This window comes from Phocoena phocoena, chromosome 3, assembly GCF_963924675.1.
Source record: "Phocoena phocoena chromosome 3, mPhoPho1.1, whole genome shotgun sequence".
Lineage (NCBI taxonomy): Eukaryota > Metazoa > Chordata > Mammalia > Artiodactyla > Phocoenidae > Phocoena > Phocoena phocoena.
Window position 1 is genome coordinate 125,988,314 of NC_089221.1, and position 233,768 is coordinate 126,222,081.

The 233,768-nt window shown below is 44.4% G+C and overlaps 1 protein-coding gene across 1 annotated transcript; it reads left to right on the top strand.

Moving 5' to 3' along the window:
* Window positions 1-65,431: 65,431 nt before the first annotated feature.
* ABLIM3 (actin binding LIM protein family member 3) lies at window positions 65,432-207,655 on the top strand. Its single transcript, XM_065874835.1, has 24 exons — window positions 65,432-65,570; window positions 65,957-66,052; window positions 108,587-108,724; window positions 136,762-136,945; window positions 138,807-138,919; window positions 145,199-145,325; window positions 149,034-149,127; window positions 155,849-155,936; window positions 167,105-167,163; window positions 169,363-169,434; window positions 174,709-174,864; window positions 176,431-176,460; window positions 176,966-177,095; window positions 177,776-177,874; window positions 179,029-179,076; window positions 181,355-181,489; window positions 183,064-183,128; window positions 196,824-196,971; window positions 198,209-198,238; window positions 198,796-198,854; window positions 200,829-200,889; window positions 201,592-201,599; window positions 202,138-202,218; window positions 206,969-207,655. Exons 2-24 carry the CDS (start codon window positions 66,040-66,042, stop codon window positions 207,080-207,082), a joined length of 2,052 nt encoding a protein of 683 aa, XP_065730907.1. The 5' UTR covers window positions 65,432-65,570; window positions 65,957-66,039; the 3' UTR covers window positions 207,083-207,655.
* The last annotated feature ends 26,113 nt before the right edge of the window (window positions 207,656-233,768 follow it).

A 233,768-nucleotide genomic window follows, 5' to 3' on the forward strand; every position in this document is an offset into this window, starting at 1 on the left:
ATCACACTTGGAGTGGCAGCCTGCTTCCTTACACTAGGACAGAGTTTGAGAACTGGTATACCAGAGGCCACAGGCTACAGAAAACCCACATTTTTCTTTTTTCTTTTCTTTTTCCCCCCCTGCACAGTGAATTTTTCTTTAAAACAGGAGAAAAACATAGATATTTTATTTAACGTACGTTTTATATAATGTGAAAGTCCACATGAGGAAATGAAGATCTAAAGAAGGGGAAAAACCTAAAGGCTTTTATACTAAGTTGAACAAACACAAGCAACTGAGGACAAGTAACTAAAATATTGGGAGAGGCTAAAGGAATTTAAGAATTATTTTAACAAGCTATTGGGGGTTTTTTTGTTTTTTTTTTTAACGTCTTTATTGGAGTATAATTGCTTTACAATGGTGCGTTAGTTTCTGCTACCACACAGTGAATTTTTAAGGTTTAAATTGCTCTACATCATTTAGAAATCAGGATGTTTTACATAACCCAGATGTTTGGCTTTGCTTTGAAAACTGGAAGAACTATGGTCTGGGACCCTCATGATTATCTGGCAACAGTCAGCTGGGACTGAGCAGTCACTGCCACCACTATGGGGCATTTGTCCTCTGGCTATCACGGTCCCCAAACTGACAACTCACGTATTTATACCCAGCCCTGGCAAACTTTGTGAGTCTGTCCCTGTTGTAAGGCTCCATGAGAAGAGACAATGGCCTGAGGACCATGAGGGCCTGTAGCATGAGCCTACCTTGAAGAAGGAAGTTCATGATGGTGACCCTGGTTTGGGGGAGAGAGTAGGGCGCACAGCTCTTAAAGGACACATGAGGTTTAGAGCAGAAAATTGCAGTTTTGCAGAATGTGATTTGTGGATAGTCTGCATCAGAATTATTTAGTTGCTTGTTTTTTAAAAGATACCTGTACCAAAAAAATGTGGAGTAAAAATTAGAAGAGTATCTGCATGACTTGGGGTAGCCAGCAATTTCCTAAACAGAATGGAAAAAGTACTACCCACAAAAGAAATAATGGATAGATTGGAATACGGTAAGTGCCCTACATATGAACCTTCAAGTTGTGAACTTTCAAAGATGCGAACGTGCTCAGAGAAAGTACGAAGAGAGACAAGAGGAAGAAGAAGTAACTGAAGAACCAAAGAGTTTCACAATGCAGGAAATGGCAAGGGGCTTTTCTTTATTTGAGGAGGCACTGTTAGTTTTTGAGGCACAGGACCGGAACGTAGAACAGTACATGAAGGTTGCAGCAGCTGTTTAGAATGCAACCCAGTGGTACTGTGTCATCTAGGATCAGAAAGAAAGAGCTACTACCCAGACATCACTGGATCATTTTTTCAAGAGGGTAGATAGAATTGAACCCAGCAAGGAACCAGAAGCTGTACCATCAACGTCAGGTGTGAGTAAAATTGCAGCTTGCCTTCTGTCTCCTATTGATGATGATCCTTCAGCTCTACCATCTCCCACCTCCTCCCTCTCCTCCAGTCAGTAACTCTTCTTGCCTGTTCACTCGATGCCAGCCCCTGTATGCCAGCTGTTGTACTGCACTACTGTACTTTTCAAGGTACTGTACTGTAAGATTAAAAATGGTTTCTTTATTTTTTGTGTTTGTTTTTTATGTATTATTTTTGTGAAAAGTATTATTAACCTATAACAGTACAGTACTATATAGCTGATTGTGTTAGTTGGGTACCTAGGCTAACTTTGTTGGACTTACGAACAAATTACACTTACGAACTTGCTCTCAGGGCAGAACTCATTCGTATGTAGGGGACTTACTGTACATTAAAAGGAAAAACTGCTGTTAGTCAAAAGATGTAATTAAGAGAGCGATAAAAGTGACAGAATAGAAGAAACTATAGACAATATGTGTATTCATCAAAGAATTTAAATCCAGAATATATAAAGAATGCTAAAAATATTTAAGAAATAGATGGGTAACCCACTAGAAAAATGGGCAAAAGCCTTGAATAGGCATTTCACCAAAGATAATATCCAAACAGCCAGTAGATTTATGAAAATTTTCTCAAGTTCATCAGGGAAATGAAAATTAAAACCACAGTGGAACACCTCTACACAGATTGGCAAAAATGAAAAAAACAGGTAAAGCCAAGTGTTTGTAAGGATACACAGCAACCAGAACTCTCATATACTGCAAGTGTGAGAATAAATTTTGAAAATTTTCACTTTGGAAAACTGTTTGACAGTATCACTTCAAGCTGAACATATGCGTAGGTACATATGCATAAGATTCAGCAGTTCCACTCCACTATTATCCCAAATAATACATACATGTCGTCACAAGAATATATCTACTAAAATACTCAGAGCAGTAGTAATTCATAACAGCCCAAACCTGGCAATGACTCAAATGTCCATCTACACTAGAATGGATGAGTAAACGATGACATATACAATTAAATACAATATACCAATGAGAAGTAATGAATTACAGCCACAGGAAGCAGCATAGTTGGATATATTCACCTTGTGAAAATTCACAAGCTGTGTACATATAATTTCATGTACAATTCTGTATGAATGATAAATTTCAATAAAAAGATGAATTTTAAAATATTCCTGGAGCCTTCTCACTTACTCCCCTGAAAATATCTAGGGGTAGAGTCTGGAGACATGTATTTTTACCTAGCACTTTGAGGATTTCTGATGTTCTCTATAGCGTGAGAATCTCTGGAGTAGAAAGAGCTAATTCACCAGCTGTTTTGGGACCCATGAGCCAGAAGACAGCTTGTTGAGAAACAGTAAAGAATCTGGAAAATCAGAGGGAGCTCTATAATGTGAAGAACAGTTAATAGTTGCACAGGGATTTACAGGTTACAGAGCTCTTTTAAACATGGAATTATATTTCAGCATGAAAGATTTGAAGACTTGAGCTGGGCCTTGAAAAAGAACCAGAGACCACAACAAGAAACTATCATATCAGGGAGTGGCCAAGATGGTGGAGTAGGAAGACCCTGAGCTCACCTCTTCGCACGGGCACACCAAAAATACAACTATTTACAGAGCAGCTACTGATGAGAAAGACCAGAAGACTAGCAAAAAAATCTTCTACAACTAAGGATATAAAGAAGAAACAAGACACAGTAAGACAGGTAGGTGGAGCAGAGGCATGGTCTCATCAAGTTCCATACCCCAAGGTGGGCAACCCACAAACAGGAGGAGAATTACAATTGCAGAGGTTCTCCCCAAGGAGTAAGGGGTCCAAGCTCACACTGGACTCCCCAGCCCAGGGGTCCTGCACCAGAAAGCAAACGCCCAGAACATTTGGCTTTTAAGACCAGTGGGGCTTATTTTCAGGAGTCCCAGAGGGCTGAAGGAAATAGAGGCTCCACTCTTAAAGGGCACACACAAAATCTCACATTCTCTGGGACCCAGGAAAGAGGCTACCGCTTGAAAGGAGCCTGAGTCAGACCTACCTGATTATCTTGGAGAGCCTCCCGGAGAGGTAGGAGGCAACTGGAACTCACCATGGGGACATGGACAATGGGGACAGACATTTTTGGAATCTTGTTCTATCATGAGGACCCTGGTACTGGCAAGCACCATTTTGGAATTTCCCTCTAGCTTATTAGTGCTGGACCTGGCCCCACCAGCAGCCTGTCAGTACCAGTACTGTGATGTCTCAGGCCATGCAACAGGCCAGGCAAGGACACAGCCCCACCCACTGGCAGGCTGGCTGCCTTAAGACCCCCTGAGCTCATAGCCACCCCAGGACCTGGCCCTGTCTACCACAGGGCTGACTCCAGCTCCAGGATCCCCAGGCCCTGCAGCCAGAGACCCTAAGACCCAGCTCTGCCCACCAGTGGTCCAGCACTAGCCCCAGGACCCAGCCTTACCAACCCATGGGCAAGTACCAGCCCTGGGATCCCCTGGGCTCTGACCATACCCACCACCTGGCAGACATCAACCACAGCACCACTATAGCCCTGCAGCCTGCCATGTCAGGACCCAGCCCACCCACTAGCAGGTCAGCACCAGGCCCAGGACCCCATGGGACCCAGCCTTGCCCATCAGCAGGCCAGCACCAGCTCTGGGACAACTTGGGCCCCACAGACAGCTGCCCTGGGATCTGGCCTCATCCACCAGAAGGTCAGCACCAGCACTGGGACCCTTCAGGCCATGGCCCCACCATCTAGCAGGCTGACACCAGCTCTGAAACACCTTGGGCCCCTCAGCCAGCCATCAGAGGACCGAGCACTTCTCACCAGTAGGCCAACACTAGCTTAGGGACACCCCAGATCCTGCAGTCAGCAATGTAAGGAACCAACCCTGCTCAACAGCAGGCTAACAATAGATCCAGGACCCCTGACCCTGCAATCACCCACCCAGAACCCAGCTCCACCCACCAGCACTAGCCCCAGCGGTGCTGGGGCTCCACAGCCAGCTGCCTCAGATTACCCAGCCATGCCTACCAGTGACCTGGCAACCAACCAGACTGGGGGCCAGCCATACCTACCAGACTACCCCAGTAGTCAGCGTGCCACAACAGAAGGACCCATGCAACCCACATAGGGGGCACCCCTAGATCATATAGCTCTGGTGACCAGAGAGGAGTGCACTGCTGGGACACATAGGACATCTCCTACAAAAGGCCACTACTCCAAGGTTGGGAAACGTAGTTAACCTATCAAATGCACAGAATTTTTTTTTTTTTTGCGGTATGTGGGCCTTTCACTGTTGTGGCCTCTCGCGTTGCGGAGCACAGGCTCTGGACGCCCAGGCTCAGCGGCCATGGCTCACAAGCCCAGCCACTCCGCGGCATGTGGGATCTTTCCGGACCGGGGCATGAACCCGTGTCCCCTGCATTGGCAGGTGGACTCTCAACCACTGCGCCACCAGGGAAGCCCTGCATAGAATTAAAAAAAAAAAAAAATTAGGCAAAATGAGGCAACAGAAGAATATATTCCAAATGAAGGAACAAGATAAAACTCCAGAAGAAGAACTAAGTGAAGTGAAGATAAGCAATCTACTAATAAAGTGTTCAAGGTAAGGATCATAAAGATGTTCAAGAACTCAGGAGAAAATTGGATGAACAGAGTGAGAAGTTTTTAACAAAGAGTTAGAAAATATAAAGAACGAAACAGAGATGAAGAATACAATAACTGATATAAAAAATACACTAGAAGGAATCAACAGTGGTTTATATGACACAGAGGAAGAGATCAGTGAGCTGGAAGGCAGAGTAGTGGAAATCACTCAAGCTGAAAACAAAAAGAAAAAGGAATGAAAATTAATGAAGACAGTTTAAGAGACCTCTAGGACAACATCAAGCATACTAACATTCACGTTAAAGGGGTCGCAGAAGGAGAAGAGAGAGAGCGAAGGGAGCAGGGAACATAATAGCTGAAACCTTTTTAACCTGGGAAAGCAAACACACATTTAGGTCCAGGAATCACAGAGAGTCCCAAACAGAATCAACCCAAAGAGAACCACACGAAGACACATTGTAATTAAAATGTTGGAAATCACAGATAAAGGGAGAATATATTAAAAGGGCAAGAGAAAAACAACAAATTACTTATAAGGAAAGTCCCATAAGACTATCAGCTGACTTTTCAGCAGAAACTCTGCAGGTCAGAAGGAACTGGCACAATACATTTAAAGTGATGAAAAGGAAAAACCTGCAACCAAGAATACTCAACCTGGAAAGGCTTTCATTCAGATTTGATGGAGAGATCAAAAGTTTTACAGACAAAAGCTAAAAGAGTTCAGTACCACCAAGCTTTACAAGAAATTTTAAAGGGACTTCTTCAAGCAAACAAGAAAAGGCCACAACTAGAAACATGAAAATTACAAAAGAAAAAAGCTCATTAGTAAAGGCAAACATGCAGTAAAAGTAGTAACTCAACTACATATAAAGCTAGTAGGAAGGTTAAAAGAAAAAAGTAGTAAAATCATCTGTAGCCACAATAAGTAAAGAATACACAGTACAAAAGTTATATGTGTGTGTGTGTGTGTGTGTGTGTGTGTGTGTATAAATGCCTCATGGTAACCATAAACCAAAAATCTACAGTAGATACACACACAAAAAAGAGATACAAAAACAAACATAGCACTAAGGATAGTCATGAAATCACAAAAGAAAGGAACAAAAGAAGAAGAAAGAAACAAAAAAGAACTCCAAAAACAATTACCAAAATGGCAATAAGTTTACCTATCAATAATTACTTTAAATGTAAATAGACTGAATGCTCCAATCAAAAGACATAGAGTGGCTGAATGGATACAAAAACAAGACCCATACATATATGCTGCCTACAGGAGATTCACTTCAGATCTAAAAACACATACAGACTGAAAGTGAGGGAATGGAAAAAGATATTCCATACAAATGGAAATGAAAAAGAAGTCGCAGTAGCAAAACTTATATCAGACAAAATAGACTTTAAAAAACAAAGACAGTAACAAGAGACAAAGAAACACACTACATGATTATCAAGGGATCAATCCAACAGGAGATATAAAAATTTTAAATATATATGCATCTGACAGTGGAGCACCTAAATACATAAAGCAAGTATTAACAGACATAAAGGGAGAAGTTGACAGTAACCCAATATTACTAGGGGACTTTGACACCCCACTTATATCAATAATAGACAAATCATCTAGAAAAAATCAGTACAGAATACTGGGCTTAAATGACACATTAGACCAGATGAACTTAATAGGATTATATAGAACAGTCCATCCAAAATCAGCAGAATACACATTCTTTTCAAGTACACATGGAACATTCTCTAGGATAGATCACATGCTAGGCCACAAAACAAGTCTCGGGAAATTTATGAAAATTGAAATTCTATCAAGCATCTTCTCTGACCACAACACTGTAAGACTAGAAAGCAACTACAAGAAAGAAAAAACTGAAAGAAAAAACTGCAAAGAACACAAACATGGAGGCTAAACAATATGCTACTAAACAACCAGTGATCACTGAAGAAATCAAAAAATATCTGGAGACAAATGAAAACTAAAACACAATGATCCAAAATCTATGGGACACAGCTAAAGCAGTTCTAGGAGGCAAGTTTATAGCAATACAAGCCTACCTTGAGAAACAAGAAAAATCACAAACAACCTAGCCTTATACCTAAAGGAACTAGAAAAAGAAGAGCAAACACAGCCCAAAATTAGTAGAAGGAAAGAAATCATAAAGATCAAAGCAGAAATGAATGAAATAGAAACTGAAAAAACAATAAACTAAGAACTTGTTCTTAAAAAAATAAACAAAATTGATAAACCTTCAGCCAGATTCATCAAGAAAAAAAGAGAGGGCCCAAATCACAAGGAAAAATTTTTTTCCTTTTCTTTAATTTTATATTTGTAGGAAATGATGGATGTCCACTAAAGTTACTGTGGTACTCACTTCTTGATGTATGTAGTTCAAATCATCATGCTGTACACCTTAAATTTATACAGTGCTGAATGTCAGTTACATCTCAATAAAACTGGAATAAAAACTATCATATAGAATAAAGTACTTTAGGGAAAATATATGATTTTTTTTAAATGACAAAGGAAATAAACCAAAAGGCCCATGATAGATATCGCTGGGTCACTTTTAACCATTTTTTCTATACTTTTGTCTGCTTTCCAAATATTCTGTAATGGACAGGTAGAGAAGTGTCTAGGAAAAAATGGAGGCAGGTAGAGAAGTGGCTAGGAAAAAAATCTGCAATCAGGTAGTTCTGGACTCAATCCCTGGCTTCCTCATTAGCGATGTGACCCATGTAAACCTAGTCTATGTCATTCAGATGGGGCTGACTCCATCCCTAGCTCCAAAAGTGGACACGTGACTCAAGCGTAAGCCAGTCAGGTTATGCTGTACCATGGCCAGGTGACCAAAGTTAAGCCAGTGAGAACTGGTCCTAGGACTCTCCTCAGACCTTTTCTACTGCACTTGAAGCTGTGAATATGACAGTCTGGAGCTATGGGGCCCACTACAGGGAGAAAGTTTGCCTGAGGTTGAGGCCAACCCAGTACAAACAGAGCTTAGGAAAGATAACTTCCAGATAATATCATTTGAATATTTTGACCCAGACATACCTGAAACAAACAACCCCTGAACTTTTTATTTATGAATCAATAAATTACTTTCTGGAAGCTAGTTTTATTTTTATTATTATTATTGGTTAGAGAAAGTTACTAACAATTCAAAAAACACAGAGGTTTATTTAAAAACTGCCAAACTAGACCTAAATAGACCTTTCTCCAAAGAAGACATACAGATTGCCAACAAACACATGAAAGGATGCTCAACATCACTAATCATTAGAGAAATGCAAATCAAAACCACAATGAGATATCACCTCACACCAGTCAGAATGGCCATCATCAAAAAATCTACAAACAATGAATGCTGGAGAGGGTGTGGAGAAAAGGGAACCCTCTTGCACTGTTGGTGGGAATGTAAATTTATACAGCCACTATGGAGAACAGTATGGAGGTTCCTTAAAAAACTAAAAATGGAAATACCACATGACTCAGCAATCCCACTATTGGGCATACACCCTAAGAAAACCATAATTCAAAAAGAGACATGTACCACAGTGTTCATTGCAGCACTATTTACAATAGCCAAGACATGGAAGCAACCTCAATGTCCATCGACAGATGAATGGATAAAGAAGATGTGGCACATATATACAATAGAATATTATTCAGCCATAAAAAGAAACAAAATTGAGTTATTTGTAGTGAGGTGGATGGACCTAGGGTCTGTCATATATAGTGAAGTAAGTCAGAAAGAGAAAAACAAATACTGTATGGTAACACATATATATGGAATCTAAAAAAAAAAAAAAAGGTTCTGAAGAACCTAGGGGCAGGACAGGAATAAAGACACAGATGTAGAGAATGGACTTGAGGACACGGGGAGGGACAAGAGTAAGCTGGGACAAAATGAGAGAGTAGCATTGACATATATACACTACCAAATGTAAAATAGATAGCTAGTGGGAAGCAGCTACATAGCAGAGGGAGATCAGCTCGGTGCTTTGTGACCACCTGGGGGGGGGATAGGGAGGGTGGGAGGGAGACGCAAGAGGGAGGGGATATGGGGATATATGTATACATGTGGCTGATTCACTTTGTTATACAACAGAAACTAAGACAATATTGTAAAGTAATTATGCTTGAATAAAGATATCAAAAAAATAAAATAAAATTGACTTTGGCACAGAAAAAAAGAAAACCTGCCAAACTGCTTTCCAAAATGGCTGTACCATTTTGCATTTTCATCAGCAATGTGTGAAAGTTCCTGTTGCTCCACATTCACATCAGCACTTGATAGTATCAGTCTTCTTAAGTGTAGCCATTCTAGTAGGTTTGCAGTTTTATCTCATTGTTTCAATTTATACTTCCCTAATAACTAATGATGTTGAATATTTTTTCACATGCTTATTTTCCATCCCTGTATTTTCTGAATGAAAGTGTCTGTACATTTTAATTGGGTTGTTTACCTTCTCATTACTGAGTTATAAGATTTTTTAAAAATATTCTGGATACAAGTGTCAGATATGTGGTTTACAAATATTATCCTCCAGTCTATGGCTTCCTCTTTATTTTGTTGGTCGATTCATATAGGTGGTAGAAAAGCAGAATTACTGGTAAAGAGCTCAGCAGGATAGGGGTGAATGAACTTTGCATGCACATGAGCTGACAGAGGACATACTGGAGAGGTGAGTGGCCATGGGGCTAAAATTGATAAATATGGTAGAGTCAGAATAGGGAGAGCATTTTAAGGAAGGCAGAGGAATTTAGATTGGATATAGCAAGCAATATGGAGCTATGAAACATTCCTGCACATAGGTGTGGCAAAACAAAAGTGGAAATTCTACCTGGGATAACACAGGAAGGACAGAGAGAGGCAAGGAGAAGAAGCAAGGAGGATAGCTGAAAAATTGTATGGCAGTCCATGGGTGTGAGTGTGAGAATATGGACTGTGATCTTGGCAAATGAGAAGTCAGGGAATAAAGTGAATGACACTCTATTTTAAAGTTAGAAAAGGGAAGGCATCTTGACATTTTAAATATGAGAGATAAAGATGAGGAGAGGCAATAATTACAGAAAACGAATATTTGAAGGGAATAAAAGACCATTGAGTTCCGCTCCTAATTCTACTGTTGAGAAACTAAGGCCCCAGAGAGGAGTAATGATTTTACCGGGGTCACACAGCAAGTCAGCAATAGAGTCAGAGGCCATCCAGATCATTGGGTGCAGACCTTGCCAGTTCCACTACATAAACCCAACCTCAGAATGCTGAGATCTATGGTTTCCAACTTGGGAAATATTTCACTCACAGAAACTTGCTGGAAATGAGAATTCACTCCTATTTCTCCTCTCTCAGTCTCTCCTTGATCCCACCCATCCACCACCACTCCCAACTTTAAGAAGATAACCAAACAGTAAACATTTCCCTGCATTCTTTTCTTCTCCACCCACATTTTTTTTCTTTGACCTGACAAGCATACAACCAGCAATTTTTATGATGTAAACCCACATTGTCCTGTTGGAACAAATACCAAATTAGAATTACAGCTACATTTATCTACATGAATATATCTTAGATCATAATGTTGAGCAAAAAAATAAAAGCAGTTTGCATAATTATATCATTTTAAGTTTAAAAATCTTCAAAATAAATTCTTTGCAATGATACGAGTACACAAATATGTAATAAAAGCACAAAACCACTGAATTCATGAATGTGATTAATTTGGGGGAGGGAGAGTAGGTAGTGAGATTGGGAAGAACTACCAGGGGACCCTAATTGTATCTGTAATCTTTTATTTTTTCAAAAAGTAAAAGAAAGAAGTTCTGAAGCTAATATGACAAAAAGTAGAAATTTGCATATTGTTCGCATAGTCTCTATTATCAGTATGTTCAAAGCACCTCACGAGCTTTTTAAAGCTCAAATGTGAAGCATGGTTTGCTATTGTCAGCATTCACCCCCCCATCTCCTATAATTTTACTGATGATTCGTATTTACCAAAAAGGTTGAAAGGAAAGTTACAAACAACAGCGATCAACGTAGGCAAATGTATCTCTCCCACATCCTCTGTTTAAGGGTGTAAGTCTGCCAGATGTCTTCAAGATAGTGTTGAAAGATAAGGGGGCAGTGCTAGAAGCTTTTAGACCAACAAATCTTGACATGACTTGCTCTGTGATCCTAAGTGAGCAACTGTAGTTTAACAGTGGCAAGAATTTCCAGGGGTCCAGGAGCCAGAAATAATGGCAGTTACTAGAAACCCATCCCCTGCCCACATGCAATCAGGAGATTTATGTGAGTAAGTAAGAAACATCACAGAAACAGATGCTGCAGGCAGAGTCCATGTGTGAGAATGCAGCACACCTGGGGGGTGTCGGGGACAATGTTTGTCATTGTGTCACACCAAGGCAAACCAGCTGGGCAGCTGTCTGGGGTTTAGTACTGTCAAGCCTTCTTCTTTCCTGCCTCCCTAACCCTTGAGGACTGTTGGTCCTCACTGTTTACTCCCACTGAAACGGACACAATGACTGAAGCAGCCAAAGAAGCAGGAGCACAGACTCCTACTCCAGTAGAGTAAGGAATAGGAAGAAGGAACGTGGGAGTGGTCCCTATTAGCTAACAATAAAACAGCCCACAATTACTGAGGATTTATCAGAAGGCAGACACTGTGCTAAATCCATGAGATGAATTATCTGATTTAATCTTCACGAAAGCTCCGTGTGATAGATACTATCATTAGATTCATTTTACAGACAGGAAAACTGAGGTTCGAAGAATATGAGACTTGCCCAAAGTCACACACTATTAGGTCACTCCAGCATGTGTCTCATACTTTGTTCCATTTCTCTAGGATAAATAGGGGGAACCTAGAAGGGGATGTTTACAACAACTGGCCTCAGACCTATAACACCATATCATCCTCCCTAGGGAAATCCCCTGACAAGTACAGAAAACAGTTTAGGGAGATGGCATGAAAAGCCTCAGTAGAAATAAATATCAGGCTGACTCCTGGTGAAAAAGTGAATCCAGGATGCCAACCAATTCGACGGCAAAAATCTGGTGAAACAATAAGATAATTGAATGATAGTATTATAAGAACTTTGAGGATGTTTTCTTCAATGTTGATTGGTTGGTTTTGAGCTGCAGAATTCTTTTACATGAAATTTTGGGTTGAACCACAGGATGTCAAACAGGAGCAGAGCTGCTCCAGCTGAAGCTGGGTGTCAGGGACTAGGAGCAGAGCTCCCTAAGATACCTTCACAGGCAGAGTTAACCCCCTTGTTTTATAGATGAGAAAAGGGAGGCCTAGAGAGAGAGCATGATATGCCAGAGTCATAGAGATGTGATTCATGTGCCTTGTTTTATTTATTGTGCTTAATTAACTGTGTACCAGGTTGTTTTAACTGTTTCACATGTAAACTTAATCCCTACCACAACCCTGTGAGGAAGGCATAATTATATCATAAAATCTACAGGTGAGGAAACTGAAACACAGAAAGGTTAAATAAATTGGTCAAGCCAAATCAAAGAACTAAGATCAAATCCAGACACTCTGGCCTCAAAGGTCAGGTGATTAACTGTGAGGATGCCTGCCTAAGAGGAAGTAGACTGAGTCAGATCTAGAACCCAGGTCCCTGCCTTACAGACCGGTGGTTCTTCATGTTCCCACAGTTCCCATGCAACGTCTGCTCCCACGGGGTGCAATGACAACAGGATTTAGGGGGAGGGTCTGAAAAGTATATACATCTTTGAAATCTGGAGAATCTTTCTTCCAGATTTGTTTCCTAGCTGAAGGTCATGCCTTTGTGCCAAGGGCATTTGCTTGCTTATAAAGTCTAGGGTTGCTTAGTCTGGGAGCCTTTCCCTGCTGGAGGCACCAAGGCGCCTAGGCTGAGACTTCAAGCAGAGGAAGCAGAACGTGGCTGCTTCAGATTCGCTTCAGGAACCTCTAGTGCCTTCCATGTTGTCGAGCCCAGGTCACAAGACTACAGGGGGAAGTCATCTCTCAGAGAGTAGAAGGCCTTAGCTAGAGGTTCTCCTGGGCTCCCCCTCCAAGGAAACATGGCAGTGCTCCAGGAAGATACGGAATCCTAACAAGGGTTAGGAATGATTTCTCGGTGTAATGCTCTTCTGTCTCCCAAGCAAGTCTTCCTCCAAAGCCACCACGCATCCTAATAAATGCCATACACGAGACCACAGGGCCTCACCTTGGTCTTGCTGTGAAAAGAAGCGAGGAGCTTGCATTAAGGTGACTAACAACCCCAGTTGGCCTGGGACTGTCCCGGTTTTAGCACTGAATGCACCCTGGGAAAGCCCTGGGTCCCAGTGAAACCGGCAAGGCTGGTCACCCTGTGTCAAGTCTCAGATGACTTGACAAATCTTAGAGCAACAACTCTGTGACCTCAATTTGACGTACAAAAAAAAAAAAGAAAGAAAGAAAGAAAAAATCACACTATAATAGGTAGGAGGCAGGAAACTGCCTGTTTTTCTCCAGTAACATTAACCCGGACAAAAATAGGGTTGAGTGGCTTGGGCCAAGTTTATGACCACTCCTGGGCCCCAGAGGAACTAACTGCCTGAGCTTTCTTCCTGAACTAGGGAATCTTGGGAAGAAAGGAAGGAAGGGCTTAGTCACACCCTGGGAATGGCAGCCAAAAGCAGCACTCTCTCCTCCTCCTAGAGCAAGCTCAAAGCCTCTTTCTTCAGGAAACGTAGATGCTTCCCAGGCTTCACTCCCTTTTCACAAAGCCAGAATGACAAATACTAAGTGAGGAAGGGAGAAGAAGAAGCCAGAAAGTACAACCATCTCCCCATCTTTAGAAGAGTAGCTCCCCCAACCCAGCAGATCCGTAAGCCTTCACTGGACCCACCACCTCAGCCAAGCCACAGGCCGGGGCACCCCAGGAAACTCACCTGGCCCCCAGGACAGACTCCGCTCCCAAGGGATGCAGAAGCAGCCACCCATGTGTGCACCATCCTCCCCAGGCCAAGGCCCCTGGGAACACCAGCCAGAAGAGCACTGGGAGGGGACAGCCTCCCAGCGGTGTCCCTCCTCCCGCCTCCTCCCTGGCACACGAGGGACCAAGTCCCGCTCAATGCACAATGCAGTCTTTGATATCCTGGCTGAGGCAGCAGGCCCAGGGAGGATGGGAGGGGCAGCCCAGCCCTCAGGACCCGTAGTCCTTGCACTGTCAGGCCTCTGACTGGGGAGTAGAGCTCCTCCCTGCCTCTCTACAGATTGCTTCATGCCTATCAGGCTGTGGCACATTCCACACATTCTAGGATTGAGATACACAGTTCGGTTCTTACGGGGGTGGATGGGATGGGGAGGAGGAATCAAGGCTGCTGCTGTTCTTGCTCCCTCCCTGACTGGCTTGGCCCGCAGTAACTTGCCTGCTACTGGGAATGGGCTCCCCACCCATCCTCTCTGTGCAGACACCTCCCTTGGCTATCTGGGTGAAGCTGGACCTGTGGGCACAGCATCTTACCTCACCCCCAACAGCATCAGTAAGCCAACGCCCAGCCCTGGCTCCCAAAGTCTTGGTCCGAAGGAATCCAGGAAATCTCCTGATGTAGCCCAGCATCTTACAGATAAGAGGATGGAGGACCAAGTATGTTAAGGCCACAAGTATGCACAAAAACCGGTCACACCAGACCAAACTCTTTTCCATTTTGGATAAGGAGCAGAGCAGGGGGATGCAGTTGGTATGCTATGGCTGAATTTCAGAAAACCTCCCATGACATCTCCTGAAGGAGACGGAGAAAATATAGCTGAATGCCAACAATGTTAGAGGCGTGACTGATCCAACAACCTAGCTCAAGGACCATTAATTACTTACTGTTTCCTTAATGCCCAAAGCAAAGGTTGGTGGTGAGTGGTCCAAAGAGTGAGGAGGTGTGGCCTAGGGAAGGCAAGGGTCCTGACTTGCAGGCTGCTTGGAGGCTGAACCTGCGATTATTCTCATCAGCACTTTAAGGAGGGAGATGGCCTGGTCAAGGTTATATTCTGGCAAGAGCACTGGGATGACAGTGTGAAGGATAGCCTAGGGGTCAGTCTCACTGGAGTGATAAGGGTGTCCACTGCACATCCCAGCTCAGCCCCAGGTGGCAGGGCCATGTCTCTGAAGTCTGGCTTCAATTTCAGTGCTTACTTGTCTTGACTCCTAGTGACTGAATGTTCACTATAGGTCAGGCACTTATACACTATTTCATTTAAATCCCATAACAGCCCCATAATATTAGCATTATCATCTCTATTTTGTAAGCGAGAAAGCTAATGCAGGTATAATTGCCCAAGGCCCCACCATTTATGATTGTCAGATTCAGGGCTTGAACCAGGTCTAGTTGATTCCACAGCCCAGGAGCTTCTCTTTTCTAATATTCAGGCTCTTTCCATGACTACAATGAGGAAGGATTTGGTGATCTGATGCTGAGCCCTCTGGAGCTAGCTGAGCACTCACGGAGGGCCCGGGAGAGGAGGGCTGGGATGGGGCCAGGAATGCAGGGACGCAGGGTCTCTCTGATCACAGAACTGCCGTGGAGGATGTTTTCCTTGCACACATCTGTTTAAAGTTTCCGCTTCCCATAATGTGTCTCATGTCTTTTCCCCTCACCAAAGCACAGTGTTTTAAGTATGAATTAGGATGTTTTCTTGGGCCTAGGATAAAAGGGCAAGGGTTCCTTTAGAAAGCAGCCACTAAGAACTTTGGGAGGTACGTGGGAATCAGTGACGAGAAACCATGGTCTAACCTGCACATGATGATGAATGCTCAGACTTAACATTTCTCCTTGACTTGGCTGCATACCATTTCTATACAGGTGCGGCAACAGAGGTCAGAAATTGTAAATGATCAAGACCAACCAATGGAAGGAACCCCAGGCCATCTGTCAGAGATGACACCCTGAGGCAGTTGGTTGAGACACACACATTTTGGCAAATCTGAAATAAATGGTTCATTTTGGAAAAAGTCATTATTGCTTCTCTTGAGATGCAGGAAATCAGTGCTCTTCTGCTTATGGATAGCTCAGATGAATTAGCAAGAACAAAGAGCTTTCCAGACAAGAGAGCAGCAGGTACAAAGGCACTAAGGCTGGAACTTGCTTAGAAAGCTAAAGGAAAAGTGTGTGTGGTCGGAGTCTAGTGAGGCAGGACCAGATATAGAGATGAGGTCAGTGAAGGCAGCAAGAAGCCAGGTTGTGTAGGACTTTGAAGGCCATCTAAAGGCTTCAGCTTGTACATTGTGTGAGATGGGAGCCGATGGAGGACACTAAATAGAGGAGTTATGTGACTGACTTATGATTTTTAAAGGGTCTCTCTGGCTGCTCCTTGGAAAATAGGCTGCAGCTGGAATTCCAAGTATGCAGCAATTGTAACAACCAGGAGAGAGATGATGATGGCTTGAACCAGGGTAATAGCAATGGATATTTTTGAATGAAGAGCATATTAGTCAAAGTTCTCTAAGGGAAACAAATCCAATAGGATATATGTGTGTGTGTGTGTGTGTGTGTGTGTGTGTGTATGTGAAAACATGGTACAATGTTCCTCTGGTGTGTGACCAGGCATTCTGATTTGTTATGGAAACCAGACACCCAGATTTTCAGGTAAAGTTTCCAAATTTTTAAATATTCACAAACTGATTCAGAACATCTTGCAAATCACTGTGTGAGCCAATACTTTAGGGCAGATAAACATGTCTGCAGGCCAAATTCAGCCCAAGACCAGCCAGTTTGCCACTTCAGATGAAAAATTGAATTTTTTTCTTGTAAAATTTACAATCTAGTTGGGACAATAATACATTCACTTGGGTACGACAATTCAGTGGAAGAACTGAAAGACCATGTTATGGGTAGAATTGTGGCCCCCAAAAGTGATGTATTGAAGACTTAACCCCCAGTACATCAGAATGTGATTTTACTTGGAAATACAGATTGTCGTAGATGTAATTATTTAGGTTCAGATGAGTTCATACTGGAATAGGGTAGGCCCCTAATTCAATATGACTGGTTTCCTTATTTAAAAAAACAAACAAAAAATAAACCCACCCTGTGAAGAGATAGAGACACAGAAGGTGACAATGAATGGAGAAATTAGAATTCTGCAGCTGCAAGCCAAGGGATGCCAAGGATTGCCAGCAACCACCAGAAGCTAGGAAGAGGCAAGGATCCTTCCTCTGCAGGTTTCAGAGGGTGCATAGCCATGCAAATACCTTGATTTGGGGCTTCTAGCCTCCAGAATTATGAGACAGTAAGTTTCTGTTGTTTTAACCACTCAGTTTGTGATACTTTGTGAGGGCAGCCCAAGGAAACAAATGTAGACCACATGAGAGAGAAGAACAACAGGTCACTTATTCAATCACATTATTCAGTGAACAAATAATTATAGAACATCTGCTATACCTAGGCATTGATCTAAGTTGTGAAGGTACAGCAGCGAACAAAACAGACAAAAGACTCTCCCTTGTGTAGCTTACATTCTAGTGAGGGGAGAAAGACAAGAAACAGTAAATAAGTAACTTATGCAGTGTGTTAAAAAGATGGGAAATGATACAGAAAAAAGGAATGGAACTGCCAGAGTAGAGGGGCTGCAGTTTTCAAAAGGGCGGAGAGAGAGTTGTCACTGAGAAGGTGACAGCCGCGTGACCTGGGGGGCAGAGGGTATCATGGGCATCCAGGAGAAGAGCCTGCCAGGAAAAGGGAAGTGCCAGCGCCAAGGCCCTGAGGCGGGGTGTGCGGGCATGCTGGAGGAAGAGCAAGGGAGGGTGTAACCTGAGCAGAGTGAAAACGGGGCAGGAAGCAGAGGGTACCCCCAAAGGAGTAATTAAAGAGAGTTTAAAGAAGAAGCTATTTACAACAGTGTGGGCAGGGTTAAAGAAAACCAGCAAGGATGGTGAGACACCCCAGGGTTAGGAAGACTAAAAAGCCATTAACATCCTGAAGGGAAGCCTGACGGGACAAGAGAATGGCTGTTGGAATCTAGCAAGAGCTGGATGCAGGCCAGGACTAATGACAGGAGCTGTGTTATTAATAGTGGAACACAGCTGTGGCCTAGCCAAGGCCATATGTGCACAGGGGACAGAGGAATAAATACTCCATCCGCTCACCTCCCATCTTCCATTGACTGAACACAACTGGAAGCCAAAGGGTGAGAGAGCTGAGTTGAGGATCCCTGTAGAGGCCAGCCTCCCGGGGGGCACAGAGCAGGGGAGAGAAGGGTGGAGAGGTGATTCCAGAGGATAACTGAAGATTATCCAGTACAAGGGGAGGGGTAACAGCATCCTGAAGATGCAGGGTTTACTGGACCACTTTAAGGAGGTTGGCTTTCACTCTGAGTGAAATGGCAGCCATTGCAGAGTTTTGAGCAGAAGAATGATGTGACTTACAATCTGAAAGAATCAGAGGAGCTATCATAGGCTACTGCAATAATCCAAGCAAGAGGAAAGGGTGGCATGGGCCAGAGTGGTAGCAGTGGAAGTAGTGAGATGTGGCGATATTCCAGCATATTTTGAAGGTAGAGGCAGAACTGCCTGTGAATGAGATGCAGGCTGTGAGAGAAGGAGGAGTGAAGGATGGCTCCCCATGTTTGGGCCTCAGCACCTACAAGGAGCAGGGTAGCCATGACCTGAGATGGGGGTCCCACAGGGGGAGCAAGCTTGGCTGAGTGGTTGGGTGAACAGGTTGAGTATAAGAGGTCTATTCTCCATCGGCTTGAGGACATTGAACAGGCAGTAGGATACACAAGTCTGGAGTTCAGGGGAAAGGCCTCTACTGGAATCATCAGTATACAGAGATATACTGGAGACATAAGGAGAAGGTTAGCAAGTCCTAATGAGAACAGCAAAGAAAGCTTCATGGAGGAGGTGTGACTGGGGGCCTTGAAGGATGGAATTTTGACAGGCAGACATAGGTGGGAAGAGGATCCCAGACCGAGGAAAAGCCATTAGCAAAGGTGCTAGGATTGGCACTGGGGACAAGTTTAGGAAAAAGTCATTCTGTTTGAATGAGCCGAAGGACTGATGGAGGGAGCCGAGATGTAAGCCTCTTAACTTCTGGTTCATTCACTTATCTATTTATTCATTGAACATTAGCCACCTTACTTTAAACGCTATTTTTGTTGTGGACATTAATAATAATAAATGCTTACTGAGCTCTTTCATGTTCCTGTGAAAAGTCCACATTTAATCTTCACCCCCTACTTAAAGATCAGCAAACTAAGAGTCTGGGTGACTCACCCCAGCTCACCCGCTCACTGGGCACAGCAGAGTCAGGGTTTGAGCCCAGGAGGGGAACTGCGGGGCCCTGGTCCTCACCACTCTGGTCAGTGCCCGAAGCTCTGCCAGGAGGACTGATCCGCGTCTGTGCGGTGTAGACACGCGGCCGTCACAGGTGCAGATAGGTCACCACACCACGGGCGAGGTGATGCCCAGACTTTCCTCTGCAAGTGGTGAAAGTGAGCCCTTGCCAGGGGTCAGCTGAGGAACTAGCCCAGCAGCTCAGGGAGGAGGCCTGGCTGCTGACCTGCTGACCGGGGCAGAGGTCACCACACTGCCAGCTCTGACCTCACCCAGGACTGCTGACTGCTCTTTCCAAAGTGTCAGTTTCCTGTTTCTTGGCTCCCACATCCAACCTGGGGTCAAGGGCAGGCAACCGACGCCCTTGAGCTGTGGGCTGTGAAAGGTGAGCTGTGAAAGTGTCCTTACAGTAACGTGTCCACTCCCCAACCCCAGTTAAAGATAAAGAAACTGAGCCCTAGGGCTTCCCTGCTGGTGCAGTGGTTGAGAGTCTGCCTGCCGATACAGGGGACACAGGTTCGTGCCCCGGTCCGGGAAGATCCCACATGCCGCGGAGCGGCTGGGCCCGTGAGCCGTGGCCGCTGAGCCTGCGTGTCCGGAGCCTGTGCTCCGCAACGGGAGAGGCCACAACAGTGAGAGGCCAGCGTACCGCAAAAAAAAAAAAAAGACTAAGTCATTCGTTCAACACTTTTAGGCAATTTTGTGGCAAAGCCTCCCTCAGACCTCAAACCTCAGGACTCTCAGTTCAGCGTGCTTCCACAAAACATGACAAATTAATCAGTTCATGTTTTAAAAGTAGGTTCCCTAGTGAGCAGGCTGGGATAGGATGAGGTGTGTGTGTATGTTTGCCAAGTACAAGCCCAGGGTCTGACACTCCCCGCCCCTCCCAGGGAAGAGAATTTCTCCTCAGTCCAGCTTATCTTGAAGAGGAAGTCAGGTTTTCAGGGAATGGGAGAGCAAGGGGGAGCCCTTCCGTCCAGCAAGTCCACCTCAGGTGTCTTTCCTGGGCACCTGGGCACCCACAGCCTGTGCAGCAGCATGGCTGGAAATAGTGAGAACTGGAAGGAACCTAAATGCCTATCAGTGTGGAGATGGGCAAATATGATGGTGCATTTAAGTCAGCAGTGAAAAAGCATGAAGCAGGTCTAGATAGAGAGTCAGAAGACCTCTAAGACATACTCTGAGGCAAAAACTGAAGAAACCTGTATATAGCACATACGGTGTGGTCCCATTTACGTACAGAAGCACACTATATATGTGACTTCGGATGTATAGGAAAGGGCTCACATTGCCTGATGATGGCCATTTGTTCATTCATTCCACAGATGCATATCGAGTGCCCTCCCTGTGCCCCTCACTGCGCTGGATGAGGGATCAGCAGTGAGCAGGGCAGACAACATCCTGACCTCCTGTAGCCCGGTGAGGGGTGGAATGGGGGTAGGGGAAAAGGAACATGATGTCTTTTTATTTACGTACTTCTGTGTTATGGCAAGTTTTTCAGCTAGAATGTTTCATGATGATGTCATATTAAATACAAAACATAGGAACAAAGAGAAGAAGGTGGAAGAAGAAGAGGAGGAGGAGAGAGGCATAGGTAAGCACATTGTGTCAGGGGTGGTCGTGAGAGGGTGACTTTCAAGCTGTTAACACTCCGGATCTGACTTGAGGAATGGTCTCTTGTACTGAGCATCATAGAAGGACGATATCAACTGGAGAATGCCAGACACAATGTCCGCAGCATCTTCGAAGTAAGAAGGCATATTCCAGTAAGAGAAAGCCCTGAAACTCCTCACAGTTTCTTGATGGTCTTCAGAGAGCACTGCCTGTAGCTGATTATAGCTCCCAGAAGAGGCAACTTTTTAATCCACGGATCATCTTCTGGGGCTGATGCCGTGAAAATAACTACGCTGTTTTTTTCTGGGAATGTAGTCTTACAGGCAGGGCCTTACACCCTCCTCCCCTGACCTAGTGCCTCCACCTGACCAGCAACCTGTTTAAGGGCCTTAATGGGGCTAGGATCCATGACTAATAGCAGAGGAACCCTCTTCTTTTCTTGAAGGTGCTACATCTCTACTCAGTCTACCTGAGAGCCGACTGCACAGTCGGTTTTATGGATACACAGAAGGGCATGCCCTTCCCCACCTGAGCACCTCCCAGCCCTGGGGCTTGTCTTCTCTGGGCAGAAGAATCGGCAAGACAAGCTATTGGCCAATAAGTTAACAGAAATGTTACCACCACCCTGTGGTCTCAGCGATCAACTTGGTCATTAGATTTGTGGTCAGACAACCTAAGTTCAAATCCTGGCTCTGCCATTTTCAAGCTGTATGCTCTTTGGCATGTTTCTAACTTTGTAAATAGCAATAATAATAATAATTAAATGGAGGTAACAAAAAAATTCTCCCTCAAAAGTGGTTGTGAGAATACAGGTGTTTATAGATGTTTGTTTTTCACGTGTGCACATCTTGCGCGCATGTGTGTGTGTGTGTGTGTGTGTACATTGTTCTACTAATCTTAGGCATTTTCTCCATGCATCTGGAGCTGGCAGGACTCTGAGGATAAAGGGACATCCTAGGTGAGCAGAATGTACCTGTCAGCTGTGACAGAGACAAAATTTCAGTTCCAAGTAAAACCAGATCTGCCTGTCCTCAGAGAAAATCAGAAAGGTTCCTTTTGGTTACTTCAGGCAAAGGCATCCAGCCTAGGCCACCCTAGCTGCATTTCAGTCCTTACTCCTACATTGGCTAACATTTTCAACAGACAGGAATTTTACAAGCTGTTTACTTAAGGAAAAAAAAAACAAAATCTCATGCTTAACTATTTTTATCATTATGATATTGGCTTTGTGACCTAGTAAATATTTTTAAAGCGAAAGGAAATGTGTTTGTCTCTCTCCATCTTTCTTTCTTTTCTGGTGTTTTCATTGGTAAATTTCATTGGGTGACATTGGATGAGTCAGCCATTTTCCCTTAAGTTCTTTCCCCTCTTCCTTATGTAATATAGTTTTGAGTCCCCACGCCATTCATGTCTTGCTCCGGTGAAGACTTTGTCCAAGTTCCTCTGGAAGTGGGGTGCCCAGATCTCCATCCAGTTGGCCAATACAGCTTTGTATTCTGTATATAGCTCTGAGGCACTGTCCCCTCCTTTGTTTTACTTCCTGTCCTTCTATTAAAGGATCCCAAGCTTACATCATCTTACTGAGTCAGGAGACAGCTCATATTCTATTCACTTGGAGAGATTTATCAAAATTCCGATGCCTAGAACACTCTATGACATAAATCACAGCAAGACCCTTTTTGATCCACCTCCTAGAGAAATGGAAATAAAAACAAAAATAAACAAATGGGACCTAATGAAACTTAAAAGCTTTTGCCCAGCAAAGGAATCCATAAACAAGACGAAAAGACAACCCTCAGAATGGGAGAAAATATTTGCAAATGATGCAACTCACAAAAGGATTAATCTCCAGAATTTACAAGCAGTTCAATATCAAAAAAACAAACAACCCAATCCAAAAATGGGCAGAAGACCTAAATAGACATTTCTCCAAAGAAGATATACAGATGGCTAACAAACACATGAAAGGATGCTCAACATCACTAATCATTGGAGAAATGCAAATCAAAACTACAATGAGGTGTCACCTCACACTGGTCAGAATGACCATCATAAAAAAATCTGCAAACAATAAATGCTGGAGAGGGTGTGGAGAAAAGGGAACCCTCTTGCACTGTTGGTGGGAATGTAAATTGATACGGCCACTATGGAGAACAGTATGGAGGTTCCTTAAAAAACTAAAAATAGAACTACCTTACGACCCAGCAATCCCACTACTGGGCATATACCCTGAGAAAACCATAATTCAAAGAGTCATGGGTCTTCCCTGGTGGCGCAGTGGTTGAGAGTCCGCCTGCTGATGCAGGGGACACGGGTTCGTGCCCCGGTCCGGGAAGATCCCACATGCCGCGGAGCGGCTGGGCCCATGAGCCATGGCTGCTGAGCCTGCGCGTTCGGAGCCTGTGCTCCGCAACGGGAGAGGCCACAACGGTGAGGGGCCCGTGTACCGCAAAAAAAAAAAAAGAGTCATGTACCACAATGTTCATTGCAGCTCTATTTACAATAGCCGGGACATGGAAGCAACCTAATTGTCCATCGACAGATGGATGGATAAAGAAGATGTGGCACATATATACAATGGAATATTACTCAGCCGTAAAAAGAAATGAAATTGAGTTATTTGTAGTGAGGTGGATGGACTTAGAGTCTGTCATACAGAGTGAAGGAAGTCAGAAAGAGAAAAACAAACACCGTATGCTAACACATATATATGGAATCTAAAAAAAAAAGGTTCTGAAGAACCTAGGGGCAGGACAGGAATAAAGATGCAGACATAGAGAATGGACTTGACACAGGGAGGGGGTAGGGTAAGCTGGGACGAAGTGAGAGAGTAGCATGGACTTATACATACTACCAAATGTAAAATAGGTAGCTAGTGGGAAGCAGCCTCATAGCACAGGGAGATCAGCTCAGTGCTTTGTGACCACCTAGAGGGGTGGGATAAGGAGGGTGGGAGGGAGACGCAAGAGGGAGGAGATATGGGGATATATGTATATGTATAGCTGAGTCACTTTGTTTTAAAGCAGAAACTAACACACCATTGTAAAGCAATTAGACTCCAATAAAGATGTTAAAAAAAATCAGATGCCTAGATCTTGTCCAACCTCAACGTATCATTATCTCTGCGGCAGTGTGATTGGAGGTCTTCTTTTAGATCCATTCCACGTGATTCTACTGTGCATCCAGATTTTGGCAAATAATACCCCAGAGATTTCTTTCACAGGGATGAAGGGCAGGTAGGTATGTATTTCAGGGATGAATATTTCCTTCCTTCTGATCCACACCAAAGTTAATTAAAAGCCTTAAGCACAAGAAGGCAGCACACGCAGGGGCATCACACTGTGAAAAGAATCTGAGAGCGTCGCTTTTATTCCTCAAGGTCCACAAATAACCAAATAACAACTTACAATTGTACAGGAGTTCCCTATTGACAAATTCCTCCATCCCACCTCATCCTCACACCATATCTGTGACATAGGGGTTGGACCTGTCATTTTGCAAGTGATATAAGTGTTGTCTGAGATGTCAGATGACTTCTCCAAGGTCTTACTGTTAGTAATTGGCAGAGATGGATTTTCTCAAACATTCCAGCCAGCACCAGCACATAGAGTAGCTTTCACCGCTTAAGACTTCCAGGAAGACATGAACCAACAACTTCGTCAATTAGACCCCGGTCTAATAATAAAAATCAGAATTATTTTAACTTACACAGAACCACATATGTACAGGGGTCAAGAAAACAAGCAAAACAAGTTTATCATACATGCATTATAACCTAAAGGTTTCAACAATATGTGAGCACCCAGGGAAAGTAGGAAAGAAAAACCATTTAAATAGGGTGGCCAGGGCTTCACAGACTTTAACATGGATGTGAATTATGTGGCGTGGTAGACATAACAATGGCCCCCAAAGATGCCCTAACCCCCAGAACCTGTGAATAATGTTACCTTTCCCAACTAAACAGACTTCGTTGGATATGATTTAAGTTATGGAATTTGAGAAGTGGAGATTTGGATTATCCAGATGTAATCACATGGATCTTTATAAGTGGGAGGTAGGAGGGTCAGAGTCAGAAGCAGATGTGATGGCAGAACTAGAAGCAGAGGTTAGAATCAGAGGAAGTCATTTAAAGATGCTACTATAATGCTGGTTTTAGATGGAAGAAGGGACCATGAGCCAAGGAATGTGGGAAACCTCTAAAAGCTGGAAAAAGCAAGGAATGGATTCTTGCCTAGAACTTCCAAAAGGAACGCAGCTCAGCCAACACCTTGATTTTATTTAGCCCAGTAAGACCCACTTCAGACTTCTCACATCAGAACTTTAAGATAAGAAATTTGAGTTGTTTTAAACCACCAAGTTTGTAATTTGTTACAGAAGGCCTAGGAAATGAATACACCTGGAAACTGGTGAAATGCAGATCTTTATCCTGGGTCTAGGAAGGCGTGGGAAACTCCGTTGGGAGCATGGTGTGCTACCTGTGTGCTGGTGCTTGGACCACACCTTGAACAGCAAGGCCATGAGCAAATCCCCTGTAACCGTTCCTCCAATGACTGGAGGCCTCCACTTAGCAGAGCATGGAAGCATTGATCCTGCAGACCCCTGAGTTCCTTACCTCTGACGGCCCAAGCATCCATCCACTTGAAAATGGTGCAGGCCCCTTGTCAGTCTTACATTTAATGTCACCTGTTCTGAGAGCTAACCCCCTTTTATTCTCTATTTCTGCCCCTTGTTTATTTGCCTCACAGATTGTAATCGTAAGTCTGGGCGTCTTGCTTATCGTCTCCCTCCTCATGTATCTGCTGCCTCATGCCCACTGTGTAGCACAGTGCCTAGCACAGAATAGACTCTCCTGTGTGACTGAATGAATGAACTGAAGAGTTAAGGAATCCCTTAGTTCTTTTTAAAATAAATGCCAAAATCTCTCACATCTTATTTGTACAACTGAATTTTTTAAGCTACAGAATCCAAAAGTTTACAATGATCCAAGGAGGTTTATCTTCTCAGACTGGCCTCTATATTCCAAGCAGATGAAATCAGTCTATTGATCTTTCTCACCCATGTTCAAGATTTCTCCCCAAATGTGAAAAGCCTGCTATAGAAGTCAGTTCCTGGGCTTCCCTGGTGGCGCAGTGGTTGAGAGTCCGCCTGCCGATGCAGGGGACACGGGTTCGTGCCCCGGTCCGGGAAGATCCCACATGCCGTGGAGCGGCTGGGCCCGTGAGCCATGGCCACTAGGCCTGCGCGTCCAGAACCTGTGCTCCGCAACGGGAGAGGCCACAACAGTGAGAGGCCTGCGTACCGCAAAAAAAACCCCAAAAAACAGGCTTGCCACAAGGTCCTAAGAAGAATGTCCAGCAGATTCAGGAGGATTCAGGGAGAGGGAGAGCTGAAAGGTGGAGGTTGCAGAGGGAAATTTCAGAGGTGTTTATAAAGGTGCAGGACAAGAAGGAGCCCCTGCAGAGAGGGGTGAGGCAAGTACCATCCTGCAGGAAAGCCCCGGTCTGGGAAGATCCCACATGCCGCGGAGCGGCTGGGCCCGTGAGCCATGGCCGCTGAGCCTGCGCGTCCGGAGCCTGTGCTCCGCAACGGGAGAGGTCACATCAGTGAGAGGCCCGCGTACAGCAAAAAAAAAAGAAAAAAGTCAGTTCCTGTGAAGCAGACTCTGGACGATTTGCAGGCAGGAAGCTTGTGGGGACATGTTCACACAATCCATACAGAAAGGGGATGAGGGAAACAGGACTGGGCAGAGGGAGGAGTGGGCTGCAATGCAGACCCAACAATGTCCTCCACTGGTTCGTACAGGGAGTAGGCATGGCCCTTCAGACTTGTCCTTAACTGGGGCAAGGGTGCCCAGTAACAACCAGTCACTGGACTGGTTACATTCCTGTAGAAACCAGTCATTGAGGGCAGGCTGCCCCAGAAGGGGGCACAAGGTGGAGATGGCACCCTTCAGTTCTAGGTAAGCCCCAAAGAAGGACTCACCTGGGAGCTGTCAACCCCGAAAGCTTCCCAGAATTGGGGGCAGGAGTGGGCCAGTGGTGATAGGTGAGAATTTAGGGAGACCCACCACACTCACCACACATGCCTTGTTTCCTCAGTTACTGGGGGAAAAGAAACTATTAAAAGCCAGGATAAAGCTCTGCGTCACACCAATATGAACCAGAGAGGAACAGACTAGAGATGCAAAAAGGAGAAGAATGCTGATGTGGAAGGGTCCAGAGGGAGGGAAACCGGCGTGGACCTGAGGGTGTACCCACAGAGCCTGTCTTGAGACAGGGTTCTTCTGAGGTGGGCCAGCTGGAGAATGTGATGTGTGAAGGCGTCAAGAATGTGGAGAAAGGAGGTGGGCATTTGGGGTAGGCCACAGGTAAGGCCACAATATAAACAGAGAGAAGGTGGGGAAGGGTACGTGGGGCAGTGTAATAAGCTGATTAGAAAGAAATGAGAGGATTGCTGGGCACAGTGAGGGATGGGCTGGGCTGGCTATTAGGAGTTTGCAGGGGGCCAGTCATGGGAGCTTATGTCTTTCTTCCAGTAGCCTTGAAACAAAGGAGGGACAGCAGACAGTTCCCAGCTGGCAAAGCAGGTGTGGCAGGGAGACACTAGGTGAGAGAATCAGTGGCTGGTGAGTCACCAAAATGGGTGCCCTAGAGTCCGGCTGGATGAAGAGGCCAAGATGGGTGGAAAGGGTTATAAGAACAGGCTTGGCTTCCCTGGTGGCGCAGTGGTTGAGAGTCCGCCTGCTGATGCAGGGGACACGGGTTCATGCCCCGGTCTGGGAAGATCCCACATGCCGCGGAGCGGCTGGGCCCGTGAGCCATGGCCGCTGAGCCTGCGCGTCCAGAGCCTGTGCTCCGCAACGGGAGAGGCCACAACAGTGAGAGGCCTGCGTACCGCAAAAAAAACCCCAAAAAACAGGCTTGCCACAAGGTCCTAAGAAGAATGTCCAGCAGATTCAGGAGGATTCAGGGAGAGGGAGAGCTGAAAGGTGGAGGTTGCAGAGGGAAATTTCAGAGGTGTTTATAAAGGTGCAGGACAAGAAGGAGCCCCTGCAGAGAGGGGTGAGGCAAGTACCATCCTGCAGGAAAGCCGGGTATTCTGCTTAAAATGGCATCATTACAGTAGTAATATATGCATGGAAAAGTTCAAACTGTATATGGAGTAAAAATGTGAGTCCCCTTTCAAACAAATTCACCCCTAACCAAAGCTCAGTCCCCTCTCTGGAGGCAAGCACTGGCAATTTGGAGCATCCTTCCAGACCTCTGGCTCTGCATTCCAGACACTCGTATATATGATCCCATTTCTTTTTTTTTTTTTAATATTTTATTTATTTATTTTTGCTGCACCAGGTCTTAGCTGTGGCATGCGGGATCTTCATTGTGGCATGCAGGATTTTTAGTTGTGTCATGAGGGCTTCTTAGTTGCAGCATGCATGTGGGATCTTAGTTCCCTGACCGGGGATCAAACCCGGGCCCCCTGCATTGGGAGTGTGGAGTCTTAACTCACTGGACCACCAGGGAAGTGCCTATATGATCCCATTTCTGTGAGAAAGATTATATATATGTGTGTGTGTGTGTATATATATAATTTACACATTATATATATATATAAACATTCCTAAATAGGATCATATATATTATCCCATACATTAATTTGCTTACTGCTTCACTCTCAGCCCTGGAATCATCCCACATCGTGAGGATGACAACTCTGACTTGGCCTGTTTCACCTGACTTGTCGCAGGACCCCTCAAGAAGGAATGATAGGAGCTCTCTGTGGAGTAGAGAGCCTTAATGAGGGCAGCCCAGGCAGCAGCTTGTGAAGGGTGAGGCGGCAGCCATGGGTGAAGCTGGCCCAGAGACCTTTCCTCTTTCCCCTTGTTAAAGGTAGAAGAAGTGTGTCCCGAAGGTTTCACCAGGTGGTTTTCCAACATCTAGGAATATTTTATTGTTTCTGGATGAGAGTTGTTCATCACCCTTCTTGGAATCAAAACAAAGTTCAAAACAAACTTCTAAACAAAGCAATCCTCTGCTCCCAGGTCTTGATTCCATTCCCTTGCAGGGAATGAACCAAGATACAGGTCTTCTGACAACTTTCCCAGCCGAGCCCCATGGAGAAACCCAGTGCAGGCTTCCTCTTACCCCTTCCCGGCGGCCACCAATTGATGTGGACATCCTCATGGGGGTAGTACCATCTAATTTCTATTGACCCCTCTCTTCATGTCTTCATAGTTATGCAGGGAAAAGAAGATTGTTTTCCTATTAGAAGTTATTTGAGGTTTTTAAATGGTCCAAGTTTCAACAGTCTAATTCATCACAGCCAGCTGGGTAAGGTGAAAAGTACCCTAGACAAAGAGGTGTGGGTTCCCACATTCAAATCTGGAGCTCCCCCTGCCCCGGTGTGAGGCTGAGAGGCTGAGCTGCTATCCAAGGGTGGGGCTCCTTAGCTATCAAATGTAACACCTGCCTTGTGGGCTTTACAGAGTGGTTGGGAGGAGAAAATCAGAAAGATCCCTGGAAGCATTTTGTTAATTGTGAGGTTCTGGGAAGCACTGGGGTGTTTCATTAAGCTGAGTTCACCCAACTGGGGAAAATGTTTAGTCCTAGAGAAGGAAGTTAATCTCAGCCTGGAATGAAGAGAAAGGACTCAGGACCATAGCACCTTCGTATATGAATTTATGCTGCTTTGAAAGCACTTTGATTCAGATACTTACAAGCCTGTGAAATAAAGAGACAGAGTTAGATTCTTACTGCGATTGCATGAGAAGGGCCGGAGACTGAGAAGGGAAGCAACCAGCTTGCTCCTCTTTGCCTGGTCCCTGCCTGAGTACTACACTGCAAGGAGATGGAAACAGGGACACAAGCCAGCCTCATTTGGCAACGTAATTGGCCCAGAGGAAGGACCACACCCTGAAATCCCCATGGCAGCAGAGCTCACCACCCATTCCCAGGCAGGGAAATGCAAACAGACAGGAATGGATGGGGGAAAGGTCTAGCAGGCTGCCCAAGGAGAAAGAGAGATGGTGGGCTGGTCACCGGTTCACTTCCAACCGGATAGGTGCAAGTAAATAGTGATAGTTAACGTATATTGAGGGCTTCATGTGGATGCCCTATACTAAGGATTTCAATGAGCTTACTTGTTTGACACAGCACAATCACCCAGTCAGGCAGGTACAGTCATTATCTCCATCTACAGATGAAGAATTTGAGACCCTGGGAGGCTGAGTAAATTTCCAAAGGACACACATCTGGCAAGTGATGGAGCCCTGATTCAGAGCCTGACAGGATGAATCCAGGGCTAGACTCTTGACCAGGGCACCATGGAGTTTTCCTAATTAATACTTTAGCAAAGAATAATACAATCTACATTTATAGAACCCTGAAGTATGGAGAGTGGAAGAAATATTGAAGATGACCTGGGGGTTTCATTCAACAAATATTAATTAAGCACCAACTATGGGGTGGGCATTCACTAATATAGGTTTAGGAGGGAACGTAAGTACAGTGGTAAAGTTAGCAGACACATCTATTCTTTCATGGAGCTAATATTCTCATGGAGAAGAGGGATGATTAAAAATATTGTAACAAATGAGTCAGTGATAAGGGGTATGAAGCGGGAGGCAGGGACAGAAGTTAGCAGACTGGAGGAACCCCTAATCTCTTATCCACGTGTCCAGTCTCCACCTTCTACACTTGGGGACGAAGAGGCAGAGACAGCAGTCACCTGCTCAAGACCAGACTACACCCAGCTGGTGAGAAGCAGAGTTGGAAGTGAACACTGTCTTCCTGCAAAGCCAATCCTTTCTTCACAGCCCCTCCCCATGAAGGGTCTATTTTCCTATCATGGTCTAGTTCTTAGACCCCAGAATCAAGGGAGGGAAACAGCACTCAAGCACCCCCTTGTTGGCCGCAGGACACAGGGTCCCATCCGTCCCCCTTCACAGCCCAGCACCCAGGGAGAAGCCCGGGCGGGGCGGGGCCTGGACAGGCGCCGACGCGTCCAGCAGGTGGCAGCAGCGAGCGACCGCGCCCCCTGCGCAGCCACCCCGAGAGCCGGCATCATGGATGTCGAGATCACCTATTTCACTTTGCTCGCCTTGGAATTCGAGACCCCAGACGAGGACCAGGATTCATGAACCGGTCGCAGGGGCCCGGGCAGGGACTTCTGGCTCCCGACGCTGGCCGAGAGGTGGGTCCTGGGGCGGGTCGCTGCCCGCGGCGCCCGGGTGGGGACGCCCTGCCCAACGGAGCCCGGCGCCCCGCGCGCTGCCTCCGCCCTGCCTCCCTGTGGTCCACACCCCCTTTGGGCTCCCGAGCCGCTGGGCTGCAATAGTCGGGGTGCGCGCGAGCAGGCGCTGCCAGCCCTGTTTCTGCCCGGCAGTCGGGTCCCAGGAGCGGACGGACCCGGCTCCCGCGTCCTCTCTGCCTCCTCCTCCTTGCTGCTCTCACCTGCGCCTATTAGCTCCCTCGCCTTCAAGGCCAGGGGCTACAGCCCAGACTGAGCGGGGGACAGCAGAAAAAGAGAGAGCACCTGAGGATACAGAGCTGACACTGGACTGCCCTTTTCACCCCCAGGTGATGAGTGAGGTCGGAAGATTCCAAGATTTAAAGGAAACTGGGGCCAAAAAATGAAATAAAAGGCATTTAGGTTAGAAAGGAAGTAAAACTATCTCTAGTGTCAGGTGACAATCTTATAAGTGGAGTCATAAGGAATCCAATTTTTAAAAAACTATTAGAACTAATAACAAGGTTAGTAAGTTTGCAGGATATAAAAACAATGTACAAAAATCTGTTGTTTTCAATACACTAGCAAGGAACAATCCAAAGATGAAATTAAGAAAACGATTTACCAAAGCCCCCAAAATAATAAAGCACTTAGAAATATATTTAACAAAAGAATGCAAAACTTATACTCTGGGAACTACAAAACATTGTTGAAAGAAATTAAAGATCTAAATAAATGGATAAACATCTCATGTTCATGGATTTGGAAGACTTAATACTGTTAAAATGGTAATACCCCCAAATTAATCTGCAGATTCAATGCAATCCCTATCAAAAGCCCAGAAGCTCTCTTTTTTAATAGAAATTGACAAGCTGATATTAAAGTTCATATAGAGACTTTAGGGAACCAGAATAGCCAAAGCTATTGGCTATAACAAAGTTGAAGAACTCACAGTTTCAAAAGTTATTATAAAGCAATGGAAATTATGACAGTGTGGTACTATCTAAGGATAAATCATTGTAATAGAATTGAGAGTCTAGAAATAAACCCATGTACCTATGATCAATTGATTTTCCACAAAGGTGCCAAATCAATGGAGGAAAGAATACTCTTTCACCAAATGGTGCTGGGACAACTGTATGGCCACATGCAAAAGAATGAAGTTGGGTCATTACCTCACATCATATATATGTTAACTTACAGTGATGGAAACATAGCCTTGCTTTTGAGCAAGGAGGCCCTGATTTATTTTGGCAATGAGGCAGCTATTGGCCTTCTGAAGAAAGTGTCAGGCTTTGGCCCTTTAAAATACTGGGAAGAAAGAGCCCATACTTTCCCTGCTGTCCTGCCTTTGACATGATATCTACAACATTCCAGGACTGGCTCTGACCACCCTCTCTGAGTATTAGAATGTCAGACTTGCTGCTTAGACTGTGCTGTAAGCTGAGATACTCCATGGTAAGCTGATGTGGTCACCAGCCTTCCATTCAAATAATCACAACCTTCTGATACTGAGACTTCTATCCTACTCTCAACCACATTATATCTTCAAACCACAGTAGCATTAAGAGGTTGGATGCACCTGGCTTAATATTCTCTCTACTTCCACTGGACATTTGACAACATGCTCTGTGTAGCCCTGGATGTTTCATACCAATTGTACCCATCAACTATTATCCAGGTCACCAACTCAACTGTGACCATAGCTCCAAATTTTTGGTAGCACTGGAACAACCCAATTCACTTAAAAAGACCCTATTGACCTTGAAGGGCTTGGACCTTCAGATGATACTAGGAACATAGCTGTTATGCAGATGTTACATCAATATGAGCAACCTGCAGAGAAGCAGGCGTACTCTGATTTCCTGTCTCTTCCCTGGACCCAAAGAGAGCATCTCACCTTGTCACTGAAGATGATAGAGTTCTTGCACCTGAATTAAGGCCATAGAACTGCCACTTTCTGTGCTTCACACTGGGATGTGGTGGAAGACCATCAACCCACATTGCTCATGGCTGAACCCTAACTCATCATCTCATTGGTTCACAATGTAACATGCTCCCAAGCAAGAAAAGCTGTTACTGGCTCAGGAGTGCAGAACTGAGCTGAACAATTGCTGAGTAGATCAAAGCAGGAATGAAAGTGCCCCTCCCCAAATCACCTTCTTTCATGAAACAAAGCAAAGCCCTTCCCTTAACCCTGTCTTTTCCTTGAAACTACATAGTCCCCACTTTCATGGGAAATGTAGAAGAGGTTACCATATATGTAAAGTTAGACCATTAAATGACATTATAGTTAGGCGATTTTAGCAAAAAAAATCTGGGGACAGGTGACACACGTTGAGAGACCGTGAAGCAAGGCTGACTCTAGTCAGAAGGAAGCTTGTACAAATGTTACAACAAGTTCATTGTAAATCATTAAGAAAAGAATAGAATTGCTAAGGGATGGGAAGTGGGGTTGAAAGAATGTCAGGGGGCTGGAAGAAAATGATCATAAACAATAGAGATCTTTATGCCCACCCTGCTAGGTTCCAAGCTTGGCTAAAACTAACCTTCCTACTATAGTGTTGATGTAGAAGTAAAGAGTTTTCAAACTAGGTCTTTTAGAAAGTATCCAGTCTAGAATATATCTAGATAGTTTTGAAGGGCCCATCTAGATCTAAAAGGATACTGTTTTTTTGTTTTGTTCAGAATCATTTTTAAAAAGAAATATAACTTGGAGCTCAGTAATTCAAAGCTCAAAGATCACTTACTGGGCTTCCCTGGTGGCGCAGTGGTTGAGAGTCCGCCTGCCGATGCAGGGGACACAGGTTCGTGCCCTGGTCCGGGAAGATCCCACATGCCGTGGAGCAGCTAGGCCCGTGAGCCATGGTCACTGAGCCTGTGTGTCCGGAGCCTGTGCTCCGCAACGGGAGAGGCCACAACAGTGAGAGGCCTGCATACCGCAAAAAAAAGATCACTTACTGAGTGCTTATTTTCAACCAGACACAACATGACTGCTTCATGTATATTATCTCATTTAATCCTCACAGTAGTCCTGTGAGGCAGCACTGTTATTGTTCCCTTTTTATAGATGGAGAAACTGAGGCACAGAGAGATTAAGTGCTTGCCAGAGTCACACTGCTAGTCTCTTGTAGAGCAGAGTACAAGAAGAGCTGCCTATTTAAACCAAGGTAGAGGGAAGGGTTTCGAGTGGGGAAGGGTCAGTAACCCTGTCACTTTTCCTTCTGCCCCCACAGCTCAGAGGACCCTGTTTGAAAACTTCTGATAAGAAAACCAGAAGATAAACTGAATGGCTTAATGTCAAGGTAGGATAAAATGTTACAAAGATAAATATTTTAATACACAGTTAGCTTTAAAGAAAGAAAGGGAAATCCGTGGGAGCCAGAAACAAGTGCGGAATTCAGAGTCCTACAAGTTCATGGGAGTAGATGCCATGGGGACCCTGAGGGTTCTCAGCCTGAACACTGGTCCTCAGAGCTGGGCTGGTCTTCTAATGTCCACCACCACCCCACCCTCCCTTATTAGACATGACCGTGGGCCTATGTAAAGCAGGAGAGCTGGACATTTGCTCCCTGCGTGAAGCTTGAAGCCTGAAAGTGTTGTTTTTCCATCAAAAAAGGAATTAGAAAACTTACTTCCACCTTCCAAGGAAACCCTGAAGAAGCCATGCATCTGTGAGGAAAATATCAAACCTCCAGACTCGCTACTTGAGAAGGTGTAGGATCTGAATTTACCCTGCACTCTACAGGAATCCCAATCAGGGGAGCAAGTGATTAAAACTGGCCCTTGGATGTTGATTCTCTAGGAAGACAACCGAAACAATTGCAAAAAAATGTCATGAAGAACCTAGGGGTAAGATAGGAATAAAGACGCAGACCTACTGGAGAACGGACTTAAGGATATGGGGAGGGGGAAGGGTGAGTTTTGACAGGGCGAGAGAGAGTCATGGACATATACACACTAACAAAGGTAGTAAGGTAGATAGCTGGGGGGAAGCAGCCGCAAGGCACAGGGATATTAGCTCGGTGCTTTGTGACAGCCTGGAAGGCTGGGATGGGGAGAGTGGGAGGGAGGGAGACGCAAGAGGGAAGACATATGGGAACATATGTATATGTATAGCTGATTCACTTTGTTGTAAAGCAGAAACTAACACACCATTGTAAAGCAATTATACCCCAATAAAGATGTTTAAAAAAAAAAAAAACTACTCTATAAGGATACTTTCACAGTGCAGGACTCTTGAGAAGCCCCCCCCCCACCCTTTTTTCTTTTAAATATTGAAGACTCATTCAGGGTAGTTCACAGTTAAAGAGATACAAATCCAGAAGGAAATTAACTATCTGGAGGGAGGACCAGCAGTTGTAACCAGCCAGTGAATTAGCATAGCAAGAATGGGAAATAAAAGAGCAGGAAATGAAAGAGACCTAAAATAAGTGTGTTAAAGTAACTTAAAAGATTTTTAAAATTAGGAACCATCATGAAAGAATAGAGCATTATGGACAGACAAATTTGATCAATAGGCAGATACAACAACCAAAAATTTTTTTGATAAAATTTGATTTGATAAAATACAAATTTGATTTAAAAAAAGACACATTTGATAAGTAACCAAATAACAACTCCTAGAAACAAACAAAAGTGCACTGCAATTAAAGATCCACTGGATAGGTTAAATACAAGATTCAGCACAGCAGAGGAAAAAAAATCCAGGAACCTGAACACAGATCTGCAGGAATCACCCAGAATGTAGCTGTAGAAACTACAAAAGGATTAACCAAGGAGACAGAATAGAATGAGAGGCCCAGCATAATCTAATAGAACTCCCAGAAGGAAAGGCTGAAAGGGAGTCAGTACTCACAGGGAAAATGACTGAGAATATTCCAGAATGAAGACATGAATCTTCATACTGAAAAAGTACATTAAGTTCTCAACAGGGTAAATAACAGTAAAAGAGTTTTTTAAAACATGATTTCTGTTTCTCTAAAGGTTTTATCTGTTCTTGTTTTTCCTCCCAGTCCTTTCTGGGTTTAATTTCTATTTCATCTAAGTGTTCGATTTTATAGAATGAAAGAATTAAATGAAAATATAAGAATATAAATTAATAAAATAAAGAATATAGAAAGAAGGAAATAACAATGACGAACGACAAAATTAATGAAATTCTATGTTTTAAGAACTCGTTTTCGGGGCTTCCCTGGTGGCACAGTGGTTAAGAATCCACCTGCCAGTGCAGGGGACACGGGTTCAAGCCCTGGTCCAGGAAGATCCCACATGCCGCGGAGCAAGTAAGCCTGTGCACCACAACTACTGAGCCTGCGCTCTAGAGGCCACTCGCAACAACTAGAGAAAGTCTGCGCGCAGCAATGAAGACCCAACGTAGCCAAAAAAAAAAAAAAAAAAACTCGTTTTCAAGCTGCCGCTGCTATAAGTTAGTTACTATTGCTGGGCTCTGCTTACTTCCATGACAGACAGGCTATTCCCCCATGTGTAGATCAGAAGTCAGCTTCTGGGGCAGTTTTACTCTCAGTATACTGCCCATGTGGTCAGAAAAGCCTTCCAGGGGCGGTACACCCAGCACAGGGAGGGAAGCTGGGGGAAGAGGATGGAGACTTCAGCAAATGCTGGACCATCTTCAGAAACCTGACCCCAAATGAACATACACTAAGAGTGACACCCAGTGGCCTGATCACAGGGACAGCACAGCACACAGGGATGGTTCCCAGGACTTCCACACCCTGGCTGCTGCTGGTAGCAGGTTGTTTGTGGGGTTTTCCTCCAATTGTTGTGTTTCAGGGTATCTGTAATCTAGAGAGTGATTTCTAGAGTGTGCAATGAGCCAGTTTCCCTCTCTTCTCCCTCTCCCACCCCTCCCTGTGTCCTGTCCACTTTCCCCTTCCCTACCGAATGTGCAGTCCCTGGTGCATGGGGTCCCACGGGCGACCAGGTAGAGGCCAACAGGCAGCTCTGTGCAAGTAAGGAGTAGGTCTCTTGCCAGCACTGCGATACAGGGGATGATATTCTGCAGGATGATTGTATCCTGTACAACTAAGCCAGCTAAAATGTGATGATCAGATTAATTTAGTAGTACTGGGTTACTGAAGTTCAGGGTGGGGTATAAGATACTGGAGTACCAGGGTAGACAATCCATTCTATCACAAAAAGGCCTCAGTGAGGCCTGGTTAGGTTACCTCACTTCTGCAAACAGGACTGCAGTTATCTTTCTGAGCTCTTTAGTAACTGCTAACTTGGAGATTATTCTGCAGAGATGCTGGATGAGATGCAAAACCCCATAAGAACATTATAAAATCAGACACCTCTCCCACCATCTAATCAAAATCATGTTTCAAAGCTCACCACCAATAACCACAATAATAATAAGAACTAATATATATTGATGATACACACACAGACTGTGCCAGGCGCCATTCTAAGTGCTTTACATGTATTAGCTCATTTAAACTTACGACAGTCCTAATAGGCAAGTACTAATATTTTATACACATTTTACAGATGAGAAAACTGAGATAGAAAGATAAATTGTCCAAAGTTACCGAGCTGGTAAGCTAACGGAGACACATGTTCTCACATGGCCCCAAAATGCCTTTCAGGCAGCCTGACTCTGGAACTATGTAAACCATTAAGTTGCGCTGTACGCGAATGACCTCCCAATGGCCAGTCCCAAAGGCCTTTCCTCCGTCTACTCGCTTTACCTCTTTAAGGTCTGCGACAGTGTTAACCATCCCTTCACCTCCCTGGTGGCTGGTTCCTTCCTCTCAGCCTGCTCCTGTCTCTTTTGCTATGTTTTCTTCCTCTGTTCTGTAAATGGAGGCATCCTCCCAGTTCTACCCCACCAAGCCTATTTTCCAGTCTCTTTATTCTTTCTCCCTTTCACCAGGACCTTGGTTGCAGCACTCATTGGATTTAATGTCAGGACGCTGGAATTCCAGACCCAAGGCCTTAGGTTCATCCCTCTCACTCCTGGGTTCCTCACTTCCCCCTGCAGTAAAGTGAGGGGGTGGTTTAGAGCAGTGATTCTCACCTTGGCTGCACATTAGCCCCACCTGGTGGTGGGATCGGAAGAACATGAGAGAGTTAGGGTTGGGGGCAGCTAGAAAATTTCTAGAATGACTGTGCTTTCCTAAGTTAGGAGATATAAGTTGTTTTGAAATTATCTTTACATTTATTAACACGTTATGGGTCTCCTTAAATGCTTAATGAGATGTCCAAACCAAATTCAGCCTCTTCTAAAACATTCAGGATGGGAATGCTCCAGACTTACAAAGTTGAGTGCCATCTCCTGGCGCCTTCCTTAAAGTTCTTCTGCCTTGGGCTCAAATTCCCATAAAACGGACTGCACACAACCCACACAAGAGCCAGGGTTTACTCCAACATTGATGCTTGCCCTACGTTCTTTCTCATCCTATGGCCAGTAAGCTTTTTCTTGTAAAAAGCAGACTGAAAACTATGAAATTCTAAAATTCTAATAATTTCTAGCCCTCTAAGCACACTTATAAACATGATTTATGTGTACTGAAATTTTCCTCCTTCTAGGCTTGATCTCTAAGAGACAGATACCTGTTTCTTTTTGTTCTGGCTATTGTGGGTCCAGATTTGGTCCTTGGGTATGTATGATGACTGTACTGCTTGCACACATTAATGTGCAAAAAATTTGTCTGAAATCACGTTAAATGCAAGTTCTGTAGGTCTGAGGTGAAGCTCCCAGGTGATCCTGACGTTTCTGGTCTATGGACGACACTTTGAATAGTGAGAGTCTGTAGTGTTCACTGGAAGAGATGTTAAGTGTGGAGAACAAAAGATCTCCAAGACTGTAGTGGAAAAATCTCTCCCTTATTCCTTTCAGACTTGAGCCATCTTGACCCTTTACCCTTTGCACAAGGTCGCTTCCTGCGTAAATCTACATGAAGCCACTATTTTCTGGAAGATGTTAAACATGCATCAAATCAGGCGGCATCCCCTTGCTCTGCTTGGTTTTGCTCTGTAACCGTAACTTTCCTATCATGAGTTGTCCTCCATGGAGAGGGTAGGTGAGCCATTTCCCAACACAGCAGTACTGGTGCTGTGCCCCAGTATCCTTACTTACCTTCTGCAAAACCCTGCAGCCTGAGCCTGCTGTAAGCAGATAATTCCCATCTCCTACCCAAAGCTATGGAGTAGAGTATCTGGTACTTCTATACTCTGAACTGCTTCTTTGCTACTGCTCAAAGCTAGTTCCTTATTTTTAAGAAGCTGCCAGTCTCATTTGGTAGGTGATCAATAATTCTTTGCCAGCTTTGATTGGTTATCTAATAAAGAAGGGTCTCCCTGGAGACAAAGAAGCCAAATTCTTCATATGGCATTTCAGAGGAATAGTTAACATTTACTTTAGATTTACTTACAGACTATTTGAGATGTTTCAAAAACCAACCAGCCATGTCCTCTTCAGGAATTTACTTCTTGTAATTTTTAGAGCCAGATTAATTCTTTAATGTCAAGTCCTACAGATTGGCTGAGCTGGGAAGTGGCTGTCTCTTTGCCTGCCTGCTCCATGCTTGCCCAAAATTCTGCTTCTGACTGTAACTAGCCATAGTCCAAAGGTCCCTTCTCCTCAAGGTCAGGTCATTTTATCAAGAATCAGCCAGTTGACCAGCGTGTGACAGGTGACGGAATCTCAATTCAGTGAAGCTCAGTAAAGAGAGAGAGAGAGAGAAGCTCCAGCCTCTGATCAGAGGAGACACGGTGAAGGAAAAGATAACTGAGCTGTACCTTGGAGGATGCAGGCAAGCCTGACTGAAGATGTGAGGGAGAGCATAAAAGTTGTGGGAAAGAAATGTCTGAAGACTTGGCAGTCAAATGTGCAATGTAGGTTTGACTGATAATATAGAGTCCATATCAACTGTGACCAAAATAATGGTATGGAATGGAGTATAATGAGTCATGACAGGGGGGTGAGAATGGCAACCAGATTGTGCAACTTTTTTTTTTTTTTTTTTTTTTTTTTTGCAGTATGCAGGCCTCTCACTGTTGTGGCCTCTCCTGTTGCGGAGCACAGGCTCCGGACGCAAAGGCTCAGCGGCCATGGCTCACAGGCCCAGCCGCTCTGCAGCATGTGGGATCTTCCCGGACCAGGGCACGAACCCGTGTCCCCTGCATCGGCAGGCGGACTCGCAACCACTGCGCCACCAGGGAAGCCCTGTGCAACTTTTTATATGTCAGCCTGAAAAGATTTAAATGAACCTTGTAGGCAATGGAGAGTGATGGAAGATTTGTAATTAAGGAAATGTCCCAGTTAAAGTTGATGTATTTACAAAGTTAATGTATTTACAAATTTTTGTATTCCAAAAATACAAAGATATATTTGATTGTGGTGTCTAGATCATCTTCAGATGAGGTATGAGTTTGAGCATGAGTCATATTCTCCCACAAATTTGATCTGTCTTGGTAAAAGTACCATGCAAATGAGAAAAAATGTCTATTCTATAGTTACAGGATTTAGTGTTTCATAAATATTAATTATGTCAAAATGAGCAAGTGTTTTTCAGGTCATCTTTATGTTTACTGATTTTCTGTGTTCTTTCAATTGTGTGTTATTTTGTTGTCCTTTTAATTGCTGAGAGAGGGTGTTAAGATCCCCAGTTGTGATTGTAGAATTCCTGTTTCTCCCCTTGATTCTCTCAGTTGCTTCTTTGTATATTTTAAAGATCTATTATCAGCACACACATTACTGATTGTATGTCTTTTCATGTGTCATTTCAGCCACTTCAGCCTTCTTATGCTTATACCTTACATGATATCATTTTCGATCCAATTGCTTTTAACCTATCTTTGTATTTAAAATATGTATCTGGTGAATAGCATACAATTGGGTCTCACTTTTTAAAAATCAATTCTGACGTTCCCTGTAGTGTTGTTTTACAGGCTTCTAGCTCCCATGGTTTGTGATGAGAAGTCAGAGGTCTTTGGAATGGCCTTTTTTAAGGAAAAATTATTCGTGACACTTGTTAAAGACTTTATTCAAGAAGTAACGACTGCAGTGAGGTTTTGCAGCAGAGAGGAGAGATCAGGCTCAGCTCCAAATACGACGAGGACAAGTGGAGACTTACAGCCAAGGAACAGGATGGTGTCAGTAAATGGAAAATTACTAAAAGGAAAGAATCAGGGATAGGGGGATTCGTGCTGAAGCCATGCCAGGGTGATAAGATATTGAGGATTGGGAATGAGGAATTTGATCAGATACGGAGAGTGAGCAGACACTGAGTGAGGGATTTTGCTAAACTGACTCAGCAAGATTCTTGCTAAAACTGGACTAAATGGACCGAGGACAAATCCCACGGTTGGATCCTAGTCAGAAAGAGGACTCAGAGGCGCTTGATGCAAGTTTGGTCAAAGGAGAGAGTCTGTCACATCCCACTATGTGTAGTGGGTCTTTTTCTCTAGCTCTTTCAACATTTTCTCTTTACCTTTGGTTTTCAACATTTTGACTATTATGTGATTAGATACAATTTTCTCTAATTTCTCTTGCTGAGCTTCTTGGATTTGTGTCTTTGAGAAAGCGTCTACCCCGTTCTCTCTCTAGGAGCTTTATAGTTATCTTCTAGGAGCTTTATAGTTTCACATTTTACATCTAGGTCTGTGATCCATTTTGAGTTAATTACTGTGAAGAATGGAAGGTCTGTGTCTAGAACAGATACAGGTCTAGATGTTCCAGCACCATTTGATGAAGAGACTAGTTTTGCTCCATTGTACTGCCTTTGCTCCTTTGTCAAAGATCAGTTAACTATATTTATGGGGGTCTATTTCATGGGCTTTCTATTCTGTTCCATTGATATATTTGTCTTTTGCCGATACCACACTGTCTTGATTACTGTGGCTTTATAGTAAGTCTTGAAGTCAGGTAGTGTCAGTCCTCCTACTTTGTTATTCTCCTTCAATACTGTGTTGGCTATTCTGGGTCGCCAGATACATGAAGGACCCAAAGTCCTTCTCAAAGCACAATGCAGCCTTTGATATCCTGGCTGCAGCAGGAGGCCCAGGGAGGATGGGAGAGGCAGCCCAGCCCTCAGGACCCGTAGTCCTTGCACTGTCAGGCCTCTGACTGGGGAGTAGAGCTCCTCCCTGCCTCTCTGCAGATTGCTTCATACCTATCGGGCTGTGGCACATTCCACCCATTCTAGGATTGAGATACACAGTTTGGTTCCTGTGGGTGCAGCCAAGGCATGGGAGGAGGGCAGAGAGCACCCCAGGATTCAAAGCTGCTATTCCTGCTCCCTCCCTGACTGGCTTGGCCCACACTGACTCATCTGCCACTGGGAAAGGGGTCCCCACCTAGCCTCTGTCTGCAAACACCTCCCCTGGCTATCCGGGTGAAGCTGGAGCTGGAAGCATAGCATCTCACCTCACCCCCAGCAGCATCAATGAGCCAACCCCCAGCACTGGCTCCCAGTCTTTGTCAGAAGGAATCCAGGAATTCACCTGATGTAGCCCAGCATCTCACAGGTGAGAGGATGGAGGACCAAGTATGTTAAGGCTATGCATGAAATCTAGTTGCATGAAACAAACCTCATTTGCTTTTTGGATAGTCAGCCGAGCAGGGGGATGCAGTTGACATAGTGAGCTGAGCTTTAGAAAAGCCTCCCATGAGATCTTGCAAATGAGATGGAAAAAAATATGGGTTGAATCCAAATAAGGTTAGACAGATTGATGACTGATTTAAAGACTACTAATAAATTACTAAATGCTTCCTTGGATGCTATCTTCAGATCAGGTTCTTAGTTGCAGCTCTCATTCCATTCCAGGCCAAATTTTAATAGTCTTGGATGAAGGCACAAATTCATTCCTTTAAATAATATTGAATGGGTGCCTACTCTGTACTGGGCACTCATGGCACTGTTGAGTGAAAACAGAGCCCCTGCCCTCACAGAACCCAAAATCCACTGAGGACTTAGAGGTCAATCAGAGTATAACACAAATGGCTGTACAGTAAGAGCTGTGACAGGGAGGAAGGTCAGTACTGTCAGAGCACATCAAAGGAGACTTTCATCTAGGTGGGGAAAGCAAGGAAGACTTCCCTACAGAAGTGACTTTTAAGCTAATTTCTGAAAGATACCTAAGAGTTACAAAGACAAGAGGGAAAAGAATTCCAGAGAGAGAGACCAGCCTGTCCCTCTGAGGCCCTGTGCCAGGAGGGAATATGACTAGTGTGAAGGAATGAGGGGCCAGTGAGCCAAGGGTGCAGGGAGCCACAAGGAGCTGCATTCATCTGCTGGAATATAAGCTCCATGAGGGCAGAGAATTTGTATTATTTTGCTCACAGCTGTGTCCCCAGTGCCTAGAGCTGTGAGAGAGTGGCATGGACATATATACACTACCAATGTAAAATGGATAGCTAGTGGGGAGCAGCCACATAACAAAGGGAGATCAGCTCGGTGCTTGTGACCACCTAGAGGGGTGGGATAGGGAGGGTGGGAGGGAGACACAAGAGGGAGGAGATATGGGGATATATGTATATGTATAAATGATTCACTTTGTTACAAAACAGGAAGTAACATACCATTGTAAAGCAATTATACTCCAATACAGATGTTAAAAAAAAAAAAAAGCTACAATGAGGTATCACCTCATGTGGGTCAGAATGTCCATCAATCAAAAAAATCTACAAACAGTAAATGCTGGAGAGGGTGTGGAGAAAAGGGAACCATCTTGCACTGTAGGTGGGAATGTAAATTGATACAGCCACTATGGAGAACAGTAAGGAGGTTCCTTAAAAAACTGAAAATAGAACTACTATATGACCCAGCAGTCCCACTACTGGGCATATACCCTGAGAAAACCATAATTCAAAAAGAGTCATGTACCAAAATGTTCATTGCAGCACTATTTACAATAGACAAGACATGGAAGCAACTTAAGTGTCCATCAACAGACGAATGGATAAAGCAGATGTGGCACATATATACAATGGAATATTATTCAGCCATAAAAAGAAACAAAATTGAGTAATTTTTAGTGAAGTGGATGGACTTAGAGTCTGTCATACAGAGTGAAGTACCTCAGAAAGAGAAAAACAAATACCGTATGCTAAAACATATATATGGAATCAAAAAAAAAAAAATGGTTCTGATGAACCTAGGGCCAGGACAGGAATAAAGACGCAGATGTAGAGAATGGACTTGAGGACACGGGGAGCAGGAAGGGTAAGCTGGGACGAAGTGAGAGAGTAGCGTTGACATATACACACTACCAAATGTAAAATAGAAAGCTAGTGGGAAGAAGCTGCATAGCACAGGGAGATCAGCTCAGTGCTTTGTGACCACCTAGAGGGGTGGGATAGGGAGGGTGGGAGGGAGATGCAAGATGGGGTGGGGGGGATATGGGGATATATGTATGCATATAGCTGATTCACTTTTTTATACAGCAGAAATTAACACAACATTGTAAAGCAATTATACTCCAATAAAGATGTTAAAAAAAAAAAGCCATTGGTGAGGGGGGACAGAGGGTGCAGAGGAAAAAACAGAATTCACCATTGTCTCAGAAAGTTTGAAGGAAATGTCACAGTAAATAACAAGCAAATAAAATACATGAAAAATGTTAACTCAAAATACACTAAAAAATACGACACAAGTACAGCTGGGGAAATGGCTAAAAAACAACACATAAAAGGAACACATCAGAGTTTTAGGTACTCTCAAGTTCCAAGCATGAATTATCCGTAAATGAGGCTACCAAACATTAATGCAATTTAGACCAAACAAGGAGACTTACTGTGTAAGATAACAAAATGGCAAATTCTGCTGTACTCTGGGCCCTCTGATGGGACCATGCATTCAGCTCTAGGTGACAGATATTAAAATAGACATTTATCAACTGGAACTTCCTGAGAAAGGGGCCACTAATAGTAAAGCAAGTCAGTGCATCAAGGAATACCTTCATTAACAGAGGACCTTTAACAAACATAAGAAAAAACTCAGAGGGAATAGTCACATTTCAGTGCTTAAAGTCTCTCATGAGAGTGAGAGATTGTACTTCTCTGGTCTCTGGGAGTTTAATCCGGGGTGGGTGTTACAGGAACACAGATTTCCACTTAGTGAGAGAAAGTTTTCTAAATCAATCTGTCCCAAAATAGAAGCCTGGAGTCTTCCTGGAGGGAGAGTAAGCAGATGCATGCTGTGAGAAGGTTGGTCCAGGTCATGAAACACAGGGCCTGTGTTTCTGGCTGCTTGGATTCTGAACTTGATTCTCAAAGCTACATGGAAGCCTCAGGAGCATATTAAGGAGGGCAGCAGCCTGTTCCAGTTTATATCCTGGGAGGACCACTTCAGTGTTAAGGATGCTCTGGGCGTTGGCCTCATGGGAGTGGTCAGGAGTGTCCAGAGCACGCACCAGCTCACACCCAGGTGCTGATACTCTGACTGGGATTGCATTTACCTATAGATCAATCTGGGGAGAAATGACATCTTGACAACACTGACTTCCGATCCATGTACGCAGTACGTCTCTCCATTTTTGTAGGTCTAGTTCAATTTCTCTCATCAGTGTTTTGTAAATGTGAGCATATATATCTTGCATGTATTTTGTTAGACTTACCTCTATGTATTTCATGTCTTTGGTACTGTTGTAACATATCGTTTGTAGAGTCTTTAGGATTTCCTACACAGATAATCATGTCATCTGCAAGTGAAGACAATTTTTATTCCTTCCCTTCTAATCTTAATACCATTTATTTCTTGTTCTTGTCTTCTATACAATTTTGAATAGTTGTGAGAGTGGATATCCTTGCCTTGTTCCTGATCTTAGGGATAATCATTCAGTCTTTCATACACTAAATATGATGTTAGCTCTACATTTTCTTTTTTTTTTCTTTTAATTAATTAATTACTTTATTTATTTATGGCTGCATTGGGTCTTTGTTACTGAGTGCGGGCTTTCTCTAGTTGTGGCGAGCGGGGGCTACTCTTCATTGTGGTGCTCGGGCTTCTCGTTGCGGTGGCTTCTCTTGTTGAGGAGCACAGGCTCTAGATGCATAGGCTTCAGTAGTTGTGGCACATGGGCTCGGTAGTCGTGGCTCGCGGGCTCTAGAGCGCAGGCTCAGTAGTTGTGGCACACGGGCTTAGTTGCTCCGTGGCATGTGGGATCTTACCGAACCAGGGATCGAACCCGTGTACCCTGCATTGGCAGGTGGATTCTTAAACGCTGTGCCACCAAGGAAGTTCCAGCTATACATTTTCATAGTTGATCTTTATTAGGTTGAAGAACCTCCCTATTATCTCTAGTTTCTTGAGAGGTTTTATTATGAATGGATGTTGAATTTTGCTAAAATGCTTTTTCTGAATCTATTGAAATAATCATTTTTCTTTTTTTATCTGTTGATACAGTGATTACATTGATTAATTTTCTTTCCTTTTTTGATTTATTTTCAAATATCGAGCTAACCTTGCATTACAAGGATAAAACCACTTGTTCATTATGTGTTATCCTTTTTATATATTGCTGGATTTAAGTTGCTAATATTTTGCCAAGGGCTTTTGCATCTATGTCTGTGAGGGATATCTGGGCTGTAGATTTCTTTTCATGTAATGTCTTTGTCTGGTTTTGGTATTAGGTTGATACTGGATTCATAAAATAAATTGGAAAATATTCCATCCTTTTCCACTTTTGGAAAACATCTCTAGAATTGGTATTATTCTTTCCTTAAGAGTTTGGTAAAATTGACCACTGAACTCATATGGGCTAGGAGTTTTCTTTGTTGGAAAGTTTTTAGCTACAAATTTAATTTTTTAATAGGTATAGCATTGTTTGGACTATCTATTTCTTCTTGAGTGAGCTTTGGGAGTTTGGGTCTTTCAGGCAATTTTTCCATTTCATGTATATTCTCAAATTTATTAGTATAAAGTTATTCATAATATTCCCGCATTAACCTTTTAATTTCCATAGGATCTCTAAAGTCTTCTCTTTAATTTCTGATATTGGTAATTTGTACTTTCTCTCTCTCTCTTTTTAAATTGAACATACTGGATATTTATAAATATAAATTATAGTTTCATTGATTTTTCTCTACTGTTTTTCTGGTTTCTATTTTGTTGATTTCTGCTCTTTATTTCCATCTTCTGATTCTTTTGTATTTAACTTGCTTTCCTTTTTATAATTTCTTAAGGTGGCAGCTAGGTCTCATTGTAATGAGACTTTTCTTCTTTATGAGTAATTAACGTCCTACATGTTCCTATAGCATTTCTTTAGCTATATCACACATATTTTTATAGGTTGTGTTTTCATATGTCTAACTCACAAAGTATTAGGATCTCCTTTATGATTCCTTCTTTGATCCATGGGTAATTTAGAAGTGTATCTTTTTATTTCTAATTATTTAGAGATTTCTGGCTGTATCTCTCTCTTATTCATTTCTAGTTGAATGCTATTATGGTCAGAGAACATGCTTTGTATTATTTTGGTCCTTATAAATTTGCAGAGATTTATTTTGTGGCCTAGAATATGACTTGTCTTGGTGAATATTCCACGTGTACTTGAAAAGAATGTTTACTTTGCTATTGTTAAGTGTTCTATACATGTTAATTAAGTCAAGTTGGTTGAAAGTGCCCTCAGTGTCCTTCAGGTCTTCTTCAGGAGTCATATAATCATAACTATGTATGTACCTAATAATAGAATTTGAGAATACAAAAAGTAAAATGATGTAACTTGAAAAAGAAAAAGATATATCTGGAGATATAATTATATCTGGAGACATCAACATCAACACTAATTGATATAACAAGTAGATGAAGAGAAGTTACAAGAAAAAAGAATAAAAGAAGTCGAAATTCAACCCATATTTCTCCATCATCAGTATCACATCATTATCATTAAACATTTATTGTCTCCCTGGGATATGTTTCACCATCAGGGGTTGCAAACTCCTGTGTCTACAAGGGCCAAGCAAATGAGTAAGTTAGTGGAGTTGGCTGGGTGACACAGGCTTTATAGGGGTCAGGGAAACAACAGGAAGAGGTACAGCCCTGATGCACAGGAGCGGACATGCCCAGTCTAAAGAGGAAAGCCCTGCTTGACTGTTAGAAAATAAGAAACACGGTTAGAAAATAAGAAACACGATGTGAAATATGACCAGACCCGATTTGGCATGGAAACCAGAAATCTACATGTTAAGTGAAATATCCCCATTTTTTAATGTTGCAAAGATAAATCAAAATGATATTTGAAACACTGTGTGGGCCAGTACTTTAGTACAAACAAACTTTCCTGCAGGCCAAGTCCAGCCCAAGGGCCTCTGCTTTGCAACCTCAGGTGTAAATGCTAATTCTTCCCCTTGGAGAGTTCACAGTTTAGTTGGAGTAGTGAGTTATGCACTTGGGTTATACATTTCAAGGGAAAACATGGTGGGATCCATTGAGAGATAAGAACAAAGTGGAATATATTGAAACTTTTACTCATTCAACAAACATGCATTTATCACCTACCATATTCCAGGCATTGTTCTAGGTAGTGGAGAACATCATCAGTGAAAAGAACAGATGAAATCCTTTGCCCTCAAGGATCTTATAGTCCACTGAGAGGATAAAGATACAGAAAAATCACAAATAAATAAGTAATGTAGTGAGTTATAAGAGGATATGTACTATTTTTTTTAATTAAAAAAAAATAAAGATTGGAACTGCCAGGTTAGAGGGGCGGCAATTTTTATGAATATTAGGACAGAGAGAGATGTGGTCACTGAGAAGGTGACAACTGAGCAGAGATTTAAGGACACGAGGAAGGGATGCATGAATATCCGGGAGAACAGCATGCCAGCAAAGGGAAGATCAGTGCAAAGACCCTGAGGCAGGAGTGTGCCTAGCATGCTAGAGGAAGCCCAGAGTGGAAAGTGTTGCTTGAACAGAGTGAGCCAAGGTGAGAAAGTGATCAAGTTATGTAGAAAGCAGAGAGCACCTTAAAAAGGAGTAATTGAAGAGTGTTAAGTAAAAAGGCTATTTACAAAGCTGGGCACAGGGTTCAGATAAATCAGCAAGGTCAGGGCCTGGAGAGGTAGCAGTAGCTGGATATTTTTAGCACTCCTGGGCCAGAAGGGGGCAGCAGAGAGCAGGATTTCTGGACCTGGGAGGGCTGGCTGTAGGAGAGGGCTGCTGGCAGATGTGGTCTTTGGTAAAGCAACACAGTCATGGCCACAACCAGGATTAGCAAGAAAAGAAACAGAGGACTAAATACCCCAACGTCTCTCAGTTCCTGTTTCCCCATCCTGTACCAGTGCCTGCCATCGACTGATCAACTCCAAGCCAAAAGCAGTGGAGCATGTTTGAAGATTCCTGTGGCCAGTCTCCTGGCAAAGAGAGGAGAGTGGAAAAGGCTGGAGAATGAATCTACAGGGACAAAAGGAGAATGTACAGGACAGAGAGTAGTGGGAAATGAAGTCAGAGAGATATGACTCTGGTTTTAATGTCAGCTTTTACTCTAAGTGAAAGGTGGAGCCACTGCAGGATTTTTAGCATAAGATTGATACGATTTGACCTTTAATTTATAAAGAATCACTCTGGCTGCTCTATAGAAATTGACTGTGGCTGAGAGAAAGACAGGGGTACAGACTATTGGCCCTGACTTGGACCATAGTGGTAAGCAGTGGAGGTGGTGAGAAGTGTTCTGATTCTGCATATATCCAAGTAGATCCAAAAGATTTCTATATGGATTAAGTGTAGGATGTAAGAGAAAGAGAAGCATCAAAAGTGACTAATGTTTTTATACAAGCAGCTCATGCAGCTCAATATCAAAAAAACAAACAACCCAATCCAAAAATGGGCAGAAGACCTAAAGAGACATTTCTCCAAAGACGATATACAGATTGCCAGCAAACACATGAAAGGATGCTCAACATCACTAATCATTAGAGAAATGCAAATCAAAACTACAATGAGGTATCATCTCACACCAGTCAGAATGGCCATCATCAAAAAATCTACAAACAATAAATGCTGGAGAGGGTGTGGAGAAAAGGGAACACTCTTGCACTGTTGGTGGGAATATAAATTGATACAGCCACTATGGAGAACAGTAAAGAGGTTCCTTAAAAAACTAAAAATAGAACTACCGTATGACCCAGCAATCCCACTACTGGGCATATAGCCTGAGAAAACCTTAATTCAAAAATAGTCATGTACCACAATGTTCATTGCAGCTCTGTTTACAATAACCAGGACATGGAAGCAACCTAAGTGTCCATCGACAGATGAATGCATAAAGATGTGGCACATATATACAATGGAATATTACTCAGCCGTAAAAAGAAACGAAATTGAGTTATTTGTAGTGAGGTAGATGGACGTAGAGTCTGTCATACTGAGTGAAGTAAGTCAGAAAGAGGAAAACAAATACCATATACTAACACATATATATGTAATCTAAAAAAAAAAAAGGGTTCTGAAGAACATAGGGGCAGGACAGGAATAAAGGTGCAGACATAGAGAATGGACTTGAGGACATGGGGAGGGGGAATGGTAAGCTGGGACGAAGTGAGAGAGTGGCATGGACATATATACACTACCAAATGTAAAATAGATAGCTAGTGGGAAGCAACCGCATAGCACAGGGAGATCAGCTCAGTGCTTTGTGACCACCTAGAGGGATGGGATAGAGAGGGTGGGAGGGAGATGCAAGAGGGGGGAAATATAGGGATATATGTATACGTATAGCTGATTCATTTTGTTATACAGCAGAAACTAACATACCATTGTAAAGCAATTATACTCCAATAAAGATGTTAAAAAAAAAAGTGACTAATGGTTTGGTCTGAGCTCCTAGAAAAATGGAGTTGTCTTTAACTGAGATAGGAGAACCTGCAAGTGAAGCTAATTTAACAGAGGGATGGGTGGGTGGGTGGGCGATGGACATATTAAGTTTGAGTCTATTAGATGTCCAAATGAAGATGCTAAGTAGACAGTAGAATAGACTAGTTTGGAGTTCATAAGAAAGATCTGAACTGAAAATGTAAATTTGGGAATCATCAACAGAGGAATATATTGAAAATATGAGGTGGAAGAAACACTTCCAAATAGGAAAAAAAGACGGCTTCATGGGAGGGGCGTGGCACGTAATGTGCATCTTGAAGGATAGAATTTTTTTTCTTCCTCTCCCTCTTCTTTTGAAGGATAGAATTTTGACAGCAGAAATAAATGAGAAAAGCATTCCAAGTAGAGGGAAAGCCACTAGTAATAATGCCAGGATAGGAAACTGGAGGCATGTTTGGGGAAGGCCAGTAGAGTTGGGAGGGGCTGTAGCCTTGCTGTTCAAGGAAGTCAGGGCAGAAATGGAACTAGAGCGTGGTTCCTCGCTTCTAGTTCATTCATGCATTTGTCATATACTTACCAAACAATTATTTACCACCTACTTGGCCTAGGGGCTATGCTGTGTTCTGAATATTATAATAAAAACACTTAATGAGCAGTAATTATGTACTCCATGCAAAAAACAAAACTTCACCATCAACAAAATGAAAAGGCAACTTGTGGAATGGGAGAATTATTTGCAAGTCATATATCTGATAAGGGGATGATATCCAAAATATATAAAGAACTCATACAACTCAATAGCAAAAAAAAAAAAAACCCAAAGAATTCAACTTAAAAATGGGCAGAGGAACTGAATAGACATTTTTCCAAAGAAGGCATACAAATGATCAACAGATACATGAGAAGATGCTAACATCACTCTTCATTAGGGAAATACAAATTAAAACCACGATAAGATATCACCTCACACTTGTTAGAGTGGCCATCATCAAGAAGACAAGAGATTAAAAAATTCTGGCATGGATGCAGAGAAAAGGGAACCTTTGTGCAGTGTTTGTGGGAATGTAAATTGGTGCTGGCACTGCAGAAAACAGTATGGAGGTTCCTGAAAAACTTAAAAATAGAACTACCATATGATCTAGCAATTCCACTTCTGGGTACCTATCTGAAGTAAATTGTCACTCCTTGGAAAGATAACTGCACCCCCATGTTGATTATAGCATTGTTTACAATAGCCAAGACCTGGGAACAAGTTAGATGTCCATTGACAGATAAATGGAAAACGTTGATGTATGTAATGGAATATTATTCAGCTATGAACGAGAAGGGAATCCTCTCATTTGTGACAAGATGGATGGACCTTGAGGGCATTATGCTAACTGAAATTAGTCAGACAAAGACAAATACTGTATGATCTTACTTATATGTGGAATCCAGAAAAGCCAAACTCATGGAAACAGAGAACAGACTGGTGGTTGCCAGAGGCAGGGGATGATGGGGTGGGCAACATAGGTCAAAGTGGTCATAAAGTACAAGCATCTAGTTATAAGATAAATAAGTCTGGGGATGTAATGTATGGCATGATGACTATAGTTAACAATGCTGTTCTGTATATTTGAAAGTTACTAAGAGAGTAGATCTTAAAAGTTCTCATCACAAGAAAAAATATTTTGTAACTATGTGGGGTGATGAATGTTGACTAGACTTATTGCGGTGATCATTTTGCAATATACACAAATAATCAATTCATTATTTTGTACACCTAAAACTAATACAATGTTCTTTGTCACCTGTAGCTCAATAAAACTGGCAAAAATGTAATTTAAAGAAAGAAAAATAGAAGGACAGTAAAAACAAAAAACCAAAAAGTAACTATATTTACAGAACACCAACTTTGTGCTGGATGCTTTTCTGGGCACTAGGCATAGACCAAGAAATGAAATGGACCAAGATCCCTACTATTGTGTAACTTTCAGAATGAAGTTTGTCCAGCTTTAGCAAAGACCCACCTGGCAAGAAGGGGCCCTTTCTAAAGGCTCACCTACAGCCCTAGTCCAACGGCCACTTATCTCTCAACTATTTTCTTCCACATCAAGACTCCCAGATGCCAATTCTTTGGTTTTTACAACTAATGTTTTATTTAAAATTTTATATTTTCATGATGAAAACTTTTTATATTATGTGTAATAATATAAATACACGTTGATCAATTAAGTGAAAAACAAAAGAAAAGGATCTTCACTTAATCCTTACAGTGCCCCATAAGAAATATACTAACATTATCCTTAGTTTAGAGATCAGCAAACTAAGAGTCTGGGTGACTCACCCCAGCTCACCCGCTCACTGGGCACAGCAGACTCAGGGCTTGAGCCCAGGAGGGGAACTGCGGAGCCCTGGTCCTCACCACTCTGGTCAGTGCCCAAAGCTCTGCCAGGAAGACTGATCCGCGTCTGTGCGGTGTAGACACATGGCCGTCACAGGTGCAGATAGGTCACCACACCACAGGCGAGGTGACGCCCAGACTTTCCTCTGCAAGGGGTGAAAGTGAGCCCTTGCCAGGGGTCAGCTGAGGAACTAGCCCAGCAGCTCAGGGAGGAGGCCTGGCTGCTGACCGGGGCAGAGGTCACCACACTGGCAGCTCTGACCTCACCCAGGACTGCTGACTGCTCTTTCCAAAGCGTCAGTTTCCTGTTTCTTGGCTCCCACATCCAACCTGGGGTCAAGGGCAGGCAACCGACGCCTCACCCTGGAAGGTGAGCCGTGAAAGTGTCCTTACAGTAATGTGTCCACTCCCAAACCCCAGTTAAAGATAAAGAAACCGAGCCCTAGGGCTTCCCTGGTGGCGCATTGGTTGAGAGTCCGCCTGACGATGCAGGGGACGGGTTCGTGCCCCGGTCTGGGAAGATCCCACATGCCGCGGAGCGGCTGGGCCCGTGAGCCATGGCCACTGAGCCTGCGCGTCCAGAGCTCCGCAACAGGAGAGGCCACAACGGTAAGAGGCCCGCGTACCGCAAAAAAGAAACTGAGCCCCATAAAGACTAAGTCATTCGTTCAACACTTTTAGGCAATTTTGTGGCAAAGCCTCCCTCAGACCTCAAACTTCAGGACTCTCAGTTCAGCGTGCTTCCACAAAACATGACAAATTAATCAGTTCATGTTTTAAAAGTAGGTTCCCTAGTGAGCAGGCTGGGATAGGATGAGGTGTGTGTGTATGTTTGCCAAGTACAAGCCCAGGGTCTGACACTCCCCACCCCTCCCAGGGAAGAGAATTTCTCCTCAGTCCAGCTTATCTTGAAGAGGAAGTCAGGTTTTCAGGGAATGGGAGAGCAAGGGGGAGCCCTTCCGTCCAGCAAGTCCACCTCAGGTGTCTTTCCTGGGCACCTGGGCACCCACAGCCTGTGCAGCAGCATGGCTGGAAATAGTGAGAACTGGAAGGAACCTAAATGCCCATCAGTGTGGAGATGGGCAAATATGATGGTGCATTTAGTCAGCTGTGAAAAAGCATGAAGCAGGTCTAGATAGTCAGAAGACCTCTAAGACATACTCTGAGGCAAAAACTGAAGAAACCTGTATATAGCACATACGGTGTGGTCCCATTTACGTACAGAAGCACACTATATATGTGACTTCGGATGTATAGGAAAGGGCTCACATTGCCTGATGATGGCCATTTGTTCATTCATTCCACAGATGCATATCGAGTGCCCTCCCTGTGCCCCTCACTGCGCTGGATGAGGGATCAGCAGTGAGCAGGGCAGATAACATCCCGGCCTCCCGGTGAGGGGGTGGGGGCAGGAGAAGGGATAACTGTACTCTTTTTTTTTTTTTTTTAAAGAACTCTGTGTTATCTGAGGTTTTTAGCACCTATAATTTACTTGTGAATGTGTCATTGTAAATATGTAAATAAAGAAAAGAAGAAGGTGGTTGGAGACGAGAAGAGGAGGAGAAATTCATAGCTAAGTGTGGGGTGGCAGAGGTGACCTTGGAAAGGAAGCACGAGGTGTCTCCTTAAAGGGTTACAGCACAACAGGCGATCAAAATCTCTGGAGAGAAAGTCAATGGAAATTTTTTATATACCTCCTAGATGATTTTGATTAGCTGAAATTTTGGCAAATACTGTCCCAGGGGTTCCTTTCACAGGGATGAGGGACAGGGTATAGACTTCAGGGATCTTTCAGTGACTAGCTCTCCTTTCTTAATCTTCTGATCCACACCAGAATTAAAGACTTAACCAGCAGGGGAGTAGCACAGGCAGGGCATTTGAGCTGCAGAAAAAATAATCACACCTGAACAAACTATGGTCGTACCACAACCCCAGGCTTCTGAGTCATTCCGAGAATTATTTTAACTAAATGAGATTTGGGGTCCTAACCTCTGATATGATGTGCATCCCATATATGTAACACTACATTGGCGTGAAGCAACAGAGGGTTTTTTGGTGAGTGCTTTATTTTTCATTACCCAATTCCAGTGTTTCTCAACCAGGGGCAGTTTTGCCTTCAGGGGGACATTTGATAATATTGGGAGACATCTTTGGTTGTCACAGCTGGCCACTGCCTTCCAGTGGGTAGAGGCCAGAGATGCTGCTACACATCCTGCAATGCACATGACAGCCCCCATAGAAAAGAATTATCCAGCCCAAAATATCAGTGGTGCCACTGTGAAGAAACCCTGCCCTATTCCATCCACTCATACTGAGCCATATCTTTGGCAACTTATTGAATAATTATTCAAATATTTCTACAGATCAGGGGAAAGAGATTATAGGCAGTTATTCAAATTGGACACCTTAGAGTTCTTGCTTTCCTTTGAGCAGGAAATTTAATAGCTAAGGGGTCCCATGGTTGGGTTTGAATGCCAGTTCTGTCACTGACAAGCTGGATGAAAATGGACATGTTGTGCAAAATGACTCAACTTTCATTTCCTCAGGTGTCAAATGACTATAAGCCCCGTGAGGGCAGGGACTGTCTCTATTTGGGGCAGCAAAGTATACGTATTCTCCTGGCACATAGCAAGTGCTTGTGTGTTTATAGAAGGAATGAATGGTATCTTTGTTATAAACATAATCATTTTTTGAAATCATTGCTACTTTTAAAATCTTAATTAGAAACTTGAATGTTAGGGATTATTTTTATTAACTGCACCTTGTCCTAGCAGAGCCAGACCTCACTGCATGATATGTATTAAATCCTGTACTACACGTGTACAAGTATCGGTAGGGGGAAAGACTGTAGCTTCTACCATCAGACAGCCTGGGTTTAAATCTGAGCTCCACTCCTACATGAGCTTAGACACTTGATTGACCCTAAGTCTCAAACTCTCCATCTGAAAAATGGGGTAATAACAATTCCTACCTCATAGGGTGCTTGGAAAAATTTAAGTTAAGTGAGATAATGTCTGCAAAGCCCTTAGCCCAGTGCTTGACACACAGCAAGCTCTCAGTAAAAGGAAGCTTTATAATGCTTTTGACCTCCAGCCTCCAAATCAAGGGCACCTTGCTCAGTTACCTCTCCAATGAGAAGTAAAGACACAGTACTGAAGTCCGAATCTGGCCCCAGAGACCAAGCTGACTCAGCTCCTTTCTGCTGCATGGGAATTCAGGGACTCACCCTTCTTACTCCCCACTCCATGTACCTGAACGAGGGGTTTTGGAACAAAAATTCCATATTTTTCTGTATACCCACGTAGTCGTATTCATAATACGGCCCCAATGACTAGATACACAGAATTTTCATTCTGCTAAAAGGCCAAAGGACACTAATAAAGATGTCAACGCTGAAAATTGTTTGGAGAGCAAAGAAACAAATGAGGAGCGAGAACTGCAGCCTTTGATTCAATGATGAATTTTGCATAACGGGCTCTGTATTACAGTGCACTAGAGACCATGCTGCCACACACTCTGCATTCCATTTTTTATGAGAAAGAGGAAAATGGGGGAAAAAAACAACACTAAACTGATATTAAGGGCATATTAAAGACAGTGTATTCAAGCATATATCTTGATTTGAGCACATGGACCCAAACCATTTATATTTTATCGCATAGTAAAAGCTTGGAGCTGAAAAGAAGCATCTAGTCCAATCCCTTCATCTTCCAGATGAGCAAATTAAAGCATCTGGGCATTAAGTCACAAGCCCCACACCTTCAGCCTTGTTGTGGCCAACTTGGGAAGAGGAGCCATGGGGCTTGTCCCTCTGTCCAATCTGGCCTGACTCAGGGATTCAACTCCAGACTGGAGGGGACTGGAAGGAAACTTGGGTCCTTCTTCTCCAAGTGCACTCTTCTCACTGGGCTTGTAAAGGTTGCACATTCCCATAATCTTTACTGAGCACTTACTATGTGCCAGACACTGTTCTTGGTACATGAGCTCCAGAGGAGGACAGGACAGGTGCCTGCTCCTAATGCCCCTAGCTTCCAGTGGACGACACAGTGGCTAAAAGTGCACAAACAAATTGAACAACATAACTTCCAGTGGTGTCCATTCTCTGGGGAAAATAAAACAGCACACTGTGACAGAGAGGGACTGCCAGGGAAGGATGACTTGGAAAGCCTCTCGAGGAGGAAACTTTCACTAGAGATAAGTCCAGAACCACAAGAATGTCCAGTCACATGGACATTGGAGGGAAGAAGTTCAGATCAGAAGGAACAGCAGCATGAACGCCCAGGGCAAGGGTGGGAGGCAGGGTGCACAGACAGGAAGCCTGTGTGGGTAGAACAGGGTGAGTGAGGGGGAGATGCCAGGAGAGAAGGTCAGAGCCTGGGCAAGGTAGCCTACTGGGACTGCAGGTACTGGCCTGACATCCCCCTGGAATATGGAAGCAGGGCTGAGATTTGAACTGGAGCCTCCAGGCTCACGGTTTTTATAGTTCTGTGAGGGGCAGACCTTCCCATCACGTTGAGTCACCAGGTCAGTTACAGGAGGACCCTGCGGCCCTGGACTCTGGCCACGCTCTGCTCACTCTCAGGACCTGGCATGGAACAGGCCTCCAAAGGCCAAGGGAGCCCCCAGGAGCAGAGTGACCAGACAGCATGGCGATGGAAAGTGGACCCTCCCTTCCCATTAGTCACCATGACCCATACAACGTCAGTCAATCATGAATCAGCCCTGCCAACCCAGAGGAAGGGCTCAATAGACCCTGAAGATAATTTTTTTAATCATTATTATTAATTTTTAATCATACAGGAACTCGTGAATACGTTTCTTTAAAAAGAAAAAAAAAGAAAGAAATGAAATAAAACATGGTCCCTAAGGCTCATGTCCCCTAAACTCCTCTATTCCAATCCTGGTCATCTTGTCAGCCCTGCACCTCTGTCCCACCTAGAGCTGAATACTGTTGTTATCAGTTAAGTGGGAAGCCTTCCAGACCATTTCTTATGACTTAAAATGCATATGTGTTTACTCCTGGAAAAAGATAGTGGGATTTTTATGGGTTCATCTTAATAAATTGTAGCATACTGTATGTAGTGGCTCTGCAGTTTGTTTTTGCCCCCCACCAGAAAATAGGTCTTGAATAGCTATTCAGGTTATATAAACACCCACCTCATTTTTGCTAATTGCTGTGTAATATTCCTTGGTATGATATGCCACAACCTCCCTATGGATTGTCATTTAAACTGTTTCCCGTTCTCTTTGTATTACAAATGAAATAATGCTGCAATGGGATTTCCTTTCTGTCTCCTTTGTGGGCATTCCTCTATGGCAGAAGGAGGACTTTACTCTTAGATGCAATTCCCAAATGGAAGAAAATCAGTCATGAGAATTTCTAGCAATCTAGTGGTCATCTAGACCCCGGAGACCTTTCCTCACCGTTAGTTCACTGCATGACGTTAGCCAATTCCCGCTGCCTTTGGGACTCCATAGGAGGAGGAACTTATTTTTGATGAATACTAAGAGCTCTCACAGTAATAGCGATCTAAAACTTGATGATCCCAGGTAGTGAACCTGTAGGTTTCTCTCACAAGTAGAGGTTTGATTCCCTTTCAGAGGTTATAAGGTGTTGCAGGAGGCTCATGGATTGCAATGTATCACTCCAGGCAGTGGCATGCACTCTAATGGTGTTCCTGGGGAAATGTCTAGTGCACACATACTGCTGAGTTCTGCTTGCCCTTTTCCGTGGCCTTCCTGGATATCAGGAGATATGATGTCACCGTTTGCAAATTCTGAGTAAATAACTGAGCTTGAATCGCTAAGTTATAATGAGATGAGGGAAAAATAATCACTACTTACTTTGCATACACTTTAATTTACAAAGCACACAGTTTCTCATTTCATTCCTGGAACAACTTTGAGATACACACAGGAAAGGGAGAATTATAATACATATAATAATGTTTAATGGACGCTGTTATTCATTATAGCTGAGGAGGCTGAGACAACAAGAATTAATTAGTTGCCCAAGGTCACATAGCTAGGACGTGAGAGCAAACCTGGAACCCAGGTCTTCTGATTCCCAGTCCTTTTCTTGTGCACAAGGTAGCATTGTTCTTCCCAGCTGTGTAGCTGTGAAGACCCATTTGTAATCCTTAATTCTGGGAAAGGCATGCATCCTCAGCAGATTCTAAAAGGGTTTAGTGGAAGACCATATTCAGAGATAGAATTTAGTTCTTTTTTTAAAAATTATTTATTTTTTAAATTGAAGTATAGTTGATTTAGTATGTAGTGCCAATCTGTGCTGTACAGCAAAGTGACTCAGTTATACACATATAGACATTCTTTTTTTTTTTAATGGAATTTAGCTCTTAAAGAGCCAAGTGAATAAAGAGAGAAGAGAACCAAATTTGGGGGAAGAGGACATGGGAGCTAATGTAACTGAACTCTAAGAAGAGGTGAATAAGTCCATGTTGTCTGAGAGGCTTCTACTCCACCCATTAATTAAAGATACTTTCTGGGATACTTTAGCTAGCTGGTCACGGAAGGCCTCTCTAGGGAAGTGGCAATTAAGCTAAGACCTAGGGGATGAGGAGATTCTAGCTTTGCAAAGAAACAGGAGAAAAGCAAACCAGGTATAGGGAATAAACAGCATGTGTGCGGTTTCCAAGATGGACAAACTCACTGAAAGGCCAAGGAATCCCTCTGTGCTGGGAGCCAAAGGGAGGGAGGGTCTAAGATAAGGGGCCCCCCTTAATGACTGATCTGAGCCCAGAGGGTGACTTCCAGGAGAAGATGAGACTTGAGGGAATCTTAAGGAAATGACTGACTTTATCTAAGGGAAGCACAGCAGAAGAGGGCACTACCAGCAGAAGCGTAAGCAGAAGAGAAATTATTGGTGAATAATAATTGGGTAAGACAATCTCTTAATCCGTAAAGTGGAAGAGTAGGATAGGTTCACTGAGGTCCCTTTTAGGTTGTACCAACACGGAAACTGAGCCCAGAGAAGGCTGGCCAAGGGAACGGCAGGCCTGAGTCCAGCTCTCATGTCTCCCAGATTCCCATCCGGAGCTGGCTCCACCCCAGCTCCTTGCTTCTGCCGGCAGGGTGGCTGTCAGGAAGGAGGTTCAAGCTGCGGTCGGATGTGAGCTTGAGTCCTCATCCTCAGCAGAACCCTGCAGTGGGACCGTCTGCCCGGAGCCCCCCGCAGCCAGCGCTGCAGCCCCCGACACTCTGATCTCAAAGCCAGTTCCTTTGTTCCCCCCCCGAAGCTTCCCAAAGACCTCAGGAACCCCTTTGATTTTTTTTTTTTTAACATTTCTCCACAAAACAATATGAGGAACAAGAGGAAAAGCATGGCACTCATCACAAAGCTGTCTCAACCAGAAAAACAGGCCTGTGTCCTGCCAATTCCACTTAGTTTTGGGAGCTTCCCCAGGAAGAAAAGAGGTGCAGACATGGGGTTAGGAATTACCACACCTCTCCTGGGGGGAAGACCACTCTTCACTCAGACCTGGGTCTCATCACAAACCTGGGGGGTCAAGGGTCCCTGCACCAGCCTAGAACATGGTCAGACCTTCTGCCAAACTCCAACCACAGGACACTCAAATGCTTAGAACCAATAGCATTAGAGTGAAAGGAACCTCAGAACTCATGTGGTCCAGTCTTCCATTTGTAAATGTAGAAACTCTGGCCCAGAGAGTGTCACCTTACCAGTCAGTCTGGTTGTTCCAAAGCAAATAAGAGCCAGGTGTATGAGCACGTACTGGATGCGTGACATGGTGCTAAGTCGTTATATCTGTCATTGCTGTTGACGCTCTCAGTGAGGGAGGTATTGCTATAATCTCAGCTTTACATGCTAAGAAGCTATGGCCTAGAGAGGTTAAGTCACTCCCCTAAGGTCACACAGCTGTGAAGAGCAGTCAGGACTCTAATTCACACCATTTTATTCCACCGCCTCCAGGCTAATTCACATCCTGCTGCGTCAGGACTGTAAGCAGGACCTCCAACCTCCCAGCCCAGTGGAGCCACTTCCGTTCCAGGTCCATTAATCCTGAACGTGGTCTTGACTATTTGCATTCCACTCAGCTCTTCCACAGAGCAGCCTTGAGACCCATCACTTGTGTCCTGTCCTGCCTCCCCCACGGACCTGTGATTCTCTTTTGCCGCTTAATTCTGCACCCTCTCCTTCCCCCAGCCCTACACCAAATCATGATGGTGGTTCCTTCCTCTTTAGCCTCAGCTCAAATGTCACCTGTTAGGGAGACACCCATCCCTCAGTGTCCATGATTGCCCCCTCTTCTCTTACTTTGCAGATTGCAATAATAAGTCTGTGTGTTTATGTATTGTGTCCTCCCCACTGTTCCTGGCCACACGGTGCTTGGCATGGAAGAAACACTCAATCAGAAGTTGTTGAATAAATGAACAAATGAATGAATGAACTAAAAAAGGAAGGCATACCTTAGTTCTTTACATAAATTACTGCCAAAATCTCTCGTCTTACATGTGTCCAAATGATTTTGTTAAACCTACATAATCCAAAAGCTCACCTGAACCGAGGGCCTGGTAATTAGGAGTGTGCCCTTCCAGGTCTTTCTCTATGCATTATAGATCTATGTATATGTAGTACCTATATAGGATCCCATTTGTGGAAAAAATGGTTTAACTATTTTACGTGATATATTTTGTATATGCTGTATGTTCTCTGTATTATATATATATCATATATAATACAATATACCCACATATATACATTATCCTAAAGAAGGACATACTGTATATATTTTTCTGCAATTTTCTTTTCTTACTTAATCATATACAGTGAAAATCTTCCCTCACTACTGCATGTAGATCTGTCTCATGTCATTAAAAACTACATATTATTTTTCAAATAAAAATAAGTATAGTACTCCCTCTTGGAGGGATATTCAAATAGTCTAGGGATGGCAAGTAGAAACTGTCAGATCACAAGTATCTATCTCTGCCCACTGTTCCCACCTCTCATAGGCCAGAAGGATTTTTGTATTCAAAATGAGGATGGATGAGAGTGTACTCATGAATGGCCAGGAGCAGCACAGGAGTGGGGTGAGGGGGGCAGGCTGATGTGGAGGACAGAAGTATAGGATGGAGCTGGATGGGAACAAGAGAAACGCAACTGGAAAGAAAAGTTGGGGCCTAGGGCCGTGTTAGGCAATAATAGCAATGAGGGGGCAGAAAGTGGAGAGGAGAGCCAGGGACCACCCCAGTTAGGGACAGGAAGTCAGGAAAGAAGGGGGCTCTTTGAGGAGAAGAGAAGCATAATGGGGGCAGCGGCCTGGGTGAAGCCCCCAAGTTTTCCTCTTTCCCATTATCTGTCTCCCAATGGTTTTGCCACCTGGTTTTCCAACACCAGGAGCATTCGCCTGAGTGAGACTTGTTTATCTCCATTCTGGAGTCATAAAGTTCAAAACAAACTTCCAAACAAAGGGACCCTCTGCTCTGCGGTTCTCAGCTCCATTCTCTTGTGAGGGCAGAGCCAAGATTCTGCTTTCCTGATGATTTTCACAGCTGATTCCACCAAGGATCCCACCCCCAGCTTCCTCCTGCGTCCTTCCCGGCTGCCTCTGATTGTTGTGGACATCCTCACGGGTATTGCTTTTTTAGCCTCTTTTAACCCTTTTCTTCCTATCCTAATAACTGCGCAGGGAAGATAAGATTGTTTCCCCAACAGAAGCTAATTGGAGCTTTTAGACTGGACCAATGGTCTCTCCAAAGAGCTGAATTCATCAGCACCTAGCTGGATGTAGTATTAAAAGAACCCTAGACAAGAAGAACTGGTCAGTTAAGCCCCCTGTAATTGGAAAATCCTGAGGCATATTTTCATGGCTACCACTCTATGGAAAAGCCCAAAAGTTCTACATCAGTAGAAAATGACAGGACTGTCTCTGAGGGTAGGTATAAATGAGGGATGATAATAATTAGCATACATCGTCTTCATTTGCCAAGCATTACACTGAATATTATCATACACACAACAATCCATGAGGTAGGTACCATATTATAACCATTTTACAGATGAAGAATTTGAGGCTTATAGAGGCTGAGTCTCTTGCTAGTAAACGATGGAGCTAAGACTGAAAATCAGCCAGGCTGGAAACTGCTCCTGAGCTCTTAACCAAGCCACCATCTTGTTTACCTAATTCACACTTGGCTTAGTTAGTTACTGTCTATCCTCACTCCTCCCCAAAGATTTATGCTCCAGGAGGCCAGGGTCCTTGTCTGTCTTCTTGTATCCCCAGCTGTCAGCACAGGGCCTAGCACTGAGTAGACACACAGTAAATAACTGCTGAATGAATGATATGCTTTTATTTGACTATGTAAACCTGAAATCTGAAAAGTTCTGAACATTGAGGTTTTGGGTGATAACTACATATGTTCACTGAAAAGTCTTAATTTTACACATTAAATTTACCTGAACTTTCTCCCAGGGCGAAAATAAATTAGAACCTAGCAAGTTACATGTAACTTGGGAATTGAATAAAGAATCTCAATCTGAAAATGTAGGGGGTCTCTACAGAGATCTTTGGGAATCATTTAAGTATGTCTTAAGCACTACTATGTGTTCAAAGTTATTCTAGGCCTTTTCAGTAGCAAAGAGTGGTGAATCACCTGGGATGCTTGTTTAAACTGCAGAGCAAGGGAACCAGGAGCCATTTTTGCAGATCTCTCAGGTGATTATTATACAAACAAAATTGTGAGGAGGTTCCCCCTCCATTGGCAACAACTCCTAATAAGCTATCAAAGCGTGTTTCAGCCATTACCCTTCAATTTATCTAAAGATCCTTTAATGGCTGTCACATCTTGGAGTCCTGAGCCATATCAAAGTTTTTCACCCTGTGTAAGGTAGAAACATTGTATTTACCTAAAAGATGTTCTTTCCCCAGTTTTAAGAGGATGGCCACCTACCCTTACCCAGGCCTCTCAGACTCTGATGCAGTGACTCACTCTCACAAGGGACCAACCTAGAAACGAGAAGCTCTAGTCCAGTTCTGCCACCACATGTTGTGTGTCTGAGGGCCGGTGGCTCAGCCTCTCTGACCCACTGTTTCCTTGTCTACAAATTGGGGGTGTGAGTGTTCACAGCTTTTTTATTCTACCCGTGCTCTAACCAGAGACATGGTATAGACAGGGATTATGTGTCCTTTCAGTCTTGTTCTTCTACACTCCAAAATCATGGTTCTGTGACGACGAACTAGGTTCAGAAGGTGACAGGGCAAGTAGTCAGGGGAATGTAAAATATCTCACCTCACTGAATTCACCATGACCAAGAGAATCAGAATTTAGGTCTCTTTAATACACACCTACAAAAACTGATTCCAGGAAAAAGAAAACTTTTGGCCATACAAAACTGGGTGAACCAGTGAGGTTGAGTCATGAGGGTACACACCTGCTGTTTGCCTCAGACAGGGAGGTGTTTCAAGGTGGGCGTTCCAGGAGCTTCTACTCTTGAGGGCTGCACGATATTAGCTCCAGGAGAGACCTGGGGCATTCTGTCAACAAATATTTATTGATACCCACTATGTGCCAGGTGCTCTTCTAGGTATTGAGGGCCTGGCAGTGATGCCAACTGACAAGACCCATACTTTGATGGAGCTAATATTCTCATGGAGAAGAGGGATGATTAAAAATATTGTAACAAATGAGTCAGTGATAAGGGGTATGAAGGGGGAGGCAGGGACAGAAGTTAGCAGACTGGAGGAACCCCTAATCTCTTATCCACGTGTCCAGTCTCCACCTTCTACACTTGGGGACGAAGAGGCAGAGACAGCAGTCACCTGCTCAAGACCAGACTACACCCAGCTGGTGAGAAGCAGAGTTGGAAGTGAACACTGTCTTCCTGCAAAGCCAATCCTTTCTTCACAGCCCGTCCCCATGAAGGGTCTATTTTCCTATCATGGTCTAGTCCTTAGACGCCAGAATCAAGGGAGGGAAACAGCACTCAAGCACCCCCTTGTTGGCCGCAGGACATAGTGGACCATCCGTCCCCCTTCACAGCCCAGCACCCAGGGAGAAGCCCGGGCGGGGCGGGGCCTGGACAGGCGCCGACGCGTCCAGCAGGTGGCAGCAGCGAGCGGCCGCGCCCCCTGCGCAGCCACCCCGAGAGCCGGCATCATGGATGTCGAGCTCTCCTATTTCGCTTTGCTCGCCTTGGAATTCGAGACCCCAGACGAGGACCAGGATTCATGAACCGGTCGCAGGGGCCCGGGCAGGGGCCTCTGGCTCCCGACGCTGGCCGAGAGGTGGGTCCTGGGGCGGGTCGCTGCTCGCGGCGCCCGGGTGGGGACGCCCTGTCCAGCGGAGCCCGGCGCCCCGCGCGCTGCCTCCGCCCTGCCTCCCTGTGGTCCACACCCCCTTTGGGCTCCCGAGCCGCTGGGCTGCAATAGTCGGGGTGCGCGCGAGCAGGCGCTGCCAGCCCTGTTTCTGCCCGGCAGTCGGGTCCCAGGAGCGGACGGACCCGGCTCCCGCGTCCTCTCTGCCTCCTCCTCCTTGCTGCTCTCACCTGCGCCTGTTAGCCCCCTCGCCTTCAAGGCCAGGGGCTACAGCCCAGACTGAGCGGGGGACAGCAGAAAAAGAGAGAGCACCTGAGGATACAGAGCTGACACTGGACTGCCCTTTTCACCCCCAGGTGATGAGTGAGGTCGGAAGATCGCAAGATTTAAAAAGCATCTGGAGTCTCCGTATTGAAAGACCCAGTGCAAAGGCATCACCATGAACACGAGCAGTAAGTGGGTCCTCCTCTTCTTTGCCATGGGAACAGGGTGGGGGCGGGAGGTGCAGGAGCCGGCGCTGGGGCTGCCTGGAAGGAGGAAGAAGCCTGGCACGGGGGGACACATGGCCCCCAGACTCCTCCTTGGTCCTTTCTGTGCTCCCTCCTGGGCACAGGGATGTGGCTCCGGCTTTTCATGATGATGTGCTCATGCTTTATTGGCAGCGCCACTTGTCTGTGTGGGGAAGGCTGCTTGTCTCCTTCTAGCAATGCCTGGCAAGGCCTCGGAAGCAGTAGTGTGGCCATTGTCTGACTCGGGGGGGCTCTGAGGAGACCTCTGGGATCACAGCTGGAAAGCCAAGGAAGGCCCTGCTTGTCCTGGAGCCGGGAGGAGCAGGGAGACTGGCCTCGGGCTGGTGGGTGGGTGAGTGGATGTGGGCAGGCCGTGGGATAGGAACGAGCAGTTTGATAAACAAATCATCAGGAAGCCACCTTTGGGTCTGGAGATTGTGAAATATCCTGCTCTTTTGTGCAGGCAGCCCCAGGGGCACAGGGCTGATTTTTTCACACACCTGCCGGCTCTTTAGCCATCATGAGAATGAGAGAAAAGAGACAAGCCCTTCGGCCAAGGTCTCTTAACATCCCAGAAGCAGCAACTGCTTTGCAGAGCCAGCACCAGACATTTTGCTGCTGGGCTGAGCCTCAGCTGCTGAGAAACGCAGCAAGAAATACGAGGCCCAATCCCTTTCTCCTCAGTATAGTCCCTTTGACCATGGGCACCTGCTGGGGCGGGTGGCATGGGTGCCACCTGGAAGGAGGTCGGGGTTCAAGTCCCCCCTCCTGCCTCCCGGCCAGCTTTGCTTGTCTGGGTTATTTAGCAGCAGGCGGGGTTGTTAAACCAGAGAACCCCTAGGAACATTCACTTTCCTGGGTCTATGACTTTGCCATCTCCTCTCTGGATCCCAAATTGCTCATCTGTGAAATGAGAAGGGTTGAATTAGAGGTCCTTCTAATCTAAGAATCTGCAAGTTTCTTCTAAAAAAGCTAGAGCTGAGAAGCAAGCCCATAGAAATCTATACCTTCTGAGGCTGTGCCCAGACCAAACCCAGTTTCCTCACCCTCCCTCCATTTTAAGGCTTATGGCATGGAAGGGGGGAAAACAAAGCGAAAGCCAGGGAGATGGAAATGAAATGTATTTATTTACTATGTATTTGTATGACTCATCTCTCTGCTGTCTTCCTTTGTGTATTACATAGCTATGCTAAGCAAGCCAGTGTAGCTGGACTCCCTCCGCCTCTTACAGCCCAAGCATTTTGCCTCTTGATTTTGACAATCTGGAACAGGGCCGTGGCTTCACACCAGGCTCAGGAAAAGAGCAAAATTAGGTAGAACTGATCACCTAATGGGCCACATATTTGCATCTGTGTGCTCTCAGACAAGTAAGGATGTGAACTGCCTGTCGCTTCTCACTGTCTCTAGGGGAAAACATTTTTTATGGGAGTCCTTTCTCACTAAACGACAGAAGAGAAAGGTGGCTCATTTATTTTTCAAGGAACTAAGAAATAAGGTAACAAGCAACAGACCCTGCCCTTTTCTCTCTTTGGAATCATAAGGAACTCTCGTCCCATTAGCAACACTGAGTATTTCTGAAAGAAGGAAACAGATTTTACTTCTTTTAAATTTTCAAATAACAACCAATAGAATTGAATACTGCAGAAGAAGAGGACTAACAAAAATGCCATTCCAGCCTCATATACTTTTTCTAAGTGGGGAGAGTGTGTTTATTTTCTGGGAGTGGTGGAAAATAAACAGAGTGACTTGGACAGTCTTGGGGGCCCCTGAGGTTCCCTAAGAGGAAGTGCTTCTCTAAAGGGCTGCCTGGGGGCACACTGGAGAAACCCGCGCTCAGGCTTAGAGGCTGGGCTTCATCATCATTGAGGTTCCTCCCCACCCTGGGAGTCTGCAAAAGGAGAGGGTAGAAATCAGACATTGCAGGAGTGAAGGAGTGACAGGGTCTTAAGGTCACAGGGACAGAACGTTGGCATGAGGTCCTTGGAGTGACCTGATGTAAGCAAAAATGCTCTCTCTCCCCTTTAGGATGTGAAATTCTTAACTCAATCCTCATGCCTGAAATTGAACCTAAGAGAAACGGTTCCTCGGTTTTTCTTTCACTTCCACTTACTGAGTCCTCACTCTTTACCAGCCACTGGGCTATGCATTTCACCTGCACCATCTCCCCAGGCTCTCGCATCCAACCTGTGAGGTGGGCATTATTGCTCCAGTTTTACAGGTGAAACCTTTTAGCTCACGTTCAATAACTTCTTCAAGTAGTGCAGTTGATTGTTGGATTTGGAAACGTACTTGGATGCATAACGTTTTCGACAGCGTGTGCCATGCCTAACCAACAGTTCCGATGTCACCATTGAGGTGGGGGCAAAGCACGCGCTTATTATTACATTGCTAATCACTTCTGGAGAAGAGGAGCCTCGGCTACAGTCTTACAGCTCATAAGAGCTGATATAGCTCGGGCCCTGCAATCAATCTCAGGTGGGCCCAGGGTCTAGCTCTCCTGTTTTCACTTATTAACTGTGTGTTCCTCAGCATGGTTGTGTCATCTGCAAAATGGGAATGATGGGACCTACCTCAGAGTGGAATGGAGATAATTGTTCATGTGTCGTGTAAAGTTCAGAGAGTGGTAACCGGGACATAGCTGGCATCATGTCAGCGATGGTGGCCAGGCTGTCATTGTCACTGCAGTAGTCATTGTGGTTCTTGTCATTGTTGACTTGATGAAATTAGCGAGCAGGTCATTCAGCCTCTCGGATGTCACATCTTTGTCATAAATTGAAAGGAATGTGGAAGTGTGATCTTGAGGATTAAACAGGATTGTGAGAGATTGCTTTGTAAGTATATGTAAATTTTTTTAAATTTATTTTTTATTTATTATTTTTGGCTGCGCTGGGTCTTCACTGCTGTGTACGGGCTCTCTCTAGTTGCAGCGAGTGGGGGCTACTCCTTGTTGTGGTGCACGGGCCTCTCATTGCAGTGGCTTCTCTTGTTGCAGAGCATGGGCTCTAGGTGCGTGGGCTTTCAGTAATTGTGGCTCGTGGGCTTCAGTAGTTGTGGCTCGCGGGCTCTAGAGCACAGGCTCAGTAGTTGTGGCACACGGGCTTAGTTGCTCCGTGGCATGTGGGATCTTCCCGGACCAGGGCTCGAACTTGTGTCCCTTGCATTGGCAGGCAGATTCTTAACTACTGCGCCACCAGGGAAGCCCCTGTAAATTTTTTTTTTATTAATAAGAAACACGTCTCAGATGGCAAAAACAGGGGAGTGCCAAGTCAGTGACTCCTCAGAGTACATTTTAGTTGCATCAGAATTCTTTCTTCTGAATTCTAGCTGAGCTTTAGCACACCACAAAGCAGGGCTGTGAGAGAAATGGGTAATTTTGGAGACGTAGAGTGGGATGGTGGTCCAGACCTGGCAGAATGCAACAGGTGGGCTCCAGCCTTCTGAGCCAGTAAGGAAAAGGGGAGGAGGGCTCCTTGCAGAGAGAACAAGATACCAAAGGCATGAGCAGGTCACCCAGGGCTAGTACTGAGATGGTACCTCCCCTGGGCCAAGGGCTTCTGGGAAAACAGAGTCATCATTTGTACCTTGGCCTCTGTGGGGTGTGTCTACTGTCCATTTGTACCTTGGCCTCTGTGGGGTGTGAACCTTTCCTTCCCCCTGCACACCCAACCTAATTCCAGGGATCTGTTATTTGACTCCAACCTGCTGAGGCAGCCTCCTAACTGGTCTCCCTTCACCTACTCCAGCCCCCTTCAGTCTCCTCATCCACCCCCCGCATCACACTTCGCTTCAAATGCAGATCCCATTGCTCTTAAGAAGCAGGAGGAAACCCCTCAGCAAGGCCTGGAGGGTCCCCTGTGGCCCAGCCTTGCTCACAGCCCAACCTCATCCACATGTGCCTCTACAGTCTCCATGTTTCTGTCATGTTTGCCTCCTTCAATTCCCTCCTGGAAAGTTCCCTGCCACCAGCACCAGCCCCTCTGCCCACCACCCCTGTTCACCCAGGATGGCCCCTCCTTACCTTCCCAGCCCCAGTCCAGCTAACAGTCCCCGATGATATTCTGCTCTGTGCACCTTGGCCCTGTTCCTTCGGAGCTTTGTCTGTATCATCACACACTCACCCCTGGGTCTCATTTTCCTGAACCTACAGAGCAAGAAAAGAGCTGACCCCAGACCCCTTGTGCTCACATAATCCCCAGAGCCATGAGGGCCTCACCACCTAATGTGCATTTTCTTAGGCAACAGTAAGTCTTTGGTTATTCCCTGTCAGTGTCTCCCATTCCCTGTTGGCCCCAGGAATTCCCAAGACCTGGGAATCAAAGCCAGGGGAGACTGAGTTGACCCCAGAGCATCAGAGGGCCTGAGCACCAGAGTCAATTCTGTATGTCGTAAAATGCTGTGCTTTGCTTGGGTTGGAACTCCCAGAGCTCCTGAAGCCTGTGGCTTTCCTAGGCACAGAGCCAGCGCTGGCTCATCCTTGAGGTTGGAGAGCGTCCTGCATACCATGTACAGTGGTACCAAGAGCCATTCTCCCTCATTTCATTGGCTTCTTCTGATGGCCCCTTCCTTGGTTGTTATCATGGATTGGCATGCCAACAAGCTACTTTTTTGGAGTAGACTTTGTTTTGTTGAATAGAGCATTAAGGGGTCATATAACCCTCACAAAGATGTCATGGGAGGGCTTCCCTGGTGGCACAGTGGTTGAGAGTCCGCCTGCCGATGCAGGGGACACGGGTTTGTGCCCCGGTCTGGGAAGATCCCATATGCCGCGGAGCGGCTGGGCCTGTGAGCCATGGCCACTGAGCCTGCGTGTCCAGAGCCTATGCTCTGCAAGGGGAGAGGCCACAACAGTGAGAGGCCCGCGTACCATAAAAAAAAAAAAAAAAAAGATGTCATGGGATAGCAGACAGCACACTGGGGCAGTAAAAGCCCAAGCTTTGGGGTATGGATTCCTGAGTTCAAATTTAAGATCTGTCATGTAGTCTCTCTATAATATTGCACAGGATAGATCATGTCTCAACCTGAATTTTTATCATTATAAAATGTTGGCAGTAGTGCCAGTCGGGTTGTTGTGGGGATTAAGTGAAATAACATGAGAAACTCAGTGGTGGTGGGTCTCAGGGAATGAAGTTGAATCGTAAGTTGAGTTGGCCATTGAGTAGAACAAAGTTCTGAAATGATGGTGTCATAAGAGCCAAACCCTCTAGTTGAAAATTGGCCTGTTTTGCTGGTATTGTGGCCAGCGCTGGGTTCTGTACATAAGAGAGCCATGGCTTTCAGGAAGCCTTCAGGAAGATGATTAACCTGGTATTGTATATGGCATGAGTCTAAAAGGGCAAGGCAGGAAGTTAGATCCTAGATGAGAGACAATTAGCCTAGTTCAGAAAAGGTCTGATGGCCAGAATTTGGGTGGCTGTAAGAATAGAAATAAGGGGAAAGATGCTTTACAAAATAAAGTCTGCATGGCCTTGCACCTGATCGAGTTATAGAGTGAAAGAGAAGAGGAGTCTGTCTTAGGGTCCTGGCAGGGAACAGATGTGCAATTTGAGGGGAGTTAAACAGGAGGAGTCTTTGCAAGTGTGTGAGAAGGGTGTAGAGAAACAAGGAGAAGGCTGGATGGCCCAAGACTGGGAGGCTAGTAACAGCGACCCATTACCACTCTTACCACACCTGCCCCCAGACCTAAAAAGGAAAAAAAAAAAAAAAAAGGAAGCCAGAGACCCAGTAAGCTGTAGGGGAGGGACTGCCTGGTAGGAGCTGTGGCCTCTGGCTCCCGGAAGGCAATACCCCAAGGAAGGAACCAGGGAAATAAATATCCTGACGTCTCTCTCCTTCCTCCCTTGGATTTCCTACGGTACCCGATCCAACCAGGAGCCAGAGGGCAAGGAAGGCTCTGGCTTAATCGGCCCACCATGGTCAGCCTCCCAGGGTAGAGAGGGAGCAGAGTGGATCTGGGGAGGCAAGGGATTTCAGCATTGAAGACACCCAGCATAAGGAGCACAATGACCTTCCTCTGCTAATGTCATTGCTCAGGTCAGGAACTCTAAGAATTCCTTGAGGAAAGGATCCATTGTAAACACAAACACAGGAGGATACTCTCTAAAGAAATTCTAAATTTGCAAAACAGATGAAATAGAGATAATTGTATACTTCATAAGAATAGAGATTTGTTTTTAAACAGTGCTTCCCAAATGAATGGAGCACTTGTTGACAAAGGACCACTTAAGGCTAAGGGATGGTTAGAGGAATAATATAAGGAACAAGGTTAAAACAGTCCAGAATGAGTATAACACATCTCTGCAAATCACAATGTGATTTCAAGAGTACTTGCGTTGCATAAAGGAAGTGATATCAGTTCTGAAGGCCAACACTCCTATCTGGCAAAAGCTTTATCTGACTGAGATAACATCTGGTGTCCGTAAATGTCAACAACTGGCTAATACCCGGCATTAGCCAGTACCATTGTAAAGAACAGAAAACAACCAGAAGTGTGTGAGTACCTCTTACTTGTTGGGTGTTTCGCCAGTTAAATTGTTTTTAAAGGGCACAGCTGGGTTCGCCTTCCAGCCCTGCCCTTTCCTTGCTGTGTGTGCTTGGGCAAGTCACTTACCTTCTCTGTACCTCTGATCCTCATCTAGAATGATAATCACAGGGGGTGTAGTAATAGTGCCTCTCTCACAAAGTTGTTATAAAGAATAAATAAGTTGAGTTGTGAATTGCTTAAAACGGTGCCTGGCATATAGCAAATGTTTATAAAACGAATAAAAATAGTGTATATTAGTTTGCCAGAGCTGCCGTAACACAAAAGTACTACAAACTGGGTGGCTTAAATGACAGAGATGTATTGTCTCCCAGTTCTGGGGCTGTCAGCAGGGTTGGTTCCTTCTGAGGGCCATGAGGAAAGGATCTGCTCCAGGCCCCTCTCCTTGGTTGTGGGTGGCCATCTTCCCTCTGTTGTCTCTTGACATTCGTTTTCTGTCTATGCATATCTCTGTGTCCAGATTTCCCCTTTTGATAAGGACACCAGTCTTACTGGATGAGGGCCCACCCTAATGACATCATTTTAACTTGATTACCTCTGTAAAGACCACATATCCAAATAAGGTCACATTCTGCAGTACTAGGGCTTAGGACATCTCTATACAAATTTGAGGGGACACAATTAAATCCGTAACATAGTGTTAAGTAAATGACTCCTCAAGGAAAATATTTCCCTGTGGATCAGTTTTCCTGAATACCGGCCACTCCCCAGGGCTAGTGTAGGATGCTGATAATTGGTTATCCACCTAGTCTTGATGTTTAAACCCTCATTTTACCAGCTCTGACCAGCAGAGGTGGAGCCTGCCCCTGAGAACTTGAAGGGGAGTGTTCACACGTAGGAGGTGCCCAGAAAAGAGGACCGTGCTGACTCAGTGTTCCACAGTCAGTCTGTCTGCAGAAAACACACTCCCCACCTTACCCCTAATCTGGTCATTATGTACAAGTGTAGCATTTCAACAGTGAAATGGAATTTACAGTCGTGGTAGTGTTTTTCAATCTACCTACTTCCCGGGAACGTCCAGCATGGATAATAAGAATTGGATCGTTCATTTGTTCACTCAACAAATATTTACTGACCACCAGCTCTGTGCCAAGCATGTTGCTGGAGACACAGCAGTAAATATATCAGGCATGGTCCTCGTTTTCGTGGATCATACAGGTCCGCCAAAATGGGCCAGCTGGTGGCCAGCATGATGAGACGTGTTTTATTTGCCCTACACCAGCTTTTCAGTGAGTTTGAATTATTTGCAAACACTCAGAAATCAAAATTGGGATTTCTAGCTTCTCTTTAAAAACAGTTGAAAGACCTTGCATCCCTGCCTCTATGTTCCTACATGACAGACAACAGTAAGTAGAATTGCCTGCGTTCAGGGGGGCACGTACTGGTCCCTAGAGAGCCACAGTTGCCACCACTTCCTATTACATTGCACAAGGACAGCTTAATATTTTTCTGTTACCTTGCCACTGTAGGCATTTGAACTTATTTTGAATTGAAGTATAATTGATTTACAGTATTGTGTTAGTTTCAGGTATACAGCAAAGTGATTCGTGTATATATTTTTTTCTTTTTTTTTTCCATTATAAGTTATTATATTGAGTATGGTTCCCTATGCTATACAGTAAATCCTTATTGTTTATTTTATATATGGGCATTTGAATTTTTTAACCCTAGTCTAGTAGATGATCCACATAACATCAAACACAGATCTGAGGAAACCGCAGCATATCTGTTCATCATAGGAGACAGTCCTGTCTGGAGTTAGCAATTGATTAACAATGCGTGCTGTAAAGTACTCTTGAAGTGAGCAAAATCCTGCTTCGTGTCCTTATTTCCCCAGCTGACCCATTCCCAGAGGGTGAGATCATATCCTGTTGGTTACAGTTGGGCAAACAATGTCCTACCCCCATCTCCTAGAGGTCAGTTTCACTTCCAGGGGAATCTGTTAGTAGGGGGTGGGACATAGACCAAAGGAAAGCAGTTCTGGATAACTGGTCCCAGCTCTGGGTACCTTTTCCAGCCAAAGGAAGGTACCCTGGGAGGCTGGGCTGTTCCAGAGATTGTTGTGACATATGGGACATGCCTGCTCCAGTGGAGGACATCTAGTCAACAGCATGAGCTCTTTATCAGTAAGGTCAGTTTATATACCCACCCAGCTAAGGGATAATTACTGAAAGGTCACACATTGACCCTAAATGGCTACTCAAGACCTCTCCTCTGTTATGATGGGGGTCTCCTGCGTGAGAAAGAAAGGTGAGAAATTGGATAATGCTAACATTTCTTCACTTGAGAGCAGATTTTTCTTCATTTCTCTGGAAGAAATCAGCCTAGCAAATCATTCATAAAAGGCAAAGCACAGTGCCTAGTACATTGTCAGTGCTTAAAAGATACTTGTTGAATCAATTCATTAATTAAAAAAATCCACTGTCTTTTTCTTTATGAAGATCTCTCTTACTTTCATTTTTATGACCATTTGCTAAGTTGCCCACCTGGATATTCCAAGGCACTTCAAATTCAAACTAAAATTTAATAAACTTATTCTTTTTAAAAGAAAAAAAAACCTTCTTCTACTCTGTGGTCCCAGTCGATTGCTAGAAACTCCATCTACCCGGGAACATAAGTTAGTAGTCAGAAAGTAGCCCCCATCTGCATTTCCCTTTCCTTCACTCTCCTGTGTTCAGCCTGTGTCCACATCTGGTCATTCCTACCTCCCAAACATGGCCTGAACTCTTCCTTCCTCAACTGCCATCACTTCCCAATGTCTATGGCACCAGCCACTGGAGTAAATGGTTGGGGGAGAGCTGAGTTGCTCTCAGGTTCACTTGGAGGCATCAGAGCCACGTGGGCTGCCCAACAGCGTGATTCCAGGCTGCAGGGGCAGGAGGCGGTCCTAGCACTGCTCTGCAGAACCCTGATTAGGCTGTATCTGAGCAGTGCGTTCAGGGCGGAGCATGCCTAGGAACTGTGGGAGGACTTGAAACACGCTGGGGAGAGGGCCCTGAAGGAGCAGTAGGGAGTTAGCCCCACACTCTGGTTTTGTGTCCCCAAGAGAATATGGATGATCCTTTGCTACTGGGTTGTGCTACTGGGTTGTGCCCTGCAACCCAGAAGTTGTAGCCTCTTTTCTGAGGGCACCACCATCCAGACAGAAGGTCCACACAGGCTCCACTTTGCTGTCTTATTGCCCCCTGTGCTGTGGTTACTGCTGTGTGCTCGTGCCACAGGCCCACCCCCACTTTTGGCAGAATTCCACCCTCTACTGCGTGTATCATTTCAAAAGCTTTTTCCTCGCATCTGCTTAATTTTGTGCAAAGCACAGGTCTTTCTCCATGGGCTGTTATCTCTTGTCCTCGCCAGCACCAGCAGGGCCAATGAAAGGACTGCTTTGCAATAGTCTAATGACACAGTTGATCTATTTTAAGCACCTGAGGCACACTCCACCGAGTGCCAATCTTCCCACAGCAAGCTGCTCTCAGCGTGCAGGGGCAGGGCCAGCCCGAGGTCTGTTCCTGCTTTTTGAAATCTGGAGAAAGAGCCCAGGGATCCAGACCCTGCCCATCCAAGGATTATCTAAGGCAACTGTATAATTAGATATTTTCACAGTCAGCATGAAATGTTCTACAAGGAGAATTGCCTGTGCTTATAGGGCGTAGGAACCTCAAATGACCATAAATTCCTCTTTCAAAGGGCAGAGACAGAGCCTGGGCCCTTTACATGTAGGGAGAAGGGACCTGGGAGGCAGCATTTCAGAAACAAAGAGATGCCCAAGCCCCATCAGAGGTGCCTTAGCCTCACACCCATTTTCTCCTCCTCCTAATCAAGAGACATTCTTTTCCAGTTACAGCCTATTTGAGTGCAATTGTTTACAGATGGTATTTATTTAATCCTTACAACAATCCTGCATGGCCCTTCCCTGCTCTGTATCTAAGGATGGTCCCCCTCTGTGTTGTTGGCTTTCACCATCCTTCACAGAACTCACCACAGTCGGTAATTGTTTTAGCCATTAGCTTGTTTTCTTCATTTCTGTCTCTTTCCCCTTTTGGACTATAAGCCACATGGCGACTCTGTGACAGGCCTGTTTTGTTCACTGCTGAGTCCTCCAAACTCATCACAGCACTTGGCACAAAGTGATGACTGCCAGTGACAGTTCATGTTTGTTGAGCATTAACTGTGTTCCAGGCGCAGTGCTAAGCTCTTCATAGACATGAATGCACTTAACCTTCACGGAAGTCCTGTGAGGTGGATGCTAATAATATCCTCATTTTACAGAGGTGCAAACCGAGGCTCAGAAAAGAGGTCGCTGGCCCTAAATCTCATATTTAACAAGTAATGAAGCCGTGAATGAATATGTGAATGGATGAATTTCACATGGAATATTTAATACTCCCATTTTGCATAAAAGGGAAATGAGGTTCAAAGGTCACACGAGCTGGGAGGTGGTGGGGCAGGTGTTTGAAACCATATCGAGCTGACTCCGAGGATCTTTTCCCTCCTTCCTGCTTCCTCCTTTTCACCGTCTTTCCCCATTTTACTGTGATGAGAGTCAGGGGGGGAAAGTATGGGTTAGGGTGGCTGGTCTTGTTTCCTGTTGGATGTCCCAGCACTGCTCCCCTGTTCACTAGGGCAATGACACAAATCCCTGCTCTGTGCATGGCTATGTGCCAGGCACTGTGGGATCAGAGATGCATAGGACAGAGAGAGTGACCTCAGGCGGCCTCCTTCCAGCATCACCCAGGGGCAGACACGAGCATGTGTGGCTAAAATATGGCGAAACCCTCTTGAGTGCTGAGAGGGAAGGACAGAGTGAAGAGGGAGACAGGCCAAATTACCCTGGAAGACCTGGGGAATACTTTGTGGAGAAGGTAGCACTCAGTCTAGACCTTGAGAGGTAGCTTGGAAGCGGACGAAGGGCATTCCAGATGGGCTCATCCATCCGTTCTCCCAGGCAAGCTTCCACAATCGCTTGTTATACAACTTCTGCATCCCCGGCCCCTGGCTTGTTGGGGGGAGGGCGAAATAAACAGATACAGAGAGTTTCGGGAAAGGTCAGGAAGTCCGGTTGTCTGTAATCTATGTAGTATGAGGAGGTGGCCAGTGAGGAAATAAGGCTGGGGAGCTGGGGAGGATCAGATCTCTGAGAGTTTTACACGCCAGGCCGGGGAGTATTTGTTACAGTCTGTGGCCAGTGAGGAGCCATGAGAGGTTTTGAGCTGAGCAGTGACACCCCCACTGCCGCCGCCCCGGCCCCCCCCCTCCCCGCCCCTGCCACCGAGCTGTGCATTATTTAGGAAGATCTCCTTGGCAACACGCACCTGATGGATGGGAGAGCCCAGAGGCAGTAGAGGCAGGCTAAGCACCGTGGAGCAGGTGTGAGTGGATGAGAGGGGAAGGCGTGGGGGGCAGAGAGGACGGGACGAGCTGGCAGTGGTTCCCCCAGCCACACTCTGCATTGCTGTCAGCGTTACTGCTCTTGTCCTCGCAAGTGGACCTGTTATCTGATTCTGATTGCTGGGACTGTGCGAACTGATACTTTGAAAACTGGGTTACTGACCAAATCGAGACGCCTTAGATAGTGTATTTGATAAGCATTTGAGCTGTGGAGTCAGACTGCCTGGGTTCAAATTCCAGCTCAGCCACTGACTAGCTGTGCAGCCTTCAGTGACTTGCTTTACTCCCTACCCTCACACACAGCTTCAGGTTCCTCTCAAGAAGGGAGTAATAGGGGAGGGCTGAGTAAGGGAATGGGTGTTAGATACCTAGCACGCATGCATTAATGATTAACAGCAGTAAAGTAGTGAAATACATTTGAATGTGTTGGGAAAACCCCCCTTCTTCTTTCTTTTTTTTTTTTTTTTAATGGTGGTATCTTTTTTTAATACATAAATTTATTTATTTATGGTTGTGTTGGGTCTGCGTTGGGTCTTCGCTGCGGTGCGCGGGCTTCTCATTGCGGTGCCTTCTCTTGTGGAGCACAGGCACTAGGCGTGCGGGCTTCAGTAGTTGTGGCACGTCACCTCAGCAGTTGTAGCGCATGAGCTCTAGAGCGCAGGCTCAGCAGTTGTGGCTCACGGGCTTAGTTGCTCCTCGGCATGTGGGATCTTCCCAGACAGGGCTCGAACCCGTGTCCTCTGCATTGGCAGGTGGATTCTTAACCACTGCCCCACTAGGGAAGTCCCGGAAAACCCCTTTCAATATACAAATTAATCAACGTATGGTATGGTTAGGACCAGTCACCTCTTGATCTTTCCATTGGAAAGGGGAGCAGAGGTATGTACTGATAACCCAGGACTTTTATTTAGCTAACATTTAAGGAGGGCTTTATTATATGTCAAACTATATTCTAAACTTTCCGTGAATTGTCTCTTTTGATCCAGGCATGAGTCAGCAGTGAAATTAATGTTGTAGAGGACAGTCCTACTTGAATAGGGAGCATGTATTGGCAGACTTTTTCTGTAAAGGGCCGGGTTGTAAATATTTTGGGCTTTGTGGGCCATACGGTCTCCGAGGCATGAAAGCAGCCCATGACAATATGTGGTCAAATGGATGAGGTGACATCCGATCACAATTTATTTCCAAAAATAAAGGTGGAGGGGGATTTAACCTGTGGGCCAGTTTGCCGACCCTTATGCTAGATGATCTCTAAGACCTCTTCCAACATTAGAATTCCAATCTAAAATGATGATACAGAAATGCCTAATCTCTCTTATTTAGTTCATCTTTGTAACTATAAAGGAAGTTTACTTCAAATATGATAAAGATTACACTGGAAAGATAGACCCAGAAAGGACTGTAGAAGGCCTTCTCCATTCCCCGTGTGCCTTCATTTTCTGCACAGCCCATAATTCACACTCTGGTATTACATGACTCATGTGACCACTAAATGCCAGGCTGCACAGGCTGCCCTGGGGTCTGTTGAGTAGACAGCTCTTGATATTTAGGCCAGAGGCTCTCCACTTGGGAAAAGCCATAAAAGGCAATATTCCATGCCAGTGCCTCAGTGTCCAAAGCAAAGTCTCCTCCTACTTTGCTCCCCATTCACATTTCCTATTCTAAGCCCACATTCCGTTTTAATGATGTATTGATACAATAGCCAGATTGTCTGTCCAACATGTTTTATCATCTCTCCATTTGATTCCTTGCAAGAACTTCCCCCCAACTCCATGTAACAGTACAAATGAGCTGTCAGTTATGGTGTTCTGCCCCTACCCCAGGGGGTGGCACATGACCTAGACTAGCAAGTCAGAGTACCCCATCTACCTGTGCTTCAAGGATTTGTTCATCAACGGACATTAGACCCAAGAGAGGCCAACCATAGTATTCCCTGGAATTGGATAGGGAGATACTGGGAGGAAGTATTCATTCCATTGATATTGCTGAGCTGAGGAGATGAGGCTCTGGAGGTTCTGGTGGCCATTCCTGTCCAACATGTGGGAAGAAGCTGTCTGAAAAATAGAAGACGTCATAGCTCTGACCATATAGTAAAGCCTCAGAATCCAGCCAGATCTGAAGGCAGAGGCTACCCATCCCACCCCACCCCACCCCACCCCACCCCACCCATAGACCTCCCAGTTGCAAGAACCAACAGATTCCCTGTTTTGCTTAACCTAGTTTCAGTTGGGTTTCTGTAAATTACAATGGAAAGGATCCTAACTAAGGTACTTGCTGTTGTTGTTATTTCACCCTTTTTCCCATTGGCAACTACCTCATATAATTACCCTCATTTATCAAAATCCTAGCCATTTTTAGGCCAGAAGCTTCCTCTCATCCACTCCTGAAGTGGTTTTATTCCCTCTTCTGAAGTCCATGACCCTTGTTTTATTTATTTATTTTTTTTAAAAATAGGATTCTTGTCTGTGTCTCTCTTTATTTTTTTTATTTTTATTTTTTGGCCATGCCATGTGGCATGTGGCATCTTAGTTCCCCGTCCAGGGATTGAACTTGTGCCCTCTGCAGTGGAAGCATGGAGTCTTAACCACTGGACCTCCAGTCCTGTTTTAAAACATTCTTATGGTTATGGGTCATTTGCTGTAACTCAACATGGTTTATTCATGTGCATTTCCTAGCACCCCTCTTAGATTATAAGCTCCTTGAGGACAGGAGCCATGTGTCCGCAGGGAATAGTGCATTTGCTCCACAACTGCAAGCAACAGACCACTGGGGAGTCAGAGCATTATTGCTGGAGCTTATAAATCCATGTGTGCACCAAGCCACAAATGCATAATATTCTGTCAGATGCACATGTATAAGAAAAATCAATATGGCAAAATAACTGTTACTTTAAAATAATGCTAATGTAGTGAGGCTAACTAATATATACTTTTTTTTTTTTTTTTGGCTGCGTCGGGTCTATTAGTTGCAGCATGCAGGATCTTCCTCGCAACATGGGGGCTCTTTGCTGTGGCACGCAGGCTTCTCTGTAGTTGTGGTGCATGGGTTTTCTCTCTCTAGTTTAGGCGCATGGGCTCAGTAGTTGCGGCGCACGGGCTTAGTTGCCCCACAGCATGTGGGATCTTAGTTCCCTGACCAGGAATCGAACCTGCTTCCCCTGCATTGCAGGACAGATTCTTTACCACTGGACCACCAGGGAAGTCCCTAACTAATATTTTTGATGATAAAAAGAAGTCCTCAAATGATCTGAATGTGGTTACATGGAGGAAACAAATGTAAAATTCTTGAACTTTACACTTAAGATTTATACACTTTATGCAAGTTATGCCACAATAAAAAGTAAAAAACAGGGATGTCCCTGGCGGTCCAGTGGTTAAGACTTCGCCTTCCAATGCAGGGGGTGTGGGTTCGATCCCTGGTCAGGGAGCTAAGATCCCACATGCCTCGTGGCCAAAAAACCAAAACATAAAACAGAAGCAATATTATAACAAATTCAATAAAGACTTTTTTTAAAAAGTAAAAAATAAGATAAGAATAAAGGCATCCTTATACTTGACAAGCCTGTTCATCACTAGCCAATACACAAAACTTAATTTGAGATAGACCATAGACCTTCATAAACTAAAAGTTAAAACTATACAGCTTCTAGAAGAGAATACAGGAGAATATCTTACGACTTTGAGGTAGGCAATGACTTCTTAGAACACTAAGAGCAGCAAAAATGGGCAAGAAATTGTAGCAGACACTTACAAATGGATGCTCAGCATCATTAGTCATCAGAGAAAAGCAAATTAAAGCCACCTCTTTCCACCCGCCAAAAGGGCTTAAATTCCTCATACATTATTGGTAGGAATGTAAAATGGTACAACTTCGGAAAACTGTTAGGCAGTTTCAAAAAAGCTCAACACACAATTAAGATCCAGCAACTCCATTCCTAGGTATTTATCCGTGAGAGATGAAAACATAAATCTGCAAAAAGATTTGTGCAGGAATGTTCCTGGAAGCTTAATTCATAATATCCTAAAGCTGGGAACAACCCAAATGTTCATTTATGGACAAATGGATAAGCTTTCCACTCAGCAAAAAAAAAAAAAAAAACCAAATATTGATACATGCCACAGCATGAATGAATCTCAAAAGCATGCTGAGTGAAAGAAGCCAGACAAAAAAGAGCACATACTGTATGATTCCATTATCAGAAGTTCAAGAACAGGCAAAACTAATCGATATGGGTGGAAATCATAACAGAGCTTGCCTCTGGTTGGGGGATGGAATGACTGATTGCAAAAGGTTATGGCAGATTATCTCCATATTATGGAAATGTGCCCTATCTTGGCTGAGATGTTGTCTACATTTATATATTTGTCAAAACTTTTTGTATTTAAGAGTTATATATTTAATTATTTGTAAATTATACCCAATTATATATATATGAAACCTTTTTAAAGATTCCTAGGCTTAGGTACAGAAGAACTGACTCCTAATCTCAGCTCTCCTACTAGCTCTGTGACATCTGCTAATATCCTCATCAGTTCAGCAGGTCTATCCTATTATCTTTGCTTACCTCAAAGGACTATTTCAACTATTATCACACCTGGGAAAGTGCTTGGTGAACTTCCAGGCATTGTACATTTCAAGAGCTTCCTCTTCAACCGATTTTGTGCAGGTCTCTTCCTGGCCCTAATGCTCCAGCTACACTGGCCTCCTTGAACTCACCAGGTACTTTCCAGCCTTAGGACCCTTGTATATGCTATTTCTCCACCTGCATTGTTCTGGCCCCTGGTCTTCCATGGCTGGATTCCTTGCCTCCTTGCAGTCTTAGCTGAAATAGTTTACCTTCAGATTGTCTCTCCCCAAGCCTTATTCATTTCCTTCTTTCTTGTCACACTTTGTAATTATCTGTTGCTTACTGTGTATCTTTCCTGTGGAATTGTAAAGCCCCAAAGGAGAAGAAACATGCTTGTTTTATTCACCAGCATAAATTCCCCGGTTGTTGGCACATAGAAATTACCCAGTAAATATTGCCCAATAAATAACTACACCAATGAAGATGGTATTAACATTAGCAAATGAACTTTGTAATCTGTTTGTGCTGACTCAGGACTTTCTGCTTGGAGCAAGGTCTTCCCTGGGCCTTGGTGGGTGTCAGGAAAGTGACACCAGGATAATGCTAGTATCACCATAGCATGCTCACCAAGGAAGAGCTTTTTGCATCAGGGGACTCAAGGAAATCTTAGGACATCTTGTCCTTAGGAAGGCTAGGACACTTTCTATTTATGGGTCTGCTTTGTGGTCCCTCTGCTGGGCTGTGACCTGGGGGTTTTGCATTTATCTCCAGGTTGAGAAGAGTCTGAAGCACAAGCAGGCTAACTATCTATCATGGAGCCATTGTCCTCCATCTCCAGGGCCCTGCGCATCCCATGCCCAACCCAGGGCCCAAGAGCAGGTGGAATGAATGCCTGTGTCTGCATCCATCCTCTTCTTTGGCACTTTTCAGACCTCTGGTCCATCATGTGGCCTTTTAGCCCTAATTGGTCTCCTCTCTCTCCTTCTAGTAATCAGATCACCTTTGGGGGGTTTCTGGATGTCAAAGCCACTGCCCTCATTGAGGCTGTTTCTTTCCTGAGTGTCAGCCCCAAGTCCAGGGCACCTGAGCATCACCCTCAGCTGATCTGCCCACGGGAGCTCTCTGAAGCCCTCTGTTTTACCACTGGAATGTATGCTGACCTGGATTATTTTGGCTTTTGCGACATCATTCTGTGCTATGGAGAAATGCTTGTTAGCCAGTAGCAAAGTCCACTTGAGGGTATGAACTTAAGAGAATGCTCTGGTGAAAATCTAAGGGGCTTTGAAATAGGAGAGAAGTCTACCCCTTCCTCCCACCCACTTCCTCCATAGCCAAAATTCTGCCTTGCTGTCTCCCTTGCAATCTGTATTCTTTTCACCAGATAATATCAATAAGCCTTTTATGTGAGTGGGATTTGGGGCTTCTCTGTTTCTCATCTGAAAATCTATCCTGTGCCAGTGAGTTTGGGCCTCTGGCCCACATGTTAATTATTGTACCAGGGTTCCTAGAGTTGACTGGGGACAGAATGCCTCTTTGGCTACAAGAGAGGTATTCTGGTAGATTTTTTTTTTTTTTGAGGCATTAATCTAGTTTAGAAAGGCTGTGAGAGTGAAAATGCATGTATTCTCCATTGATGTTTGTTCCTTCTTGTTTGAGCTCCACACTTAGCTGGGGTTTGGGAATCAAATGTTGGTGAATCTCTGGGGATTTCTTGAACTTACATTGGCAATAGTCATTTTTTGCTGCCATTAGTGTCAAGAAATTTTTTAAAAAACCAGTATTTTAGGATGCAGAATGGTGAAAAGGGAGTCCAGTGGTGTGTATCCGTGCGTGCGTGTCTGCAAGTGTAGAAAAGAAAACTCGCTGAACTAGCTGTCCAAAGGCCTGGGTTGGAGTCTGGGACAATCTCGATTCCCTGAGCCTCAGTTTGCTCATCTATAAAATAGGTGGAGTGATTTTGCCTCACTGGACTCACATTTTGTGATAATCAAATAAGGCAGTGAATGAGAAGACCTTTGAGTTATCTTCTGTTTTGCTAGGTATTAAATAGATGCCTTCTCCCTTGGCTGTTCTTTGAAAGAGAAGCCAGCAAATATTTGAATTGTTTTTTCTTATAACTTTTGATTGTTGGCTGTGTTTCTTTTATTTAATACAGTTTGTGCACAGAAATTGAGCAGAAGGCAAATCCAGCGTTATTTGGGTTATAGGTAAATGGGGCAAGGTAAAAAGTGTCCGTTCATTGTGAGTCTAACGTCCTTGTGTACAACTGTCCTCATTTCAAATATTCCATCCCGTCGTTAGGCCATGCATCCAACCATGCGTTTCTGTATCTCATTCAGAAAGTGTGGTCTCTATAATTAAATGATGATAAAAAGAGACACAGGACAGTGACCATAGGATAGAAGCTTTGCTCTTCTCTTTGTGTCTGGAAGGGCAGGGAGCAAGCCAGACCAGAAAGAAAGAACCCTTTCATCATGCCCATCAGAGCAGGTGACTGCTCTGTTTTGGCCGACAGGCCCAGAATGTCACCCTTCAGCTCCTTTTACAATTCCCAGATGAATGGTGCCCGTGACAGGATTCGCCCATGCCTAGTTTGGGAAGGACACCCTTGTAAATCTCGGTATGCCTCACTGTTTCCTACTCCCCTCACTCAACACTGAAAATCTTTTAACAGTTTTCAGCTGTTTTTTTAAATTGAATTATAGTTGATTTACAATACTGTGTTAATATCAGGTGTACACCAAAGGTATATATATATTTTTTCAGACTATTTTTCATTATAGGTTATTACAAGATATTGAATATAGTTCCTTGGGCTACACAGTAAATCCTTGTTGCTTCTGTATAGCCCAGGGAACAGTATTTTATGTACAGTATCTGTTTGTATCTGTGAATCCCATACTCCTAATTTATCCCTCCCACCCACCCCCCATCCCTCTCCCCTTTGGTGACCATAAATTTGTTTTCTATGTCTGTGAGTCTGTTTCTGTTTTGTATATAGATTCATTTGTATTAGTTTTTAGATTCCACATGTAAGCGATACCATGTAATTTTTGTCTTTCTCTGTCTGACGTCACTTAGTATGATATTCTTTAGGTTCGTCCATGTTGCTGCAAATGGCAATATTTCATTCCTTTTTTGTGGATGAGTAACATTCCATTGTGTATATATATATATATATATATATACACACACCACATCTTCTTAAGCCAATTTCTGTGATGGGCACTTGGGTTGTTTCCATGTCTTGGGTATTGTAAATAGTGCTTTTAGGCTGTTCTTTAGACAGTTTCTACCAGTGACCAGCCTGACAGAGGCAGTGGGGCAAGAGCAGTAAGAACTGAAAGCCGTCTGCCTCAAGATGCATCTTTCAGGACCTATAACACATCCGCATGTGGAAGCACCTCTGTCATGTCTGTTTTGGAGCGGGAGTCTCCCGGTGTTGAGAGGGAGCAGGGTGTATTAGCAGGAAAAGAAAGAAAACCAGGTGACTGTCACCTACTGCCGGAGGGGAGGAGGGTCTGAAAAGAGATGGGGGAGGCTGGCAGGGACCAGGCCCTGCAGGCCCTTGTCGACCATGGCAAGGAGTCTGGCTTTATCCCAAGGGCAAAGTGAAGCCATTAAATGGTGTTAAATGCCACTGAAGTGGTGAGCACTTCAGGGGTAAGCATCATCGGATTTGCATTTTGAAAGTATCACTCTGGTGACTGTGTGGAGAAATGAGTGGGGAAAGGAGGCCAGTTAGGACCTGAGGGGATTCTCCAGGCTGGAGATAATAGGGCCAAAACTAGGGGTAGATGGACAGGGCACCTTCTACTCCTGGGGCATTGCATGGTCTTGATTCCCTGGCAGCTTTTATACCCTTTATGCTATTTAAAATAATGATTTGGAGCCTATATTAGTTTTCTCGAGCTGCCATAACCATCTATCCCACATGAGTGGCTTAAGCAACAGAAATTTATTTAATGATAGTTCTGGAGACTAGAAGTCTGAGATCTAGGTGTCAGTAGGGTTGGTTTCTTCAGAGACATCTCTCCTTGGCTTGTAGATGGCTGGCTTCTCCCTGTATCTTCACATGGTCTTCCCTCTGTGTGTGTCTGTAGCCTCATCTTCTCTTATTTTTTTTTCTCTTTTAATGACAACTTTATTGAGATACGATTCACATAACGTAAAAGTCATCCTTTTAAAATACACAATTCAATGGTTTTTAGTATGTTCACAGAGTTGTGCAACCTCTTCCCTTCTTATGAGGACACTAGTCATATTGGATTAGAGCTCACCCTAATGACCTCATTTTAATTTAATAACCTCTTTAAAGACCCTGCCTCCAAATACAGTCTGATTCCCAGCATACATTTTATTCTTGGTTTTTCTATAAAGGGTATTTAGAGAACCTTTAGCATTTCTATTTTTTTCTTTTTTTTAAAAAAATATTTATTTACTTATTTGGCCATGTTGGGTCTTAGTTGCGGCACGTGGGATCTTTGTTTTGGCGTGCAGGCTTTCTAGTTGTGCTGCGCAGGCTAGTTGTGGAGTGCGGGCTCAGTAGTTGCGGCGCGGGCTTAGTTGCCCCTCGGCATGTGGGATCTTAGCTCCCCAACCAGGGATCGAACCCACATCCCCTGCATTGGGAGGCGGATTCTTAACCTCTGGACCACCAGGGAAGTCCCATTCAGCGTTTCTATTAGTCGACCTTGTCCACCCCCCACTTCACCCCACCTTAGACACACACACACCTAGAACTGCAATATGTATAGGAAAAGTTGCGTAACCATTTCATGGATTTCATTTGGGTTTTGGTCTTACACCAGAATATTGAACTTGACAGTGTTGTGAATTCTATTACAGCGTGGTTTAGCCACAGAAATTTCCTTTACTGGTTACTGGTTTACTTCTTGGGAACACGTCTGCTGCATTTGTCTTCCTTGTGGGCTCCAGAAATTCCTGCTGTAGGAAACAGCTGTCAGGTTCATCCTAGCCCAAAACTTAACCCCTCAACTCATCCCATGGGTGTGTCTAAATGTTTGTGGCATGCCCACAGAATACTTCAGGGTTTATGAACATCAACGGCATCCCTCCTCAAGTAACGTACAATCTGCTAGGGAAATAAGGCAAGCACAAAAGTAACAATATTATAGGGTAGACTGTGCTTTAGGTGAATGGTTCTCAAAATGTAGTCACCAAACCAGCAGCATGAGCAGTCACTCGGGAACGTGTTGGATGCAAATCCTCAGCCCCTACCCTGGCTTTCCGGAATCAGAGACCCTGGTGGTGGGGTCCAGCAATCTGTGTTTTGACAAGACATCCAGGGATTCTGATGCGTGCTCAAGTTTGAGAACCACTGCTTAGTCATAAGAAGTACATGCCATGAGGTTTTAAATAAGAGAGCTCATGTTGGGGGGGAGGATGAGGGGAGAATCTGGAAATCTTCCCAAAAGTATGTTGCATATGAGATAGACCTTGAGGAGTGGGCTGGATTTTGATATTTATATGTAGTTGAACGTATTTACTACAGTTGCCATCTGTGTGTTTATATATTTCTTTTACAAAAGTAATTAACAGCCTGGACTCTAACTTGAAAGATCTGCTAGCTGTCCCTTACGTGCATTTTAACTGGCTCACTATGAATTAAGGCTTCCCCCAACATATGTTCAGTTATACAACTGGTAATTATGATTGGAGACATTTTGTTGGAGGAAACTTTCCATTCCAAACATAGCTTGACTTAGAGTCTACCTTTAAATCTTTAAGGCAAACTCAGGCCAAAGCATCCTTGAATCTCATGGTAAGTAGGGATCTTTAAGATCATCTAGTCTAATAACCCAGCCAAATAACCTGTGAGCTGGCCTTGAAATATGGGTGACATCAGGACATTCAGCATAGACACACACTTATTCTACTAGCCCATTGAATGATCCTGTAGCAGGGGTCGGCAAACTATGGCTCAAAGGTCAATTCTGGCCCACTGCCTATCTTTGTAAATAAAGTTTTATTGAAACAGCCATGCCCATTCATTTACATATTGTCTAAGGCTGCTTTTACACTATCGTAGTGCAAAATTTTAAGCCCTCCTTAAGACTTTGTATTTGTAAGAAGTCTTAGATCGCAAGTGACTAAAACCCGGATCACACTAGCTCCAGTGGCTCCTGGGCCTTTGAATTCAAGGGAAGGTCTGGGTGGAATAGCCGCTCTTGGGATCCAAGTGGACTGTCTTCTCTAGTCCGTGCTGCCCTGGTCATGTCTACCGCACAGCTTGCTGCTGAGCTCTCTCCCTGCTCACTTGGCCTAGTTAGCCCTTCCGTCTTCACCGCCCATTTCCATTTCATTCCACCCACTCTGCTGAGTTCAGGTCTCTTTTCTGGTGCAGTGGATCCTGCAGCCATAGCATTGAGCACTAGACTTGGCAGCAGAAGTCCTGTGTTCTGGTCCTGACTGTGCTATTCAATACAAAAACGTGAAATAAGATGTCAAGACACACTGAAAATCAAAAAGCCCTCAATAAATTATAAGGAATTTCTTTTATTCTCTTAGTATCAAAGCATTTTTAAGCTGACAGAAGCACTAAAGTTTGTCTTATCCCGGTGGCCTGGGTGACAAAATGATCCACACATGTGTTTTACTTGACTCACATACTGTTCTTCTTTATTTTTTCTTTTCCAATATTTGAGCCAAGCTATAAAAAATGAGAGATTTTAGTTTAAAATCTAGATTTCTGGTTCCCCTGAGCTCATGTCCCCACATGGCAAGAGTCAGTCAAAACCGAGTAGGAACCATGCCTCTTTGGCCACCTCTCCCCCTCCCTTTATCATACTCCAGTCCGCTCACTCATTTATATGACCTCCTACCCACTGAAGCTCCCTAATTTAATACGGTTATTCATCTGATTCTCAAAGATCTGATTCCTATCTGTAAAGCCACAGCCTCAGCCAGCTTCCACATGTAGGAGGCTCACTGTCTAGAAAAGCAGCTCATTTCATCTCTGAGCAGCTCTGACTGTTGGGTAAGTTTTCCCTCCTCAGCATCCCAAAATAGGTTGGGATGACTTGCCCTAAGTCTCCCAGTGTGTTAGAGGATTAGAAGCACAGGTCTCAGGATGGCTCACTAAGCTAATGGTCTTTTTATCCCACCTCATGGAGGTGTGTTCTTTCTCACCTTCCTTACCGACTCACTAACCCCCAGTCCATTTTAGGGGTGGAGTGGTACAAACAAAACTGTCATTCAACATCAAGTTAATTTTTGACTGAAACATTTGCCTTTATAAATATTCTAAAGAACAGGAGTTGGCAAACTTTTCCTGGAAAGGGCCAGATAGTGAGGATCTTAGGCTTTGTAGGTCCTTCGGGCTCTATTATAACTATCAATTCTGCCATCTTAGTGCGAAAGTAGCCACAGACAATACATACATGAATGGACATGGCTGTGTTCGAATAAAACTTTATTTACAAAGACAAGCAGAGGACCAGAATTGATTCTCTAGCCATAGTTTGTCCACTGTAGCTGTAGAGGTGTGTGCCTCTGCTGGTGTCCTGATACCTCCCATCTTGTAAGGGCCAACTCAGATGTGCCATTTCCAAGTAGCTTGCCCTGATTCCCCTGCAGGAAGTTATCTCTATAGCATTAGGATTCCTACAGTACAGTAGTTTTCACACATGTTTCAGGGACCCCTGAGAGTCCTGGGGGCCCTCTGAGTGGTCCACAGGATCAACATCATTTTTGTAACAATTCTAAGAAGTGTTTTGCCTTTTTCACTCTCAGTCTTTCATGAGGGTACAGTTGAGTTTTCCAGAGGTGATGTATGATGTAGTCACCACTGACAGCTAATGGAATGTATGCTTCTGTTTTTTTGTTTTTAAAAAATTCTCAGATATGACTCTAATATGATAAATATCAATAGGTGTAAATCACCTAAACAAAAGCTCTTTGAGGTTCACAATAATATTTTCGGTGTGTATAGGAGTCCTGACACCAAAAAGTTTCGACCTGCTGCCATTGTGATTTACTACAAAACAGTTATCTTGAAATATGGATTATTCAGGTAGTCCTTACAAGAATATAATTTTCTAGTAGGCAGGACCTATACTAACCATTGTGTTTCATGATTGCATATGAATTTGCACAGAGTAAGTTCATTTGTTTTAAAGGTGTTTATTGTAAATCTGCTGTGTGCCAGATATTGTGCTTGGCATTAGGACTAGAGAAGTGGGCTCAATAAACACCATCCCTGCCTTCATCAAGCTTAGAGTCTAATGGAGGAAACAGAGATTAAGCAAATAATCACAACTAATTATATCAGTACATACTGAAAAAATGCAGTCAAGGGAGAGTACCCAGGACTGTGAGAGCCAATAACAGTAGGGTTTGTACTGTTAAGGCAGTCAGTGAAGGGCTTTGACCTGAGATCTGTGGGATGTAGGGGATCCATCTAAAGCAGGATTTCTCAACCTTGACACTATCTTGAACCAGATAGTTCCTTGTTGGGATGGGGAGGAGCTATATTGTACGTTATAAGATACTTAGCAGTATCCCTGGTCTCTACCAACTAGATGCCAGTAATACACACACACGCACACACACATACACACACACCCTCAGTTGTGACAATGAAAAATGTCTCCAGGCATTGTCAAATGACCCCTGGCAGGTGTGGATTAGGATTCACAGGGAGCAGGGAGGATTGCAGAATTGTCCCTGGTTGAGAACCGCTGATGTAGAAAAGATGTTTGGTAGGAAGGCCACTGTGGTACCCAGAGGAGAGATACTTGTGGCTGGGCCAGGGCTGGTGGAGATGGAAATGAGGCTGAATGGGAGAGCTACATGACGGGTTCGTCTGCATGGCTTAGTGATGGATAGACCATGAGAGTGGCTTTGTGAAGGCCAACGAAGAGTTTCAGGGCTCATCACACTGAAGGACTGACTTTGGTTTGGGCAAGTGACACCATCACAAGCCGGCTCTGCAATGTCACGGTAACATTGCTCAGAATACACTAGAGGGACTTCCCTGGTGGCGCAGTGGTTAAGAATCCACCTGCCAATGCAGGGGACATGGGTTCAAGCCCTGGTCCAGGAATATCCCACATGCTGTGGAGCAACTAAGCCCGTGAGCCACAACTACTGAGCCTGTGCTCTAGAGCCCGCAAGCCACAACTACTGAAGCCCGTGTGCCTAGAGCCTGTGCTCCTCAACAAGAGAAGCCACTGCAATGAGAAGCCCACGCACCACAACGAAGAGTAGCCCCCACTTACCGCAACTAGAGAAAAGCCCTAGCGCAATAATGAAGACCCAACGCAGCGAAAAATAAATAAGTAAATTAAAAAAAAAAAGAATACACTAGAGAGAGAAGAGAGAGAGAGGAAACACTTCTGCTCGTCTGTCTGTCTGCATAGCCACCTGTGTTATTGATTTCTGCCTGAAGGAGGGTGACTAATAATAGACCAGAAACAGCTCTTCCTAAAAGAAATGACCATCTGCCAGGGCTGAGTGAATTAAACGTGTGTTTAATATAGCTGTATTAGGACATTATTTCAATGCCAGTTGACTTTTTTAAACATTTGTGAAGGTTGGCAAACATATCATAGAAAATATATTTTGTAGTACTCAGAAGAATATTGGCACATTGTCTGTGACAGCACTTTGATACAAGTTAATATATCAGGATTTCTAAAATTCTCATCTCAGTGCCAAAGATTGTGTGAGTCTTCTAGTCCCTGACCCGAGGGTCTCAGCCTTTAAAGACTCTCCAGAGGAGCTTGTTTAAATTTTAAAGTCTGACTCAGTAGGTCTGTTGTTGGGCCTAGGAATCTGCATTTTGGCAATCCATGCCCATCTCCGCCGACCCCCCAACCCCAGGGGATTCTGAAGCAGGTGGTTAGCCGGTCACGTTGAGAAACACTCATGCAGCAAAAAGCACCACGAAGGGGCTTCCCTGGTGGCACAGTGGTTAAGAATCCACCTGCCGATGCAGGGGACACGGGTTCGAGCCCTGGTCGGGGAAGATCCCACATGCCGCGGAGCAACTAAGCCCATGCACCACAGCTACAGAGCCCACGTGCCACAACTACTGAAGCCCACGCACCTAGAGCCTGTGCTCCGCAACAAGAAAAGCCACTGCAATGACAAGCCCGCGCACCGCAACGAAGAGTAGCTCCTGCTTGCCGCAACTAGAGAAAGCCCGCATGCAGCAACGAAGACCCAACGCAGCCAAAAATAAATAAATAAAATAAATTTATTTAAAAAAAAAATGGCGCCATGAAGGAATTTGTTCCAGTTTCACTTCTACCACTGACTTCTGCTGTAAGACCGCTTCGTCTCACCCCATCCTTGCTTGGCTAACTTTGTTCATCTCCAGAGTGGCTGCAGGAGGCTTTCCCTGATGGCCCGGATGACCCCATAGCATAGACTTGGTTCCGTAGAGTGCCTGCAGCAACAAGAGAGCCCCCAACTAAAAGTGGCTTAAACAATCTAGACACATCTGTTTTACAGAACAGCACGTCCAAAGAGGGGCAGATCCAAGGCAGGTTAATTCAGAGGTTTAGCATCATCCGCAAACCCCCAGATTCTTTCTATCTTGGGTGGCTCCCCTTAGAGTTCATCATGGGCACCAATGCTGCAGTTCCAGCATCCCAAGTAGACGAACTCCAGAGGCCAAGAAGAGTGAAGAAACCTTCTCAGGACTCCACAGCCCCACCTGATCTCTCCTCATGTCTCATTGGCCAGGAGTGTATCCCATGCCTTTGCCTAAGTCAATCCGTTGGCAAAGGAATGAGAATACTAGAATCAGTTGTCACCAATCAAGATTCCTTCTCTAAGTCCAGGAAAGGTCACAACCATTCCTGAAAGACATGGCTGCTCAGGGGAGGATAAACAAAAATGGGTTTCCCCCAGAAGAGAGAGGTTCTCTTAGCAGATGAAGAGAGGAATAGCTATTGGGAAGGCGTCAGTCACATCTGCTATAATCATCCTCGTCTCTTGAAGCACTTTTCCCACCGTTTCCCCGGCTGGAGAGTGAGTCATGTGAGGGCAGGGACCAGGTCCACCTGGTCCATCGTGTCCTCAGCAAGATGCTGTGGGCCATGTTTAGCTACATGAGGTCCAGCATGAAGTGGTCCTGGAATGTCTGTTTAATTTAAATTGATAGCAGATTATGATTTAGATGGAAATTGAGGACATAAAGTAATTTGTTGCAATTGATGAAACCCCAACTCAAACTGACTCATTTTTTTAAAGGAGCTGAGCTATATAGGTTTGTATAATTGGGAAGTTCAGAAGCACAGTGGCTTCAGGCCCACCTTGATCCACAGACTCAACTGATGCATTCAAGGACCTGTTCATTCTCTCTCCAACTGAATGATGCTTTCTCTCAACCGGAGGGCAGGATGGGGCCAGGGGTCTTAGACTGACTCCTCCTGGCTTAGCAAGCCAGATGGCTTCTGCAAAAGCTCCTGTAGAAAAACTCCAGAGAGGATTAGGTCACGTGCCTGCCAATCACATGGAAAGAAGATTGGGGTTGCCTGGGTGGCCAGACCCGTGCTCCTTTCTAATCTGTGTTGGAATAGGTTCAGCCCACCTAAAACCCACAGATTGGGTTCCCCATGGGAAAGAGAGGTTATATTGCCAGAAGAAGCAGAGAGCAGATGCTGAAGAGGCAAAACAACAGATGTCCACTACATTTATGGATGAAGAAAAGCAGTTTGCAGGGCATGATACATGGGCCAAACAGTAATTGAGAACTACTTGCTGATACACACTGAACGTAAATATTTTCCCCTCCTACCCTGGACCGTACAAATTCAGTTTGAAACTTTGAATGAAGCTTTGTCTCCTAAAGATAAAAAAGCAGCTTTTGTTTGTTGATTTTTAGGGAGGATCTTTATTTTTATTAATTTTTTTTATCTCAAAAGAAAGTGTATCCTTTGTCTTTCCTCCTATTATCTTTTGGTCTTTTATTTCTTTTTCTTGGTTACTGTGTATCTTGACTTCTTTGACCCACATATCATATATCAACAACCTACTAAAAAATATAGAAATGACATCTTTTCATGGTGCTTTCTCCAAGTTTTTTCTTTCTGTCTCCTCCCCCAATCAGAAATAATTCATAAAAATCTTAGCATTTCATGTATCTCTCTGATTTTTGTATCTTTCTCATTCTTTAACAACTTGTACCTTAGACTATAGCATTTAGGGATATATTTTATTCATTTATTCATTTGGCAAGTATGAATTGAGTGCCTCCTAGTAGCAAGTGCTGGGTTTAGCATTAGAGATACAATTTAAAAAAAAATCTCCCCTACTCCATCCCGGAATTTCCTGTGGAATAGGAGATTTGTTTACTTAATCTTTACATTTCCACAATATTTAGCTTCATTTGTTAATTGTTACAACTATCATTATTATTATTATAGCAAACTTTGACTTAGCACGTAAGAACATAGCAGACAATGTGCTTGGAATTTTATGTATGTTATTTCTCCTTTCAAAAATTCTGAAAGGTAAATACTATTATCCCCATTTTACAGATGGGGAAACTAAGGCCCAGTGATACAGCACCTTGCCCAATATCATACAACCTGGATTTGAACCCAGATCTGACAGGTTCCGGAGCCTCCTCTCTCTCCAGCTCACAGAAACTACTCCATAAATGCCCCATAGAGCAATGAAATTTGCTTCTGTTTTTCTGTGAAAGTTAGGGTTTTGATACAGCACCTTGCAGGGTGGACTCTGAGTTGTGAATCCTATAATGAGGATAAATCTGAAGGGGGCCCACTCTTCATCCTAAATCTTCTTGTGATCACTGGCAGACATCTTTGAGACTATGTCCATTTGTCCCCAACCCATATATCCACAATTTCAAATACATCTCTTTGAAGGGCCTTGGTTTCTTCATTGGCAAGACTGTAAGGCTTGTTGTAAATCAGGAATGTCTAATAGAACATTCTACAATAATGAAAACATTTTTTTTTTCTGTGTTATCCAAAAGAGTTCCCACTAGCCACACGTAGCTATTGAGTACTTGAAATGTGGCAAGTGTGGCTGAGGAACTGAATTTTAACTTTTTAATATTTTAACGAATTTTAATTTGAATAGTTATATATAACTAATGGCTACCGTAGCGGACCATGCAAACCTAGAATAATCTTTATCATTCTTTTCACTTCTGACAATATACATATTATTGGGTTGCAAACAACGTTTTTTAATGAAATGGCATAAAGTATTGAAATGGAAAGGAATAGAAAAAGGAAAGAAAATATCAGTACATATTACGTGTACTAAGAATAAGTTTTGTTTGAGAAACATTTGTGTCACATATTTGTGTACTGGGTCATTTTGTAAAATTAATTGTTTCCAGTGGGTCATGGTTAAAAAAAAGTTTGGAAACCTCTGTTTGTCCCTGAGTAATGTCACCGAGACCTTGAGAGCAACATGCTTATATGGTGCTCCCTTGTCCAGCCTGGGGCTCTGCAAGACCTCATTTCAGAAATAATTCTGTTCTTCCAGATCCTACAGGCATGTGGTGGGCACGTGACTTCTCTCGATGGTAATTGGAAATGACTTTGTGGTCATCTATCTGTCTGGATGCAGAGATCCCAAACGGGTGGCCCACAGGCAGAATCCAGCTCCCACAGACAGGCCTCTTTGGGACCTTGATGTGTTTTTGCAAGACAATAATCCGCCGAGGCCGGGTAGCAACTTCCCCTTCCCGTGGCCCAGTTTCTCCAGTTTGGTCCCCTTGGGTGGATTTTTCACTGACTTTACGTGCCTGGCCCCTGAGGTATTCTGTGTTGCAACTCTGTTAATAGGTATAGACTATTGGATCTGAAAGGAAACTGAGAGATCACAGAATGCAACCCTTTCACTTTATAGTTGGGAAAACAGTGACCCAGAATTGGGGAGTTCCCTGCCTGAGACCTCACCAAAAGTTAATGGCAGAGTAAAGACTAGAAGGAAAAGTGATTCCCTCTGACAGGCAAGAACCAGATATTAAGAGAAATCTTAGGAGGAGAGAAAGAGAGAGGGAGGGAGGGAGGAGGGAGGGAGAGAGAGAAGAGAGAGAGAGATGAAGAAAAAACAAGGAAGGAAGGTAGGAGGGAGTGAGGGAGGGAGGGAGATAAAGAAAGAAGGAAAAAGAAAGGGTGGGAGGGAGGAAGGGAGGGAGGAGGGTGGAGAGGAAGGAGATGGGGTGTAGTGGAATGATAGTAAGCCATCCTCTCAGCCCTGGGGAAGAGAGGGCCTGACCAGCGGGTCAGATTTCTGCAAGGGGAGCCCCTCTGGTGGTATAATCATGCTGGAGGGGCTTCTAGTGAGTGGATGACTGCAGAGGCCATGGGGGGAGCCTGTAGAACTTTGAGCAATGGAATAAGCACTTTAGACACCAAAATGGGGGCTGGGGGGAGGTGTCTGGTCTCCAGGAGACCCGCACCTTCTCAGAATTGAGGCTGCGTGGGCTGGCTTTGAGAATTCCCTGACTTGTGTCACCTACAGCTCATTTTGACCTGCCCTGCAAAGCTGTCATTGATCTGAAACAAGGCATTTTCCTGCTAGTCCTGGTGGGGCCAGCATGATGGGGACCCTGAGGGAATTTCTCCTTTCTCTGAGCCTCAGGGCTGTATCTGTGAAGGTGGGAACGTGGATGAGATGGGACAGGAGGTGCCCTGGGGACTACCTTGGGGAGAGAGGGGTCACAAGTAGGTGGCACACCAGGCCCTACCCCAGGGCAGTCACAGCACCTCTGGAGCCCTAGGCCCCTAGGCGGGGATCACAACACCATGCCTTCAAGGCCTGGCAGTGCAGGAGGGAAGCTGGCCAGAGGTGAGGCAAAAGGAAGACTCAGGAACAACTGTGCTCTGGAAGGATTTAAGAACAAACACCAGGCCTCCCAAGTAAAGGTGTCTGGGAGCCACATCCAATGCCAGCAACCCTGGTGTGAGGGATTTCCCTGAGTGACCACCAGGCCATCATGTGTTTGCATTCCAAGCATGGTTTGCAATGGAATCAGTATAACCTAGGGGCCATCTCGTCATTTCAATAAAGGGTTCATAGCTTTGAAAAAAGAGAAGGAGGGAAACCTCTAGACATACAGATGTTTTCTACACGCTCTCTGCTCTGATACTGAAAATGTGTAAGTTAAGGGGAACCCGGGTGACAGCTGCTATTCCTTGGATTTCCCCACAACATATCAGAGATTGATGGCCTGCCAGAGTCTCAGGAAGCAAACATTGTATAAGTATTAAAACCTCTGGCCCAGAGGCCAAGAGACTGAGTCACTCAAAGCACAAAGACAATTGCTGGCTTCCTGAAGTTCCTCTATTTCCAACACGGTTTCCAGGGCCCCAGACGAAACCCAAATAGTAGTTTTCAGATAAGGAAAAGGTGGAAAGGGTGCCACAAGGCCTCAGTGTGGGGCAGCACTGTTCTCCCTGTTAGGGATACCTGGCCAGGTCTCCTTTCCCTCAGGAGATGCTGAGCAAAGGATACCCTGCTGGAGATGCCCCGAGGAGAGGAGAGAAAACTGAGCCTCTCCTAGTCCTACCGATGCCTGTTTAGGCATCTAACATGTACATGTGGTGTGACTTCAGGCAGATTAGTTAACCTCTCTGTGCCTCAGATTCCCCATACACAAAATACAAAATATATAAAATAGATCATATGGTGTCTGTCTCATGGAGTGGTTGTGAGAATTAAATGAGATGGTAGGTATGAAGCTCAGGGCCTGGCACATAGTAATTGCCTAATTCATGTTAGCTGTTAGCTATTTTTACAGCTCCCAGAGTCTCTGACCGGAGGCTTGGTAAAGGTATCGAGGGACAGAGTCAGCAGTGACAAGAGAATTGGTGTTAATTGACAGGAGCCACTCCAAAGTGGGAAAAATGCCAAGGCTGGCAGACACCTTGGGATTTTTCCCTTTCTCCATCACATCTTGTCTATTCCTCAGTCATTCTTACACAGCTCTGTATATTATATTCCTAAAACCCCATGACCAAGTGTAGCAAGATGACAGTTTTGAAATATTCACTGGCATTTCCCTCTCCCAGCCCTCCTGAGCCTTCCCTCTCTTCAGGGAGCGAGGCCTCAGGGCCTGCATGGGCAGCAGAAGGCAGAGACAAAAGGGGTCACTTCCTGGCTTTTGGATTTCAGACATCTGTGCCCTTAGATCAGGAAGGATTCATCTCAAAGTTAAATGTTCTAGAGAAACCGTAAATTAGGGAGGGCAGAAAGGGCTCCTTTACTCACAGCTAGCAAACTTCATTACCTGGCTCACAGGTGGGGAGGAGAATCTCAAAGAAGTGAGAACACGGTTCTCATTGAGTCCTTAGAAAGAGGCCCTGTGCACCTGCCCTCTGAGCCAAGGCGGGGACACAAGCCCCAGTGAAGAGGACGGGGTGGGGGAGCAGAGGGGCAAACTCACCGAAACTTAGTTTCTGCTTGTCTTGAAATAGGAGCCAAGTTAAATTATAAGAAAGAAATGAGTTTGTTTTTTCCTTAAAGTGTTTGATTGAATTCAATTGGAAGTATACAGTTTTGAGTTTTTTACAATGAGATTAATATAGAAAAAAGTGAAAAGTTAATTCTATGACAATTACACCCGGGCCGACTTTCTGAATTTGCAAAATGAGTAGCGAGTTCTCATTTTATCAAGTGACTTCACTAACAAGTGAGAAATACATCAATCGCTTTGTGGACCTCAGCTCAGATTTCCTGGCCCATGATGCTCACCCTGGGGAAGGCTGTCTGGGTCTAGCCCAGGTCCTCTCTGCTGTAGCCGTAGCGTGGCAGCTGGCTGTTAAGCAAGAGCAGTCTGTCTGGCCAAGAGCGTGCAGTTCTGACACATGTCCTGGCAACACGTTGCGGAGGAAGGCGGCACGAGCCGTGTTGCCAGCTGCACGCCATGACCATGGTACACGCTGTGGAGCCTGGCAGAGGGAGGCTATGGAGGAGTTTCTGCTGCAGCAAAGGTTTTACAACATCGTCTTGGGGTGACAGACTGTTTCACTGACCTGCTGACATGGGAAACTGTGGCCAGGCCGGGGCCATCTGTGAGGTTCCCAGAGAGCGCCTGCTTTTGCTCTGCTGCAGCTGCCAGCACCTGCAGAGCCTGCCTGTCTCAGGGCACCCAGATGCCCACCTGTCAGGCTGTCCCTACCCATGCCAGGGAAGCCGCTCAAGGCTGATAGCCCCTGGCCCCGGGGCAGCAATCACAGTTTCCTCATCGTCTGCCAGAGCGGCTGATTTACTGTTCCCAGTTTCCTGGTCTGTATGTTAGTACCCTCCATCATTATTCTTAAATCTTTGTAAAATTCATGTGTGTGTGTGTGTGTGTGTGTGTGTGTGTTCAACTGGGCAATGGATGATTACTGTTGAGGGAAAAAAATTAGATACCCTTTTTGCCCACCCCCCAGAGCCTACTTCCTCCCCAGAGGTAGCCACTGTTGGCTCTTCTGCGTGGCAGGCAGTAGGGCTTAGTGGTGAGACCACAGGTTCTAGAGTCAGACTTCCTGGGTCCAGATCCTGCCTCTGCCATTTACTAACCGTGTAACCTTGGACAAATGACCTTAGTTTTCTGGGTCTCCATTTCCTCATCTGAAAAATAAAGATAATAATAACAGCTCCGCCTGAATTATGAAAACTCAGTCAGATGACATATGAAAATTGCTAAGCACAGTTCCTAATGGAATAATAATATCCGTTATTATCCTCCCAGACTTTCCCTTATGCATTTACCCCTCTAGTTTCTTCATGCCTGTCTTCCATTTCAAACTCCCTCGTATGCTTCTGCATCTTGGAACACTGACCCCCAGCCCACCTGTTGTCATGTTAAACCTCAGCTCTAAGAGTCTGGTTCCAGGTATTCACATGAGGAACATAGATGTAATGACACAATGAGATGACACACGTGTGACCCTTCGGGGTTACCAGAAGCAGCGCTCACCGTCTTCCTATCAGAGTTTTCAGAAAACAAATTACTCACTTATTCAAAGTATGCACAGACAACAAGCACGCTAACACATCCCCCTGGAAACAGCAGATGTGCCCAAAATACACCACCCCAGGAAAACATAGATCATAGCCTCTCATTCCCACAACAGGAAACACCCAATTCACACATTCCTCTGCAGGATATATCAAAAGCATGTCAGCCACCCGCCTCTGCAGCTCAAACCTACAAACAGAGAGAGTCTGGAGATGGGGGAGAAAAAAGGAGGTTGCTTTTGTTGGAATGGGCTGCAGCCAAGGGCATTTTTCTTGACAGCAGGGAGGGAAAACCGGAAAACCTTTGCCCAAGCTGGACTGGTCCAAAAACGGATTTGACAATGTTCAGGCAAAGCTCAGTGGCAAGCTGGCAGGGGTAGTCATTTAGAAAGAACTCTTGCATTGAGTAGGAAGTAGGGGTACATGGCTTTGAAGATTCTTTAATATTAAGTATTGCTTATACTTATGGAGCCCAAGTGACATGCCAAGCAGTGTCCTAAACACTTTTATATCGCTTAGGTAATTTAATACAAATGACCGGAGTTATTCCCACTCTAGAGATGAGCAAACTAAGACTGGTCTCACATAACTTGGCCAAGTGGTAGGGCTGCGACACAAACGCAGCCCTCCTGACTGCAGCATCTACACCCTTGACCTCTGTGCCGTGAGCTTCTTCGCACCGCTTCCCACACAGAGGTCCCACATCTCGGTGGTCTTACACAGGAAACAGGATCAGTGCCGTGTGTTCTGATTCAACTCCAAAATCAAATTGAAGGGCCCGTTTCTGAACTACCAGATAACTCTTATAGCCAGACCCCACCCTAACCTTTCAGACAGATAGCTTTCTACCTGTGAAATGCCTGGATCCTCACTTGCGTCTCCTCCTGGGTCTTTAGCGAATACCTGTGAACACACTAAGGGTACTCTGGGAGCTGGCGACATGGGACAGCTGCTGTACCTCGTTTTTTTCCTGGGCCCCAGGCTGTTGCGAGCTCATTGCTGAACCAGTTGATGCTCTGCTTGATGTTTCACTGTTCAGACAGAAGCTCCACTGTTTTTATTACACTTCCAGCCAATTATTCACAGTTGTTATACTGTCTCCACATCAGTTTTGTCACTCTTAATTATACCCCACCCTTGCATAGGTGCTTCTACCTTTTAAAGACTATTTTATAAAGACGACTCAATTAGAATGTGGGAACACTTTTATCTACAAGGTTAAGTGGCCCTCAGAAGAGGAAAAAACGGTGCAGGCACTACATCAGTAAAGAGAACATAACTTAGGTCGCATTGTTTATGAGAGAGGAATCATGCCATTATCTGCTTTTAAGAGAGACTAATAAATCTGATAAGATACAGCACAGTCTAGTTTAAAAGCGGGAGAAAGTTAATGGAGAAAAGAAAGGATGGAGGGAAAGAAAGATGTACAGCAAAGGACACACAGAGACAGAACCAGTTTTCAGTTGGAGGAAATTTTATAAATCATTTTGTCCAATCTCCTTGGTGACTAAGGACGGAATTGAGGCCAGAGAAGTTACAGGATTTGCCCAATCCTGTATAAAACTAGGTGACTGCAGAGAGGATACCCCCAGCTGTACCCATCAGAGAGAGAAACACAAGATGAGGAACGACAGAGGGAGAGAGGAACGGCCAGGTAGAGGAACTGGATGCTGAATTTGTTTCCTGCTATTGTTCAACTCTTGTGCTCCTTTTAACTTCAGAGGGGCCAGTAACCCCTCCCCTTCCAATATGTTGTTTTGTTCCAGCAGTTTTAAATTATCTTGGTAACATCTGGGGAAGAGCTTTACTTGCAAATTTAGTTGTGGAATTAAGATGTATTTTCTCATCTTTAGAACACTAAAGATTTGGTAAGCATGTAGAAGAATACTTAATGTTTCAGACCCTTAATTTTTTATTATTATTATTTTTTGGCCTTACACGGGCCTCTCACTGTTGCAGCCTCTCCCGCCGTGGAGCACAGGCTCCAGAAGCCCCAGACCCTTAATTTTTAATCTCATAGTCATTGACCAGCTGATTTTCTTTCTTAAATAATTGTACTGGGGGCTTCCCTGGTGGCACAGTGGTTAAGAATCCCCCTGCCGATGAAGGGGACATGGGTTTAAGCCCTGGTCCAGGAAGATCCCACATGCCGCGGAGCAACTAAGCCCGTGCGCCACAACTACTGAGCCCGCGAGCCACAACTACTGAGCCCACATGCCACAACTACTGAAGCCCGCATGCCTAGAGCCTGTGCTCCGCAACAAGAGAAGCCACCACAGTGAGAAGCCCGTGCACTGCAATGAAGAGTAGCCCCCGCTCTCAACAACTAGAGAAAGCCCGTGTGCAGCAGGGAAGACCCAGTGCAGCCAAAAATTAAATAAATGAATAAATAAATAAATTTATTTTTAAAAAGTATACTGATAGCCATTGTCAGCTGATTATCTTGCTTTTATTCTTGGAAAGATTAAGATCGTTCAGTCTAACAGTGCCTGAAAAATTGTCCTTTTTTTTTTTTTTTTTTTTTTGTGGTACACGGGCCTCTCACTGTTGTGGCCTCTCCCGTTGCAGAGCACAGGCTCCGGACGCGCAGGCTCAGCGGCCATGGCTCACGGGCCCAGCCGCTCCGCGGCATGTGGGATCCTCCCAGACCAGGGCACGAACCCGTGTCCCCTGCATCGGCAGGTGGACTCTCAACCACTGCGCCACCAGGGAAGCCCCTGAAAAATTGTCCTTTTAAAAAACAATCAGTATTTATTTCACTGTGCAGAACCTTTTGTCTCCAGATCAAATTCAGGATGGGTGAATGTGTGTGTAACTGGTTCTTATTGCAAATTATTTTTAAATACAATTTTTAAACTCTTCAGGGATAAAAAGAAATAACTTAAGTCTGAGGTGGTATTCCCAAATTAATTCATACATGTTATTTATTTATTTTTTTAAACATCTTTATTGGGGTATAATTGCTTTACAATGGTGTATTAGTTTCTGCTTTATAACAAAGTGAATCAGCTATACATATACATATGTTCCCATATGTCTTCCCTCTTGCGTCTCCCTCCCTCCCACTCTCCCCATCCCACCCCTCCAGGCTGTCCCAAAGCCCCGAGCTAATATCCCCATGCCTTGCGGCTGCTTCCCCCTAGCTATCTACCTTACTACGTTTGTTAGTGTGTGTATGTCCATGACTCTCTCTCGCCCTGTCAAAACTCACCCTTCCCCCTCCCCATATCCTCAAGTCCATTCTCCAGTAGGTCTGCGTCTTTATTCCTGTCTTACCCCTAGGTTCTTCATGACATTTTTTCCCCTTAAATTCCATATATATGTGTTAGCATACGGTATTTGTCTTTTTCTTTCTGACTTACTTCACTCTGTATGACAGACTCTAGGTCTATCCATCTCATTACAAATAACTCAATTTCATTTCTTTTTAAGGCTGAGTAATATTCCATTGTGTATATGTGCCACATCTTCTTTATCCATTCGTCCGATGATGGGCGCTTAGGTTCTTTCCATCTCCGGGCTATTGTAAATAGAGCTGCAATGAACATTTTGGTACATGACTCTTTTTGAATTTTGGTTTTCCCAGGGTATATGCCCAGTAGTGGGATTGCTGGGTCATATGGTAATTCTATTTGTAGTTTTTTAAGGAACCTCCATACTGTTCTCCATAGTGGCTGAACCAATTCACATTCCCACCAGCAGTGCAAGAGTGTCCCCTTTTCTCCACACCCTCTCCAGCATTTATTGTTTCTAGATTTTTTGATGATGGCCATTCTGACTGGTGTGAGATGATATCTCATTGTAGTTTTGATTTGCATTTCTCTAATGATTAATGATGTTGAGCATTCTTTCATGTGTTTGTTGGCATTCTGTATATCTTCTTTGGAGAAATGTCTGTTTAGGTCTTCTGCCCATTTTTGGATGGGGTTGTTTGTTTTTTTGTTATTGAGCTGCATGAGCTGCTTGTAAAATTTGGAGATTAATCCTTTGTCAGTTGCTTCATTTGCAAATGTTTTCTCCCATTCTGAGGGTTGTCTTTTGGTCTTGATTATGGTTTCCTTTGCTGTGCAAAAGCTTTGAAGTTTCATTAGGTCCCACTTGTTTATTTTTATTTCCATTACTCTAGGAGGTGGGTCAGAAAGGATCTTGCTGTGATTTATGTCATAGAGTGTTCTTCCTATGTTTTCCTCTAAGAGTTTGATAGTTTCTGGCCTTACACTTAGGTCTTTAATCCATTTTGAGCTTATTTTTGTGTATGGTGTTAGGGAGTGATCTAATCTCATACTTTTACCATACATGTTATTTTTGTATAAATAGGATTCAACCAAGTTTAATTTCTTCATTCTTAATGCGAGTTCTATTTGTGAAACTATAAGGTTATCGTGTCCACTGTGGCAACAACTAGTCACATGTGGCTATTGCAATGTAAATTTATGTTAATTAAAATTAAATTAAAATTTCAGTAGCTCAGTCACACTCGCCACATTTCACGTGCCCAATAGCCACATATGGCTAGTGATTATTATATTGGACAGCGTAGATATAGAACATTTCCATATCTCAGAAAATTCTATTGGACATCACCGCTTAAGGACTAGTAACTGGGAATGACTCTCCTGGGTACACTTTTTGACCAGCTAACATGAAACAGAAGCCAGAGGTTCCTTGCATGCGTTTTAGAAATATAGCACATGACCCATATGTCTAAACTTGGTAACTTCATGGATTATTTCACAAGTGAGAAGAGCTAATGTCCTTTGAGGCTTTGAAGAAATAATGTCCTGCTTTCAAATGTTGCTCTCAAGGATAGGCAGTTCCTAACACAAAGCAGTCTAAAACTTCATGTATAAGTCAATTTGGAATTCAAAAGACATTTGCCCATAGATAAATATTGTAAATCACATGACTGAATTTTAGTACTTTGAGATAAAAATTAATGGAAATAATAACCAGCAGAAAATCAACAGTAAAATTTTAGAGTTTCAGAGGGTGTTATAGATTGGAGGGAAGAGATATCACCACACCACCCCCCCATACACACACACAATAAGGTTAGATTAAGTTGCTGACTTAACTGAGAATACAAAATCTTATTGAAAATGAGGTGGCTTCCAGGGCAAGAGCAGATGTGGCATATCTAAGTGGAGCTTCCCTTGATCCCCAGAGTTCCTATTGGCACTGTCTGGATGAGGAAAGGTCTTCACATGTCCGTAAGCTCAAATCATGCTACACCGCTGACCTTTTATAGTCACGGCTTACATCACCAATCTGGAAGAACTCACACCAGCGATGCATGCATTTCTGTTTATGGGACTATTTATAAGCGTCAGACATTTGTGGACTCTGGTCACAGTCAGCATCACCATAACAGCAGCCTCATCCTGAAGGGAGCAGTGGAGTTAGGGCTGGGAGCCCATGGGTACTCTGCCCCAGAAGGTCTGTTTTCCCAATCCATCCCCTCACTCTGATTTTATGGCTTTTTATTTGAATGGTTCAAAGATTGAGTTTTGACTGAAAACCATGATCACTAATCCATCTCCCCAGAAAATCAAATTACGAAAAATTTAATTGATCTTGCTGGTTCTTGAGCAATAAGGTGTGATCAGTTAGAAGAGGTAGATGAAAGTTTGCGTAGTGATTCTGGAGGGATTTTGGATACTTTCAAGAGCTCTCATTATTGATGGTGATGATTATGCCATTCCTATTTTATTTTCAGACTCACAGCTTTGTTTCCCTTAGCAGTAGTAGATCATTACACTGCTCATATAAATAGAATCTATATTTTTCTCCAAAATTGGGGGGAGGGGGGGAGACAGGAGAGTGAAATATATTCCAGGGGACATTAAGCAGGAATCAGAAAAAGAAGCAAAGGAGACAGGACTAAGGAGAATGTTTGTGGATATTCTGGGGGTGGAGAAAGATTGCTCTGAGCTCTGGGGAGGATGTGATGGTCATGATACCGAGCACTGGATACATTTGCGGAGCACTTCATGTACGTTTTGAAATGCTTTACATGTATTAACCCATTTACTGAGTTAATTAATATTTTAGTTAACTAGCTAACTCATTTAACTTTTGTCTTAAATTTAAGACGGAAAAAAAAAAACTTAAGGGACATGAACTCCTTGAGAGAAAGACTGTAAGAAAGGTATTATTCTCCCACCTCAGATAGCAAAGTTTTCAGCAATAGTAGTTTCAGGGCTAAGCAACCAGCTCTTTGCCCTACCGTTCACTTATGATTCAAGATGTGGGAGGTAATCGAAAGTCCTGCTTTCCTGTTCCTTGACTTTAAAAGGAGGAGGGTGGATGAGATCAGTTATGGAGATCATCTCTGAGAATCTGAAAAAAGCTGTAGGATAATGTATATAACACCTTTCATTAGAGAGAAATATTAGATATCAGGTGTATCAGTCAGGTATGCTACAGTAACAAAAAAATCTTAGAAGATATGCCATCAAATATTCCTCCTGGCTCATGATAGATGTTCAACCTGGGTTAGCTTAGAGCTCTGCTCCAGGATTTCTCAGCCAGGGATCCAAGCTGAGGCATCCTGCACACCATCTGGAGGTACCACTGGCTGCTGGGCTATGGGAAGGCAATATGGCAGATACCATACTGGCTCCTAGGGCTTCCAGTTGGAAGTGACACACAATTTCCATTCACATTTCGTTGCCAAGCAAGACACCACGTGCCAAGAATAAAAGATTGAAATTTCAGTGAACAGACACAACTACCACACTAGGTCAAGAACCCTTGAACTAGGTGACCTCTAGGTTCCTTGGCAGTTCAAGGTTTCTGTGAGTCCAGGTTAACTTATATTATGCTTATTCAGAGTTTAGCCAGTAAGTCTACATGTCTAAATGCTAGACACCAATTCCTCTCCAATCAAGTGGTCATCCTTATAGTTAGGACAAAAGTGAGCCTTATCCTAATTGGGTATGAGCAGAAGTTTGTGGACTGTTGCTACAGCCTTGAGTAAAAATTGAGGAATTGAGTGGTTCTCTCCCTGGGGCCCCTAGGGACTTCCTCCAAGAGAGAAGATTGGGTTCCTCACTGGCAAAGTTATCTCAACAGTTTATATATAATGCGGTTGGACCAGACAGCTATTAATATCCCTTCCAACCCTGAAATTTTATGTTCTAGGCAGGTGCCTACTATTATTATTAAATGCTAGATGACCAGATTATAGAATGGTGAAGCAAAGTATATCTCAGGGAAAGGAAATCTAGAAAAGTAGCCATGAGAAAATCTAAGCAAGAGATCAGTAGCCTCAAAAGGCAAGTATAGATCTACAGCATCATCAAATGCTGACCATAGCACTGCAAGCCCAGTGACTTCAGCCCCTTCATAGTCTCCACCAGCTCTTTCTTCTTAACTATACACGTGTGACATTTTCTCAATGTTATGGAAAGTGCTGTTCAAAGGCAGTTGTAAGGTGAGTTGCCTCAGCAACTTCCTTCCAACTAGAGTGCCTCCCTTCATGCCTTTATAGAAAGTCAACTACCATTGTCCATCCTCATTTTATAGATGTATAAACTGAGGTGCCGAGAGGGACTGTATCTTGCTCAACAAAAAGGCCATTTGGAGGCAGAGTCAGCCACCCATTTCCTTGAGACCCAGGAATCAATGGCAAGACCTAAATCCCCTTTGTTTGGGACCTGGTATTGATCCAGAGATCTCCCAAGAAATAGTATTTCTGGATCATTTACCTTGAAATACTCAACTTCCTCTTTTATTTTTCTTCATTTGTGAATTTGGCCTCCATTATTGCAAGAAAAGGTTATGCTCACTCATAAGTCTCTGCCTACTTAAGGAGACTTATGGACTCATAACTTAATGCCACTCACCTTCTAAAGATGTCTTAGCTTGGCATACTCAGCCTGATGATGTATTGAAGGTATTTTGCTAATCATTGTCACCCTTTCTGCTTTTTCTGCCAGTTAAGATTATAATCATTCCTTATGGCAGACTTTTTAAAGAATAAGGACCTTCTGGATGGTGATCTCTTTGTTTCTCTTTACAGTTCCTTATCAGCAGAATCCTTACAATCCCCGGGGCAGCTCCAGTGTCATCCAGTGCTATCGATGTGGAGACACCTGCAAAGGGGAGGTGGTTCGCGTCCACAATAACCATTTCCACATCAGATGCTTCACCTGTCAAGGTAGGAGGCCCAATCTCCCAACACCCTTCTCAGATTCCGCGCCATGCTCTCACCCCAGGACATGCCATGGGGCAGGCAGAACAGACACAGGCAATTGAGATACCTGCAAAGGCCTAAAATGACCTTCCTTGAGCCAGTAGTGAGAATTCTCCCTTCAGCGGCATGGTGTGAAGAGGGAGGGTAGAGTGAGGGAAGCCATGGGATATGGGGGGGGGGGGGGAGAAAGGGAGCCTGGTGACCCCAGAGTGGAAGCACTGACCCAGAAGGAAAAAGGCAATCCTGCAAGCTTATCTTACACATCTGAGAAGACCACTGGCTTGTGCCTATAAATCAGTTTGAGAGCCAATGAAAGAGCAAGCTGTCACGGCTAAAATTTGGCGTGGCTCTGACGTGAGTGTGACAATCCTCAGAGGTTAGGTTTCACAAGGGAGAAGGTACGTCTTGACTTTGGTAAGGTTTGCAATTTGGGAGCAGATGGACGCTGCGTTACCTCTAATTGTGACAGCTTACCCATGGCTAATTTATAAAACCTTAGCTCAACCCAGCTAAGCATTCCCAAAGGAAGAAGGCTCACTAGCAGCAGGAGAAGAGGGACTCGGCTGAAGGAGCCCGGAGAGCCCTCTGGCCCAAACAGGACAACACTCCCTCCCCAGTGTCCCTGTCTAATGCCACAACAGCCTCCACTTCTTGAACTTTTCTTCCAGGCTTCCTGTTCCACAGAGAATCCATTCTGATGTTGGATTGCTCTGTGAGTTTAGAAAATGTTTGACCTCAAACCTTTAACTTCCACTTGGTTTTAGATTTGTCCTCATGGGGTTTGATGAGCTCTTTGTGGTTGCTTTTCCCGGTGGCTGCCCTTCACATACTTGTAGCCAGGCCTGCCCCACATACACAGTTATATTGCAGGTCCTTAAACTGGGCCTCATCTGAAATGATTCCAACTTGTATAATCATCCTGAAGTCTTCTTCCTTGATTCGTTCTGGTTTGTCACTATCATCCCTAAAGCCTACTGCCCAAAACAGACCATACTTCTCAAGGTCTGCCAAATACAGCAAGGACTACATTTCTTTAATGTGACTGATATTGAATGAACTTCCTGAGAAGCCACTTCACACCACTGATGTATATTGAATTTAAGGTCAACTGAAACCCCCAGATCTGTTCATTTTAGTATCTGCTACTGAACTTCAGCCTCATGTATCTGAGATTGACTTCCTCTGCCATCATTAAAGTTGCAAATTTCCTTCCCCAGGATCTAACTGGACTCTTCACTGAGCAAATAAATCTCATATTCATATTCCCTAATTTATTTATAGATGCTTATGTGGGGTATATTTTAATTGTGTGGCTTTTATTTCATTTTATTTTTTTAATTTTTATTTTATATTGGAGAATAGTTGATTTGCAATGTTGTGTTACAGCAAAGGTGGATAGCAAAGGGATTCAGTTCTACATATACATATATCTATTCTTTTTCAAATTCTTTTCCCATTTAGGTTATTACAGAATATATTTTTAATACATCTTTATTGGAGTATAATTGCTTCATAGTACTGTGTTAGTTTCTGTTGTACAACAAAGTGAATCAGCCATATGCATACATATATCTCCATATCCCCTCCCGCTCAAGCCTCCCTCCCACCCTCCCTCTCCCACCCCTCTAGGTCGTCACAAAGCACCGAGCTGATCTCCCTGTGCTATGCGGCTGCTCCCCACTAGCTATCTGTTTTACATTTGGTAGTGTATATATGTCGATGCCACTCTCTCACTTCGTCCCAGTTTACCCTTCCCCCTCCCTGTGTCCTCAAGTCCATTCCCTACATCTGTGTCTTTATTCCTGTCCTGCCCCTAGGTTCTTCAGAACCTTTTTTTTTTTTTTTTTTAGATTCCATATATATGTGTTACCATACAGTATTTGTTTTTCTCTTTCTGACTTACTTCACTATACATGACAGACCCTAGGTCCATCCACCTCACTACAAATAACTCAATTTTGTTTCTTTTTATGGCTGAATAATATTCTATTGTATATATGTGCCACATCTTCTTTATCCATTCATCTGTCGATGGACATTAAGGTTGCTTCCATATCTTGGCTATTGTAAATAGTGCTGCAATGAACACTGTGGTACATGTCTCTTTTTGAATTATGGTTTTCTTAGGGTGTATGCCCAATAGTGGGATTGCTGAGTCATGTGGTATTTCCATTTTTAGTTTTTTAAGGAACCTCCATACTGTTCTCCATAGTGGCTGTATAAATTTACATTCTCACCAACAGTGCAAGAGGGTTCCCTTTTCTCCACACCCTTTCCAGCATTTATTGTTTCTAGATTTTTTGATAATTCTGACTGGTGTCAGGTGATACCTCATTGTAGCTTTGATTTGCATTTCTCTAATAATTAGTGATGTTGAGCATCTTTTCATGTGCCTCTTGGCCATCTGTATGTCTTCTTTGGAGAAATGTCTATTTAGGTCTTCTGCTCATTTTTGGATTGCGTTGTTTGTTTTTTTGATATTGAGTTCCATGAGCTGTTTGTATATTTTGGAGATTAATCCTTTGTCAATTGTTTCATGTGCAAATATTTTCTCCCATTCTGAGGGTTGTCTTTTCATCTTGTTTATGGTTTCCTTTGCTGTGCAAAAGCTTTTAAGTTTAATTAGGTCCAATTTGTTTATTTTTGTTTTTTATTTTCATTATTCTAGGAGGTGGGTCAAAAAAGATCTTGCTGTGGCTTATGTCAAAGAATGTTTTTCTTATGTTTTCCTCTAGGAGTTTTATAGTATCCGGTCTTACATTTAGGTCTTTAATCCATTTGGAGTTTATTTTTGTTTATGGTGTTATATAGTGTTCTAATTTCATTCTTCTACGTGTAGCTGTCCAGTTTTCCCAGCACCACTTATTGAAGAGCCTGTCTTTTCTCTGTTGTATGTTCTTGCCTCCTTTTTTGTAAACTGGGTGACGGTATTGCGTGGGTTTATCTCTGGGCTTTCTATCCTGTTCCATTGATCTATATTTCTATTTTTGTGCCAGTACCGTACTGTCTTGATTACTATAGCTTTGTGGTATAGTTTGAAGTCGGGGAGCCTGATTCCTCCAGGTCTGTTTTTCTTTCTCAAGACTGCTTCAGCTATTCGGGGTCTTTTGTGTTTCCATACGAATTGTAACATTTCTTGTTCTAATTCTGTGAAGAATGCCATTGGTAGTTTGATAGGGACTGCACTGAATCTGTAGATTGCTTTGGGCAGTATAGTCATTTTTCACAGTGTTGATTCTTCCAATCCAAGAACATGGTATATTTCTGCATCTGTTTATGTCATCTTTGATTTCTTTTGTCAGTGTTTTATAGTTTTCTGAGTACAAATCTTTGGCCTCCTTAATTTATTTAGAAATAAATTCCTACTTATTTTATTCCTTTTGTTGCAATGGTAAGTGGGCTTGTTTCCTTAATTTCTCTCTCTGATTTATCGTTGTTAGTGTATAGGAATGCCAGAGATTTCTGTGCATTAATTTTGTGTCCTGCAACCTTACCAAGTTCACTGATTAGTTCTAGTTGTTTTCTGGTGGCATCTTTAGGATTTTCTATGTATAGTATCTGCAAACAGTGACAGTTTTACTTCTTCCTTTTGAATTTGTATTCCTTTTATTTCTTTTTCTTCTCTGATTGCTGTGGCTAGGGCTTCCAAAACTATGTTGAATAAGAGTGGTGAGAGTGGACATCCTTGCCTTGTTCCTGATCTTAGTGGAAATGCTTTCAGTTTTTCATCACTGAGTATGATGTTTGCTGTGGGTTTGTCATATATGGTCTTTATTATGTTGCAGTAGGTTCCCTCTATGCCCATTTTCTAGAGAGTTTCTATCATAAATGGGTGTTGAATTTTGTCAAAAGCTTTTTCTGCATATATTGAGATGATCATATGGGTTTTTTTTGTTGTTTTGTTTGTTTTTTTGTGGTACGCAGGCCTCTCACTGTTGTGGCCTCTCCCACTGCAGAGCACAGGCTTCGGACACGCAGGCTCAGCGGCCATGGCTCATGGGCCTAGCCGCTCCACGGCATGTGGGATCTTCCCGTACACAAACCCGTGTCCGCTGCATCGGCAGGCAGACTCTCTACCACTGCACCACCAGGGAAGCCTGATCATATGGTTTTTATTCCTTAATTTGTTAATATGCTGTATCATATGGATTGATTTGCATATGTTGACGAATCCTTGCATCCCTTGGATAAATCCCACTTGATCATAGTGTATGATCCTTTTAATATATTGTTGGATTCTGTTTGCTAGTATTTTTTGAGGATTTTTGCATTGATATTCATCAGTGATATTGGTCCATAACTTTCTTTTTTTGTGATATCTTTGTCTGGTTTTGGTATCAGGGTGACAGTGGCTTTGTAGAATGTATTTGGTAGTGTTTCTCCTTCTGCAGTTTTTTGGAAGAATTTGAGAAGAATTGTTGTCAGATCTTCCGTAAATGTTTGATAGAATTCGCCTGTGAAGCCATCTGGTCCTGGACTTCTGTTTGTTGGAAGATTTTTAATTACAGCTGCAATTTCATTAATTGGGATAGGGCTGTTTATATTTTCTAATTCTTCCAGGTTCAGTCTTGGAAAATTGTACCTTTCCAAGAATTTGTCCATTTCTTTGTGGTTGTTCATTTTATTGGCATATAGTTGTTTGTAGTCATCTCTTATAATCCTTTGTATTTCTGCAATGTCAGTTGTGCTTTCACCTTTTTCATTTCTAATTTTATTGGTTTGCATCCTCTCCCTTTTTTTCTTGATGAAGCTGGCTAACGGTTTATCAATTTTGTTTATCTTCTTAAAGAACCAGCTTTTAGCTTTACTGATCTTTGCTATTGTTTTCTTCATTTCTATTTCATTTCTGCTCTGATCTTTATGATTTCTTTCCTTCTACTGACTTTGGGTTTTCTTCGTTCTTCTTTCTCTAGTTGCTTTAGATGTAGGGTTAGATTGTTTATTTGAGATTTTCCTTGTTTCTTGAGGTGAGATTGAATTGCTACAAACTTCCCTCTTGGAACTACTTTTACTGCATCCCATAGGTTTTGGGTCATCATGTTTTTGTTGTCATTTGTTGCTAGGTATTTTTTGATTTCTTCTTTGATTTCTTCAGTGATCTCTTGGTTATTTAGTAGTGTTTAGCCACCATGTATTTGTGTTTTTTACAGTCTTTTTCCTGTAATTAATTTCCAGTATCTTAGCATTGTGGTCAGAAAAGATGCTTGATACAATTTCAATTTTCTTAAATTTTCCAAAGCTTGATTTGTAACCCAAGATGTCATCTATCCTGGAGAATGTTCTATGTGCACCTAGGAAGAAAGTGTATTCTGCCACTTTCAGGTGGAATGTTGTATAAATATCAATTAAATCTATCTGGTCTGTTGTGTCAATTAAAGCTTGTGTTTCCTTATTTATTTTCTGTTTGGATGATCTGTCCATTGGTGTAAGTGGGGTGTTAAATCCCCTACTATTATTGTGTTACTGTCCATTTCTCCTTTCATGGTTGTTAGCATTTGCCTTATGTATTGAGGTGCTCCTATTTTGGGTGCATAAACATTTATAGTTGTTACATTTTCTTCTTGGATTGATCCCTTTATCGTTATGTAGTGTCCATCCTTATCTCTTGTAACAGTCTTTATTTTAAAGTCTGTTTTATCTTATACGAGTATTGCTACTCCAGCTTTCTTTTGATTTCCATTTGCATGGAGTATCTTTTTCCATCCCTTCAGTTTCAGTCTGTAGGTGTCCCTAGGTCTGAAGTGGGTCTCTTGTAGACAGCATATATATATATATATGGGTCTTGTTTTTGTATCTCTTAGCTTTTGCTTGTCTGAAAAGCTTTTGATTTCTCCGTCAAATCTGAATGAGGTCCTTGCTGGGTAGAGTAATCTTGATTGTAGGTTTTTTTCTTTCATCAGTTTAAGTATATCCTGCCATTCCCTTCTGGCTTCTAGATCTTTGATAAACATTTCTTGTATTTCCTCTATCCGTGCCTCCATTCTATTTCTGAGATTCTGGATCATATTTATTGTCATTACTGTGAATTCTTTTTCAGGTACATTGCCTATTTCCTCTTCATTTATTTGGTCTTATAGGTTTTTACCTTGCTCCTTCATCTGTGACGTATTTTTTTGCCATCTCTTTTTTTTTTTTTTTTTTTTTTTTTTATGCGTTACGCGGGCCTCTCACTGTCGTGGCCTCTCCCGTTGCGGAGGACAGGCTCCGGACGCGCAGGCTCAGCGGCCATGGCTCACGGGCCCAGCCGCTCCGCGGCATGTGGGATCTTCCCAGACCGGGGCACGAACCCGTGTCCCCTGCATCGGCAGGCGGACTCTCAACCACTGCGCCACCAGGGAAGCCCGCCATCTCTTTTTTTTTTTTTTTTTGAGTGGGATTGTATTCCTGTCTTACTGGTTGTTTGGCCTGAGGCTTCCAACACTGGAGTTTGTAGGCTGTTTGCTAGAGCTGGGTCTTGGTGCTGAGATGAGGACCTCCATGAGACCTCACTCTGATGAATATTCCCTGGGGTCTGAGGTTGTCTGTTAGTCCAGTGGTTTGGACTTGGAGCTCCCACTGCAGGAGCTTCGGCCTGACCCCTGGCAAGTGAACCAAGATCCAGCAAGCCATGTGGGGTGGCAAAAGAAAAAAAGGACAATAACAAAGTAAAAAATAAAATTAGACTAGGAAACTAACAGGTATGTTAGAAAGAATATAAAAATATAGATGAATCAATAACCAGAAGATACAACAGTACGACAGTAGTAAAAAAGAGGAGGAAGGAAAAGAAAAAGAAAAAGAAAAAAAAAATGGGGGAAAAGGCCTTGGCTGTGGAGGGTGGGACCTAAGCAAAGATAGGGTTTGGGCAGTGGGTGCGGCCTATGCTTAGGACCCACAGGGCTGGAAAAGGCCCTGGGGGGTGTGGGGGTGTGGGGCTTAGGCTCAATGGAACAGAAGGGGCCCAGGCGTGCCTTGTGCCTCTGGTCTCAGAGGGCGGGGGACCCCACCTGGGAGCCCAGCAGGCTTCCTGGACCTGAGTGGGCGGGGCAAATGCCCTCTGCTCCTCTCCCGCCCCTCCAGTCCTGGAAGACCCCTCCTGCCTGCCTCTCCTGTTCTCCCCTGGCCTCTGTCCTATGCTCCCAGTACCAACGTGGCCCAGAGGGGGCCTCTGAGGGCGATGGACCAGGCCCAAGAGCTGGGCAGACTTCCCTTGCCCAATGGGCAGAGGAAACGCTGGGCATGTTCCCCCCTTATCTGAGCTCCTGTGGGTCCCTCCAGGCGTGGGAACCCCTCCCCTATCTCAGCCACCCCTCAGGGGCACTGGTCCTGTCTGGCCTCCACTTCTTCTCTCAGTCCCCCCACGTCCTACTGGTTTGCTTGGGAATTCCTCCCATCTCCTTGGGTATTGAGTTCCCCCACCAGCATCCAGCAGGCACCCTAATTGTGGGGAGATGCGAACTCCCCATTTTCCCACACCGTCATCTTGACTCTGCCCCCATTACAGAATACTGACTGAAGTTTCCTATGCTTTACAGTGGGTCCTTGTTGGTTTTCTATTTTAAATACAGTGGTGTGTATATATGCCAATCACAAACTCCCAATTTATCACTCCCTCCCAAGCTTTCCCCTTTGGAAACCATAAGTTTGTTTTCTAAGGCTGTGAGTCTGTTTCTGTTTTGTAAATAATTTCATTTGTATCTTTTTTTAAAAGATTTTGCATGTAAGCTATGTCATGTGATATTTGTCTTTCTCTGTCCATCTATGTTGCTGCAAATGGCATTATTTCATGCTTTTTTAATGGCAGACTAATATTCGATTGTATATATGTACCACATCTTCTTTATCCATTTGTCTATTGATGGACATTTAGGTTGCTTCGTCTTGCCTATTGTAAACAGCACTGCAGTGAACAATGGGGTGCATGTATCCTTTTGAACCATGGGTTTCTCCAAATATATGCCCGGAAGTGGGATTGCTGGATAATTTGGTAGCTCTATTGTTAGTTTTTTAAGGAACCTCCATACTGTTCTCCATAGTGGTTGTACCAATTTACATTCCCACCAACAGTGTACAAGGGTTTCCTTTTCTCCACACCCTCTCCAGCATTTATTGTTTGTAGATTTATTTATTTAATTTTTTTGTGGTACGCGGGCCTCTCACTGTTGTGGCCTCTCCCAATGCAGAGCACAGGCTCCAGACACGCAGGCTCAATGGCCATGGCTCACGGGCCTAGCCGCTCCGCGGCATGTGGGATCTTCCCGGACCGGGGCACGAACCCGTGTCCCCTGCATCGGCAGGTGGACTCTCAACCACTGCACCCCCAGGGAAGCCCTGTTTATAGACTTTTTGATGATGGCCATTCTGACTGGTGTGAGGTGACACCTCATTACAGTTTTGATTTGCATTTCTCTAATAATTAGCAATGTTGAGCATCTTTTCATGTTGACCATCTGTATGTCTTCTTTGGAGAAATTTCCGTTTAGGTCTTCTGCCCATTTTTTGATTGGATTGTTTGTTTTTATGATATTGAACTGCATGAAACGTTTGTATATTTTGGAGATTAATCCCTTGTCAGTCACATTGTTTGCAAATATTTTGTCTCATTCTGTGGGTTATCTTTGAATTTTGTTTATTGTTTCCTTTGCTGTGCAAAAGCTTTTGAGTTTAATTAGGTCCCATTTGTTTATATTTGTTTCTATTTCATTACTCTAGGAGATGGATCATAAAAGATATTGCTGTGATGTGTCAAAGATTTCTGCCTATGTTTTCCTCTAAGAGTTTTATAGTATCTGGTCTCACATTTAGGTCTTTAATCCATTTTAAGTTTAGTTTGTGTATGGTATTAAAGAATGTTCTAATTTAATTCTTTTTTAAAAGCTTTTTTTTTGTATTTATTTGGCTGCATTGGGTCTTAGTTGCAGCATGGGGGACCTTCATTACAGCATGTGGGATCCTTAGTTGCAGCATGCAGGATCTTTTAGTTATGGCATGCAGGATCTTTCAGTTGCACCATGTGGAATCTTTAGTTGTGGCATGTGAACACTTAGTTGTGGCATGTGGGATCTAGTTTCCTGACCAGGGGTTGAACCTGGGCCCGCTGCATTGGGAGTGCAGAGTCTTACCCACTGGACCACGAAGGAAGTCCCTAATTTCATTCTTATACATGTAGCTGTCCGGTTTTTCCAGCACCACTTATTGAAGAGACTGTCTTTTCCCCATTGTATATTTTGCTTCCTTTGCCATAGATTAATTGACCATAAGTGCATGGGTTTATTTCTGGGCTTTCTATCCTGTTCCATTGTTTTTGTTCTTGTGCCAGTACCATACTGTTTTGATGACTTTAGCTTTGCAGTATAGTCTGAAGTCAGGGAGCCTGATTCCTCAAGTTCCGTTTTTCTTTCTCAGGATTGCTTAGGCTATTCTGGGTCTTTCATGTTTCCACACAAATTTTTAAAGTTTTTGCTCTAGTTCTGTGAAAAATGCCATTGGTAATTTGATAGGGGTTGCATTGAATCTGTAGATTGCCTTGGGTAGTATAATCATTTTGACAGTATTGATTCTTTCAATCGAAGAACATGGTATATCTTTCTGTCTGTTTGTGTCATCTTCAATTTCTTCCATCAGCATCTTACAGTTTTCAGAGTACAGATCTTTTGCCTCCTAAGGTAGGTCTATTCCTGGGTATCGTATTCTCTTTGATGCTATGGTAAATGGGAGTGCTTCCTTAATTTCTCTTTCTGATCTTTCATTGTTAGTGTATAGAAATGCAAGAGATTTCTGTGTATTCATTTTGTATCCCACAACTTTACCAAGTTCATTGATGAGCTCTAGTAGTTTTCTGGTAGCATCTTTAGGGTTTTCTAGGTATAGTATCGTGTCATCTGCAGACAGTGACAGTTTTACTTCTTCTTTTCCAATTTGGATTCCTTTTATTTCTTTTTCTTCTCTGATTGCCATGGTTAGGACTTCCAAAACTATGTTGAATAAAAGTGGTGAGAGTGGACATTCTTGCCTTGTTCCTGATTTTACAGGGAATGCTTTCAGCTTTTCACCATTGAGAATGATGTTAGCTATGGGTTTGTCATATACGGCCTTTATTATGTTGATGTAAGTTCCCTCTATGCCCACTTTCTGGTGGGTTTTATCATAAATTGGTGTTGAATTTTGTCATAAGCTTTTTTTGCATCTGTTGAGATGATCGTACGGTTTTTATCCTTCCGTTTCTAAATGTGGTTTATCACACTGATTGATTTGCGAATATTGAAGAATCCTTGCTTCCCTGAAATAAATTCCAGTTGATCTAGGTGTATGATCCTTTTTAATGGTGTATGATACTTTTAATGTATTGTTGATTCAGTTTGCTAGTGTTTTGTTGAGGATTTTTGCATCTATGTTCATCCATGATATTGGCCTGTAATTTTCTTTTTTTGTGATATCTTTCTCTGGTTTTGCTATCAGGGTGGCCTCATAAAATAAGCTTGGGAATGTTCCTTCCTCTGCAAATTTTTGGAAGAGTTTCAGAAGGATTGGTGTTAACTCTTCTCTAAATGTTTGATGGAATGCACCTGTGAAGTCATCTGGTCCTGGGCTTTTGTTTGTTGGAAGTTTTTTAATCACTGTTTCAGTTTCAGTACTTGTGATTGGTCTGTTCATATTTTCTTTTTCTTCTTGGTTCAGTCTTGGAAGGTTTTACCTTTCTAAGAATTTGTCCATTTCTTCTAGGTTGTCCATTTTATTGGAATATGGTTGTTTCTAGTAGTCTCTTACAATCCTTTGTATTTCTGTGATATCAGTTGTAATGTCTCCCTTTTCGTTTGTAACTTTGTGAATTTGAGCCCTCTCCCTTTTTTTCTTGATGAGTCTGGCTAAAGGTTTATCAATTTAGTTTATCTTTTCAAAGAAACAAGTTTTAGCTTCATTGATCTTTGACTTTGTTTTCTTCATCTCTATTTCATTTATTTCTGCTCTGATCTTTATGACTTCTTTCCTTCTGCTAACTTTGGGTTTTGTTTGTTCTTCTTTCCCTAGTTGCTTTAGGTGTAAGGTTAGGTTGTTTCTTTGAGATTTTTCTTATTTCCTTAGGTAAGATTGTATTGCTATAGACTTCCCTCTTAGAACCACTTTTGCTGCATCCTGTAGGTTTTGGACCATTGTGTTTTTGTTTTCATTTGTTCCTAGGTATTTTGTGATTTCCTCTTTGATTTCTTCAGTGATCCATTGAGTGTTTAGTAACATATTGTTTAGCCTCCATGTGTTTGTGTTTTTTACAGGATTTTTTCCTGTAATTGATTTCTAGTCTCATTGTGTTGTAGTCAGAAAAGATGCTTGATATGATTTCAGTTTTCTTAAATTTACTGAGGCTTGATTTGTGGCCCAGGATAAGATCTATCCTGGAGAATGTTCCATGTGCACTTGAGAAGAAAATGTATTCTGTTGCTTTTGGATGGAATGTTCTATAAATATCAGTTAAGTCCATCTGATCTAATTTGTCATTTAAGGCCTGTGTTTCCTTATTGATCTTCTGTCTGGATGATCTGTCCATTGATGTAACTGGATTGTTAAATTCTCCCACTATCATTGTGTTACGTTTTCCCACTATCATTGTGTTACTGTGGATTTCTCCTTTTACGGCTGCTAGCATTTGCCTTATATATTGAGGTGCTCCTATATTGGATACATATATATTTACAATTGTTATATCTTCTTCTTGGATTGATCCCTTGATCATTATGTAGTGTCTTTCTTTGTCTCTTGTAACAGCCTATTTTAAAGTCTATGTTGTCTGATATGAGTATTGCTACTTCAGCTTTCTTTTGATTTCTATTTGCATGGCATACCTTTTTCCATCCCCTCACTTTCAGTCTGTATGTGTCCCTAAATCTGAAGGGGGTCTCCTATAGACGGCATATAAACGGATCTTGTTTTTGTATCCATTCAGCCAGTCTATGTCTCTTGGTTGGAACATTTAATCCATTTCCATTTAAGGTAATTATCAATATCTATGTTCTTATTGCCATTTTGTTAATTGTTTTGGATTTGTTTTTGCAGGTCTTTTTTCTCCCCTTCCTCATTTGTTCTCTTCTCTTATGATTTGATGACTAATTTTAGTGCTGTGTTTGGATTCCTTTTCCTTTTTCTGTGTGTATCTACTGTAGATTTTCGGTTTGTAGTTACCATGAGGTTTTGATATAGCAGTCTGTACATACACAAGATTGTTTTCAGTTGGTGGTCTTTTAATTTCAAATGCATTTCCAATATCCTGCATTTGTACTCTCCTCACTGTTGCTGGTTTTGATATCATATTCGCGTAGATGATTTCCTACCTTTACTATATGTTTGCCTTTACCAGTGAGCTTTTCCATTCATAATTTTCTTATTTCTATGTGTGGCCTTTTCTTTTCCACGTAGAGAAGTTCCTTTACCGTTTGTTGTAAAGCTGGCTTGGTGGTGCTGAACTCTTTTAGCTTTTGCTTGTCTGTAAAGCTTTTGATTTCTCTGTTGAAGCTGAACAAGAGCCTTGCTGGGTAGAGTATTCTTGGTTATAGGTTTTTCCCTTTCATCATTTTAAGTATATCATGCCACTCCCTCTGACCTGCAGAGTTTCTGCTGAAAAATCAGCTGGTAACCTTATGGATATTCCCTTGTATGTTATTTGTTGCTTTTCCCTTGTGGCTTTTAATATTTTCTTTCTGTCTTTATTTTTTGTCAATTTGATTACTATGTGTCTTGGTGTGTTCCTCCTTGGATTATCCTGCCTGGGAGTCTCTGCATTTCCTGGACTTGGGTGACTGTTTCCTTTCCCATGCTAGGGAAGTTTTTGGCTGTTATCTCTTCAGATATTTTCTCAGGTCCTTTCTCTCTCTCTCTCTCCTCCTCCTTCTGGGACCCCTATAATGCAAATGTTGGTGTGTTTAATGTTGTCCCAGAGGTCTCTTAGACTGACCTCATTTCTTTTCATTCTTTTTTCTTTGTTCTGTTCCATGGCAGTGATTTCCAACATGCTGTCTTTCAGTTCACTTATTCATTCTTCTGCCTCATTTATTCTGCTATTGATTCCTTCTAGTGTATTTTTCACTTCAGTTATTGAATTGTTCATCTCTGTTTGTTCTTTAGATCTTCTAGCTCTTTGTTAAACATTTTTTGTATCTTCTCAGTCTGTGCTTCCATTCTTTATCCAAGATCTTGGATCATCTTTACCATCATTACTCTGAATTCTTTTTCGGGTATATTGCCTATCTCCACTTCATTTAGTTGTTCTTCTATGATTTCATCTTGTTCCTTCATCTGGGACATATTTCTGTGCCATCTCATTTTGTCTAGCTTTCTGTGATTGCGGTTTCTGTTCTGCAGGCTGCCGGGTTATAATTCTTGCTTCTCTGTCTTCCCCCTGGTGGATAAGACCGGTCCAAGAGGCTTGTGCAGGCTTCCTGGTGGGAGGGACTGGTGCCTGCCCACTGGTGGGTGGAGCTGTGTCTTGTCCCTCTGGTTGGCAGGGCCGTGTTAAGACGTGTGATTAGTGGGAAGCTGTGGGCGCAGGAGGACTTTAGGCAGCCTGTCTGCTGATGGGTGGGGCTGTTTTCCAGCCCTGTTTGTTGTTTAGCCTGAGGTGTCCCAGCACTGGAGCCTAAAGGCTGTTGGGTGGTCTTAGTGAGAAAATGGTGGCCTCTAGGAGGGCTCACGCCAATGACTACTCCCCAGAACTACTGCCATCAGTGTCTCTGTCCCTGAAGTGAGCCACAGCCACCCCCCTGCCTCCACAGGAGACCCTCCAATACTGGCAAGTAGTTTTGGCCCAGGATCCTATGAGGTCACTGCTTTTTCCCCTGGGTTCTGGTGTGCATGAGCCCTTGTGTGCACCCTCCAAGAGTGGAGTTTTCTGTTTCCCCCAGTCCTGTGGAATTCCTGTGATCAAACTCCACTGGTCTTCAAAGCCAGATGCTCTGAGGGCTCGTCCTCCCGATGCCAGACCCCCAGGCTGGGGAGCCTGATGTGGGGCTCAGAACTTTCTCTCCTGTGGGAGAACCTCTTTGATATAATTATATTCCAGCTTGTGGGTCACCCACCCAGCAGGTATGGAATTTGATTTTATTGCAATTGCACCCCTCCTACCATCTCAAAGTGGCTCCTTCTTTGTCTTTGGACGTACAATATCTTTTTTGGTAGGTTCCAGTGTTTTTGTTGTTGTTATTGTTGATAGTTGTTCAGCAGTTAGCTATGATTTTGTTTTTTGTGAGAGAAGGTGAGTTCATATCCTTCTACTCTGCCATCTTGGCAAAACTTCATGTGGTTTGTATTTTATACTGAGGATTGGCATACCCCTTTAGTGCAAGTTGACCTGCAAGAGTATCTTGGTGGGAGACCATTTTTACATCCCCAGAAATTGAAACAGGGCAAAGAGTAATGAGAATAAAATTGTTATAAGGAGATTTGAGCCATGACTCTACAGTTATAGTCTTAAGAGGTTGTATTTGTTATGTTTTGCTTTAAGCCAAAATTTAATAGTTTAAAACAATCTTTTATTTAGCTCATGATTCTCTGGGTGGGCTGGGCACTTCTTCCAATCTGACCTGGCTCTGCTTATCTCTCCTCACCTCATCATGATGTTATGGTGGGTCAGCTGGCAGTGGTTGGCAGGCAGTTGACCTGAGTGCCTCCATTTGGTTTCTCATCCTCCAGCAGACTGGCTTGGACTCATTTCCATGGTGGTCTCAGAGTTCCAAATTCAACAAGAGAGCAGACTTCAGTAAACAAGATCTTTTCAAGCCTCAGCTTGGGTTATACTTGTTAATGTCCCATTGGCCAAAACAAGTCAAATGGCCAACGCAGATTCAAGATCATGGAGAAATAAACCTTGCCTTTTGTGTGAGGACCTGCAGAATCAGTTTTCAATGGTGTGAATACAGAGAAGGGAAGAATTTGGCCATTTTGACAGTCTGCCATAGGGAGATCATAGAAATTCTTTTAATGGAGATTTTGAAAACAAAAGAGACTATTATTTTTCTGAATATTTTCAATGTCAACTTGCTTAGAGTGTATTTTTGTTGCCAGCAGTAGCCAGTGTAGAGATTAGGGACACAAATTCCTAATATAGGGACACAAATCCTTGAATCTAGGAAACTTAATGAATCCCAGTAGAAAAATATAAAAGAAATCTACCTACACACATCATGGTGAAACTGCAGATCACCAAAAGCAACCAAAAAAACCTGTCTTAAACGTAGCCAGAGATAAGAGACAGATCATCTGCATATGAATGGTAAATAAGCTGACAGCTGAAGTTTTAGTCACAAGGAAATCTGAAAACAGTGGAATAATACCTTTATGTACTGAAAGAAGTAACTGTAAATTTAGGATTATGTATTCAGCAAAACTATCTTTCAAGAACAAAGGCAAACCCACAGCTTAAATCATACTTAATGCTGCAAGACTGCTTCCCTTGTGAGATCAAAAATAAGAAAAGAATGTCTGCTCTTACTGCTTCTATTTAACGTTATACTGCAGGTTCATGCTAGGTCAATTAGGCAAGAAAATGAAATAGAAGTCACCCAGATTGAAAAAGAAGTAAGACTGTCTCTATTTGCACGTGACATGATCTTGTATATAACAAATCTTAAGGAATGTGCTAAAAAAGACTATTACAACTAGCAAATAAGTTCATCAGATTTCAAGGTACAAGGTCAATATACCAAAATCAATTGTATTTCTATACACTTGCAATGAATAATCTGAAAATAAAATTGAGAAAACAGTTCCATTTACAATAGCATCAAAAATAAAATGCATATGAATTTAACAAGAGATTTTCGGCCCTGAACCAAGACGGCGGAGTAGAAGGACGTGCTCTCACTCCCTCTTGTGAGAACACCAGAATCACAACTAGCTGCTGGACAATCATCCACAGGAGGACACTGGAACTCACCAAAAAAGATAACCCCACATCCAAAGACAAAGAGGCAGCCACAGTGAGACGGTAGGGGGGGCGCAATCACAGTAAAATCACATCCTGTAACTGCTGGGTGGGTGACTCACAGACTGGAGAACACTTATACCACAGAAGTCCACCCACTGGAGTGAAGGTTCTGAGCCCCACGTCAGCCTTCCCAACCTGGGGGTCCAGCAATGGGAGGAGGAATTCCTAGAGAATCAGACTTTGAAGGCTAGTGGGATTTGATTGCAGGACTTCGACAGGACTGGGGGAAACAGAGACTCCACTCTTGGAGGGCACACACAAAGTAGTGTGCATATGGGGACCCAGGGGAAGGAGCAGTGACCCCAGGGGAGACTGAACCAGACCTACCTGCTAGTGTTGGAGGGTCTCCTGCAGAGGCAGGGGGTGACTGTGTCTCACCGTGGGGACAAGGACACTGGCAGCAGAAGTTCTGGGAAGTACTCCTTGGTGTGAGCCCTCCCAGAGTCTGCCATTAGCCCCACCAAAGAGCCCAGGTAGGCTCCAGTGTTGGGTTCCCCTGGGCCAAACAACCAACAGGGAGGGAACCCAGACCCACCCATGAGCAGTCAAGCAGATTAAACTTTTACTGAGCTCTGCCAACCAAGGCAACAGTCTGCTCTACCCACGACCAGTCCCTCCCATCAAGAAACTTGCACAAGCCTCTTAGATAGCCACGTCGACCAGAGAGCACACAGCAGAAGCAAGAGGAACTACAATCCTGCAGCCTGTGGAATAAAAACCACATTCACAGAAAGATAGACAAGATGAAAAGGCAGAGGGCTACGTACCAGATGAAGGAACAAGATAAAACCCCAGAAAAACAACTAAATGAAGTGGAGATAGGCAACCTTCCAGAAAAAGAATTCAGAATAACGATAGTGAAGGTGATCCAGGACCTCAGAAAAAGAATGGAGGCAAAGATCGAGAAGATGCAAGAATTGTTTAACAAAGACTTAGAAGAATTAAAGAACAAACAAACAGAGATGAACAATACAATAACTGAAATGAAAACTACGCTAGAAGGAATCAATAGCAGAATAACTGAGGCAGAAGAACGGATAAGTGACCTGGAAGAGAGAATGGTGGAATTCACTGCTGTGGAACAGAATAAAGAAAAAAGAATAAAAAGAAATGTAGACAGCCTAAGAGACCTCTGGGACAACATTAAATGCAATAACATTTGCATTATAGGGGTCCCAGAAGGAGAAGAGAGAGAGAAAGGACCCAAGAAAATATTTGAAGAGATTATAGTCGAAAACTTCCCTAGCATGGGAAAGGAAATACCCACCCAAGTCCAGGAAGCGCAGAGTCCCATACAGGATAAACCCAAGGAGAAACACACCAAGATACATAGTAATCAAATTGGCAAAAATTAAAGACAAAGAAAAAATATTGAAAGCAGCAAGGGAAAAACAACAAATAACATACAAGGGAACTCCCATAAGGTTAACAGCTTATTTCTCAGCAGAAACTCTACAAGCCAGGAGAGAGTGGCATGATATACTTAAAGGGATTAAAGGGAAGAACCTACAACCAAGATCACTCTACACAGTAAGGATCTCATTCAGATTCGATAGAGAAATCAAAAGCTTTTCAGACAAACAAAAGCTAAGAGAATTCAGCACCACCAAACCAGCTCTACAACAAATGCTAAAGGAACTTCTCTAATTGGAAAACACAAGAGAAGAAAAGGACCTACAAAAACAAACCCAAAACAATTAAGAAAATGGTCATAGGAACATACATATTGATAATTACCTTAAACGTGAATGGATTAAATGCTCCAACCAAAAGACACAGGCTTGCTGAATGGGTACAAAAACAAGACCCATCTATATGCTGTCTACAAGACACCCACTTCAGACCTAGGGACACATACAGACTCAAAGTGAGGGGATGGAAAAAGATATTCCATGTCAGTGGAAATCAAAAGAAAGCTGGAGTAGCTGTACTCATATCAGATAAAATAGACTTTAAAATAAAGAATGTTACAAGAGACAAGGAAGGACACTACATAATGATCAAGGGATCAATCCAAGAAGACAATATAACAATTATAAATATATATGCACCCAACATAGGAGCACCTCAATACATAAGGCAACTGCTAACAGCTATAAAAGAGGAAATCGACAGTAACACAATAATCATGGGGGACCTTAACACCTCATGTCAATGGACAGATTATCCAAAACGAAAATAAATAAGGAAACAGAAGCTTTAAATGACAGAATAGACCAGATAGATTTAATTGATATTTGTAGGACATTCCATCCAAAAACAGCAAATTACACTTTCTTCTCAAGTGTGCATGGAACATTCTCCAGGATAGATCATATCTTGGGTCACAAATCAAGCCTCAGTAAATTTAATAAAATTGAAATCATGTCAAGCATCTTTTCTGACCACAATGCTATGAGATTAGAAATGAATTACAGGGAAAAAAAACATAAAAAACACAAACACATGGAGGCTGAACAATACCTTACTAAATAACCAAGAGATCACTGAAGAAATCAAAGAGAATATCAAAAAATACCTAGAGACAAGTGACAATGAGAACACGACAATCCAAAACCTATGGGATGCAGCAAAAGCAGTTCTAAGAGGGAAGTTTATAGCTATACAAGCCTACCTCAAGAAACAAGAAAAATCTCAAATAAACAATCTAACCTTACACCTAAAGGAACTAGAGAAAGAAGAACAAACAAAACCCAAAGTTAGCAGAAGGAAAGAAGTCATAAATATCCGAGCAGAAATAAATGAAATAGAAACAAAGAAAACAATAGCAAAGATCAAAAAAACTAAAAGCTGCTTCTTTGAGAAGATAAAATTGATAAACCCTTAGCCATATTCATCAAGAAAAAGAGGGAGAGGACTCAAATCAATAAAATTAGAAATGAAAAAGGAGAAGTTACAACAGACACGGCAGAAATACAAAGCATCCCAAGAGACTACTACAAGCAACTCTATGCCAATAAAATGGACAACATGGAAGGAATGGACAAATTCTTAGAAAGGTATAACCTTCCAAGACTGAACCAGGAAGAAATAGAAAATATGAACAGACCAATCACAAGTAATGAAATTGAAACTGTGATTAAAAATCTTCCAACAAATACAAGTCCAGGACCAGGTGGCTTCACAGGTGAATTCTATGAAACATTTAGAGAAGAGCCAACACCCATCCTTCTCAAACTCTTCCAAAAAATTGCAGAGGAAGGAACACTCCCAAACTCATTCTATGAGGCCACCATCACCCTGATACCAAAACCAGAAAAAGATACTACAAAAAAAAGAAAATTACAGACCAATATCACTGATGAATATAGATGCAAATATCCTCAACAAAATACTAGCAAACAGAATCCAACAACACATTAAAAGGATCATACACCATGATCAAGTGGGATTTATCCCAAGGATGCAAGGATTCTTCAGTATACGCAAATCAATGTGATACACCATATTAACAAACTGAAGAATAAAAACCATATGATCATCTCAATAGATGCAGAAAAAGCTTTTGACAAAATTCAACACCCATTTATGATAAAAAACTCTCCAGAAAGTGGGCATAGAGGAAACCTACCTCAATATAATAAAGGCAATATATGACAGACCCACAGTAAACATCATTCTCAATGGTGAAAAACTGAAAGCATTTCCTCTAAGATCAGGAACAAGACAAGGATGTCCACTGTCACCACTCTTATTCAGCATAGTTTTGGAAGCCCTAGCCATAGCAATCAGAGAAGAAAAAGAAATAAAAGGAAAACAAATTGGAAAAGAAGAAGTAAAGCTGTCACTGTTTGCAGAGGAGGTGATACTATACATAGAGAATCCTAAAACTGCCACCAGAAAACTACTAGAGCTAATCAATGAATTTGGTAAAGTTGCAGGATACAAAATTAATGCACAGAAATCTCTTGCATTCCTATACACTAATGATGAAAAATCTGAAAGAGAAATCAAGGAAACACTCCCATTTACCACTGCAACAAAAAGAATAAAATACCTAGGAATAAACCTACCTAGGGAGACAAAAGACCTGTATGCAGAAAACTATAAGACACTTATGAAAGAAATTAAAGGCGATATGAACAGATGGAGAGATATAACATGTTCTTGGATTGGAAGAATCAATATTGTGAAAATTACTATACTACCCAAAGCAATCTACAGATTCAGTGCAATTCCTATGAAATTACCAACGGCGTTTCTTAAGGAACTAGAACAAAATCTTTAAATTTGTATGGAGACACAAAAGATCCCGAATAGCCAAAGCAGTCTTGAGGGAAAAAAATGGAGCTGGAGGAATCAAGACTCCCTGACTTCAGAGTATACTGTAAAGCTACAGTAATCAAGACAATATGGTACTGGCACAAAAACAGAAACATAGATCAATGGAACAAGATAGAAAGCCCAGAGATAAACCCACGCACCTATGGTCAACTAATCTATGACAAAAGAGACAAGGATATACAATGGAGAAAAGACAGTCTGTTCATTAAATGGTGCTGGGAAAACTGGACAGCTACATGTAAAAGAATAAAATTAGAACACTCCCTCACACCATACACAAAAATAAACTCAAAATGGATTAGAGACCTAAATTTAAGAATGGATACTATAAAACTCTTAGAGGAAAACATAGGAAGAGCACTCTTTGACATAAATCACAGCAAGATCATCTTTGATCCACCTTCTAGAGTAATGGAAATAAAAACAGAAATAAACAAATTGGACCTAATGAAACTTAAAAGCTTATGCACAGCAAAAGTACTGGAAAGGAAACCATAAACAAGACATAAGGACAAACCATAAACAAAGGAAAGGAAACCATAAACAAGACAAAAAGACAACCCTCAGAATGGGAGAAAATATTTTGCAAATGAATCAACGGACAAAGGATTAATCTCCAAAATATATAAACACCTCATGCAGCTCAATATTAAAAAAACAAACAACCCAATCAAAAAATGGGCAGAAGACCTAAATAGACATTTCTCCAAAGAAGACATACAGATGGCCAAGAAGCACGTGAAAAGCTGCTCAACATCACAGATTATTAGAGAAATACAAATCAAAACTACAATGAGGTACCACCTCACACCAGTTAGAATGGGCGTCATCAGAAAATCTACAAACAACAAATGCTGGAGAGGGTGTGGAGAAAAGGGAACCCTCTTGCCCTGTTGGTTAGAATATAAATTGATACAGCCACAATGGAGAACAGTATGGAGGTTCCTTAAAAAACTAAAAATTACCATATGATCCAGCAATCCCACTACTGGGCATATACCCAGAGAAAACCATAATTCAAAAGACACATGCACCACAATGTTCATTGCAGCACTATTTACAATAGCCAGGTCACGGAAGCAACCTAAACGCCCATCGACAGACAAATGGATAAAGAAGATGTGGTACATATGTACAATGGAATATTACTCAGCCACAAAAAGGAACGAAATTGGGTCATTTGTTGAGACGTGGATGAATCTAGAGACTGTCATACAGAGTGAAGTAAGTCAGAGAAAAATATCGTATATTAATGCATATATGTGGAACCTAGAAAAATGGTACAGATGAACCGGTTTGCAGGGCAGAATTTGAGACACAGATGTAGAGAAGAAATGTATGGACACCAAGGGGGGAAAGCGGCAGGAGGGTGGGGGTGGGGGTGAGATGAATTCAGTGATTGGGATTGACATGTATACACTAATGTGTATAAAATTGATGACTAATAAGAACGTGCTATATTAAAAAATAAATTAAGTAAAAAAAAATTTTAACAAAAAACCAAAAGAAACAAACAAAAAACAACAACAAAAAAAGAAACAGCACATCACCAGCACCCCAGAAACTTACTTTGCATGTCCCACCAGTCACTGCCCCCCATCAAAAGTATCCACTGTCCTGCTTCTAACATCATAAATAAGTTTTGCCTGTTGTAAACATCATATAAGTAGAATCAGTGTGGGTACTCTTTTACATCTGGCTTCCTGTGCTAACATTTTGTTTGTGAGAGTCAGTCTTGTTGTTTCATGCATTTATGGTTTGTTCATCCTCATTGCTATATGTTCCATTGTGTGATTATATTATACCACCATGAATTTATTCTTCTTACTGTTGATGAGCATTTGAGTTGTGTCTAGCATTACGTATAATGTGGCTATAGACATTCTTTTATGTGTCATCTGGTCAACATGTATATGATTTCTCTTGTCCATATACCTAGGAGGGGTGATATGTTCTCTTAAATAATAAAAATCTGGAAATGCTTTGAGAGCTACATTGAAAAACAAGAAGAAGAATTTAATAAAAGTGTAAAGTTTATACTTTGAAAACTACAAAATATTAAAGACTATCTAAGTAAATGGAAAGATATACCATGCTCATGGATCAGAAGCCTTAACATTGTTATGATGGCAATATTCTTTAGATCAATCTACAAACTTAGTGCTATCTTAGCTCAGGCTGCCATAACAAAATAACATAGATTGGATGGCTTAAACAACAGTAGTGTATTTTCTCACAGTTCTGGAGGCTAGAAGTCCAAGATTAAGGTGCCTTCATAGTTGGGTTATGGAGAGCTTCCTTCCTGGCTTGCAGACAGCTTCCCTCTCACTGTGTCCTCACATATCACAGAGGGAGGGAGGGAGGAGCAGAGAGAGAGAAAGAGAGGGAAAATGAGAATGAGCAAGTTTGCTGGTGTCTCTTCTAATGGGGTCACTAATCCCATAATGAAGGTCCCATCCTTATGACCTCATCTAAACCTGATTATCTCCTAAAGACCACCTATCTAAGTACCATCACATTAGGGCTTGGGGCTTCAACATATGAATATGAATTTGGGGGAGGACACTATTCAGTTCATAACACATGTAATTGCTATAAAAATCCCCACTTGCTTCTCTGTAGAAATTGGCAGACTGATTCTAAAATGCATATGGAATTGAAAGGAACATAAAATAGCCAAAGCAATCTTGAAAAAGAAGAACAAGGTTGGAAAACTCAAACTTCCCACTTTCAAAACTTACTACAAAGCTACAATAAACAAAACAATGTGGTTCAAGGATAGACATATAGATCAATAGAGTCAAAATGAGAGTGCAAAAATAAACCCTTATATTTATGGTCAGTTGAATGTCATCGAGGCAGCCAAAATAATTCAATAGGGAAAGAACAGACTTCAACAAATGATGCTAGGAAAACTGAACATATATATGTGAAAAAAAATTTGCATTCTTCTTCACATCATACAAAAAAATTAACTCAAAATAAGTCAAAAACCTAAACATAAGAGCTAAAACTATAAAATTTTTAAGAGAGTAAATCTTTGTGACCTTAAGTTAGGCAAAGCCTTCTTGGACATGACACCCAAAGCACAAACAACTAAGGAAAAATAGATAAATTGAACATCATCAAAATTAAAAACTTTTTTGCTTCAAAACATACCATGAAGAATGTGAAAGGCAACACACAGAATGGGAGATAAAATTTGCAAATCAAATATCTGGTAAAGAGCTTGTATCTAGACTATATAAAGAATACTTACAACTTAATAATAAAAAAGACAAATAACCCAATTTCAAAATGGGCACAGGATATGAATAGACATTTCTATGAAGAAGTTATATAAATGTGCAATAAGCACATGAAGAAATGCTCAACATCATTAGCCATCAATGAAATGCAAATAAAACCACAATGAGATAAACTTCACACCCACTCAGTTGGCTATAATCAAAAAAGACAGATAATACAAGTGTTGGCAAGAATGTGGAAGAATTGGAACCCTCATACCTTGCTGGTGGGAATGTAAAATGTGTAGGTGCTTTGGAAAACAATCTTGCAGTTCCTCTAGGGGTAAATATAGAGTTACCATCTAACCCCAACAATTCCAAATTCCACTGCTAGACTTACACTCAAGTAACGTATGTTCACACAAAAACTTGTACACAAATGTTCATAGCAATATTATTCATAAAGTCAAAAGTTTGAAACAATTCAAATATCCATCAGCCAGTGAATGGATAAGTACAGTGTGGTATATCCATACAGTGGAATATTATTCAGCGGTAGAAAAGAGATACTGATACATGCTCCATGTGGATAAACCTTGAAAACACAAATGGTCCATAAGCAGGTAATAACATTCTCAATTTCATTAATAATCAGGGAAATTAAATTTAAAATCACAATAGAACATCCTTTCACCTGTACCATGTTAACTAAATGTAAAAAGTTAGGTGTTACCTGGTATCTGTGATAATATAGCTCAGTGAGAACTGCTGGTGGGAATGTAAATGGGAAAAACTTATTGGAAAACAGTGAGACATCACCTCACAAATACAAGAATGTTCAAGGCAGCATCTCCATAAAGGAAAAAAAAAACCACAAGCAGCTTGGATGTCCTTCAGCAGTGGAATAGATCAATTGTGATATAGTCAGACAACGAAATACAGCACAGCAGTGAAAATGAATGACCCACAACTACATGCATCAACATGGATGAATCTCAAAAACATAATACTGAGAGAATGAAGCAGTAAATTACACAGAAGAGTAGATGCAGTATGATTCCATCCATATAAAGTTCAAAAACAGGCAAAACTAAACAATATATTGTTTGTAGATACCTCAAAGGTAGTAAAACTGTAAAGAAAAGCAAGAGAATGATAAACGCAATTTGGGGCGTGGTGTGGGAAGCAGGGCGCTCTTAGGGAGATGGGAACAGGCTTCCGAGCTGCTGGTGATGTTCTGTTTCATAAACTCGGTAGTGAGTAGCTGGGAGCATGTTTTATTCTTCTTTACACTGTACATATATATTTACTACATCTTCTGTATGTATAATATATTTCACAATTTAAATGTTTAAAATAATGAGATCACCTTCGGGGGCCCTTCTAACACTTTGATTTTGAAATTCCATAAAACTGTCTCATTTGAAAAGTTGAAAATCAACAGAATTATATGACAGAATCCTAGACTCTCAGGTCTGGATGTGTCCTCAGTTACCACATAGCCCCCTCATTTTACAAATGAGGTAACTGAGCTCCAGAGGGGTGAGGTCACTTTTTCAAAGTCACACAGCACCTGAGTGCTAGAATGGGAATATGGAGGAAGGTCCAGTGACCCTCAAAACAGTACATTTTCCACTGAAACACAGTAGGGCTGTGTGCACGTCCTATTCTAGGCCTTTTGTTTACAGTGAGCATTCTGTGTTTTCTGAAAGCAGTTCTGAGTTCCCATATTCTGTCCCATTGTTAGGCTATATAATCTTTCTTTTAATTAATAGACTATATTTTTCTGATTCACAGAATAATGACTGCCCTGGATGTATTAATTCCACATCACTTCCATACTACAGACCCTCTCCATGGCCTTTCCTGTTATTTGAATGCAGAGCTCTGCTCAGCCTCAAATACATCTGTCGTGCTGGTCCAGCTTTCCTTCCACCCCGTGTTCCCCACTGTATTTCCAGGAACCCCTGGGATTCTTATCAACCTTTACATCCTTTCTACCTTCCTCCTTCAGCTCCTTGGGGGAAATGAAGGAACTGATTGTTCCAAGTTTTTGTATGGCCTACTGGTTTTCTCCACTGGGAGAGGTGGCTCTGGAAGTGGAGTTGGCAGGGGACACAAAGGAGAGAAAAGAAGGGAAAAAACAGGCGCTGTTTCCAATGAGGTTGTAGGCCATGCCTGACTAATTCCACAGCCATGAAGTCAATTGACCTGCCACCTGCACACCCCAGCACAGCCTGTTCTCTGGCCTTGCCTGCCTTCCAGACCAGGCATTGTTTGCTGTGATGAGATTTCATGAAGCCTGATGAAAGTTGGACCCTTCCCCACCTACCACCACCACCAGCACCACTTCTCCTCATAAGCCCTGCCTCTCTGCAAGGGGTGGTCCCCAGTGGCTGCCAGCTCTACCTCACGTGGAATTTAAAATGTTTAGGCTTATAGTCAGCCCTACCTTTTCCTAGACTCACAGGATATCAGTGTCAGAAGAAAAGCTCAGGTCATTTCTTGTCCAGTTTCTGCTCTTTACACAGAAGTGAACAGAGGCCCCAGACAACAGAGGACCAAGTTCAGTGTCACCCAGAGAGTTAGATAGCCCAGGTGGTCTGACTCCCAGAGCAGAGTGTCTCATGGTCCTAGACCGTTTCCCCTGGTGCTGTGACATTTGGAGCCGCCCTCCTCCCTCACCTTGGCCCTTGGAGCATACCTCTGGCCTGCAGAGTGAACAAACACTTGCAAAATACTTCTGACATTCACCTAGAAGTCCCTCCTACTTTTAACCTGGCTGCTTTTGCAAAACAACATTCCCTATTAAAGATAAGAGAGTATTTACTGGGGTGATTTCACCCAGTTCAGGCCAGGTCCTCGCACTTACAGGCTTGGAAAACATCTTGTTGGTTTCCCCACCGTGGATCACGCTTGGTAAAGTTGAGTCATGCTAACCACATCTTTGGGAAACGGACGTATAAAACCCGAGTGCCTGTTTATTAACATAAACAGGAGCTGTAACTCTCCGTTGTACTAGTTCATGTTGCCCTGATCAGCTGCTTGTCTCACAAAGGCAACCTATGTAGAAAGTCAAACTGTCAGACTCAGAACAAGGGGAGCTGGTCTCGGGATTTGAATGAGCTCTCAAGTGGCCTTCCTTTGATTGCTGACCAGCCCCTTCCTGGCTGACCCATCCTTGCTTTAGCTGGATCAATAAACTCAGCCGTTCTGGTGGCCCTGAGAGTCATTCAATCTCTTGGAAGAAACTTAGCCTCTTCCTGCTCTTCCCATTATGTGTTCATTTCGTAACTTAACTCTCAGAGGGAAATCTCATTTCCCACGTTTCGAAGTCTTTTGGGGGAGGGGAGTCCCACATGATTCAGTTGTTCAGACATCTATAACTATATCCACCTGCTTTTCTATTATCTGCCCTATATTACTTCATATTGTCCACAAGGATATCCCGAAAGACTTTATAAAGTACCTTATGAAATCATGTTGCCTCTCTTTTCAGAAGTCATCAGTGCAATTGATCATTTCTGCAGCTGGGTGATAGGGAATCATTATAATCTTCTCTCTACTGTTGTATATGTCCGAGATTTTTCAAAATAATTTAAGATTTTAAAAACTAGGGGAAAAACCGTCCGTGGCTTCCTAGTTTCCCACAAAGCCTAAACGTCTTAAACTGGACTTGGCCCCTCTTCCTCTAACTGGCCTGGCAATATTTTCCACTCTCTAAAAACACCACCCTTACCCTAGCCGCATCTCCACACAAATATTGCCTGTAGTTTCCTGCCTTTGTGCTTTAGCTCATTCCATTCCTTCACTTCAAGTTAGATGCTACCTCCTCCAGAGAGCCTTCATTGATTCCTCCCACTCACAGCACTTGCTACCTACACCAGCCCATGGCCTGTCCCCACTGATGTATGTTCTATGTGGTCTTCCCTCTGCATCCATTGTTAGCTCTTTGGATTTCAAGGATTGTGTTTTATCATTCCTGCCTGGGAACAGATCTACCTTTTATGGCTATGGTGAAGCTGGATTCTAATCTTCAAATCATACATCCCATTGCCATCCTAACTTGTCTTCACCTAGCACAGACTCATGCACGTAGGAAATCCCCAGGGCATTTTTAACTGAATGATTCTTTCATCAAACTCATGATATCACCAGCTGCGTTGCACTGCATGCGCTACATGGCTTTAAACTTCTCCTCCATGTTTTGAGAGGATTGTATAGCATGGGTCGTCTCAGCATGCATCAGGATCAGCTGGGGAGTGTGCTAAAATGCAGATGCCTGGGCTCCAACCTGAGGGAGTCTGATTCAGGTCCAGGCAGCTGCATCTCAAGAGGCCCGCCAGGTGATTCTGATGCAAGTGGTCTTCGGGCCATCCTTTAAGGAGCCCTGGCCCCAAAGGCCCATGAGGTCCCATGCATCACCATTCTCTGGCCAGTTACGACTGAGTCAGACAGCAGCCTTGTCCCCAGCGAGAACCTCATGCTTGCAGACCCTCCCTGGACTCACCTGCCTTTGTTTCCCGCCTTGTTTCCCCAAGTGTGTGGCTGTGGCCTGGCTCAGTCAGGCTTCTTCTTCAAGAACCAGGAGTACATCTGCACCCAGGACTACCAGCAGCTCTACGGCACCCGCTGTGACAGCTGCCGGGACTTCATCACGGGCGAGGTCATCTCCGCGCTGGGCCGCACCTACCACCCCAGGTGCTTCGTGTGCAGCTTGTGCAGGTGAGCAGCAGGCCAGCGGGGGCGGGACCCTCTGCCCGGGATCCTGCAGCAGGGAAGAAATGGCCTTTCCCAGGCAGATCCGGGGCTTACTCGGCTTTTTGCTGGACACTTGCATCCTCTAATCTCAGGGGAGGAAAGACCTGACAGGCTAGTGGTTTTCAAACATTTAGCGGCTGAATCCTGTTTGTCAAACGTGATCTAGTATAAAACACTGGTTTGTCCCGAGACAAAGGCAGCGTAAGGAGCTGAGCCCCAACACTCAGCCTCCCACTTCCCATCAAAAGGCCCTGAAGGAAGCACTGAGGGCCCTGGCCTCTCAAAACTCACTTTGGAATCCATGAATCTGGCTCAGGCTCTCACACCCTCAGCCACATACGGTACTGGAATATCTATTTATAGCCTCCCTCCATGACCCTGGCAGGTGACCCCACCTCTGTAAGCCTCCGCTTCATTGGTGAATTGACATCAAAGCCAGTCCAACTTCATTGGGTTTCCATGAAGATAAATGAGATGGTACATGCAGAGAGACCTTATCTCAATGACTGGTACCAAATTGTGTCTACTTTTATGCTCTTCGTTATCATAATGATCATTATCTAGCCTCTCAAGACCTCTGATAGGTGATGGAAAGCTCACCCCTTCCCTCCTCCCCACCCTCAGCATACCCGTCACTTGTTAACTTAGCAAAGGTACCTTAAGGGCCCAGTGTATGCGAAGCACCATATTAAGGAGATGAAAAAATAAAGAAACCTCAACCCTGCCCACAGATATGTTAAAATTTAATGGACTGCTCTGATTAAGTCATAAGTAAAGCACGATTAGAGTATATGTATGCATTTTTTAATTGGGAAAGTCATTTATAGATCAATTATTCTCCTCGTATAATAACCACCTCTTTGTTACCAGTTAGAGTAACTAACCAATTAGAGTTTCTGATTGAGACTAAGGACACAGTGCATAAGAAAATATTATCACCCAGTGGAATTCATTCATTCATTCATCCAACCCTTAAGACCTGGAATCCCAGAACCATTGGAAGTTTGCACAGTAGGGTCCGTATGGTCTAAAGTGGAGGTTTTGTGAAGCCCCATGGAGAATAGGTGCCTTCCCAAGGTCATGCCGGGTCCTTTTACCATGAATCAGTGCCTGGCCTGTGATGAGAACACGGCTCCCCTCCCTCCCTGGCACTCCCTCCGTTGTTCATGTTGCTAATGTAAGGGCAGTGGAGCCACTGCAGGCTTACGGGGGCATAAACTCAGAGTCCATATTAACAGGCATCCCAATCCACACAAGCGAGAGCTGCTGTGTGATGGGATCAGCTGTACTGAGGGTTCTATGCACTTTATATTTAGTTAGGGAGGCAGGACATGACGAGCTTGAGCCCCTGAGCTGTAGAACTCGCAAATGCAGGCAAGCAGAGGAAGAGGTTCTTTGAGGATGTCTAAACTTCCTGTGGAGTGAAAGAAGGAAATTTTGGCAAGTTGGGGAGTTGAATGAGTTCTTCCTGACATACAGGGGATAGGTCAATTTGGGATGGAAGAAGTCCTTCCAGGAAGAGGAAGTACCTCTGAGACATTTTTAGCCTCTTCATTATAGAAGAGAAATGTAAGCCCAAATAAGTGTCACGATTTTCCCAGTGTTTAAAAATCATGTAAATGGCCCAACTGGGTCTCCAGTTCTGGTCCTGGCCCTAACTGAGTGGTTTAGCCCGGCCCCGTGAACAGCACTTGAATGTGCCTGGTGCTCTCTGTGTGCAGTGTGTGCTACCAAAGGTCTTCAAGCACATGTGTTGTCAAGTCACCTATAGACACGGAACCCTCTGGAGAGATGGTGTTGAATTTCTCCTTCATCCCTCTTGCAGGAAGCCTTTCCCCATTGGAGACAAGGTGACCTTCAGCGGGAAGGAATGTTTGTGTCAGACATGCTCCCAGTCCATGACGAGCAGTAAGCCCATCAAGATCCGTGGACCAAGCCGTGAGTCCTCCCCATGGGGCACGTCGCCGTCCACGAGTGCCATCTCCCAGGGCTCTCCTTTCCCAGCTTCGCTAACTGCTTCCGCAGCCTGGAGGGAAGTGGGGGAGGTTCCCACCCTGGAGGACTCCTGAAGCATGACCCAGTTGGCACACAGCCCAGACTCACAAACTTCCCAAAGCACAAACGCAGGGAAAACCGGCTGCCCAACTGTGAACAGAGATGGCCTGTGCCATGTGTTGGCCACTTGGGTGGTTCTCCTGGGATGAGCAGGGCTCCTTATCTCCCCTCTGGTCCACGCTCCCAAGGGCATCGCAACAGAGCTGATCAAGTGTTTTCCACCAGTGGCTGTCAATTTTTACAAACTCCACTAAAGAAGAATATGCAGACATATCTTAGCAAAAGAGGGAATATGAGAGAAGGCCACAAGGGCTGTGCTAGTGCCCCTTGGGGTGTGTTCCATGGACCGTGACATCAGCTTCACTGCAGGACTGATAAAAATACAGATTTCTGGGCCCACTCTTGACTTCTAGGAATGGGACCTAGAAATCTACAATCTTAATAAGCTTCTTGGGTGACTCATTTGCTGCTCCTAAGATTGAGAACTACTGTCTAGGGATGAGGGGGACACTTGGCAGGCCATCGATCACCAAAACATAGATGGGGAGTTGGGGGGAACTGAGGATCAATAGTGCCTTGGAACAGTCATTCTGATTTGTGGAATGTCCATTCCATTCAAACGTGTCTAGCCGTAAGATATCCAAATCACTGTTCCAAGATGCCCTTGTCAGGCCACTGACTGCATGTGCTCACACACACACGGACACAGCCCCCTGGGTCTCGGTAAGCCAAGCTGAGCGCCGGCATTCTTTCATGTTACGTGACACTCTCACTGGCCTTGTCGTCAGCATCAATGAAAGCCCATTAGCGTCTTGTGCGGCATCACTGTGTGGTATGGGGGCTGCTGGCCACGGCACCAGCAGAGTCAGCACGCTGAGGCTGTGTCTGGCTGAGGAGGGCGAGCACAGAATACCCCAAGTCAGCAGGGCTGAGCTCCCGGGGGCTCCATTAGCACGGGGGCCAGTGGGGAGGCTCCCTCCCTTGCCCTTCCTTTCTTTCAGTTGAATCAGATCTGCTCCCAGACTTTCCGTCAGTATCTTCGGTGGGGCTCAAGAAAAATTTGCCGCTCTGATCAGGTTTCCATCTTGAGGTGGCTGAGAGCACACACTGTTATCCTTCATAACTCCTTGAAAGCATCATCCAATATGACAGCAAGGCTGGGATGCAGGACCACAGCGCCATGGCTGATGCTGCCAAGGCGCCCAGACACCAGTGGGACCACGTGTGAGTTCACAGAGGGAAGCTGGCTGGAGTCAGGAGGCTGCCATCCTTCTGTGTGAATGCACAGCCATCATGTAGCCTCCCTGTGGCTCGGTTTACCCAACTTTGTGGAAAGCAAGTGTATCAGTATTCGGGAATCAAACCAACATACGTCATAGTGTGTAAAATGCTCTCTAAATATAAATGAGGGATTTTGTTGGCTTGGAGGTTTAGTCTAGGAAACATCCCAAAGGAGAACTGAGAATAAGATTCCTGAATCTGCTGTTACCTCACTCAGCCTGTGTTGTGTGTACTGTGTGCCTTGGGGAATCTCAGACAGGTGGGAGATTTCCTCAGCTAAGTGCGGGAGCCCTGCATGGGAGCATGTCCACAAGAAGAGGCTGTGTCCACCATAATTCTGCAGATCAGGAGGTGAAAAAGGTGAGGAAGAGTGAGTGCAGAAGAGCAAGTGAGCACGTGGGCCGTCTCCAGGGGGATGCCTAGGATCATGGCTCATCTTGTTACTCATGAAGTCTAGACATCACTGTGTGGATCTACAGGGCATATGTTTCATAGAAATGTTTTATCCCCAAAGGTGGTCATTATCCATGCTGTAAACGCAGGGCAGCCACCTGACTTGAGGGGAAGTTGGAAGGTCTGCTTAGTTCCCCCAAGGTTGAAGGGAACTAAAACAAGATTCAAGAGAGTGCTAAGGGGAAGAACATATCATGGAGAAGGAAAATGAAAGCAGGAAAACTTGCTGTATTCTTGAGCTACAGGAGTGTGAAGTTTCATCCCTGGAATGTAAAGACATTCTGGAAAAGCAGGAGCAGTATCTACTCAAAAGAGATCAAGAAGAATACTTAGGAACTGTCAAGAGAAAAGAATTGTATTACTTACCACAGGCGGAAGAAGTGTTTCCTCACGGATCTCACCAAGAAGAATCAGGAGCAGAAGTAGCATGGCCACCATAAGTACCACCACCACCACCATCTTCACAATCACCCCCACCATCATTACAAGCACCACTATCACCAACACCACCATCACCACTGCTAACACTGATGACGGTGACTATTGCCAGGCACCGCACAGACCTCACTGAGAAGAATCAGCAGCAGTAGCACCACCACCATCACCACCAAAACCACCACCATCACTCTTGCTAACGTTGATTGGCCATTACTGTTGTCAGGCACTGCACTAAGTTTTCTATATATAACATCTCATTTAATCATTATAATAACTCTACGAGGGAGATAAGAGTAATGGTTTTTAGATGAGAAAACTAAGACTCAGACAGCATAAATGACTTGCCCAACGTCACTCAGATAATGATACTGTAACTAGAATGTGAGCCCAGGCAGTCTGGCTTTGGAGCCTATTTCCTTAACACCCTATACCAGAGACATGACTCGCTAATAGGAAGGGTCCTGTCTCCCTGGATTAGTTGCCTAAAACGAGGTGGGGAGCTTGCTATGACTCACAAACCCACTTATTTTTGCTGATCTAAGTGGGATGAATGACACAGTCAAAAAAAACTAAAAATAGTTGTCTGGGGTCTTTAGAGTCTCCAGTAAACTGAGGGATTTAGGAGGAACAAGTGGTGGCATCATACTTTCTGCCAGCTGAAGGTTGTAATTTTGGAATAAAGAGGAACGTAGGAGGAATGGAGTGGACAGCTGGGTCTGCAGAATCCAACTTGGGACAGGGTGTGGTTTTCCTGACCCTGCTTATTACACGAGACCCGGGCTCCCGGATGGGGTGTTTGAGGCTCCACTGCGTGGCCAAGAGTGAAAGTTGAGAGAAGAGGGAGGAAAAGGTCCTGATAAATATGAAGCCTGTAGAGTGGAGGACGAGCAGTATAACATGAAAAGAAAAAGCATGTGGAGCAGGTAAGCCAGAATTCTCAGGAGGATTCAGCAGGCCTTCCTACATCAGGAATATTGCTTCTGACCTCATATCAGAGATTGGATAATGCACAGAGTATGAGTTAAAAACATGAGAACAGGGCTTCCCTGGTGGCGCAGTGGTTGAGAGTCCACCTGCCGATGCAGGGGACGCGGGTTCATGCCCCGGTCCGGGAAGATCCCACATGCCGCGGAGCGGCTGGGCCCGTGAGCCATGGCCGCTGAGCCTGCGCGTCCGGAGCCTGTGCTCTGCCACGGGAGAGGCCGCAACAGTGAGAGGACCGCATACCGAAAAAAAAAAAAAGGTGGGGGGGGCGGTGAGCTGCTCACCCCTGGAAGCTATGACACAGAGGAAGGTGCCCACGCCTGTTGAGAATGCTGTAGCTTCCTGCATTGCGTGGGACTTTGGCCAAATGCTCTGTGAACTCTGAGCCCCTGTGGAATCATTTAACCCTATCAATGAGGCCCACAGAGACACAAGGTCAGCATTTGTGGCCTAGAAAGCTGGACCAGACGCCTGAGCCCTTGGGTTTTACTGTTCGGAGCGTGGGCAAGTCACTTCAGAGGCCATCTGTCTATAAAAGAGGAGGGGGTACTGACCTCTCTAAACTATGACATTCTGAAGACTGTGATGATCAGGATGGGGTGGGGGTAGACTTATCCCAGGAGAAAAGAGATCCTAAAATTATTCTCCCAGCCCCCATTTGAAGGCCTGGGACTTGAAGCATTTTGCAATGGGAGACCTTCCTGCCCGCAGCTTGCACTAAGAGACGTTAGAAAGGCACTGTGTGGCCAAGAGGCGCGGACTGTGGGAGCTGCTTCATACACACACTTCATCAGGGCCCAGACCCTCCCCACAGCCTGCTGGGCACACCCACTTCTTAGACACATGGACATCTCATCTCCTCTCCCAGGACAGGCTCCCAGCTGGGTGTGAGAGCTTCAGCCAGCCTCTCCCAACTTGATAGCCGTCTCTTTTCTCACCACTGCTCCCAAGTATGCACTTGCTTTGGTGCCAGGAGGCAGGCTTGTCCTCTGGTAAACTTTGCACCATGACCCTTTCCTCCTCCAGAGTGGGACATCCGGTCGGCTAGGCCTGAATTTCCCGCTTCTCCCAAGTATCTTGGACACTGCCTCTATTTCCTGCCCCTCCGCAGACACTGATTGAGCAACAGGCAGACTCTGGGGCCCCCTGCATTCAATATTGGCTCCAGTGCACAGTCCAGGGTGAGGGGAACGGAGAGCAAGGGCACCTTGCTGCTCTGGAACGATCTCATCAGACTCTTTAATCCTTGCTACCTGGGGAGGCAAGCGTTTGGTATGTAATCATGTTGGGGAGGAGGTGTGTGTGGTAAGTTCTGTCCTTTGCCTGAGTGCCGTGAGGCCTGCTCTTTCACGCTCATTCAGCAAATCTGTTTGAGTTCTTAACTATGTGCTGAGCACGGTGCTAGGCAAGAAAATAGATTTAACCACAAAACACACAAATCACAAACAGGGCCCTTGCCATTGAGGAAAACTCTACTGTGCTTGGAGATCTTGATAAAATTCAGTAGGTAAGCGACAAGGGCTTAATTTCCAAAATATATAAACAGCTCATACAGCTCAACATCAGAAAAACAATCCAATTGAAAAATGGTCAGAAGACCTAAATAGATGTTTCTCCAAAGAACACATACAGAGGGACAACAGGCACATGAAAAGATGCTTAAAATCACTAATTATTAGAGAAATGCAAACCAAAACTGCAAAAAAATGAGGTGTGACCTCACACCAGTCCGAATGGCCATCATCAGAAAGTCCACAAACAATAAATGCTGGAGAGGGTGTGGAGAGAAGGGAACCTCTTGCACTGTTGGTGGGAATGTATATTGGTGCAGCCACTATGGAAAACAGTATAGAGGTTCCTCAGAAAACTAAAAATAGAGCTATCATATGATCCAGCAATCCCAGTCCTTGGCATATATCTGGAGAAAACTCTAATTCAAAAAGATACATGCACCCCAATGCTCATTGCAGCAGTATTAACAATAGCCAAGATGTGGAAGCAACCTAAATGTCCATCAGTAGATGAATGGATAAAGAAGATGTGGTACATATATATATATATATATATATATATATATACATATACATACAATGGAATATTACTCAGCCATAAAAAAGAATGAAATAATGCTATTTGCAGCAACATGGATGGACATGGAGATTATCATAGTAAGTGAAGTAAATCAGGCAGAGAAAGAAAAATACCATTTGATATCACTTATATGTGGAACCTAGAAAAATGATACAAATGAACTTATTTATAAAACAGAAACAGACTCACAGACGTAGAAAAACTTATGGTTAACAAAGGGGAAAGAGGGGGATAAATGAGGAGTTTGGGATTAACAGGTACACACTACTATACATAAAGTAGATAAGCAACAAGGACCTACTGTATAGCACAGGGAACTATATTTAGTATCTTGTAACAACAACCTATAATGGAGAAGAACCTGAAAAAGATATATATATACATAATATATATACATATATATGTAACTGAATCACTTTGCTGTCCACCTGAAACTAACACAACATTGTAAATCAAGCATACTTCAATAAAAATAAAATAATTAAAAATAAATAAAAATTCAGTCAATCTGGGTGGGGCCCACATTGCTGCACATTTCTGAGCTCCCAGGTGACACTGATACTGCAGGTCCCTGGGTCACAGAGACTTGGATGAGCTTAGTTAGCAACTCGAGAGCAGAAGCAGTGCAGGGTCCATTCTGGATGAACAGTTGTCAGGATGACCAGCAGGGAACTTTCTGGAGGAACCCTGGGAGGTCTGTCTTTCTCCCTCACACCAAGACCACTTGTCAAGAGGCCAGGGCTCCGCTGGCCTTTCCCTCACCTGGCAGAGTCTCGACAGGTGCCAGTGCCAGGGTGGGAGCAGTTGTGGAAAAGCTGGCATTCCAGGAGGGGTTTCCTTGACTCAGGTGTGCGATGATGGCAGGGCTCTAGGGGCCCAGGATGCTTTGCTCAGCACATCCTCTTGTCTTCGCAGACTGCGCTGGGTGCAAGGAGGAGATCAAGCACGGCCAGTCACTCCTGGCTCTGGACAAGCAGTGGCACGTCAGCTGCTTCAAATGCCAGACCTGCAGCATCATCCTCACCGGGGAGTACATCAGCAAGTGGGTTTCTCCCCCTCCCCGCCCCGCCCGCCTGGCCTCTGCATGCTCCCAGACCTGGCTGCACATGACCCTTGCCTGAGTCCCCAGGAGCAGCTCCCTCCGTTTCCATCCAGCTATCACACTCTGGCCGCAAACAGCACCCCACACACCTTGGGCCCTCACGCGGTGCTTCCTCTGCCTCAGATACTCTTCTCTGCTCTGCACGTGCTTGCTCCTCCCTTCTGGTCTCGGGTCCCACACCCTCTCCTCAGAGTTGGCCTCATTCTGCCCTATTCTTTTCCTTCATACGGGCCAACACCATTTGCAATTGTATATTTATCCAAGTTAACTTTTTAGTAAGGTTAATAATACTAGCTACCATTTATTGAGCTTTTATTGTGGACAAGGAATGTGCTAACTGCTGTGCACGAATTATCACGTTAAGTCCCATGACTACCCCCATGAGATATTTATCCCCATTTGAAAAGCTGTAGAAACTGTCTCAGGCAGTAAGTAATTTGCTCCAATGATTGTATTTAGTGTCTGTCCTCGCTAGGGTGGGACTTGTTTAATCCTCTGCTGCTGTGTAGCACAATGCCCAACCCATAGTCAACAATACAGTTGTTGAATGAATTGAGATAAGAGATGATGGACACACAGTTGTCAGGGAAGATGGCCCAGCCTACACACTGAGCACTAGACAAGCCCCCTTGTGCTAGGCCCTTGTGACCACGTTTACACACTCAAGTACCTAAAAAGAATTAGGGCCACAGACCCTCACAGCTTTGACACTTTATGCTCCAGACACTTCTCAGGTATCGCCTCTGGCCCGATGCTAGGACACAGTGAGCATGTAAATTTGTAGCATGCGTGGTTTCTGCTATCAAAAAATAAGAGAGAGAAGCTATATACATAAGAAACTGTGCCTCCAGGGGATACGTGATTGAGAGCTCAAGAGAAGTTCTGTTCTTTAAGACCTTTCCAATCATAAGTGACAGAAAACCCAACTCAAACTCCCTTAAAAAGCAAAAATGGGAGTTTACTGACTCATAGAAATGGGAAGGCCAGCGGCATTCTGGCTTCTGGCATGGATGAATCCAAGGGCTTAAAGATGTCATTAGTACTTCAGAAGTGTCTCTCTCTCTCTCCCCCTCTCAGCTTTACCTTCCTCTGCATTTGTTTCATTCTCAAGCAGGCCCTCCCCAAATGGTAGCAAAGATGATCACCAGCAGCTCCAGGCTTTCATTCTAGCAGCTTCGCAAACCTGGCAGAGAGAGAGGGGCTTCTTTCCCAAGAACTCCAGCAAAAGTCCCACAGCTGCCTCTGATTTGGCCACCGGTGGGTCACATGCCCATTCTTGACCAATCACTGGCCAGGAGGATCTCAACCCTCGAGCCAGAGAGCAGCTGTTTGTGAGTTCTTTGTAACTGTGAGTGTGAAGGGGTGGTTCCCAGGAAATCCCAGGCGAGGTACTGCTGCTGGCTGAAAGGGAGATAGATGCTAGCTAGACGACCCTTGTCTGTGTCAGAGGTCTAAGCGAAGGGCTGTGACTATTCTCTTCTAACTAGCAGAAGTGGAATCTGGAATATATGAGAGCTTTATGGAAGATGGTGATATTTGGGCCAGACCTTGAAAAGGGGTATAAGATTTGAAAATGTAAAGAAGGAAAGCTTGTAGGCAGAATGCCCAGCCTGGGCAAGGGCAGGGAGGTGCTGGACATATCCATCCTGTTTGTGGGAACTCGGGTGTGTGCACAGGTGAAGTCCAAAGCTGCAGAGGTTGAGCTGAGGTCACAGCCCCGAGAGCTTTGAAGGCCATGTTAGTGGAGTTTGGCATGCACCTCTGGGCCTGCCAAGTAAGGAGTGCCCTTGGTGAGTCGCCAGCCGGGAGTCCTTGAGTTTGTGAGCCTCGGTCCAAATTCTCTGGGGGAGTAAGGGTTTGCTCAGAGCTCCTCGCAAGCAGGTCCAGCCCAGATTGCCCACCACGCCTTGGGCCTCTGCAGCCGGACTCTGGGCCCTTCATCCATCTGCCAGCAGAGTGTCAGATGCTTAGAGGCCCTGGCTGTGGCACTGATGCCCAGGTTAGAAGCCCAGCCCACTTGACCTCAGCAAGGGACTCAGCTTCTCTGAGTCTCAGTTTCGTCATTTATAAAAACAGGGCTAAGAAGACGACCTGCCTCATAGGGTTGTGTCAGGGCTCAGAGATCTGTGCTTTGTACCTAATCAGTACCCGGTAAATGTTAATTTTTACCATCTGCGTCTTTTTAGAATCATGTATATTTCAAATTCCCGAAGGCCTCACAACCTCATGGGTCCAAATTAGGAGGTGTTGGCATTTATACCCCAATTTTTCTGGCTCATTGTGCCCGCCTCCTGACAAATGACTATCCCCCTGCAGGGTCACCCGCCCATCCCCACACAGTGTGGAAGGGTTGGGGGAGGGGGAAGCTTGTCTCGTGGACCCACAAACAACAGTCTTACCTGGTGACTTTGCTGAGCATGGGTCCTCATTGCCAACTCTCCTTCAGGAAACACTGACGGCTCTGCTGCCCAGGGTGGGCTCCTAGCAGTGCCCACAGAGCAGCAGCCTGGACATGCCTGTTCTTCAGGCCTGTGCGTGTGTGAGCGAGTTCTGTTACGTACGAAAGATGGCATCAGCACTTCAGAGAGATGTCATCAGATCTGGTCCTTAGAGCCAGGCAGGGCTGGAGCAGGGCTGAGCTCTTTGATGCTCCAACCATCTCCACATGGGCCCTTGAAAGCTGAGCCCCAAACGTCCTCCTTGAAGACCCCTCTCAGCAATCATGAGGATTCCCCTAGCTGCCATTTGCCAAGTACTCACTCCAGGCCGGGCGCTGTGCTGAGCCCTGGGACACGCTGGAACCATGTCCTTTAATTCTCACGACAGCCTGGGAGAAACCAGACCGTCTGGGTTTGAACCAGCTCTAGGTCATCTGAATTGGGTTTTCTCATCCATACAGTGGGGAGACGGATAATTCCAACCTCATAGGGCTGCTGCAAGGATTAGATGAAATAACCTATGTAAAACACCCTCAGAGGGCCTGACACACACCAAGCAATAAATATCAATGGCTATTAGTAGTAGAGGGTCGTATAAGAATAACTAACAGTAATCTTATTACTGCCCAATAAGTTATCAGCACTGGGCAAGAATAGAGCACTTAGGAGGTGGTCGGGGGAGAGGGGGTTCCTGTTTTCTCCTGATCCAGGGGCACAATCGGATGACTGATCGTTTTGATGACCTCCTGGAAGGGAAGCTGGCAGAGGCTGAGAGGGGGATAAAGACTTTCCCCTTTGTGCCTCTATAATGTGCCAAATGCAAATATTACCTATTCTAAATAAAATAAAATTTTATTTTTAAATGAATTTTTAAAAGAGCCATTTGGGGTAAAGGAAAAAGGTCTGGAGAATTTGTGGGGAGGGAGAGGAAGAAGAGTGGAAAAGGGACACTCACAGCCCGCAGCAGACCGGTGGTTCCCAGGCACGCTCAGGGAGTTTGTCATGATGCAGGTTCCCTGGTATCCCCCCATCCCAGGAATCGTCTGATTTTGTATATCTGAAGGGTGTCTGGGGAATTGGCATTTTTAACAGTTCCCTGAGTGCTTCTAATCTTGACCCAGTCACAGTTGCCTGCAGGTCTGGGAAGCTCCACGTGACACCCCCGTAAACCCCCCTAACTTCCTCTTCCTGTGTGGATTTCCTCTTGCAGGGATGGCGTTCCATACTGCGAGTCTGACTACCACTCCCAGTTTGGCATTAAGTGCGAGACTTGTGACCGATACATCAGCGGCAGGGTCTTGGAGGTGAGTGGGTACAAGTAACTCTGAAGATGTTTGGGCAGGATGGCCTGTGACTCCAAAAAGTCATCCCTGAGGAAGGGGAGAGTCACCCCACACCCCTTTTTCCATAGCCTCTACCTCCCCCATTTTCTCTACCCCAGCTTAGCTTGCTATATAACCTTGAGCAGATATCTTCTCTGGGCACCCCCAAAATGAGGAGCTGGACAAAATTATTCCTTGTTCCAAAAATGCTGTGTTGGAAATATCAGTTGCTTCTCTAGATTTAGACCCAGCTCGGTTACTGGGGAGTGACAATTATGATTTTCTTCCCAACCGTGCTTTATTTTTTAAGCATTTGGTAATGTGCTGATTTAAGAACCAGCTTGTCTAGCAGCCTATTCCCTAAGCCCTTCTTTGGTTGGTCCATCACCATGGCAACAGCTCTTCTCCACCTCTGATACACAGCTCGCTCTGCCATGACAGACAACCTGCAGCACCATTGCTGAGCCCTCGCCTGAGCCCTCGTTCGCTGGCCTTCCCTCCCACACCCTGTGGGCCCAGGAAGCTGTCTTCCTATGCTTTGGGACCACCCACCTCGAGGAACCAGAAACAGGAAAGAGTTTGGTGCAAATGAAAAACAGTAGCCTAAGAGTAGAAACAGTTGAGTGCTAACTCATGCTCAGATTTTGGGTATCTTTGCCTTTCTAGGCCGCAGTTTTTTCGTGTGACAGTGGCTGAGGGACGACAGACTGGGTCAGGCCTTGTGAACAGAATCATTAATTCTGACTAATCTGGCCAGTCGGTTGTGGTTACCTGGAGTCAGCAGTGTATTGAGAAGGATTCTTCAGCCGCATCTCGGCTCAGCAGGAGAAAGTATAGCAACCCGGAATGGAGTCTGAGGAGATGCATTGAAGCTGAGCCCTGAGGATGAGCAGGAAGCTGCCATGTGAAGAGCTGGAGGAATAATGAGCTTGACCCTTTCAGGGAACAGAGAAAAAGGCCAGTGTGCCTGAGTTCTGTAAATCAGGGCTAGAGGAGGATGGAGTATGTCATCAAGGGCATGTCACATAAAGCTCTGTAGACCTGTTTAGGAGTTTCTGTTTTCTAGCAAGTGCAGTGGAAAGCCATTGGAGAATTTTAAACCAAAGAGCAATGTAGTAAGATTGCTTTTACAAGATTGTAGGGAATCAGAGAGAATAAGATAAACAAATGCACAGAGTGGATAAACCATCAAACATTTCCAAGGAGCTGTAGGAGTGAGATGTGGAGGAAAAGGCATGAAACAGAAGCATAGGGAGGGTTTGGGCCCAGGTTTCTGAGGGCCTGATACCAGGGTGAGGAGTTTGTCCTTTACGGGGCAACAGGGGCAGGGGTGTTGTAGAAGGGCCAAGCAGAAGTGACCTGCTTCAAGCTGCATCTTAGGGAGGATAACGTGATGTACATGGGCTAAATTTAGAGGAAAGAAACTGGAAGTGGGAGACCAGCGAGGAGCCCTTGACCCCTCAGGAAGGACTCAGGAGGTACAGTGGCAGTGGAAGGGGCAACCACCCTGTCTACAACACTGTGGAAGTAGAATTCCAGTAGCTTTGCAACCATGGGGCAACTTGTAGACGTAACCATCAAAGGAGGAGAGGCCAAAAGTTGAACCAGAGTGTCAAGCCCAGGTGAGAAGAAGTCTGGTGTCGCCATCCGCAGAACTGGGGGTGGCAGGGAAAGAAGCTGATCCTGGCGAAACATATCGAGTTCTCTTTGGGGTGGGGTGTGGCTGAAATTCCAGGAAGGTTTCAAGAGGACAGTGAGAATGTGCATCCGAGCTCAGGGACAAGGCTCAGGCCTGGAGGGACCAGTCTCAAAAATGCTAGGATTTGAATAATAGTCGGCACCATGGGAGTCATCGGGATTTCTGAGAGAGGAAGAGAAGTGGGCTCAAAGCAGCCTTGAGGAGTGGCTGCTTACAGGGGGCAGAAGGGGCTGAGAAGTTGTCAGAGCACGAGGAGCAGCAGTCGGGGCGTGGGGGGAGATTGGGAAGGGGTGATGAGAGGACAGAGCTCCGGAAAAGATGGGGAGTCAGTCAGGGCGTTGGGCAGATGCTACAGAGCAGGTAGGGATACGCAGGCTGAGAAAAAGCTGTGAGGTGTGGGGCAAGGTTACCTTCAGGAGAACCATTTGTTGGGTCTTCAGGATTGTGGGCAGGGGGCATCCACATCGTGGTGGGGTAAAGGGTCAGTGGCACGAGATCATAAAAGCAGACTTTTCGTTCGAGAAGGAAGAGAGCTCGATTACACGCAGGGCCAGGGCGGTAGACGGGAATTTGTCCCAACATTTCCAAGCTGCTCTGAAATCGTGTCGGTGGCTGTCTTTTCCCCGGCATGTTACTGTCATTTAGCATAGTGAGAGCCTTCTCTTCTTGGGCAGCTCTTGTGACTGGGTTTCAACTGATTACATTTGTATGAGGCTCCGTTAGCATCTTGGGCGTGTTGATTTTTTTTTTTTTCCTTAGAGCAGGAAGAGACTTTTAGCAATCAACTAGTTTACCCTCCTCGTTTTACATATAAGAAAAGTGAGCCCCAAGACATGTGGTGCTTTTCCCAGGTCACATGCAGAATTTCTAGTAAAGACAGAGCTGAAATCTGGGACTCCAGAGAGTGGAGTGGCTCCCGTATCCCACACAGATGCCAACAGCTCTCAGCTACCCAGGGCCTTTGAGGCAGTGTGATGTATGAAAATACACAGTTGGAGTGAAACAGACTTCGATTCCAGTTTTATCACTTCTAGCCATGAAACCTTAACCAAGTCACTTCCTCTCAGTCTTATTAGAGTCTTTATCTATCAATGGAGAATACTACTGTTATTAACTCCTAGTAGATATGTCAACATGAAATCATAGAAAATATATATATTGGTCTCTGCCCCTGGTTCCTGGCACAGAGCTCCTAAAATCCTTCTAATTTCCTAAGTGATAAGAGCACTAGGGGCGTATTTTGTTCTAACATTTGATCTTTGACCTCAGTTCCTACACACAGAGCTCCTAAACGGCTTGGAATTTTCTGAGGGATAGGAGCATATTTTGTTCTAATGAGGTGACTCTTGGTGGGCTCCTGGATGGGGGCTGGCCACCAGAAAAATATCAAGCCATGATTAGAAGTTTAAACTTTCAGCCCCAATTCCCATCCTCCAGGAAGGGGAGAGGGCCTAGAAATTGAGTTAGTGATGGATCCTGCCTATGCAAGGAAGCCTCCGTAAATACCCCACAAGTACAGGATTCAGAGAGCTTCCAGGTTGGTGAACAGGTGGAGGTTCTGGGAGAGCGGTGCACAGTGAGAGGGCATTGATGCTCCATTCCCCTGCCCACATACCTTGTGCCTCTTCTAACTGGATGCTCATCTCTATTCTTTATCATATCCTTTTGTAATAAACCAGTAAATGTAACTGTTTCCCTGAGTTCTGTGAGCCATTCTAGAAAATTATTAAACCCAAGATGGGGGTCATGGGAACCCTGATTTATAGCTGGTCAGTCAGAAATACAGGTGACAGCCTGGGACTTATGGTTGGTATCTAAATTGGGGTTGGGGACAGACAGTCTCGTGGGTCTGAGCCCTTAACCTGTGGGGTCTGACGTTCTCTCCGAGTAGAGTGTCAGAATAAATTAAATTATAGGACACCCAGCTGGTGTCATAGAGAATTGCTTGGTGTGGGAGAAGAAAAAAAAAAAAAACACCCACATAGCTGGTGTCAGAAGTGCTATGAGTATGGTAGTAGTCTGAGAGTAAGGGACCAACACAGGGGTGTGTTTTTCCTTTATAGCTAGTCAGGACTCTTTTGCTTGCAAGTACAGAAACTATACTGAGCTGGCTCAGACCAAAAAGGAAATTTATCAGCTCCCAGCACTCAAACAAAGGCGTTTGGAATATCTTGCCCTCTTGGTGCCACTTCCTTCTGTGTTGGCTTTATTCTCAGGAAGGCTCTCCTATACGATGGGGAAATTGGACACCATTGCTCTAGGCTTACATCCTATCAGCCAGCATTTCCGATGGAAGGCGAGTTTTCTCTTTCCTAATAGCTCAGCAAGCGTCCTGGGACTGGCCCTCATTGGAGAATCTGAGGCCCATCTCCAAACCAGTAGCTGTGACCATAGAGCTGGAATAACCACATGGATTGACACGGGGAATGGGTAGTCAATCCCACCAAGGAAAAGCTTGATGCTAGTTCTGGAGGAAGGAGGAAGGATATTTGCCAGGCCAAAGCAACAGCTGCCCACTGCGAGGCCCAGTGCATTTCTGGGTACACAATAGGCACTTAATTAAATTCCATTTCCCCTTCCCATTCCCTCCCCAGGCCACCCCACAATCCCTGCCTCAGTGACAGACCTCAACGTGCTGAGCGCCAGTCACACTCCTTCCTTCCTGGTCTGTGTCCTCTCCAAGGAGAACCACAGCCCTGTGTCCCTGTGCTGCCTTGCCTAACCTTGCTTGTGGTTTTCAGACCTCTCCAGTAGGGCCCCATTTTCCAGGTACTGATTCTTTGCCATTTTTCTTCACTATGTTCTAGACTTTGGCTTGTTAACAGACAGAATGTCTCATCTTATCCCACTGACTTGGTTTTCCTTTTGCTGGGACCTGCTGCTCTGCAGCCTCCCTTCCCCACTCCCTCAGGTGGTTTTTAGTGCCATTCATGGCAGGATTGCTAGATGGGCACAAAGCCTCTTGCGGCTAGAGTGGGGTGCTGGGGCGTGACATTTAGGAAGATGCCAGCTTCAGTTTTGCCATCGTGCTGTTGCCATCCTAGAAACAGGTCTATAACTGAAATGATAAAGAGACACAAAGTAGGAAGAGACTACTAATTAAAACGATTATCCTTGTCATGGTATGGGAGAATCAGTCCCACGACATCTCAGCTTGGGAAAATTAGCAGGCTCCTTCCAAAGTTTGAACGCAGTTTGCTTTGGTGATGATAAGGACATTCTGTCATTGGTGGGAGCCATGCAGACAACCAAGACTGAAAAAAGGGGATTTGGGATTTTTTTTTTTCCTTTTTAAAACATCTGCCCTTTCCACATTCTTGCTAAATTTTTAGAATAAATCAAGTCTCTCCAGAATAGATAAGTCCGTGCCCGACCAACCCTCCCCCACCCCAAAAGATTCACGGAGAAGCCTTCAGCATTATACAGTTATACTTTTTTGAATTGGAAGGAACCCATTAACATCAGACCAAGTGATGTCTGGGGAGCCGTTAACAACATCCCAGTATCCATCAATTTCCCCCAGCTTATATCCCCCCCAATAAAACCCTACCCTAACATGCAACGTATACCTTCAAAATGAGCCCCACCTTCCAACCCAATCGCTGCACCAAGCCCCTCCCATATAGCAGTTCTAGAGCTGCCAGTGAAGGGCCCTCATGTGCCAGGTCCTCTTGGCTGGGACCGCAGTGTCAGAACTGTCGGCCTGGAAGTGAGCACTGGGCTGGTGGCTGGCCCTCCAGGGAGCAGCTCCAACGTTGCTCCTGGCTTCCAGTGGGACCTTGAGTCACAGCCTTCTCCGAGGGTTGTTTCTCCCCCAAGAGAGGAATTCTCAACTGTACATCATGTCCATTTTTACTTGAAATGATGGGTAGGGCAGGAAAGTGGGAATAGGGAAGGGGGCTCACCAAAGTCAGACTGGGGTGAACTGGGGATGGTGTGGAGATTCCCAGGTACAGCAGTCATGGGACTGGCCTGAGGGTCAGAGACTCCCCAATAGGTCCTGGCTTTGTGGGTGCCCTTGTTTGTCCACTGAGCCCTAAAAGTGTGCCACTTTCACAATTTTTTCCATGCCTATGAGCCTCATGTGCTCGTTCTTACTTAATGCTATAACTTATCTTCAAGTTGGTTCCTTTACACACAAGAAAACTTACGTAATATAACAGGAAAACCAGGATCACGTGCCATATTGCCAGTGACTGAGAAAATATAGCCCTAGTGGAGGCTCCAAGCCTCACATCTGTTCTTATTCTTAAAAAGGTAGATTAGTGGGCTTCCCTGGTGGCACAGTGGATGAGAGTCCGCCTGCTGATGCAGGGGACACGGGTTCATGCCCCGGTCTGGGAAGATCCCACGTGCCATGGAGCAGCTGGGCCCGTGAGCCATGGCTGCTGAGCCTGCGCGTCCGGAGCCTGTGCTCCGCAACGGGAGAGGCCACAACAGTGAGAGCCCTGCGTACCGCAAAAAAAAAAAAAAAGGTAGATTATTAAGTTTTGGATAGATGTTAAAGACATACTATACCAAACTGGTACTTTCTCCTTGGAAAGAGTCAGAAGAATTGATAGAGGATTAAAAAGGACATCTTTTTTTTCACGGATCCAATGTCATTAAACCGAAGGTCTCTGTGCCACTTAAAACCATGTCAGTACCTCTGGTGGTAAGGGCCCATTCTTGGGGACATGCTGGGATGTCCTCAAAGGAAGGCTGTTTTCTCATCTGGAAATAAGGAGGTAGGACCAGTGGCCTTCAAATGGCCCTTTCACTGCTGGAATAGAAGTACAGGTGTCCAGGGAAGTCCCCTGAATGCCATCAGGTACGCATGGTATGGAATCACCAAGCTTCTGGTGAACTTTTAGACTGCTCTGGACTCCCCTGCATAGACTCCCAACCAGCTTCAGGGCCATGAAGATGCCGTCGACACTAATGAGTTAGGAAATGTTCAAACCCAACCTGCCCCACTGGATGGCAGCCCCAGCTCTGACCTCTTTTATCTTTTTATTTCCATAGGCAGGAGGGAAGCACTACCACCCAGCCTGTGCCAGATGTGTACGCTGCCACCAGATGTTCACCGAAGGAGAGGAGATGTACCTCACAGGTGAGCAAAGCTGACCCTCTGTAAGGCATTCCTTTTCCCTCGTGAGTAGAAAGGAGATACAGTCTCCTTCCATCTCAGTGTTGTCTGTGCTTTTGGCTTGTCCTCAGAATTGTGATTCATTTGCCCCTCTCTGGGTGGTTCGGGAAAGTTGCCGGTGTGGCTAATGTGAAGTGACGTGTAATCTGCCTTCTGTCCCCGTGTGCCTCCACCGGCTGCTCGGCTGGCCTGCTTCCCTGGCAGTTCTCGGAGCAGACTGCCCTGGCTCTGCCAGTGGGTGGGAGGTTGAGCTGCTTGGGGCCAAGGGGTCAGAGAACAGGAGGATGTCTGAGTTACAGACTGTCTGCACCATCACAGCCCCCATACCCCCACCTCCCTCTCCCATCCCTTCCCCCCCATCTCAGAGCATCCCACCAGGCTGCTGCTTGGTCTTCCCACGGACTCTCAGGATGCACCAGAAGGAATGGGAGGGAACCAAGAGTCTCCAAGAAGCAAATCAGAGCTGCTTTCCCTCTGCCGCTTCCCGGGGTCCAGCCCTCTGACCCCGGGATTCTCGCACCAGTCTCCTAATTAGTCTCCAGGTGCTGCTTAATCCTCCATCCCCTGCCCAGTCCACCATTCCCAGGCATTACAGTGTTCTCGGCAGAGCCCTTTCGAGAGGTCTCCAGGGCCCATCCCTGCTCGCCCGTGAGATACACACACTTCAGCCTAGGATTTAAGACCCTCTCACTGAGGGCTCAAACTGCCTTGAACAAATTCAACACTTCAGCTGCCCAAGCCAACTTCCAATCATTCCTTCGTCCATTCAAATACTCTTTCTCGAGCCCCCACCAGGTGCAGGCTCTGCACCAGGGTCCACAGTGAATTCCAACCTCAACCCTACCTCCATTGCCCTGTAGTCCAGGGCCGAGGTGGACCATGGTCGGTAGTCACACAAATACCTGTCAACTGTGAGAAGCTGTACGAAGGGGAGGAGTGTGGGACTGTGAGAGCACATGACGGGGTGGGGAGGGCAGCAGGAAAGGTTCCCTGACAGTGGGCCGGGAGCTGGGGTTCAAAGGACGAGTGGGTGTTAACTGGGCAAAGGGGGGAGGGATGGGATTCGCCAACCTGAGGGCACTGAATCTGCCAGCCTCTGGGGGCAGTGAGGAAATGGCAAGTGTGGGAGACCGAGAGGAGCCAGTGTGTCCGGGGTATAGCCAGAAGGTGAGAGATGAGTTGGGAGGTGGGCAGGACTGGCCAGGCTGGACCTTGTGGCAGGGACGGTGTTCAGCCTCTCGGATGATCTCATGGTCCTGGTGCCTCCGAGTAGATGCTCTTCACCTGTGTCCTGAACACTGTGTCCTGTGTGCCTTACTTTGGAGCGCCTACCATTGTAGGCCCAGTTTAGGCACTGCCCACTTCAGAAACTCCCCAAATGGCCCCAGTCCCACCCACAACTCACTAGTCCCTCCTCCTGGAACCCCCTCAGCCCTTTGTTTGCACCTGGTCCCCTCCAGCTTGCATTGAGCCGTTGGCCATCTCCCTGAGAACCTTGCTTCTGACGTTGGCCCCTCAGCCCTGGCATTGACCCACATGCACTCACTCTACAGGTGATCGCTGTTGGCTGAATTGCTGTACTAGCCATCCGTAGCTGTTTGAATAGCCTTCTTGGGGAGAAACCTTCCTCCCAGTTTCCCCACAAGGCAGATGGAAGGTCAGGGGGGCCATTACAAGGAGCGCTCCTATCAAGCTTGTCCTAGCCACACATGCCCATGCCAGGAGTTCCCTCAACATGTAATGAATCCCCTTTGCCTAGAGCCAGTTTCTCAACCTCAGCACTGTTGACATATGGGGCCAGATAATCTTTCCGTGTGGAGACGTCCCTGTGTACTACAGGGTGTTTGGTAGCATCCCTGGCCTCTGCCCACTAGATGCCAATAACGTACCCCTTCTCATTGCGACAACCAAAACTGTCTCAGACGTTGCCACATGTCTGTCCCCCAGGAGGCATAATCAAGCTGGGTTGAGAACCACCCGCCTAGAGCTATTCAGTAGAATCTCATGCCACCTCCTAGGAATGTTAGAGTAGGGTTCCTTTGTTGGACTGAGCGAGATGACCATTTCTAAGATGCTGTGAGACTCTACAGCTACTTACTTGTATGTACGGTCATGCAGGTATTAGAGGTGAATCGATCCCAGGAGTCACTCTAGGCTGTAAAGTAACAACCCTCACTGTATAGATGGGAAAAGTGAGCCCCAGAGACACGAAGAGATTTGCATGAGAGCTCAAGGGTACAGGGGGCAAAGGGGGACATGGCCTTGTGACTCCCACTCCAGGGCTCTCCCCATCTTGCCTCCTGAGACCCGAGCCCTGCCCGCTACTCTGATCTCTGAAGGACTAGGCCTCCCCCTTTCCATGAGCACTGATCCCTCAGTGCCTGGGTCCCTGAGTGGTTCCTGCTGCGGGACCCTATGTTGTATGCTGGGAAGCCCACATGAGTCTCAGCAAACTGCGTGGTATCTTCATGGACCCTGAGAATCTGGACTTTGCTCTTGGTCTGAAAGTTTGTTGCATGAATTCCTCTCCCCCTTCTTTGATGAAGATATTTGCTAGTGTTGAAACTGCTCTCATGTTCATATCACGAGAAATCAAGGTCTTGCCCTTACTGCCTGAATTACCAATCCTAATCGCCCATTTAGTGCTTTGAAACCTGGCTCCACTGTTTAGTAAGTTTTTGACCTTGAGTAAATCTCTTAACTCTCTAAACCCCTATTGCCTAGGCCGTAAAATGGGCTAGTAACAGTCCCTATAATATAGCAATATAGTAAGTTCCTGACACACAGAAAGCTTTTAGTTCCTTCATGTAGCAGATACCTGTTGAGCACCACCTGTGTGCCCAGTGCTGTCCTCACAACCAGAGACGTAGCCGTGAGCAAGTCCCACAAGTTCCCTGCTCTCCTGGGGCTCACATCCTCATGTATCAGTATCTTCTAAGCCCTGCTTTGGACCAGAACTTCACAGAATGCTGAAAGAGTTAAGTGATGGAGTAGCTTTGTCATCATGAGAGAGAATGCACAATCAAACCTTCAGCAGAGGACGTGGAGACATTCTTGGTGATAAAGAAGGGCCTGTCACCCCCCTCCTTAATTATCCCCATCCCTACCCCCCACCCCAACCCGGGCTTCTGGGAGAGTGGGAGTAATTGTAGGGCATTCAAGGACCTGCCTCGAGGGATGCTGAGTGGTCCTGGAATGAGGGGGTCCAGGCCATCCGCTGCTAGAGTCATGCTGACTCGGGCTGTGGGCTTCTCAGGAGTGGCAGCCACCAGGGGTTTCTGCTATCACTGAGAGCTGGCCTTGTGTTTGCCTTGGACACCCTCTCCAGGCAGGGGTACCAAGACTCAAAATTATATTCCCCAGAAATGGCAAGAAAACTGTCCTTCCAGACAGCATAGGAGTGGTGAGAACCAGCCAGGAGGACTCCTGGGTCCAAGCACCAGCCCGTCTGCTAATGGGCTGTGACCTTGAGAAGTAACTTCTTTCTCTGAGGTCTCTTCCTTCACCTGTAAAATGAGGATAATTACACCGGCTTTCATTCATCCACTCAAACTGAGGGCATGCTTGTGCCAGGAGCCCAGAAATGAACGAGGCAGGGGTGCTTGCTTCTGTGGTGGAGTTTACTCTCAGCAGCGGGAGACCGACTTTAATCAAACAGAAGTGCAAACATGCAGTGACAAGCTGCGATGAACGCTGTGAAGGGGAGGTTTGGGAGTAACTGGAGTATGTTATAAGGCTCCTCATCTAGTCTGGGAGGCCCGGAGAGGCTTTGCCGAGGAAGGGAAATTGCAAGCCAAGACCTTGACATTGAGTAGGAGGTGGGAGCGTGAGGGGGGGAGGGAAGAGTGTGGCAGCAGAGAGAACAGCAGGTGCGAAGGCCCACAGGGCAGGAAGCATTAACGCGGTGGAGAAACGGAGGCAGGCCCACATACCCGCTGCGCAGAGAGCGAGCGTTCTCCACAAGGCCCTCAAGTATATTAGAGGGGAGGACGAATGTGAAGATGCCAAGTGCCCCACAAAGCGACGTGCACGCAAGAGAGTGGGTTAGGAAGCCTGCAAATCTTATAAACCCTGTCTTGTCATTCCCGTGGTCGGACATACTATATTACTGGCAACCAGCCTCAGGAGGTTCTTTTGGTCAGTTTGTTTGTGTTTTAATTGCTATGTAATGGCTTTCTGATGGGCTCTAATTGGGAGAAGTCTGACATCTGTCTGGATAAGAATTTCCGGGGCCCCAGGAGACAGGAGCAAGTTTTCTTTTATTTGTTTCAAGTTCTGTTGTGCAGTCTTTTAACTGTTTTTGTAAAGTTGCCAGATTTCTAATCTGTTTGTTGTCCAAACCCTTCATTTGGGCTTCACCAGGAAATTAGGTCACTGATTTTATGCAGCAAAATATTAACCAAAATGCTGCAGGTTAAGGGCAAAACTTATACAAATATCACCAAGGTTACAGTTGCTGGATCTGTGAGAGTTTTTCTAAACCCAAAATGTGGTTTGTGTGATAGATTTTGCTCTTGTTCTAAATGTGCCTGTACCCGGGAAAAAGGAAAGGTAGGCTTTTTTCTCTCCTTCTGTCTACGCTAAATGCACTCCTATTCTGCGGACCTGAGACAGAGAGTAACACTGGAAACATAGGATTTAAGCTGTATGTTTTCAAATAAGTCTCTGCTCTCATTTGTATATTTAATTAAAACCTACCAGGCAGGAAATTATTTATGAGATCCTAGGACAAATCTTGCTGCTAAGGAAAAGTATTATAACAAATTGTAGGTCCTAATAATAATAATAATAAATGCCACCAGCTGATATATGCTGAGCATTTACTATGTGCCAAGCACTTTGCTTTTAAATGCAGTATCTCATTTTATCCTCACAACCCTGTGAACTAAAAGCCATTCATAGACAGGTTATATCCCTGAGCCAAGGTTAACTGGCCCGTCTTGCTTGGTTTGTTAAAGGCAATTTTTTTCCATTTATTATCAGGATTCTTCGCCTGTGGTTCATAATTGCCCTTCTGAATTTGATGAATCCCCCTGGCATTGCTTGCCAGATTTTGCATATGGTGTGTTTCTCTAAGGTTAGGGTCTGTAGCTTTTATCAACTTTTCAGAGCTGTCCGTGGCCCAAAATAAAATGAAAAGCTTTAGTTCTGGGTTAATGCAAATCCAAAACAGAGCCCTGAAAGCTTCTTTGATAATTACACCAAAGCCTTCTCTTGTATAACTGACCCTATTTCAGACCATATATTTTTTTTCTTCAGTTTAGATGATATAAGGTCCTGGTACCAGGAGGTGTGTCTTTCTGGCTCAGCTGGAGAAGCCATTGGTATTTAGCTGAGGCCTCATTTCCCTCTGACGAGTACCTCATAAGAGGTGCCCTGAGCTGATAGATGTTCAAGAGAGGTGCCGCCCATCATTATGGACTGTGGACACCAGCCCTCAGTCATCATCTCCACATCTCGTCAAACCACACTTTAAAAGGCACTAACGTAATATTGGTTGCTATAATTTAGTAGCTTAACATTGTTATTTTAAATTGGATCTCTCTACTGACTGCTTAGGTTGTAGGAGTTATGCTTAAAAACTTTAAATCTTCTGTTTCCCCAATCCTGCTACATAATTTTAGACTCTTCAAACGTAGCCTGTTAACTGAACTAAATTGACATTTCCTCAAGTCTGAGTCTTCGAAGTATATTTCATTTTAAACAGAGTGCATTTTAATTTTTGATGAGCTGCAAATTTGTTTTAGATTTTTAGGGTTACCAAACATCTTGAATCATACAGAAAATATTACAGCATAGTAGCTTAAGGTTTGTATGTAGATAGTCTGTTTCCAACTTGCTCCTCACGCCACAAACTCAAGACATCGTGGCGATTTTCTCACCGGTTACATGTCACATCTACTTCACCAGCCAGTTTGTCCATGTTGGTCAGAATTAGGTCCAGAGTCGCAATTTCCCTGGTTGCTTCCTCTGTTTTCTGGGAAACAAAATTGCCTGCCGGGCAAGTCAGGAACTTGTCAGGTGCTCGGGTGTTAGCTCAATGAGATGTTTTATTGGTCTGGACTTTTTAGGTGGCAGGAACTCAGCTCGAGCAACATTGGGTAAAAGGGGACTGATGAGCTCACAGAACTTAGGAGAGTCCAGGAGCAGCACAGCCGGGTTGAGGGGCCCACGGGGGCAGCAAGTGGGTCTTCTCCCTGCTCCTTTTTGTGCGTGGCCTCATGCTCTCCTGATCCAGACTGACTGCCTCCCTGTCAGGGGAAGGAGGGCACGGCCAGCTCCTGGGCACCGTGGGCACAGTGAAGCCCCAGAGACTCCAAGGAGCCTGACTTTGGCTGCATGCCCACACCCAGGCCAGGGCAGGGAGACAGCGATGGGCGAGCAAGCAAAACATCTAAGCTCCCCGAACCCCAGTTTCCCTCTCTGAAAACAGTGATAACCATGGCCTATGTCAGCAGGCTCAGTGAGGACTGAATGAGCAAATGCATGGGAAAGGCTTAGCATAGAGCCTGGCGCCACCGGCTCCACCAGTGCAAGCTCATGATAAACACCCAGTCGTGTAGAAACGGCCATTCCCCCTGAGCCATGACTAATAAATGCTGGTTACTGTCAATATTACCATCATTATTAATAACACTTAGCACAGGGCTCAGCATATGTTATTGATCATTATTATTTTTTACTCAGTTACCATTGTTATAAAGTACATAGCATAAGGCCTGGCACAGACACTCTCTAAATATTAGTTATAATAATAACAATAAGAATAATAAGAATACTCAGTGCCTGACACAGATGAAGCGCTCAATACATTTGAATTATGGTCCTAACGGTTATTAGTAGTATCCTGTGAATTACTGGGCATCTCGGGACTGCCATTCTCTTTTGCTTGTCCTGCCTGATATCCTCATGGTAACCAGCATCACAGTAGCCAAGCACTTTTCTCCCTTAAGCTCTTTATTAAGCTTCAAGCCCACTTGATCATGTCAGGTCCAGGCAAACCGGTCTTTTCCACTTCTCCCGTGGTGCCTCATCCTTGGGCACCAGCCCAACCTTCCAGGAGGGTGTGCCGGCAGCTAAGCCCAGCTTCTGCTCAGTGACTCCACCTGCCCAGCCAGCCCTCTGTTCTGGGAGTAGGAGAGTAAACACCACCCACCACCTTCAAGTCTCTCCATTACTCCTTTCCCCTCACCCAAACTAGATCTTGGCAAACAGGGGGTTTTGATAGGGGACAGGAGATAATAACAACTACTACTACACTTACATAGTGCCTGCTCTTGGCAGACAATGTTCTCAGTGCTCTACGTACATTAACTCATGAATCCTCACAACAAATGTACAAGGCAGGTACTGTAATCATCCCATCTTCTAGATGGGAAAACTGAGGCACAGAGAGGTAACTGACTTGCTCTAGACGATGCCGCTAGTAAACGATGTAACCAGGATTGGAACGTCTTAAGAATATTACACTAAATAATACATAAATTGCCTCATACATGGTGAAGATTTCCCAGTGGCCAAGATTATAGCAATGATATCGTTGTTATTACATGTCAAATTCAACAAAAGGGCTCACTCTTCTCCTCCTGCTGAGATTGGAACACTTAGTAGCAAGTGAAGAGAAGAGTGCCCCATGGTTCACAGAAGTGGTCCCCCTAATGATGGGGGTGGGGAGGAATTTTTTTAATTGAGGTAATATTCACATAAAAACCATTTCAGAATGAACACTTCAGGAGCTTTTAGTACATTCACAGTGCTCTGCAACCACCACCTCTATCTAGTCCTGAAATATTTTTATCACCCCAAAAGGAAACCCATAGCCATTAAGCAGTTGTTCCCCATTCCCCTCGCCTGAGCCCCTGGCAGCCACGAATCTGTTTTCTGTGTCAAGACAGAATATTTTGGGTATTTCATAAAGATGTGGCCTTTCGTGTCTATCTTCTTTCACTTAGCGTGATGTTTTCCAGATTCATCCACATTGTACCATGTGTCAGTGTTTCCTTCCTTTTTACAGCTGAATAATATTCCATTATATGGATACACCACGCTTGTTTATTCGAGTGTGGATTTTAAAGGAGCCTTTCCAAGGTCCTAGCAAGGCTGTGTCAGAAAGATAATGCTTCTAACATAAAGGCAGAACTCGGAAACCTCACCCTGTTATGATCAAGAGAAATCCAGAGAAGAAACCTAGCAATCGGGCTGGGATCAGAAGCTGAAAACTCAATGCCTACTTAAACGAGCGAGAAAGGCCAGGAGGCAGACAGCAGGGTCTGAAAGCATTCATCTTCAAAAATACTTCAAAACAAAACAAAACAAAAAACACTGCGTTGGCCAAACAGAACCTTCTGGTGGACCGGTTTCAGTCCCTGCTGTGTCTGTAAGCCTGGCTGGGCTTCTGGAAGACTGTGGCACCAGCTCCAGCTTTGGTATTGTAATCTCCACTAATGTGAGAAAAAAAACAAAAAAAGCAAATTGAATTTACAGGCCTGGCAGAGAGGTGGGTGGGTTCCCAAACCTTAAATAATCCACAGTGTTACAGGTATGGGGTGTGCTGTAACCAGTCAGAGAGAGAAGGCTGAATGCTGACTCCGCTAAGGATTAAAAACAGCCTTAATGCCTGGCTGAGGGACAGTTTTGGAGATCTAGGTTTCTATCTCTGAGTCAGCTGATACAGAAATAGCTAATCCTTCACTTCCATCACATCTACAGGAGGTTTTAACTGCAGAATCTGGAATTGTGGGTGATAGTCTCAGAGGATGAGCGTGTAACTCGTGGAATCAGGAGTCTAACAAGCAAAAAGTGCACCCAATACTTTGTACTTCCCACTCCCCTGCCCTTAATCCTTGTTCTACTTTATAAGACATGATGAGCAAGTTAATCTCTTCCCACAGAGAGGCATTAAAATATTCAAAAACCCTTTTCCGCATTCTGTTATGTCTTCTCTTCTCCATGGAGAAGACCCTGCCTTAAGGCCTAATTTTGAGTCGCCTCTCCATCCTGATTACCGTTGTCCTGTGGGTGCATATCAGTCTGTCTCTTTTTCTAAAATACAAAGATGGGATCCAACCAGTCACTCATTCATTTCTGAATCAGGTAGTCTTTTAGGATGAGAGCTATTGACTGATGACATATGCAGACCCTAATCTTACAGGGGTCTTCATGAACAAATCATCTTTTCTTACCTTCATTTATCTAAGTTTATTGCTAACCTCCAACAAATCCTTTCCCTCTTTAATTTAAATGATACACTGCCAAAACCCAAACTTCTGCTTTTTTAAAAATTTCTAATTATAGTTTCTTTCTCCCTTTTGATCCCTCCCCCACCCATCCACCCCCCACACACACTTATAAAAACCTGCTTTCCTGTATGCAGAATGCTGAAGCCATCTGTGGTTCAGCCTTATTTCAGAACAGATACGTCAATGGCATGGAGAGACCCATCTAGTCTGATGCCCTCGCTTTACACACCATTTCCCCCTCTGAGAACCTCTTTCTGACCTTTTACCTTCCCTGCGCCTCTGCCTCTTTCACTTAATCTCACAACCTTCTGAGGCATCTGTGTCCACCTCATCCATTTCCCACAGTGACCTGTAACGTGCTTCCTGCCAAAGCCACTGCAATAAACAACTTCTGGTGGATTCAGCAGCAACTCGAGAGGACCAGAAATGCTCTCCCTAATAATTCCCGAAGCTAGGATCCCAACCCCACCACTTGGTAGTGGACACACCCTGAGATTGCCGAATCAAGCTGCAGACCCAGAGTCCCTCTACTGGGCTTTGAGAGCCATTGCACTTTACATTAGAAGGAAGTAATCGCATACAGAACCCATTAGGAACACCCAAGAACATCAGCAGACAAGAATCAGAGAGCCCCATCCCACAAGTGACAAAACTGGCCCTAGAATTAGAATTTTTAAGATATAATCTCCAAGACCATCCAAAGCCCACCTCGTTGTTATTCAGATGAAGCAAGTGGGATGGAGCAGAGCCCCAGCAGGGCTCCTTACTTTGGGCCCCTCCTCTCACCTCCATGTTTTTAGGCCTCATTGTTCAACCTTACACCACCCCCCTGTCACTTAGCCAGTATCCAGTCCTAGGGGTTCCAGGCAACAAACCATAATGGAAAAGATATTCTAAAAACGAAGTCAGACAAACAAATGCCATCTGGGTGCTCAGGAATCTAGCCATTTGCTGGCTCCTTTCCTTTTAGGGTTGATTACAAGAGCAGTGGCACCAGAGGGATAATATGTTCCTATTTTTCCCTCTAATCCAGGACACCTGTTCTTTCTTTGAGGAATGTGTAATATTTGGGGCTTCTTCTCAGCACATGACCAGCACCTGTTGCTCATGCCTTTCCAAATTGGCCTCTCCGATTTGGGGCTGGCCAACTGGACCCCCATCCACAAGAGAATGTGGGCAGCCGACTATGCTAAGTTTGAAGAGTCTGGAGTCTCTTAGAAATTAGCAGGTCAGGATAGTGCTCTCAAGCAGAATATATACATCATGACACCCCCTCCCCTTAAATGTGATAGCTCTGGTAGACTGTCATAAGTCTTTGAAGAGAAAGGAAGGCTGGAGTTCACCACAGTCTGTCACTTTATTTCACCTCCACTGCCATTCATTCATTCAACAAATATTTATTGACCACCTGCTCTGTGTCACTCACTGCCAATCGTCCACTCATGTAATCACCCCACAAACATGTACGGGGCCTCTGCTGAGACCAAAGCCCCATGCTGGATGCCATAGGAAACCCAGCAATGAAGAAAGCTCAGCTCCCACCCAGAAGGAGCTCTTAATTTAGTGGGAGTGATAAATCCACAAGCTACTATGTTTTAAGACCATATTGCTGGGACAAAGAACGATGGATCATAGAGGAGAGAGAAGTCACTCCCAGCTGGCAGGTAAGAAGGGTCACAGGATGTCATGTGAGAGGTGGACCTCGAGGAGGGGCAGGGTTTGGACAGGCAGAATGCATGGGTGGTTGAATCGATGTGGCGGCAGAGATCTGAAAACCAGGGGGTCCTCCTGGCTGCTGTGCCGGGGAGTAAACAGAGGTGGAGGATGGGGAGAGACCCCAAATTCTAGTAGGTGTGAAAGGTCTGAGGCTTTGTTATTTTCCTGGCCCCTTAGGCTCTGAGGTTTGGCACCCCATCTGCAAACAGGCAGCCCGGGCAGAGAAGAAGTTAAAGGTAAGCAAGCTGGTGGTGATACCAAACCAGCTACTTCTAGCCACAGGCTGGGGGCACTGTGCTTTACTAGAGAGTCACTCCTTAGTGTGTACACTTTCAAATGTGTGCCTGTATCCTTGGATTTCCTTAATAGTAACATCCACCTCATGGGGTTTTTGAAGGGATTAAGACGTTGGATGTGAGAGCACTCTGAAAACGGTAAAGCACTGTATGAATGTGAGTTTTTAGTGCTTCTGGGGTGAGGCTATACCCTTCCCATTACTTACCAAGATGGTGACCTCTCTGAGGCACGTAGGCCATGGTTTTTCCCCAGCCGAAGGTCATTAGTAACAGTGGTTAAAACTGTCACAGAAATGGACAGTTTGCAAGGCATCTTCACAGCCACCGTCTGATTTGATTTAACACCATTGGGCAGGTGGGTTAGGAATTGTGTCTTTGCTTTGCTTGTGAGAAAACCAAGGCCTTAAAGAGGGCGGTGACTTGCCCACAGTAATGCAGCCAGGCAGAAGCACAGCCAGCGTCCCCAGGCACACGCTAGAGCAGCTGAGGACCTGTGTCCCTCTGAATGACTGTGCTCTGACAAGTACTAGGAAGTCCTGTGAATCTGGGTTCTTGATCCAAGGACTGCAAGAGGGGTGGGGCACAGCTCCTGAGTCTTCGATGGTATGGAGGGGAGACCAGGGTTGTGTGCTGGGGTGTCTCTACACGCTGGCCCCCAGATATCAACTTGGCCCTTGGGACGCTATTAAAGTTACCTGCTAGAATCTCAGCTAAAAACACATGTGTATGATTTCTGACCAGCTGGTTAAACATTATCCCCTTTGCCATCTCATATGTTTCATTTGTGAAAGAGCTGGTCTATTGATGCATATTTTTTTTGAGCTGTGAGTTTTTTCCCCCGTTTCTTCCAAGGCCTCTCCCTTTTAAGGTCTAAGAAAACCTTATTGTCCTTTTCGTCCACAGTTTCCTTCTCTTTGTTGGCATTTCTCAAATTTCAGTTATCCCTCTACAACCCCGATGCTTTTTGCTGTATCTGTGTATCACCCGTATTACTATATGCTTCATTTTTTTCTTTACATCAACTCACTACTTTTTACTTCATCAAACTTATTTTAAAATAAAACTTTATATCACCCAGTGGAAAACCAGTATTATTTTTTATAAATAGAAGGTTAACCCTAAAATACATTCATTGAAAATGAAATATTTCGTAACAATAACTCTTAGAAATTCTAGCTAAATCATGTTACCTGGACTCTCTTTATTTAAAAAAAGGGAGGGGTGGTGAGGTGTGGAAGGTGGAATTAGCAATTGTTATTGAAACGTATTAGGACCAAATTAAGACTTCCTCCTTGATCTAACCAAGAGGACTAAAATAGAATTTTACGTTTTATTCTCTCACTCTGTGACTCAGAATTATCAAATTTTCTGCCAAAATTCATCTCCCCAGAGCCACACTAGTTCGCAATCTACAGTTTGGGAAACAGTGCTATATAGTCCAAGTTAGAATGCTTTAAGTTGCAGGATGAGAGGTCCGGGAGGGAATGTAGCAGTCCTTGAGACCAGCCCCTGCGTTTCACAGGTCAGGGATTCAGGATCCCTAAAATCACACAGTTTACCAGTGGGCCTTGATTTCCAATCTGTGTACTTTTTAACCAGCAAGATAAACTTTGTGCTGTTCTGTTAAAGGAGCCATGAGTCCATCACTGCCATTGTCCAGAGAAAGATTTTTTAAGTCTCTCACTTAGGTTGATGTCATTTTGCAATGGATACACTATAAAAAGAATCAGTATGTTGTGCAATTACATGACGTTTAACCTACCTTTATGTTTTGTATAAACAAACTGCTAAGGGATGATGCTAACCAGTTTTATTCCTTTAAAGTAAATACATTATTGACTGGGATAAGCCAAAATGAAGAGCTTTATGAGTAGCTTCCTATCTAAAAGGCCAATTAAAAATATGTTTAAAAAAAATCCTGTTCAACAGCATAAAGTCCTGTGCATTTCCAATTTCATTCACAATCAGACATTGATTAAAAAGGCAGAAAATAAAGAGACAGTACAGAAACAGCCAGAGAGTGCTTTCAGCAGTATTGCTAATGTTCCCCGAAGAACTGCGTTCTTATAGCCCCGTCTCCCTGCTCCCCACAAGGTTGGAGATGCCGTCTCTCACCCTCTGTCTTCATCTCTCCCACAGCATAGGCGGACGTCTGAAACTTCCATCTCACCCCCTGGATCTAGCATCGGGTCACCCAACCGAGTCATCTGCGTATGTATCACTTTTCAGCCACCGAACAGCCTTGCTCATCCCCAGGCCTGTTAATTAAAGAGTCTCTAAGGACAGCCAAAGACAGCAGTCAGGTTTCCATCCAGCCAATGTCTAGTGTGTGCCTGTCATGTGCTAGACTCCGTGCTAGGTCCTGAGGATGCAGTCGGGGACAGGGAAGACACGGACCCTCACGGAACCCACAGCCTTGTAAATAGTTACAGGGATAACATCAAGTTCAGTAGAAGCTCTGAAACCAATAATGATGTGCCTCTTCCCCCTGAGTCCTTGAGACCAGGGCAAAGTGAAATTTGGGTCAGAGTGGTGTTTGGAGTGGGTCTTGAGGGGGATGTTGATGTGGAGATAGTGGCGTGTGATAAAGAGGCAGACAGGAGGAAGAAGCCATATGAATGTGGAAACATGACTATAAAGGGTTTGCAAACATAAAGAAGAGCTTCCTAGTCATGTGAGAAGTCCAGGGATGGAGCAAACTACACGCATGTGTCTGAGTTCCCAGCCCCAGAGGCACTGAAACACAGAGACACTCCTCATTTGCAGGGATGTGGCAGAACGGACAAGAGTTGAGTCAGATGACCTCACAGGTCCCTTGGATATGTAATTTATTCATTCATTCATTAAGCAAATGCATCCTTGAATGTCTCCTCTGGGCTAAGTGCTGGGCTCTGGCGAGCTGCACCTGCCTGTCCTCATGACATTGACCCCATAAGTCCATGGATAATCAGATGCCATTCTAATAAGTGCCGGGGAGAAAAAGTGCAGGGTGCTCTGATGATGCTGCAGATGGACAGAGGGACCTGACAGTCTAGGACCAGTTGGGAGAAGAGTCCTGAGGAAGAAACAGTTAAGCCCACGCCCGAGAAGTAAACAGAAGCTAGGTAACGGAGGTGAGGAACGCAGAGCCGGAGAGGACTGCAGTGAGCAGGGGAGGGGCCTGGCAGTCAGCAGACCTCTTGTAGCCTTTCGCATGTCAAAGGGCCATGAAGACCAGAAAGGAGGGAAGTGGTCCAGAGCAGGAAACCCACTCCTCATGAGAAGCTCTAGAGACAGTCCCCAAACAAGCCAGCCCTGAGTAGGCCCTGCCCACCATTGCTTCATCATTATTTCACTCCAGATCCACATTCAGTTTCGTCCTCGATCCCTGGATAATGCCCATCGATGAGACTGTTTCCTTTCCTTTCTTCTTCTGTTCAAATGAAAAAAAGACGTAAGAGTTAGCATTGACTGCAACTTCAATATGGGTCAGCACAGCCATGTGGCTCCCACAAAAGAGAAGAGACTTTGATCACAGGCTGTCCTCATTGAAGATTCTAGTCCAGAACAAGAGAGATGACAGCTCCCCTGGTGCTATGAATGGGGCCAGACCACAGTAGGATTAATGAGCTTAGTTTCAGAGCCTGCAGGGTGAGAAGGTTACTGACAAACGTGCGCACGTCTCCAGAAGAGTGTTACCAGACACACACAGCTGCATAGAATGCCACTACCCCCCAGCTGGCCTCCCTGTGCTTCCGGGAAGCCACCTTAAATTTTGTGAATTAAGTTAGGCCCAGATGACGTTCACCCTGGCATTCTGGAGGAAGCTCGTAGAGTTGCCCCTGTGAGAAGCAGCCCCGCTACAGGTGAACAGCAGCAGCTGGAGACACCTGCCATTGTGCCCTTCAAATGGGGGCTTATCCACTGAGACCAGTTACCCCTGGCATATCCCAGCATTGGCCTGTGTCTCCCCTCCTATATTCTGCTCTCACCTCCAGCTGCTCTGGGGAATGGCTGCCCTTGTCATGTGAGCCATGTTTTAAGTCAGACTGTTCCACACATGGTTTCCAAATTCAGGGAAGAATCCATCCAACCACTTTTGGGACATTTAGTAACAGGCAGAGAGATCCAGTATTGGTTCAGCGTTCATAAATATGGAGGTTTGGTATTAAAATAGAATGATCAGTGAACCTGGAGGGGGCAAGTTCTTTCAAACTTTGCTCCACTCCCCACTGACTGCTAGAATCATCTCCAGCCCAATGTGTTCTCTTCCTTCCTTCCTGGCTAACTATGTTAGGATGCCTCTGTTCCATCACTGTGCCTCCAGACCTAAGGCTCATTTATAACCCAGTAAACAAGGAAGTATAGGAAGAAATATAAATTTCGTGTTTTTGAGGTTTGGAGTAAAGTGCCCAGATAAATCTTGACGAGTTTGTAAGATGCCAAGAGCTCTCAAGGTCAACATCTAACATCCCATGATAAAAGGCAGCAGTCAGTTCAGCAGGTGGACTCTCCTAATAAGGTTCCCTCTACCCACACCCCGCCAAATTGGTACAGTTGTGGGTGTCTGGCCTGGGCAGTCTCTGGCAGAAATGAGATGGCACACCTCAAAGGGTTTAAGTATGGAGGGAGTGTGTACAGAATTGTGGGCAGGGTCAAGGGACCCACAAGACCTAGTGCGGCATCCAGAGTCAGCAACAGCAGGAGGCTGTCACCACCCTAAGCCTAAAGGGAAGGGCTGGCCAGAGCTGCATCTGTGGCAGAGCAGCCGGGACGGGAGCCAAGTCCATCACGGCCGGGCAGGGCGGGTGCAAGGGAGACATGTACACAGCCCCGCTCTCCACTCAGCCTGCAGGTGCCCCTCATTAGCCAAACCCAGCTGAAAGCCAGGGAGCCTGTGACACAGTCCGTGGGACCTCAGAGCTCAGACCAGGGCCAGGAGGAGTGGGCAGTGGGTCTCAGGTGAGCCGACAATGAACAGCATGGTGCCCAGACAGCAGTAGGATGGGATGGGGATGAAGGAGTGGAAGGGCCTTGGGAAGTGTTTAAAACATCAACAGTCCCAAGGTCTTTATGAAAGTTGCTCTCTCTGTGGCAGTCTTGGCCCTGAGACTTACCTGGCCCCCCAGACACTGGGAGAACGTTATAGGATAATACAGTCTCCTTGGATTCTCTCTTAATCTACCTCATCTCAGGACCTTGTAAGCCACAGTGGTTTTGGGGGACAGATCCTGACTGACCATAGCAGAAACCGGGTGACCAGAAACAGAGGGAATGGCTGGAGGACGCAGATTTGGAAAGGACGTGGCTTCGGGAGCCACAAGATGGAAGCTGTCCTGAGCAGGGGAAGCTGTCTAAGTCCTTGTGGTTCTAGAGGGTTGAACTCAGGCCAAGGCAGGTGGTAGGTAGAGGCTCGCTTCAGTTCGATGCGAGGAGCAGCTCTCTGAGTGCAGCTCTCTGCCAGTTGTTAAGACGGTGAACTCGCCATCCTGGGAAGCCAGCAGAGGCCAGTGGAGGGGGCAGGCTCCCAGGCTAGACTGCCTGGGTTTGAATTCTGGTACAGCTACTTATTAGCTGTGACCTTGGGCGAGTTCACTGATTTCTCTGTGCCTGTTTCCTTATGCAAAAACGAGGATAATATTCGTATGGACTATTAGAGTTGGTGGTTGTATGGATTAACGGAGTTAAACCACATAAGGGACTTAGGATGGAGTCTGGCTCACAATAAGTGGTCAAGTGTTAGCTAGTGTTTTACTGCCGTGATTAATTCTGTCTTTACAACCATCATCATCTTCTTCAAGGATGCTGTGAATGAAGATGCCCTCACTGTGTGGGGCTTGGAAGGCTGGATTCAGCCCTACTGGCTAGGCGGTACAAGTTGCAGAATCTTTTGAGCCTCAGTTTCCTCATCTGGAAAACAGGAATCATATTTTTTAAATTTACTTTTTATTTTACGTTGGAGTATAGTTGATTTACAATGTTGTGTCAGCTTCAGGTGTACAGGTGTACTGTAGCTAAGTCAGCTAAAGTGACTTAGCTATACAGACACATATATCCATCCTTTTTCAGATTCTTTTCCCATATAGGTTATTACAGAATATTGAGTAGAGTTCCCTGTGCTATACAGCAGGTCCCTGTTGACTGTCCATTCCATGTATAGTAGTGTGTATATTGTCAATCCCAAACTCCCAGTCTATTCCTCCCCGCTCCCACCTTTCCCCCTTGGCAGCCATAAGTCTGCTTTCTAAGTCTGTGAGTCCGTTTCTATTCTGCAAATAAATTCATCTGTATCATCCTTCTAGATTACACATATAAGTGATATCATATGATATTTGTCTTTCTCTGTCTGACTTACTTCACCCAGCATGACAATCTCCAGGTCCATCCGTGTTGCTGCAAATAGCATTATTTCACTCTGTTTTATGGCTGAGTAATAATTCCATTGTATACGTGTACCACGTCTTCTTTATCCATTCCTCTGTCGATGGACATTTAGATTGCTTCCATGTCTTGATTCTTGTAAATAGTGCTGCTATGAACATTGGGGTGCATGTATCTTTTCGAATTATGGTTTTCTCCAGATATATGCTTAGGAGTAGGATTGCTGGATCATATGGTAGTTCTATTTTTAGTTTTCTGAGGAACCTCCATACTGTTCTCCATAGAGCTGTACCAATTTACATTCCCACCAACAGTGTAGGTGGGTTCCCTTTTCTCCACACCTTTTCCAGCATTTATTGTTTGTAGACTTTTTGATGATGGCCATTCTGACTGGTAGAAGGTGACACCTCATTATAGTTTTGATTTACGTTTCTCTGATAATTAGTGATGTTGAGCACCTTTTCATGTGCTTTTTGGCCACCTGTATGTCTTCTTTGGAGAAATGTATATTTAGATTCTTCTGAATTTCATTCTTTTACATGTAGGTGTCCAGTTTTCCCAGCACCACTCATTGAAGAGACTGTCTTTTCTCCATTGTATATTCTTGCCTCCTTTGTCAATAGATTAATTGACCATGGGTGTGTGGGTTTATTTCTGGCATTTCTCTCCTGTCCCATTGATCTATATTTCTGTCTTTGTGCCAGTACCATACTGTTTTGCTGACTATAGCTTTGTAATATAGTCTGAAGTCAGGGAGCCTGATTCCTCCAGCTCCGTTTTTCTTTCTCATAATTGTTTTGGCTATTTGGGGTCTTTTGTGTTTCCATACAAATTTAAAAATTTTTTTGTCCTAAAAATTAAGAATAATATTGACACTTACTACACAGAGGCATACTGACATTTGGAGGAGATCATTCCTATACAGCACAGGACCTCACACATATGTTCTGTCAATGTGGTGTCAGTGTGAGCCCAGGTGGAATGAATGACCTGTCTTATTCTCACATTCTGCGAGTCTTCCATCCTAGCTGGAGAAGCTCATACCCTCTGTGCCTGGCTTTTGTTTCCTCTCCCCTTTTCCGCTTATCTTTCTGCTTCTTTCCTGTCCATTTCCCTCTTCCTCAGGCTAAAGTGGATAATGAGATCCTTAATTACAAAGACCTGGCAGCTCTCCCCAAGGTTAAGTCCATCTACGAGGTACAACGCCCCGACCTCATTTCCTACGAGCCTCATTCCAGATACACGTCCGACGAGATGCTGGAGAGGTGTGGCTATGGAGAGGTACGGCATCTCGCCCTCTCTCTGGGGCTATTGGAGGAGAGGAGGGCCCTCAGGGTTCCCAGGCCCCTCCATCACAGAGACTTCAGCCTCCATACTGTTGGCCCCCAGACTCTTTTAAACTGGTATTTATAGTCGACACTTAAAAATCAAGTGATTTCATCCAAAATCTGGCTTCTCTTGAAAAATCAGAACTGGTAACACTACACCAGTGTTTCCACCACCTAGAGATAGGGAGCAGCTCCCTCTGTAGGCAGGACATGGACTCCCCAATTCTCCCTGATCCCCACTACTCTCTGAGAACCCCAACATAAAAGCCAAGAACCTGTGACCACTTATCACCTGAGGTGTTGTTTCTCTTACGGTGGAGAGATTTTATACATAGCCTACGGCTCTCATCCCCAGCTGTGCTCAGTGGCCACTTAGGTTTATAATCCCCAGTTAGGTAGGTTCTCTGGGTGCTGCCCCTGGCCTTAAGCCCCTGTGCTCAGAGCAAGAGACACTCTTATAAAAAGTACACATCAGAAGGCTTTTGAAATAATTAAATGGTTGCTGGACAAGAGAAAGTGTTTCCTGGAGAAGGCAGGGTGGCTGTTACCCTGGAGGTCCTGACAGTTTACATCCCAGGAGGTTTTCTCACCCCACCCCAGGCCCCTGAGCTGAGACCATTTGGAGCTTCAGAAGGAGCCCTGGCCTCATCCGTACTTCACCACTATCCCCTTCCTCTCTAAGGAGAATGGGGTTCCATTTGGTTTAAGAGCCCAATGCTGAGATTCTCTTAAGTTCTGGCCTCTGAAATGGACCAGGAAAAGGGGACCAAGTGTTTGGTAGAAGCTGATTCTCCTGAAGCCAGAGATGGCAAACTGGGGCCCATAGGCCACAGCCAGCCCCCAGATTTATTTTGTTTCACTCACAGAGTGTCTTTTTAAAATGTAAATTAGTTGTCAACATTTAAACATTAGGAGATTTCACATAAGAGTCTGCACTTCTGCCTTGTCTTGGAAACTTAAGAAGCTGTGTTAGCATGGGATGGACGGTCCAGCCTGGCCTGGGTGCCCTGGAGCTGAGCGCCATCCCCTCTGCAGGCGGTGCCTTCCATCCCCAGCTTGCCCCCCATCACTGGCCCAACTCCTGCATTGATGGCATCAGCCTGGCTCTTGCTTGGCCCTGCATTTGGGAGCCTTGCCCTGGGCCCTGTCCTTATGAGCCACAGAAGGGCGTGAACTGGTAGAGGCACAGGGAAGGGCCATGAACTGGCTCTGAGCTTGCGGTGGGGAAGCCTGGGCCCAGGTGAAGACCCTACCGCTTCTTCCCTGAGGGGCCCCGAGCCATCTCATCCCCTCTCTGGGCTGTGGTTTTTTCCATTTGTAAAAAGAGCATAGTCTCAAGGTTTCCTCCCACCTGTGAGCACTGCTGATATTCTGGGGAGCTGAGGCCGTTCTCTGGGGTGGGGGACAAGGGGCAGCTGCAGGCTTTTCTCTGCTCCCTGTAACCACTCTCTGTCCCTCCCTCTTGCCCTCCTCTCTCCTTTCACTCCTTCCATGGCTGCCTTTAAACTTCGCTTCCAAGTCGCTGGGGACCTTATCTCCCTACTCCCAGGTAATTAAACTGGTTCCAGGAGACCTTTTCTATAGTTGTGTCCTTTATGCTGACCAAGCAGACCCCCAATTTCCCCCCCCACCCACCCACCGAAGCCCCTGAAGGTGCTCCCCCAATGCAAGCAGAGACAGGGAGACTTAGAGCATGACCTGGAGGAAGTGGTAGTGGCTTAAAGGGTAGAGATGGCTGGGAGCGAACCTTTCTACCCAGAGATGGCCTCCCTGATGCTTCTGTGATCCTTGGCCAGGATTCCAGGGTCCTGACCCACGGGTTCCATTCAAGGGCATGTGAGTGATGGGTGAAGGCCCTGGAAAGTCTCTGCAGCCTTCCTCGGGCTGTGCATGTAACCCATGGAGGGGGTCTCTGTATTCAGAAGGGCAAAATGGCGCTTCAGCCCCTGGGATCCCAGATTCCATGTCACTTCCCTACCTGACTGCTGGACCCTTGGGCTATAGGTCCCCCTAATTGCAGATCTTGCTTATTATGGCCCTGCTTCCTCCCCCAGGACATCTATGAGAACCTGGACCTCCGGCAGAGACGGGCCTCCAGCCCAGGATACATCGACTCCCCCACCTACAGCCGGCAGGGCATGTCCCCCACCTTCTCCCGCTCTCCTCATCACTATTACCGCTCCGGTAAGGAAGGGGGAAGCTCCCAAAGGGACAGGAAGAGCCAGGGGTGACAACACAGTGCCTAGATGTCCCCAGCTGCTGAGACAGCATGGGGCTTCCCTGGGTTATCTCCATTACAACATGGTCCTCTGGAGGCTCATGGCCACCCAGGCCTCACTGAGTCCCTGCAGATGCCACTGGCAGGGGAAGAAGAAGGGTACATGGTACTGAGATGCAGCAGGAAGGTGGGTGGCGTGCTGCTGCGGGGAGGGGAGTGGCAGGAAGCCCAGCCATCCTGGCTGGTAGAAAAACGTCTCCATCCTCATCCTTTGTCCTGTCCCATCCAGAAGGCAGAACCAGAGGATCAGAAATGGGGAAGTGTCCTGGCCTTCACCTGAGGGCCACCCTGGGGTTAGGGATGAAGCAGGCAGAGCAATTAAGGGAGGGGCCCAGGTGGGGAGTTAAGAGGAGCAAGGATGCCTTCCTGAAGCTCAGTGCTGTTGACTCTTACAACCCACAAAATCTGACTTTGGGGTGAAGCAAGACAACAGGGTCAAGCCTGTTTCTGCAGACCCGGTGCATGAGAGCACAGCCCCCATCCCTGCTGTCATCACCTCACTGCTGCCGTAACCACCGCCACTGCATTAATGCCTGTTTTCTCTGTGCCTCTGCTCTCTCTGGGGACCACTGCCTGCGTGCTCCAGGGCCCGAGAGTGGCCGGAGCTCTCCATACCATAGCCAGTTAGATGTGAGGTCCTCCACTCCGACCTCTTACCAGGCTCCCAAGCACTTTCACATCCCAGGTAGGCTGCCAGCCCGGAATTCCTGGCATGGGTGCATGCTCTGTGGGGTCGCTGGGCGCCCTACACCGGCACCAAGGAGAGACTGGGTGCTGGGGACCCTCCCTAACTAGTCACCCGCACTAACTGGCCTCTAGCTCCGACACACCCACTGGCCGTAGCCCACTCCCTAGACAGAACCAGCCTTGATTAGGACCACCAGGAAGCAGCCCAGGGAAGTGCCTTGAATGTCCAAGGGCTGTGATGGGACATGGCAGTAACTGTGCCGAAGGTCATGGGCTTTTGGGATTGAATCCTTGATTCTGCTGCTTATAAGCTTGTGACCTCAGACCAGCTACTTAGCTTCCTTGAGCCTATGTTGTTCCTTCTGGACAGCCAGGCACTGTTCTGGGTCCTGAAAGTGCAACTGTGCTCAAACCAGCCCAGATCCTTCAGGGTGTTTAAGTTCTAATGTGGAGAGAGAGCTAATAAATGAGTAAACAAATAAGTAAAAGGATAATTTCAGGAGATATAGGTGCTAAACATAATAAAACAGGGCACTGCAATAGAGTGATGGCGTGGGGGAGGCTGGGCCATGTGAGGTGGTCAGGGAGGGCTTCTTGGAGGAGGTGACAATGAAGCCAAAAGAGACCCTAGGGAAAAACATCCTGGGCAGAGGGAACAGCAAGTCCAAAGGCCCTGAAACACTGAGCCTGCAGCTGGCCAGCATGGCTGGAGGTGGTGAGCATGAGGTTGGCCCAGAAAGGTCCCATGCAGCCTACTGGAGAGGAGGGGGTGAGAGTGCTAACCGTGGCTGTGGGGTTCTGGGGACGCCCACGTGGAATGAGGCATGGCTGCTGGGTGGGCACCTTCCCGCATGGGGTCTTGCTGAGCACGCGCCTGCCTTATGCCTTCATGCCCACCATCCAAGCCCCAAGCCCCTGCCTCAGCCCCATTTGAATCCATCCATTCCTTTCCCCTCACCTTTCTTGGAACCTGATGGGATGAGGTTGGAAGCTCACCTTTGGAAGAGGAAGTCCACTGGGGGAAAGATTGGGGAGGCTTGGGAGAAGTTGCTAACCACCTCTCTCTTCTGGGACCCACTGACCAACTGGCTGTCTCCTTTTCTCCTGTCTTTCTCTCTCCTCCCCACTGTCCCTTCCTGGTCTGACTGGCAGCTGGAGAAAGTAACATCTACCGGAAACCCCCGATCTACAAACGGCATGGTATGGTCGGGGGCAGAGAGGGCTTGGCCAGGCAGGGGGAGGGGCAGTTAATCATCTGTGCAGATGGCTCTGTAGGGCCACCAGAGGGACACATACGAGGCTGCAACTCCGTCCTTCTTGTCGGCTGCCCCCCAGTCACTCAAGGTGGCCTTGGGGAGGGGGTTGGTGTCATTTCAAAACGGCAAGGAAGGCCTTGTATCCCCTACATCCTTTCCCACCATCTCCTCACTACCCCCCTTGCCCTGCTATCTGCTATCCTAAAGCCCATGGTCAGAGAAACCCTTGTCAAATGCATGTAGCCCTGGGAGAATGACACTCCAAGGCGCTGGTACTCAAACTTGGACGTTCGTTAGAATCATGTGGAATGCATACAGATTCCTGGGCCCACCCCAGACTTAATGAATCCAAATTTTGTATTTGTTACAGTTTCTCCAGGTGATTCTAATGTCCAGCCCAGCTTGGGAACCACTGCTCTCAACTGTTCTCAGTCACCATGTCCTGAGAGTAGATGGAGGACTGGAGAGGGGATACGGATGAGAAAGGAGCTGAGGGTGCCTTCATTCATTCATCCATATAGTGTTTCTTACAGAACTGTCTGTGGGCCAACTGCACCCAAGAGATTTATTTAAAAAACAGATACCTTGGCCCCCTCCCCTGCCCTAAACTTCCTTAATTAGAAATACTAAGAGTTTGCCCTACGAATCTGCCCTGTAACCAGTTCCATTCACAATTCCTACCTGTGCTCCCTATGGGAGCCACCACTGAGACCTGTTCATTCTTGCAAAAGCACTCAGTTGAATGAGCGCTCCCCTTCCTCTGAGGATGCAGAGGCACAGCTGCCACCCTTTATCACCCTTAGGTACCTATGGGTGCCTATGGGATCACAGGGGGGACACGGAATTGGACGAGCATGGAGACAGGCAGAAGCAGCCCTGTACTGGGATCTAAACTCACTGGGCTGATGGAGGAGGTGGTACAAGTGTAAACAGTGGCTCTGGGTGCTTACGATCTGACAATTTAGACAAACATCCTCGACTTCAGAGCAGACTGGGTTGGGGTCCAGGTGAGTCCTGAGCAGTGCACATCTACCTGTGGCTGTGGAGGACACGCCATGTACCCCAGTGGTCACAGAAAGGCACCAACCCTGAGAAAGGTAGTTTAACTTTACATCCAGAAAAGGCCCCCCGGTCCCAAGTCCCTCAGGACTGTGTGGAATTTTGTAGGTGGGCCTGAGGGGCAGCACCAAAGCAGGCTCAGGAGGAGTCTGGGCTAGAGGTGGATTGTGCAGATAAGAGGGTGGATGAAACGGCTGGAGTGGGAGGGGCTGCACAGGACCCACATCAAAGAGGATTTGCAAGCTTTGGGAGCAAGTGCTGCTGGCTGGCTGAGAGCCATCCCAGGACCCTCTGCTGCTCTGGCTCCACGGAGCCTAGGGCTTGTCCCTGTAGCTTCTCCCTCCTGAGAAATAATCAGGGGCCCCATCTCCTTTCCCCAGCCCTCCCTCTGCCCTGGTCAGCTTCTCATCAGTCTTGGGCGTGATAGTCATTGCCCTGGAAGGTTTTGTGCCTACAGTGGGTTTGATGGTCACCCCCATGTTGTGGACTTCAGGGGGAAGCTTAGAGCTGGATGACACCTCAGCCAGCAGACCAGTTCTGATACAGACAAGGAAACTGAGGTGGAGAGGAGCACGATTTGCCCAGTGCTACAGCTGAGTTAAGTGGCAGAACTGGAACCAGAACCCAGCGTTGCTGACTCCCTGGCCAGTGCTCCTTCCCTCAGGCCATCTAGTCTCCCCCAAGCAGGATGTGTCATTTCAGTATGAGGAGAAAGGTGACCTGACTCAACATGCAGCAGGCCCTGCTTGGCGATCCCACCCAAGATGTGGCTCGAATCCACAAGGCTGGCTTCTAGAGGGTGAGGAAGGACTCACCTGGGACCTGTCTAATCTTACTTAAAGGAGCCACGGCCTTAGTGTTCACTTAGGAGAGTCTGTGGAATTGGTAGAAGGAGCCCTGAGCTGGGGTCTGATCCAGTTCTGGTCTAACTTGTGTGGTCTGAGCAAGACCCTTCCCCTCTCAGGTGTTCAGATTCCCAACCATAAAATGAGAGGCTTGGCCTCAGTGCTTTTTCAGCTCCGATGCTCCGTGTCCCAGACCCTGGCCTGGACGTGGCCTCACTCCCCAGGGCTGGAGCCTGGCTGAGACAAGGGAGAGTATGTCCAGGACACTCTTCTAGGACATTCTGCCTCCCTGAAGCTCTCTCTTTGGGTCCTTTGCAGGTGATTTGTCGACAGCAACCAAGAGCAAAACAAGTGAAGACATCAGTCAGGCCTCCAAGTACAGTCCAGCCTACTCGCCAGACCCCTACTATGCTGCGGAGTCTGAGTACTGGACCTACCACGGGTCCCCCAAAGGTATCACCCCTCACAGGGGAGCCAGGACCAGAGCCCCGTCACCTGCGCCAGGGACACAGGGCCAGCACAGACAGTTGCCCACTCCTTCACACGATAGTTCATTTATTCATTCAGCAAACAGGTACTAAGGGCAGCCATGGGCCCTAGGGAGATACTAGGAAGCAAACCAGATCAGGTCCTTGCCCTTGTGTATGAGACATCGGCCCCAGCTGAAGAGGGAGGTGAGGTACAGGAGGTAGAAGCGCTGATGGTAGGGGCATGCTGTCCAGTCTGGAAGATGACAAAAGCTGCTCAGATGCAGAGCCTCAGCTACCACAGGAAGGGTGAGGAGCGGGTAAGCCAGCAGAGTGTTGAAATGCACCTGCAAAGACCCAAGATGGGAGGGTAGGCTCCACTGGAGCAAGGAATGGCTGTCAGCTCAAGCTTGAGCTCAGAGAGGGAGGGGAGGGGGTGGGGGATGAGAGGCCAGATCCCACAGGGCCTTGTGGGTTGAGGTCAGGATTTTGGTCTTTATCCAAAATAGGAGGAAGTTGTTTAAAGTGGTGACATGATCAGATTTGTGTTTTTAAGAGACCACTTTGGCTGTAGGTGGAAAATGGTTTGGAGAACGGAAGAGAGAGGATGTTGGGAGATGGAAGTCTCTCACGGGCACCCTGGCAAGGGGTTCTAATGGTCCTCAAGGTGCCATCCCACCTAACCAGACATCCCAGGCTGTTTCTTTTAAGTATGTGGAGGAGTTGTCAGCAAGTGCCACTTTGATTCAACACATACCTTTAGTAATGAATGTCCATTTTGAACGAAGCTTCATGGGAGCTCAGAGATGACCCTGTGCCACCCTCAAAGAATTCTCCACTTAGAAAAGGGATAAGACACAAGCACAACTATAACCCAAAGTGGACAGTCATCAGTGCCCATGGGAGATAGTGTTCAGAGGCTGCACAGGCAAGAGAGACCAGACCCAACAGGCATGAGGGGGGAGAGGGGAATCTTAGATGAGACTATTTCAATCACACACACACACACACACACACAAAGAAACAAAAAAAAAAGAAAAACCACCTCCAAAAGCCTTAAGCCAAAACAGGGATTTTCTGGGTCATGTGACTGAGAGTTTTTGAGGCGTAGCTAGATCTAGAGGTAGATGGTCATCATCAGGACTTGACCTGTCCTGTGGGTTAGGTGGCTCCAGTCTCAGGCTGATTCTGCCCTTATCATGGGAAGACGAGTTCTGGCAGGTCCAGATTACCTCCTATCCTTGGCAGAAAGAGGGCTTTTTCTCCTACCAGCGGCAGGAAAAGTCCCAACGTTGAGGTTTATTAGATCTGTCTGGGCAGTCAGCTTCACCTGCACTTTCCAGCCCAAGAATGGGAAGGGATGCTGGCCATCTCAGTATAGGGAGACCCATGGTGGAGGCAGTTCACCAAAGTGCACGTGTGCGGGGTCACTCAGCTAGAAAGTGGTGGAGCCAAGAGGAAACCCCCACCTGTCAAGGCTGTACTGCCCCCCTATGCCCTCTCGCCTGCGCAGGCTGAGTGGAGCATGGGCGGGAGCTGATGCTAGCTGTCTTTTGGCAGTGCCCCGAGCCAGAAGGTTCTCGTCTGGAGGAGAGGAGGACGATTTTGACCGCAGCATGCACAAGGTAAGCAGGCCACACCACTGAATGAGATGCTTAGATGGTATGTTACTGAGGATTTTTTCATTTGTGAGGGACAGAAACCAAATCCAAACTCACTCGTGATAGAAAAGAGAAATGCAAAACTTGGCAAAACTGGAAAGTCAACTGGTAGGATTAGCTGCAGGTACAACTTGATCCAGCTGCTGAACAAATTGCCACAGGGAAATTCTCTCTCTCTGCTCTTATGCTGGATTGCCTCTGCATTGGCCTCATGCTCAAGCAGGTTCTTCTCACGTTGTGGTCAGTGGATGCCAGTGACTTGTGCATCACTGCTGGGGATGGAAGGTGGTGCAGCTGCTGAGAAAGAGTTTGTGGTCCCGCAAAAAGTTACCACATAGAACTACCACAGAAACTGTCGACTGAAAAAAACAAACAAACCGCACAACCCAGAAGTTGAGAACTATGTTTTATTCAGCAGACATACTGAGGACCTCAGCCCAGGAGACAGCCTCTCAGATAGCTCTGAGAGAGTGTTCCAAAGAGGTAAGGGAGGAGCCAGGAATATGTAGGAGTTTTTGCAAAAATAAAATCAGCAAGTCGAACATCACAAGATTGCTGCTAATTAATGAAAAAACAGACATCTACAGTTAATGAAGTCAGTGCTTTTCTATGTATGGGAAGATGCAAGGCCCTTGGCTCATTGAAATCATTCCTTTAATGTGCACCTTAACTATCTAGGACCAGTATCCTGTTTTTTTGCATTCTGAATCCCCTCAGGCTGCACCACTGGTGGTGGCTGCAGAGGCTGATGGCTTCATGGCTTGTTTACTGATATGGCAGGTGACAGTCTTTGCTCGCAGTGCTTCCTCTTGGCCATAAATTCAACCAATATTTGGGAGGCATTTCATGACTAATTTTGTCCCTCAGGGCTAGGCCCTCAGGGCTAGGAAGGCTCATCCCTTGATCACGTGAAGATTCTGTTGCTAGGCCACTCAATGTGCTGATTTGTTGTGGATTAGACCCTGTTGATAATCTAAAATTCTCTGGATCACCTGTCGTATTAGTCTGTTGTGATCCAGGAAATGTTTTCCCTCGTTGCTTCTTCCCAGATCTAGAATTGCACTATTACAATTATTCTATGTAGAGTTATGTACATGATCAACTAACTCGAGACGTCATTAATTTTGCTGGAGGCTTGGTTACACTTTGCTAATGTAAGAGATAACAATCTCATAAAACAGACAGGACATAAGTAACACAGCTAGTAACATTAATAAACGGATACGGCAGCAGAGAGAGGCACAAGGCATAAATAATTTGCAAATGCCAAGAGAGAACAAACTAAAACAGTGATTAGTATAACTAGTTGTAATCTGGTCAAAATAAGCCATCAAGTCCACAGGGGAGCCAACTGGAGAAGCCAAATTCTGGAGGAATCAGGTAGAGAGAAAAAGATAAATGTTTCATCTTCGTTTACAAAGGTATACTTTATCAACTTGTTGAAGGTCATAGTTAGCGTAAGAGGAAAGGTTTTCTGGAAAACAGAGATTAAAAACCAGTATATTTCAGAAAAAAGTCATAAAATTATAAGTCATGTTCATCAATTCATTCAGTCCATGTAATTAATTCCTGTTCATCTAGATGAAGTTGTCAGGTTTTCCATTAGTCTTTTAAAATTTCTTACCCAGTTCAGGAGTAAGATCTAAAAGTTATCAAAAACTTGTATTTATCAAAAGTGCTTTTTATGAATCTTCACTAAGATCTTCATATATAAAAGCATCAGAGTAAAACAATGATTGTGTATAAACAACAAGACTTAAAATGGCATGGTTAAAGATCTGATTGATTATAATGTAGTTGACAAGAAACTTGGATATTTCTGTGACATACAACATCCTAAGATAACACCTAGAATTATGACTGATAACCTTATACCAGGACATACCAGATTTTTAGGAATTCCATATAAATTTTGGAATATCTGTATTAATGACATTTACCCATACAATATAACCTAAGAAGGTTTATCTCCAATCACTTGACAGTGCTTCTCAAGTAATTTAACATATCAAATTAGCCTAATTAGCTTAACGTTTCTCTCTGAGATGTCACAGGGTTTCTTTGAAGCATCCCAGAGTTATCTGGAAGTCAAAAGAACTTCAGTTAGAATTTGTTATTTGGGAAGTTTCGTCAAAAATATCAAAAAGGTTTCAAAACACTTGGTCAAATAGGATCATAGGTCACTGTGAAACAATACTTATTCACTTAAAGTGACAAAAGATTTTGGGCTTCCCTGGTGGCGCAGTGGTTCAGAGTCTGCCTGCCGATGCAGGGGACACAGGTTCGTGCCCCGGTCCGGGAAGATCCCACATGCCGCGGGGCAGCTGGGCCCGTGAGCCATGGCCGCTGAGCCTGCGCGTCTGGAGCCTGTGCTCCGCAACAGGAGAGGCCACAACAGTGAGAGGCCCACATACCGAGAGAAAAAAAAAAAAGATTTCAAAAACAAAGATGACTTACAAAATCTGTTTTCAAAAGCAGTATTTCAAGATAACTTTGTTCTCTTAACAGAGGAACCAAATCCAGTCTTGCACCAGCCTACTTTTAATAGTAATATCCACTTACCTAATTAAATTTAATCCAATCCCAGCCTGACCATGTACAAAACTCCTTTTCAGGGCTCCCTTTTTACAAACCTTCCACAACTTTCTCTGTTCCTGTTAGTCTGTCCCTTATTTTTCCATCCAGAAACAACCAGCTCTAGGACAAAATCATTCTTTCCACTTAACAAAATGCACTTCCATTCTTCATACCTTCTTTTGCTGAAAAAAACACACCCTACTTTCCTTGCATACTGAAATGTTTCCCTTATTATCTTTAGTAGCTTTAATTACATATTATAATTTTAACCCTTAAAAACGTTAATCTCTAGTGAAAACTGACAAGTAGCAAGTAATTGTGAACTGTTTGTCATACCAGCATTCCTGATTGGCATATCACTTAACCTCTAGAAACATACATCTTCTCATAGCATAATTTCTTTCCTCAATGTGGTACAAGAGTTGTGTCTAGTGAACCCAAACATCTTTAGTTTCCTTCTTGTAAGGAGACAAAAGTAGGTAAATTTAGACCTGTTTAGCAAGTAATGTTTGAGTATTTTATCTTATTTGAAGTGACCTGGATAGTCAGTGGATTCCCATTACTTAAATTAATTTAGCAAGGGCTGAGGAATCAGGATGGCAGAGGAACAGGACATGGAGCTCACCTCTTCCCACAGATACATCAAAAATACATCTACAAGTGGAACAATTCACACAGAAAATCTAAACACTGGCCTCAGACTTCTGAAAGGGCAAGAAAACCTCCACATAACCAGATAAGACAAAAGAAGAAGAAAGACAGAAAGGAATCACGACAGGACCTGCGCCCCAGGGAGGGAGCTGTGAAAGAGGAAAGGCTCCCACACCCTGGGAGGTTCCCTCATCGTGGGGAGATCAGCCTGGACAGGGGGGGAGCGTCAGAGCCTCGGACGAGAGTGCAGCAACCAGTCGTGGAAGGCAAAACGGACAGTGACCTGCACAGATGGTCAGTACTGCCGCCCTGTGCTCCCCAGCCTGAGGCCCTCGTCCACCGCACGGGCAGGGGCTGGGTGCTGAAGCCTGGGCTTTGGAGGTCAGACCCAGGGAGAGGACCAGGATTGGCTATGCGGAGAGAGCCTGAAGAGGGTGGAGTGTGGCAACTGAGGGTGCACTCGGAAGAAGCCTGGGACCACTATGGAGGCAAGGTACCGTTGTTGGGGGGCATGCAAGGAGAGGGGTGGGACCACCATAGGAGCTTCTTTCCCTGTGCGCACGTTCTCAGGCAACAGGACACCACCTACGTGAGCTCTAGGGGTGGGTGCGAGCCACCACTGCCATCGTGGCTCCAGAGGCAGGCACGGGCAGCTGCCATCAATAAGAGAGCCGTGAGCAGCCACCAAGCGCTGCCCCTGCTATCGGGAGTGTGTGGGCCACTGCCACCATTAAGAGACCCATGAGCAGGTACCAATCACTGCACCCAATGTCCGGGGAGCACGTACAGGCCATGAGCAAGCTCCAGTCACTGTCCCTGCTGTCCTGGGAGTGTGCGGGCCACTGCTGCTACTAAGAGATCTGGGAGCAGGTGCCAGTCCCACCCGCACCATCCAGAGAGTACGCACAGGCAGCGAGCAGCCACCAGTCATGGTCCCTGCTGTCCCCGGGAGTGCGTGGGCCATCACTGCTGCTAAGAGACACAGGAGCAGACAACAATCTCTGCCCCTACTGGCCTGGGGGCACATGGGCCCACTGCCGCTGCTGGGAGACCCGCAAGTAGGCGCCAATTGCTGCTCCTGCCATACCAGGAGTGTGCACAGGCTGCCACACATCCACACACCATTTGAAAGGAATAATGGCCAGCACACACTAAGGAAAGAGGCAGAAAGCATCCAAACTAAAAGCATCTCAATTCCGGACAAGATGGCGGAGTAGAAGGACTTGAGCTCACCTCCTCTCACAAAAACACCAAAATCACAACTAACTGCTGAACAACCATTGACAAAAAAGATTGGAACCTACCAAAAAAGGTATTTTACACCCAAAGAGAAAGACGAGGCCACAATGAGATGGTAGGAGGGGCGCTTCTGCGATATAATCAAATCCCATGCCTGCCGGGTGGGTGACCTACAGACTGGAAAATAATTGTATTGCAGAGGTTCTCCCACAGGAGTGAGAGTTCTGAGCCCAACGTCAGAGTCCCCACCCTGAGGGTCTGGCATTGGGAGGAGGAGCCCCCAGAGCATTTGGCTTTGAAAGCCAGCAGTTCTTGATTGCAGGAGCTCCACGGACAAGGGGAAGCAGATCCCACTCTTGGAGGGACCCAGCACAAAGCAGTGACTCCACAGGAGCCTGGACTAGACCTACCTGCGGATCTTGGAGGGTCTCCAGGGAAGGTGGAGGTCAGCTGTGGCTCACTGTGGGGGCAGGGACAGTGGCGGCAAAGGCCCCAGGGAAACTGATTGGCATGAGTTCTCAGGGAGGGCACAATTTTGGCACTGAGACCTGGCCCCACCCAACAGCCTGTAGGCTCCAGTCCTGGAACACCTCAGGCTAAACAACAACAAGCAGGGCGGGGGACACAGCCCCACCAATCAACAGACAGGCTGCCTAAAGCTGTACTGAGCTCACAGCCACCTCTAAACATACGCCTTGACATGGCCCTGCCCACCAGAGAGACAGGACCCAGATCCACCCACCAGTGGGCAGGCACCAGTTCCTCCCACCAGGAAGCCTGCACAAGCCCCTGGACCAACCTCACCCGACAGGGGGCAGACACCAGAAGCAAGAGGAAATACAATCCTGCAGCATGTGGAAAGGAGACCACAAACACAGAAATTTAGAAAAAGTGAGATGGCAGAGAAATATATTCCAGACGAAGGAACAAGATAAAAACCCAGAAGAACAACAAAGTGAAGTGGAGATAGGCAATCTACCTGAAAAAGAATTCAGAGTAATGCTAGTAAAGATGATCCAATATCTCGGAAAAAGAATGGAGGCACAGACTGAGAATACAAGAAATGTTTAAAAAAGAGCTAGAAGATCTAAAGAACAAAGAAACAGAGATGAACAATACAATAACTGAAATGAAAAACATACAAGAAGGAATGAGAAGCAGAATAAACAAGGCAGAAGAATGAATAAGTGGAAGAGAGAGTGGTGGAAGTCATTGCTGTGGAACAGAATAAAGAAAAAAGAATGAAAAGAAATGAGGATAGTCTCAGACACCTCTGGGACAACATTAAATGCACAAACATTCACATTATAGGGGTCCCAGAGGGGAAGAGAGAGAGAAAGTGCCTGAGAAAATATTGGAAGAGATTATCACTGAAAACTTCCCTAACATGGGGAAGGAAACACTCAATGAAGTCCAGGAAATGCAGAGAGTCCCATACAGGATAAACTCAAGGAGGAACACGCCAAGACACATATTAATCAAACTGACAAAAGTTAAAGACAAAGAGAAAATAGAAAAAACAACAAGGGAAAAGCAACAAATAACATACAAGGGAATCCCCATAAGGTTAACAGCTGATTTTTCAGCAGAAACTCTGATTTAAAGTGATGAAAGGGGAAACCTATAACCAAATTACTCTACCCAGCAAGGCTCCCATTCAGATTCGATGGAGAAATCAAAAGCTTTACAGAGAAGCAAAAGCTAAGAGAATTCAGCACCATGAAACCAGCTTTACAACAAATGCTAAAGGAACTTCTCTAGGCAGAAAAGAAGAGGCCACAACTAGAAACAAGCAACTTATGAATGGGAAAACTCACCAATAAAGGCAAACATACACTAAAGGTAGGAAATCAGCCACACACAAATATGATATCAAAACCAGCAATCTTGAGGAGAGTACAATTGCAGGATATTGGAAATTCATTTCAAATTAAGAGACCAGCCACTTAAAAAATCTTGTATATGTATATAGACTGCTACATCAAAACCTCATGGGAGCTGCAAACCAAAAATCTACAATAGATATACAAATAAAAATTGAAAAGGAATCCAAACACAACACTAAAGAGAGTCATCAAATCACAAAAGAGAACAAGAGGAAGGGAAGAAAAAAGACCTACAAAAACAAACCCAAAAGCAGCCACATAGCACAGACAGATCAGCTCAGTGCTTTGTGACCACCTAGAGGGGTGGGATAGGGAGGGTGGGAGGGAAACGCAAGAGGGAGGAGATATGGGGATATATGTATATGTATAGCTGATTCACTTTGGTATAAAGCAGAAACTAACACACAGTTGTAAAAAAAATTACACTCCAATAAAGATGTTAAAAAAAAATACCCAAAACAATTAACAAAATGGCAGTAAGAGCATACATATCGATAGTTACCTTAAATGTAAATGGATTAAATGCTCCAGCCAAAAGACACAGGCTGGCTGAACTGATACAAAAACAAGACCCACATATATACGTCTACAAGAGACCCACTTCAGACCTCAGGACACATATAGACTGAAAGTGAGGGGATGGAAAAAGGTATTCCATGCAAATAGAAATCAAAAGAGAGCGGAAGTCATGATACTCAGACAACATAGACTTTAAAATAAAGACTGCTGCAAGAGACAAAGAAGTATGCTACATAATGATCAATGAATCAATCCAAGAGGAAGATATAATAACTGAAAATATATATGCACCCAACATAGGAGCACTTAAATATATAAGGCAGATGCTAACAGGCATAAAAGGAGAAATTGACAGTAACAAAATAATAGTGAGGGATTTTAACACTCCACTTACATCAATGGACAGCTCATCCAGACAGAAAATCAGTAAGGAAACACAGCCTTAAATGACACACTACACCAGATGGACTTAACTGATATTTATAGAACATTCCATCCAAAACAGCAGAGTATACATTCTTCTCAAGTGCACATGGAACATTCTCCAGGACAGATCATATCCTGGGCCAGAAATCAAGCCTCAGTAAATTTAAGAAAACTGAAATCATATCAAGCATCTTTTCTGACTACAACACTATGAGACTAGAAATCAATTACAGGAAAAAATCCTGTAAAAAACACAAACACGTGGAATAATGAACATGAAAACAAAAATAAACAAGTGGAACCTAATTAAACTTAAAAGCTTTTGCACAGCAAAGGAAACCATAAACAAAATGAAAAGACAACCCACACAATGGAAGAAAATATTTGCAAATCAAGTGGCTGATAAGGGATTAATCTCCAAAATATACAAACAGCTCATGCAGTTCTATATCAAAAAAACAAACAATGCAATCAAAATATGGGCAGAAGATCTAAATATACATTTCTCCAAAGAAGACATACAGATGGCCAAAAAGCACATGAAAAGATGCTCAACATCACTAATTATCAGAGAAATGCAAATCAAAACCACCATGAGGCATCACCTCACACCAGTCAGAATGGCCATCATAAAAAAGTCTACAAACAGGGCTTCGCTGGTGGCGCAGTGTTTGAGAGTCCGCCTGCCAATGCAGGGGATACGGGTTCGTGCCCCAGTCTGGGAAGATCCCACATGCCGCGGAGCAGCTGGGCCCGTGAGCCATGGCCGCTGAGCCTGCACATCCGGAGCCTGTGCTCTGCAACAGGAGAGGCCACAGCAGTGAGTAGCCCGTGTACCGCAAAAAAAAAAAAAAAAAGTCTACAAACAATAAATGCTGAAGAGGATGTGGAGAAAAGGGAACCCTCGTACACTGTTGGTGGGAATGTAAATTGGTACAACTGTTATGGAGAACAGTATGGAGGTTCCTTAAAAAACTAAAAATAGAACTACCATATGATCCAGCAGTCCCAATCCTGGGTATATATACAGAGAAAACCATAATTCGAAAAGATACATGCACCCCAATCTTCATTGCAGCACTATTTACAATACCCAAGACATGGAAGCAACCTAAATGTCCATCTACAGAGGAATGGATAAAGAAGACGTGGTACCTATCTACAATGGAATATTAGCCATAAAAAAATGTAATAATGCCATTTGCAGCAACATGGATGGACCTAGAGATTATCATACTAAGTGAAGTAAGTCAGAGAAATACAAATACCATATGATATCACTTATATGTGGAACCCCAAAAAATGATACAAATGAACTTATTTACCAAAGAGAAACAGACTCACAGCCTTTGAAAATAAACTTAGGTTACCAAAGGGGAAACGTGGTGGCGGGGGGGAGGGATAAATGAGGAGTTTGGGATTAACATATACACAGTATTATATATAAAACAGATAATCAACAACGACCTACTGTATAGCACAGGGAATCTACTCAATATTTTATAATAACCTCTTGAGAAAAGAATCTGAAAAAGAACAGATATATGTATAGGTATAACTGAATCATTTAGCTGTATACTTGAAACTAACAACATTGTAAATCACCTATACTCCAATATAAAATAAAAATTAAAAATAAATAGGAAAAAACTCTAAAGTTTTAAGTTACCAAAAATCTGGAGAAACTGTTTTAAATCCATATACCCAAAGCATAATTATTCCTAAAGGGTTCACCTGAAAACTCTTATTTTCCTTTATAATTTATGAAAATATCATCATACCAAGTTAATTTTTTTGCTGACAAACTCTGCAACAGAAATAACATGAACTTATTAACCTTCAGTGAACCTTGGTACACTGAAGGTGTACCAAGTAAAAGATGTCTGTATTGACTGATTAAACCAGCAAGCTGAAGCTAGCTTTAATGCCAGATATTAATTTAATATTGAATATTTCCTAGATACATGAACCTGAAATTCATTCTGGCCAGTTTCTTTCATGTTTAGAAGTATTTAATTTGTAAGCACTTACTTTTAAGTCAATTAAACGGAACTCTTTTATAAATTTAATTTTAACAGTATTTTCCGGAGGTAGAGACATCTCATATGTATAATATGTACACAGACATATAAACAGACCTAACTAGAGATCTCAGAGCTTCACCTTAAAAACTTAGTTATGAATCAGGTATTACAGTATAAACTTACTAGTTTATAAGTAACAGTTGGAATAAGTTAAACTTGCTTGCTCAGATGACTAAGGCTTTGCTATCTGTGGAAAAGACTTTTAAGATTTGTATTTATCCTTGATAAACCCTTAAGGAGGCTATGAATTAGATTTGGGCTGAGGGAGCCTTTCCAGCAGTTTGAGTTTAAAAGGACTTTTTTGCTTTTTTTTTTTCCTCCTTGGTTTCAGGTTTTACCTGATTGAGCTAATTAGGCTCAGTCTCAGATCAATGTGGGCTGTATTTACATTTCTTATTTGCAGAGATTTGCAAAACAAAGACAGTTGCTTTTAATTCTCAAAAAAACTGGTCTGCTGCCTAAATGATATTAAAAGATTGATTTGCCCAACTGTACTTTGTTTAATTTGCTTTTTTATATCAGTGAGAAGATTTCTGACTAAGCCAAAATTCAAGAGTTCTATGTCCTAGAATTTTAGGGTTTAATTTATCATGCTTTCAAAAGCTTGCATAAGGCATTCAACAAAGGTCCTTTTTCTGAGTGCACAGGTGAGACCCAGAGCAAAATCTGTATTATTATTTTTATTAGCCCCTGAATATTGCTCCCAGTTTTTACATTATATTATACAGGCTCAGGTAACCCTACTGGTTTCCTTTTGTATGTTTAATAATATTTCCTGAGGGGCAGATTCATACGGCCTGTCTTATGAAGGATTCCCCAGTAAAACATGTATATCACACAATATAATTAAACAAAAGAGAAATAACCATCTTATATAAAGCCCGTTTAGGTATACCAATTTTTATAAACTTTCGTCTCAATTCTATCAACTTTTATACCTTTACCTTTATCTTCCATTAGGACCCAATCATCAAGCCTTGGTCTTTCAAGGAGTCCTAGAAGCTTTCCTTTCTTTTTATCCTCTGACTCTTTTATCTATTTTTAATAAAAGGCTCTGGGGTCCCCAGTGAGGGGTTGAGCCAAGGGACTCAGGCCCTTTTGTCAATCTTTTACTTGATTAATCGGCCTGTCGCCCCAAGTAATTTTTGGCCAGGTATCTCAGTGTAATTTACTTCCAGCCATTTAAATATGTATGTATATTTTAAAATATTTATTTATTTTGCCTGCGCTGGGTTTTAGTTGTGGCATGTGGGCTTCTTAGTTGCAGCACACGGACTCTTAGTTGTGGCATGCATGTGGGATCTAGTTCCCCAACCAGGGATCGAACCTGGGCCCCCTGCATTGGGAACACGGAGTCTTACCCACTGGACCACCAGGGAAGTCCCTAAATATATATATTATTTAAGTGGGGTAAATAGAGTGGACTTGTTTGGGGCCCTTTAATGTTGGGGACCTATAGGGGGCCCCTTTGTTCCATCCAGCCTTACGTGATGTTCTATCAAACCTTTGTTTTAATCCCATTAACATCCATATTACTTATCCCATTTTTAAATAATCATCTAAAGATTTCTTTATCCTTTTGGGATAAGTCCCTTTAAAATGTCCACCTTTTTGGGAAGAAGTCTCTAAACTTTCTCTTCAGTTTACTTCCCTGTTAATCAACCTAATTAACATGAATTATCCTAATGTTTTTATTAGCATCTGTAAGACTCACTGAGGGGAAGCAGAGACCACAAATAAGGCTTCCCAAACCAGTTTTTTGTTGTTGTTTTCAATTAAGGCAGTTCTTAGGTTAGCCGAATATATGTTTTCCACCTTCTAAGTTTTCTTCTTATAAGTACCAGTAACACAGCTCTTTTAAAATTTACCAATTTAGAAGTTTCTCCAATATAAAGGATCCATCATGTGGCCATTAGTAAGATGTATCTTATTGATGCAAACCAGTAAGACACCAGAGAAGTCCCCACAACAGAGTGTGAAGATGTAGCCTTCACAAAATCTAGAAAGTTTACTCCCCAAAATAGCCTAAGAAAGTAAAGGGCTTCATTGCACAGGCCGATGCAAGGAAGGTTAAGAGGGCAAAAGCCCCTGAGAGTTGGCACAGTCAGACAAAAGACTGCTCAGAATCCCAGTCTATTCGGTTGGCTGCCGAATTGTATACCATATGTGTACCTTCCAGGTGGCAAAGACCAAGTAATCAAAACACAGAAACAGACATATACACATACATACACACAAAATGCCTAAGAAAATCAGGTAGAACATTTACATCTCAAAGACACAGGGAGAGAAATGCAAGTTCCCCCTAGAAGGGCTTTTGTTTCTTTAAGGTCAGAATTCTGAAAAGATGTTTTATCAAGCAGGCTTTCTCTAACTTAACTGTGTATGCAATAGAAGAGCCTCATCTTAGTCATTTTCAGGGCGAGATTTCCTTTAATTCCCAATTAAGTAAGTACTTGTAAGTATACGTGTTGTACATATATGTCTGGCTGGGGTATTAGTTAGAAGCTGGCAATCTGTCGTTCCTTTTTCTTTTTGTTTTGAAAGCTTTGTTCCCCATTCTAGAGTCAGTTTGTGGAGATAAAATCGCTAGTGATGATCGTGTGGTGAGCCAATGTGCTGTTGTGAGCTTAACTCCTCTAGATTTTATCCTAGATTCATTTTAGCCCTTTTATGAGTCTTGGTTTCTCCCTTCAGTAGCCTACAACCACCATGGGTACTCGGATTATGGAGTGGCCAGCTCTTACGCATGTCCCTGGCAGGCAAGTGTTTAATTGAAAAAGTGGGTTTCCCTTTAGGGACAGCTACACAGTATGAGGACTTGCCTCTACCACTCCCACAAGTTTGTGTTCAGGGACACTGAACAGCCTGAGGAAGCTGTTGCCAGCCAGGAGGTGATGTTCCTTCTGAGCTGAAAGCTCTCATGAGATACCTTCACTTTTATTTTGACAAGCTCTATTAAAGTAGCCAATTCAAGGAAAAACGACAGGCCCGTTTTCCACCTAATTACCCAGCCCAACCTTATTCAGTGTCTTTCAACTGAGCATAACCCAGGTACCTCTTCTTGAAACTAAGTTTCAAGGATAACCTACTACTCTTCCAGTGAGGAGTTTAACATCACTGAATAAAACTTAGGATCATCAGCCAATAACAGGGGATCTGAGAATCAGGAGAGACTCACCCAAATTCATCTGGACTCTCTGAGGTGGCAGATGGGCCCAAGAATCCTCTGCTGGTACCCAGGTTCTGGACCCTTGGAGAGTTCAGGCAAAGGAGAAAAGTCTGCTCTGGGTCCCTTTGTAGCTGTCAAAACTGTTGACTGCATAACCTAAAAGTTGAGAATTATGTTTTATTCAGCAGACATACTAAGGACCTAAGCCCGGGAGACAGCCTCTCAGATAGCTCTGAGGGACAGTTCTGAAGAGGTAAGGGAGGAACCAGGATATAAAGGAATTTTAGCAAAAACAAAACAAAACAAAACAAAGCAGATAGTCAAACGTCTGTCAAAAGATTCTAATTAAAGAAAAAAACAGACATCTCACGTTAATGAATTTAGCCCTTTTCTGTGTATGGGAAGATGCACTGAAATCATCCCTTTGATATGCACCTTAACTATCTAGGCCCAGTATCCTGCTTTACTCCATTCTGAATCCTCTCAGGGTATACTGTTGGTGGTGGCTACAGAGGTTGATGGCTGGGTGGCTGCAACATCCTTTGTTTACTGAGCCATGTTAGGTGACGTTCTCTGTTCACAGACCCATCAGTTCCACTCCTAGGTATATACCCAGAAGAACTGAAAACTGGTACTCAAACGAATACATGTACACGCAGGTTCCTAGCAGTACTACTCACAAGAGCCGAAAGACAGAAGCAGCCCAAATGTCCATCAACTCATAAACAAAATGTGGCATATCCATATGACAGACTATTATTCAGCTATAAAAGGGAATGAAGCGCTAATACATGCTACAATGTGTATGAACCTTGACAACATTATGCTTAGTGAAAGAAGCCACACACACAAAAGCCCGCATATTGTATATGGGCTCTGGTATGTACCACCAGCGCCCCACCCTGACCACAGGACTACTTGTGGAAGAGAAATGAAGTCCCACAAAGGAAAATATGGGTGCTGCAAGGAAAGAGAGACACTGAAAAGGCAAAAAGTGCCAGAGGTTCACTATAGAGAATCTGGTCCCTCAGCCTTTCCTAAGCCTGTTCCATCTCAGTGTTCTTTGCTTCCTTCTAACTTCATCTTGTTCCTCCCCCACCCCCAGCTCCAGAGTGGAATTGGCCGACTAATTCTGAAGGAAGAGATGAAGGCCCGGTCCAGTTCCTACGCGGATCCCTGGACCCCACCCCGGAGCTCCACCAGCAGCCGAGAGGCCCTGCACACAGCTGGCTATGATATGTCCCTAAATGGCTGTAAGCACTGCCCTGTAACCTGCCGGGGTGGGGGCACTCTCTTCCCCATCAGTTCTTTCATTAGTGAATCTAACCTTCTATGGCCTCACCAGGGTCTAGAATACAGACTAAATAAGACCATGCTCCGTCCTGAGCAGTCACTTCTGCTTCTTTGGGTCATCTGAAGCCATGACTTCCAATCAGTTTCCATGTAAAGAAAAAACTCTTCTAATAGTCTGAAGATAAAACGGGATGCCTCTTGAGGTAGCAAGCCTCCCATCACTGGAGGTATACAAGCAGATGCTTGGTTCAAGCACTTTGCCCTGAGAGTCTTTCACTGTAAGCTCCTGCCTGTTCCTGGACTCACACATCCTCTTCCTGCCTCCTCTCTTACTTACCCCTGTGGGATTCAGTCCTGCCAGGAAATCCTATCTCAGGTCAATACTTGATGGATAATAAAAGGTACCATTTATTGCAATCCTGTGTGCTGGGCATTTATAGATACATTATCACCCTTGGTCCTCACAAAGACCAAATGTAGAGGGATTATTATCACCCACTTTATAGATGAGAGACCTGAGGTTAACCCTCTTGCCCAAGGTCAGAAAGCCAGTAAGTGACTGAGCCAGGATCAGGCCCAGCATAGAGTGACTTCAAGGCCATAAGCTTTTCCCTCTTTGCTGTACTGCACCTTGATTCTAGGTGAGCTCAAAGATGACGGTGGTGGTGGTGGTGGTGATGATAAAGCCAGTTTTATTGAGGGTTTGCATCTGTCAGGCACTGTGCTAAGCACCTTACTATACTGTGTCCTGCGTTCTTCACAATAACCCCATAAAGGAGACACTATCCCTCCCATTTTACAGATAAGAAAACAAAGCATGATTTCCTTATCTGAAATTGGGTATCTACTAATGGCCAAGCCAGGATGAACTGATAGGCTGTTTCCCTGTTTCACCACTGAGAGGCACTGTTTTCAACCCCTGGCTCTGTACACTGCACCAGTGCTGCTCAAAATTCAGCTCCATTCAATGGCATCTGTGCAACAAATATCACAGAGCACCTGCACTGTGCCAGGTGCTGGGCTACAAGCTGGGTGGGGGAGGGAGGATCAGGTGCAGGTGCAACAGTTAGAAACTGACCAGTGGGAAAGGAGGTACTGAAGGAGGGCCCTCCTCCCCGCCGGCCAGGGTGGCCCAGGTATGGGAGCCATTTCTGTCTGTCTCCATGAACGCTGATCTCTGGCTTCCCTCTCTTGCAGCCCCTCGGTCTCACTACCTGGCTGACAGCGGTATGTTCTGCCTGCCCTTCCTTCAGCCCATCATGTTCTGTGAGGGCCAGAGCTGAGTCAGCGGCAGGTCCCCCTTAGTTGTGATGACCATACAACGTGGATGTCCCAGCACAGTCCCCATCTGAAATAGTCCACCCCATGTGTTTGTCAGACAGTGGGTCTTAATCTTTGGTCCTGGAACCAGTGTTGCCATGCTCAACAGCTCCCAGAGAGAAAGAAAGAGCACACACCTCTTCCACCCACGTGGGAGCCTGCCTGTCTGAGTTCCAGCTCGACCCCAATTCCAGGACACATGGGTCCATCATAGGAGGATAGATGTGTGCAGGTTAACACCAGAAGACTCTGTGAGTGGGTACTTGGGGTGGGCCTAGAATTCTGCCAGGGTGAGGCACCCCTAAGACTGTTAGTTGTAAGCCTGGAGAGCAGTGGAAGGAGCTGGTGGTCCCTGTCTGTCCCCCTTCCCACAAGTAACATTGGCCATTTGTAGCCAGATGACCTCAGGGAGAGGAAACCCTGGCTTGGGGCCCCTGGTAATTGTCTTGGCTCCTTCTTTTCAGACCCCCTCATCTCCAAATCTGCCTCCCTGCCTGCCTACAGAAGAAACGGGCTGCACAGGGTAAGAGAGGCTGTTCCAGGGACATTATCCCCAAGAGGTTCACAATTCCTGTGTTAGCTCAGGAGTGATGACTTACGGGTGAAACCTGGACAGGAGGCCTTGGGGCTAGAGGTGCATTAACAAAAGAGCCCCCTGTGAGAGGGGCTGGGAGCACCTAGTATCTATGGCACAATTACTCCATGCTGAGCACTTTACAAGCACTCACTCATTATAACCCTGCAAGGTAGTTACTATTTTTAATAACTCTATTTTGTGGATGAAGATGGAGGCACAGAGGGGCTCAGTGACCTGCTTGAGCTCTCATTCCTAGTAAGTGCTGAGCCAGGATTCGAGCCTGGGCCAGCTGCCCCTGACAGCCCACACCTGACTGCTGGGTTCCACTCACCCGTTGTGGCTTGGAGCCTTCTGAGCTCTTAGATGTCTTGCGGCGTAAAACCTTCTTGGAAGCTGTGAGGTGGCTTAAGGACTAAAAAGGGGATGAAAAATATGTCTTGTTGGCAAAAGGAGAGGCTCTGTGAATAGACAAGTGATGGGGGAAAGGGGAAGGACACTAAGATAGACATTTATTTACTGAGCACCTACTAAGTGTCAGGCACTGTTCTGAGTGCTGGAAGTCCTGCAGTGAATAAATTCGCTGCTCCTGTGGAGCTCACATTTGAGCTGGGGAGACAGACAACCAATAAGTGCATGTGTGACTTGAAGTCAGCAGTCATAAGTGCTCAGATGGAAGACAAAGCAAGGAGGCAAAGAGAGAGAAGGTCAGAGAGTGAATTTAAACAAAGGCCTGAGTGCAGGGAGGGACCTCACCTCTCCAAGACTAGCAAGAGCCACCCTAATAGAGGGAAGCACAGTGTCAGAGTCCCTGGGTGGGAAGGATGTGTGGCTGGGATGGAGTGAGCATGGAGATGAAGCCAGACGGAGATGTCATTAGGGCCCTGTGTGCTGGTAAGGACTCAGAAGGGTTCCGGTAGGTGTGCTGCACCATCCAACTCAGATTTTTTTTTTTTTTTTTTGCGGTACGCGGGCCTCTTACTGTCGTGGCCTCTCCCGTCGCGGAGCACAGGCTCTGGACGCGCAGGCTCAGCGGCCACGGCTCACGGGCCCAGCCGCTCCACGGCATGTGGGATCTTCCTAGACCGGGGCACGAACCCGTGTCCCCTGCATCATGTGGTTGAGGCGGACTCAACCACTGCGCCACCAGGGAAGCCCCCAACTCAGATTTTTAATGGGATCCCTCCTGTGTAGAGAAGAGACTGGAGAGGGACAAAAGTGGTAGACTTGTTAAGAGACAATTTTAGGGTTAAGCACACAAAAGGGATCAGAGGTCCATAGTAGAGCCACGGCTGGTGTTGGGTCCCCACCCACTCCAAGCGGGGAAGAGACAGACCCTGTCCTCAGCATGCCCAAAGCCTAGACATTTGTTCATGAACAGACAGATGTTTATTGAAAGCCTTTTATGTATGCCAGGCACTGCTCTGAGGGCTCAGAATACCCCAGTGACCGAACAAAACAAAGACCCCTGGCCTTGGAGCTTATATTCTTATAGGGAGAAATAGAAAGCAAGCAGTAAATAGTACACAAGTCACCTTATACACAATGTAGAAGGTAGTAAGTGCTATGGGAAAAGAGGGGGAAATTGAGCAGGATGAGGGAGGTTGGGAGTTGGGGAAGGGGTGATTTGAAATTTTAGATAGAGTTGTCAGGGCAGATCTCAGAAAAAATGATATTTGAGTAATGAAAGAAAGCATGAGCTGTAATTCACTAATAAATGAATATTTACTGAGTGCCTACTACGTGCCAGGCCTAGGCACTAGGCATATGGCAGTGAAGTAAATCACTCCACCTTGAGACCGAGGCTTCTGAGAGGGCCCCGTGTCCCACCAGCCCCAGTGCATTTTCTGGAGATGGGTGAGTACTTCAGGGAGGCAGAGGTGAGCGTGCCTCAGGCCAGCCCTGGTTCTGTCTCCCCTGCAGACACCCAGCGCAGACCTATTCCATTACGACAGCATGAACGCTGTCAACTGGGGCATGCGAGGTGAGTGCCGGCGTCTCCTGGGACTTCACAGGGTCCTCATTATAATGCACTGCTCATAATAGCCCGTTTGACAAACGATTCTCGTCCCACGCTGGGCTCTGTGCAAACCCTGAGTTCCCTTTCACTTCCCATTCCCTCCCTTTTCCCCTGCTCTTCTCTCATCCTCTCAAGTCCCTGGCCTTGGGTGATCTCCAGGCCATCTGTCCCATCTGGATTCCCAGAGCCGTCACAGAGTGCTTGCTGTTCTCCCAGGACTGCTGAGCTAGAGTTGCCTGCCAGCCCCGGGTGGAGGGAAATACTCAGAGCCAAATGCACATTCTTCCAAGAAAAAATTCCATGAGCCTCATGCTCTCTTCCAGTGATGCTCTCCCACTAGCCTCTTCCAGCTCCTACAAGCAGGCTCAGGCAGGAAGGCAGGCCCACATCAAACCCTGGAGGATTCCCCCCAGAAGATGAAGGATCTCACCCATGTGCTTCATGGGCCCAGACTCTTCTTATTTCTATTCTAAATATCTCAAACGTCATTTTCCCCCTAAAAACCTATCTCTGGATCAGCCCAACCCCTTTCTCCATTGTGTTCAAACCATCCTTGATTTGGGATGAATTCAATGAGGACAGTGTCTCTATGACAGAGGCCAGTGTAGTGATGCAGAGCAAAGACTGATGGTTTCTACTTTGTGTGTGTCTCTTTTCTCTCTACAGAGTACAAGGTAAAGATACACAGACCCTGGGGGTCTCCGGGACCCTGCATGTTGCTACACTGGGGACCAGCAGGAAGATGACAGCACTGTCTATGCAGGGAAGGGAACATCGATAAATAACCCCAAGGGTCCTCTCAAGACTAGCATTTCAAGTGCCTCCTTGGCCCAGTTTCCCTGAATCCTGCCCTACATCTCTTGCCTCCTGAAACCAGACAGTTCCCCCGGGCCTCGGAGACTCTCTAGAGGCTTGCCAATCACAGATATGAGACATTTACACTCAGGAGCCCTTGTGCTCACATTAAGGCCAAATGCAACCAAGCTCATCCCTGGCAGTATTCAAGGACTCCAGGGCCTTGCCTTTTGGGAGAAGGTGCCTTGAGGCTGCCAGGAAACCCGAAAAAGGACATACTCAGCCCTTCCTCCAGACTTTAATCTCTGGCTCTTTCTGGACAGAGGAGGGAGCCCCAGCCAGACACAAAATATGTCTGAAGGGACAAGCCCACCACCCTCACCCAACCTACAAATATCCTCCCTCCTCTCTTCTTAGATCTACCCTTATGAACTGCTCCTGGTGACCACAAGAGGGAGAAACCGACTGCCCAAGGATGTGGATCGGACGCGTTTAGAGGTATGTGTAGAAAACTGAGCAGGTGCCCTTGGGTTTGAAGTGATTCCAGAAATTGCCTGGTCTAACCCAGCTTGGGAGGAGCAGGCAGAATGAATGCCGTAAAGGTCACACAGCTGGTTAAAAAAGCGGAGACTCCAACCTGGTTTCCTTAGCCCAAGACTGTTCCCTGCTGTTCTATGCAGCCTCCTCAATTCAGTTAGCATCTGTGGTGCACAGCTACAGCATGTCTCCAAGTGGGGCTGATGCTTCTGCAGACGTAAGAGAAGAGCTAGATTTGGTTCCTGCCCTCCAAGAGCCTGCAGTCTGTCCGATAAGAAGAAACACAGCACTGGTGTTATGCAGGATTGTATAGAAAACCAGTGCCTGTGACAGGGAAGGATGGGGGACAGCTCTGTGCAGAGGGTAAACATATAAGCAAGTCTCAAGCAAGACCCCCTAGGTTCCAACCCTGATGCTGCCATGCCCAACTGGACAGCTTGGCCACATGACAACCTCTCCAAACCGTAGTTTTCTCCTCTGTAAAATGGGGTGACTGTCATGCTTCCCTCAGGTTGCCAAATGACATGCATGAGACAATACACATAGAGCCCTTCACACAGAATCTGGCAGTGTACTGAGTAGAAAATTCTTCATAAGTGTTTCATTGCTGTTACTCAGAGAAGACCACTAAAGCTGGATGGGGTGACACAGGCTTCCAGGAAGAGGAAGGATTTGGATGGACTTTTGGAGGTGGGCAGGTTTAGATGGATGGAGAGGCAGGAGAGCAACATGAGCAGTGGGAACAGCATAAATAAGGCGCAGACATGGCCTGACCATGGCACTGGGCTCTCAAGCCATCCAGTCCACTTGGCATGGAGTCCCGGTCCCTGGTTACCTTAGTTCCAGGAGCACACGCTGCCCTTTTCACCCCAGTGCCTCTCCCTGGAACACCCTTTCCATCTTGCCAGCCTCCTCACTCATCAGGGCCCCATTCTAGTGATGCCTGTGCCCCAAAGCCTCCCCTAAGCCTTCTTCAGCATGTGTCGCTAACCTCTTCCTCCAGCCTCCCCAGCCCTGCGTCCAGAGCACAGATCCAATACCTTTCTTTCTCCTTTGCATCAGATCATCAAGCCATCCATTTCCTCTGCCTGGACTAGGGGAGGTGTCAGGAGATGTCTGTGGAATTGTATCCAGGCTTGTAAGAGAGGAGGCTCAGCACTTCTTGGGACCGCCCCTGACCTGACGGCTGATGAATTTGCCCAGAGTAGAGGGTTGGAGCTGCAGGAGGGAGATGTGAGTGGGTCAGGAAGCTCTGTGAGTCCTTTCAGCTCTAGCATGCTGGGGTAGCAGGGAAGGAAGCAGATGATTCTCCCCACATTTATAACAAGGGCTTCGTTTCACAGTCTAGCAGTGAGTGTCTGCCGGTGCTGAAGGGGACAGCTCCGACGGCAGCTCACTGGAGCCAGCACTTAGGGGTGGAAATGTTCACGAACCTGGTTCGTAATGGAGGACCAACTGCTCTCCTACATCCTCCAGGACACCCAGAAGCTCAGACCAGGAAAACGCAACCTTCTCTAAGCATCAGAATCACTTAGGGAGCTTTTTAAAAATACCCATACAGGGCCCCATCTGAGTCCAATTAAATCACAATCTGGGGAAGGAGCTCAGGCATCAGTATTTTTCAGAGGCTCCCAGGGATGTCTAATATATAGCCTGAGCTGAGACCACTGGACTAGAGACACTGTCCTAGCTGTCTGCAGCAGTTCAGGAAGGGCACGGAAGAAGGAAACCCCTGACTCTCTCCTCAAGGAGCTCGGAGTATAGATACTTGTTCACTCAATAAATATTTATTGTAACCTATTATATACACCAGGTACTGTTCTAGGTGCCTACAACATATCAGTGAACAAAACAAGGACCCCTGCCCTCTTGGGGCTGACGTTCTCATGTGAGGAAACAGACAGTAAATGACACAAGTAATAAATAAAGGATAGAGTATGTTGGGAAGTAACCGGGCTGAGGGAAAGGGTAAGAGGAGAACAGAGTGAGGGGGGTTGGGAGTTGGAGGGGTGAGTTGCAGTTTTCAATGGGGTGGTCAGAGTAGATCTCATTGAAAACATGACATCTGAGCAAAGACTTCAAGTAGGTGAGGGAGTTAGCCATGCTTATATAGGAAGGAAGAGCATTCTGGGCCAAGGGAACAGCCACTGCCAAGGCCCTGATGCAGGAGTGAGTCTGGTGTGTTGGAGGACGGCAGGAGGTGAGTGTGGCTGGGGCCACGTGAGCCCAGAAGAGAGGATGAGGAGATGAAATCAAAGGAAACAGAGACCAGGCCATGCTATGTGACAGACACATGAAGAGATCACTGCACTAATGAGAGTGCCGGTGACTGAGTGCCAGCCACTGTGCCAAGCATGTGACCCGCATCATCTCAGTCACCCTCACAATATCCGTGAGGTAGGTACTGGGATGCTGCCACTCTCAGAAGAGGACATTGAGGCTCAGTGAGGTTACCATGTCCAAGGTCACACGCTCCTATCTGCCTAGCTGTAAAGCCTATGCACTTAACCTTTATGCTTTAAAATCTGCGGTGAATGTCAAATGGACAGGGCTGCCATTGTGTGCTCTGAGAACTCAAAGGAGAAAGGAGGCTCCACGTGGCCCTTAACAGGAGGAGAGAAGAAAAGCCTCAGACTCCTTCAGTGTGTCCTACAGTGTTTACTTGAGTAGTTTAGTCTGCCATTCCTTTAAATTGAGTCTTATTTAAAAAAAAAAAAATTTTTAAACACAGTGGAGAAAGCCAGCTAGAGAATCAGTAGTAACCATCACTCTAACAACAACAACAAAAAGAACAAATGAGACCGTTCCCCTCAGTCTTTACTATGGAAGGAGCAGAGAATGCTCTCATATCCACATATTTTTCAGCACTCGAGCGCAAGTAAAACAGATTTGGGCGAGTCAATAGCATGAACAAAAGAAGAGGGGCACTGTCTAGACTGGTGGAGTCTAACAACCAAATGTGATGTGTGGATGCTGTCTGAATCCTTATTCAAACAAACCAACTATAAAAAAAAAACACTTTGAGACAATTAGGGGAATTTTATTATAGACAGGTATTAGGTAATTCTGTGGAATTACTGTCATTTTTTCCTTGCCCATGCTGTTGTGGTTATGTAAGAAAATAGCCAGTATGTTTTGAGATGCAAACCGCTGTATGTAGGAGTGAACAGTGTCTAAGGTTTGCTTTAAGACACTTCAGCAAAGGAAACAGATGAAGCAAATGTGGTAAAACTCTTTGAATCTCGATGATGGGCATGGGTGTGCGTTTTCTCTCTTTTGTGTATTTTTGAAATTTTTCATAAAAGAAAGACATATTTATGAAATTCTTAATGGGATTGACCAAGAGGGGCAGTGAGAGTACACTGCATTTGGAATCAGAAGCCCTGGACTTTGGTCTCAGCTCTGCTATTTACCTAGCTAGTCTCCTCTCCTCCCTCCCTCTTGGGCAAGTCATTTTAATTCTCTGACTTTTGCTTTTCTCATCTTTCAGTTGGGTAGAAATTATTCCTGGTTTTCAGAAGAAAATCAGGTCAGAAGAATTAAAGGAGAAAAATGAGGGTGAATGTACATTTATGAACTACTGAGCATAATACAAACGCAATACAAGGAATTGGTGGTAGTGTTAAATATTAAGTACTAAAAAGTCAACTCAGAGTCATCGGCAGCCAATGATATCTAACAAAAGTATCAAAGTTACTTTTACCTAAAGTTCTGGAAATGTGGTGAAAACATTAATTCACAGGGACAATAGGCCAGAGAATTGTCTAATTGTTACGTGGCTGTATACATGATTCTCATTCAATCTCCCTCAATACTCAATTAGCTAATATAATTGCTACCAACAGCAAGTGAATGCAGGAAGTTTACAGGCAGGATATATACCATCTATTTCTATCTTTAAAGATAACTGTAAATTTTATTTTGAAAAATAAAATTTCAGACCTCCAGAAAAGTTGCAAGAATTGTAAAATGAGTATCCATCTACCCTTCACCTAAATGTACCAATTTTCCACATTTTGCCACATTTTAAGTGCCATATATTTCTAACTCTAAAAGCTTAGGATAATGTATCAACTTTCAAGGCTGATGGGAAGGGGCAGGACAGAGGGCAGGCAGAAAGGGGTTAAAAAACCTGCCAAGGCATGCAGAACAATGTTTCATTATATGGCATACTTGTTTTCAAATAAGAAAGAGATGAAAGGACATTTCAGCGAGTGGGGGTTGGAGAAATCTGGACAGTAACTTTTTTTCATTGACTGGCCTAAGGAACAACGTTCCAGATCATTTGTAAACTAATGAGTAAGAGGAAATACGCCCTAAAATCTTGGGCATGCCTCCTTTTTCTTCCAAAGCAAAGAGCGATAACAATCCATATACACTCCTGGACACAATGCATGGAGCAGGGACTGCAGAAAGGGGAGGTCAACTGGGATGCATCGAGAGGCACTTAGGTGAAGCAGAAGTCCCACCTGAGTCCTGGGTGGGGGAGGCCTTTCCAGCCAGACCAGCTACAGAGGTCCCTCCCAGGAAACAACCACTCACACACTGATCCATTCAACAGATGTTCATCATACACCTTCCATGGGTCAGACACTGCCAGGCACAGTGTACCCAGAGGAAATGCACAGGAACCACTCCTGCCTCCACCTGCCCCCAGCCTGCACCTCACATCCTCAAGCTGTTCCCTCTGTCTCCTCCCACCTCCTTGCAGCGCCACCTGTCCCAGGAAGAGTTCTACCAAGTCTTCGGCATGACCATCTCCGAGTTTGACCGGCTGGCCCTCTGGAAGAGGAATGAACTGAAGAAGCAAGCCCGGCTGTTCTAGGCAGAAGCTCTATAAATATATATGCATTTATATAAAGATATATGTAAAGTCTCTATACTGAAGCTCGGTATAATCCTCTCGTGTAATGGGACACACTGCCTGCCATGAGACTTGCTTTTCTGTATCGTCAGGCAAGCCCACATCTTCAAGATATTTTTATGCTCCTTCCTTTCTCTTTTCTAAGTGCAATGGGATTTGGGAAGGGATTCGTGGGGACTCCCATCCTTTTACTGGGAAGCCTTTTTATACTGAAACATCTCTCCTGACTTGAGTCCCCTAAGGTCCAACTCTCTTTGCTAAAGGAGGTGCCTGAAGGAGTCTCTCTTCTCTCTGCTTCTCGGCTCTTTTCCCCAGTCTCCAGGGAGGATGCTGCAGTTTTCATACCTTATTGGCCCCAGAGGGGCCCTCTCATGGGAGGATCCACAGCATTCTCCCCAAGTCACTGAGCACCTTTGAGAGCTCTGAAGAATTTTCTCATCACCCCGACTAGGACCTCAATGCTGTCTGGGGGTGATGCAGCTAGAAATGTGGGTTTCATGTCTACTCGTTACAGAAGTAAACAAGTGGATAGGGCCCTGGCCTCTCCTCTCCTCTTCAATCCTCCTCCTATCCTTGATCCTCACCTCTCTCTAGTCCAAATCTACGCCTCATGGTAGGAAAAGAAAAAGCACTTCCCTTCCCTGCACTATTACTTCCAATGGCCCCCTGCCTGGCCCCTATGTGGAGAACCAGAGGGAGGGAGCGGGAGCTGGAAGCAGGAGACAGAGCAGGGCACCCGTTAGCACTGGAGCTGCAGGACCTCTTGGGACCCTCCCTCATTGCTCCCAGAACCTCCTGACCCTTCCGCCTTTGGAGGAGAGGCCCATTATTGAAGCTTGTATTTTTCAGCCTTACTACAATCTATGTGCCTGACAACTCACCACAGGGCTAATGTTCCCACCACAGCTCCAGCCGAACAACTAGACAGACAACCTCTAACACTCCCCACCCAAAGGTAATATAGGCCATGTCCTATAGAAAGTTTCCTGGCCTATGTCTTCTGGTCCCTGGGCTGGCAGAGCAACCCAACCAGACCCCCACCAGTCCTCGGCTTGCCTTGCAAAGTCGGCCATGGTTCATGGGGGAAACTTTTGAAGAATGACTACTTATGAGATTCCAAAATGGAGCAGTGGCCAACACCACTCATGGTCATACTGATTTCCCCAGTGGCTGCCTTTCCTGCCTCCTTGGCTTCTGGAACAGGGGTGAAAGCTTAACCTTCTCCCCACCCCAAACCTGCAACCACGAGTTGGTGATATCTGGTAGGGTCTGTTCCTTCCTGGAGATGGCTGGAGTCAGACCACTGAGGTCGTGGAGGAAGAATGAAGAAGTAGAGATGGCAGTTATCACTCTCAAGAGGTTATGTGTGGTGGCAAATGTAGAACTGACTTCAACTCAACAAGCCCTCACTGAGCACCTGCTGTATACTGAGCATCTGCTGTATACTGAGCACTGGATGGGGGAGGGAGACGGAAATACTGGGATGAGCAACATGGGGCCCGACTTCAGGGGCATGCCTACTAACAATGGGTACCGTAAGGCAGGTACTCAAACATGATGGATGTGAGGCAGAAAGTGATAGGAGACAGCACGAGAAAATGTGACATTACTAAGAAGGCATATGCAGCTGGTGCAGACCAAGGAAAGCTTTCTGGAAGAGACTGCATTTGAGCGGAGTTCAGGAAGGATCTTTGTAAACTGGGAGGAGACTGTAACTTGAAATAGGATGATAGGGCCATAAGGGAGGTCTAATATGCTCTCATTTAAAATGTCAGCCCTCTCTGCATCTTTTCTTTTTGGCCAATGTCTTTCAACTGTCCTGACCCCTTTGGAAATGTCCCCAGCCAGACACATTCATTGAAACTGCCTCATTATCACTGGTTGAGAACTTGGCGAGATTGAAGGGCTTTTGTTATTGTTGGATTTTTTTTTCCCATAAATGCACATAATTTCAACCCAGACTCGTGTCCTTCTGTTGTTTCTAGTGTGAGTGAAGATGAGTGACGTGGGGAGAGACTGAACCATGCACATTTTTCAAAATAAAAGTGTCAGAGAGCAGCCCTCCCTTGGCCTCAGTTTCTCCTTCTGTAATAAAGTTTGACCAGGTAAGCATTACCCAGATTGTTTCCTGCAGAACACAGGGTCCTGCAGGATGGAAGAGGATGTTCCAATAACAAATAAGGTTTGATGATCAGAAAATAATAATAAGACCCAGGTGAGCTGGCGACTTCCAAGAGGTAGTGAACCTGGAGGTGGGGAGGCATGGTGAGTGTCAGAGTACTCATGGTCAGTAAACCACCCAGCCTCTGCATTTGACCTCATCTGATTCAGTGTTGCAGTTATTTGACAAAGAGGAGGGAGATCAAGAGTAGAAGGACATGGAACTCACCTCCCCCCCACACACACATCAAAAATACATCTAAATGTGGAACAATTCTCACAGAAAACCGATTGAAAACTAGCAGAAGATCTCTTATACAACCAAAGCTGCAAGTAAGATCCCCTTGTAACCAGGTAGGACAAAAAAGAAAAATAAGGCATCAGGAAGGGACCAGCACCCCTGGGAGGGAGTTATGAAAGAAGAGAGGTTCGCTCACCCTGGGAACCCCCGTTGCCAGCTGGGAGGTCCGCCGGGACAGATAGGGAGCTGAAAGGGCCTGGTCTCTGCTCATGAGGAGTGTGTGTGTGCTGGCTTGCTAACAGTCAGGGCAGAGAGAGACCAGCGCTTGTCGGCTGCCACGTCGTCACACTTCTCAACCCAAAATGCAGTCAAGGCGGGCCTGCTAATAGGCACAACAGCTAGGCACTGAAACTCGGCCTTCAGGAGAGGGACCCTGGGAGAGGACTCAATCTAGCTGTGCAGAGATAACCAGAAGTGCATAGGAGCCCCAATTACAGCATGCGCAGGGCAGGGCATGGGTCTACCATAAGAGCCCCACTGTCAGCGTGCTCACGGAGGGATGCAGCACCAGTGGTGGTGGAATTTGTGAGTCCACACATGTCAGGAGTGGGGCTGACATCAGAGCCAATTATCAGGGCTCCCATAGCGGGGGCGGGTCCAAGAACAGGTCCAGCAACAATGGACCATGTTGCTGTGCACACCAGGTGGCATAGCCATCACAGAATCACAAATCCCCTGCGACAGCCCCTGGGGAGGAGTTTGCAGTGGTTCCTTTCCCAGCAGGAACACTCCAGTCCTGCCTACTTCACACCACAGCTTGTAGTCATATCTGGGGCAGACAAGCCCTGGGAGAGCCCTACCATAGAGGCACCCCAGGTGCCAAGTGGCAGCACAACTACCTTGATTCCTGCAGCCACAATGCCCCGGCCCCCAGTGCCTGCCTGACACTAGGTCCCGGACAAACACTATGGAGAAAGGGACATAACCTTGGGCTGCTTCTGGGCAAAACCGGGGATGCCTGCACAAGGTTCTCTGTGACCACACGGGCCTCACTTGCTTCAGCACTCACCTCCTTGGGGACAGAGCACACACTTAAGGGCAATGCAGCCTTACTAAACCCAACCCTCAGGGCTTCTACTTCAACAACTGGGGAGCAGACCCCACCCCTGACAGGGCTGTGACAGCCACAGGGGAAAGAGGAGATCCCACCCAACTTCCAGTGCAGACTCAGGTTACCACAACACCAATCACACCCCCCATCAAGGGGATAATTTCCACTCTGAGGAAAGACATGGCTGTCATCCATACCAAAACTACTGGATTCACACAGTCTACACAGGGACACTCATACATTAAAAACAGCCCTTCAGTGGGACTTCCCTGGCAGTCCAGTGGTTAAGGCTCTGCCCTTCCACTGCAGGGGGTGTGGGTTCAATCCCTGGTTGGGGAACTAGGATCCCACATGCCACAGAGTGTGGCCAAAAAAAACCAAAACAAAAAACAGCCCTTCAAGACCACAGTAGATAAGCGTTTCTCCTAAATTCATAGAAACAGAGAAATTTAAGTAAAATGAAAAAGCAGAGGAGCTACTCCAACTGAAAGAACAACAGAAATTCCCTGAAAGAACAAACAGTAAAACAGACCTCTCTAGTCTGCTAGACACCAAGTTCAAAGAGGAGGTAATAAAAATGCTAAAGGAATTAAGAAAGGTTATCAACAGAAATGCAGATCACTGTAACAAGGAACTAGAAACTATGAAGAGGAACCAATCAAAACTAGACAACTGAATTGCCAAGATAAAAACCAAGCTAAAATCAATGAATAAGACAAAGATACTACAAAAAAAGAAAATCACAGGCCAATATCACTGATGAACATAGACACAAAAATCATTAATACAATACTAGCAAACCGAATCCAACAACACGTTAAAAGGATCATACACCATAATCAACTGGGATATGTCCCAAGCATGCAAAGATTCTTCAATATATGCAAATTAATCAGTGCGATCACCACATTAACAAACTGAAGAATTTAAAACCATATGATCAGGACTTCCCTGGTGGTCCAGTGGTTAAGAATCCGCCTCCCAATGCAGGGGACACAGGTTCGATCCCTGGTTGGGGAACTAAGATCCCACATGCTTCAGGGCAACTAAGCCTGCACACTCTAGAGCCCAAGCGCCACAACCAGAGAGCCCATGTGCTGCAACTACTGAGCCCATGCACTCTAGAGCCCACGTGCCACAACTAGACAGAAGCCCGCACACCGCAACGAAAGATCCTACATGCCACAATGAAGATCCTGTGTACCGCAACTAAGACCTGACACAGCCCCCCAAAATAAATAAATAAATAAATATTTTTTTAAAAGACCATATGGGGGACTTCCCTGGTGGTCCAGTGGTAAAGAATCCACCTTACGATGCAGGCGACACGGGTTCAATCCCTGGGTGGAGAACTAGGATCCCACATGCCTCAGGGCAACTAAGCCTGCGCACCACAACTACTGAGCTTGTGCACCTCAACTAGAGAGCCTGTGCGCCTCAACTAGAGAGCCTGCGTGCCACAAACTGCAGAGCCACACGCTCTGGAACCCGTGCGCCACAACTAGAGAACAGAAAACTCACACGCCACAACTAGAGAGAAGCCGAAGCACCTCAGTGAAGAGCCCGTGCGTTGCAACGAAAGATCTCGCATGCTGCAACGAAGATCCCGCGTGCCGCAACTAAGACCTGATGCAGCCAAAAATGAATAAAAAAAAAAAAAGTATTTTTAAAAATATACGATCGGGACTTCCCTGGTGGCGCGGTGGTTGAGGGTCTGCCTGCCAGTGCAGGGGACACGGGTTCAAGCCCTGGTCCAGGAAGATCCCACATGCTGCAGAGCAGCTAAGCCCGTGCGCCACAACTACTGAGCCCACGTACCACAACTACTGAAGCCAGCGCGCCTAGAGCCTGTGCTCCACAACAAGAGAACCCACCGCAATGAGAAGCCCGCGCAGTGCAACGAAGAGTATCCCCCGCTTGCCGCGACTAGAGAAAGCCCATGTGCAGTAACGAAGACCCAACGCAGCCAAAAATAAATGTTAATAAATAAATTAATAAAAAAAAATATATATATATACGATCATCTCAAAAGATGCAGAAAAAGCTTTTGACAAAATTCAACACCAATTTATGATTAAAAACTCTCCAGAAAGTGGTCACAGAGGGAACCTACCTCATCATAATAAAGGCCATATATGATAAAACCCACAGTTAATATCATCATCAACAGTGAAAAACTGAAAGCATTTCCTCTAAAATCAGGAACAAGACAAGGATATCCACTCTTGCCACTTTTATTCAACATGGTTTTGGAAGTACTAGTCACAGCAATCAGAGAAGAAAAAGAAATAAAATTAATCCAAATTGGAAAAGAAGTAGAACTATCACTGTTTCCAGATGACATAATACTATACCTAGAAAACCCTAAAGATGCTACCAGAAAACTACTAGAGTAGCTCATCAATGAATTCAGTCAAGTTGCAGGATACAAAATTAATACCCAGAAATCTCTTGCACTCCTATATACACTAACAACAAAAGATCAGAAAGTAGTTGTGGCATGGAGCCTCAGTAGTTGTGGCTTGCGGGCTCTAGCGCACAGGCTCAGTAGTTGTGGCACACGGGCTTAGTTGTTCCACAGCATGTGGGATCTTCCCAGACCAGGGATCAAACCCGTCCCCTGCATTGGCAGGCGGATTCTTAACCGCTGTGCCACCAGGGAAGTCTGAGGTAGAACTTTTAGAATCTGTTTGAACTTATATGACTGTTAGTCTAAAGCAAGTAGATACAGGTATGGGTTAACATACTTGAAAACCAGAGTAACCACAAGTCCAAAACATACAATAGATTCACAAAAACCAAAACAAAAGGAACTCAAGCATAGTACAAAAGTAAACCATCAAACCACAAAAGGAAAAACAAAAAAGGAGAAAGGAACAAAGAATTACCAAATCAACTGGAAAACAAGGTTTAAAATGGCAGTAAACACAAACATCAATAATTACTTTAAATTCTCATATCAGACAAAAAAGACTTTAAAGACTATTACAAGAGACGAAGAAGGACACTACATAATGATCAAGGGATCAATCCAAGAAGAAGATATAACAATTGTAAATATTTATGCACCCAACATTGGAGCACCTCAACACATAAGGCAAATGCTAATAGCCATAAAAGGGGTAATTGACAGTAACACAATCATAGTAGGGGACTTTAACACCCCACTTTCACCAATGGACAGATCATCCAAAATGAAAATAAACAAGGAAACACAAGCTTTAAATGATACATTAAAGAAGATGAACTTAATTGATATTTATAGGACATTCCATCCAAAGCAACAGAATACACTTTCTTCTCAAGTGCTCATGGAACATTCTCCAGGATAGATCATATCTTGGGTCACAAAGCAAGCCTTGGTAAATTTAAGAATATTCAAATCGTATCAAGTATCTTTTCTGACCACAACGCTATCAGACTAGATATCAATTACAGGAAAAAATCTGTAAAAAATATAAACACATGGAGGCTAAACAATACACTACTTAATAACCAAGAGAACACTGAAGAAATCAAAGAGGAAATCAAAAAATACCTAGAGGGCTTCCCTGGTGGCGCAGTGATTGAGAGTCCGCCTGCCGATGCAGGGGACACAGGTTCGTGCCCTGGTCTGGGAAGATCCCACATGCCACAAAGCGGCTGGGCCTGTGAGCCATGGCTGCTGAGCCTGTGCGTCTGGAGCCTGTGCTCCACAATGGGAGAGGCTACAACAGTGAGGGGCCCACGTACCGCAAAAAAAAAAAAAAAATACCTAGAGACAAATGACAATGAAAACATGACGACCCAAAACCTATGGGATGCAGCAAAAGAAGTTCTAAGACGGAAGTTTATACCACTCCAATCCTACCTCAAGAAACAAGAAATATCTCAAATAAACAAACCAACCTTACACCTAAAGCAATTAGAGAAACAAGAACCAAAAAACCCCAAAGTTAGCAGAAGGAAAGAAATCATAAAGATCAGATCAGAAATAAATGAAAAATAAATGAAGGAAACAATAGCAAAGATCAATAAAACTAAAAGTTGGTTCTTTGAGAAGATAAACAAAATTGATAAACCATTAGCCAGACTCATCAAGAAAAAAAGGGAGAAGACTCAAATCAATAGAATTAGAAATGAAAAAGGAGAAGTAACAACTGACACTGCAGAAATACAAAGGATCATGAGAGATTACTACAAGCAACTATATGCTAATAAAATGGACAACCTGGAAGAAACGGACACATTCTTAGAAAAGCACAACTTTCTGAGACTGAACCAGTAAGACACAGAAATTATAAACAGACCAATCACAAGCACTGAAATTGAGACTGTGATTAAAAATCTTCCAACAAACAAATGCCCAGGACCAGATGGCTTCACAGGCGAATTCTATCAAACATTTAGAGAAGAGCCAACTCCTATCCTTCTCAAACTCTTCCAAAATATAGCAGAGGAAGGAACACCCCCAAACTCATTCTATGAGGCTACCATCACCCTGGTACCAAAACCAAAGATGTCACAAAGAAAGAAAACTACAGGCCAATATCACTGATGAACATAGAGGCAAAAATCCTCAACAAAATACTAGCGAACAGAATCCAACAGCACATTAAAAGGATCATACACCATGATCAAGTGGGGTTTATCCCAGGAATGCAAGGATTCTTCAATATACGCAAATCAACCAATGTGATACACCATATTAACAAATTGAAGGAGAAACACCATATGATCATCTCGATAGACGCAGAAAAAGCTTTCAACAAAATTCAACACCCATTTATGATAAAAACCCTCCAGAAAGTAGGCATAGAGCAAACTTACCTCAACATAATAAAGGCCATATATGACAAACCCACAGCCAACACCATTCTCAATGGTGAAAAACTGAAACCATTTCCACTAAGATCAGGAACAAGACAAGGTTGCCCACTCTCACCACTAATATTCAACATAGTTTTGGACATTTTAGCCAAGCTATCAGAGAACAAAAAGAAATAAAAGGAATCCAAGTTGGAAAAGAAGAAGTAGAGCTGTCACTGTTTGCAGATGACATGATACTATACAAAGAGAATCCTAAAGACACTACCAGAAAACTACTAGAGCTAATCAATGAATTTGGTAAAGTAGCAGGATACAAAATTAATGCACAGAAATCTCTTGCATTCCTATACACTAATGATGAAAAATCTGAAAGAGAAATTAAGGAAACACTCCCATTTACCACTGCAACAAAAAGAATAAAATACCTAGGAATAAATCTACCTAGGGAGACAAAAAACCTGTATGCAGAAAACTATAAGACACTGATGAAAGAAATTAAAGATGATATGAACAGATGGAGAGATATACCATGTTCTTGGATTGGAAGAATCAATATTGTGAAAATGACTATACTACCCAAAGCAATCTACAGATTCAGTGCAATCCCTATCAAACTACCAATGGCATTTTTCACAGAACTAGAACAAAAAATTTCACAATTTGTATGGAAACACTAAAGACCCCCAAATAGCCAAAGCAATCTTGAGAAAGAAAAACGCAGCTGGAGGAATCAGGCTCCCAGACTTCAGACTATACTACAAAGCTACAGTAATCAAGACAGTATGATACTGGCACAAAAACAGAAACATAGATCAAGGGAACAGGATAGAAAGCCCAGAGATAAACCCACACACATATGGTTACCTTATTTTTGATAAAGGAGGCAAGAATATACAATGGAGAAAAGATAGCCCCTTCAATAAGTGGTGCTGGGAAAACTGGACAGCTACATATAAAAGAATGAAATTAGAACACTCCCTAACACCATACACAAAAATAAACTCAAAATGGATTAAAGACCTAAATGTAAGGCCAGACACTATAAAACTCTTAGAGGAAAACATAGGCAGAACACTCTATGACATAAATCACAGCAAGATCCTTTTTGACCCACCTCCTAGAGAAATGGAAATAAAAACAAAAATAAACAAATGGCACCTAATGAAACTTAAAAGCTTTTGCCCAGCAAAGGAAACCATAAACAAGACCAAAAGACAACCCTCATAATGGGAGAAAATATTTGCAAATGAAGCAACTGACAAAGGACTGATCTCCAAAATTTACAAGCAGTTCATGCAGCTCAGTATCAAAAAAACAAACAATCCAATCCAAAAATGGGCAGAAGACCTAAACAGACATTTCTCCAAAGTAAACATACAGATTGCCAACAAACACATGAAAGAATGCTCAACATCACTAGTCATTAGAGAAATTCAAATCAAAACTACAATGAGGTATCACCTCACACCAGTCAGAATGGCCATCATCAAAAAATCTACAAACTATATATGCTGGAGAGGATGTGGAGAAAAGGGAACCCTCCTGCACTGTTGGTGGGAATGTAAATTGATACAGCCACTATGGAGAACAGTATGGAGCTTCCTTAAAAAAATAAAAATAGAACTACCATACGACCCAGCAATCCCACTACTGGGCATATACCCTGAGAAAACCATAATTTACAAAGACTCATGTACCAAAGTGTTCATTTCACCTCTATTTATAATAGCCCAGAGATGGAAACAACCTAAGCGCCCATCATCGGATGAATGGATAAAGAAGATGTGGCACATATATACAATGGAATATTACTCAGCCATAAAAAGAAACGAAATTGAGCTATTTGTAATGAGGTGGATAGACCTAGAGTCTGTCATACAGAGTGAAGTAAGTCAGAAAGAAAAAGACAAATACCGTATGCTAACACATATATATGGAATTTAAGAAAAAAAAATGTCATGAAGAACCTAGGGGTAAGACAGGAATAAAGACACAGACCTACTGGAGAACGGACTTGAGGATATGGGGAGGCGGAAGGGTGAGCTGTGACAGGGCGAGAGAGAGTCATGGACATATACACAGTAACAAACGTAAGATAGATAGCTAGTGGGAAGCAGCCGCATGGCACAGGGATATCGGCTCGGTGCTTTGTGACCGCCTGGAAGGGTGGGATAGGGAGGGAGGAAGGGAGGGAGACGCAAGAGGGAAGAGATATGGGAACATATGTATATGTATAACTGATTCACTTTGTTATAAAGCAGAAACTAACACACCATTGTAAAGCAATTATACCCCAATAAAGATGTTAAAAAAAAAAAAGAGTCATGTACCACAATGTTCAATGCAGCACTATTTACAATAGCCAGGACATGGAAGCAACCTAAGTGTCCATCAACAGATGAATGGATAAAGAAGATGTAGCACATAAATACAATGGAATATTACTCAACCATAAAAAGAAACAAAGTTGAGTTATTTGTAGTGAGGTGGATGGGCCTAGAGTCTGTCATACAGAGTGAAGTAAGTCAGAAAGAGAAAAAGAAATACCATATGCTAACACATATATATGGAATCTAAAAAAAAAAAAAAAGGTTATGAAGAACCTAGGGGCATGACAGGAATAAAGATGCAGACGTAGAGATTGGACTTGAGGACACAGGAAGGGGGAAAGGTAAGCTGGGACGAAGTGAGAGAGTGGCATGCATATATATATACTACCAAATGTAAAACAGATAGCTAGTGGGAAGCAGCCGCATAGCACAGGGAGATCAGCTCAGTGCTTTGTGACCACCTAAAGGGGTGGGATAGGGAGGGTGGGAGGGAGACGCAAGAGGGAGGAGATATGGGGATATATGTATATGTATAGCTGATTCACTTTGTTATAAAGCAGAAACTAACACACCATTGTAAAGCAAGTATACTCCAAGAAAGATGTTAATAAATAAATAAATAAATGAAACAATTACTTTAAATGTCAATGGACTAACTGCTCCAGACAAAAAACATAGAGTAGCAGATTGGATTAAAAAAAACAATACCCTACAATGTGCTGCCCACAAGAGACTCACTTTAGGGCAGAAGACATACACAGATTAAAAGTGAGGGGATACAAAAGATACTTCACAAACGGAAATGAGAAGAAAGCAGGGATAGTAATACCCATATCAGACAAAATAAACTTGAAAACCAAGTCCATAAAGAAGGACATTATATAATGATAAAGGGATCAATACAGGAGGAGGACATTACACTCGTTAAAATATATGCACCTAATACAGGAGCACCTAAATATACAAAACAAATACTAAGAGAGATAAAGGGAGAAGCTGACAGGAATACAATAATAGTAGGAGACTTCAACAAGATCAATGGACACATCTTCCAGGCAGAAAATCAATAAGGCAACAGAGATACTAAATGACACAACACCAGCTGGATTTAACTGATATCTATAGGACACTACATCCAAAAAAAAAAAAAAAACCAAAATGCACATTCTTCTGAAGCGTGCAAGGAACAGTCTCTAGGATAGACCACATACTAACACACAAAACAAACCACAACAATTTAATAGGATAGAAATTATTTCAAGCATCTTTTCTGACCACAGTATGAAACTAGAAATCAACCACAGAAAGGAAAATGGAAAAAAACTGTCACATGGAGACTAAACAATATGCTACTAAAAAAACCAATGAGTCAATGATGAAATCAAAGAGGAAACCAGAAAATACCTCACGAGAAATGATAATGAAAAAACAACCATACACAATCTATGGGATGTAGCAAAAGCAGTTCTAAGAGCAAAGTTCATAGCAATACAGGTGTTCCCTAAGAAACAAGAAAAACCTCAAATAAACAACCTAACCTACCACCTAAAAGAATTAGAAAAAGAAGAACAAACAAAATCTAAAGTCAGCAGAAGGAAATAGAAACTTTCAGAAAGGAAATAAATAAAATAGAGATCAAAAAAAAAAAATAGAAAAGATCAATAAACCAAGAGCTGGTTTTTTGAAAGGATAAACAAAATTGACAAATCTCTAGCCAGGCTCACCAAGAAGAAGATAAAGAGGACCCAAATAAGCAAAATAAGAAATGAAAGAGGACAAATAACAACCCATAACGCAGGAAAAAAATTTAAGAAAATGCTATGAACAGTTATATGCCAACAAATTGGACAACCTAGAAGAAATGGACAAGTTTCCAGAAACATACAGCCTTCCAAAACTGAGTGAAGAAACAGATAATTTGAAGAGACTGATCACTAAAAGTGGAATAGAACCTATAATTTTAAAATTCCCTACAAACAAAAGTCCAGGGCCAGATGGCTTCACTGGGGGATTCAACCATCTACAAACATCAAAGAAGTTATACCTAGCCTTCTCAAAATATTTCAGAAGACTGAAGAGGAGGGAACACTCCCCAAGTAATTCTATGAAGCCACCATCACCCTGATACCAAAACCAAGGACACTATAGAAAAGTTACAGACCAATATTTTTGATGAATATAGATGCAGAAATCCTCAACAAAACATTAGCAAACCTAACCCAACAATATATGAAAAGGATCATACACCATGATCAAGTTGAATTCATTCAGGGTCACAAGGATGGTTCAACATATGCAAATCAATCAATGTGATACACCACATTAACAAAAGAAAAGACAAAAACCACATGATCATCTCAAAAGATACAGAAAAAGCATCTGACAAAATTCAGCATCCATTCATGATAAAAAAATAAATAAAAAAACTCACCAGAGTGGGTACAGAGGGAACTTATCTCAACATAATAAAAGCTATTTATGACAAACCCACAGCCAACATAATACTCAATGGTGAAAAGCTGAAAACCTTCCTGCTAAATTCTGGATCAAGACAGGATGCCCACTCTCACCACTTCTATTCAACATAGTATTGGAATTCCTAGCGACAGCAATCAGACAGGAAAAAGAAATAAAAGGTATACAAATTGGAAGGGAAAAGGTAGAACTGTCATTACATGCAAATGATATGATACTCTATATAGAAAACCCTCCACACAAAAAGTATTAGAATAAATGAATTCAGCCAAGTAGCAGGATACAAGATTAACATACAGAAATCTGTTGCATTTCTTTTCACTAACAATAAAATAGAAAAAGAGAGTAAAAAAACAATCCTGTTTAAAATTGCTTCAAAAAGAAAAATACCTAGGAAAAAACCTAGCCAAAGAGATGGAAGACCTAGACCCTAAGAACTATAAAACTTTGTTAGGAGATCAGATCAAGATCTAAGGAGTAGGGCTTCCCTGGTGGCGCAGTGGTTGAGAGTCCGCCTGCCGATGCAGGGGACGCAGGTTCGTGCCCCGGTCCGGGAGGATCCCACATGCCGCGGAGCGGCTGGACCCGTGAGCCATGGCCTCTGAGCCTGCGCGTCCGGAGCCTGTGCTCCGCAACGGGAGAGGCCACAACAGTGAGAGGCCCCGTACCGCAAAAAAAAAAAAAAAGATCTAAGGAGTAGGACATGGAGCTCCCATCCTCCCATAAATACATCAAAAATAAATGTGGAACAGTTCTCACAGAACATCTACTGAATGCTGTCAGAAGACCTCAGACTCTCAAAAGGGCAAAAAAATCTCCAGGTAACTGGATAGGACAAAAAAAAAAAAAGAGAGAGAGAGAGAAAGGAATACGGGTGGTACCTGTGCCACTGGGAGGGAGCTGTGAAAGAGTAAAGGTCCTGACACGCTGGGAAGTCCCCTCACTGGTGGGGAGATCAGCAGGGAGAGGGTGGAGCTTTGGAGCCTTGGAGGAGAGTGCAGCAACCAGTATACAGAAGGCAAAGCAGAGAGAGACATGCACAGACAGTCAGTGCCACTGCCCTGCACTCCCCAGCTTGAGATGCTGGTCTGCTGGTGCGGGAGGGGTTTGGGTGCTGAGGCTTGGGCTTCGGACATCAGACCTGGGGAGAAGACTGGAACTGGCTGCAAGGAGGAGCCCCCTGAAAGGGCTAGGATGTTGTACACCATAACAGAGGGTGTACAGGAAATAGCCTGGGCCTGCCAGAAAGACAAGGTACCATTGTTGGGGGGCAGGCAAGGAGAGGGGCAGGACCACCATAGGAGCTTTCTTCTCTGCACACATGCTCTCAGGCAACAGGACACTGCCTACACGAGCTCTGGGGTCAGGCGGGAGGCACCACTGCCATCTCAGGCTCCAAAGGTGGGCGTGGGCCACTGCTGCCACCGAGAGTCCTATGAGCAGGCGCCAATCGCTGCACCCAACTTCCTGGGAGTGCTTTTTGGCCACTGCCGATGAGAGTCCCACAACCAGGTGCCGATCACTGCCCCCGCCTCCCTGGGAGCACATATAGACCATGCACCTACACACCCCCTATCAAGGGGATAACGGCCAGCACACACTGAGGAAAGAGATGGCAAGCATCCAAATGAAAGCAGCCCTCATGCCAAAAAATTATTAAACCCACATAAGCTACACAGGGATGCTCCCACATATAAATAGTCCTCTAAGACTATAATAGATAACTGTTTCTCCTAAACTCACAGAGTAAGAGAAATATAAGTAAAATGAAGAAGCAGAGAAACCACTCCCAGTTAAAAGACCAAGAGATTTCCCCTGAAGGAAGAAACAATGAAACAGACCTCTTCAAGCTAATAGACACCGAATTCAAAAAGGAGGTAATGGCACTTCCCTGGTGGCGCAATGGTTAAGAATCCGCCTGCCAATGCAGGGGACATGGGTTCGAGCCCTGGTCTGGGAAGATCCCACATGCCGCGGAGCAACTAAGCCCATGAGCCACAACTACTGAGCCCACATGCCTAGAACCCATGCTCTGCAACAAGAGAAGCCACTGCAATGAGAAACCCACACACCACAACGAAGAGTAGCCCCCACTCGCCACAATTAGAGAAAGCCCAGGTGCAGCAACAAAGACCCAGTGCAGCCAAAACTAAATTAATTAATTTTTTAAAAATTTGTTTTAAAAAAAAGGAGGTAATGAAAATACTGCAGGAATTAAGAAAGGCCATTGACAGAAATGTAGATTACTGTAAAAAGGAATTAGAAACTATGAGGAGCAGCCAAGAAAAATTAGAAAATTCATTTGCCAAGACGAAAGCTGAAAAGGTAATGTACAGCAGAACGAATAATGGAGAAGAAAGAAAAAGTGATCTGGAAGAGAGAATAATAGAAATTACCCAATCAGGACAGCAGACAGAAAGCCAAATGAAACAAAAAGGAAAGCAATATAAGAGACCTATGGGCCTAGCATAGTAGTGTAGACCACACTACCGTAGCGTAGACATATGGGTCTACACTACCAAAGTGTGCCAATCCACACATAATAGGGATTCCAGAAGGAGATGAAAGAGAAAAGGGGATTGAAAATGTATGCGAAGAAATTATGGCTGAAAACTTCCCAAACCTAAAGAAGGAAATAGATATCCAGATACAAGAAGCACAGAGGGTCCCAAACAAGATGAACAAGCAGACCTACACCAAGAAATATAATAAAAATGGCAAAAGTTAAAGAGGGATTCTAAAAGCAGCAAGAAAAAAACAAAGAGTTAATTAAAAGGGAACCCCCATAAGGCTGATTTCTCTACAGAAACGATGCAGGCCAGAAGGGAGTGGCAAAATATTATTCAAAGTCTTGAAAAGGGAAAAATCTGCAACCTACAATATTCTACCCAGCAAGATTATCATTTAAAATAGGAGGAGGGACTTCCCTGGTGGCACAGTGGTTAAGAATCCGCTTGCCAATGCAGGGGACACACGTTTGAGCCCTGGTCCGGGAAGATCCCACATGCTGTGGAGCAACTAAGCCCATGTGCCACAACTACTGAGCCTGCACTCTAGAGCCTGTGAGTCAAAACTACTGAGCCCGCATGCCACGGCTATTGAAGCCCACGCACCTAGAGCCCATGCTCTGCAGCAAGAGAAGCCACCGCGGTGAGAAGCCTGCATACTGCAACGAAGAGTAGCCCCCACTCACCGCAACTAGAGAAAGCCCACGCACAGCAACAAAGACCCAATGTAGCCATAATTAATTAATTAATTTAAAAAAATAATAGAAGGAGAGGGACTTCCCTAGGGGTCCAGTGGTTAAGACTTCGCCTTCCAATGCAGGGGGTGCAGGTTCGATGCCTGGTCAGGGAGCCAAGATCCCACATGCCTCGTGGCCAAAAAACCAAAACAAAAAACAGCAATACTCTAACAAATTCAATAAAGACTTTAAAAATGGTCCACATCAAAAAAATCTTTAAAAAATAAAAAATAGGAGGAGAGATAAATAATTTCTCAGACAAGCAAAAACTAAAAGAATACAGCAATACTAAACCTATCCTAAAAGAAATACTGAAAGGTCTTCTCTAAATGGAAAAGAAGCAAGAAGACATAGGAAAGAGAAAATTACAATTGGAAAGTAAATCACTTAAATAAGCCAGTATACAGATCAAAAAGAAAAAAAAAACCTATTTGGAAAGTGATGATAAACACAGGAACAGCAAAAGGATAAACATGAAGATGTAAAAGAGGACATCTTTTTTTTAGAATGTATTTGAGCCTATATGACTATCAGTCTAAAGCAAGCAGATATAGGAAAGGGTTAACATACTTGAAAAACAGAGTAGCCACAAATCAAACACATACAGTAGATCCACAAAAACCAAAAAGAAGAGAACACAAGCATAAGATAAAAGAAATCATCAAACCACAAAAAGAAAAAGGAACAAGAAGAAACATAGAATCAACTGGAAAACAAGGTTTAAAATGGCAATAAATACATATTTATCAATAATTACCTTCAATGTCAATGGACTAAATGCTCTAAGCAAAAGACATAGAGTGGCAAACTGGATTAAAAAACAAGAGCCTACAATATGCTGCCTACAAGAGACTCACTTTACAGCAAAGGATGCACATAGATTTAAAGTGAGGGAATGGAAAAATATATTTCAGGCAAGCGGAAATGACAAGAAAGCAGGAGTCGCAATACTCATACCAGACAAAATAAACTTTAAAACAAAGGCCATAAAGGAAGACAAAGAAGGACACTATATAATGATAAAACGCTCAATAAAAGAAGAGGATTTTACACTCATCAACATATATGCACCCAATATAGCAGCACCCAAATACATAAAACAAATACTAACAGACATAAAGGGAGAAACTGATGGGAATACAATAATAGTAGGAGACTTTATCACCTCACTCACATCAATGGACAGATCTTCCAGACAGAAAATCAATAAGGCAACAGAGGTCCTAAATGATACAATAGAACAGTTAGACTTAATTTATATTTCCAGGATATTACATCCAAAAAAACCCAGAATACACATTCTTTTCAAGTGCACATGGAAGATTCTCTAGGAATGACCACATACTAGGGCACAAAACAAACCTCAAGAGTACAGAAATTATTTCAAGCATATTCTCTGACCACAATGGCACGAAACTAGAAATCAACCACAGGAAAAGAAATGAGAAAAAAACATCGATTACATGGAGACTAAACAACATGCTACTAAAAAACCAATGGGTCGAGACAAGGAAATCACAAAGGAAAATAAAAAAATACCTTGAGACAAATTACAATGAAAACACAGCCATACAAAATCTATCAGATTCAGCAAAAGCAGATCTTAGAGGGAAGTTCATAGTGATACAGGCCTTCCTCAAAAAACAAGAAAAGTCTCAAGTAAACAACCTAACCTACCTCCTAAAAGAATTAGAAAAAGAAGGACAAACAAAACCTAAAGTCAGCAGAAGGAAGGACATAATAAAGCTCAGAGAGGAAATAAATAAAATAGAGATTTAAAAGATAGAAAAATAGTCAATAAAACCAAGAGCTGGTTCTTTGAAAGGGTAAACAAAATTGACAAACCTGTAGTTAGGCTCACCAAGAAGAAAAGAGAACCCAAATCAACAAAATAAGAAAGGAGAAATCTCAATACCACATAAGTGCAAAAAATCATAAAATAATACTATAATATGAACAATTATATGCCAACAAATTTGACAACCTAGAAGAAATGGACAACATTCTAGAAACATACAGTCCACCAAAACTGAATCAAGAGATAGATAATTTGAACAAACTGATCACTAGAAGTGAAATAGAATCTGTAATAAAATTTAAAAAAACCAAAAACTCCCTACAAACAAAAGTCTAGAAACAGATGGCTTCACAGGAAAATTCTACCAAACATACAAAGAACTTATACCAATCCTTCTCAAATCCTTCTGAAAGACTGAAGAGGAGGGAACACTCCCAAAGACATCCTATGAAGCCACCATCACCCTGATATCAAAACCAGACAAAGATATCACCAAAAAAGAAAATTACAGGCCAATATCTTTGATGAATATAGATGCAAAAATTCTCAACAAAATATTAGCAAACTGACTCCAACAACACATAAAAAAGATCATACACCACAATCAAGCGGGGTTTCTTCACAAGGATGGTTCAACCACTGTGATACACCACATTAACAGAAGAAAAAACAAAAACCACATGATCATCTCAATAGATCCAGAGAAAGCATTTGATAAAATTCAGCATCCATTCATGATAAAAACTCTTAGCAAAGTGGGTACAGAGGGAACATATCTCAACATAATAAAAGCCATTTATGACAAACCCACAGCAAACATAATATACCCAATGGTGAAAAGCTAATTTCTGGATCAAGATAAGGATGCCGACTCGCACCACTTCTATTCAACCCAATATTGAAAGTCCTAGCAACAGCAATCAGACAAGAAAAAGAAATAAAATATATCCAAATTGGAAGGTAAAATTGTCACTATATGCAGATGATATGATACTATATATAGAAAACCCTAAAGATTCCACACAAAAACTACTAAAACTGATAAATGAATTCAGCAAAGTATCAGGATACAAGATTAACACTCAGAAATGGACTGCATTTCTTTACACTAACAATGAAATATCAGTAAGGTAATGTAAAAAAAAAAAAAAAACCCGTATCTTTTAAAATCACACCAAAGAAAGTACCTAGGAATAAACCTGACCAAGGAGATGAAAGACTTATACACTGAGAACTATAAAACATTAATAAAGGAAATTAAAGATGACTCAAAGAAATGGAAAGACATGCCATGCTCTTGGATTAGAAGAATTAGTATTGTTAAAATGGCAATACTGTCCAAAGCAATCTACAGATTTAATGTGATCTGTATCAAATTACTCATGACATTTTTCACAGAACTATAACAACCCTAAAATTTATATGGAACCATATAAGACCCATAATTGTGAAAGCAATCCTGAGGGAAGAAAAAAAGCAGGAGGCATAACCTTCCCAGACTTTAGACAATACTACAAAGTTCCTATAATCGAAACAGTGTGGTATTGGTACAAAAACAGACATACGGATCAATGGAACAGACTAGAGAGCCCAGAAATAAACCCACACACCTATGGTCAATTAATCTTCAACAAAGGAGGCAAGAATATAAAATGGGAAAAAGTCTCTTCAGCAAGTGGTGCTAGGAAAGTTGGACAGCTGCATGTAAATCAATGAAGTTAGAACACAGCCTCACACCATGCACAAAAATAAACTCAAAATGGCTTAAAGACTTAAAACATAAGACATGACACCATAAAATTCCTAGAAGAGAGCACAGGCAAAACATTCTCTGACATAAATCATACCAATGTTTTCTTAGGTTTGTCTCCCAAGGTAATAGAAACAGAAACAAAAATAAACAAATGGGACCTAATCAAACTTATTAAGCTTTTGCACAGCAAAGGAAACCAGAAACAAAACAAAAAGACAAGCTATGGAATGGTAGAAAATATTTGCAAATGATGTGGCCAACAAGGGCTTAATCTCCAAAATATACAAACCGCTCACACAACTCAACAAAAACAAAATAACCGAATCAAAAAATGGGCAGAAAGGGCTTCCCTGGTGGAGCAGTGGTTAAGAATCCGCCTGCCAACGCAGGGGACATGGGTTCGAGCCCTGGTCCGGGAAGATCCCACATGCAGTGGAGCAACTAAGCCCATGTGCTGAAACTACTGAGCCTGCCTGCGCTCTAGAGCCGGCAAGCCACAACTACTGAAGCCTGCGTGCCTAGAGCCTGTGCTCGGCAACAAGAGAAGCCACCGCAGTGAGAAGCCTGCACACCACAACGAAGAGTAGCCCCCGCTTGCCACAACTAGAGAAAGCCCACATGCAGCAATGAAGAGTCAACCCAGCCAAAAATTAATTTTTTTAAGTGAGCAGAAGACCTAAATAGACGTTTTTCCAAAGAAGACATACATATGGCCAATAGGCCCATGAAAAGATGCTCAACATCACTATTAGAGAAATGCAAATCAAAACTACAATGAGGTACCACCTCACACTGATCAGAATGGCCATCATTAAAAAGTCTACAAATAACAGGGCTTCCCTGGTGGCGCAGTGGTTGAAAGTCCGCCTGCCAATGCAGGGGACATGGGTTCGTGCCCCGGTCTGGGAAGATTCCACATGCCACGGAGTGGCTGGGCCTGTGAGCCATGGCCGCTGAGCCTGCGCATCCGGAGCCTGTGCTCCGCAACGGGAGAGGCCACAACAGTGAGAGGCCCGCAAACCGCAAAAAAAAAAAAAAAGAAAAAGAAAAAAGTCTACAAATAACAAATGCTGAAGAGGATGTGGAGAAAAGGGAAACCTCCTACACTGTTGGTGAGAATGTAAATTGGTATAGCCACTATGGAAAACAGTATGGAGGTTCCTCAGACAACTAAAAATAGAATTACCATATGATCCAGCAATCCCACTCCTGGGAATATACCCAGACAAAAATATAATTCAAAAAGATACATGCACCCCTATGTTCATAGCAGCACTGTTCACAACAGCCAAAACATGGAAACAACCTAAATGTCCACTGACAGATGAATGGATAAAGATGTGGTACATATATACAATGGAATACTACTCAGCCACAAAAAAGAATGAATAATACCATTTACAGCAACATGGATGCAACCAGAGATTATCATACTAAGTGAAATAAGAATACAAAACTCCATTGCAATAGCCCCTTGAAAAAAATCTGCTTACCCTCTTTAAAATATACATAATAAATGAGTGGATGGATGGATGGATGGTTGGTTGGTTGGATGGATGGATGGTTGGTTGGATGGATGGATGGTTGGTTGGAGGGATGGACTGGGAGTTTGGGGTTAGTAGATGCAAACTATTACATACAGAATGGATTAACAACAAGGTCCTACTGTATAGCACAGGGAACTATATCCAATATCCTGGGATAAACCATATAACTGAGTCACTTTGCTATGTAGCAGAAATTAACACAACACTGTAAACCAACTATACTTCAATTAAAAAAAAGCAGATCAGGATTACTTGGGGACGGGAGTGGGGAATAGAGAGAATTACTTTACAAAGGGGGAGGAGGAACTTTGGGGGTTGATGATTTCATGGGTGTATTCATATATCAAAATTCATCAAATAGTACATTTTAAATATGTGCTGCTTATTATATGTTAATTATACTTCAATAAAGTTGTAAAATATATTTTAAAAGATAAAACACTGTTAAAGGAAACTGAAGATGATTCAAAGAGATGGAAAGATATCCCATGCTCTTGGATAGGAAGAATTAATATTGTTAAAATGGCAATACTACCTAAAGCAAACTACAGGTTTAATGTGATCCCTATCAAATTACCCATAACATTTTTCACGGAACCATAACAAATAATCCCCAAATTTATATGGAACCATAAAAGACCCAGAATTGCCAAAGCAATCCTGAGGAAAAAAAAAAAAACAAGTAGGAGGCATAACCCTCCCAGACTTCAGACAATACTACAAAGCTCCCGTAATCAAAACAGTGTGGTATTGGTACAAAAACAGACATACAGATCAATGGAACAGACTAGAGAGCCCAGAAATAAACCTACACACCTACAGTCAACTCATCTTTGACAAAGGAGGCAAGAATATAAAATGGGAAAAAGTCTCTTCATCAAGTGGTGTTGGGAAAGCTGGACAGCCTCATGTAAATCAATGAAATTAGAACATGTCCTCAAGCCATATACAAAAATAAACTCAAAATGGTTTAAAGACTTAAATATAAGACATGACATCATAAAATTCCTAGAAGAGAACACAGGCAATACATTCTCTGACATAAATCGTAGAATATTTTCTTAGATCAATCACCCAAAGGAGAAGAAATAAAAGCAAAAATAAACAAATGGGACCTAATCAAGCTTAAAAGCTTTTCCACAAAACAAAAAGACAACCTTATGGAATGGGAGAAAATATTTGCAAATGATGCAACCAACAAGGGGTTAATTTCCATAATATACAAACAGCTCATACAATTCAATATAAAAAAAACAAACAACTCAATCAAAAGACAGGCAGAAGACCTAAATAGACATTTCTCCAAAGAAGACATAAAGACAGCCAACAGGCACATGAAAGGATGCTCAACATTGCTAATTATTAGAAAAATGCAAATAAAAACCACAATGAGGTATCACCTTACACAAGTCAGGATGGCTATCATCAAAAAGTCTGCAAATAGGACTTCCCTGGCAGTCAGTGGTTGGGACTCTGAACTTCCACTGCAGGGGACGCAGGTTCAGTCCCTGGTCGGGGAGCTAGGATCCTGCATGCCACATGATGTGGCCAAAATAAATGAATAAATTAAAAAAAAATTTTTTTAATGTCTGTAAATAATAAATGTTGGACAGGATGTGGAAAAAAGGGAACCCTCCTTCGCTGTTGGTGGGAATGTAAATTGGTGCAGTCACTATGGAGAACAAACAGTATGAAGGTTCCTTAAAAAACTAAAAGTAGAAAATAAAATTAAAAATAGAGCTACCATATGATCCAGCAATCCCACTTTAGGGCATACATGCAAAAAACACAAAACCTTAACTCCTAATTCAAAAAGATACATGCACCCCAATGTTCACTGCAGTATTATTAACAATAGTCAAGACATGGAAACAACTTAAATGTCCATCAACAGATGAATGGATAAAGAAGATGTGGTATATATATACAATGGAATATTACTCAGTTATAAAAAAGAATGAAATATTGCCCATTTGCAGCAACATGGATGGACCTAGAGAATATCACAATAAGTGAAGTCAGACAGAGAAAGCAAATATTATATGATATCACTTATATATGGAATATAGAAAATAATACAAATTAATCTGTTTACAAATCAGAAACAGATTCACAGACATAAAAAACAAGCTTATGGTTACCAAAACGGAAAGGGAGTCGGGGGGAAGGATAAATTAGGAGTTTGGGATTAACAGACACTATTCTATACAAAATAGATAAGCAACAAAGATTTACTGTATGACACAGGGAACAATATTTAATATCTTGTAATAACCTATAATGAAAAATAATCTGAATAAAAAATAATACATATATATGTAACTGAAACACTTTGCTGTATACCCAAAACTAACACAAAATTGTAAACCAACTATACTTCAATTTTAAAATAATAGTAATAATAACCGTTCCTCATTATTAAGTACCGACAATGTGCCAAGTTCTATGCTGAGAATTTTCCACCCATCATTTCGTTTAAGCCTCTGTAACAACCCAAGAGGTAGCCATTCTTCTTACCTGCGTCTCAGAGGAGGAAGCAGCTTTGAAGAGGGCATATAATTCCTGTGGTGGAGCCAGGAGCCAATTCCCTCCTCACTGACTGAAGAAACCAGTTTAACCACTCTTATCGGTCAGGATGCTTTCAGCTACAAGTAAAGAGTGCCTCTTAAAAGTGGCTTAGGGGCTTCCCTGGTGGCGCAGTGGTTGAGAGTGTGCTTGCCGATGCAGGGGACACGGGTTCGTGCCACAGTCCGGGAAGATCCCACATGCCGCGGAGCAGCTGGGCCCGTGGGCCATGGCCGCTGAGCCTGCGCATCCGGAGCCTGTGCTCCGCAACGGGAGAGGCCACAACAGTGAGAGGCCCTCGTACCGCAAAAAAAAAATGGCTTAGGGCTTCCCTGGTGGCGCAGTGGTTGAGAGTCCGCCTGCCGATGCAGGGGACACGGGCTCGTGCCCCGGTCCGGGAAGATCCCACATGCCGCGGAGCGGCTGGGCCCGTGAGCCATGGCCGCTGAGCCTGCGCGTCCGGAGCCTGTGCTCCGCAACGGGAGAGGCCACGCCAGTGAGAGGCCCGTGTAACGCAAAAAAAAAAAAAAAAAAAAAAAAGTGTCTTAAACGAGGAGAACACATATCATCTTCCACAACCAGAGAGAGGTCCAAGGTGCAGGGCTAGTCGATTCAGCAGCTCAGTGATTCAGCAGCTCAGTGATGCTGTCGGGAGCCCAGATTCTTGGCACCTCTTTATTCCATCCTTGCCCAGGTTCTTTGCATTGCTCCACTCCACCATTCTCAGGTGTGACTCCTCAGGTTTACAAGAGCCTGCTGTGGCTCTAGGCATCATGTCCTCACACAATCACATCAAAAAACAGGAAAGAAATTTCCCTTTGAGTGTCTCTTTTAAGCAGAAAAACCTTCCCAGAAGTCCTCAGTAGGCTTCTCTGCAGGTTCTGCTGGCAGAACTGCGGAAGAGGCTCATGCCCTTGCTACAAAAACAGATGGGAAATTGAGTAATTGGCATTTTCAGCCTCGAAAGTTGGAGGCAGGTGCCCCATTGGCAAAGAAGAGAAATGGGGCAGACAGGGAATGGCCACTGGGTAAGTGAATCAGAGTCTCGGCCACAGCCACTGTCTCTCCCCTCAGAGAATCACAAGCACATTGCCAAAAGTCCTATGAAGTTCTTTGTTTAATTTAATGTTGCAAATTTTGACATAACTGTTTAAGAAATGTTACACTTACTTTATTTCGTCCATTCTAAGATATATACTTTTTTCACATTTTGACATCTCTGATGATGAGATGTGGCTTAAAGGGAGCTCCTTTTCTGACCTTTCATTCTATGATTCTTCTAAGTATCATCCCCACCACAGCCCCCTGAAACAGGTGGCTCAAATTTGCAAAAGTAGACTCAAGAATGTTCCCTTGCTCCCTGGCTACACACAGGCCCAGCAAATATTTACTTATTGAGCATCTGCTGTGAAGCAGGAGCACGGAGGATACAACTGTGTGTGCAAGGCAGGTGTGAGCTCTCATGTAGCTGTGGTCTAAAAGAGGAAACAGATTGTAAATAAGTAAACAGAAAAAGAGATGGCTCACAAAGTTACCTGCCACACAGACACAAATAGGGCACCAAAAAAGAGGAGCAGAAAGAAACTCACTTCATGCCCTTACTGAAGGATGACAACAAAGTACCAAGGGAAAAGTGGGGATGGGAGCATTCTGGGCACAGAGAACAGCATATGCAAAGGCACTGAGATGAGTAAAAGCTTGATGTACCTGAGGAACTAAAATACATTGGGGCAAAGCAAAGGAAGGGGAGAGTGACATCACAAGAGGTGGGAAGGCAGGCAGAGACCAGAACATGCAGAGGGAACGGGAGGACACCTCTCATTAATGCAGGCTTCGTGGAGACTGTGTGGTGGCTTGCACTACGGTTGTTAACCTACCAGAAGCAGGGAGAATTGCTCTAAGGGAGAATTGCTCTAAGTCTAGCCACTCAAAGTGTGGTCCCCAACCAGCAGCATTGGAGTCACCAGGGAGCTTGTGAGGAATGTAGAATCTCAGGCCCCCTCTCAACCTACTCAATCTGAACGCTTTTTTTTTTTTTGCGGTACGCGGGCCTCTCACTGTTGTGGCCTCTGCCGTTGTGGAGCACAGGCTCCGGACGCGCAGGCTCAGCGGCCATGGCTCACGGGCCCAGCCGCTCCGCGGCATGTGGGATCTTCCCGGACCGGGGCACGAGCCCGTGTCCCCTGCATCGGCAGGCGGACTCTCAACCACTGCGCCACCAGGGAAGACCCGAACCCATATTTTAATAAGACTCCTAGGTGATTCACACACACAGTGAAGTTTGAGAATTGCTGCTATAAACCATCTTTCTTTTTTTGGACAGACATAACAACATTTTGTGTCTGACTTTCTGAAGTTCTAGAAGGGATCCCTTTACCTGTGCACATGACCTCTCTGGACACTGGAGCACAACCTTATGTTAATAAAGCAGAACACGACCTGGGGGGCCACAGAAATCACAGAAGGTTAGAGCTTAAAGCCAATACAATGGTTGCATTTTGCAGCCATAGAACAGGCCCACTGAGCATTTGAGCAGATCAGGACAAGCAGCCAGTTCTCCTGTATCCAGAGCTGCTCATCCTCACAAGGCACCTGGTGTGGAAACATGGGGTCT

Excerpts from the sequence above, each read along its gene's own strand:
- ABLIM3 (XM_065874835.1), top strand. Across the intron at positions 176,461-176,965 it reads CCTTATCTCCCTACTCCCAG|GACATCTATGAGAACCTGGA; the intron begins GTAATTAAACTG and ends TTCCTCCCCCAG. Across the intron at positions 196,972-198,208 it reads TGATATGTCCCTAAATGGCT|CCCCTCGGTCTCACTACCTG; the intron begins GTAAGCACTGCC and ends CCTCTCTTGCAG.